Source organism: Bufo gargarizans, chromosome 1, assembly GCF_014858855.1.
Source record: "Bufo gargarizans isolate SCDJY-AF-19 chromosome 1, ASM1485885v1, whole genome shotgun sequence".
Classification (NCBI taxonomy): Eukaryota; Metazoa; Chordata; class Amphibia; order Anura; family Bufonidae; genus Bufo; species Bufo gargarizans.
This window is the reverse complement of record NC_058080.1, coordinates 351638798-351927155: the sequence shown is the minus strand read 5'-3', so window position 1 is coordinate 351927155 and position 288358 is coordinate 351638798. Positions and strand designations below refer to the sequence as shown.

The following is a 288358-nucleotide window of genomic DNA, read 5'->3' as shown; positions in this document are numbered from 1 at the left end:
TCCGACATTAATTTGGAGGTCCCTACCGAGATCTGCTTGTAATAGAAACAAAATTTTGGGGTGCAAAATATATATTTGATAAAGTTATTGTGGTACTTGTAGTGCAACAAGTAAAAATATGTCTGATAACAATGGTGAGGCTAGCCAAGGCATGCAGGCTGCTGCTGCAGTGGTAAAGACTGATATGCATGATAGAAAGACTCAAGAATTAATTGAATATATTGTGTTGGGTCATATGCATGACAGGTTGGATATTAAGAGAGAGTTAAAGGATTGGAGGGTTGAATTGGAAAAGAGAGCTGTAGAATATGCAGATGATGTCTGGTCTGATAAATCCCGGTTTGCTGATTATCTCTGTCACATTTCCCAAGCTAAACATAAGAAAGATAAGGATTCATTAATCCTTCAATCTTGGCCTGAATTTGTATATTTAGTTATTGAAATAGCAAAGCAATTAGAAAAAGCAAAATATAAAAATGTTGAACAGGCATATGAAATTGATAAATTTCAAAAAGATTTATCTGAAATGGAAAATAAGGCGGCCATGGTTTCTGGTGAATTGGCACAATGGTCTGCTAAATTATCAGAATATAATGACAGAGACAATCAACAGCAAAAGGTTATTAGGACTCTGGAATGGAAATTAAGTCAGGCTACTAATGAACTGTCTAAATGTCAATTGTCTATGGTGGATCTAGATGAGGAATGTAAAAAGTTGTATAAGGACAATAGAAATTTACAAACAGAGTTAGATAACCGGGATCTTGACCCTCTTCAATTCAGACAGCCTAAGGATTCTAATAGAGTGCAGGTAAAATATTCCAGGGGGGAATCAGATGCAGAAAGTAAATATGACAACCCCTTTAATGGAGAAGAATTAATGGCTCTGAGAGAACATTCTCTTCCTAAATTAAGACCGATTTCACCTCCTAGGTCCTCTAAAAGTTCAGTACAGAGATCTTATCAACCCATGATAGACACTACTAAAGTGATCAAGTTTCTCAAGGAAACTGTGGGTCAATTTGCTAAAAAGGGATCACCCTCCATAATAAGTCATTTGGAAATATATGAGGAGGCCATGAAAACTTTACATTTAGAAAAGGACATACAGAAACTTGAATTTATTACCTGGGTATTCGAACCAAAAACTGCTGCAAGGAGGGCCTTATTTACCCTGAAATGTAGACATAATCAAAGTCCCAGGGAATTTTTGTCAGTCCTCAAAAATGCCTATAGTTTATCCGAAAAAGATCCCAATTTTGAAGGTAGTGAATTCATCCAGTTATTTTAGGACGCTTTGCCCAATAAAATAAAATTTATTTTGGCCAGGGATTACCATCCCAGAAAGACTCTGGATTGGTTACTCACTGAGAGTACAACTCTGTACGCTGCAATACAAAATTGTGATGAGTCTCCTGATAGGAAATTTAAAAGAGCGAGTGAGGAAATAGCAGAAACTCACATAAAAAGAGATCAGGGAAAATTTGAAAGCCCTAAAAGAAGTTATGCTGATGTGTTAAAAACTCCTAGACCTTCCCAGCCAAATAAAATTCAGCCTAGGCCAGATGGGAATAAGGGTCCAAATGTTGCTGAACAGAACCCAAACCACCAGAAAGAGTTTAGAAATAGACGGTTCCCTCCTTTTCAAAGATATCAAAATAATTATTATAGGGGATATCAACGGAGGCCAGAAAGGGCTCAAAGTGGTTCTGAGTCAGATGGTTTTGGGAGATCACAATCATATCGGTACCAAAATCAATCTCCCAAAGATTATGGGAGAAAGAGAAGTAACCTATATGATCGAATGGATCAAATCCAAGATCAGTTTGGTATGTTGATGCAACGGATGGAGGAATTGTCTAAAACAATCACTGCTAACCCTAAAAATCCTTTTTTAGGGGTAACCCCTCCTGTAGAGAATCCTCCCCAAATATAAAGGGGGAGAAGCAGGTAAGTATGTCAAATGCTGCAGAGGTTGATGACTTAAATGTATGTAACGTGGAGCAATCTAACATAATTGTCCTTCCCTTTAAAATGAATTTAACCCTTACAAAGCCACATGGCAAGGGGGAGGGGAAACCTGTTTGTTCTGTCTTACAGCCCACAAAGTCTTCAGCTGCACAGAAGAAGGCATGCGATCTTGCTAATAAAAGGAAGGAGGAGGAGTTGAGGACAAGTATAACTGCTGAGCAGGAAAACCATTTCAATATTCATTCCAAATATCTTTGTTCCATACAGGAAATAGATAATAGATATTATATGAAAGTTAAATTATTTGATAATTTCTCGCCAATAATATCATTGATAGATACAGGTAGCCAAGCAACTTTATTATCTTTAAAGTATTTCCAACAATTGCAGCATAGGCGTGCGCAGCCTATTGCATTAGGGTGTGCACCCTAAAGCACAAACACACGCCGCGCGCGCGTGTGTATGTATGTATATATATATATATATATATATATATATACACACACACACACACACACACAAATACTCTAAGGGGTATCAGGGTATATTATTATACAGGGGTAATATAACTAAGGGCTATCAGAGTAAATTATACAGGAGTAATATAACTGAGGAGGGCTATCAGGGACATTATACAGGGGTAATATAACTTATGTCGCCTGAGATAGCCCTCCTCAGTTATATTACCCCTGTATAATAATGTACCCCTAATACCCCTTAGTTTTACCCCCTGTATAATTTACCCTGATCCTTCAGTTATATTACCCCCTGTAATTTACCCTGATACCCCTCATTTATACGGTATCATTTAACTGAGGGGTATCAGGGTACATTATACAGAGGAGTAATTGAGGAGGGGTAGCAAGCAGCAGGGAACATACAGGGCAGAGTTCCAGTGGCGTAGCGTGGGTTGCCAGCGCCCGGGGCAAGCCAAGTATTGCCCCCCCGCCAACCTGTGAACACGCCCCTTTTTACAAATAATGCAGTACATGTCACCTACAGTCCTATGAAACACCACAGATAACAAAGTGATAACTGAGTACAGATAATGTAGCAGATGTCACCTGCAGTCCTATGTAATACCACAGATAACACAGTGGTAACTCTGTGAGTACAGATAATGTAGTAGATGGGTGTGAGGCCCCAGAATTCAGAACACATACAGTGTGACCTGAAGTCTGGGGGCAGGCTTCGGCAGTGTGGGCCAAATTCTATAGCCACCCCCCCCCCCCCCCCCCCCTAAACAGATATGTGGATGGGCATTACATATAATGGTACACACTATACAGTAGAGTACAGCAGCACATACCTGTTACCTCCAGTGACATCTCCTGTGATGTAGACCTTCCTCAACGTCTTCATTCGGACATAAGACCGCCATGATACCTTCTTTCAACCGCGACTCTGCAAAGTTTCACAGAAAAATGTTTAGATTTCTCACTTTACTATCATCCTCAGATAACAGACCTCCCCTCCACCCGTAGTGCCCAGAAGTATAATGCCCTCTGTGTAATTATAATATATACTGGCCCCTCTGTGTTATTATTATTCTTAAAGGGAACCTGTCACCAGGATTTTGTGCATAGAGCTGGGGACATGGGCTGCTAGATGGCCACTAGCACATCCGCAATACCCAGTCCCCAGAGCTCTCTGCGCTTTTATTGTGTTAAAAAACAGTTTTGATCCATATGCAAATGATCGGATATGAGTCAAGCGGAAAGGAGCCCAGCACCGCCCCGCGTCCTCCGAATCTCCTCCTTGCTGGCTGACGTCACAGAGCTGGAGCGCCGAAATCTCGCGATGTACGAGCTAGCGCATGCGTAGTTTGTTCCCTGTGCTGATGCCAGTACAGGGAATGAACATGATGCCGACACTGCGCATGCGCTAGCTCGCGCATCACGCGATTTCGGCGCTCCGGCTCTGTGACACAAAACTGTTTTTTAACACAATAAAAGCGCAGAGAGCTATGGGGACTGGGTATTGCGGATGTGCTAGTGGCCATCTAGCAGCCCATGTCCCCAGCTCTATGCACAAAATCCTGGTGACAGGTTCCCTTTAATATTATAATGGCCCCCTCTGTATTAGGCTCCATTCACACGTCCGCAAAATGTGTCTGCATCCATTCCGCAATTGTGTGGAATGGGTGCGGGCCCATGCATTCTCTATGGGGACAGAATGGATGCGGAAAGCACACAGTGTGCTCTTCGCATCCGCATTTCCGGAGCGGCCTCCTGAACTTCCGGTCCGTGGCTCTGGAAAAAAATAGAACATGTGCTATTCTTGTCCGCAGCTGTGGACAAAAATAGGCTGTTCGATGGGGGTGCCGGCTGGGTGTATTGCGGATCCGCAAAACACTACGGACGTGTGAATGGACCAGAATAGTAATAATTATGGCGCTCTTCAGCCCCTCCAGCATACAGTCCCATGTAAAATACATCACTCCTTGCCTTCAGCCCCTCCAACATACAGTCCCATGTAAATAATATCACCCTTCCTCTCTTCGCTGCCTGCCTTGAGCTCCTTCAGCATACAGTCCCATGTAAAATACATCACGCCCCGCCTTCAGCCCCTCCAAAATACAGTCCCATGTAAAATACAAACCTCCCCCGGCCTTCAGCCCTTCCAGCATACAGTCCCCAAGTAAAATAATATCACCCCTCCAGCATACAGTCCCATGTAAAATACATCACTCTCTCTGCCTTCAGCCTCTCCAGCATACAGTCCCCTTGTAAATAATATCACTTCACCCCCCTCTCTTCAGACCCCTCTAACAGTCTCCAGTGTACAATGATTATTCCTCCTCCCTTCAGCCCCTGCAAAAAGCCCCCCAAGTCCATATAACAGTCACTCTTCTCCTCCACAGACTTACCTATGGCTTCTGCCCCTCTCTCCAATAGCCTGCTCTGATGAATTTCCGGCATATCTTGAGGCCCCGCCCCCTGTATGACGAGACTCCGCCTCTTTCCCGACATCATACCTCCCTAGAGCAAATCCATTCTAGCGCTCTACTGTCTCATAGGCTTCAGACCACTAGCCTGCAGCCTATATGAAGGATCGCATCAGGAGTTGGCAGATGGCAGTGCAGCACGGAGGTGATGATTAGGGTGTGCCCAGGCACCCCCGGCACACCCCGTGCGCACGCCTATGAATTGCAGGATGTATCTTCTAACAGGTATAAGTTAAAAAGTTTTAATGCTAACCTGGTAAGTGTCTCAGGCAATGCCCTCAAGGTTTTAGGTAAAGCTTGGCTGGATTTTAAAGTAGGAAACAAAGTAATTAGCCATCCTACATCGATCGTGGATATGCCCATTGATAGATTAATTATTGGCATTGATTTCCTGAAAAGATTAAGTCCAGTTATTGATTTTGTTAATAAGGTGATATGGTCTCAAGTGAGGATGACCATTAATTATGAACAATCACAATCCTATCACAATAGGCGTAACTGCCATGTGATAGAGGAAAGGCCGGATTCCATTGAGGTACATTTCCGAAATAGCCAAGTCCCTGATGTCTCTTTCTTGCAAATCACTCCAAATTCCACTATAGGTGAACAGGAAGATAACACCATATGTGTGTCTCCTGAACGAGTAAAAGATGTCTGTTTGGAAGGGGATGTTCTTACAATCCACCTACACCCAGAAACTACTGACCCTATTGGGTTTAATGGTCACGAACAATTCCTAGTGGGAATGGAAAAGGTGGATGATGAGATGTTCTTCCCAGTACAGGTGAATGACTTAGGAAGAATAAGGAGGGCTAAATTGGATTTGCGCCATGAAAATAGTTATATTAGTAGGGATCTACTAAATCAAGTAGCCAATTTTAAAGTGATTCGATATCCAAATCCACAGGATAATTGGATACATGACTTAGATAATGATTCTGATGATCATAATATAATTGCAAAATGTATATTAACCATTTCTATTGCAGGGTAATCGGCTACTCATTTATTCCTGGTGCTTGATGAACCCAGATATCCTATGTACATTGGCAACGATATTTTACATCGTTTTTCTATCCATGTGGATATAGTGAATTCCACATTGTGGACAAGATTAAAAGGGAATCCTGATGGTTTTATGGATGATCATGAAGCACTCAAGTCATCCCAGATACTGCCTTATGCAGTCAGTGTATTAGTGCCACGAGATATAATCATCCCTCCAGGTACTAATAATTTCCTGTTACCCATTCAGGTGTCAAAAGGCCAAAAATTAAAGAATGGTGATGCATTGATATGCCTATCAAACAGAATGCAACTATTAGGTATTTCAGTAAATCATACCCCTATGGTGAATTTACAAACCTTTAAAACCCAAATAATTGTGAATAATGGTATGCCAAATGAAGTTCATTTGTCTAAAGACACTATCATTGGTATGGCATTAGATTCAGATTATTATACTTTTGGGTTTCAGAATATAATTATTGGCCTAATACCTGAATCGTATCTAACAGAAGAACAATTGGTTGAACAAACATTTTATTCTTCTCCTGAAGGATTGTTCACCATTAGTTCAGTATATCCTTTTAATCTTGAAGAAGGTACCTGTAAGGTAGAGGAATCCTCTCTTACCTTTGATCATACAATCAATGAGCAGGAAGCCCAGGAATATCATGAGTTTGCTGAAAAAGCAGGTAAGTCAAATCATGACCTCACTGACAGGTTGGAGGAAACCTATGAAATAGGTCAACCAGAAGTTTTCCCAGGGTTTATGGAAATGGTCCAGCAACAAATCTTATTAGCTGATGGATGCTCCAATGACCCAGAGCGACAACAACTAAAGGAAGTTCTCTTAGAATTCAAGGATATCTTTGCTAAAGATTCCTTTGATTGTGGTCTGACTGACATACACATTGCTAGGATTCAGACTGATCCTAAGGCACCTCCCGTTTATATCAAGCAATATTGTCTTCCACTAGCTTGTTACAACTCGCTAGCGGAAATAATCCAAAATCTCAAGGAGAGAGGTATTATAAGACCAGTGCACAGTTCTTATAACAATCCTATTCTTGGAATTCTTAAACCGAATGGTCAATGGCGTTTATGTGCTGATCTTCGTCAGCTAAATAAACGTGTATATATGTCCGGCTGGCCCGTGCCATATATAGACCAATGCTTGGTGCAAATGCAAGGCGCTAGGATCTTTACCACCTTAGATTGTGCTCAGGGATATTGGACCATCAAAGTAAGCCCTGAAGATCAATACAAATTAGCCTTTACTTTTGGTAAAGAACAATTTGCCTGGACTAGACTACCGTTTGGGTACATAAATTCAGGTCATGAATTTGCGGTATTTTTACATAAGGCTATGCCTGATGCCACAGAAAGAGGAAATTTAACTTATGTAGATGACATTTTGATGAAAAGTACTTCATTTGACCAGCATATTCAAGAAATTAGGCATGTACTGAATCAGTTGAAAGAGGCAGGTGTGAAAATTTCTTTACAGAAAGCCCAGTGGTGTCGAACTAAGGTAAATTTCCTTGGACATGAGGTTACCTGTGAAGGCCTGAATTCCCAGAAGAAAAAGGTGGAGGCTGTTATGAAATCTAAAACGCCTACCAACATTAGTGAATTAAGATCATTTCTGGGTATGATGAAGTACTCCCGTAAATTCATTGATAACTATGCTGAGATTAGTAAACCATTGCTGACATTGTTAAAGAAAGGTGTACCCTGGACATGGGGGGAGGATCAGGAACAAGCTATGTTTGAGCTTAAAAGGAGACTCACCCAAGCCCCATGTCTAGCTTATCCAGAGGGGGGTAAACCCTTTTATCTGGAAACTGGTTTTACAAATCTTAGTATTAGTGCTGTCCTATGCCAAAAGCAGGATAAATTGCATAAAGTTATAGCTTATGCAAGTAAATCACTGTCACCAGTAGAAATAAAGTTTAGCAACTGTGAAAAAGCTTTACTAGCCACAGTCTGGGCACTTCAAAACTTTAGAAGTTTTGTACAGGGTGAGAAAATCATTGTTGAAACGGCCCATCAACCCCTACAATATATACAGAGTGATAAAATTAGGGATGGTAACTTGTCTAACAGCAGGATCACTGCTTGGACCTTGTCTTTACAAGGATGGCTGTTGGAAGTTCAGTATAAGCAAAATAAAAAGTGTCCAGTAGCCCAAGGACTTGCTGAATTGCATGATTGCGCCGCTAATTCTCATACGGAAGAACTGGTAGATGATTTTCTAGAGGAACAAAAATCTTCCCCTTACAAAGTGTATGAAAACGACTATTGCTCTCTACTCCCCTGTGCTTACATAGATGGTTGTGCTTACCACACCATTGTAAGGGACGAAAGAAAACTAGTGGCAGGAATTGGTATTATGTGGACAGATGGGTGCCCGAGTATTTCAATAGGTTATAGTATTGGGGCTAAGAGTAGCCAGGTAGCCGAATTAGCAGCTGTCTACCAAACCGTTAAAATTGCTATAGAGCACAATATAAAGGAATTCGTCATAGTTACCGATTCAAATTATGTGCGGAACAGTTTTGTAGAATATATGCCCACATGGAAGAGGAGTCATATGTTACGGTCCAATAACAAACCAGTGAAACACGCCAAGTTGTTTTGTGCCATAGATGAGCTAGTCCGACATAATGATCTAACCATTTATTGGAAAAAGACTAAAGGTCATTCCAAAACCCAAAATAAAGATAAAGAGGGTAATGACCTAGCTGACAAACTAGCCAAACAAGGAGCCATAAATGGTGATCATGTGAATATAGATCATCTACTAGAGATGATTCCCATTGACGCTATCACCAGACAACAGGCTAAGGCCCAAACTGAAAATAGTATAGTTCAATGGAGCCAAGAATCTTCTAGTCAGGATCTGATCAAAAGCCAGAAGGAAGATGTTATATTGGGAATCTTCTATAAACACATTGAGGATCCTAATAATAATCCCATATCGGAGGATAATTATATCCAAAAAGAAGACCTCCGATTACTTATGAAATCCAAATCCCAATTTAGTATTCAGGATGGGTTATTAATGAGAACCTCTAAAAATGGTATTCAGCAGTGGGTAGTTCCTACTACATTTAGAGGTTTAATGTTACAGCATGCCCATGATGCACCTACAGCTGGTCATCGTGGAGAAAAAATTACATATGAGTCATTACGCGATTATGCCTATTGGCCTCATATGTTAAAGGATGTCCAGAGTTATTGTCAAGGTTGTTTGGTATGTGCGCAATTTCAACCGCAAGGTCCTAAACATCGTGCTCCACTTCAGAAGAAAGGTTTTTCATTACCATGGTCTGACATCCAAATCGATTTTATTGGTCCTGTTACCCGGTCATCCCGAGGAAATAAATACATGTTAACCGTCACTTGTGTGTTTACAAAATGGGTAGAGTGTCTACCGGCCCGCAATAACACAGCCGAGACCTGTGCATTTTTGTTGATTAACCATGTATTTTCCAGATTTGGGTTACCGTTAAGGATTGATTCAGACCGTGGATCACACTTTGTAAGTGAGGTAATGGCGAAGATTGCCTATCGTCCAGCATCTAGCGGATCCGTTGAGCGCTATAACCAGTCTATTGTCAACATTCTTAAGAAATATGTTAAGGAGTCGGGTAAAGACTGGGATATAAGGTTACCATTAGTACTCATGGCCATTAGAGCTACTCCAAGCACGGCTACCCAGATGTCACCTTTTGAGCTGATGACAGGAAGAAGAATGGTACTTCCTCAACAGTTGTATCGCACATCAGATCATAACCTGATCAATGCAGCCACAAAACATCAGTATGTGGAGGACCTTCGTAAGTATCTTCAACACGCGTTTGCTTTCGCACAGAAGAATCTTGAGAAAGCCGCCGTAAGTAACAAAACTTATTATGACTTGAAAACGACCAAAAAATAATTTGAGGTAGGAGATAGAGTGTATCTCTATAACTTTGCCCGGGATCGGGTAAAAGAAAGAAAATTTCTCCCATCATGGAAAGGTCCGTATGAGGTAATTGATAAAATATCACCTGTAGTTTATAAGGTGAAAATTAATACCAAAGATGGTTTCATCGAGAAATGGGTCCATGTAAATCAATTGCGAGTATGTCATCCAAGATCAGAACTGAGAATCATAGAAGATGACGCTGAATAAGAAAATGAATAAGGATGCGTTAATCTGATTTCTCTCAGTTCACAGATGTTCCAATTCTGGTGTTTCCATATAAAGCATTTTACATAGCAACGCTAGGGAAACTGTATATCTCAAAAGAAAAAAATAAATAAAAATATATATATTGTATTCATACTTTCATTTTCTTTTATAGAAAAAGGATGGGCGGAACTAGACGTGATTCCTGGCGATGATGATGACAACAAAGATACAGATATCGTGCAGATGGTGTTGATTCGAGAGGTCCAATTAAAGACGGAACTAATCATCAACCCGAATCTACAGTCGTGTTTCAGATGTCCCAGGATTGTGAATGATGGCTAAGAAGATTGTACTTCAAGAATCTTTGCGAAATTGGATCCAAGGACATTCATTGGATGAAGATACCGGATATCACTATTTTAGCTTGGGAAAGGAACCAAATTGGTACATTATGCATGAGAACAAAGTCACAGCAATAATGGCATGATTGGTGCCAAGTTTAGCATTTTTCTTACATGCTAAAACTATTGGACACAGAATCTCTGTGATAATATACTTTTCCAGGATTGACTTTATGATGCGACAAAAGACTCAGATAAAATATTGGTGAACATGAAAATTCTTCCGACCTTCTCCCAGTTAGGTCTTAAGGGGATCCTTGACTAACGTGGGAAGAAAGGGGGGGGATTTGTCAGAACTATTGGGTATGAATAAAGTCCATAATTATAAGGCCTATATAAGAGTATGGACATGAGCCTAAGGGACAACCATTTTTGTCTTATTTTAAAAGGCAGAGTGATTTTTTTTTCTTTACTCTGAAATTGCTAACCTATGGTTTACGATATATACCAAAGTGTTTACCTAAGTCTGTTTTGTGAGAAGGAGATGTCCCAAGGTCTAATGAAATGTAATTGCCTAGATAAGACAATGTATTTGAGTTCTGATGATTTTTAGTGAATAGAAAGACTCTAATCTTTCTTTGTGGTTTTATATAAATCAATGTATGAGTAGATTGATTTTATATTATCAAATTTAATAGGTGTGCTGAATATATAGTATATATATAAGAGTATGGTCCTTATAGCTATGTTCAGTATTAAGAGTAGAAATGAGGTACAAATTCCTCTGTCATTTTTAGAATCTCTCTCAGTGTAACACACAAATAAATTATTTCTTTCCTTGAGATTTTCTTGAATGGAGAAATGTGGACACAGGTGATCATGAACAAACCCTGTCGCTTCCAAGAACAATGAATAGAGATAGCCCTGTTTATCTTGATTTAATTAGGTCTGGTCAAAAGATTTAAGGATAAACAAGGTGGTTGACGAAGTATAAAAGCCATTGTCTATTCAAGATCTTCTCAAGGTTTTGTCTGAAACCTTAGATAACATTTATTGCTAGTATATTAGATAAGAGAAATAAGCGAGTGATTAAATTTTTGTATGGAATACTAGTGCCATCTAGTGTTAGGGTAAAATACTAGAGGGAGGTTATATTGATTATAAAGTGAGGTCACTAGTTAAGGATAAAACTTGGCCAAGCCCTTTCTAAGATAGGATAAAAAAGATGGTATGGGCTGACAGAAAGGATCGATCTCTAGAGCTATCTAGCTCTCTCTCTGAACATCATCAAAAGACCAGATCCAGCCCTGACCACCTTTTCAGTCATTGGAGGCAGCCATCTTAGAACCATTGAAACTGATTTCTGCTAGCTGACATTTTGGTATAGTATAACCTTACCTATATTTTATAGGATAATTAATTAATATAATACATATCTATAGATATATTCAATTAACCATACTTTGTGTATAGTATCTGTTTTGGAATAAGATTGGGGTGTACCTGCAGCATCATCCTGAAAATTAATCCAATACAGGGAGATTGAAAATATACTAGTGAAAACACGGTATTATCTCCAAGGAACTGAATTCAGTTCTAGACCAGTATGGTTGATAATATATATATATTTATATAGATAAAAGATAAACCAGATTTGGGTTTAATCGGACATTTATCGGCTGAGAGAAATCAAGTATTAAATTGATTTTAAATATAAGTGAGGGGTATTATTATAAGAAGGCATAATTGTGTATATATATGTTCTCAATTATTTTTGTCTTTACCACTATTTTGCATATCATTGATTGAATTTTATTACCGCCAATTTTATTATATATATTATTTTGCACTATAAATTGTATTAATAAATTACATATATATTTTGTCTGTAACTGGGTTTTGTCTTCAATTCAACGCAGATCACAAGCTTGTTTTAGCTTGATATTTATGATAATAAGTTAGAATCTCCTTTATTACCGATTTTAATTTATTCACATAAATCATATAGACTGTCAATCGGAGACAGCATAAATATTCCGACAGCTCCTACTCATCATACCGCCCGCCTACCCACGAACAGAGGAACCAGCCGTCATTCTTCCCTACCCATGGTGCTTCCGGACGGGGAAGACCTTACAGAGGAAACCCAAACCTCAGACGCCCATTTGGTAAGTCTACCTCCCCTTCGCCCTTTTTCGGAAAACTGTGTAGGGGGCAGACTCCAACATTTTATTCATGCTTGGGCGCTCATTACCAACGACCCCTGGGTGTTGTCCACGGTTCGGGGTTTCCACATAGAGCTTGTCGCCCCTCCGGGGCTTCCAGCCCCGCCTCCTCCCACGTTCCGTTCACAGGAGTCCCAGAACTTCATAGATATAGAGCTACGGGCCTTGTATCTCAAGGGAGCTGTAGAGCCGGCTCCTCTCGATCACGAAGGGGTAATCAGCAGTATTTTCTTGGTGGAGAAAAAGGGAGGCCAGTTCCGTCCCGTTATCAACCTCAAGGCACTGAATGTATTCGTCAAATGCAGGCATTTCAAGATGGAGGGCATCCATCTCCTAAGGGACATGCTACTGCCGGGGGACTGGATGGCCAAGTTGGATCTCAAGGATGCCTACTTGACGATTCCGATTTCTCCTCCTTCCAGGGATCTTCTGCGCTTCCATTGGCAGGGGGCGGTTTGGCGTTTCTCTTGCCTCCCCTTCGGTCTCTCGTCCGCCCCCTGGTGTTTCACCAAACTGATGCGTCCGGTAGTGGCTTGGCTCCGCTATCTGTCATGGTCTTACCTTCTTACTGTTCTCCTTCGTTTGACATGTGCTGGCGGCCATCTTGGTTTCTGGGTTTCTTGTAGCCTCCCACCCTGCGGCTTCTCCTTCCCACTGGGAGGAGCTGGATGCCTAGCTCATATATATAGGAGGTCTGTGGCTTCAGTTCCTTGCTTGGTCCTCCTGTGTTCACATGCTTCCAAGACTGCTGCTGCTTCTGGTTCCTGATCCTGGCCTCGTCTGACTACCCCGTTGGTTCCTGATCCTGGCTTCGTCTGACTACCCTTCTGGTTCCTGACCTCTGTCTACGCAAGACACTGCTTCGGTTTAGCCATCCGTTTGGACTTTTGCTTACAGCTTTATTTTCAATAAAGCCTTCTTATTTCCACTTATCTCTTGTTGTACGTCTGGTTCATGGTTCCATGACATTAGGACCAAGCCATGAATTTTGACGGTACAGGGCCATCCTCGCTACCTACGCTGGTTGCCAGACTTGATCAGCAGGATCACCTGTTGGGTCGGTTCGCTGTGGCGTTGCAAACCCTGCTTGAACGCACGGCTCATTTCGCTTCCCGTTGCCGATGGGTCGGTTGTCGCTCCTGGGCCCGCTCCTACTGCCGCTCCGGTTGTTGCGCCAGAGTCTACCCCGACACCTGTTGCTGCGCCTGCGGTGTCTTGGGGTATGACCGGTTCTGCCCCCCTTCCACAGCGCTTTGGGGGAGAGCCAACTCAGTGCCGAGGTTTCCTTAACCAGGTGGGCATTTATTTCGAGTTGCTGCCACATGCCTTTCCTACTGAGAGATCAAAGGTGGGCTTCTTGATCTCGCTGCTCTCGGACAAGGCCTTGGCCTGGGCCAGCCCTTTATGGGAGAACAACAATCCGGTGGTTGCCGAGTTTTCCGGTTTTGTTGCTTCTCTTCGGAAGGTATTCGATGTGCCGGCTCGTACTGCCTCTGCTGCGAAGCTCCTTATGTCCATCAGACAGGGTTCACGATCCGTAGCTGAATACGCCATTGAGTTTCGTACCCTGGCAGCAGAGGTGGGCTGGAATAATGAGGCTCTGGTCGCTGCTTTCTCTCATGGTCTCTCGGATGCCTTGAAGGATGAGGTTGCAGCTAAGGACCTACCAGTGGAGCTCGAGTCTCTTATTTCTTTCCTGATTTTGATTGACACCAGACTCAGGGAGAGACCTTCCTTTAAGGAGAGCCTGCGGAGGCCTTCTAACAGATTGGCGCCTACGTTTGCTGTCCCACCCGTGCCTCCCTCTCCTCCCACGCCTCCTGGGGATGACTCGTCTGGGGGTGAACCCATGCAGCTGGGGTTTGCTCGCCTGTCCGAGGGGGAGAGGGTACTCCGGAGACGCGAGGGCCGATGCATGTACTGTGGTCTCGGTGGGCATTTTCGGTTGGCATGTCCGAACCGTCCGGGAAACGCTCGCACCTGAGATCCTGTCGGGGGCAGATCTTGGGTGGAGTCTCCTCGTCCCCGGTTTCCCGTGTTGACAAACCACTGATCACTGTTGTCCTCTCCTGGGTCGGGGGCTCGGTGACGACCCAGGCGTTGGTGGACTCTGGTGCTAGGTGGTTTGTTCATTGATAGTGTGTTCGCTGCCGCCAATTCCATTCCTCTGCAGCCTCGAGGTTCCCCACTGGCTCTTGAGGCGATAGACGGCAGACCCCTTCTGCTGCCACACGTGACTCATGAGACCCTTCCAGTGGGGATAGCCATTGGTGCCGTTCACAGAGAGTCGGTCTGTCTCCAGGTGATTTCGTCTCCACACTACTCGGTGGTCTTGGGGTACCCCTGGCTCCAGAAGCATAATCCGACTTTCGATTGGAGATCGGCCGAGATCCTCTCGTGGTCACCGCAGTGTGGGGCTAGTTGCATCCATGGGCCTGTCAAGTTGCTGTGTACTTCCTCGGACTCTCTGTTGCCTCCTGAATACGAAGAGTACCGGGATGTATTCGATAAGGTGCGCGCGGTTGCCCTACCTCCGCACCGCCCATACGATTGTGCCATAGAGTTACAATCTGGTGCCGTTCCTCCTCGTGGCAAAGTCTATCCACTGTCGGTAGCGGAGAATGAGGCCATGGAGGAGTACGTGAGGGAGGCGCTTTCACGCGGACACATTCGCAAATCCTCGTCCCCGGCAGGGGCTGGATTTTTCTTTGTGAAAAAGAAGGGCGGTGAGTTGAGGCCTTGCATCGATTACAGGGGTCTCAATCGCATCACGATCAAGAACGCTTACCCGATACCCTTGATTTCCGAGCTGTTCGATCGCCTCAAAGGGGCCACGGTCTTTACCAAACTTGACCTGAGGGCGGCATATAACCTGGTAAGGATCAAGGCGGGCGATGAGTGGGAGACCGCGTTTAACACCAGGACCGGTCATTATGAATCCTTGGTTATGCCCTTTGGGTTGTGCAATGCGCCCGCAGTCTTCCAGGAATTCATCAACGATGTTTTCCGTGACCTGTTGCAGCAGTGTGTGGTGGTCTATTTGGATGACATCTTGGTATATTCTGAATCCATGGAGGCCCACATTATGGATGTCAGACGAGTGTTGCAACGGTTACGAGAGAACAGGCTGTTCGGTAAGCTTGAGAAATGCGAATTTCACCGATCCCAGGTAACCTTCTTAGGTTACATCATTTCCGCTGAGGGGTTCTCCATGGATCCTGAGAAGGTTTCGGCTGTCTTACAGTGGCCCCAGCCCAGTGGTCTCCGTGCCCTGCAGCGCTTTTTGGGCTTCGCCAATTATTATCGGAAGTTCATCAGGGACTTTTCTATGCTAGCCAAGCCTCTCACGGATCTGACCAGGAAGGGCAGTAATTTCCAGGTCTGGCCGCTCGAGGCCATACGAGCTTTTGAGGCTCTAAAGTCCGCCTTTGTGTCGGCTCCGATTCTGTCGCATCCCAACCCTGGGTTGCCCTTTGTCCTCGAGGTGGACGCGTCTGAGACGGGAGTAGGCGCCCTTCTGTCTCAGCGTAGAACACCAGAGGGTCCTCTGCTTCCTTGTGGGTTTTACTCCCGGAAACTGTCTTCCGCGGAGTGCAACTATCAGATTGGTGACAGGGAGTTATTGGCCATCGTGCAGGCCCTTAAAGAATGGAGGCACTTGCTCGAGGGTTCGGTGGTTCCGGTTCTCATCCTGACGGACCACAAGAATCTGACCTACCTTTCTGAGGCCAAGAGATTGACACCACGTCAGGCCAGATGGGCTCTGTTCTTGTCACGTTTTAATTACGTGGTCTCCTACCTACCCGGTTCCAAGAACATCAGAGCGGATGCCTTATCACGGCAGTACTCCGAGCTGTCCGGGGAGGAGTCGATTCCGACTTCGGTCATACCTCCGAATCAGATCCTGGCCGCCATTCGCACCAGCCTGACCTCTCCCCTGGGTGAGCAGATTTTGGCGGCTCAATCTGGTGCTCCCTCTGGGAGACCCAACGGCAGGTGTTTTGTGCCTGAGGAGTTGCGCACTCGGTTGTTGCGAACCTACCATAACTCCAAGGCCGCGGGGCATCCTGGAAAGAATCAGCTGTCCTGGGCTGTTTCACGTCTGTTCTGGTGGCCTTCTCTACGTTCCGACATCGCCGCATATGTAGCGGCATGCTCCGTTTGTGCCCAGAGTAAGTCCCCTCGGCACCTTCCGTTGGGCCTTTTGCAACCCATAGCCACCGGGGAGCGCCCATGGTCACACCTGGGGATGGATTTCATTGTGGACCTCCCTGCATCCCGAGGCCATACAGTCATTCTCATGATTGTGGATCGGTTTTCCAAAATGTGCCACTGTGTTCCTCTCAAGAAGTTACCCTCTGCACAAGAGTTGGCCACGATTTTCGCCAGGGAGGTCTTCCGGTTGCACGGTTTGCCCAAGGAGATTGTGTCGGATCGGGGGAGTCAGTTTGTGTCCAGGTTCTGGCGCGCCTTTTGCTCCCAGTTGGGGATTCATCTCTCTTTCTCCTCGGCCTACCACCCTCAGTCCAATGGGGCCGCAGAACGATTCTTGGCCTTGGAGCAATTCCTTCGTTGCTATGTCTCCGATCACCAAGACAATTGGGTTGACCTCCTGCCTTGGGCTGAGTTTGCCAGGAACACGGCGGTGAACTCTTCCTCTGGGACGTCTCCCTTCATGGCCAATTATGGGTTCCAACCTGCCGTGTTACCGGAGGTATTCTCTCCCCAGGATATTCCGGCTGTGGAGGATCACCTTTCCGTCCTACGTGCTTCTTGGGTACAGATCCAGAGGTCCCTTGAGGTCTCTGTGCAGCGCCAGAGACTCCAGGCTGATCGCAGACGAGCGCCCGCTCCTTCCTACCAGGTCGGAGACCGTGTATGGTTGTCCACCCGCAACCTCAACCTTCGAGTGCCCACTCCCAAGCTGGCGCCTCGCTTTGTTGGTCCCTTCCGAGTGCTTCGCAGGGTAAACCCGGTAGCCTATGCCCTTGCGCTTCCTCCTGGCATGCGGATCTCCAACGTGTTTCATGTCTCCCTGTTGAAGCCATTGGTGTGTAATCGTTTCACTTCCTCGGTTCCTCGGCCCCGTCCGGTCCAAGTGGGCAATCATGAGGAATATGAGGTGAGCAATATCCTGGACTCACGCCTGGTCCGCGGTCGGTTGCAGTTTTTGGTCCATTGGCGTGGTTATGGTCCAGAGGAGCGTTCCTGGGTTCCCTCCGCAGATGTCCATGCTCCTGCTTTGCTCCGAGCCTTCCACGCACGCTTCCCTCAGAAACCGTTCCTTACTCCGCGGAGGAGGGGCCCTTGAGGGGGAGGTACTGTCATGGTCTTACCTTCTTACTGTTCTCCTTCGTTTGACATGTGCTGGCGGCCATCTTGGTTTCTGGGTTTCTTGTAGCCTCCCACCCTGCGGCTTCTCCTTCCCACTGGGAGGAGCTGGATGCCTAGCTCATATATATAGGAGGTCTGTGGCTTCAGTTCCTTGCTTGGTCCTCCTGTGTTCACATGCTTCCAAGACTGCTGCTGCTTCTGGTTCCTGATCCTGGCCTCGTCTGACTACCCCGTTGGTTCCTGATCCCGGCTTCGTCTGACTACCCTGCTGGTTCCTGATCCTGGCTTCGTCTGACTACCCTTCTGGTTCCTGACCTCTGTCTACGCAAGACACTGCTTCGGTTTAGCCATCCGTTTGGACTTTTGCTTACAGCTTTATTTTCAATAAAGCCTTCTTATTTCCACTTATCTCTTGTTGTACGTCTGGTTCATGGTTCCATGACACTATCGAGGGGTGAGACTAATAATCTATCTGGACGATATTCTGATTATGGCGGAGGACCGTCCCTCTCTGCTGTCCCACCTGCAGATGTCTGTTCATCTCCTCTCAGCTCTGGGCTTCATTATCAATCGGGAGAAGTCTTGTATAATTCCTTCTCAGTCCATGGAATTTCTCAGATTCCAGTTGAACTCTCTGTCCTTGACTCTCAGTCTCCCCCCTGCGAAGGTGCGGTCGATCCGCAAGGAGTTACGTCGCACTCTAGCCCTTTCGCAGATTTCCCTACGTCATTTGGCCAGGGTGATAGGTCTCTTGTCATCCTCCATTCAGGCTATCTTCCCGGCTCCCCTTCATTATCGGGCCCTGCAGCGCCTCAAAATCGCTCACCTGCATGCCGGGGCTTCTTATGCGGACCTTATCTCTCTGGATCAAGAGATGAGAGACGAGTTGAAATGGTGGATTGCCAACCTCTCTGCCTGGAATGGCAGGGCTCTGTTCGGCCCACGCCCGGATATTGTGATAGAGTCGGACGCCAGCCTTCACGGTTGGGGCGCTCATTGCGAGGGTGTTTCCACGGGAGGTCCTTGGTCCACGGTGGAGTCCCACTTACACATTAATGCTCTGGAGCTTCTGGCGGGTTCCTTTGCTGTCCGCAGCTTCACCAGCGGGAGGGCCACGGCCTGCATTCGCCTTCGCATGGACAATATCTCGGCCGTCCGTTTCATCAATTCCATGGGAGGTACCCGTTCGAGGATGTTGACGCACCTGGCCAAAGATTTCTGGGATTATTGCCTGTCCAATGGAGTTTCGGTAGTGGCGGAGTACCTACCGGGATTACACAATACGCTGGCCGATTGGAGCTCTCGCTACATCTCAGACTCCAGCGACTGGAGATTAGACGGGGAGATATTTTCTACCATCGAATCTCTTTGGGGCCCGTTTTCGATCGACCTTTTCGCATCCTGCTGGAACGCCCAACTGCCCAGATACTTCAGTTGGAGGCCGGACCCGTCCGCGGAGGCAGTGGATGCTTTTCTCCAGTGTTGGTCGAAGGACGTGATGTATGCATTCCCACTGTTCTTGATGATTCCTCGGACCTTGGCCAAGATACGTCTTCAAGTCTCGGAGCTGGTGCTGATTCTTCCTTTCTGGAGCGCGCAGTCGTGGTTTCCACAACTGTTGGAACTTCTGGTGGAGATTCCCAGGTTACTTCCTTTCCGGACATCGCTGCTGCTGGATCCGCTGAACCATCCTCATCTGCTGATTCTGGAGGGGTCCCTACGTCTTCTGGCTTGCAGAGTGTCGGGTTGTCCTGGCAGACCGAGGGACTTTCGGAGACGGCTATTTTCCTTTTGGAGAGCGCGTGGGCCCCAGGGACCAGAAGAGCCTATAGGTCGGCTTGGCGATCCTGGGCTGGTTGGTGCAGCCTTCGGAACCTGGATCCCACTACGGCCGCTGTAGGCAATGTGGTTCAGTTCCTCAGTACTCTGTATGAGGAAGGTAAAGCCTATCGGACTATAAATGTGTTTCGATCAGCCATTTCCTCCGGACATAGGGGATTTGATGGCTGTTCTGCCGGACGTCATCCTTTGGTGTGCCGGTTACTTAAAGGCTTCCGCTTTGCACGCCCTCCCAGACCTCGGTTTTCTAGTTCTTGGGACGTTTCGTCCGTGTGGTCTTTCCTGTCGGCTTGGCATTCCAACGAGGATTTGTCCCTTCGCCAGTTGTCGGCTAAATTGGTGACTCTTTTTTGCTTGATATCTTGTAAAAGGGTCTCGGATGTCCGGGCATTAGATTTTGACGCCCGGTCCTTTACTCCGGAGGGTGTGACGTTCAATATTTCCCAGCGTACCAAGACTGGTATCACTTCGGTATCTTACCCTGTTTTTCCTTCTTCGGTGGCGCTCTGTCCTGTTGCGTGTCTGAAGGAGTACAAGTCCAGCACTCGATCCTTACGGTCATCCTCTGCTGCCCAGTTGTTTATTTCTTTCCGTAGGCCTTTTGCTCCGGTTGCCGCGGTTACGCTGTCGCGTTGGGTGAAGTGGATTTTATCTCTCTCGGGTATAGATACTTCCATTTTTACGGCACATTCTGTTCGCGGCGCTTCCGCAACTTCCTTAACTCTGTCCGGTGCGCTCCTGGAGGACGTCATGAAGTTGGCGGACTGGTCGCGTGTCTCCACGTTTAGGGAATTTTATTTTAGGCCAGATCCGCATGTTTTTGCTTCTATTGTGGATCGACTTTGAACTAGCAATATGAGCCTCCGTGTCTTGAAATAAAATTGAATGATTTTCCTAAAATATGACGTAAAATCATGATTTTATGAAAGACACGGAGGCGAGTATTGCCCCGCCCGTGTCTTATCCCTCCCTGGGGTGCTGTTATAGATTTATTGTGTTGTGTGCATGTATTTTGTCGTTATTGTTATTATAACTGTTAAGGATGTGGTTAAATTATTACGTTTTCTTGCCTTGTCTGCCGCTATGTCGCTTATATAGGATTTCCGCATTGCGTTGCTGGAGATTATCTGTTTGTTTCTCTTTTTAAGGTTGATCTCATCCAGTTCGGTGGAGTGTGGAGTGGATCTTCTACGATTTCTGTTTGCCGTCAATTCAGCGGTTCAAGGCATGTTGGTCTTCCGGTTAGAGTTTCTCCTGGTTCCGGTTGTTCCTGTTTGATTCGTTTATGGAGTTATGAAGACAAAGAAAGAGGAGGAAGAACTTAAGGGGTGGTCCCTTTATACTGTGACTAGGGGGAGGGCTGTGTGCCCATTGGTGGATTTTGTTGTTTAATTCTTTGCTGCTATTGTGAGAAGTAAAGAAAGGGTTAAGCAATACTCGCCTCCGTGTCTTTCATAAAATCATGACTTTACGTCATATTTTAGGAAAATCATTTAATTATGCGGGCTTTGACTGGGAATTCCATTATGTTGTGGAATAGTAAGGCCAATTCTGGGGAAGGGGTCGTCTGAATTCCTGTGGTAGACGATAGGAGGGTAAAACTAGCTATCCATATTCCCCTGAGTTTGGGGCACGACCATAAAATGTGGAGAAGGGTACCTCTGCCTCCACAGCCCCTCCAACACAGGTTGGTAGTCCCTGGGTAGATGTAACTCAATATATCTGGTGTGAGGTACCACCTTAGCATCGTCTTAATAGCCGCTTCAAAGAGAGAGACACAGGTAAATGAGGACGCTATAAAAGTGAGAGATGATGCCCAAGTAAGATCCGGGAATTGTTTAGGTACCTAATTCTTTTTCCCATGAGAGGAAGGGAGTTAATTTGGTGAATTTCTGTTTGGAGTCCAAGTTATAGATGGGTCTTAGGCCCCTCACCGAGGGACTTCTAGTATCCCAAAGGTCTAGTATTTCTTTGCATGCAGTTACTTTGAGGGAGTCTTTACAATGGAGGAAATGTCTCATCTTAAGATATTAATAGAAATCTTTATGAGGTATTGAGTATAGATCATGGAGAGAGGCAAACTGCTTAAGTTGAAACATTTCTAAGAGTTGTGAGACGTGTTAGGCTACTATTCACCTAGCTATTAACCTCAAGGTCGGGAATGAAAAAGGTCAGAGTTTCTAATGGGGCATATGGATAAAGAGAGAGTGCTACTCCAGAAGTTTTGGAATAAAAAGTCCTCTATACCATTATTGAGGTGCTAAGAAAGTTAGGAAGGCCTTTCATGGGAAGTGTAGGATCTAACATGCAAGGCTTTTAGATTATGGCTTGGAGAGATAGCCGATTCAATGTGCAGCCAATAGTGCTGCAAATCTCCTTTCCACCATTCTTTCATAAAGCTCATGTGGGTAGCAATGCAGTAATCATGTATATTGGGTAGCCCTAAACCTCTTGCTTTTTTGTGTTTTGTCATTATTTTGTGTGCAATCCGGGGTCTCCTGGGGGTCCAGATAAACCTATGTTTATATGGTTAAAGAACGCTTGTGGTATCAGTATAGGTACAGTTCTATATATAATCTTGGGGAGGGTTCACATCTGAAAGGTCTCAACCCGGCCTACCCAAGATATTTCGTGTTTGCTGTATTGGGCTAGGTCTGATTCTATATCTTTAAGTAGAGGGAGATAGTTGCTGCTGTATAGCTGTTTAAACGATTTTGTAACTTTAGTTCCTAAATTTTGGACCTGTTCAGGTTGCCAGTCTAGGTTAAAACTGGATTGTAACTTTGACAAAGAGGTAGCTTTAACATAAATAGGGAGGGCATGAGATTTCTGCTCATTAATTTTATAATAGGAAAGTTCTCAAAATTGGCGAATAACCTCCATGACAGCTGGTAGAGATCGTTCTGGGGTTCCTAGGTTCAAAATGACGGTTCTCCCCCCATGTCAATTCCCTTAATGCATTCAGAGAGTCAGATCGCTTGTTCTAGGGGTTCTATGGACATGATAAATATGAGCGGGGAGAGGGGACAGCCCTGCCGGGTGCCATTGGTGATTGAAAATGAAGATGATAAAGTATTGTTAACATATACCCAGGCTGAAGGGTTGCAGTATAAGGCTTTAACGGCTCCCAGGAAAGGGCCACAGATTCCCACTATCTGAAGTACAGAAAATGCAAAAGACCAGTTAATGCGATCAAAAACCTTTTCCGCGTCTAGGGTTACCTGAACCGCTTCCAGGCCCCAGCTCTCAATGTGGTCTACAATATTCATGACTCTCCTGGTGTTCCCTATGATTTGTCTACCTTGCATGAAGCCTGATTGATCACAGTTGATCAAGGTCAGTAGGATGGGAGCAAGTCTATTAGCCAAAGCTTTGGCATAGATTTTTTAATCTGTGTTCAGTAAAGAAATAGGTCTAAAATTTTGTGGGGAGTCTACCAGTTTCGAACACTTTCTGAAGAACATCCCGTAGGTGGGGAGGAGGATTATTTGGAAGGATATGTAGTAACAATTTGATAGACCATCAGGTCCTGGGGCTTTCTTCATAGGGAGGGAAGTAATAATCTTTTGAAGTTCGGCTTCAGTAAGTGGATTCCCTAATGATTCTGCTTGTTCCTCGGGTAATGTCAGGAGGTGGAGCTTAGTAAGAAATGAATTGATGGGGTGCATGTGCGAAGCCTGAGGAGGAAGACATGCTTCTCTGAGCTCCGTGCCACAGGTCGTTGTAATCTCTACATAAGCGCCGTCATACCGGCTCAACAAGCCTCCAAACTTGGTGCCCAGCTGTCTAAGAATGTCCCGTAATAGAGGGAAGACAAGAACGGCTAACACCGGCTCCCTCAAAGACTTTACCGGTCCCCTCTCCGGCTCCATCTAGCCCCGCCTCCTCCACTGCTAGCGGCTCCATGCTGGAGCCTCGAGACCAGCAGCCAGGTCAGTCGGAGCTCTTTACTAACATAGCCGCGCTGTTCCGCACAGAACTTTCTCAAGCGGTAGCGGAGTTCACACGCCAGATTCAAGATCTGGGGCAGCGGGTCTCGGACTTGGAGTCCCGGACTGACGATATCGCAGACGCTCTGGGGGCAGACAGAGTGGACATTGACTCATACACAGCGCAATTAGAAGCACTCGAGTCCAAAATAGAAGACCTTGAAAATCAATCCCGCAGAGGAAACCTCCGGGTAAGGGGTCTGCCTGAATTTTACTTGGACTTACCTTCCACCATGGCAGCGCTATTCTCTGCCCTCCTTCCACAGGAGGATCAAAGCCGCCTGAAAATGGACAGAGTCCACAGGGCCTTGGGTAAGCCGCGCTCAAATTATTTGCCTAGGGATGTTATCCTGAAATTTCACCACCCTGAAGTCAGGAACTTGATTCTGGCGGCAGCCAGAAACATCTCAGAGTTACCGGGCCTGCCATCGTCTGTACATTTTTATGCAGACTTGGCGCCATCAACTCTCCGCCGCCGTCGCGAGATGCGTCTGGTTACCCAAGCATTACAAAAGGCACAAGTCAAATACAGATGGGGCTTCCACTTTGCGCTTTCCTTTCAGCTCAACTCTCGGACCCATGTAGTCCGTTCACTATCAGAAGGCCTAGAGACCTTACAGCGTGCAGGCATACCGCATGATCAAAGAGATGGGCCAGAGCCTGCCCCCAAGCCTCAAAGACCAGCTACAGTCTGGACCACAGTGGCTCCGTCATCTGGGAACCATGAGCCGTTCGCCCAGAACCTGAACTGCAAAGATCAAGGTGACTCGATTTCCTGAGGAATCAAACTTAATGTAGTTCTGTCATCAAGGGACGCAATTGTTCCTGTTTTCTTTCACCTTGACTTTCTCAACAGTCCTATTTACTTTCTTGTTGAAACCTAACCGCAATGGCTTTCCCTCAATTGTTTTATTTCAGTTTTTTCTCCCTATCCTGGAGTCCTACACCAGGGATTTGGCCTAGTGGACTTTCATGTTGCCTCACTTAAGAGGGTTGATGGAGACGGAGATTCATTTTTGGGCGATGTTTCCCCTCATCCAACCCGTCATTGTTAGCTGACCTGAGTCAGTCAAGGTTCTACTATGCTATTCATGCACTAGTTGTACTGTTACATGTTTTGCTCTTTGGTTTTTGTTTTAAGGATCAACCATCTCACAACATCGATAAGGTCTTGTTGGTAAGCGTGGAGAGGAGGGTGGGGGCCCCTGAGTCAGAGAACGTCACTCCCTTTAGCACACATCTGAACCCCTCAAATTATACAGACCATGTATAAAGTACTATCTCATAATGTGCGGGGTTTAAACTCGCCTAGTAAGCGGAAGACAGCATTTGCTGTTTACTTGAAACACAAACTAGACGTTCGCTGCCTTCAGGAGTCTCACTACACACCTAGGTCCCACCCGAAATTCTTCCACCCACAGTACTCTAGGTTCTTCTCATCTACCTTCCAATCTAAAAGTTGGGGTGTAATAATGTTACTAAAGAACTCCTTTCCCATGTCAGTCACGCAGTCGATCCTCGATCCTAACGGGAGGTTTGTCATCTTAATAGGTACATACCAGGAAGAAACCTTATGTCTAGTTAATGTACAGTGGAGGAAATAATTATTTGACCCCTCACTGATTTTGTAAGTTTGTCCAATGACAAAGAAATGAAAAGTCTCAGAACAGTATCATTTCAATGGTAGGTTTATTGTAACAGTGGCAGATAGCACATCAAAAGGAAAATCGAAAAAATAACTTTAAATAAAAGATAGCAACTGATTTGCATTTCATTGAGTGAAATAAGTATTTGAACCCCTACCAACCATTAAGAGTTCTGGCTCCCACAGAGTGGTTAGACACTTCTACTCAATTAGTCACCCTCATTAAGGACACCTGTCTTAACTAGTCACCTGTATAAAAGACACCTGTCCACAGAATCAATCAATCAAGCAGACTCCAAACTCTCCAACATGGGAAAGACCAAAGAGCTGTCCAAGGATGTCAGAGACAAAATTGTAGACCTGCACAAGGCTGGAATGGGCTACAAAACCATTAGCAAGAAGCTGGGAGAGAAGGTGACAACTGTTGGTGCGATTGTTCGAAAATGGAAGGAGCACAAAATGACCATCAATCGACCTCGCTCTGGGGCTCCACGCAAGATCTCACCTCGTGGGGTGTCAATGGTTCTGAGAAAGGTGAAAAAGCATCCTAGAACTACACGGGAGGAGTTAGTTAATGACCTCAAATTAGCAGGGACCACAGTCACCAAGAAAACCATTGGAAACACATTACACCGCAATGGATTAAAATCCTGCAGGGCTCGCAAGGTCCCCCTGCTCAGGAAGGCACATGTGCAGGCCCGTCTGAAGTTTGCCAATGAACACCTGAATGATTCAGAGAGTGACTGGGAGAAGGTGCTGTGGTCTGATGAGACCAAAATAGAGCTCTTTGGCATTAACTCAACTCGCTGTGTTTGGAGGAAGAAAAATGCTGCCTATGACCCCCAAAACACCGTCCCCACCGTCAAGCATGGGGGTGGAAACATTTTGCTTTGGGGGTGTTTTTCTGCTAAGGGCACAGGACAACTTATTCGCATAAACGGGAAAATGGACGGAGCCATGTATCGTGAAATCCTGAGCGACAACCTCCTTCCCTCTGCCAGGAAACTGAAAATGGGTCGTGGATGGGTGTTCCAGCACGACAATGACCCAAAACATACAGCAAAGGCAACAAAGGAGTGGCTCAAGAAGAAGCACATTAAGGTCATGGAGTGGCCTAGTCAGTCTCCGGACCTTAATCCAATCGAAAACCTATGGAGGGAGCTCAAGCTCAGAGTTGCACAGAGACAGCCTCGAAACCTTAGGGATTTAGAGATGATCTGCAAAGAGGAGTGGACCAACATTCCTCCTAAAATGTGCGCAAACTTGGTCATCAATTACAAGAAACGTTTGACCTCTGTGCTTGCAAACAAGGGTTTTTCCACCAAGTATTAAGTCTTTTTTTGTTAGAGGGTTCAAATACTTATTTCACTCAATGAAATGCAAATCAGTTGCTATCTTTTATTTAAAGTTATTTTTTCGATTTTCCTTTTGATGTGATATCTGCCACTGTTACAATAAACCTACCATTGAAATGATACTGTTCTGAGACTTTTCATTTCTTTGTCATTGGACAAACTTACAAAATCAGTGAGGGGTCAAATAATTATTTCCTCCACTGTATATACGCCCAATGAAGACCCAATCTCATTTTTTAGTGAAATAGGCTCTATTGTTGAGTCCCTCACATATCATAAGATCATAGATCATTCTCACCCCCAGAGGAAGGCATCCGCCGAAACGCGCGTCGGGTTTACGTGGCTCTCCTGAGGTGTACATCCCCACATCTATGGGTATGTAGACATGCTATATTGTTGTGGACTTTGAGGGATGTGCTCATTGGCTCTAGGTGCTCAGCTATACCCACTTGGGTTATCCACAGGTGGATGTTTACTGTGCACCTGAGCCAGTTTTGCATGTATTTGGAGGTTTAAGCTGTCACCACAGCTGCAATTGTGGTATCTGACCATTTGATATGGTGACTTCTTATGCACTTGCACTTTAACTTTGTATGTATTTGGAGGTTTAAGCTGTCACCATAGCTACAATTGTGGTATTTGACCATTGATATAGTGACTTCTTATGCACTTGCACTTTAACCTTCTGTTGGCTGTTATATGGTTCCATAACTTGGAACCATCAGACATCCATATGTTGCGGTGTTATCTGCAACCACTTTTTTGATATGGTGTTTTGCCACTCAGTATTTGCACTTTTGCATTTTGCAGTTATACATACAGAAATCAGTGAGGTATTGTACTCCTTTTTTTCTACCGCCTTTTGTACATTGCATACTCCAAAACCCCTCCCCCCCATGTCTCATTTGTGTTAACTTACCTCCTCAGATGTAGCCATTTTTTATCTGTTGTCTTATGTCTCGTTTTTATGTGTCATTAATTCAATAAAGGATTTATTTTTGATGATATACCCATTTAATCTCAGTTTATTCTTGTTGGTTGGTGTATTCATGTACACTGAGTGGGTTTTTACTTTCTCTTTCCGGGTTTATTTAACATAGTATATTTAATTACCATTTATGTGTATGTCTATGTTTTGTGTAACCTACTTGTAATAAGATCATATGGTGCAGGGACTTTAATTTCACTATTAATTCTGTCTTGGACCGTTCATCCCCTCCCCACTCAACCGCGTCCTCGTTCACACGATATTAGAATCTGCAAGGTTTTAGAATCGTTAAACTTAGCAGATACGTGGAGGGAACATAATAGGTCACAAAGGAGTTACACTTACTACTCGCCCATACATCAGCTATATACACGCATTGACATGATCTTCACCTCCTTGATTTTTCTCCCTCTTGTTTCTTACTCTAGACATATCCCCTCTTCCTGGTCTGATCATGACATAGTACTAACCGGGATAGCTTATTTAGACCGGACTTCTTTAGCCTTTAACTGGAGACTAAATGAATCACTGTTGACTCGACCTGGTCTGATTGACCAGTTGCATACAGACATCCGTGATTTTTTTAGGGATAATACTACGGCTGACTCTGACCCAATGATTGTGTGGCTAACCCACAAAGCATTTATGAGGGGGAAACTTATTAGTGTAGCCTCACGTTTGAAACGCAAACGCACTGAAGCCCAGGGAGCTTTGGAGGCTAAACTTGAGAGACTGGTAAGGGCCCACCAACGGTCTCCCTCTCTATACCTGCTAAAAGCTATTAAAGATGCTAAACTACAGTTGAATACCATTCTCTCCAACAATACTGAAAAAGCACTACGCTGGACAGCCTCATATTACTAAAAATATATAAATAAGCCTGATAAAATGCTGGCCTCTCAGCTTAATGCTAAACAGAAGATAAACCAGGTGTTCCAGCTGCGCACATCCTCAGGACATCTTACTTACTAACCCGGACACTATACACCAAGTGTTTCATTCCTTCTATCAAAATCTTTATTCCTCCCCCCTTTATTCCTCCAGTTCTGAAGACTCCAGCGGCTCAGGATCAGTGTTCTGGGCTGGAAGTGGGCACCGCTCTGCAGGAAGGAGACCAGGGCTCGGCTCACCCTAGCGTTACAGTGCACCCCAGCACCCCACAGTATGCAGTATAGCACCCTATAGTATACAGCAACCCACAGTATGCAGTATAGCACCCTATAGTATACAGCACCACACAGTATGCAGTTTAGCACCCCACACTATACAGTACCCCACAGTATATAGTAGAGCAGTATAGCAGCCCACAGTATACAGAACCTCACTGTATACAGCACCCCAAACTATACACGATGCAGCCCCCCACACTATACAGTACAGCAGTATAGCACTCCCCCCCCCACTATACAGGCCCCCCACAGTATACAGCCCATCACACAGTATACAGCCCACCACACAGTATACAGGCCCACACACAGTATACAGGCCACCCCCCCCCCCACAGTATACAGCCCACCACACAATATACAGCCCATTACACAATATATAGCCCACCACACAATATACAGCCCACCACACAGTATACAGCACCCCACTATACAGTAGTTTACAGTATATTAACATAACAGCCCCTGTCACCTTTTTCTGATGTAATCTTTACACAAAAAAGCTCCACAGTTAACTTCTGCAACACTCCACAGGACCTGTGATGACCTCATAGCTATGTGACCAGTAATTGCTAGGTTACTGGTCACATGGTAATGATGTCATTAAGGTCCTAGATCAAAACTCATTAAGGTCCTAGAATTAAGATCATTAACACAGTACGATCATGATGCCTGTGTAGCCGACAGCCTGACACCCGGGGCAGTAGCTAGCAGGGCTCAAGAGGCAGCTGCCTTGGGCCCCCCCAGGAGCAACTGGGCCCAGGGCAGCTGCCCCTTTTGCCCCTTGGTAAAGACGGCCCTGCTGACAACATTAGAAAAGTATTGAACCTCATTAAGGAGCTAACCGGCGCAACACTCCCCTAATACTGTTAGCGTTAGATATAGAAAAGGCCTTCGACTCGGTCACCTGGGATTATTTCTAGTCCTTACTAGAATGGGAATAGCTAGCCCTTTTCTTGCAGCGGTGGGCTCATTGTACTCCTGCCCTGAAGTGAGCCTTAAACTTCCTGCCTCTTGTCCATCCCCTATACGGATTCACAGAGGTACACGACAGGGTTGCCCCTTATCCCCTGCCGTCTTTAATATTGATTGGACCCTGGGCAAAAATTTACTTGGGCCCCCTGGATCCCGCCTTCCCACACCTTAGCAGGCAATCACGCCCTCCACCACAACACACACACAAAAAATCCACACATCTGGTAGAGTACAGTGAATGACTGTAAATGCTTCCAGTTCTGAAGGCTCCAGCGGCTCAGGATCAGTGCTCTGAGCAGCTGGGCTCAGACTGGAAGTGGGCACCGCTCTGCAGGAAGGAGACCATGGCTCAGCTCACGCTAGTGTTACAGTGCACCCCAGCACCCCACAGTATGCTGTATAGCACCCTATAGTATAAATACAGCACCACACAGTATGCAGTATAGCACCCCACACTATACAATACCCCACAGTATATAGTAGAGCAGTATAGCAGCCCACAGTATACAGCACCCCACAGTATACAACACCTCACAGTATACAGTAGAGCAGTATAGCACCTCACCGTATACAGTACCCCAAACTATACACGATACAGCCCCCCACACTATACAGTACAGCAGTATAGCACTCCATGCTATACAGCACCCACAGTATACAGTATACAGACCCCCACAGTATACAGTACAGCAGTATAACACTCCACAATATACAGCACCCACAGTATACAGCCCCCCACACTATACAGGCCCCCCACAGTATACAGCCGCCACACAGTATACAGCCCCCCACACAGTATACAGCCCCCCACACAGTATATAGCCCCCCACACAGTATACAGGCCCCCCACAGTATACAGACCCCCCAGAGTATACAGGCCCCCCACAGTATACAGTCCCACACAGTATACAGGCCCCCCACAGTATACAGGCCCCCACACAGTATACAGCACGCCACTATACAGTAGTTTACAGTATATTAGCATAACGGCCCCTGTCACCTTTTTCTGATGTAATCTTCACACAAAAAAAGCTCCACAGTTAAGGCAAACTTCTCCTGCAACAATCCTTGTAGGACCTGTGATGACCTCATAGCCATGTGACCAGTAATATTGCTAGGTTACTGGTCACATGGTGATGATGTCATCTAAGGTCCTAGATCACAGCTCTAACACAGTACGATGCCTGGACTCAGTGCCGGCAGGCATGGCATGGCATCACCCCCTGTGTAGCTGACAGCCTGACACCCGGGGCAGTGGCTAGCAGGGCTCAAGAGGCAGCTGCCTTGGGACCCCCAGGAGCAACTGGGCCCGGGGCAGCTTCCCCATTTTGCCCCTTGGTAAAGATGGCCCTGTCCCCTGCCCTCTTTGCTATGGCAATGGAGCCCTTGGCCATTCAAATTAGGAGCAACCCTGACATCAGTGGATTGACTGTGGAGGGGACAGAGTACAAACTGAGCCTATTTGCTGATGACTTGTTGATGTCCGTCACCAACCCCATAGTGTCCCTCCCAAATTTAATGCAACTGCTAAAAACTTTTTGGGATGTCTCGGGTCTTTAAAATTAATCACAATAAGTCAGAACTCCTCCTCTGTAATGTTACCCCTCAACAGAAAGAACAGCTGTTGTGTAATTTTCACTTCCAGCATAAACCACACTGCATCTCCTATCTAGGGACGCTATTGCCGACCAAAACTGAGCTAGTTTATAAATTTAATTTCCCCTCGATGTACAGTAAAATTAGACAAGATTTGAAATCCTGGGCCTCATTACCGGTTTCATGGGTTGGCAGGATTCATATGATAAAAATGGAAATACTTCCAAGACTTCTGTACCTGTTTAGGACCCTCCCAGTCCCAGTCCCCTCGGCAGATCTAAAATCCCTACAGAGGGACGTCATGAAGTTCATATGGGCTAATAAAAGACCACTCATCCCTAAGTCCACTATGTTTAAACACAAGTCCCAGGGGGGATTATCTGTCCCAGACTTCTTGAAATATTACAGAGCAGCAAGACTAGCCCAACTATTTTTAACACGCTTAGATAAGAAAAAACAGCCACTTTGGGTCTCTCTAGAGATGTCTAACATGGCACTCTATACTTGGACAGCCTTGATATGGATGGTTCCCTCACTAGCGTCGACCATCCGCACCACATCCCTCCTATCGCATTACTCATTGATACTCTGGAGGTCAGTGCGCTTTAAATATAAGCTACAATCCACACCGTCTCCACTGACCTCGATTTTTGGTAATCCATTGTTTCGCCCAGATTTGCATTTCCCGTCCTTCCACTGGTGGATTAGCAAGAACCTATGCTCTCTACATAAATTCCTACGAAGGGGTATATTAGACTCCAAGGGCGACTTTTTGGGGAAACACTCTCCTCCTGTAGGAGAACATTTTAATGTTAACAGGATTTTCTCCTTTCTAAGGTCATTGGTTGGACCAACCCAAAAGCTAGGATTTTGCCCTTTTGAAAGAATGATCGCATACTCCCTATATAAGCAAGGTCTACTATCCAGAATATATGGATTTATTGATGTTCATCCAGAAGGGGTAAAACTTCCTTATATGTTAGCTTGGGAAAATGACATGGGTTCAGAATCTTCTGTCTCCACATGGTTTCAACGGTCTCAAATGCTTACGAAGGGTTCCTGGCAGGTCACGCTGGCTGAAACCTCTATAAAAATCCTGCATAGGACATACACCTTATGTATCCAGAGGTTTCTCCAAAATGTTTTAGAGGGTGTGATGCAGATGGTACGATGCTTCACATTTGGTGGAGCTGCACTGTGGTGAAGCGCTTCTGGGTTCAGATTTGTTCACTGATCGCCACTGCCCTAGGCTGTAACTATTCCGCTACAATCCCTCACTGCCTATTAGGCGACAAGTCTTCGGGGTATCCATGCCCAAATTCAATTTGTCGCAATATATTTTGCTAGCTGCGAGAATTCACGTTGCTCTCAAATGACGCACACCCTCACTTAGCAAACAAGCGGTTATAGTTAGGGTAAACAAGTTGCTTCTTTGTGAGAGACTGACAGCAATCAGGTCGGATACGATAACTAGTTTTGAGAAGGTTTGGGAACCGTGGCTATCATCCACAATTTCTGTGGACCTTAGATACACCTTCACGCTATAATATGATAATTGTAAACTGTATAGACACTCTTTGTACTTGTTTTTCCTTTGTGATGATTGATCCGAGTTGTATTTATTGTTATGATTTTTTCTGACAAAACATACTCCTTTTGCCTCTTATTGCTGTATTGATACGTATTGTACTAACCTACTGAAATTTTTTCTAATCACAAAATTTCTAATAAATGATTTTTGAAACTGGATTGATGTCAACCGGAGGGTTTTGAGAGGGGCTCGTCTGAGGGTTCAAGTTATAGAGGGAGGAGTAGTACTCCATAAAGCTGTCTCCAATACTTTGGAGTCATCTAAAGAAGATTTTATATATGGGATCCTTACTTTTGCCTTCTGAGATTTTACACACTGGGCTAATAATTAGCCTGCTTTGTTCTTTTGTGAATAATATCTAGCTTTCACTTTTTGTAGGTTCCTCTAGTATCTATATAAAAGACGTGAGCTGGAGTCTAAGGTCTTTCAAGGTATCTGAATATAGGAAAGCTTGTTTATTTCTCCTCTCCAGATCTTCTATTTTGGACAGTAAGTCAGAGATCTTGTTATCTCTGGCTTTTTTAGCTGCGGCGCGTACTTTGTTAAAAATTCCTCTGATAAATGCCTTGTGGGCTGACCATAATGTAAAGGAAGAGGAAACTGACACAACGTTATGACAAAAGTATTCTTGGAGGGCAGATTCAATTTCCGCCTTGTATGATGTGTGTGCTATTAGAAAGGCATTGTTGCGCCAAAGAGTTTGGTGGGTAGGGGGATATGCCTCCTGTAGTGACAAAGTGATAGCCGCATGGTCCGACCACTTTATTATACCTATAGAGGACTCTAAAACCTTTGGGAGTAGTGACCTGGAGAGTTTGGAATCTAGAAGGGGCTGAGGAGTCTAAGGGTTGGGAATTAAATTAAAGTCCCCACATAAAATCAGTTGACCCTGTTTTATTTTTATCAATTTTCCTAAAGAGCTTTTTCAAAAACGTAACTGATTGGAGGTCGAAGCGTATAACTCCGCTATTGTGTACAGGACATTATTGATAGAGCAGACTTGTATGATGAATCTGACCGCCTCATCTACAATTTTCGATATAGGGGTGAATGCTAGGGCATCTCTGAAAGCAAGGAGAACACCTCTTTGTTTTTTAGTAAAATGTGATTAAATAATGGTTGGGAATTTAGGGTGGCAGATTCTGTGGCTATCCTGAGCCACTATATGAGTTTCCTGGGTGCAAAGAATATCACACTTTAGGTTGAGGGCCTCCTGCCATAAAAAGGATCTCTTCGGAGGGCTGTTAAGACCCTTTACATTTAGCGATACTATCTTAATAACCATTTTGCAGACAATAAGAGCTATACATTACAATAACCCGGTTGCCCCGCCCAGAGGATGTGAATCTGGTGTGTCCAGAGGCACTTGTAAGGTATTCTTGGAGATCGTCAAGCAGTGGAGAATAGGTAGGAGAAAACTGAAAAACAGTGAACATAAGAAAACAAACAAAAGCAACAGTGAAATAAATACCAAAATACTCTAAGCAGTACCAAAAACTGTCGCATTTTTATGGGAGATTTTATGATCTCTCGGCGCCAATGTTACCGGGGCTAACTGACTGGCGCTGTTTCAATGTAACTGCTAATAAATCGGCAAACAATTTAATAGAATTGTATGGGGCAGGCAGAGGCCCATTCTTTATGGATGCTTCTAGTATCTGTTCCTTTACATGATAGTACTGGACTCTCGCCAAAACGTCTCTCGGGATGGAGGTTGGGAGATGGCTGGGTCTTGGGACCCTGTGGGCCCTGTCGATAACTAAATCATTACCAGTATGAGACGGCACAAGGGCTTGGAATAATGAGCAGAGATATTGCTTGAGGTCCCCATTAAGGACGTCCTTAGGTATAGCCCTGAACTTGATATTGTTCCTGTCGGATCTGTCCTCCAGATCATTAAGCTTAGCCTTAATCCTCTCCAGCTCTTCAGAGAGCTCTGAGTGTGCATCCGCTAGATTATTATGTGAGGAAGCGAACTCTCCCATTTTATTTTCAGTATGGGACACTCTGGGGAGAAGGTTTTGAATGGTGGTCTGGATAGGGGAGATCAAAGCTTGTAGATCTGCGTGCAGGGATTTGCTGACTTCAATTAACATTTCTTTAAGTAATGTCCCTGAAGCGGGTTGATTTGAGGTCTGAAATTGGGCTAGGCTAGGAGCCGCTGAATACACATTTGGGGAGACTGTGTGTCCACTCACCACCTTGAAGTTCCCTTAAGATTGCTGGAGACGCAGTCTCTGCTTCTCTGGGCTGCAGGAGGAGGACAAAGATGGCGCTTGCCGCGTGGGTGAGTCTGCTGTATCGCTGTTGTCCCAGCCGTCAGGATGTGGTTGTGAGTGCTGGAGCGCTTTGCGCTGCCTCCCTTCCATGTCGCCTGAGGTGCGGGGGCTCTCATATTGTCCGGGTTCTCTATGTCTGGTGGAGAAGGGGATGTCCCCGGTATCTGCTGAGGCGGGGAGGCTGATGCACGATAGCTGATCAGGGACGAGGGAGATGGTGGACCCGACTTTTCTCCTCTCCCCTCCCGGTCAAAATAGAAGTCAAGCTTGCCCTCCTGCTACCGGGACCTCTTCCCCCTGGTCATCATGCATAGGGGGCATGATTTGTACGCAGGTTGCTGGTGCTGTTGAAGCCTGGGCTGCTGTTTTTTGTCGCTGGGTGCGGGAGCTCCACTTTCAAGCGGCCATTAACTCCGGCTGCCACTCTGATATTAAAGGGAGTGTTGCTCTGACATCATTTAAAAAAGGGAGAGGGAGAAATTTGGGTAAATATATTAGAGTTGACTCCAAGGGCTCAGAGGTAGTAGGTTTAGCATTATTTTACACTCTTAATTCATGGCAAGATTTTGAGTCTTACTAGAAGAGATAGTCACAATTACATGATATAGTCACAAGCACATTATATATCATATTTAAAGTGTAACTGCCATTTCACTACCAAAAATGAAATTCCTAACATATGTGATGCTGAAGGGAAGATATTCATGAAGCTGCATTTTTCAGCTAATTTTACTTTTCTGATGTCTGTATTCAGCCCTTAGCAACCATATTTCTCTGTGCCTCTATTTCATCAACTTCCCAAGATGGCCTCTGCTGCTCTTCCTGTGATGATCTTTGCCCTTCCTTGAGGCCATACTGTATTTCCCTCACTTCCCATAAGCCCTTGCTCTCCTCACATGAACCAGCAGGACCAATCAGAATGCAGATAACTTCCCACAGTACCCAGAGCAGTGTGTATCCTCACATACAGCTAACCAGAGACAAGCCCTGCAATTACATTAAATCAGTAAGTATTTCTTTTAACCTCTTAATAGCCAGCTGTCCCTCATTCTCTTCCAGACTGACAGGGAGGGGGGCTGCTTTAGCTGCTTATATCCCTGGTTTGGTACCAGCTAGAAATATGGACTTTGTATTGTCTGAAAGCTGTCATTCCAAGCTTTTAGACAATACCAGAATGACATAAATCTGTTGGCTAATATGCCGAATGTGCATTCCACCACCCTGCGTGCTCTTGTCAGGCGATAAGTAAAAACGCGTCGCGCAATGGAGAGACTACGGCTGGAGTATGGCCTCATAAGATGCTCATCTAGAGCAAATGCCTCGTCACCAACAAAAACAAATGGCATAGATGGATAAGTGGTGACAGGCAGTGTGGTGTTCCCGGGAAGGTCAAGGGCATTAGTACTGAGCAATTGACCAAAGTCAGAATGCCCAAAAACAGCAGAGTCAGAGCTGCTGCAATAGGAACCCACATCGATATAACAGAAACAATAGTTTGCATCACATACCGCAAAAAGAACAACAGAAAAGTATTTTTTATAATTATAGAACTGACTGCCACTCCTCATTGGCTTCAGAATGCGGATGTGTTTTCCGTCAATTGCTCCTACACAGTTCGGGAAATTGCAGTTTTTTTTTTAAAAGTGTCCGCAATTTTCAGCCACTCCTCCTTGTTTGGTTGGCCCATCACAACAGCATGAAGGACCTGCCAAATAGCGCTGCAGGTTTCCTTCACGATCACACTGGCTGTGGATTTCCCGATCTGGAAGATGTAGTGAAGACTGATCAAAGATTGGCCTATAGCTAAATAGCTGAAAAAAATGTGAGAAAATAAAGATAAAAATTAATGGATGTTATATTTTTTTTTTATTATAGTAAACTTACTAAAAAGCAAGTGGAAGAGCCTCAAAGATGTCTTCATTCGTCATCGGCGCAAAGAGAAGGAACAGAGGAGCGGAGCTTCGCCAAGTGCACGGTCCAGCTATGTCCATGCGGAGTAAATGGCCTTTCTAATACCATGCATGCGTAGGTGAGGTAAATGCGTAGGTGAGTCCAGGGCACACACATGCAGGAGAGGGTGTGGTATGACATGCATTCACTTTCATATCTTGCACATACTTATGTATATTTTCATGTTCACAGCACCGATAGTAGCTGGTCGAAAAGACAACAGCAGGAGGAGGAAGAGGAGGAGGTCACCAGGGACAGTGAGGCCTGTGCGTCTACGGGGCCACTAAGTCTTCCTCCACCCGATCCCACCCCTCCATTCCAAACACCCACACAGCCTGCCCCACCTGTCGTGGAACCCGAAAACATTCGGACTCACCGTCCAAAAAGGAAAAGAACAGATCGCCAGGAGGACCGGCTAATTGCATTCCTGGATGCACTTGCCCATCCAGCACCCAAACTCACTAGTGATGCCCATTTCTTACTAAGTTTGGAGGAAAAATGCAGCAAAATCACAGAAGTCGCATAACTGAAGCGAGGGAGGCCATAATAAGGACCCTAGACAGCTTCATTACACATTATGACATCACACAGCCCAACAATGCACCACAACATCCACCACAACATCCACCAACCACTCACACATACACATCACAAACATACCCACAAACTAACATACCACACACTCACGACACATGGCACACACAACCACAATCATCATACAGCTATCCCTCCACCAGCATGGGCAACAACACCTCCACCACCACTCAAATGCAACCTGGCCAGCAATCAGGCGGAATGAGAGAGGCCATGCGGGATACCGAGCCACATTTTGCATTCCCACAATACCAAAACTAGGGATCGACTGATTATCGGATTTACAGATATTATTGGCCGATATTCAGGATTTTGAACACTATCGGTATCGGCATTTATTTTGCCGATATTCCGATAGCGTATGGGGACACCGATCGCGCTGCTGACAGCGCTCTCCGTGTTCCCTCAGCAGCAGCACAGGGGAGAAGGAGCAGTGTCTCCTCCCCCTGTGCTGCTGCCGCCAATGAGAGGACAGGGGACAAGAGGAGGGGAGGAGCTATGGCCACTGCGCCACCAATGAAGCTTAATCTCTCATTTATTCATATACAGGAGGCGGGAGCTGGCTGCAGGATCACATAGCCGTCTCCTGGCCTCTATGAGCTGTAGCTGCGATCTGCGGTAGTTAACTCCTCAGGTGCCGCGGATCGCAGCTACTTGTCATAGAGGTCGGGAGCCGGCTATGTGATCCTGCAGCCAGCTCCCGCCTCCTGTATATGAATAAATTAGAGATTAAGCTTCATTGGTGGCGCAGTGCACCCCCCCAAGCCCCCATTATTAGACATTGGTGGCGCAGTGCGCTCCCCCCCAGTATTAAGCATTGGTGGCGCAGTGCGCCTCCCCCCCAAGCCCCGCCAGTATTAAGCATTGGTGGCGCAGTGCGCCCCCCCTCCCCCCAGTATTAAACAGTGGTGGCGCATAGGGCCCCCCACCCCAGTTGCAGTGCGCCCCCCCACAGGATCCCCTCCTCCCCTGCTCCTCCGATCGGAGCCCCAGCAGTGTAATGCTGGGGCTCCGATCGGTTACCATGGCAGCCAGGACGCTATTGAAGCCCTGGCTGCCATGGTAAGCTCCATGCTGCTCTGTGTGCACAAAGCACACAGCAGCAGGGACAGCGTGAGCTCCTATTCACCCTGATAGATCTCTATCAGGGTGAATAGGACAAGGGTTCTAGTCCCTAAGGGGGCTAAAAGTTAGTTAAAAAAATAAAAATAAAAAATAAAAAGTTACAAAAATAAAAACACCAAAATATTAAATATAAATGAAAAAGAAAGATTTACAAAAAAAAGAAAAGAAATACACATTAACAATAAACATTAATTTTCAGCAGATTTGTGAGAATTTTTATATTTTTTTCAAAAATGAAAATTCCCAGAATATCGGTATAAATTATCGGCTATCTGCCTGAAAGCTCACAAATTATCGGTATCGGTATCGGCCCTAAAAAATCTATATCGGTCGATCCCTAACCAAAACCTTTGAGAAATACCATACATAATTTGGTGCATCAGGGGTGTTCGATCTTCATTGTTAATATCTGAAAATTACCTAATAATTTTAAGTTAAAAAGTACGATACTTATGTTGATTGTGTTAAACACAGTTTGCGCATTTTTCGAGGAACTGTAAGATGTTATTACTTTTCCCAAAAATAAAAACATTTGCAAACTTTTTGGGACTCTTATTTCAAAGAGAGTGTTTCCGTAGGGAAAAATGTGGGTAAACTATGTATGTATGGTATCTATATGCCAAATTTAAAAAGCATACACATCCAATACCCCCCCTCAAAAACACTTGAAACGTCACAACCACCAGTAGAAAATAACAAAGGCCACACTAATATCCAGTCACCACACAATGCAAATGCTTTATAAGGCCACAATTGCAGTCTACTTACCGCAAAGTAATAATCAGTCTTTCCGCTGGTGGTATACTGTCCCGCATGAAGGTGTCCTGACGTTGTAAACGGGTGCCCAACAACCCCAGGAGCTCATCAAAGCTGTTGAAAACGAAAATGGTGAGGGTTAACAATACCAAAAAACTACAACTGGTACCTTCACAATTGGAACCCCACTACTATAACTATTGTATATGTACAAACCTGGTGATGGACATCCGCATGTAGGAAAAAAAATTGTCTTCATGGCCCGGGAGGGTCTCGTACAGTGCCCAGAACTGTCCACTTTCCTGTCGATTGGCAATGACAGGATGGACCCAGAAGCGTCGCCTGCTCTCTCTCCTTCGCCGCAAACGTCGGAGAAGGATTGCTGACACAATTGCCGCAATTTGTCTCCTTCTGGAGAATTCCATGACTGCAAACAATCCACTCTCCCAACACACATGAAATTTCTCACCTCCATTTCTCTCTCTCTTTCATATAGGCAGGGCTGTATTTTCATTGGACAACACTGCTGTCAATCACACAAACGCGCGTTTTACGCGCGTTGACCATGGACAAAAACGCGCAAAAAACGCACATATCAAATACGCTCAGGTCTGAACCCAGCCTTAGGGAATTTAAAAAAATTCAACGGCAGTTAAATAAAGGCTGAGAAAGAAACTTCCCCATTGAGGCCATTTGGACTAAGGCTTTTAAGCCTATATATATCCACTTTGCTTCTTCTTTTAACAGTTTGTTGTCCAGGTTTTCCCCCCTAGGGCTCAGTCTGCAGCTAAAGGTACCCCAGAATCTTAGAATGTGTACATCGCCTCCATGTATGCATTCAATATTCCTGGCTATGGGTGTTTTCTTGCCAGTATTCACTTCATTCAGGTGTCCGGAGATTCATCTGCTAAACTCCTGGATGGTCTTCCCAGAATATACAGGTCCTTCTAAAAAAAATTCTCATATTGTGATAAAGTTCATTATTTTCTGTAATGTACTGATAAACATTAGACTTTCATATATTTTAGATTCATTACACACAACTGAAGTAGTTCAAGCCTTTTATTGTTTTAATATTGATGATTTTGGCATACAGCTTATGAAAACCCCAAATTCCTATCTAAAAAAATTAGCATATTTCATCCGACCAATAAAAGAAAAGTGTTTTAATACAAAAAAAGTCAACCTTCAAATAATTATGTTCAGTTATGCACTCAATACTTGGTCGGGAATCCTTTTGCAGAAATGACTGCTTCAATGCGGCGTGGCATGGAGGCAATCAGCCTGTGGCACTGCTGAGGTGTTATGGAGGCCCAGGATGCTTCGATAGCGGCCTTAAGCTCATCCAGAGTGTTGGGTCTTGCGTCTCTCAACTTTCTCTTCCCAATATCCCACAGATTCTCTATGGGGTTCAGGTCAGGAGAGTTGGCAGGCCAATTGAGCACAGTAAACCATTTACCAGTGGTTTTGGCACTGTGAGCAGGTGCCAGGTCGTGCTGAAAAATGTAATCTTCATCTCCATAAAGCTTTTCAGCAGATGGAAGCATGAAGTGCTCCAAAATCTCCTGATAGCTAGCTGCATTGACCCTGCCCTTGATAAAACACAGTGGACCAACACCAGCAGCTGACATGGCACCCCAGACCATCACTGACTGTGGGTACTTGACACTGGACTTCAGGCATTTTGGCATTTCCCTCTCCCCAGTCTTCCTCCAGACTCTGGCACCTTGATTTCCGAATGACATGCAACAGTCCAGTGCTGCTTCTCTGTAGCCCAGGTCAGGCGCTTCTGCCGCTGTTTCTGGTTCAAAAGTGGCTTGACCTGGGGAATGCGGCACCTGTAGCCCATTTCCTGCACACGCCTGTACACGGTGGCTCTGGATGTTTCTACTCCAGACTCAGTCCACTGCTTCCGCAGGTCCCCCAAGGTCTGGAATCGGTCCTTCTCCACAATCTTCCTCAGGGTCCAGTCACCTCTTCTCGTTGTGCAGCGTTTTCTGCCACACTTTTTCCTACCCACAGACTTCCCACTGAGGTGCCTTGATACAGCACTCTGGGAACAGCCTATTCGTTCAGAAATTTCTTTGTGTCTTACCCTCTTGCTTGAGGGTGTCAATGATGGCCTTCTGGACAGCAGTCAGGTCGGCAGTCTTACCCATGATTGCGGTTTTGAGTAATGAACCAGGCTGGGAGTTTTTAAAAGCCTCAGGAATCTTTTGCAGGTGTTTAGAGTTAATTAGTTGATTCAGATGATTAGGTTAATAGCTCGTTTAGAGAACCTTTTCATGATATGCTATTTTTTTTAGATAGGAATTTTGGGTTTTCATGAGCTGTATGCCAAAATCATCAATATTAAAACAATAAAAGGCTTGAACTACTTCAGTTGTGTGTAATGAATCTAAAATATATGAAAGTCTAATGTTTATCAGTACATTACAGAAAATAATGAACTTTATCACAATATGCTAATTTTTTTTTAGAAGGACCTGTAATTTGGGGGATGTGCATATCGCGATATATACAATTGCCTTGCTTCTGCAGTTAAAGAAAGAATTGATTGTGTATATTAATTTCTTTGATTCTGGGGATATATCTGCAAAATGAGCAGTCCCCACATGGCTATGATTCCTCCCAGGTAGACTTTAACCACTTCAACCCCGCTAGCTGAAACCCCCTTAATGACCAGGCCACTTTTTACACTTCTGCACTACACTACTTTCACCGTTTATTGCTCGGTCATGCAACTTACCACCCAAATGAATTTTACCTCCTTTTCTTCTCACTAATAGAGCTTTCATTTGGTGGTATTTCATTACTGCTGACATTTTTACTTTTTTTGTTATTAATCGAAATTTAACGATTTTTTTGCAAAAAAATGACATTTTTCACTTTCAGTTGTAAAATTTAGCAAAAAAAACGACATCCATATATAAATTTTTCGCTAAATTTATTGTTCTACATGTCTTTGATAAAAAAAAAAATGTTTGGGTAAAAAATAAAAATGGTTTGGGTAAAAGTTATAGCATTTACAAACTATGGTACAAAAATGTGAATTTCCGCTTTTTGAAGCAGCTCTGACTTTCTGAGCACCTGTCATGTTTCCTGAGGTTCTACAATGCCCAGACAGTACAAACACCCCACAAATGACCCCATTTTGGAAAGTAGACACCCTAAGGTATTCACTGATGGGCATAGTGAGTTCATAGAACTTTTTATTTTTTGTCACAAGGTAGCGGAAAATGATGATTTTTATTTATTTTTTCTTACAAAGTCTCATATTCCACTAACTTGTGACAAAAAATAAAAACTTCCATGAACTCACTATGCCCATCACAAAATACCTTGGGGCGTCTTCTTTCCAAAATGGGGTCACTTGTGGGGTAGTTATACTGCCCTGGCATTTTAGGGGCCCAGATGTGTGAGAAGAAGTTTGCAATCAAAATCTGTAAAAAATGACCGGTGAAATCCAAAAGGTGCACTTTGGAATGTGTGCCCCTTTGCCCACCTAGGCTGCAAAAAAGTGTCACACATCTGGTATCGCCGTACTCAGGAGAAGTTGGGGAATGTGTTTTGGGGTGTTATTTTACATATACCCATGCTGGGTGAGAGAAATATCTTGGCAAAAGACAACTTTTCCAATTTTTTTTATACAAAGTTGGCATTTGACCAAGATATTTATCTCACCCAGCATGGCTATATGTAAAATGACACCCCAAAACACATTCCCCAACTTCTCCTGAGTACGGTGATACCACATGTGTGACACTTTTTTGCAGCCTAGATGCGCAAAGCGGCCCAAATTCCTTTTAGGAGGGCATTTTTAGACATTTGGATCCCAGACTTCTTCTCACGCTTTAGGGCCCCTAAAAAGCCAGAGCAGTATAAATACCCCACATGTGACCCCATTTTGGAAAGAAGACACCCCAAGGTATTCAATGAGGGGCCTAGCGAGTTCATAGAATTTTTTTTTTTGGGCATAAGTTTGCGGAAATTGATTTTATTTTAGTTTTTTCTCACAAAGTCTCACTTTCCGCTAACTTGGGACAAAAATTTAAATCTTTCATGGACTCAATATGCCCCTCAGCGAATACCTTGGGGTGTCTTCTTTCCAAAATGGGGTCAGTTGTGGGGTGTTTGTACTGCCCTGGCATTTGAGGGTCTCCGCAATCATTACATGTATGGCCAGCATTAGGAGTTTCTGCTATTCTCCTTATATTGAGCATACAGGTAATGAGATTTTTTTTTCCGTTCAGCCTCTGGGCTGAAAGAAAAAAAATGAACGGCACAGATTTCTTCATTCGCATCGATCAATGTGGATGAAAAAATCTCTGCCAAAAAATGTGCAAAAAAGAAAAAAACAAGGGGAAAGGCATCTGCCAGGACATAGGAGCTCCGCCCAACATCCAAACCCTGGCAAACCCGATTTCTCCATTCACATCAATCGATGTGAATGAATAAATCATTGAAGGAATTTTTTATTTCATTTTTTAAAATATTTAAAGTGTTTGCCAAAGCATATGAACACCGCCCCTCAGCTCATAAGCATCGGCAAATGTATCTTTCTTTACTGCAGAGGAGAAATCTCGTCTTGCAGCGCCGCATACACCGACCTTTGTGTAATCTGACAGCAGCACAATGCTTCTGTCAGAATGCACATCAGTGCTGCAGCTGGTCGATCGGTTGGTCCACCTAGAAGGTAACAAAAAAAAAACAGGCCGGAATTTATTAACATTAACTTTATATAACATTTGAAACAGAACATTAACTTTTATAAACTTTATTGAACTTTTGGAACATTTTTTTGCTTACCTAAGATTTATTTGATTTTTTACCTATTGTGTGAAAGGGCCCTAAGAGCCCTGTGTGCCTGTCCTGTGTTACACAATCTCTATACTAAGTGTACCTGTGTGTGGTACTTCTGGAAACACTCCCCTAAGCATAGGGCAGGGTGGTCAGGGCAGTCAGGACAGAAATAGCGGGTGTCACGCCTTATTCCACTCCTGCTACAGACACAACATCTTTTTCGGGGTGACGCTTGGGTTGAGGTACCAGCAACGACATTGGGGAAATGTCGCTCGTGTAGACGGCTCACTACACTGGTGGTTGGGGCCACGGAACCTCCTGGATACAGGAGGTTCTCGATGATCTCTTCCTGAAATTTGAGGAAGGATCGTGTTCTCCCAGCCTTACTGTAGAGAACAAAACTATTGTACATCGCCAATTGAATTAGATATACAGACACCTTCTTATACCAGCATCTGGTCCTGCGGGAAAGTAAATAAGGAGCCAACATCTGGTCATTGAAGTCCACCCCTCCCATGAGCAAATTATAGTTGTGGACACAGAGGGGATTTTCAATGACACTGGTTGCTCGTTCAATTTGTATTGTCGTGTCTGCGTGAATGGAGGAGAGCATGTAAACGTCACGCTTGTCTCTCCATTTCACCGTGAGCAGTTCTTCGTTACACAACGCAGCCCTCTTCCCCCTTGCGAAACGGGTGGTAACGAGCCGTTGGGGGAAGCCCCGGCGACTAGGTCACGCGGTGCCACAGCAGCCAATCTGTTCTAGAAACAAATGCTTGAAGAGGGGCACACTTGTGTAAAAATTGTCCACATAAAGATGGTACCCCTTGCCAAATAAGGGTGACACCAAGTCCCAGACTGTCTTCCCACTGCTCCCCAGGTAGTCAGGGCAACCGACCGGCTCCAGGGTCTGATCTTTACCCTCATAGACTCGAAATTTGTGCGTATAGCCTGTGGCCCTTTCACAGAGCTTATACAATTTGACCCCATACCAGGCGCGCTTGCTTGGGATGTATTGTTTGAAGCCAAGGCGCCCGGTAAAATGTATAAGGGACTCGTCTATGCAGATGTTTTGCTCAGGGGTATACAAATCTGCAAATTTGGTGTTAAAAGTGGTCTATGAGGGGCCGAATTTTGTGGAGCCGGTCAAAAGCTGGGTGGCCTCTGGGACGAGAGGTGCTGTTGTCACTAAAGTGCAGGATGGTCTCAAATCGTGTCCTGGACATGGCAGCAGAGAACATGGGCATGTGATGAATTGGGTTCATGGACCAATATGACTGCAATTCATGCTTTTTTGTCAGGCCCATATTGAGGAGAAGGCCCAGAAAAGTTTTAAATTCGGAAACTTGGACGGGTTTCCACCGGAAAGACTGGCATAAAAGCTTCTCGGGTTGGTGGCTATAAATTGAGTGGCATACCGGTTTGTTTCTGCCACGACTAAGTCCAAGAGCTCCGCAGTCAAGAACAGCTCAAAAAAAAACAGTGCCGATCCGATCTGAGCTGTCTCAACCCGAACTCCAGACTGGGCAGTGAAAGGGAGAACTTCTGGTGCGGCTGAAGATGGGGGCTGCCAATCAGGGTTTGCCAACACCTCAGGGACTCTAGGGGCTCTACGGGCCTGTCTCTGCGGTGGCTGCGATGGGGGAACTACTGCACGTGCCACCGTACCAGCTTCAACTTCCCTTCTAGTGCTCGCCACTTCACCATGTTCTACGGCAGTGCTGGTACTAGGTCCAGGATGGGCTGCGCTGCTGGTGTATGCCTCACCACGTAATCCGACAGCGCCAGCCCCACTCTGCTGCCCTTGAAGCGGATCCTGCGCAACCTGTGGTCTAGCAACACGGGGCCGGATACGCCTGGTGGTATCAGGGACCTCAACCTCATTGTCCGAACTTTGGGTCAGACTGCCACTGCTTTCTACAGGTTTGTTTTCTGACCAGCTGGATTCGTCAGATGAGGGTTCCCATTCCTCATCCGACTGGGTCAGAGGCCTGTAGGCCTCTTCAGAAGAATACCCCTTACTTGCCATTTGGTCAACAAAATTTAAGGGGTATTCCCTGAGACTACCCAAGAAAAAAAAGCAAGCCTGTCTTACAAATGGGAGGCTAGCGAAGTACAGGAAGCCGCTGCGATTGATAGTGTAGTGATTGCGCAGTGATAAAAAAATAAATAATAATTTGTCACTGCGGCGGGGCGGGCGTGTGTGAACGCTCGTGTGGGCGACCGATACTATTTATAGATCTGACTGTGATCAGTTCTGATCACTTACAGATACTATAAAAGTATGAATCAGTGACTGCGGTGCGGTGGGCTGGGCGCTAACCGATGCTAACTACCTACCAAAGGGGCCTAAACTAACCTAAAACCTAACCGTCAATACTGGTGAAAAAAAAGTGACAGTTTACACTGATCACTTTTTTCCCTTTCACTAGTGATTGACAGGGGTGATCAAGGGGTTAATTGGGGTGATGGGGGGGTGATCTGGGCCTAAATGTGTTGTGTTTTGTGCACTTAGTTATCTGTGCTCTCTGCTGGAACCAACTGATGAAAAGGAACCAGCAGAGAGCACAGAAGCCATTTAACACACTATATTTATAAATGGAAAGGTTTTTTGGGGGGATTAAGTAAATTTTCATGGCAAAGAAGGACTATGCAATTCATCTGATCACTCTTCATAACATTCTGGAGTATATGCAAATTGCCATTATAAAAACTTAAGCAGCAACTTTTCCAATTTCCAATATTTATATAATTCTCAAAACTTTTGGCCATGACTGTACTTAGTTAGTAGACTCATTGGATTCTTAGAGTTAAAAGAATCGTGTGTCACCTCCCTACCAGGAGCTGTCTGGTGCGGACACGGCCAGGCTTCCTGCTCTGCGGCTCTGTGTCTCCCGCTGCTGACCATTTAGTGCCTGGTGGGGCTGAAGAACTGTTCTATACAAGGGAGGGGGGCTTGTAGTTGTAGAAGCTACAGGTGGGATGTGAATGTTGGGGTGGACCCTCTGAGCTGTGGCCCCCAGTGCACCCATTGGATGCGGCATACAGTGCAGCTGAGGTGACTCATGTTGGCTGCAGGGGGTGCAGAGCTGTGTTTGCTGGGGGCAAGTGACTGTGCAGTGCAGATCAGACGCTCCTGACCTTCGGTTCACTTGCTTGTCAGCGGACCAATTCAAATGAACTGATTCATTTAAAAGATTCGAACTTCCCATCTCTAATGGAAAGCAAGGGCATTCAATTTAAACAGCATCAAACTCCTCTTTTGAGCCAGCGAGACAATGGAGTTTTGGAAACTCAATTTACAAAACAGGGCTTGGTCATATGGCTTACAAGCAATCACTGTGTGTTTTCCAAGACAATGGCCAAAAGTGTTATCTTGTGTATTTTAATTAAGTAGATCAGTCTTGTGGTTAGAAGCAGACTTAATGTCTCGGAAGTGTGTGTACACATGTCCTTGATACACATAGATATCTAAGTCCATTGTTAGGAGTAGGTATCCACGGGGATTAAGTAGCAGGGACGTAAAATAACCGAACGGTTACTTTGGAGTTCTTCACAGCCCGCATAACAGTGACATCCACAGTGCCCCATAACAGTAATATCCACAGTGCCCCATAACAGTAATATCCACAGTGCCCCATAACAATGACATCTAGAGCACTCCCATAACAGCGACATCCACAGTGCCACCATAACAGTAATATCCACAGAGCCCCGATAACAGTTATGGGAGCACTGTGGATAGCACTGTTATGGAGTCACTCTAGCTGTTATCTACAATGCCCCCATGTGCTATCCCCAGTGCCACCATATGCCAGCTACAGTGCCCCCATGTGCCAGCCACAGTGCCCACAAGGACACCCATGTGCCAACCACAGTGCCCACAAGGGTACCCATGTGCAATCCAAAGTGTCCCCCATGTTCCATGCACAGCTCCTCCAATGACCTCCACAGCATAGCGATCAGCCTCTGTTGCTGATCGCTATGCTGTCACTCATGTACACCGCTTACATCCCGCTGTACATGAGTCAGTACAGGCTTTACATAAAAGCCTGTACACTCAGAAGATATCCGGCGGTCCCGGCGCATGCGCAGTAGTGTGCAAGCAACAGGATCGAAGAAGGCTGGCAGGAGGCGGTGACGTCAGTGATCGTTCCGTCGCTTGCCTCAGGCAGGAAAAGAAGAGGACGGCGCTGGACCGGAAGACTTCAAAGCGCTTTAGGAGCGGTCATGTGATTGTGAAGAGTATAATAGGAAGGGCTGCGCTGTGGAGGGTAAGTATTGGTAATAACGTTCCCTCCACAGTTTATGAAGATGGACAATTTTCAAGTAGAGGCCAGAGAACCCCTTTAACTAACTAGTATTTTCGTTGGTTATCATATGGAGAAAACTGTGAATCAGTCAGGATCCGCCAGTGTTTTCGAAGGATCTGAGTTATTTCTTTATGGTGACTGTCATAGGTCCCAATGCATCTAATGGTCTTTTAATCACTGTCTTGTATTTTCCCCCCCAATAATGTGTCTCTCCTTGTATCCCTGGCTCTAGTGTATGCTTTCATCAGGGGTCTACGGAGGTAGCCTCGTGCCCGAAATCTATGGTATAAGTTGTTACATTCCTTTTGAAAGGCCCCCTATGTGGCACAATTTCTGTGAGTCCGCAGATATTGACCAATTGGTATACCCTTTTTTAAGGAATTCGGGTGCCAACTATCCCAATGCAGGAAACTGTTGGTCGAAGTCGGTTTCCTATATCAGTAAGGATGTGGCCAATAGGATCCTTAGTGACCCTAAGCTTGAGAAAAAAAAAAATCTTTCTCCTGGATTTCGTGTGTGAAGTGCATCCCTATGTCATTATTATTGTGCTTCCACAAAATCCAAGAAAATCTGTCTCTCCCCCTCCCAGAATATCATCAATGTATCTTCCCCAAAATAAGATATGATTGTGAAAAAACTAATTGTCTGAAAAAACATATTCATATTCCCACCACCCTAAAAAGAGATTTGCATATGCCATGCCCATTATGGTACCACGTTCTTGATGGTAAAAACGGTCCCTGAAACAGAAAGAAATTGTGCGGGAGTGTGAAATGGAGTAAGGTGAGTAGAAATCTATTATGGTGCCTGGAAAACTATGCTCTTTGCATCTAAAAAGAATCAAGTAGTGATTGATATTACTATAAAGGGATTCAACATCTAGACTCACAACTACCGTAAGTACTGGTAGAGAGGGTAATGTCACTGATCCTAGTGACCGCATCCTTAGTGTCTTTGATGTATGAATGAAGGGCTGTAACAAAAGGTCTGAGCATTATGTCTACGTATTCACTTATTCCTTCTGTGAGGCAGTTATTCCCAGAGACAATCGGTCTCCCTGGGATAGGGATCATATTTTTATGCACTTTTGGTAGTACGTAAAAGGTCGCTATAGTGCCATTTGGGTTAAACATATACTCAAACTCCTCCTTAGATATTAGGCCCTCCCTTTTTCCATCATTCAGGATTGTTTTCAATTCCTGCAGATATCTTTCAGTAGTGTTAACAGGTAGGGGTGAGTGTGTTGTTTTGTCTGATAGCAGTCTTTTCACTAACCACCTTGACCCTGCAGGTACTGAGGCAATGGATGACCCTCTGACAGCGGGGAAGGTGCTCTCTGCCGCTAGATCCTTTAGGTCCGACAGGACCCCGGGCAGTGACAGCCTCCCAGCGGAGCTCTATGTAGTGCTGGGGGATCTGATCTGTCCGGACCTGCTGGAACTCTATGAGGAGATGGTGGTGGAGGGTAGGATGCCCCCATCGTTGAGGGAAGGAATGATCACAATCCTGTATAAGCGGAAGGGGGAGAGATGTGACCTGAAAAACTGGCGTCCCATCTCTCTCCTGAACGTGGACTACAAGATCCTCACAAAGGCGCTAGCCAACCAGCTGAAGGTAGTCATCGGCAGAATCATCCACCCGGATCAGACCTGCGGCATTCCTGGCCGCAGGATCGCGGACAGCCTCGCTCTCATGAGAGACACGGTACAATATATCAAAGACCGCCGTGTACATGCGGCCCTGGTAAGCCTTGACCAGGAGAAGGCCTTTGACTGAGTGTCTCATGAATTCATGGGCAGGGCTTTGCGCAAGCTGGGTCTAGGCAGGAGGTTCAGTTCGTTTGTTGACCTGATGTATTTTGACATTTGCAGCACGGTGTTGGTGAACGGCTGACCCCTTTTCGGTCCGCTCCGGAGTCAGACAAGGCTGCCCTCTTTCACCTCTCCTTTTTGTTTGTGTTATAGAATCCTTCGCAGAGTCTGTCCGGCAGAATGGAGAGATCAGAGGGATCACCGCACCAGGACCTGCACACTACGAGGTCAAGTGCTCACTGTACATGGACGACGTGACCGTCTTCTGCGCTGACCGGCGTTCAGTGACTGCACTCGTCCAGACCTGCAAGGAGTTCGGACAAGCTTCAGGGGCCAAAGTCAACTGCGGCAAGTCAGAAGCCATGCACTTCGGGAACTGGCCTATTCTGCCCCCTTCCCATTTACCATCAAATCGGGCCAAAGTCAACCAAAGAATCGGACTGTGGAGCCTTAGACACCTCACAATTGAAGGCAAAGCACTCGTCCTGTGAAAAGAAGTTTTGCCTGTGCTCCAATACACCGCACAGGCATGGCCCCCATGGCACAGGCAGGGCCATCACCAGGACAGTGTTTCGCTTCATCTGGTGATCTAAGATGGACAGAGTGAAACGAGCCATCATGTACAAAGAGCCCCGCAAGGGTGGAAAGGGCATACCGGACCTGCCCACCTTATTGCGGATCGCCTTTGTTTGGGACAGCGTTCGTCGGACTCTGAGAACTGCCAACGGCTCTGCGGGCAAGGCTATGTCTCGCTTTTTCCTCCTGCCCTGAGGGGGTCTGGGCTGGGACAAGTGGGACAGCTCCATCCCTTACAACTGGCACGCTCCCTGGTTCTACAGGGACGTCGTCAGGTTTGTGAGGTAATACCAGCTGGAGGGCCTCAAACCCGACTTGTGGAAGCCAAAAACTATCCACAAACTCATCAGAGCAAAGGACGTGTGTAACGGATCTCCTGGCACCCCGACCGGGTACCTCAGTCGATAGATGCTCCTAGTGCTTTCTGAGGACTCCAAGCACTCATGGAATGCTGTACATGAACCAACGGCATCCATATTGCTGTAGCCAGGGGCGCTGTACGGATACTAACGTTGCCCTCAATTGTAAAATCCACGAACGGTGTCTCCGAGCTGCTTCTCCTCTCACTAGGACGCCATCCCACTGCTTGCCACCAATGTAACGTATCTCCTGGCACCCCGACCGGGTACCTCCGTCGATAGATGCTCCTAGTGCTTTCCGAGGACTCCAAGCACTCCACTTGACACCATACGCACTGCAGACCCCACAAACCGCCGCAGCTTGGTTGGAGTCTCACTGTCCACCCACGCTGGACCCAAGACCGGGCTTCAGCTTCCAGTGGGTGAACCTCTCCTACATCCAGAGAGCAGGAACCATGAACAAGCTCTTACAAGAGGTTATACTCAGGGGAGCATTGTGATATAGCAATCCCCAAGAGTGTAGTTATCCCATTCCCCAAACATGAGCCAAAACTTCATGAAGGTATAAAAGCAGCCTCTTTATTTTAACACACAAGCATTTTATACACATCTTCCAACAAGGTTACCACCCACAGGGTTTTGTAAAAACAGCCAATAACCACGTACAATACACTCAGACACTCCCACACAAAATCCTCCCCTCTGCCCGTGATAGAATTACCTCACACTGGGTTGATGCAATCATCACAGGCAGGCGAATACACAATAGTCTTCTGTCCTGGAGACAACCAAGAAGTAATTCAATTATCTCTCAGGACAAAGGACATCGCCAATACACACAGGAGAGACAATGGAACAGACCTCACTACTCAACGTATACAAATGTCCCACCCTTTTCAATACACAGACATTTAACATCCCAAAATGGCACAAATTAGACCAGGGGTTCAAGTTAGTCCAAGTCCTTTGTGAACAAAGGAGGCCTGGCTGATGAGAGGGCCCATAATCCTGGGGCAAGAGGCTAGTAGTCAGGCCCCTCCAAAACCCAGTGGCGAGGTTGGTTTCGCCACACATGTCCCCCTCCCAGGGAAGACTAACCAGATACCTGAGTTAGTCTGGCAGTCCAACCACAACCCAATACTGGACCTGTTGAATTTTGGGGCCTGGCTCTGTTCTGTATGTCCCCAGCTGTTGAGTGGGCATCTGCTACTCCTTGCTTCCTTGTGGTTCTCTAGCTTGGAGCTGTAGGTACTTGGTGGGCAGGAATCCTACCCCCAGGGCCTTGTTGCGGATCAGCCGGCGGAGAGGAGGGATCGCTTACCTCCTCCTCCTGGCCTTCCTGCGGGGTTGGTGGGGACTCTGTAGGCCTGGTGCAGAGATGGCGGTCCCATCTGCATCATTGGAGTTAGGGGTGCTGTCCCCCTGTGGTTGGGGAGAGAGACCGGTTGTCTCCTCTCCCTTCAAAGTACACTACCGCTGGGGAGCAGGACCAACTGTCCCTACTCCCTGAAACTCCGGCTGCCGTTGGGGATCTGGGCCGACTGCCCACCATCCCTGTAGGGCCAGTGGAGAGATCTCGGTCCCATCTCCACCTGCCATATGGGTTTCCCCCCAGGACCAGTCTACGAGGTCCCCTACCTCTGTAGCTGGTTGTTGCAGGGGTGAGGGACCGACCAACACCTCCCCCTGGGATGCTACCTGCCGCTGGGAAGAGAGACTGACTGTCTCCTCTCCCTGCAGAGTATACTGCCGCTGGGTAGTGAGACAGACTGTCTCCACTACCAGTGATTCTGGTTGTTACAGAGATGAGGGACCGACAATCTCCTCTCCCTGTACTCCCAGTGGCAGTTGGGGATCTGGGCCGCCTGCCCAGCCACCCTGTTGGGCCGGTGAAGTGACTACGGTCCCATCTCCACCTGCCGACTGCGGTTCCTCCCAGTACCAGTCTATGAAGTTCCCTACCTCCACAGTTGGTGAGGAAGTAGGGGATACCTCAGCTGTGACTTGCCAGGGGTAGGGCTGCAGGTCTGGGCCTGGTATCCAACTGTCTTGTATCTTGCGCTGGGCTTGAATGGAGGGAAACAACTGTTGATAATCTTGCTCCAGTTCCCACTCCCTTTGGACCAGAAAGGTCAGATCTGCCCTCACCCCACTAGTTGTAGGCCAATTGTGCAGGTCCCCCCTGTAGTCAGTAATGTCCCAAAATCTAGACTCTTCTGTGCCCCCAAAGTCAATGTCTTCAAAAGACTCCCACAATAAACCAGGGCCATTATATTCCTCACCTTCGGGCTTGGCGTACTCCTCCATCCATGGAGACTGTCGTACTGTGTCCCATCAAAGTGCTTGGTAAGCGTCATCCAGCCAGGTTTCCTGCCATACCAGTGTCTCAAGCTCTGACACCCACTCCATCGATGGTTGCTCTCCCAGTAGAGGTAGTCGCAGCGCCAATCGCATTCGTAATCTCTGCTCCTCACTGGGAAGACTCTCACCCCTCCGACGCTGCACGTCCTCCAGGGCCTGGTGCCATACGCCTTTCCGTTCGGCATCCCTGTAATCCGGGTGATCTTCCTCATGGAATGCTGTGCAGGAACCAACGGCATCCATATTGCTGTAGCCAGGGGCGCTGTACAGATACTAGCGTTGCCCTCAATTGTAAAATCCACAAACGGTGTCTCCAGCTTCCAGTGGGTGAACCTCTTCTACATCCAGAGAGCAGGAACCATGAACAAGCTCTTACAAGAGGTTATACTCAGGGGAGCATTGTGATATAGCAATCCCCAAGAGTGTAGTTATCCCATTCCCCAAACATGAGCCAAAACTTCATGAAGGTATAAAAGAAGCCTCTTTATTTTAACACACAAGCATTTTATACACATCTTCCAACAAGGTTACCACCCACAGAGTTTTGTAAAAACAGCCAATAACCACGTACAATACACTCAGACACTCCCACACAAAATCCTCCCCTCTGCCCATGATAGAATTACCTCACACTGGGTTGATGCAATCATCACAGGCAGGCGAATACACAATAGTCTTCTGTCCTGGAGACAACCGAGAAGTAATTCAATTATCTCTCAGGACAAAGGACATCGCCAATACACACAGAGAGACAATAGAACAGACCTCACTACTCAACGTATACAATGTCTCACTCTTTTAAATACACATAGACATTTAACGTCCCAAAATGGCACGAATTAGACCAGGGGTTCAAGTTAGTCCAAGTCCTTTGTGAACAAAGGAGGCCTGGCTGATGAGAGGGCCCATAAATCCTGGGGCAAGAGGCTAGTAGCCAGGCCCCTCCAAAACCCAGTCAACCCAGTGGTTGAGTCAATTCCAGGGATCCATAACGACACCGTAGAGACAGTTTGGAATAATGTGTCGTCAAACAGGTTGACCAACGGGCATAAGGACTTCTCTTGGATGGCCATTCAGGGCGGACTACTTATCCGGTCATTCATGCATGCACGCAATCTGTGCAAAACCCGGTACTGCCCCAGGTGCCCTTTCATGGAGGAAACATCTTGCCACCTGTACCCAAAGGCTCTGTACCCAGGAACAGCCTGCAATGCACTTCGGTGCTGTATGGACTATTTCCTGGGATTCATACTGTTGGAGCCATCCAGGAGGCCTGGCGCCTTATGAACTGTTTTAAGGAGGGAGAACAAGTCTGTCCTGGACTGCCGCAGACTCATCCATAGTCTGCTGCAGGATTACAACATCTTGAATGTCGACGAAGAAGAAGAGGACTAAACCCCTCCTTCCCCGTTTGTTTTTGTCCTCTCAATAAAGCTAAGGGCACGTGATTCCCCCTCCCTACCCCCTACCCTTCCCTCATCTCTGTCTAAATGCTTTGTTGGAAGGTTTTGTGATTGAATAGGTATGCTAGTGTAGCATTCATTGCGATGTATAGTGTAGGTTAGCCTGTGCGTTACATAACAATGCCATGCTCGCAAAGACGATTGTAAGTAATTTATTAAGTGCTGATTCGTAGCCTGTGCTGCGTCACAGTACTAAAGTATGTATGTATAACGACTGATTGTAATAAAGGTGTTTCAATAAAAATGTAAAATTAAAAAAAGCTTTCTTTTTACCATGGTCCTGAAGCACAATGTTCTCACCCTTGTTGATTACGGTATGTCATCCATATTAGTCAGTTGTTCTAGGGCTAATCTTTCCTCATGTGATAGATCAGATGAAACTCTGGCCTTTTGTAGCGATAGCTTTTCAATTTCCATGCTTACTAAATCAATGAAGGTCTCAATGGTTTTTGTATTTTGTAAATGGTGGTGTCAATTTGGACCTTGGTCTTATTCGTGAGTGGTGTCTCTATGTCAGTTGGTAATCCCTAATTTTCCAGCTCCAGAGATACTAGGGGTTCAAGTGCTTTCCTTTCCTGAGCTTGTAATGTTTCTGTATCATGTGAGGAGTATATAAAATATTTGTGTAATGCAAGTTTTCTTGCAACCAAGTTTATATCTTTTACCCACATAAATGTATCACAATTAGGGATGAGCGAACTCGAACTGTATAGTTCGGGTTCGTACCGAATTTTGGGGTGTCCGTGACACGGACCCGAACCCGGACATTTTCGTAAAAGTCTGGGTTCGGGTTCGGTGTTCGTCGCTTTCTTGGCGCTTTTGTGACGCTTTCTTGGCGCTTTTTGAAAGGCTGCAAAGCAGCCAATCAACAAGCGTCATACTACTTGCCCCAAGAGGCCATCACAGCCATGCCTACTATTGGCATGGCTGTGATTGGCCAGAGCACCATGTGACCCAGCCTCTATTTAAGCTGGAGTCACATAGTGCCGCCCGTCACTCTGCTCTGATTAGCGTAGGGAGAGGTTGCGGCTGCGACAGTAGGGCGAGATTAGGCAGATTAACTCCTCCAAAGTACTTGATTATTGATCGATCTGCAGCTGTGGATCATTGAGCTGCTGATACTCAATTGCTCACTGTTTTTAGGCTGCCCAGACCGTTTGTCAGTCACATTTTTCTGGGGTGATCGGCGGCCATTTTGTGTCTTGTGGTGCGCCAGCACAAGCTGCGACCAAGTGCATTTAACCCTCAATGGTGTGGTTGTTTTTTGGCTAAAGCCTACATCAGGGTGAAGCTGTCACACCAAGTGCATTTAACCAGCAATAGTCTGTTTATTTTTTGGCCATATACTACATCAGGGGCAAGCTGCGCCTGTCACCAAGTGCATTTAACCCTTAGTAGTGTGGTTGGTCAAGCTGTCACACCAAGTGCATTTAACCAGCAATAGTCTGTTCATTCTTTGGCCATATACTACATCAGGGGCAAGCTGCGCCTGTCACCAAGTGCATTTAACCCTCAATGGTGTGGTTGTTTTTTGGCTAAAGCCTACATCAGGGTGAAGCTGTCACACCAAGTGCATTTAACCAGCAATAGTCTGTTTATTTTTTGGCCATATACTACATCAGGGGCAAGCTGCACCCGTCACCAAGTGCATTTAACCCTCAGTAGTGTGGTTGGTCAAGCTATCACACCAAGTGCATTTAACCAGCAATAGTCTGTTCATTTTTTGGCCATATACTAAATCAGGGGCAAGCTGCGCCCGTCACCAAGTGCATTTAACCAGCAATAGTCTGTTCATTTTTTGGCCATATACTACATCAGGGGCAAGCTGCGCCCGTCACCAAGTGCATTTAACCCTCAGTAGTGTGGTTGGTCAAGCTGTGACACCAAGTGCATTTAACCAGCAATAGTCTGTTTATTTTTTGGCCATATACTACATCAGGGGCAAGCTGCGCCCGTCACCAAGTGCATTTAACCCTCAGTAGTGTGGTTGGTCAAGCTATCACACCAAGTGCATTTAACCAGCAATAGTCTGTTCATTTTTTGGCCATATACTAAATCAGGGGCAAGCTGCGCCCGTCACCAAGTGCATTTAACCAGCAATAGTCTGTTCATTTTTTGGCCATATACTACATCAGGGGCAAGCTGCGCCCGTCACCAAGTGCATTTAACCCTCAGTAGTGTGGTTGGTCAAGCTGTGACACCAAGTGCATTTAACCAGCAATAGTCTGTTTATTTTTTGGCCATATACTACATCAGGGGCAAGCTGCGCCCGTCACCAAGTGCATTTAACCCTCAGTAGTGTGGTTGGTCAAGCTATCACACCAAGTGCATTTAACCAGCAATAGTCTGTTCATTTTTTGGCCATATACTAAATCAGGGGCAAGCTGCGCCCGTCACCAAGTGCATTTAACCAGCAATAGTCTGTTCATTTTTTGGCCATATACTACATCAGGGGCAAGCTGCGCCCGTCACCAAGTGCATTTAACCCTCAGTAGTGTGGTTGGTCAAGCTGTGACACCAAGTGCATTTAACCAGCAATAGTCTGTTTATTTTTTGGCCATATACTACATCAGGGGCAAGCTGCGCCCGTCACCAAGTGCATTTAACCCTCAGTAGTGTGGTTGGTCAAGCTATCACACCAAGTGCATTTAACCAGCAATAGTCTGTTCATTTTTTGGCCATATACTAAATCAGGGGCAAGCTGCGCCCGTCACCAAGTGCATTTAACCAGCAATAGTCTGTTCATTTTTTGGCCATATACTACATCAGGGGCAAGCTGCGCCCGTCACCAAGTGCATTTAACCCTCAGTAGTGTGGTTGGTCAAGCTGTGACACCAAGTGCATTTAACCAGCAATAGTCTGTTCATTTTTTGGCCATATACATCATCAGGGGCAAGCTGCGCCCGTCACCAAGTGCATTTAACCCTCAGTAGTGTGGTTGGTCAAGCTGTGACACCAAGTGCATTTAACCAGCAATAGTCTGTTTATTTTTTGGCCATATACTACATCAGGGGCAAGCTGCGCCCGTCACCAAGTGCATTTAACCCTCAGTAGTGTGGTTGGTCTAGCTATCACACCAAGTGCATTTAACCAGCAATAGTCTGTTCATTTTTTGGCCATATACTAAATCAGGGGCAAGCTGCGCCCGTCACCAAGTGCATTTAACCAGCAATAGTCTGTTCATTTTTTGGCCATATACTACATCAGGGGCAAGCTGCGCCCGTCACCAAGTGCATTTAACCCTCAGTAGTGTGGTTGGTCAAGCTGTGACACCAAGTGCATTTAACCAGCAATAGTCTGTTTATTTTTTGGCCATATACTACATCAGGGGCAAGCTGCGCCCGTCACCAAGTGCATTTAACCCTCAGTAGTGTGGTTGGTCAAGCTGTGACACCAAGTGCATTTAACCAGCAATAGTCTGTTCATTTTTTGGCCATATACTACATCAGGGGCAAGCTGCGCCCGTCACCAAGTGCATTTAACCAGCAATAGTGTGGTTATTTTTTGGCCATATCCCAGTCTAATTCTGTCACTAAATCCATACCGGTCACCCAGCGCCTAAATACTAGGCCTCAAATTTATATCCCGCTAAATCTCTCGTTACCGCTGTACTGTTGTGGCTGGGCAAGTTATTTAGTGTCCGTCAAAGCACATTTTTTGTTCTGGGTTGAAATACAATTCCCAATTTAGCAATTTCATAATTTAGTGGTTTCTGCTATATCAGAGCTATTTGAAATCTATCCCTAAAAGGGTATATAATATTCAAGGTGCACATAGGGTCATTCAGAATAACTTCACACACACACGCTACTGTGCATTTCCAAGTCCAATTCTGTTAGTAAATCCATACCGGTCACCCAGCGCCTAAATACTAGGCCTCAAATTTATATCCCGCTAAATCTCTCGTTACCGCTGTCCTGTTGTGGCTGGGAAAGTTATTTAGTGTCCGTCAAAGCACATTTTTTGTTCTGGGTTGAAATACAATTCCCAATTTAGCAATTTCATAATTTAGTGGTTTCTGCTATATCAGAGCTATTTGAAATCTATCCCTAAAAGGGTATATAATATTCAAGGTGCACATAGGGTCATTCAGAATAACTTCACACACACACTACTGTGCATTTCCAAGTCTAATTCTGTCACTAAATCCATACCGGTCACCCAGCGCCTAAATACTAGGCCTCAAATTTATATCCCGCTGAATTTGAATACAATACATTGGGCCAAATAATATTTTTGTTGTTGTGGTGAACCATAACAATGAGGAAAACATCTAGTAAGGGACGCGGACGTGGACATGGTCGTGGTGGTGTTAGTGGACCCTCTGGTGCTGGGAGAGGACGTGGCCGTTCTGCCACATCCACACGTCCTAGTGTACCAACTACCTCAGGTCCCAGTAGCCGCCAGAATTTACAGCGATATATGGTGGGGCCCAATGCCGTTCTAAGGATGGTAAGGCCTGAGCAGGTACAGGCATTAGTCAATTGGGTGGCCGACAGTGGATCCAGCACGTTCACATTATCTCCCACCCAGTCTTCTGCAGAAAGCGCACAGATGGCGCCTGAAAACCAACCCCATCAGTCTGTCACATCACCCCCATGCATACCAGGGAAACTGTCTCAGCCTCAAGTTATGCAGCAGTCTCTTATGCTGTTTGAAGACTCTGCTGGCAGGGTTTCCCAAGGGCATCCACCTAGCCCTTCCCCAGCGGTGAAAGACATAGAATGCACTGACGCACAACCACTTATGTTTCCTGATGATGAGGACATGGGAATACCACCTCAGCATGTCTCTGATGATGACGAAACACAGGTGCCAACTGCTGCGTCTTTCTGCAGTGTGCAGACTGAACAGGAGGTCAGGGATCAAGACTGGGTGGAAGACGATGCAGGGGACGATGAGGTCCTAGACCCCACATGGAATGAAGGTCATGCCACTGACTTTTACAGTTCGGAGGAAGAGGCAGTGGTGAGACCGAGCCAACAGCGTAGCAAAAGAGGGAGCAGTGGGCAAAAGCAGAACACCCGCCGCCAAGAGACTCCACCTGCTACTGACCGCCGCCATCTGGGACCGAGCACCCCAAAGGCAGCTTCAAGGAGTTCCCTGGCATGGCACTTCTTCAAACAATGTGCTGACGACAAGACCCGAGTGGTTTGCACGCTGTGCCATCAGAGCCTGAAGCGAGGCATTAACGTTCTGAACCTGAGCACAACCTGCATGACCAGGCACCTGCATGCAAAGCATGAACTGCAGTGGAGTAAACACCTTAAAACCAAGGAAGTCACTCAGGCTCCCCCTGCTACCTCTTCTGCTGCTGCCACCTCGGCCTCTTCTGCTGCTGCCGCCTCGGCCTCTTCCTCCGCCTCTGGAGGAACGTTGGCACCTGCCGCCCAGCAAACAGGGGATGTACAACCAACACCACCACCTCCGTCACCAAGCATCTCAACCATGTCACATGTCTATTAGTGAATCAGTGGCAAAGCATTTACCCTCACAGCCATAAAGGCTGCATTACAACTGACTGTAAAAAAAAAAAAAAATACATCTATACACATGACAGCTGCCCAAACACACCTAGCACTGCTATATCTGTATATGACAGCTGTCCCTGCACACTCAGCTCTGCTATATCTCTATATATGACAGCTGCCCCAGCAAACCCAGCTCTACTACATCTATACACATGACAGATGCCTAAACACACCCAGCTCTGCTACATCTATACACATGACAGCTGCACCAGCACACTCAGCTCTGCTATATCTCTATATATGACAGCTGCCCCAGCAAACCCAGCTCTACTACATCTATACATGACAGATGCCCAAACACACCCAGCTCTACTACATCTATACACATGACAGCTGCCGAAACACAGCCAGCTCTGCTACATCTATACACATGACAGCTGCCCCAACACACCAGCACTGATATATATCTATATGACAGCTGTCCCAGCACGCTCAGCTCTGCTATATCTCTATATATGACAGTTGCCCCAGCAAACCCAGCTCTACTACATCTATACACATGACAGCTGCCCCAACACACCAGCACTGCTATATATCTATATGACAGCTGTCCCAGCACGCTCAGCTCTGCTATATCTCTATATATGACAGTTGCCCCAGCAAACCCAGCTCTACTACATCTATACACATGACAGATGCCTAAACACACCCAGCTCTGCTACATCTATACACATGACAGCTATCATATATAGAGATATAGCAGAGCTGAGTGTGCTGGAACAGCTGTCATATAGAGATATATCTGAGATACTGCTATATCTGTATATGACAGCTGTCTCAGCACATTCAGCACTGCTACATCTCTATATATGAGCAGCTGCCATGTGTATAGATGTACACTTAGCCAGCTATAACAGTAGAAGTCTCATATTTTTTCAGCCAGCATCAAGGCAGCTCCTATGGTCTAGTGGTTAGCTGCTCTGCCTCTGAAGCAGAAGGTCGTGGGTTCGAATCCCAGCAGACTCTTTTCTGAAATACAAGCACTGACTCCATATAAGGACATACAGGGCGGGACACAGGAAGAGGCTGCATCGCATCGCTGACATGGAGGTAAGTAGAAGTGTTTATTTTTATTTTTTTAATACCCACTGTTACTGCCATGGGGGGAGCGGAAGGCACCTGATACTGGCACATGGGGGGAGTGGGGTTGGCACCTGATACTGGCATGGGGGGGGGGGAGAGAGGCACCTGATACTGGCATGGGGGGGGAGGGAGAGAGGCACTTGATACTGGCACTTTTTTTGTGGTGGTGGTGGTGGGGGGGAAGATGGCACTATGATACTGGGACATGGGGGGGGGGGGAGGCACCTGATACTGGCACCTGGAGGGGAGAGGGGGGGGTTGGCACTTGATACTGGCACATGGGGGGGGGGGGGGGAGAGAGGCACTTGATATTGGCACTTTTTAGTGGGGGGGGGGGGAGATGGCACTATGATACTGGGACATGGGGGGGAGGAGAGAGGCACTTGATACTGGCATGTGGGGGGGGGGGGGTTGGCACTATGATACTGGCACATGGGGGGAGAGGCACTTAATACTGGCACTTTTTTGCGGGGGAGATGGCACTATGATACTGGCACATGGGGGGAAGAGAGAGGCACTTGATACTGGCACATGGGGGGTGGGAAGGAGAGAGGCACTTGATACTGGCACATGGGGGGAGATGGCACTATGATACTGGGACATGTGGGGGGGGGGGAGAGGCACTTGATACTGGCACATTATTGGGGGGCATTATGGGGGACACTAGGCTGGCAGCCTATCAGAGGCCGGGCACTGAGGGGCATCTACTGGGGCACTATATATGGGGCATTTTATACTGGTACATTTTGGGGGGCACTAGCAGGAAGGGGGGAGAGGAGCACTATGGGGGAATTTACTGGGGGCACTATATAGGGGTATTTTATACTGGCACATTATGGGGGCACTATGGGGACATTAGCTCAACTGGGGGCATTACAAGGGTGTATTTTTTGCACTGTCACATTATAAGGAGAATTATTACTACTGGGGGGGGGGGCATTATGGTGGGTTTTATTACTGCCCCATGGTATGACCCCCTAGTAGCAGCACCGGCCTCTCCCTGCTCTGCTATCCCACTGCCCCTTCTCCAAATCCTTATTATAAAATCTTTCTCATTAGGATAAAACACAACATCAGCTCCGCCGAGCCCCCGGCCAAGTGTGGAAGTGGCGTCCGAGATCCCCAAGGGCCGAGCCAAGTAACTGTAAGTGTTCATGTGGAGTATGTTTATGTTATGCACATATAGCCTACACTGTGCCCCACAATGTACAGTATACTGCTACACTGTGCCCCACAATATACAGTATACCGCTACACTGTGCCCCACAATATACAGTATACCTCTACACTGTGCCTCACAATATACAGTATACTGCTACTGTGCCACACAATATACAGTATACCTCTACACTGTGCCACACAATATACAGTATACCGCTACACTGTGCGACACAATATACAGTATACCTCTACACTGTGCCTCACAATATACCGCTACACTGTGCCACACAATATACAGTATACCGCTACACTGTGCCTCACAATATACCTCAACACTGTGCCACACAATATACAGTATACCGCTACACTGTGCCTCACAATATACCTCTACACTGTGCCACACAATATACAGTATACCGCTACACTGTGCCTCACAATATACCTCTACACTGTGCCACACAATATACAGTATACCTCTACACTGTGCCACACAATATACAGTATACCTCTATACTGTGCCACACAATATACAGTATACCGCTACACTGTGCCCCACAATATACAGTATACCTCTACACTGTGCCACACGATATACAGTATACCGCTACACTGTGCCACACAATATACAGTATACCTCTATACTGTGCCACACAATATACAGTATACCGCTACACTGTGCCAAAGGAGTGGGGTTTACACAGGAGGAGGGAGGTGCGAAGCGCGCTGAGGTGGGCCCTTACAAATATTTGCTGTGGGGCCCAGTCACTTCTAGTTACGCCCCTGCCTCCGTCACCAAGCGTCTCAACCATGTCACACGGCAGCGTTCAGCTCTCCATCTCACAAACATTTGAGAGAAAGCGTAAATTCCCACCTAGCCACCCTCGATCCCTGGCCCTGAATGCCAGCATTTCTAAACTACTGGCCTATGAAATGCTGTCATTTAGGCTGGTGGACACAGACAGCTTCAAACAGCTCATGTCGCTTGCTGTCCCACAGTATGTTGTTCCCAGCCGCCACTACTTCTCCAAGAGAGCCGTGCCTTCCCTGCACAACCAAGTATCCGATAAAATCAAGTGTGCACTGCGCAACGCCATCTGTAGCAAGGTCCACCTAACCACAGATACGTGGACCAGTAAGCACGGCCAGGGACGCTATATCTCCCTAACTGCACACTGGGTAAATGTAGTGGCAGCTGGGCCCCAGGCGGAGAGCTGTTTGGCGCACGTCCTTCCGCCGCCAAGGATCGCAGGGCAACATTCTTTGCCTCCTGTTGCCACCTCCTCCTTCTCGGCTTCCTCCTCCTCTTCTTCCACCTGCTCATCCAGTCAGCCACACACCTTCACCACCAACTTCAGCACAGCCCGGGGTAAACGTCAGCAGGCCATTCTGAAACTCATATGTTTGGGGGACAGGCCCCACACCGCACAGGAGTTGTGGCGGGGTATAGAACAACAGACCGACGAGTGGTTGCTGCCGGTGAGCCTCAAGCCCGGCCTGGTGGTGTGTGATAATGGGCGAAATCTCGTTGCAGCTCTGGGACTAGACAATTTGACGCACATCCCTTGCTTGGCGCATGTGCTGAATTTGGTGGTGCAGAAGTTCATACACAACTACCCCGACATGTCAGAGCTGCTGCATAAAGTGCGGGCCGTCTGTTCGCGCTTCCGGCGTTCACATCCTGCTGCTGCTCGCCTGTCTGCACTACAGCGTAACTTCGGCCTTCCCGCTCACCGCCTCATATGCGACGTGCCCACCAGGTGGAACTCCACCTTGCACATGCTGGACAGACTGTGCGAGCAGCAGCAGGCCATAGTGGAGTTTCAGCTGCAGCACGCACGGGTCAGTCGCACTACAGAACAGCACCACTTCACCACCAATGACTGGGCCTCCATGCGAGACCTGTGTGCCCTGTTGCGCTGTTTCGAGTACTCCACCAACATGGCCAGTGGCGATGACGCCGTTATCAGCGTTACAATACCACTTCTATGTCTCCTTGAGAAAACACTTAGGGCGATGATGGAAGAGGAGGTGGCCCAGGAGGAGGAGGAGGAGGAAGAGGGGTCATTTTTAGCACTTTCAGGCCAGTCTCTTCGAAGTGACTCAGAGGGAGGTTTTTGGCAACAGCAGAGGCCAGGTACAAATGTGGCCAGCCAGGGCCCACTACTGGAGGACGAGGATGAGGAGGAGGTGGAGGAGGATGAGGATGAGGATGAAGCATGGTCACAGCGGGGTGGCACCCAACGCAGCTCGGGTCCATCACTGGTGCGTGGCTGGGGGGAAAGGCAGGACGATGACGATACGCCTCCCACAGAGGACAGCTTGTCCTTACCCCTGGGCAGCCTGGCACACATGAGCGACTACATGCTGCAGTGCCTGCGCAACGACAGCAGAGTTGCCCACATTTTAACCTGTGCGGACTACTGGGTTGCCACCCTGCTGGATCCACGCTACAAAGACAATGTGCCCACCTTACTTCCTGCACTGGAGCGTGATAGGAAGATGCGCGAGTACAAGCGCACGTTGGTAGACGCGCTACTGAGAGCATTCCCAAATGTCACAGGGGAACAAGTGGAAGCCCAAGGCCAAGGCAGAGGAGGAGCAAGAGGTCGCCAAGGCAGCTGTGTCAATTCCAGCTCCTCTGAGGGCAGGGTTAGCATGGCAGAGATGTGGAAAACTTTTGTCAACACGCCACAGCTAACTGCACCACCACCTGATACGCAACGTGTTAGCAGGAGGCAACATTTCACTAACATGGTGGAACAGTACATGTGCACACCCCTCCACGTACTGACTGATGGTTCGGCCCCATTCAACTTCTGGGTCTCTAAATTGTCCACGTGGCCAGAGCTAGCCTTTTATGCCTTGGAGGTGCTGGCCTGCCCGGCGGCCAGCGTTTTGTCTGAACGTGTATTCACCACGGCAGGGGGCGTCATTACAGACAAACGCAGCCGCCTGTCTACAGCCAATGTGGACAAGCTGACGTTCATAAAAATGAACCAGGCATGGATCCCACAGGATCTGTCCGTCCCTTGTCCAGATTAGACATTAACTACCTCCCCTTAACCATATATTATTGGACTCCAGTGCACTTCCTCATTTAATCCTATTTTTATTTTCATTTTACCATTATATTGCGAGGCTACCCAAAGTTGAATGAACCTCTCCTCTGTCTGGGTGCCGGGGCCTAAATATATGCCAATGGACTGTTCCAATGTTGGGTGACGTGAAGCCTGATTCTCTGCTATGACATGCAGACTGATTCTCTGCTGACATGAAGCCAGATCCTCTGTTACGGGACCTCTCTCCTCTGCCTGGGTGCTGGGCCTAAATTTATGAAAATGGACTCTTACAGTGGTGGGTGACGTGAAGCCTGATTCTCTGCTATGACATGAAGACCGATTCTCTGCTGACATGAAGCCAGATTGTCTGTTACGGGACCTCTCTCCTCTGCCTGGGTGCTGGGCCTAAATATATGCCAATGGACTGTTGCAGTGGTGGCTGACGTGAAGCCTCATTCTCTGCTATGACATGCAGACTAATTCTCTGCTGACATGAAGCCAGATTGTCTGTTACGGGACCTCTCTCCTCTGCCTGGGTGCTGGGCCTAAATATATGCCAATGGACTGTTGCAGTGGTGGCTGACGTGAAGCCTCATTCTCTGCTATGACACGCAGACTAATTCTCTGCTGACATGAAGCCAGATTGTCTGTTACGGGACCTCTCTCCTCTGCCTGTGTGCTGGGCCTAAATATATGCCAATGGACTGTTGCAGTGGTGGCTGACGTGAAGCCTGATTCTCTGCTATGACATGCAGACTAATTCTCTGCTGACATGAAGCCAGATTGTCTGTTACGGGACCTCTCTCCTCTGCCTGGGTGCTTGGCCTAAACTTATGAAAATGGACTGTTGCAGTGGTGGGTGACGTGAAGCCTGATTCTCTGCTATGACATGCAGACTGATTCTCTACTGACATGAAGCCAGATTGTCTGTTACGGGACCTCTCTCCTCTGCCTGGGTGCTTGGCCTAAACTTATGAAAATGGACTGTTGCAGTGGTGGGTGACGTGAAGCCTGATTCTCTGCTATGACATGCAGACTGATTCTCTACTGACATGAAGCCAGATTGTCTGTTACGGGACCTCTCTCCTCTGCCTGGGTGCTTGGCCTAAACTTATGAAAATGGACTGTTGCAGTGGTGGGTGACGTGAAGCCTGATTCTCTGCTATGACATGCAGACTGATTCTCTACTGAAATGAAGCCAGATTGTCTGTTACGGGACCTCTCTCCTCTGCCTGTGTGCTGGGCCTAAATATATGCCAATGGACTGTTGCAGTGGTGGCTGACGTGAAGCCTCATTCTCTGCTATGACATGCAGACTAATTCTCTGCTGACATGAAGCCAGATTGTCTGTTACGGGACCTCTCTCCTCTGCCTGGGTGCTGGGCCTAAATATATGCCAATGGACTGTTGCAGTGGTGGGTGACGTGAAGCCTCATTCTCTGCTATGACATGCAGACTAATTCTCTGCTGACATGAAGCCAGATTGTCTGTTACGGGACCTCTCTCCTCTGCCTGGGTGCTTGGCCTAAACTTATGAAAATGGACTGTTGCAGTGGTGGCTGACGTGAAGCCTCATTCTCTGCTATGACATGCAGACTAATTCTCTGCTGACATGAAGCCAGATTGTCTGTTACGGGACCTCTCTCCTCTGCCTGTGTGCTGGGCCTAAATATATGCCAATGGACTGTTGCAGTGGTGGCTGACGTGAAGCCTCATTCTCTGCTATGACATGCAGACTAATTCTCTGCTGACATGAAGCCAGATCCTCTGTTACGGGACCTCTCTCCTCTGCCTGGGTGCTGGGCCTAAATTTATGAAAATGGACTCTTACAGTGGTGGGTGACGTGAAGCCTGATTCTCTGCTATGACATGAAGACTGATTCTCTGCTGACATGAAGCCAGATTGTCTGTTACGGGACCTCTCTCCTCTGCCTGGGTGCTGGGCCTAAATATATGCCAATGGACTGTTGCAGTGGTGGCTGACGTGAAGCCTCATTCTCTGCTATGACATGCAGACTAATTCTCTGCTGACATGAAGCCAGATCCTCTGTTACGGGACCTCTCTCCTCTGCCTGGGTGCTGGGCCTAAATTTATGAAAATGGACTCTTACAGTGGTGGGTGACGTGAAGCCTGATTCTCTGCTATGACATGCAGACTGATTCTCTGCTGACATGAAGCCAGATTCTCTGTTACGGGACCTCTCTCCTCTGCCTGGGTTCCGGGGCCTAAATATCTGAGAATGGACTGTTCCAGTGGTGGGTGACGGGAAGCCAGATTCTCTGCTATGGGACCTCTCTCCAATTGATTTTGGTTAATTTTTATTTATTTAATTTTTATTTTAATTCATTTCCCTATCCACATTTGTTTGCAGGGGATTTACCTACATGTTGCTGACTTTTGCAGCCCTCTAGCCCTTTCCTGGGCTGTTTTACAGCCTTTTTAGTGCCGAAAAGTTCGGGTCCCCATTGACTTCAATGGGGTTCGGGTTCGGGACGAAGTTCGGATCGGGTTCGGATCCCGAACCCGAACATTTTCGGGAAGTTCGGCCGAACTTCTCGAACCCGAACATCCAGGTGTTCGCTCAACTCTAATCACAATTTGTTGTAAGTTTGTTTGGGCTGCTGTCAAAACTGTACTGGAAAAGTTTATGATCTGACTTCCGCTACAGTCTTCTATTTCTGATTGTAGCCCCATTTCTCCCTATCCCTTAGTTGGATCCCAGACTGTCCTAAAGAAAAAAAAAAAAGGGGGGGGGGGGGGGGGGGCATTTGGTAGGGTACTGGTTGTGATTGCACCAGTGACCATTTGTGTTTCTGGTGTGATTGCTGGCATTGTTGGACCCTGTGGGGTAATATTCTGATTTGAAAGGGGCTGCGGATAGGTGTCCCCATTGTGCACTGAACCAGATGTTCCAAAGAGAGATATAGATGCAATGTCCAGGCTGGTACAGGTTGCTATGGTTTCCAAAGGAATGGCAGATGTTTGGTCTCTGCATGGTGGTTGTCTCTTTTGTGCTTGATTCATTCTGTGAGGACTGTTGACTTAGTTTGTTTGGGTTATTATAAAGTCTATTTTTCACTTTTTTTTTTACTATTATTTATTCTTACATGTGGGTTACCCTCAGTCCCTGAGGTCTCATATTCAGAGAGGTCTGTGTAGCATATGTCTCTCTGTCCTTCCAGGTAATAAACCTGGTTGTTATCATAATCTTGTTTGTCACGGATGTAGTTCTGAGGTTTGCAATCTCTGATATTAAGTGGGCAACACCCTGACACAGCTGTCTGTGGATGGATAACTCGCTTAGGTCTTCCCCCATCACATCTTTAAGGCTTGTAAAAGAGTGGGACCTTGACATAGGGGCCACTTAATATGGGGGATCTGGTGATCTCTGTAATGGGGATACCCCTTTGCCCAGTTTTCCTTCCTTTGAGGGATATCTGGCTTTCACTGTGTTGAAGACCCGATTACTGGGCTTCCACGGTTATTTTGCATATTAACATTAATAAAACATGGTAAACAAAAATTTCCAGCTTAAAACCAGATGTTTGGTCTTTCCCGTTCTGGAGGTTTTATGAAGATATATGCACTTAACTTTAGGTTTCAGAGCTCCTTTGAAAAATGAAAGGTGGAATCTGACTGGTTGCAATGGGCAACTAAGCCAGTTCTACTTTACAACAGTTTGATAAATCTCCCCTTCTGTTTGTTTGAGATGGTATGGAACAGTTCTAGATTAGTCTACTTTCACACTAGCGTTTTAGTTTTCCGGTATTGCGATCCATCATAGGGACTCAATACCCCATTGTCAATGGGGACAAAACTGAACTGAATGCTCCAAAATGCATTCCGTTGCGTTCCCATACCGGAGAGCAAACCGCAATATGTTGCAGTTTGCTTTCCATCCTGGGATGCGGAGCAAGACAATGATCCGTCTTCCATTTATTTTCAATGGAGATCATGACAGATCCGCCTTGGCAATGTTAAAGATAATACAACCAGATCCGTTCATAACGGATGCAGATGGTTGTATTATTAGTAACAGAAGCGTTTTTGCTGAACCCTGATGAATCCAGCAAAAACGCTGGTGTGAAAGTAGCCTTAGATACCGGTATGTGCCATCTGCTTCTTTACTCATAGGCAATACTGGTGTGTCAATCTGACAAAATTTAGTTTCATTGTGTCATATGCAGCACCTCCCCAAGGTTCTTTCCTCCTAGCCAGCTCAACTTTGCTATGACAGATTTATGGATGTTGTCATTCTTCATCTCCCATCCTATATTTTTCCACTTCCCTGTATTTGCAGTGAGCATCATGGGCATAATAACCATACAGTCAGTGAATGAACCATTAGATTGTAATTTTTTTTTTAAGAACATTTGATTTTTAGGAGATTTAGTACATGTTGCTCTATGCCTGTGGTTTATTTGACATATTGTTTTATCTTTTCTCATGATACTGTCCAGTGGCCTATCAAGTTACAATATTTATAGAATCCAGGACAACCACTGTAAGTTGAAACCATTTTAACTCGAGTCAAACGCTATGGAAAACCAGTTTATGGTTCCAAAGCACCAAAATGATATCCCAAGATAAGAGAAAATAAAGATTAAAAGGGGTTGTCTGGGTTTAGAGCTGAACCTGGACATACCCATATTTTTACCCAGGCATACATACATACATATATATATATTTTTTATTATTATCCGACTCACTCCAGCAGCTGTCAAGATGATCAATATGAATAGATCAATCCAACACAGATTAACCCCTTAAGGACCTCCACCATATATGTACGGCGGAAGTCTGGTCCCCAAACATGGCGCCCGCTCGCGCGAGCTGCAGGCAACATGGCCACAGGGTTTCTGCTATTTTAAATAGCAGAGACCCGCGGCACATGTATGCAATCAGCAATAAGGCTGATCGCATACATTTTACCCTTCAGATGCCATGGTCAAATGTAACCACGGCATCTGATCACACCGGAAGCAGAAGTTGCGTGCTTCCGCTCTGGCAACAGAGTTCCCCGACTGAGATTGGGGAACCTGTTAGGCCTCATGCAGACGACTGTTTTGGTCCGCATCCGAGCCACCGTTTTGGCGTATTGGATGCGGACCCATTCACTTCAATGGGGCCGCAGAAGATGCAGACAGCGCTCCGTGTGCTGTCCGCATCCGTGGCTCCGTTCCGCGGGCCCGCTAAAAAAATAACATGTCCTATTTTCGTCCGCGCATTGCGGATAAGAATAGGCATTTATATTGCCGGCGCCTGTTTCGTTCTGCAAATTGCGGAAGGCAACATGGGCGGCTTCCTTTTTTTTTTTTGCGGACCGCAATAACCGCACGGTCGTGTGCATGAGGCCTTACACTGCACTAATAGACTGAAGCCTCAAGCAGGCTTCAAAGTCCATTAGATGGCTATTCCAATAGAGGCCATAGTGCAAATGAAGTGTTCAATGAGGGCCATTTAGCCATCAATGAACACAATGGGCAATATAATGATTGCCAGTTATTGTCACCCAAGGGGACTTAAAAAAAAAAAAAAAAAGTTTTCACAAATCTAAAAAATATATAAAAGTTCAAATCACCTTAAAATAAAAAAAATACAAAATAATAATAATATTAATAATTATATCATGGGCATCGCCATGTGCAAAAATGCCCATACTATTAAAATAGAATATTAATGGCGTAACGGGAAAAAAAAAAAAAAAACTGCCAATTTGTAATTTTTGTCACTTCACTTTTTATTTTAAAAAAAATTATGGTGTAGTCGCACACACTTCAAATTGGTATCAAAAGAACAGATCGTCCGGCAAAAAATGAGCCCTCACACAGCCCCGTAAATATAACTACAAAAAAGTTATAGGGGTCAGAATATGGTTAGGAAATGTTTTTTTCCCTCAAAAAGGTTAATTTCTTTTTCAGTATTAAACGCAAAAAAATGTAGACAAGTGTGGTATCGCTGTAACCGTACTGACCTGGAGAAGGAAGATAACAGGTGAATTTTACTGCATAGGGCACAGTGTAAAAAAATGAAATAAAAACCTTTCACAGAATTGCATTTTTTCTGCTTCCTACTACATAGTATGCAACCGTAAATTGTGCCATTAGAAAGTACAACTTGTCCCGCAAAAAATAAGCCCTCATAAGGGTATGTGAATGGAAAAATTAAAAAAAAAGTTAGGACTATGGGAAGACGGGAGTGAAAAATTAAAAACGCAAAAATTGTCCTTAAGGGGTTAAATAAAGGCATAAGGAAAGTAATACAATAACACAGAGCGCATTAGCAGAATGTTTTAATACAGCAGGATCATTGATAAATTCACTATATAATTGCAGCCATCAGAAAAAAAAGACACAGCCACATTGAAACAGTCAAACATTATTTACATCAATTTACAACCTGCTTAACTATGTCCAACCTTGATATCTTGGTTACATCAATGATATTCAAACACAGCACAATCTAAGTACAAAATAAACAGTTTGCACAGAACAGAAAATGGAGAATACTCAGAATTACATAAAATGGAAAAAAATGCAGTTCTATAGCGCACCTTATTTACAGGAGCTGAAAAGTGCCCTGGTCATGGTGGCAATCACCAATGTGAGCTTTGCACTTCTTTGAAAATGTATTCTCTAAATAAACAAGGATGCACGTGGACTGTGTAATACAGTTTAAAAGTAAAAATTGACACACACATTCTTGAGCCTAGAACGTTAATGTAGCAGCACCAGGGCACACACACATACACTATCTATATGTGGGTGTGTAATTTATTAATGCGTACACACACCTCACCACTCTTTAAAAATGGAGAGCATTTTTTCCATATGTTGACATCATAAAGATGATCAGTCACCACGTGGTGTTACTTTTCATTTCCCAGGCATCCTGTAGCACTCTACAAGACTCACAGAAGATCATTCACCTGCACACAATGCAGGAATGTGTCCAACAACCTGTCTCCCGCAGCGATTAGGAGCTTTCAATACAGGACACAATATTTTTTCATCACAATGGAACAATATGACTGATTAATTATCTTCTAACACTGTAGCTGTATGGAGGCTTCTTAACGAGGAATTCCAGTTGTAGTAAGAAGATTACATAGTTACATGTTAGTCAGATTTTTCTTTCATGAAACTCTATGGCAACCCTAGATCAAACTTAACCTTCTCATACCTGAAGTTTGGATTACCCCGTTAAATCAGCTGGTTGGTGTCACACCAAATGGTAACTTCTTCCTGACAACTTTCCTTAACGATACAGTAATACTCTTGCCTATACTAATATGTGCAAATACATAAACTAGCAGTAAATGTAAAAAAAAAAAAATTTTTAACCAAGCAGCTTGAATATAAATGTAGTGCTGCCACTTTAAAAGTATATGCAGAGACTGTGGGAATGTGGCTACAATGCATTCGATCTTAATGGCTTGAGCATTCTACATTTATTTTAATGATAAAAACAATACTAAAAATCTAATGTCTTCATTAGGCTTATGGTAATGTTTCGACAGCTGGCTGGAGGCTGAAACAAATCGGATAGCTTATTTTTCTTTTGATTTAGGCTACATGCACACGACCGTATGCGTTTTGTGGTCCGCAAAAAACCCCCCAAAAAACCCGGATGACGTTCGTATGCCATAGTTTTTTTTTTTTGCGGATCCAATGACTAAAACGAAGAATAGGACATGTTCTATTTTTTTTTTGCGGGGCTACAGAACGGACATACTGATGCGGACACACACATGTACTGTCCGCATTTTTTGTGGACCCATTGAAATGAATGGGTCCGCATCCTATCCGGAAAAAAAAAAAACGGAACGGACACTGAAGCAAACGTTTGTGTGCATGTAGCCTTAAGCAGTGGGTTTTTAAATAGAAATAAAAACTTCTTTAATATTTACATAATAGTATAGAAAGTCTTGAAAGCAAAGAAACCAGGATAGAAAACGAAATGGGCTTTGAACATCACAATGATTCTAATTACAACAGCACGCAATGGATAAAAAACATTTTAAAGTCTAAAAACATCATCCCCCAGTTCAAGATTTAATGGAAATAAATCAAAATGATATCCAGCCAGCCAAAATGATTTCTGACCTGATCTTTAATGACTTTAGGCGCCAGTAGTCTATAGCCACAGATACAAATGTGGCAGTGCAAATTGTATTTAAAAAAAAAAATACAAAATAAATAAAATAAGAATGGGGGTGATCAGTTCCAAATCCTGATCACTGAACCAGTTCTACAATGTAAACAGTCCACAACAGTGAAACGTGAAAAGGTAGACAGTCCTTAGCACTCCTATCACCAGTTTACTCCACGCAATATAAATACTAAAAAAGGATTAAATATCAAAACACACAAAACAAGGAGCAGTGTTAAAATGAAACCGAGCCAGAGATGCAGCATGATAGGTCCAACCAGGTGCATTAGATTTGTAGTGTACAGGAACTTTCCATCATCAACGGAACAACTTCTATGTTCAGCTAGAGAACCCCACAGACCTTGCAGATATTCCCTCTCCATAAATAGTGCAGGATGCCCATCTGAGATACAGCGGATGAGCTTCTGTCCCATCATCTGGCAATCAAATAAAATTCACAGACTGAAAAATAAAAGGGAATGTTTGGCAAAGCACTCGAACACCAAGGAAGGGATAATACTATTACAAATACACATAACGGCATAGTAGATTGTATGAGTCTGGTAACTGGTCAGTTCTTTTCCTCCACGGTTGATCATCACACCCTTCCATTGTTTCTGAGGCTGGGGTGAAGGGACACAAAAGGTATCAAGGTTTTCTTCTGTCAGGTATCTGCATAGTATTTACTAGAAAGAGACAAAATTAAAATATATATATATATATATATATATATATATATATATATATATATATATATATATATATATATTTTACAGGTACAGCAGGGTTACTGAGACGTGAAAATAATTATTCTGACTGATTTTAGAGATCTCTTTACAAAATCTGTATAGGAGTACATATGATTTAACAAGCAAGTTCCTTAGTGTTTCTAAATTGTAATTTTATACACATGAAAAGCAAAAAGTTATGTAGTGCATAATTTTACAGTAAAGCAGTTTCATATCTTTCATAGAGGCAGACCACGTGACTACTATGGGACCCAGTGCTGAACTATTTTCATGGAGCCGCCATCAGGGTGAGCTTGGTGCAAAGCGATTTTTACAACTGCCATTGCAGTCTATGATTACTGTATAAATTCTTCCCCTTGTGGTGGATTCAGGCAGGCAGTTCTATTGTGGGAAGCTGCAGACAGCTATACGGGGTAGATTTATCCATGTGTTTATGCCAGTTGTCTGGAATAAATACACTGAGAAATATGGTGTTCAGAATAAGCGCCATATTTATGAACCTTTTTCTGACACAAATGTCACTCTGTATGTGACTTCTATTACAACTTTTTATTAAGCTTTCTTCCACCGAACAAATAAACTTTAAAGGGGTTCTGCACTTTCATTTAACTGATGATCTATCCTCTGGATAGATCATCAGCTTCTGATCGGAGCTGTTTGAGAAGGCAGCAGCGCCGCGGCCTTCTCACCATTTACCGCTGGGCCGCCCTCCCACTGACATCACGACTAGTATCAACTAGCGTGGGCGCGGCTAAGCTCCATTCAAATGAACAGAGCTTAGCCCCGCCCACGCTAGTTGATACTAGTCGTGATGTCAGCGGGCAGCCCAGCGGTAAACAGCGAGAAGGCCGCGGCGCTGCTGGAACGCTGCTGCCTTCTCAAACAGCTGATCGGTGGGGGTCCCGGGTGTCAGACCCCCGCCGATCAGAAGCCGATTATCTATCCAGAGGATAGATCATCAGTTAAATGAAAGTGCACAACCCCTTTAATTCTTCAAAAATCTGGGAGTTATACTTTGCCTTCCATGTTGCCTGGGAGTGTTTGACGCATGCATTCTGAGAAACTGGGTGAAGCAAGGGGGACCCCATACTAAGTTTTGCCATGGGACCCTATGAGATCTGTTTATACCCCTGCAATAAAGCACATAATTTTAAAATCAAACAATACTACAATTTTGACCCTTCTGTACATGGCTGTATTTGAAGTTGGTCTTACACGGATCAGGAATTCAGCACTTATGGCTATCTATCTATACCAGGGGTACTAAACTGGTAGACTGAGGTCTGGATTTGGTTGCCAGCTGTCTGGACCCCCATCATGTCCTGCATTGAGCTGCATCTATGTCAGCTCCCTGCTGTCTGTATTTCAGCGCAAGGAGGTGTGATGTAGTGACTGCATTGAACCAGCAACTGAGCTACAGATAGCACAGCACATAGTAGAGCAGACGCGCTCTACGATGTTTGACGGGGGAACGTAGTAGTATTCCAACTGGAGACACTTAAGGGAGCATAACTTTGTGAGAGAGGGTCATCTGGTTTGCATAACTGTGTGGGGGCCATCAACAGGAGCATAACTGTGTGTGTGTGTGTGTGTGTGTGTGTGTGTGTGTGTGTGTGTGTGTGTGTGTGTGTGTGTGTGTGTGTGTGTCATATAAGGAGGCATAGCTCTCTAAGAGGGGCAAAACTATGAGTAGTAGGAATACAGCAGATAGCATATTTTGTGACTGTTACACTTGTCCTACTATGTTGACTTAATTACATTTAAAAAGGAACCTGCCACATTGAACATTGCTTCTGAGCTACAGGCACCATGTTATAGAGCAGAAGAAGCTGAGCAGATTGATATATAGTTTTGTGGGAAAAGATTCAATAAAACTTGTATTTTACGGTATACATTTAAATTCCATCTCATTCTGGTCTTTGAAGTCAGAGGCGGTCCCATCAGTGATTGACAGCCTTCCCTCTATAACTGTCTATACAGAGATGGCTGTCAATCACCCATAGGACCGCCTCCTTGACTTCAAAGCCCAGAAAAAGCAGGAATTTAAATGAATGAAATACAGGTTATACTGAATCTTTTCCCATAAAATTAATATCAATCTGCTTAGCATCTCCCGTTCTGTAACGAGCAGTTGGCAGATTACATGGTGGCAAGATCTATTTAAAGTTGTTCTTTTTGTAAAGCAGAAACAGTATGGCCCAAGGCACACAACACATAAATGTACCCCAATTTGAACATGTAAACATAACTGTACCCCAATTTAATATTTACACAACTAATGCAAATTTTATTTTTTTTTAAAGCGAATACTTCAGGACTAGTTTGGAGACCGCTCATCCTGACTAGTATCATGTGGTCTTCATTTTTTATTTTTTTTGGTAACAAGAATGATAAGTGTCTAGTAACATGTTACTAGGATTCTAAAGTTAAAATTTGTCACAAACACTTCAATATTTAAGAGCCTGTTCAAGATGGGACAAGTTATATGGTTTGTACTCTAGAGTTAGCTGCCAGCGATATCATTTTCACACCAGTAACTTTTCGCAATGCTTGGTCCTCACTACTGTACAATCATATCTGATCCCCAACTGCTGTGACCCGTACATGCAATCGGCCCAAGTCTCACTGGTTGCCACTGCCCAGAGGTATTTTTTATAACCAGATCACTTTCTGGAGTAATTTTTTTTAAGATGACCTCTAGAAGTCAAACCAAAATATTGCAACATTTCCTAATTTATTTTTAAAGACAATGATAAAAGGGGGATTTCCCCACAAACTAGCCATAGCAGAGTACAGCGCTCAGCTATCTTAGTCCTGTAGACCTCACTGTGGTGAGAAATGGGAGGACTGGGACCACCGTTCTACTGGTTCTGGAGTCCCAGCGATGGGGCTCCCAGCAATCAGGCATTTATCACCTATCCCTTGGATAGGTATTACATGTCAATTGTGGAACAACCCCTTTAAGAAAAGTAAAACACAGAAATAATGTAAAATGTCTTAAGTGACTTTATTCTTACAATATACATTTAGAAGAATAACGGAAGCTATGTATTTTACCAGCGATCAATAAGATATTAGTGTTTCATACAGACTTGTATTTGAAACTACACAGGAGCTTCTAATCCCTTCTTGGATACTTGACATTTACCTTAGGGTGTATTCCAACAGTGTGGTTGTGTGCTGTTAAAACCACCACTGCAGGTTTTAGATTTTATAACAAATGTGACCGGCTGGCCGTGCAGACCTTGAACTGCCCGCTCCCCACTCACTATTTGAAAAATTCTGAGCTGGGCCCCAAACTCTCAAAAAGTCTGGAAATGTTGCACAACTATGGACCGCACAAAACGTTGGTGACTTTTTGGCACCAGTTTTCTGGTGAACAGGGGATAATAAACATCCCTAATAAAGATTAAGAGAGCAGTCCTCTTTTAGTAATCACACCCATCCTTTCCTTAACCTAAACACAATGCTCAGAAACATCACAGTGCTCCAGACTAAAAATAATAAACAGGAGCCATTGCCTCCTAAACTGAAAAATTTGAAATAAAATTTTTGTCCCCAAATTGAAAAATAAAAAAAATAAAAAAATATATATTTTTTAAATATTTTAATAGTTTGTACTTTTTGTACGTGGCGATATGTAATAGGTTTATTTGTTTATATATTTTATAAGTAAAATTGGGAACAGTAGCGATTTGTACTTAATATTTTGGGGTTTGTGTTTTTGTAACTTTTTTTTGTTTTACACTTTATTTACCATCCACCCCCTTAGGGGCTGGGAGCCTTGTCCTATTCACCCTAATAGAGCTCTATTAGGGTGAATAGGACTTTACACTCCTGTCATGGGCTTTGTGCACCCGGCAGCAAGGAGCTTAACATGGCAGCCACGGCTTCAGCAGCGCCCTGGCTGCCATGGTTAATTGCGGTGCTCAGATTGGTTCACTGATGGGGATCCGACGGGAACTGCCACTGAGGAGGGGAGGGAACCCTGTGGCCACTGCCACCAATGACTTTAATACTTGGGGGGGGGGGGGGGGCACACTGCGCCACCAATGTTGTTAGCTCACCCATTAATTCAAACACAGGAGGCGGGTGCTGGCTGCAGAATCACATAGCTGGCACCCGACCTCTATGACCGGTACGGCACCTGAAGGGTTATCTGCTGCAGATTGCAGCTTCCCGTCATAGAGGTCAGGTGCCGGCTATGCCATTCTGCAGCCAGCATCCGCCTCCTGTATTTGAATTAATGGGTGAGTTAACATAATTGGTGGTGCAGTGGCCACAGCCCCTCCCCTCCCACTCTGTCTTTTCATTGGTGGCAGCAGGGTGGGGGGGGCGCAGCCCTCAGTGGGTACTGCGTCTGCGCGAGACTTCGCTCGGCCGCCAGGGAGTAGAGGGATGATACGCTTTGGGCGGTTAGGGATTCAGGAGGAAGGAGTTTTGGGCACTGCAGGGGGGGCGTTACTGGGCACACAAAGTGGAACATAACGCCCCTCTGGGCACCTTCAGGATTAATTAGCATAATTATAAAAGTCGTTTTTCAGCAAAACTACTGGACGGATTACAGTATAGAACAGCAAAGCAGATTCAAGGTAGTCTGTGGAGTATGACTGGTTTAAAATCTTAATTTGTGTTATGAGAGGTGACAGAATCCCTTTAAGTCCCGACCACCAGGCGACCAGTTTACAATGTTAATAATGAGATAATCTAATTTTTATTTTATTGATTTCATTTAAACTTATATTGAAATTAACAGAGTATCATTGAGGACAATGACGTTTGCTCCCACAAGACTATAAATTTGCCAGCCACTGAACAAAAGTTTTCTAGAACAGAACTCCCAATTCAAATAAAATAAAATACAAAAACAGAAAAATCAAACGGGTCTAAAAAAAATCTCTGCGCACCTTGTGTCAATAAAAGGTAGAATGTCTGGAGGCATGACTATCTAGAGACAAGCTCTTTCCCACCTAAAACCATTCATGAATTCTGCAGGAGAGTTATGGATCATGTAGGTGACATTTTAAGAAAAATGCAGTAGGTCAGGAAATGCGTTGAGTATACAGATGTATTAAGTACCAGAATCAGTGGGTTAGTGCGCCGTCCCAACAGTGTAACTCAAAACTTTAAACTTTGGAAGCTTTCCATACAGTTAAACTAAACCAGTGAGATATGCTAATGTGATAACCCACCAGGCATGACTTTAAAGCTGGCTACATCTGTACTTAAAATAGCTGGATTGACCTAACCTAATTAGCCAGAATCCATGGTCTCCTATTGTTTGTACTTCTATCGAGGACATGATCTTCTACAGTATGGCTATGTCCACATCTGCAATCACAACTGTGGCATTCTATTCCAGCATAGAAACAGAATATCGGAACTGCTGTATCTGGCATATGCTAGTCACCGCTGGAACCTGACAGATCCTATGCACTGGGTCTGCTGGGATTCTGGCACAAATACTAGCATTCTGGATGCAGCTGTATTTTGTCATCAGAATGCCAGTATTCATGCTGGACAAAACACATCTGCATCAAGAATGCCTTTAGTCAGGCTGGAATCCTAGCAGACACCATCATAGTCAATGGGATCCTTTGGGTGCCGGAGGTGTCCAGCATATGGTGGTTATGGCAATTCTGGTATTCTGTTCTGGAATCATGTTCCACTCCATCCAATAAGTTCTACTATCAGCGAGCTGTGGTAGGATTAGAACCGTTCTGGATGCAACCCTTGGTATTTACCTGCATTGTGTAACCAGTGTCGAAGAGTTATCCACTATATATAGTTGATAAAAAATATAATTTGGTCCTTTATTTTGCAGCAGTTTATTTAAATGAATTAAATTTTATTTTAGTTTAATTTTGTCCAAAGACAAAACAGAGAAATATATAAAACAGTTCTTTTGTGTGTCCCTGGATTTGAGCCATTCCTTTTCTATGCCTTCTGACAAATCTTTGCCTGTATGCAGCTCTGCAGAAGGAGCCATCCCTACTGCCCAGTCTGCAACTGAAGACCAGACATGTTAGGCTGGGTTCACATCACATTTTTGCCCTAGATTTAAAGTAATTGTTGGGTGGGGGAAAAAAAAAAAAAAAGGATGCAAAAGCATAGTACTTAGTATATGTTAACATACAGGTATAGTGTTTGTTACAATGGAACTCTATGGTGATACCACTGTATGACATCCGCAGGAGGCATCAGTTTAACATATATATTTTTTGTACAAGTTAGATAAAAATTATGTGAACCTAGCCTAAAGCACCACCCCTTGATTAAGTCCCACCTCTGAGGTGGGGATAAGGAGGGATTGAGACTTTACAAGTGTTAAAAAGGGATTGTCTCACTTCAGCAAATGGCATTTATGATGTAGAGAAAATTAATACAAAGCACTTACTAATATGTATAGTTATTGTCCATATTGCCTTTTTTGCTGGCTGAATTTATTTTTCCATCACATCGTATTCTGCTCAGTTCCAGGGGTTATGACCACCTATACGGCGCAGATATAAGTTGGCTGGGATGGGAGCTGTGGTGTATGCATGCTCCCACGGTCGCAGCCACCAGAGAGGCCGGAGCTCTTTTCTATAGTCTGCAAGCACGACCACTGCTGTAGTTGTAACCATGGAAACAATGCCATTTGCATGGTTTGAGACAACTCCATTAAAGAGTAAAATCTTAATCATGCTAATGCAACTTTCTAACAAACTGGTGAAAATGTACTAATGCGAGTGTGCCTAGACATTGTAAAATGCAAAATTTGCCACATGACATTTAGACCTATTCATGAATTAAATGCGCAAAAGGAATAATGCACTGTGCTTAACTTTACTGCTTTGGCTTTCCAGCTGCACAAGGATGAGTGGGTTAGCAGAAAGGGGGCTAAAGATGCAACAAAACTTTGGTTAAAGGTAGGCAACCAGTAGTTGGTGTAAAGTTAGGATAGGTCATCAATATTACAAAATAGGACAACCCTTTTAACTTTAATTGTAAAAGCAGCTGCTGACGGCGGCTTTTAAATTTGCAAACAGGGTAGCGTCCCAGCAAAAGTGACCAAATCTATCAGAAATTTAGGGCATATGCCTTGCCATAAATGGCCAATGTGTTCAAGAACACCTCACGTTCATTTGCCATTCTCCTCCAGCTCTGTGAAAAGGACAGAAAGAGGACGCTCCTCCCTCCATAGTAAATAGTGTGACCATAAGGAAAATAGACGTTATTGCACAAGCAGCTTTACACAGATGGGGAACCCCGGTAATACCCAAAGGTAAAAAGTCTTCCGCTTTCTAACCAATAGGCATAATTTTTTGTCAAACGCCTTTCGCCAGTTATATTATCCAAAACAAAAACACACACAAGTGCTAATATGCTTCCATTAAGAACTTACTGTGTCACTCTCCTCGTCCGAGACAGACTGAACCTGGGTGTTATAGTGGAGTGGAGAATAAACCCAGCTCCGGTCATCTGGAGGCTATACAAGAGGTGAGGAGACATTTTAAGGCAGAAATAGGAGGAGGGGAGGAAAAAGACAGAAGAAAATAAGAACAAAATAAATGGATGCATATATGCCTGAAGGGCCTACAGGAGTCTCTAACACTGCTACAGTCCATACTTGTCAGACAAGGGTCATGTATGTTTAGCATTTGATCGCACTGATCGTACTCACAGAGTCAGTGGATGATGGAGAGTGCATCCGATTGAGGCGGGGGGAATACACCCAATATCGCCCATCCGTGAACTACTTGAAAGATGAGATGAAGCCAACACAGAGGTGAAAGACAGATAAATGAAATGACCGAGGGAATGGGATGAGACTGCCACACCATAACATGATACACAACCAGAAACAAGCCATAACAATATGAGAGAGATCGAGATATAGAGAGAGAGAGATCGAGATATAGAGAGAGATCGAGATATAGAGAGATCTGAAACTACTCTATATAAGTGCAATATACAAGAAAAGTTTTCTATGAAGACACCAGAAAAGGGAGGCAGCATGTCAGACCCATTCATTAGGAGAGTAGCAAGGACCGATTATTGCTTAGTGTAGAGCAGACATGCAGATTCAAGACAGAGCCAAGGATGAAATTAGCTGCTTGCAGTAGAGAATACTTACAACAATTTGTCAAAGTTTATTAAAAACTAGGATTATAAATATGTTTAAATGTTAAATTAAGCATTCTCAAGCTAAAAAACATCAGAGACTTATTCAAGGGAATCTGTCAACAATGGTGCCCTGAGGCCAGAACAAACTGCTGACTGGGACAAAAACTCCAGGTCACAGGCTTTTGACCAAGCCGTTTTGCTAAAATCTTATACTGAACAGCTCCAGCCCTGGAGCTGCTCAATACAAAACACATGTGGATGAGCCCTGAAATTCATGAGGATTTCGTTCTTCCAGCTAATTGCTACAAGAAAAAAAAAGAAAAAAATTAGAGATATATCTATATCTATAGAGATATATACAGTACAGACCAAAAGTTTGGACACACCTTCTCATTCAAAGAGTTTTCTTTATTTTCATGACCATGAAAATTGTAGATTCACACTGAAGGCATCAAAACTATGAATTAACACATGTGGAATTATATACATAAAGTGTGAAACAACTGAAAATATGTCATATTCTAGGTTCTTCAAAGTAGCCACCTTTCGCTTTGATTATTGCTTTGCACACTCTTGGCATTCTCTTGATGAGCTTCAAGAGGTAGTCAACTGAAATGGTTTTCACTTCACAGGTGTGCCCTGTCAGGTTTAATAAGTGGTATTTCTTGCTTTATAAATGGGGTTGGGACCATCAGTTGCGTTGTGGAGAAGTCAGGTGGATACACAGCTGATAGTCCTACTGAATAGACTGTTAGAATTTGTATTATGGCAAGAAAAAAGCAGCTAAGTAAAGAAAAACGAGTGGCCATCATTACTTTAAGAAATGAAGGTCAGTCAGTCTTAAAAATTGGGAAAACTTTGAAAGTGTCCCCAAGTGCAGTCACAAAAACCATCAAGCGCTACAAAGAAACTGGCTCACATGCGGACCGCCCCAGGAAAGGAAGACCAAGAGTCACCTCTGCTGCGGAGGATAAGTTCATCCGAGTCACCAGCCTCAGAAATCGCAGGTTAACAGCAGCTCAGATTAGAGACCAGGTCAATGCCACACAGAGTTCTAGCAGCAGACACATCTCTAGAACAACTGTTAAGAGGAGACTGTGTGAATCAGGCCTTCATGGTAGAATATCTGCTAGGAAACCACTGCTAAGGACAGGCTAAAGAACACAAGGAATGGACATTAGACCAGTGGAAATCTGTGCTTTGGTCTGATGATTCCAAATTTGAGATCTTTGGTTCCAACCACCTTGTCTTTGTGCGACGCAGAAAAGGTGAACGGATGGACTCTACATGCCTGGTTCCCACCGTGAAGCATGGAGGAGGAGGTGTGATGGTGTGGGGGTGCTTTGCTGGTGACACTGTTGGGGATTTATTCAAAATTGAAGGCATACTGTACCAGCATGGCTACCACAGCATCGTGCAGCGGCATGCTATTCCATCCGGTTTGCGTTTAGTTGGACCATCATTTATTTTTCAACAGGACAATGACCCCAAATACACCTCGAGGCTGTGTAAGGGCTATTTGACCATGAAGGAGAGTGATGGGGTGCTGCGCCAGATGACCTGGCCTCCACAGTCACCGGACCTGAACCCAATCGAGATGGTGTGGGGTAAGCTGGACCGCAGAGTGAAGGCAAAAGGGCCAACAAGTGCTAAGCATCTCTGGGAACTCCTTCAAGACTGTTGGAAGACCAATTCAGGTGACTACCTCTTGAAGCTCATCAAGAGAATGCCAAGAGTGTGCAAAGCAGTAATCAAAGCAAAAGGTGGTTACTTTGAAGAACCTAGAATATGACATTTTCAGGTGTTCCACACTTTTTTGTTATGTGTATAATTCCACATGTGTTAATTCATAGTTTTGATGCCTTCAGTGTGAATCTACAAATTTTCATAGTCAAGAAAATAAAGAAAACTCTTTGAATGAGAAGGTGTGTCCAAACTTTTGGATATATATATTATACTTAAATAACGAGGCAGCACTTCCAGCTTTAGGTGACAGGGTGAAGACCCCAAAACTTTCATCCCAACAACGTTTCGGCCTACTCAATGAGGCCTTTATCAAGCTTGTTAAACTTATTAAAGTTTTGGGATCTTCACCCTGTCACCTAAAGCTGGAAGTGCTGCCTCGTCATTTGTTAAGTATATATCGTGGAGGAAAGGCCGACCTCTGTGAGGAATTGCACAACGTCTGACTGTGCTGCCGCGATATTTGCGTGTGTGTGTGTGTGTATATATCTATATATATCTATTTATCTCTCTGTCTCTATATGTCAGTCAGCAGTGGAGGTAGGCAGGGAAAGCCAGATCCTTACGAATAAGTGGTCAATAAGTCAATTCAAGAAAATGATTCAGCATTCTGCTAAGGAGATCTGTCATTAGTCTTTGATGACTTTAGTTAAGGTTCCATAAAACTGGTGACAGATTCCCTCTGAGCTTACAAAATGTGTATAATGCCAATACTGTCAAGACCCTACTAAAAGTATAGCCTCTGCAATAAATGAAAAATTTTAATGTACAAGGTAAAAGAACAGCCAGTCACTGCACACGCATGACATATGTAGCACTTACTGGTGTCAGAATTATGCTTCACGGGTAGCTGCATTAGTGTCAATGTCTGTAGGGCGGTAAAATGAAACATGTAGCCTATACTGCTGTCTGTCTGCACTTTTACGTACATTGCGCTATCAACAATAGAAACTTATCATATAAACTGCTTAGGCTAGTTTCAGACTGCCGACACAGCCTTCTGTCAGCCGGTCCTGCATAAAAGCTGTATTTTTTGTCTGGCCGATTCTCGCCATCTTCCCAACCAGAACAGCCTGCCACATCTGTAAATGCTAGTGTGAAACTAGCCTTACATCTCAGAGCTGAACCCCAAACAAGCATATACAAACGTTGCTTCTAATACATTGATAAGAATTACACATATACTCTGAACTATAAAGGCTCACAACCCTCCCTTTATATCACATCAGTTCCTGTTCGAATGGCCTCTCTGTGTAAATACGGAGGTTACCTGGGTAAGGCATCAGTCTCCACTAGGAGCCTCCTAGTAAGTCAGTGCATTATCTCCACCACTCACTGGCCCTAAAGTTGTCTTCATGCCTCCGCTCCATGTCGCCCCTGAAGGCCCGGCTTTTATCTGCAGTGTCCGGGGACCGCCAGGACTGCGCCACGCTCCTTTCCCCAGTGCACGTGGGATGTCCGGGCACGTGACCGGAAGTAAGGTCTCCACCCTTGGAGCATACTAAGGGCAGATGTGTGGCGCACAGGATGGGACGTCGGGCGCCGTTTGGTGTGGTCTCATGGAAGACCAGGCAAGGGTCATTATAAAAATTCCATCCACATTAATAGGGGTGCGCTTCAACCCCCAGCCAGCCTCATTGGTTTCTACCGGTAGCAAGACTGCTTTCTCTGAACCCTGGTTGCATCATACCTTCCTAAGCGAGAAGTTATGGAAGAAGATGTGGGTCAACGCACTGATGTTCCAGAAGGAACAGATGACAGACTGCTTTTCCCTGGAGGGGGTAAGGGGCTTTCTTAACCCCAAATGTTTTTTTTTTTTTAAATATGGGCCTAATATATTTAAATTTTATTATCCTAAAGTCCCAAAGAAGGGTCATAAAAGGAGGGATTGTGTGATTTGCTATCCCCTGATTGGGGAAACCCTTGTGTAACGAATGCATTAAAAAGACGGCAGAAGAGGAGTCCCTGTCCTTTTTGCTAAATATTAAGGAGCCGATTAAAACAGAAATTCCTTCATCTTTGAAGGTTTTTAAAAAGGAGCCTTCCCTCTACTTCCAGGGGTAGACCATCTTCCCCTGTAGAAACTTCTGATACAGATTTTTCAGATTATGACGAAGAAGGAGAATTGTATAGAGACACTTCTTCACTCTTGTGATGAGGTGACGGGGAATCCCTTAGCCTCCCTTGAAGATACTGATGTGCTACGTAAAGCCATTGAATGAAATTAGATAAGTATAAAAAGATCCATTCAGGATATTACGTTTGGGGATTTAGGCCATGAGAAACAGTTTTTCCCCCTTAATGATAACATTAAATCCTTAATCCAAAACCAGTGGAAAAGCCTGAATAAATTTTTTTATATTCCCAGGGTGGTAAAGCGTTAATACCCATTTGAAGAAGGGGAATCATCGTGCTGGGATAGAGTCCCAAGAGTGGACGCACCGTGACCAAAAATTTCCAAAAGATCTGCATTACTATTTGAGGATTTGGGCACCTAAAAAGACCCAATGGATAGAAAAGCTTGGGAATCCCCCACTCAATCCTTTAAACCTAATATTGCAGCAACTTCTATGGCTAGGTCCCTAAAATTATGGCTCCAAGAACTAGAATCACATAGTCAAGATAAAACCCCTAGAGATCAACTTTTATCATTTACCATTATGAAAAAGGTTGATTTTATCTCAGATGCCTCGGCGGATTTATTAAAGTGTAACTGTCATATTTTCAAATCAAAATTAAAATTTTCATATGTTGTTGCTGTGGATGATAATCCATAATCAAACTTATAATAAGATAAGATTCTGTCCATATCAACCGCTCCCTCAAAAGACTTTTCGGACAATCTTCTCAAGATGGCCACCGATGCCCTTACCCTGAGGGCAAGACTGGCCTCCCTAACTTCCCAGAATTACTTAGGCTCATCTCGGGAACGCGCAGCCTCACCAATCGGCTTTCTCCACAGTTAAACACACCCTCTTCCTCCTGAGAGCTCATACATATCCTCTGCATTATATACTGTCAGTTTGTGGGGGTTATTTCATTTACTTAAATAAAACAGCACTGCAGGGGGTTAATATTTATGTCTATTTCATTAATTTTGACTTGTGGCTGGGTACCTGGTCTAATAGAAAAGGCAGTGTTAACTAGAGGCTATTGTAGCTCGGCGCTTTATTAGTCCCTAGAGCAGAAATTACATTGCTCTAGAAGCAAGTAATTTCCGTGGCACGCAGTGTTCAGGACTGCCCACTACTAAGTCATCTGTCTTCTGTACATACAAGATAGGAGACGGAGGACACCTAGCAACGCTGTTTTAGCTGCACAACTGAAATGCCTGGGGGAGCAAAGAGGAAGCTGCAATTACTAGGTAATTCAATACCTATTGAAAAGTATTGACTATGGTGTACTTAGTGAGACCAAGCCAATTACATAAAAAAAAAAAAAAAAAAAAAGAAGAATTATATATATATACATACACACATACATATACACACATATATATATATATATATAATATATATACATATATATTACACACACACACATATATATTAAATATTAATATATATAACACTACAATTATAAACAACAAGTTACAGTTACTCTTTAAGGCTTAAAGGGACACTGACAGGCCCAATTAGCATATTTAGTTATATATATATATATATATATATATATATATATATATATATATATATATATATATATATATATATATATATATCACAGTACAGGTCATATAAAGTGTATTAGAATCATGTAAGTATCCCCCCTGCCCACCTTATAAATATATACGGAAATATAAAGTTTTATAACCTGCTTGTCCGGTCTCCAATCTGCTTAAGGGGCGGCGTTTCATCTGAAAATGCGCCCAGCCAGCCGCTCCCAACTGCCGTTCTGAAGCCCCGCCCAGCTCATCAATATTCACGTGGCTGGGCGGCGGCTACAACTCTCCAGGTCTCGATCCTGCGCATGGGCAATCGAATCCTCCTGGCATCGTTCGTGTGTAATCTTCTGCGCCTGCGCCCCGCCTCATGCGCATGCGCCAGACACTGTTCATAGCAGCAGCGCTTCAGGCGCATGCGCATGAGGCGGAGGCTCGGGGACACAGGCAGGGTGTGTACACAGGCGCGATCTAACCACGGCGGGGCGCAGGTGCAGAAGATTACACACGAACTATGCCAGGAGGATTCGATTGCCCATGCGCAGGATCGAGACCTGGAGAGTTGTAGCCGCCGCCCAGCCACGTGAATATTGATGAGCTGGGCGGGGCTTCAGAACGGCAGTTGGGAGCGGCTGGCTGGGCGCATTTTCAGATGAAACGCCGCCCCTTAAGCAGATTGGAGACCGGACAAAAACGACTTTTATTGATATGCAAATGAGCCTTCCTTGCAGTGTCTATCCGCCCCCAGCCTGCCACAGCCTCTCCTCCCTCTCCTCCCCCTCCCTCACGCCGAACGAACTTTCGCACAGGCGCAGTACCCACTGAGGGCTGCGCCTGAGCGATCAGCAGGAGACTGAGGGCAGGAGCTTCATCCTCGTCACTGGGCATGCGCCGAGCCCAGTGACGTCCGATGCTCGCTCTTCCCTGCTGAAAGTTCGTTCGGCGTGAGGGAGGGGGAGGAGAGGCTGTGGCAGGCTGGGGGCGGATAGACAGTGCAAGGAAGGCGGGCTGGGCACTGTAAGAGGGGCGGTACTGGGCTCTCTAAGAGGAACAAAACGCTCCTCTGGGCACATTCAGGACTCATTTGCATATCAATAAAAGTCGTTTTTTGCAGAAACTGCTGGACGGATTACAAGATAAAAGAGCACAGCCTAATCAAGGTAAGCTGTGCTTCATGGCTGCTTTAAAATCGTTTTTTGGGTTAGGGGAGGTGACAGAATCCCTTTAATTTAAGAAAAAAAAAAAAAACCCATCACCACTAAAACAGCGAGTTCTGAAAATTGGATTCAACAACGGACCCCAAAAAAACAAAACCGCAAAAGAAAATCCATACAAAATACCAAACCACCAAAAAGATTGAGAAATTCATCATCACACATTGAAAAACACCTAACAATAAGAATCACATAACCCAAAATTGGATCCCAAAATTAGATCCAAGTCTTAGACCAAACAATTGAATTCAAATGTGGGTTCCAAAAACTCTAATATCAAAATTGAGCACAAAAACCACAGAGGACCACACACACACACACACACACACACACACACACACACACCACTAAAAAAAAGACTGAAGTTCCCCCACTAGCACATATCATGGAATGCACTACCCTAACCATTCACACTGCCTGTCACCAATGTCACCACTAGACACACCCCCCGCCAACACACACACACACCAAAACTCACAACCCTAAAAATACACCACTACCTCACATAACACTCCCTGAATATGCCCAAAATAAATAAAAAACGCACCATTGAAAAAACGCGGCAAAAACGCAGCGGCACCACAGGAAATACAAAAACCACGGAACCCAAATTAGGGTCCTTAGACATTGAATATACACAAAATCTATCTAAAAAATGCACCATCGGCAGAAAACGCAGCGGTACCGCAGGAAATACAAAAACTACAGTATCCTGATTAACCACCTCCGGACCGCCTAACGCAGATGTGCGGTCCGGAGGTGGCAGCGCTGCGCAGAGTCACGCATATACGCGTCATCTCGCGAGACGCGAGATGACGCGCTTTGCTGGCCCGCGCATGCGCAGTTCGGGCCGGCATTTCGTACAGGAGTATTTCGTCAGCAACCTGCCAGCCAATGATCGCGGCTGGCAGGTTGCTGATTTTTAAAAAATCCAATCAGAGAGCCAGATAACAGATCATATTTGTAAATATGATCTGTTATATGGCTGCCTGCTCCTCTGCTGGTTCTTTTCGTCGGTTGGATCCAGCAGAGGAGCAGGCTTCACAGTGAGTACACCGAACACTACACTTTAGCCCCAGATCACCCCCCTGAACCCCAATTAACCCTTTGATCACCCCTTTGATCGCCCCTGTCAATCACAAGTGAAAAGAAAAAAGTGATCAGTGCAAACTGTCATTTTTTTTTTCACTGGTATTGACAGTTAGGTTTCAGTATAGTTTAGGCCCCTTGGTTAGGTAGTTTAGGGATCGGTTAGCGCCCAGCCCACCGCACCGCAGTCCGTTATTTGCTGATTAGCGTATCGCTAATCAGCATTTGTACTTTTATAGTATCTGGAAGTGATCAAAACTGATCACGGTCAGATCTATAATTGTATTAGTGTCACTTTAGTTCTCCCTCCACCCAAAACGCAGTGTTTGCCCTAAATTTAGTTGCCCACATGTCAAACAGGGGGTATTCCTCTGAAGAGGCCTACAGGCTTCTGACCCAGTCGGATGAGGAGTGGGAACCCTCATCTGATGAATCCAGCGGGTCAGAATACGAACCTGTAGAAAGCAGTGGCTCTCTGACCCAAAGTTCGGACGAGGAGGCTGAGGTCCCTGATAGCACTAGGCGTACCCGGCCCCGTGTCGCTAGACCGCAGGTTGCGCAGGATCCGCTTCAAGAGCAGCAGAGTGGGGCTGGTGCTGTCGGATTACGTGGTGAGGCATACACCAGCAGCCCAGCCCTTCCTGGACCTAGTACCAGCACTGCCGTACAACCTGGTGAAGTAGCGAGCACCAGAAGGGCAGTTGAAACTGGTACGGTGGCACGTGCAGTAGTGACCCCGTCGCAGCCACCGCAAAGACGTGCCCGTAGAGCCCCTGAGGTGCTGGCAAACCCTGATTGGCAGTCCCCAACTTCAGCCGCACCTGTAGTTTTCCCTTTCACCGCCCAGTCTGGAGTTCGGGTTGAGACAGCTCAGATCGGTTCGGCCCTGGGATTTTTTGAGCTGTTCTTGACTGCGGAGCTCTTAGACTTAGTTGTGGCAGAAACAAATCGGTATGCCACACAATTTATAACCGCTAACCCGGGAAGCTATTATGCCCAGCCTTTCCGGTGGAAACCAGTCCAAGTTTCCGAAATTAAAACTTTTCTGGGCCTCCTCCTCAACATGGGCCTGACAAAAAAGCATGAATTGCGGTCATATTGGTCCACGAACCCGATTCATCACATGCCCATGTTCTCTGCTGCTATGTCCAGGACACGATTTGAGACCATCCTGCGTTTCCTGCACTTTAGTGACAACACCGCCTCCCGTCCCAGAGGCCACACTGCTTTTGACCGGCTCCACAAAATTCGGCCCCTCATAGACCATTTCAACCTGAAATTTGCAGATTTGTATACCCCAGAGCAAAACATCTGCGTAGACGAGTCCCTGATACATTTTACCGGGCGCCTTGGCTTCAAACAATACATCCCAAGCAAGCGCGCCCGGTATGGGGTCAAATTGTATAAGCTCTGTGAAAGGGCCACAGGCTATACCCACAAATTTCGGATCTATGAGGGAAAAGATCAGACCCTGGAGCCGGTCGGTTGTCCTGACTACCTGGGGAGCAGTGGGAAGACAGTTTGGGACTTTGTGTCACCCTTATTTGGCAAGGGGTACCATCTTTATGTGGACAATTTTTACACAAGTGTGGCCCTCTTTAGGCATTTGTTTCTAGAACGGATTGGCGCCTGTGGTACCGCGCGAACTAGTCGCGCGGGGTTCCCCCAACGGCTCGTTACCACCCGTCTTGCAAGGGGGCAGAGGGCCGCACTGTGTAACGAAGAACTGCTCGCGGTGAAATGGAGAGACAAGCGTGACGTTTACATGCTCTCCTCCATTCACGCAGACACGACAATACAAATTGAGCGAGCAACCCGTGTCATTGAAAAGCCCCTCTCAGTCCACGACTATAACCTTCACATGGGAGGGGTGGACTTCAATGACCAGATGTTGTCTCCGTATTTAGTTTCCCGCAGAACCAGACGCTGGTATAAGAAGGTGTCTGTATATTTAATTCAATTGGCTCTGTATAATAGTTTTGTTCTCTACAGTAAGGCTGGGAGAACTGGATCCTTCCTCAAATTTCAGGAAGAGATCATCGAGAACCTCCTGTACCCAGGAGGTTCCGTGGCCCCATCCACCAGTGTAGTTAGCCGTCTACACGAGCGACATTTCCCCAATGTCGTTCCTGGTACCTCAACCCAACTGTCACCCCGAAAAAGATGTCGTGTCTGTAGCAGGAGTGGAATAAGGCGTGACACCCGCTATTTCTGTCCTGACCACCCTGCCCTATGCTTTGGAGAGTGTTTCCGGAAGTACCACTCACAGGTACACTATTAGCATAGGGATCATCTCACCAGGACAGGCACACAGGGCTATTAGGGCCCATTCACTCACTGCTGCTGCAAACGTCTCCTTTCACATGGGACAAAGTGCATAACGCACTTCGCCACGTCTTTGGGCGATTTGCGCTTTGCACATTGACCCATGGGGAAGGAGAGGTTTGTTCTATAAAAGGTAAAAAAACAAAAACAAAAAAAAAAAACACCAGTAAGCAAAAAAGTTAATGTTCAGTTAAAAAAGTTAGTTTATATGTTCTGTTGCAAAGTTAATAAAATTATTGCGTTGCGGCCTGTTTTTTTTTTTTTTTTTACCTTCTAGGTGGACCAACCGATCGATTAGCTGCAGCACTGATGTGCATTCTGACAGAAGCATTGCGCTGCTGTCAGATTACATGCAAGTCCGTGTATGCGGCGCTGCAAGACGAGATTTCTACTCTGCAGTAACAGATACGTTTGCCGATGCATACGAGCTGAGGAGGAGGCGGCGTTCCTATGCTTTGGCAAACACTTTGTATATATATATAAAAAAAAAAAAAAAAAAATCCTGGCAATGATTTATTCATCCACATCGATTGATGTGAATGGAGAAATCTGGTTTGCCAGGGCATACGAGCTAAGTGGGTATGGATGTAGGGCGGAGCTCCTATGTCCTGGCAGACGCCTTTCCCCTCCATTTTTTTTTTTTGGCAGAGATTTTTTCATCCACATTGATCGATGCGAATGAAGAAATCTGTGCCGTTCATTTTTTTCTTTCAGCCCAGAGGCTGAACGGAAAAAAAAAATCTCATTACCTGTATGCTCAATATAAGGAGAATAGCAGAAACTCCTAATGCTGGCCATACATGTAATGATTGCGGAGACCCTCAAATGCCAGGGCAGTACAAACACCCCACAACTGACCCCATTTTGGAAAGAAGACACCCCAAGGTATTTGCTGAGGGGCATATTGAGTCCATGAAAGATTTAAATTTTTGTCCTAAGTAAGCGGAAAGTGAGACTTTGTGAGAAAAAAATTAATAAAAATCAATTTCCGCTAACTTATGCGAAAAAAAAAAAAAAAAATTCTATGAACTTGCCAGGCCCCTCATTGGATACCTTGGGGTGTCTTCTTTCCAAAGTGGGGTCACATGTGGGGTATTTATACTGCCCTGGCTTTTTAGGGGCCCTAAAGCGTGAGAAGAAGTCTGGGATCCAAATGTCTAAAAATGCCCTCCTAAAAGGAATTTGGGCACCTTTGCGCATCTAGGCTGCAAAAAAGTGTGACACATCTGGTATCGCCGTACTCAGGAGAAGCTGGGGAATGTGTTTTGGGGTGTCATTTTACATATACCCATGCGGGGTGAGATAAATATCTTGATCAAATGCCAACTTTGTATAAAAAAATTGGAAAAGTTGTCTTTTGCCAGGATATTTCTCTCACCCAGCATGGGTATATGTAAAATGACACCCCAAAACACATTCCCCAACTTCTCCTGAGTACGGCGATACCAGATGTGTGACACTTTTTTGCAGCCAAGGTGGTCAAAGGGGCACATATTCCAAAGTGCACCTTTCGGATTTCGCAGGCCATTTTTTACACATTTTGATTGCAAAGTACTTCTCACACATTTGGGCCCCTAAATTGCCAGGGCAGTATAACTACGCCACAAGTGACCCCATTTTGGAAAGAAGACACCCCAAGGTATTCCGTGAGGGGCATGGCGAGTTCCTAGAATTTTTTATTTTTTGTCGCAAGTTAGTGGAATATGAGACTTTGTAAGGAAAAAAGAGAAGAGAAAAAAAATAAAAAATCATCATTTTCCGCTAACTTGTGACAAAAATAAATAAATTCTAGGAACTCGCAGTGCCCCTCACGGAATACCTTGGGGTGTCTTCTTTCCAAAATGGGGTCACTTGTGGCGTAGTTATACTGCCCTGGCAATTTAGGGGCCCAAATGTGTGAGAAGTACTTTGCAATCAAAATGTGTAAAAAATGGCCTGCAAAATCCAAAAGGTGCACTTTGGAATATGTGCCCCTTTGCCCCCCTTGGCAGCAAAAAAGTGTGACACATCTGGTATCGCCGTACTCAGGAGAAGTTGGGGAATGTGTTTTGGGGTGTCATTTTACATATACCCATGCTGGGTGAAAAAAATATCTTGGTCAAATGCCAACTTTGTATAAAAAAATGGGCAAAGTTGTCTTTTGCCAAGATATTTCTCTCACCCAGCATGGGTATATGTAAAATGACACCCCAAAACACATTCCCCAACTTCTCCCGAGTACGGCGATACCAGATGTGTCACACTTTTTTGCTGCCAAGGTGGGCAAAGGGGCACATATTCCAAAGTGCACCTTTTGGATTTCACCGGTCATTTTTTACACATTTTGATTGCAAAGTTCTTCTCACACATTTGGGCCCCTAAATTGCCAGGGCAGTATAACTACCCCACAAGTGACCCCATTTTGGAAAGAAGACACCCCAAGGTATTCTGTGAGGGGCATGATGAGTTCCTAGAATTTTTTATTTTTTGTCGCAAGTTAGTGGAAAATGAGACTTTGTAAGAAAAAAATAAAAATAAAAATCATCATCATTTTCCGCTAACTTGTGACAAAAAATAAAAAGTTCTATGAACTCACTATGCCCATCAGCGAATACCTTAGGGTGTCTACTTTCCGAAATTGGGTCATTTGTGGGGTTTTTCTACTGTTTGGGCATTGTAGAACCTCAGGAATCATGACAGGTGCTCAGAAAATCAGAGCAGTTTCAAAAAGCGGAAATTCACATTTTTGTACCATAGTGTGTAAACGCTATAACTTTTACCCAAACCATTTTTTTTTTTGCCCAAACATTTTTTTTTTATCAAAAGACATGTAGAACAATAAATTTGGCGAAAAATTTATATATGGATGTAGTTTTTTCTGCAAAATTTTACAGCTGAAAGTGAAAAATGTCTTTTTTGCAAAAAAATCGTTACATTTTGATTAATAACAAAAAAAGTAAAAAATGTCAGCAGCAATAAAATACCACCAAATGAAAGCTCTATTAGTGAGAAGAAAAGGAGGTAAAATTCATTTGGGTGGTAAGTTGCATGACCGAGCGATAAACGGTGAAAGGAGTGTAGTGCCGAAGTGTAAAAAGTGCTCTGGTCATGAAGGGGGTTTCAGCTAGCGGGGCTGAAGTGGTTAAATTAGAAACCATTAGCCAATAAACAACCAGCACAGCACTACACCGTCCACAGTGGAACAAGTACAAAAGAAGCCATCCAATTAGCACAGCACACACAAAAAAAAAAATCGGATTCCACCTAAAAAATTTGCACCCGTCTTGTCACAAAAAAATTTCAGACTCCACCGGATCTTCTATAAACTAAGCCAACTCCCGAAAAAAATTGGACACATCCAAACTTTCGATGGAACCATCATACTAAAAAGTTTGGATTACGTAAATTCGGATCCACCACCCTACATAACACCCCCTGGACATTGAATATGTCCATAACCAAAACCAACCTAAAAACGCACCATTGAAAAAACGCAGCGGTACCGCAGGAAACCCAAATTAGGGTCCCTAGATATTAAATATGCCCAAAAACAAAATCAATCTAAAAAACGCACCATTGGCAGAAAACGCAGCGGTACCGCAAGAAATACAAAAACTACAGAACTGATTAAATTAGAAACCTTAAGCTAATAAAGAACCAAACCAACAACCAGCACAACACTACACCGTCTACAGTAGAACAAGTGCATATAAAGGAAACTATTCAATTAGTACAGCAGGCAAACACAAAACATTCGGATTCCACCTAAAAATTCGGATCCCACCCGATTTTTACAAACAAAAATTCAGATGCCACCGGATTTTCTATAAACTAAACCAACTCCCGAAAAAAACTGATCCAAAAATTGGACACATCCAGACTTTCGATGGAACCACCATACCCAAAAGTTCGGACCATGTAAAATCGGATCCAGTCCAGGTCTTTGAAAGATCCACAAGGAGTATATAATGCAACATAATAGCAGTCAGAGGGCTACCACTGATGAAGAAGTCAGCTTAGACCTTCGAAACGCGTCTGGTGACTCCCCTCTAAACCTGCAAGAAATCTTACCCTGGAAACGCTTCCAAATCGGTTACATCCGAATCTTCTGGATCGAAAAAGACCGCCAGCGAAAGTTTGCAAACTAAGTTCGGCAAAGACACGCGAGACGCCAGATAAGTGACGTCACACCCACGTGGAACGCAAAAGACCGGGAAACAGCCATCACAGAGCGCAGCTAGGACGCGCCAACAGCCGGGACACCTACACTTCACAAAGAAGGTAAACAGTCAGGGTGCAGCCCTCTTTAGTGTGTGGGACGCCACACCAGGTGCAGTATCCGACTGACATATTACCTATATCTTTTTATCTTTTTGTCACTATATATTTTTTCTACTGTGACCAACATCAGTGTCCGGCCAGCAAGCCCTAAACAGGGCAACACCGTACCTTCTCCTCTGCAATATATCTCCATATACTTCCATATATCCGATATTGCACAAGACTATATATATTTATTTTTTTATATATATTTTTATATTCTTTTTATAAAATGCACATAAATGGACACAATGAATTATTGAACCCACTGAAGGTGGAAACCACCATCGGACAACCATCGAATTGTCCCACTCCTGCATCCACCTTTGCACATTTTTTCCATTGTGTTTCCATCCCCACCTCTGCAAATTGCAATTTTCATTTTTACATCCTTTATCCCTTATTTTTATCGTATTCTCATAAAAATAAATACACATTTTTATTACCATACCTGTGTACATTGCTCCTTTAGTATTACTGCTAGATGTAGAGTGCCTGTTTTCACTATACTCTTCTAAGATCAGCTAATAACAGATGCCAGTCCATTGGGTTGGGGGGCTTATTTTGTACTAGAAGTCCGCCAGGGCTGTTGGTCACGAGCACAATCCAAAGAATCCCTGAATGTGAGTGAGCCAAGAGCTATCCTGTTTGCTCTCAGGGGCTATCGGACAAGGCCGAGGGGTCGACATGTCAAGATGCTCTTGGACACTTCCACAACCGTTGCATATCTGAACAGACAAGGGGGCACCAGGTAGCCATCTTAGATGTCATTAGCACTCAAGAAATGTTTTAAACTATTATTCCTCTAGCTCTGTCTAGTTCAGCTGTTCACCTCAGGGGGAAAGACAACATAGAAGCAGATTTTTTGAGTCATCATTCCCAGGGGCAGTGGTGCCTGAACCAATCTGTTTTTCATCAGATATGCAACCTCTGGGGTCATCCCAAGTTAGACCACTTCGCTACCAGAGAAAATAAGAAATGCCATCTTTTCTTTTCCCTCAACCCCAGGGACGACCCAACAGGGACAGAAGCCTTCTCTCTCTCCTGGCTGAACCATCTACTCTGTGCCTTTCCTTCTCTGAAATTAAATTCCCAGAATAGTTCAGAAATTGAGATCAGAACAGGTTAGACTAATTTTGATAGCACCCTTTTGGCCAAGGAAAACTTGGTTCATTTGGCTGAGAAGGATGTCCCTCTCAGATCTCTGAGTGTTACCGGTAAGGAGGAAGCTCCTTCTTTAGGGTCCCTTTTTCCCTTCCAGAGTTAGCGAACCTGCACCTGGCGGCCTGGAATTTGAGAGGGGGATCCTGAGATGGAAAGGTCTATTGGATCAGGTTGTTTCCACCCTTTTATCTACCAGAAAGCCTGTCACCTCAAAACTTTAGAATTTGGTCGGTCAGCTTTGAGTATTTGTCAATGTTCAGTGGATCCGTTACAATCCCCTCCTATGCCAAAATGTTTAGATTTTCTCCAGGAAGGGTTGAATCAGAAACTGAGACCTACTGTAGTACTCTTAAAGTTCAAGTCTGCACCAAGTGCTTTCTTTGATGTATCTCTGACCTAACATCCGTGGGTAAAGAGTTTTTTTTAAGGCAGTTGGTAGACATGTGTACCCCTTCCATCGTTCAAGAGATTGTTCTATCTTCTTTATGTCAAAACCCCAAACACGACAAGGAAAGGAAGCTGTATTGTTTGGATGTAAAAAGAGGCTTGTCCAGATATTTAGAAGTAACCCAAGTATGGAGGAAAACTTTCTAACATGAGAGAGGCTTTTTGTTCTCTCTCATTGTAGAAACAAAAGGCTTATTCTTGAGTTTAGTTTTTTATGCAATTCTTTTTCTTTTACCTATGCTCGTAATGTCGGTCTGTAACTGGTATGCACCGATGTTAACGCATATTACTGTGTGTACTGCAGTGTATTGGCTTGGCTGCAGTTGCTGTGCAGTGGGTGAAAGTTCTAATTTAGACAGGAGTCCCAGCCGATAAGGGTGGAATCCCATAGGAAAGAGTACTTACTTTGTACAGCCTGGGGTATTCTGGGGACAGCCTTCTATATCAACAAGGGAGTATATAGACATGGTGCGAGTGGTGGTGGTGTTATTGCTAACACTAGGGTGTTGTGGAGTCCTAGCCTTAAAAGGGTTGTCCAGTCTTTACCAAAACGCCCGATCATGCATCTCCATCTGCAATGTCAACACTGTAGTGGAGCGAGCTTGTTACTACTGCTCTGCTCTGACTGACTTAACACTGCACCCTCCCTATTGCCCTGTAGAAAGAGTAGTTGCGGTATAAGAAAAAAATAAAAATGTCTATACATATTTCAGATTTCAAGAACTTGCCAGACACCTTACCCTACCTAGCTGTAAAGTGTGGATCATTCGGGATACCATGGGGGAGATCCTGTGCTTGGTGATAAACAGGGATTCATGTTTCCCCTGCTAACAAAGTGAATGGCAGCTTTTCCTGTGTGAGTGTGTCAAAGGACAGCTGTCAATCACTACTGTGCTTGGGAGATGTACTCAGGACAATTTTTCTTCTTTTTCTTTTTTAAACAAGCCCAAACAGCCTTTAAAGAGTTTTTAGATGAAAAATAATTAAAATCATAAAAACTAATATTCCCAAGCTCAACATTTCTCTATTTCACATGCTACCCTCAGATCTGACAGATCTGCATAGAGGGATTACTTGCAATTTGTAGGTGCATTTGAAAAAGGACTATCAACCACATGCTTAATACCTGATGTGTTGATTTAAAAAAAAAAATGCAAGGACCTTGACTAGTGACAAGTAAACTGATGAGCCCCACTGGGGGACAGGGACTGATTCGAGGGATGACAATTCCTGTACAGCACTCTGGAATTTGTTTGTGCTTGATAAGCATGTCAGCTTAAGAACTAGCCATTATTCCTACATCACTTGTGTTTATGCATTTTGTTACAGAATATGAGCACAATGGACATAAGGCTACTTTCACACCAGCGTCATGGATCAACAAAAACACTTTCATTCTGATAATACAACCGGCTGCATCCATTTTGAATGGATCCGGTTGTATTATCTTTAACATAGCCAAGACGGATCAGTCATGAACTCCACTGAAAGTCAATGGGGGACGGATCAGTTTTCCATTGTGTCTGAGAAAACGGATCCATCCCCATCAACTTACATTGTGAGTCAACACCACATCACGGACAGAAAAAAGCTGCTAGCAGCGTAATTCTGTCCGCGATTGGGATGCAACCAAACGGAATGGAATGCATTCCATTTCGTTCAGTTTTGTCCCCATTGACAAAGAATGGGGACAAAACGGAAGCATTTTCCTCTGGTACTGAGACCCTAGGACGGATCTCAAAAGTGGAAATGGAAAGCACAGGTGTGAAAGTAGCCTAATCCTGATACGTCTGGCCTGGTTAAGGTAAAAAAGGCTGTTTACAGCAGGCATGCAAAAAAGACCGATGGGGAGAGGACACATCGAGTGAATGAGCTGTAAAGGGATGAGGAGACATTATGACATATGAGATATTAGGATTTAACAGGAATAAGGACAGAGGCAAACTATAGAAAACATGTCCATGATGTTGAACTGAAAAACAGACTTTTAAAGAAACTGTAAATAGGTATATATAAAAAAGCAACATACGTCCATGTTGTAATTCCACTTGAACCCAAAGTTCAAGTTGCTTATCAGAGCTGACAGCTTCAGAATGCTAACAGAACCATTTAAACTCCCCATACATAAGAATTATTGGGCGTTGTAGTTATTCTCAGTGGGAATCAATAGTATTGGTGCTGGAAGACCACACTGGCTGTATATTTTAACAACAGTATATTTTTTCATGAAAAAAAGAATATAAAACTCGTTGGCAGCAACACATCTCAAAAAAGTTGGGATGGGGAAACAAAAGGCAGAAAAGCAAGTGGTACTAATAAAAAAAAAAACAAAAAAAAAATGCTGGAGGAGCAATTTGCAACTAAGTCTCAAGACTGGGTATAAAAAGAGCATGTTAGAAGCAGAGTCTCAGGAGCAAAGTTGGACAGAAGTTCACCAATCTGCAAAAAACTTCAGAAAAATGTTCCTCAACATAAAAAATTGTGAAGACTTTGAATATCGCACCATTTAAAGTACATAATGTCCTCCACGTGCGTAAGGGACAAGGCCAATGGTCAATATTGGATGCTTGTGATTAGGGATGAGCGAATAGACTTCGGATGAAACTTTGTTCTAATACTGTACGGAGCAGGAGCTCTGTACAGTATTAGAATGTATTGGCTCCGATGAGCCAAAGTTATTGCTTCGCGATTTGTACTGTAAAAAAACATTTCCAGATCTATGGTTCGGTTGCAAATGGTACCTTTGAACCGAACCACAGTTCGGGAAATGTTTTTTTACAGTAGAAAATAAATTTAGGAAGTTATCATGCGAAGTCTCGCGAGACTTCACGAAGCAGTAACTTCGGCTCATCGGAGCCAATACATTCTAATACTGTACAGAGCTCTTGCTCTGTACAGTATTGGAACAAAGTTTTATGCGAATCGACTTTGGATGTTTCATCTGAAGTCGATTCACTTGTCCCCACTTGTGATCTATAGGTCCTCGGGCGGCATGACTTTGAAAACAGGCATGATTTTGTACTGGAAATCACTTTAGAATTACAGTAAGACCGCCTGTCTGGATCTGGGTAGCAATTCTGGTGCACAGATCCCACTCCAATGACGTAATGAATACAATCAAACTATTGATCCAGCATGGATCGCTTGCATGGCCACACTATCCAGGATCGACATGCAAAAAGAGGACACATCGCAGGTTGTTTTCAGTGACAAAGCCTGATTAATATGCTCCAGTGGAATGTTTGTTCTTTATGTTATTTTGTTTTTAACCAGTAACATATATATATTTTTTTTAAACTCGTTTTATTGAAGTTTAACAACAAGCATGGTTCATCACATTCCGGAGCAGTGGCAGCCCACGCAGGGGAGCCACTAGCTCCACACAATACAGTCATGATACATAGTGCGTTAGGTAAGTATCGGCAATATTTCCACAACTTAGCATCAAGAGGTACTACAGACCTGCGTTCTAGTATTCAGACACCCAGCGCAGTGGGATCCTCCGATACGGAGTGCAAATGCATAGATTGTAAGGAGTGAGTCGAAGAGCACCACTCCCCCCACACTTTCTGAAATTTCCTTGGGCACTTTCTATGTATATACACTACTTTTTCCATATTCATTGCATGGTTCATCAAGGTCTTCCATTGGCCCACCGTCGGGAGTCTTTCCGCCATCCACCTCAGCGCTACAGCCTTCCTGGCCAAGAAGAGAGCCTCCCCCAAAAATACTCTCTGATAATGTGTCCACTGTTCCTCCTCTAATATCCCCAGGATACATATTTTAGGGCAGACTTCTATCGAGACAGGCACCATTGTGGAGAGAATTTCTAAAACCTTACCCCAAAAAACTTGTAAATATCTACATCCCCACATTAAATGCCAGAAATCGGCCCCCTCCTCTTGACATCTATGACACCTGCTGCTGGGCAATCTCCCCATCTTATACAACCTAAGAGCGGACAAATAGCTCCTATGCAATATGAACAATTGTATCAGTTTATTATTTACCGATGGGGAAACCTTAGTGGGTACCAACATAGCCTCCTCCCAGTCCTCAGCATCAAGAGTTGGAATATTAACCTTCCATTTCGCTTCTGCCTCCAATGGTTGAAGAATCATGCGATCACCCAGTAAATATGTATACAGTATAGAAATAATGCCCTTGGGTCCCTGTGATCTCAACACCCCTATCAAAGGGTATTTAGAAATACTGCGACTCGTCCCCCTAAACTGAGCATTCAGGGCGTGCCGTAATTGAAGGTATCTATAAAACATAGTGGGGAATCTCAAATTTCTCCTGTAGTTGCTGCAAAGTCCGCAGTACCCCCCCATCATACAGCTCAGCCAGTGTCCACACCCCGCATCCTTTCCATGTCTCGGCACCCTCCAAGGTTATCAAGTGTGGCATCGTGGGATTATCCCAGAGCGGAGTTGCATCTGGAAAGTCTACATAAGAGTTGAATTTGGCTGCTTTCCATACTTGGTTAGCCAATCTATGAGCAGGAAGTAACCTCCTGGGGACCAAACCTGGAGACTCCAGCACAGGCCATAGAGTAGAGAGATTAAGATGTTCCCTCAACCAATATTCCGGCCCTGGCAGTTCTCCCTGTTTAACCCATGCCGCTACATCCTTCAGCTGGCCGGCCAGATAATATAGAAAAAAATCCGGTAAAGCCGCCCCCCCCCCTTGTCTTAGACCTCTGTAGCACTTTCTGTGAAAGCTTCCTCCTGGCTTTGCCCCACACAAAAGTCGTAACCAGAGAATGTAGCCTATCAAAAAAGGCCTTTGGAACCGGGGCGCATGCGTGCGACAGGAGATACAGACCCTTGGGGAGCAAAATCATTTTAACTAAATTCAGTCTCCCCATCACCGATATCGGCAATGCCTTCCATGTTCTAAATTTATCAATAAATAGGGTCCCTATCGGTTATATATTTCTCGCCACAGACACGCAAGGGTCTTTTGTAATCACAATGCCAGGATACTTAAACTGGTCTACTACCGGTAAATTATGTATACACTCCGGCCATCCATGATCCCAAAGAGGCATAATAGCTGATTTCGTCCAGTTTATGAGCAAGCCCGAGTATGTGCCAAATTTCTCTATTACCTCAATTGCACTGGGGAGGGTCCGCTCAGGCTCGTCCATAAACAGAAGGAGATCATCTGCGTACAGACCTATCCTTTCCTCTCTATCTCCCTTAGAAATCCCCATGAAGGCTCCATCCTGTCTGACCCGCAATGCTAAATGCTCGATTACCACCGCAAACAAGAGGGGGGAAAAGGGGACAGCCCTGTCTTGTGCCTCTATGTAGAGTAAATGAATCCGACAGGGTTCCGTTCACTAGTATATTTGCCTTAGGTCTCTGGTACAGAATCTCAACCCACCGCATGAACCCCGGACCAAACCCAAATTCCTTCAGGATCCGCAACAGGAAAGGCCACTCCACAGAGTCAAAGGCCTTGGCCGTGTCAAGTGACGCCATGGCCCATTCACGACCCTCCGCTACTCCTATCTGAGCAATGACCTGGGCTCTCCTAATATTATCAGAGGTGGTCCTCCCCGGCATGAACCCTGCCTGATCCTGATGTATTATAGACGTAATTACTTTATTTAAACGGGAAGCCAACAGCCTAGTCAGAATTTTGTAGTCTAAATTAAGCAATGAAATCGGCCTGTAAGAGCCACACGCAGTAGGATCCTTATCCGGCTTTAATAAGACCACAATAGTAGCATCATATAAGGTCTCAGGTAGCTGATTGCGCTGGAATGATGCTGAGTACAGCTTAAGAAGTTGGGGACTAAGAATTTCACTATACCTGGAGTAAACTTCAATCGGGATCCCATCCGGGCCCGGTGCCTTCCCAGTTGGTATATCATGAATGGCTAACTGGATTTCTTCCAGGGTTATGCCCTTATCCAGGAGGGCCACCTCCGCTGCGCTTAGCCTAGGGTGTTCCACCTCTGAAATATAATCATTCAGTTCCCTCTCCGTGTAGTGAGCTGCTGAACTGTACAAAGATTGGTAGAACCGTTGGAATCCATCAAGTATTCCTTCACGGGATTCCACCAATTGGGGGGGGGGGGGGGGGGACTGGTTGGTTCTAGCAATCTGAGCTAAAAGCTTACCCGCCCTATCACCCGATTCAAATGACTGCTGCTTCATGAAGAACATTTTCCGATCACTTTTCTCCTTAAGATACATCATGTACGCCATACCTCTAGTCATCCACTCTATCCTATTCTCTTCTGTGGGGACAGAACAAAAAGATGCCTCAGCCTCCCTACATTTAGTGTGCAATTCCAGTTCCTGGCGAGACGTGTCCCTTTTTACATAAGATATTGAGGACCTCAAACATCCCCTCAGGTAGGCCTTCAGGGTATCCCACAATAATAAACCTTCCGTTTCCTCTCCCTGCACTTCTAAGAAAACTCTCAACTGATCGGGAATCCTATCATTTTGTGTAAATGGGGAAAGCCAAAAGGGATGGATTCTCATCTTCCCCCCTCTAGACGCAACCCCGGGAATATCAAAACGTGCCACAACCGCAGCATGATCTGAGGGGCCCTGCGACTCATAAGTAATTGCTACCAGATCCGTATAAATAGCAGCGTTTCCCAGGACATAGTCGATTCTCGAAAGTGCCCCCCTAGCGGGAGTAAAACAGGAGTATTCTCTCAGCTGCGGGTTCCTAAGTCTCCACATATCCACCCATCCCATTTCTGCAGCAATTCTAAACAGAGTGGTTGTCGAGTGGACCCCAGTCCCCCTCCCTTCAGGTGGTCGAAATCTGTCTAACTTCTCCTGCATGACCATGTTAAAGTCTCCCATGCAAATCAGCCGGGCCGAGGGATATTGCGCCGCGAACCCCAGAGCAACATGAAGAAGTTAAAGACCAGCCGGGGGGGGGGGGGTTATATATGTTAATAATAACATATGGGATGTGATCAATAAAGCCATACACTAGTAAGTATTGTCCCTCTGGGTCAGCAACTGACTGCTGCAGTTCCCACAGGAGTCCCTTGCGCACTAATAGGGCCGTACCTCTAGAATTTGATGTACCGTATGACTGAAGTGACCACTGCACCCATTGTTTAACAATTCTGTGTCCAGTGTCAGCCGTCAGATGAGTCTCTTGAAGTCCCAGGACGTGAGGGCAATAGCGTCGCACATGCGAAAATACCGCAATCCTTTTGTTCGGATCTCCCAAGCCTCTCACGTTCCAGGACATCACCACTAGAGATCCCATAATTCAAGCAAAGGGTTATCCCTCCAGTAGTGCAGGATGCCTTCTGGCAAGCGAGATGAAACCTCACTCAGTTTAATAGTTCGCCTCCCAATCACACTCCTATTGAGCAAATGATGTGACCATGCATTCAATAACTTAATAAACACATAACATAACAGGTAAACTCTTAATACCTCTGAACAAACATCCAGTGTATGCATTATAGTGTTAACAACGTGACAATATATTCGGGGACCAGTGCGGGAAGAAGATGTTATGCCCGCACAGGTAGCCGATCATTCCCCGGTCCATGTAAATATTGCAGCTGCAGGTGTAACTAAGCCTCAGTAGGTGCATATATGTCTATCCAGCCCACCTATAGATCAATATCAGCACCAGAACTATATCTATGAACACAATGATCTGGTATCCAAGCGAGCAACACATTGCATGCAAATAAGGCTAAATATAGCACCGTATAATAAGGATAATTAACTCAGTGACAAGGCATCCATATCGTGCCTTTCAAGGGGCCAACAATACTTGCAACTCAGTCCCGGTGTTTCAGGTCAGTGCGGCCTTGGGCGTCTGGCGACCCATTCCTCAGCTTCCTTCGGATCAGTGAAAAAAATAGGCCGGTCACAATCCACCACACGTAGTCGCGCCGGATAAGCCATCGAGTACTGCAAATTCAATTCCCTGAGGCGCCTTTTGACTAAAACGAAGGTGGCCCTCTTCTTCTGCAGATCCGCAGAAAAGTCTGGGAAAAGCGACACATTGGCGTTTTCGTGCGTCAATGCACCCTTGCTCTTTGCTTGGCTGAGAATTAAATCCTGATCCTTCCAGTTTAATAAGCGGGCTAGCAGGGGCCTCGGTGGTGCGCCTGGAGGCGGTGGTCTGGCCGGGACTCTGTGCACCCTTTCCACAGCATAGGCCGCAGAAAACGTGGCTGCAGGAAACTGGGCCTTGAACCACAATTCCAGAAAGCTGGCAGGATCTCTCCCCTCCGCTCTCTCTGGCATCCCCAGTATTCTCACGTTGTTGTGTCGGGCCCGATTCTCCAGGTCGTCGCACTTCTGCCGCCATAATCCCACAGCTCTTTCCACCTCCGTCAGCCTTGAATCCAGCGGTCTGGTGTAGTCCTCCAGCTCCGACACCCGGTCCTCAGTGTGCTTAACTCTTTCCCTCAACTGTTGCACGTCCTGTCTCAGCAGACCCAGGTTGACCCGAACCTCCTCTATCTTGCAGGTAAGGGAGGATTGGCAGGAGGATATCGCTGTGAGGAGCTGCTCAGAGACCGCTTTTAGCGTTATCTCCGGTTCCCCAGCATCTTCGGCCTCTATCTGCTGTGCGGCCTGCCCACGCGTCACCGCTGCACGTGGAGTAGCGGGAGCCGCGGCGCCATGTTGGTTTTCCTGGCGGGCATATTCTTTAAGTTTGTCGGCCGCGGACTGCGCTTTGCTGGGACCCATGTCGTGGTGTCTGGGTTTCCCCCTTCTCCTCTGCACTTGCCACTCTGAGTTTGAGGAATGCAGCTTGGCAGGATTAGTCAGGATATATTCCAGGGACCGGAGCCGCTCTCAAGTGCGTGCGGTCATGTCGGCAGTTGGCCACGCCCCCCGTAACATATATATTTAATTATTTTTTGCAAATCCATGAGTAAAATCAACTGATCGAAATGCATTGGTAGCACCTTGCAGTTCTGTACAGTAATTTTTTAATCTGAGTTTTCAATAAAAGGAGTTGCCTTTATCCTGGTGCTGGATATTTTATCCGGGTGCTTTGTTGACTAGATATCACTGCATGGGCTCAGGAACACATCAAGAAATTATCATCTGTGAACAAAGTTTGCTGTGCAATCCACAAATGGAAGTTAAAACTTTATCAAACCAAGAAGAAGCCATAAGTGAACAGAATCCAGAAACACTGCCATCTTCTATAGGCCAAAGCTCATTTTAGGCCACTTTCACACTCTCGTTGCGAGACGCACCTATAATGCAAACGATTGTATCGGTTCAGAACGGATCCGTTTGCATTATGAAGAATTTAGTCAAAACAGATCCATCCTGACTTACATTGAAAGTCAATGGGGGACGGATCTGTTTTCAATTGCACCATATTGTGTCAGTGAAAACGGATCCGCTCCCATTGACTTACTTTGTAAGTCAGGACGGCTCTGTTTGACTCTGCATTGCAAGCAGCGTTTTGGTGTGCGCATCCAGAGCGGAACGGAGCCAAACTGATGCATTCTGAACGGATTCTTATCCATTCAGAATGCATTGGGGCTGAACTGATCCGTTTTGAATCGTTTGTGAGATCCCTGAAACGGATCTCACAAACGGAATTCAAAACGCCAGTGTGAAACTAGCATAAAATGGAGAACTGTTCTGTGGCCAGATGAATCAGAATTTAAAATTATTTTTGGAAACCACAGACAACTTGTTCTGCAGACTAAAAAGAAGGACCATCCAGCTTGTTACCAGTGCACAGCTCAAAAGCGGGCATCTCTGATGGTATGGGGTTGTATAGTGCCAATGGTGTGGACAGCTTACACATCTAGAAGGGCACTATCAATGCTGAACAGTGTATAGAAGTTTTTAGAACTAATATTTAGACAATGTCTCATTCAAGCAAAGCAATGCTAAACCACATACTGCATACGTCACAACAGCTTGGCTTCTCAGATAAGTTCGGATGCTGAACTGGCTACCTGCAGTCCAAACCTTTCACCAACAGACATTTGGAACATCATGAAAAAGGAAAAATCCAGCAAAGACCACTCAGGACTGTTGAGCAGCTCTAATCCTCCATTAGACAAAAATGGGACAACATCCAGCAATTTGTCGCCTCACTTCCCATACATTTACACACTGTTGTAAAAAGAAGAGGGCATGCTACACAATAGTAGACATGGCCCTGTCCCAACTTCTTTGAGCTGAATTGCTGCCATTAAGTTTTAAAAGGAGTTACATTTTTTTTCATGAAATAGTAAAATAGTAACATCTGATAAGTGTTTTATGATCTACCGGGAATAAAATAAATATGGGCCTATGAAATATAGAAAACATTGCATTCTGTTCTTATTTACATGTACTGATGTTTACACAGCGCCCCAACAATTTTAAAATTGGGGTTGTATGTATTTAGACAGTATAACATGCAGACCGCAGTTGACACTTCACCCCAATGAGCATTTTGCCATTTATTTTTGTGAAGAGTGGAGCTAACTGTATGTTATTATTATAACATTACATATTATACTATACTGCTTAGGGTTGGTTCACACTAGCGTTATGGAGCCCGTTATGGCTTTCCATTATAACGGAAAATAACAATCCATAAGACGGAAGAAAGGATCCGTTTTGCTGCCCACAGACTTGCATTATGACTGAAAGGGCATTCCGTTTGCTCTCCGTCCTAATAGAAGTCTATGGGAACCAAACGGATCAGTCTGGTTCCCGTTATGCAAGACTGAAAACAAAGGACTTTGGGACGCAGACGGATCAGTTATGTTTTCCCATAGAATTCTATTGGGACAGAGAAAAACGGAATGCCTCTTAAAGGCTTCCGTTTTGCATTCCATCCTATGGATTCCGTTATGTTCTGTTATAACGGAAAGCCATAACTGACTCCATAACGCTAGTGTGAACCCACCCTTATTTGAGTTGCATCCTTTAGCTTTTTATTGTATTTGCTCCTTTATAATGTCATGGGAACGTAATCACATGTGCAGTGCTTCATTTTATCCTTTATGTACTTGATGTATATCCCAGGCTATGAGCTGTGCGCTGCGATTGGCCAGCGCTGCAGCAAGGGACGCACCTAATACAAAAACTCCGCCCAGTACAACAGAGGGAGCTGCAGACACCGGAGCCTATACCGGGCGAACGGAGCGGCGCCCAGACATACTAGTAAGTGCAGGGGGACCCCTGGGCGCCGCTCTGCCCACTAATATAGTTAGTTTTTAGACTAGTGAAAGCTCCTCTTTAAATCTATTGTCAGTAGTTTTCAAGCAAAGTTCCAGGTTGATCTGAGCAAATGATGTATGCCAAACCCAAATAAGACGTTTGCATGTTCATAAAAAGTATAATTTCAAACCTTCATTAATGCATTAGTTCTTCTAACAAGCTTTACATTAATATACTGAAAGTGTCTAGAACCAGTCTAGACATAAGGCCTCATTATTTCATCTAAAAATAGTCTTTAAGATGCCTGTAAAGAACTTACAAAATATATGTCCGTCACGGGCACTTCCTCATCTTCCTCAGATCGCTGACTGCCTGTTTCTCCAACTGGACATGTTCTCCCAGTACAGCCTGAGGCCTCGCTGTAAAGACAAATAGCTGCAATAAATTGATTGCAGGGAAAAATTCCTTATATCCTACGTATACTTTCCCTCCTTTATTAGGAACCACCCCTCTAGAAAACCAATATTTTTTTTGTTCTTCAATTGGGTACATTTTTTCTTACCCATGCTTTTCCTCCTCTGGTAGAATCACAGTATCAGATGGTCTGGGCTCCACCTCAACTGAAACCTGCTGAATGTCTTCTGCTCGTGTCTCCTCATAAGTCCTAGACAGAAACAAAAGGTGTAAAACAGCTCCACCATAGTTTTATTGAAGGGATTTATTCAGAGTGTTCGCAGTAGTATGCAGATATGTGGCGATAATGGATGGCTTCACTCTTTAGCTATAAAAAGGGGCAAATATTTAAAAACAAAAAACTCCAAATAGTTTTGGATTGTAGTTGGGTCACTTCTTGGAGCATTGATTCCTACAGCCGGACGCAGCAGCATACTGAATGTGCTGCACAGACTTCAACGGTGGAATAAATCCTTGCAGTCACATTAACCCCTTGAAGGGGTATTCCGGTTGTTGGAAGTTCTCCTATCCACAGGTGAGAGGATGATTACTAGATTGTGGGGGTCCTACCACTGGGACATCCACCGAACATGAGAACGAGGGCCCCGTACCCCCCTGCAGCCCTACTGAAATAATTGAAGCGGCTGGCCGCAGCTCCATTCATTTGCATGGGAATTCTAGAGTTAGCCAAATACAGTGCTCAGCTATCTCAGGAATTCCCATAGAAATGAATGGAGTGGCTGCACGCATGTGTGACCGTTCACTGTTCATTTCAGAGGGGCTGCAGGGGGTACGGGGCCCTCGTTCTCATAACTGGTGGGGGTCCAAGTGGTAGGATCCCCAACGATCTGATAGTTATTCCCTATCCTGTGGATAGGGGAAACTGGAAACAACCGGAATACCCCTTTAACCACTTCAGCCCCGCTAGCTAAAACCCCCTTCATGACCAGGCCACTTTTTACACTTCTGCACTACACTACTTTCACCGTTTATCGCTCGGTCATGCAACTTACCACCCAAATGAATTTTACCTCCTTTTCTTCTCACTAATAGAGCTGTCATTTGGTGGTATTTCATTGCTGCTGACATTTTTACTTTTTTTGTTATTAATCGAAATTTAAAGATTTTTTTGCAAAAAATGACATTTTTCACTTTCAGCTGTAAAACTTTAAAAAAAAAAAACGACATCCATATATAAATTTTTCGCTAAATTTATTGTTCTACATGTCTTTGATAAAAAAAAAAATGGTTTGGGTAAAAGTTATAGCGTTTACAAGCTATGGTACAAAAATGTGAATTTCCGCTTTTTGAAGCAGCGCTGACTTTCTGAGCACCTGTCATGTTGTTTCCGCTAACTTGGGCCAAAAAATTGTCTGAATGGAGCCTTACAGGGGGGGGGGGTGATCAATGACAGGGGGGTGATCACCCATATAGACTCCCTGATCACCCCCCTGTCATTGATCACCCCCCTGGTAAGGCTCCATTCAGACGTCCGTATGATTTTTACGGATCCATGGATCGGATCCGCAAAACACATGCGGACGTCTGAATGGAGCCTTACAGGGGGGTGATCAATGACAGGCGGGTGATCACCCATATAGATTCCCTGATCACCCCCTGTCATTGATCACCCCCGTCATTGATCACCCCCCTGTAAGGCTCTATTCAGACGTCCGTATGATTTTTACGGATCCATGGATCGGATCCGCAAAACACATGCGGACGTCTGAATGGAGCCTTACAGGGGGGTGATCAATGACAGGGGCTGATCAGGGAATCTATATGGGTGATCACCCCCCTGTAAGGCTCCATTCAGACGTCCGTATGTGTTTTGCGGATCCGATCCATGTATCCGTGGATCCGTAAAAATCATACGGACGTCTGAACGGAACCTGACAGGGGGGTGATCAATGTCAGGGGGGTGATCAGGGAGTTTATATGGGGTGATCATGGGTTCATAAGGGGTTAATAAGTGACGGGGGGGGGGGGTGTAGTGTAGTGTGGTGTTTGGTGCGACTTTACTGAGCTACCTGTGTCCTCTGGTGGTCGATCCAAACAAAAGGGACCACCAGAGGACCAGGTAGCAGGTATATTAGACGCTGTTATCAAAACAGCGTCTAATATACCTGTTAAAAAAAAAAAAAAAAAAAAAAATCACATCTCCAGCCTGCCAGCGAGCGATCGCCGCTGGCAGGCTGGAGATCCACTCGCTTACCTTCCGTTCCTGTGAGCGCGCGCGCCTGCGTGCGTTCACAGGAAATCTCGGGTATCGCGAGATGACGCGCCGATGCGTCCAGGAGGAGTAAATCAACCACCTCCCGGACGCATCGGTGCGTTAGGCGGTCGGGAGGTGGTTAAGAACATTGCCTATTTAGGCTTTTTTTTTCCACTTTTCATTCCTGCCTTTGAAGCGCCATATAATTTTTGTGTGGCGATAGCAATATGACATCTTGTGTTAGCAGGACTAGTTGCAATTTTTTAAAGGGGTCTTCAGAGACTGGAAATACCCCCACCCCATGTGCCCAGGCACCTTACACTGATTCTACTTACCTGGCTCTGCTCCCTGTGCCGCTCCGGGTTTCTGCACAGCCGGCGGGTGACACTAGGGAAGCTCTACTTAGTCACCGCCAGCCATTGGCTGCATCCCTCCCCAGCACTGGATGTTTTCATCTGTGCACAGGGAGAAGCAGCGGTGTCATGCGTGAACCAGGAGCGGCACAAGGCAAGTAGAATCAGTGTGAGGGGCCTGGGCATTTCCAGTCTCGGACAACCCCTTTATTAGCACCATTTTAGGGTACATATAATGTATTGAAAGGCTCACTGGGGGAAAGGGGGGAAAAAAATGGAGAAAAAAAATAAAACTATATATACACACAATAAAAAAATAAAAATGGCATTTTTTTAAAAAGGGGTTATCCGAGACTGGAAATGCCCCCCCATATACATTTTTTTTTTCTCCAGATAAAAAACAAAACAAAAACACAACAAACAACTACATTTTTGTAATCACCGTCAAATCTTTTTCTCTTCCGTTCATTGGGGGACATAGGCTTGACCATGGGCATAGCTGCTGCCACTAAGCACAAAAGTGTGAGCTCCTCCCACCAGCTATACCCCCCCCCCCCCCCCTTTTTTTTTTTTTTTTTATAGGAACAAAGCTAAAACAGTTAGTGGAAAAGAAGTAGAAAGAAAAAAAAAAAAAAAAAAAACACGAAGCCCAACTATGTAAAAACCCACAACCGAACCAGACCACAATGAAGGCCAAACCAAAAAAACTAGAGAACAGGTGAGAGCTGTGTCCCCCAATGAACAGAAGAGAAAAAGATTTTACAGCAAGTACAAAAATCTAGTTTGCTCATCCGTGTCATTGGGGGACACACATGCTTGACCAGGGGACGTTCAAGAGCAGTCCCAAGAGTGGGCCAGAAGACAAAGATGAAGAAACAGTCAGAGAACCACCGTCTGCAGCACATTGCGCCCAAGTGAAATGGCCGAGCATGCAAAGGTGTGCACCCCGTAAAACATAGAGAAAGTGTGTAAAGAGGACCAGGTTGCAGCCTTACATACCTGAAGGGCCGAAGCTCCATGATGCGCAGCCCAGGAAGCCCCTACCACACAAGCGGAATGAGCTAACACGGAAGGGTGGTTTCTGGCGTTTGGTACAAAAAGTTTCCACAATAGTAAAAAAAAAAATCCATCATGAAATAGACAATTTGGACGCCGCTAGTCTTCGCCTTGGGCCCTCTCTGATCACAAAAAGGGAATCCACCTTCCAGAAAGATGACATCTGTGACAGATAAATGCAAATAGCCCAAACAAGATCCAGAGTCTGGAGAGAGAGCTTTTCGGGAGTGAAATGGATAGGGGCAACATAATCTTTTCATAGAGGTGGAACAAAGACACCACCTCCGGAGGAAAAAACTGAACAGGATGGAGGACCACCTTGCCCTGATGGAGCACCAGGAAAGGACAGTGACAGGAAAGGGCTGCAAGTTCTGACACCCGCCGAATGGAGACTGCTACCAAAAAGACCCCCTTATATGAGAGAAAGAAGATAGACATCTGCTGCAAAAGGAAATCACTCGAGGGCATCAAGGACAAGACTAAGCTCTCACAAGCTCAGGGGCTGGCGGTAGGGAGGTACCGAAGCAGCAAGAAGGTCCGAAACGCACAGAGGCCAGGTTACGCTGAAATAAAATGGAAAACTTAGCCCTTTAGGGAACTGAGTGCCAGCTCCATCTCCAGGCTGGATTGCAGGGAAGGATAAGAGTTTGGGAAGCAAATATCACATGGTAGACAGCTGGTTGTGCACACACAAATGAAAGAAGGATTTCCAGGTCCTGTAATAAATCTTAGAGGAAGCAGGCTTCTTGGCATGGATCATCGTCTGGATGACAGCTTCCAAAAAAAACGCAGGCCCTGAGAATGGCTGCCTCAACAGCCATGCCTTTAAATGCAGCGACTAAATTCCAGTGAAAGAGGACCCTGAGATAACAGATCCTCTCAAAGTGGGAGACACCAGGGTTCGTCAATGAGAAGGTCTACCAGCGATGCATGCGACATAGCCAATCCGGAGCCACTAGAATCACTGGGAGGACTTCCGGTTCTGTCGCTGCTATGTGAGGACACAGTGAACAGAGCTCCTCTGCTACACCGACACCACGAGCGCCATTTCAGAGCATCTACACAGCATTTCCTCTTCAGAAACCTGGAAATGGCACCTGGAGGTTCCATCCTCGCTACATGGACCGGTACTTATTACGGATTACGATTACGGAGCTGACAAATCCACTGGATCTCAGCACTCCAGTTGAACCCCCCCCCCCCCCCCCTACCAAAATGGCTGCGGGCTCACCACTGGTGCTCCATGGGGACAGCTCCCAGGAACTTTTGCCTTCAGATGGGGGTTTTCAGATCCACTGGACTACAAGCGACTTGCCATAGAAGTGGCGCTGTGCATTACCCCAGACATCCAGAGAACTTTGGAGACCACCAGTCTTCCCTGAACGCTGGGGGAGCTAGAACAGGAAGTGCAATCCCTCAATTCCACCTCAGCAGATATGGAAGCCACTATACAGACCCAACAACGAGCTCTTTAGAAGCTATGCAGCAAGGGCAATAACCTAAGGATGGTGGGCTTACAAGAAACCATTAGGCCCTCCGAATTGCTGGACCTTTGTGAGCAGGAACTGCCGGAGGCTTTAACTGCTGGGTAGAGCGCGCACACACGTAGGACCGGACCCCTTAGTGCAACGCAACACAAACCCAGCTTCCTCCTCCTCCACTTACCGTGGGAGACCCCGCCAAGTAATACTGGTTGCTGGACTTTAATGACAAAGGGGGTCATACTGAGCAATTTCCAAAGACGACAACTTCGGCAGAAGTAGTGAAACGACGCAAAGCATTTTGCTCCATCTACACCAAGCTATTTCATAAAAACATCCGCTTCCAGGTCATATATCCGGCCATGCTGAAGGTCTACTATGCCCAGTGAGGTGTCTTCACTTTCGACTCTCCTGCAGCGGCAGAAGCATTGAATAACGTCCCTTCCATGACGGCCTCAAATACAACTCCCTTCTTGGCAAGGTCCCCCTTGCGCTTCCAGAGAAAGATCACCGGACGCCAACGAGGGGGGGGTCGCTCGGTGAGAAGCTTGATGGGGCGCTCCAGAAGATTGACCTCAGAATTGTCGGACAGGTTTTCCCAGTGCTGATCTGCCTGGCCCCAAAAGGGACCCCTCACTTGTTAGAGGGAGAAGACAGCGGGGCTATACAGGTTTAGGACTTTTAAGTTCTTAGGTTCTGTTTTTTAGATAACTAACTGCATTAGGTTGATTAGGCTGATTCAGTTACTTTTTTTTTTGTTTTTCCTTTCTCTCCCTCTTCCTTCCCCATAGAGAGATGTGACTTAACAAAAATTGAAGGGATGCGCTCCCCACAAAAGCGCTCCCAACGCTTAGGGCTCTTTCACGCGCGTGGATCCTGTGCGGGTAATCTGCTGCGTGAAAGAGAGCCAAGCCCTGTTCTGGACAGCAGAGACACAGAGCATTATTACTCAGGTTATTACTCAGAGACAGTGTCTCTGCTGTCCAGAACGGGGCTTGGCTCTCTTTCACACAGCGGATTAACCGCACGGCATCCGCTCGTGTGAAAGAGCCCTTAAGGCATATGAAGCGACTGTGGCCTGACATAGTCCTCCTACAGGAAACCTACCTAGCAGAAAATGGCTGCGGAAACTCTGGGTTGGTAGAGGAAGCCCGAGGGGGGAGTGAAGTTCCCGAACATACGAGGATACAATAACACTCATGAGACACATCATGGATTGGCTACACGGGACAGACCACTTCTCCAACAGAGATCTGGAACACAACCTAGTGACTCCTTGGGGGCCTGGTGTCTTGCCTGGATGCCAACTTGGCCCGCGGAACTCAGTGTTAGTGAAAGATACAGTGGTTGCATGGAAAGTGATTAGGAAGGCTTTTGGGCTCCCCTACTCAATATAAAAAAAGATGCTGTTATGGAATCATCCTGAGTTTCCCCAAGGGAGGCATGTTATGTTTTCTGGAAATTGGAGATCAAGAAGGATAGTTAGGGCGGAAAATCGGATACATGTGGAGGAGAAATGTTGGTCGTCTCCCCGGCAACTGTAGGAAAGATACCAACTGCCAGACTCACTTTCTTCACATCATGCAAGTGCTAGGATTCTGCAGGCATAGAGTTCAGGACTTATCCAAAGAAGCACTCACGAACACCTTTGATGATATAGTAGGAACCACTCTGCAAATTATATCACTTTTGGGACTTTATAGAGCCAGGTCTGGCAATTTCATGAAAGTCTCACCATCCAAGCCCTTTTCTAAATGGAAAAAAATAATGATGGGCGCGGAGATTAGAGAGAAAATTCTGAAAGGGGGGGGGGGGGGCAAAGGTCTGCTCCGGTGTCAATGAGAGATGGCGGGAATCCTACTTCAAAGATAATGCATAACACCATATATGGTTTTAATTTCCCAGCTTCTTCCAGGTTTCCAGAGCGCATTACCCATTGCCTAAAATGCAAAGAACCGGCATATGGTCATGCCCCCAGGTGTCAGTTATGGAAGGACTTGACAGCATATATTAGGACGCGCTGGTCTGTCAACCTCCCCCTAGAATCTCAGACGTTGTTTCATTACATTCGCCTACTGGCATCTCAATCCACTCACCCCAAAATGCCCCTCTCTTCCTCCATTTGATACTGCTAGTTGCCAAGAAAGTTTTATTACAACAATGGTAGTCTAGCTCCTTGCCTGATGCATCAGCAGCGATTTCTCCACTGAAGCCGTTGTTGAGGTATGATCAGATCGAGGCAGAGAGGCACAAAGAGGGTGCAGCTACTAAATTCTTCCGAAAATGGAAGCTCTTCCTCATCACTCATTTTAGTCCCACTGAAATCTCGGAGGTGGTTAAACCATTCCAGTATACCTCCTGGTACCTCATGTATTCCCTAAAAGGTACTTTGGGCTCCCTTCAAGTGTAATCCTCCCCCCCTTCTTGACTTGCCATGGCTGCTGGGCTCTGGTGGCCCGCCTTGGTGGTTGAGGTAGGCAACTGAAATGGAGTCGGACAGAATGCGAATCGGCTGCCCCAGCAGACGGTCTGTACAGTGAGCCAGAGATGGTCGAATAGCTGTCAATTCCAGGATTTTTGATTGGAATGGAGCATTCCTCGGGAGACCAAGTGACCTGCATGGAGAGACTTCCCAACACCCATCCACAGCCTCGCAGGCTGGCATCTGTCATAACCACAAGCTAGGGGTGGGGAATGAATGAGCAGACCCAATGTCAACATCAGTTAAGTGGCCCACCACCTGATACGTGTTGGAGTGAAAAGACACAGAAGCTGATTCAGTGAGGCTGGAGACCTGTCCCAACAGGTGATAATGGACCTCTGAAGAGTCCAGGAGTATACTATATATTTTTATATGAATTATACTTAATTTATGCAAGGCACATTGATCTAACATTGGAGGACATTTAATCAGGTTACAATCAGAACTTTACAACTCCTAATTGATGTCTAGAGGAGAGACTGGAATCTTTTTGTTTAAAATGTAGACTGTAGGGTTATCTAGGCCAACGGAGACTCTCTGACTGCAAGAACAATGAATAACGTTTTCTGTCCATTGCATGTACGGTTTACAGTAAAGGTGACTATTGTATGTCACCTAGGTCTACACAGAAGTGCCCGGACAAGAATTTTCCCGTCGCATTTTAAGTTATACAACTGCCACCACTACAACGGTATTAGATAAAATCAACCTATCAGAATATCAGTTTAGTTTTTTAAACGACCAGACTTATGTTTAGGTTTGACATTTTGTATTAGCCAAATTAGATGTCCTCCACATGTTAGTCAATGGGTAAAAATGGTATAAGAAGGAAGGCTGAATGTAGGTGAGCGGTAAATTAACTGAGGTAACATCATTCTCAGTATTAGTAGGTTCATTCATCGTAAGAGCTATAAACCTTGCTATATCTGGGCCTGATAAAGCTTCATCTCTGGAAAAGAACAGATGACTACCATCACTTCATTATTAATAGTGTGGAACTGTGCAAAGCAGACTGCTTTGAAGGCAGAGACCATGAGACCCAGGAATTGACAAGAGGGGGGCAGGCATGGTGTCACGGTTCCTCCTGTGAGAGGTGAAAAGATCGGATAGACTTGCTGCACATGAGGCTGACAGATCTGTTTTCCTTTATGTATGTTGTTGTTTGGCAGGATCTCACCTCTCCTCAGGTGCCACTTGTTATCAGTGATGAGGCTCTATTTAGATCCGCCTCACACTGTTGACCAGGCGGTTGATAGTTTCTGCTTGGAGTTGCTAGTGCTGGTTTGTCTTGGATCTCCTGCTTCTCCATACATCTCCAAGTACTTGTTGCCTTCGCTGTTTATTATCTGGTGTGTGTTGTTTCTAAGCCTCAGTGAGAGACGCAGGTTTCTTCATTCTGGAAGGAACCAGCTGTCTCATCCCCTGATACCTATCCTAGGGCTCGTCAGTTTTAGCAGGGATTTAGGTATCCGGTGTATGAGTATTTTCACCATCAGGATCTGCTCATACTGGGAGGAGTTAGGGAAAGGCCTAGGGATTACTAGGAGGTTACTATTCCTCTGCCTTAGCTTTTGAGGCCTAGATTGTTGTCTATTCGTTGTGTTGTGCATTTGGCGTTTTCCCTTTCCCCTTAACCTATGACACATGGCCGCAGTAAGTGAAGGACCTAAAGGAAGGTGAAGTGTGGACAGCTGCTCCAGGGGTAAAACACTTTGGCAGGTCAAGTGTTGAACAGCATGCCCAGATACGTTAGCTGCTGAGACAGATGAAGGCATAACTTGGAAAGGTTTAGGATCCAACAGAAGAGTTCCAAAGGTATCTAAGACAATCTGCAGATTGTCTGCTGCTGCAGAGAATGTAATCCAGGTATGGAATCACCACAATCCTCCTGGCACGGAGTAGAGCTATGACCGAGGCCAGAATCTTTGTGAAGACCCTCGAAGTCATGGTGAACCCGAACTGGAGGGCAACAAACTGGTAATGGAAGGGACCAATGGCAACCCAGAGAAACATTTGGTGGCTTGCACAGATGGGAACATGAAGGTAAGCATTCTTGAAATCCATCAAGGACAGATATTCTCCCTGCTCCATGGACGTTATGACCAACTACAAGGACTCCATCCTAAAGTGCCTCATCTGAAGTGGTTGAGAGCTTTGAGGTCCAGGATGGGCTGGACCATTCCCCTTCTTTTTGAGTACCACAAAGAGAATGCAGTAAAATCAGTGAAAATGTTTTTTGGATGAAAACGGGAAATATCACGCTCTGCCACAGAAGAGAGTGGATGGCTTGAAAAAAAAAAAAAAAAAAAAAGGCTACGGAGGAAGAGAGTTTGGTAGATAGCCATGAGAAGGGCCGAAAAGCAGACAATAATAAGCCTGGCTGCGTCCAGAGAGGCCTCACAGATTTAAGAGCTGGCATGTAAAATTTGCAGAGCAAATGTCGGAAAGATCCTCCACAGCGTCCCCTGAGGCAATACCCTGTCGCAATTTGCTTGCCCTCTCTGCCATGGCCTTGCTCACCCAAGTAGAAACAAAAACTGGATGCTAGGCTGAAGAGACGGCTTCAAAAGAAGATTTAGCGAAGGATTCTAGCTCCTTGTCCCTCTGGTCCGAAAAAGAAGCACCATTCGCCATGGGCAAGGTGGTCAACAACAACCATTTTTTGACAAAATGTTCCTGGAAGGGCTTTAATATGTCTATGCGTTTTGGCAAGGAAAAAAAACGTCAATCTGGGAAGTTCCACTCCTTGGAAAGAGAGGAATCAAAATCTGCATGGTCAAAGAAGAATTTGGGGTGAGCAATGGGGACATCTGAAGGCAAAAACCCGATTCTGATGAAGAAGGTTCTAGCTGCTCAACCTGTAGGGTCCCTGCTACACTCACAATGAGACTCTCAGATGCTCCCTCCTTAGAAAACATGTCTGAGCGAGACTTCCTAGGAGGAGGGGGAGAGACAACGGGAGATACAGAAGCCCTGTGGGGGAGGATGTACTGGCCTGTTTAGTAGGACGGCCACGATGGGACTTAGCTGTAGTTCCTCAGAGTCTGAATGGTCAGAGGGAGGCCGCAAGGACAAATACCCCAACATTTCAACAATAGCTTTGTTAGTGCAGGACATTTCCCACACTATCTTTGCCAACTCTGGTTCCGCCATAGGCAGGGGAGGAGGGGCAGCAGGGACGGGACCGCAAATGCCCGGCGGCTGGGCGGGGCATGAGGAACGGAAGTTGTCGCCCATTTAGAAGCTTCAGCTCTGGCTTCGTACCTAGTACCCAACTGCTGTGGCCCCAAGGAAGGCAAAAAAGGGGGGAAACTAGATCCTACAAGAAAGGATAGATGTAGCTTACTCAGGTTACTGTGTATGTGTTCCCCCCCAAGGCAGCGCAGGCCACTGTGCGCACGCCAGGCAGGACATGGGTGGAGCCTGAAAAACAGCACAATAAATTTAAGATGAGGGAGGAGGAACAACAGAAGCCCAGACACCCCACTCCAGTAGAAAACAAGTGGCTGGAAGTGCAGGCTGCAATAAAAGCTGGATCCTCAATTTTCAGCGGCGACCGCTGGCAGGAGGAGTGCCCGAACAGGCAGGCCACAATGACACCAGGACCTCGATTTTTCGCAGCCGCCAATGACCTAAAGGGCAGCAGAACCGGTAGGCCATAAATTGAGCCGGGGGCTAGAGTTGGCTGCCAGCTGGATGAACGTCAGAGCTGGAAGGCCAGAAACAGAGCTGGGGCATAGATTTTAGCAGTGGCTGCTGGCTGGGAGAGAGGAGGAAGCAGCCCCAGAACTAGTGATAGCCACTGGAACCATACAGTGCAGGAGAAGGGCTAGGAGAAGAGGGGCCAGCAGAGGTCAATATGTAGGAAAAACCCAGGCCATTACGATGAAAAAACAGGGTAGGAAAAGGTTAATACTTACCTGTCTGATTTATTTATTTAAATCTTTTTTTTATTAAAGTTTAACAAAGAGCATTACAAACACTCCATTTGCAACCAAACTACAAATAAGTCCAATCCATTAATTCTCATGGGATTAATCATAGCAGCTTCCTTCAGCCCTTGCCCAGAACAGAAGCGAATAGTAACTTATTAGTATGAATAGCACCCAATATATTATGTCATGGAATAGTAGAGAGTACTGCATATACATACATACATACACACACACACACACACACACACACACACACCCCTTCATCGGCCGGATATAAACGCCACTACCTCCTAGAGTATCAGCGTTTGGGCGCCAATCCTAGGATCCCATATCTTCATGAACCGGTTGGGGGTCCCTCGGCGCTCATATATTAACTTATATAACTCAAGGTCAGTATTAACTAATTGTATCCATTGTTGCACAGTAGGACTCTTAGGGGGTTTCCAATTCAGAGTATTCTGTATAATTTCCTACCAAATTTGGTGGGAACAATCTCATTAGCTATCCCCAGCAGACTCATCAGCGCAGTGCAGACATTGGGAAAACCCAATTTATCAATAATGTAAGCATGAACCTCTCCCCAGAAGCCATAAATGACCGGACACTGACAAAATCATGTGTATTTGGCAGCCCGTCTCATATCCACACAGCGTACACTGAGGGTCTGGTAATTTACGCATTTTTAAGTGTCTCAGGGGTATAGTATATCCTATGAAGCCACTTAGCTTGAATCAACTGATCTCTAGCACTTACTACTGTGGATCTCCATGTATGACTACTGCTTCTACAGGGCCACACTCCAGCTTTAGTGGATCTCTACCAAACGGAGCATAACAGGCATGTCTAAGCTGAAAGTATCTGTACAAACCAATGTTGGGTCAGATAAAATTCTTGCTTCAGACTGTTAAAGGATCTAAAAGAAAAAAACAAGAAAAAAAAAAAACCCATCATACAGTTGGGTAAGATAACGCACCCCTTTTTGGGGTCAAAATTCTAATTCCGTTATTGAGAACAATTCCGGCAATCCTCTATTTTTCCACAATGGCAAATATGGTGACCAAGTAACGCTATTCTTGCCGTAATTACGCATCTGACTCCATTTAACCCAAATCTTCACTACCGCAGCCATCGATTGGGTATAGTATTCCGCAGAACCAGCCCCTTTCCTATATGCCAAATTCATAAGCGCTTTATCAACGCTTCTTCCAACACTACCGCCGGATTACCCGAATCTGCCCGCACCCACCACGCCACATAGCTTAGCTGCACAGTTACATGATACATGTATAGATTGAGCAGAGCAAGGCCTCCTTATAGGCAAGATGCCTGAAGGGTGCGTCTCGGTATTCTAGGAGAAGATTTTTTCCATAAAAAGGGAGTGAATACTCTATAGTAGTAAAGTGTTTCCTGGAAAGTAGTATTGGGGCAGCCCTATATAGGTATAGCAATTTCGGGAGAAGAATCATTTTTATAATATTAATACGCCAAATGAAATTCAAAAAGTTTTACCACGCTTCTAATTTTCTGGTAATGTATTGCATTGTAGGAACATTTAGGTCGCATAACTTTGCCACCTCTCTGTGAATAGTGATCCCCAAATATGTAAATTGCTCTACAATTTGAAGCTTAGTGTTCCATGAAATGTGAATTGGATCAAATCCATCAATTAAGCAAAGACTTGACTTGGCCCAATTCACGCGAAGACCCGAAAAGCTACCAAAATAACCCACAACATTTAAAAGGGTATCTAAGGACTTCCCCGGATCAGCTAGGTATACCAACATGTCATCAGCATATAACGAAAGCTTTTCTGTTATTCCGGCTATCTCACACCCTTCTATACAGGAGTTAGAGGAAATTAGTATCGATAAAGGTTCCATTATTAATGCAAACAACAAGGGGAAGAGAGGACAGCCCTGTCTAGTGCCTCTACCTAAGGAGAAGGAATCCGATGTATACCCATTTACCCCGACTCTCACCGAAGGGGATCTATAAAGCATCTGCAGCCAGTGCAGAAATTTTGCAGGGAATCCTATTCGATCCAAAACTGCCCACAAAGTCCCACTCTACAGAGTCGAAAGCTTTTTCATTATCTAAGGAGGAGAGAACCCTCATACCTCGATTATCATGTTTGACCTGAAGATTAGTGAACAAACGTCTTAGATTAATATCGGTTGTCTTCCCTGGCATGAAACCCAACTGATCTACCCCAACCAAGGAAAGAATTACCTCCCTCAATCTCAATGCCAGTACCTTGGCGAAGATTTTGACATCAAGATTCAGAAGAGAGATAGGGCGGTATGAGCTACACTGGTTAGATGGTTTTCCCTGCTTGTGAATTAATACTATTATTGCCTCTGAAAAAGAAGGAGGCATTGAACCCTGTTCCAGCGCATGTCTCAACAACTTCCCCATTCTAGTAGCAAGGTCCTTAGAAAAACGCTTATACCATTCAGCTGGGAATCAGTCAGGACCCAGGTTTTTTTTGATCGCTAAAGAGTTGATGGCTACTTCAATCTTAGAGTCTCAAATGTCCGCCGCCAAGGCCTCTCTGTCGTCACCATCAAGTGAGGGAATGTTAATACCCACCAGGAACTTGGCAATCTCTCCCGGAGTGCATGTGGTTTTGGAGGCATACAAGTTTCTATAGTAGGAGGCAAACTGACAGCAGACATCTTTAGGTTCCCTCAACAACACACCCTGATCATTCAGCACTCCCGCCACTACCGTTTGCTGGGTCTCAGATCGAGCCAGATATGCCAAAGCTCTACCACACTTATCACCATCTGAAAAAATGGTTTGTCTCTGAGCCATGAGTTTCTTCTGAGTATACTCAATCAAATGTAAATGAAACCTACGTTGTGCACCTAGCCACATATTTTGCTTCTCACTACACGGATCCAGTAGAAACAACCTCTCTCTATCTGCTAGTTCCATCTCTAGTTTAGTCCGCTTGATATTCAATTCCCTTCTGTGAGTTGCTATTGCAGAAATCGGTGCCCCCCTCATAACTGACTTGAAAGCATCCCATTCTACCAGGGGATTCATATACCCTTCATTTTCTATCCAGTAGTTTCCCATAGCGTCCAGGCTACTACTCACCACCGGAAAGACCTCAAGCCACATGGGATTTAACCGCCATTGCTTATCGGCCGAAGCCAAAGGCTGGGACAGATTCAGAAAGGGGGGGGGGGGGCGGGGCATGATCCGAAACGCCTCTCGGCAGATAATCACTAGACCTGATATAAGGAGATAGGTCTCTGCTGACACAGGCCAAATCTATACGGGATAATGAGCCAATAGAAGCCAAGTAGCACGAGAATTGCGTATCTGTGGGATGAAAATAACGCCACGTCTCTATCAGATCATGGGCATCAGCCCAACGTGAACGCGCATTGTTGTGAGAGGCCTGGGGAATCAATCTGTCTCATATTGGATCTAAAGTTGCATTAAAGTAACCCATAATAATGCAGGACGTTGCTGGAAACATTGCTATCTTAGCTATAATTAAGTCTAGGACTTCTCTGCGGAATGGCGGTGGGATATAAAGACCAACAATCAAATATTGCAATCCTCTAACACTGGCATGTAAAATCACATATCTACCAGAAGGATCCAAGTACTGAAAGAACCTGAAACGCGAGACTTCGTGATTAAAACAGAAACCCTTCTAGCGTGATTTGAGTATACTGCATGATACGTGGACCCCACCCAAGGACATGGCAAAGCGAGTCCTTTCTGACCTTGAAGGTGCGTTTCTTGCAATAACACTATATCTGGGTTATACTTCTTCAGATAATTAAAATCTAAAGGCCTTTTAATCTTATTATTAGGACCCTAACGTTCCAGGAAAGCAACTTAAATAATGCCATTTTACCCGCCAGAAAAGAAATAGCCAATATCTCGGTCCGATGAAGGCACAATCACACACACATACCGTATTAGAAATAATTCCAACACAAACGCCCCCAACCCACCCTGCCCAATCCTTCCAACATGGTTGAGCCTGAATCACTTAACTAGCAAACTTTCGGGTGCGATAGCACTACTCTAACCCTTTAGATGAACATGTATACCATATAGGTATGTCAGTGAGAAAAGGCAAATAAACAATTTCTCCTATTACAGTGCATGCCAGTTCAGGGTACTGCCACCCAGCACACATATATAGGGTTAAATCTTAATAGACAAAACCAAAGATTAAAAGGACTATAGTAGGAACAACAGTAATGTGGTGAATCTTAACACTCCCGCCACCCCCCCGCCCCATAACTCTCGTCAGCAATGCAATCTAGAATTTAAGCAATTATTAGCTCTTTCAGACGTCACTACCAGGGTTCAATCCGTCAGCGATGGGGCCTTGCATTTAGATTTCTGTCAATCCAGTCTGTTGCTTCTTCAGGAGTATTTAAAAAACGGACAGCTTCACCATCTTGCACCCGCAAACGGGAAGGGTAGATTATTGCATATTTCACATTTTTATCTCTCAGCCGTGCTCGGACCTCATTAAATTGCTTCCTTTTCTTTTGGACCTCCGCAGTAGTCCGGGTAAAATGACAAGCGGACATTTTCATAGGTGATGTTACCCTTCTATCTGTCAGCCAGCAAAATCGCATCTCTATCTCTGTAAATCAGGACTCTCATAATGAAAAAAGGTCTTGCAGGGGATCCCGGCGGTAAAGGCCTAGTCGGGAGCCGATGTGCCCTTTCTACAACAAAGCAACTGGAGAGAGTGGTAGGATGCAGTACCGCTTTTATAAGTTGTTCCGCGAATATTTCTGGGGTAGGCCCCTCTGCTCGCTCCAGCAGGCCCAGAATACGGATGCTATTGCACCTGCTACGATTTTCAGCATCTTCCGCTCTAGCTTGTAGCATCTGGACCTGCTGTAATAGCTGCCTGGTGTCATTTCCAACCATTCTAGATGTATCTTCCATGTCGCTTACTCTTTGCTCCACTGCAAACATTCTCTCACGTATTTTGTCAAAGTCGTGACGTAAACCGCTAAGATCAGACTGGAGATGATCTATTTTTGTTGTAAGAGCAGCTTGACAAGCTGTTATAGCTTTCATAATTTGAGAGGCTTCAGCAGGGCGAACAGGGATATGAGACCCCAGACTTTCTTGCTCTGTCTGGCTCATGGCATCCATGTATAATTTAACAGTTGATGGAGCCACAGAAGAGGTTTTGCAGCCCATAGAAACAGTCCACAGACACTTGAATAGCCGTTAAGTATGGCACTCCTGCAGTATAGCAGATAATTGCTCTACTGAATCCAGAAAGTTCTGAAAGTCACTGCAGACTTCAAGAGGACCCTCTAGCAGCCACTACCGCATTCAGAGGGAAGATCTCCTAGAACGAAGACCGCAGTAGGTCTCACATTAGCGGTTTTATCAGGGGAGAGAAGCCCACACACTCTGCCCCGCAGCCACACTCCATCCACCAGACCATAGGAGAGTTCTTCGGCGCACTACCTCCACATTCAAGATGGCGCCCTTCCCGCTCCAGGCACGGGTTGCGCGTGTCCAGCAGCCATTGATAAGATGCCGCACCTGCAGTGTGTTTTCTGCACTCCGCTGTGGCCTGTCACACCGCCGTTGCTCTCTCTCTTTTCTTAGCGCCTTCTTGCTCCCTCTCCTGCGTCGTCAGGATGTCCCCAGAACCGTGGCGTTTAGGTCAGTGTGGTGCGTCCCCAATGCTCAGGGGACCTGATGGTGCTGATGGGGGCTCAATTAACCCCGATTCTGCAAGGTGTTCGTAGGGCTTTATATAGGATTCCGGAGGAGCACTGTGTTTCTGCTTCCTCACGCCATGCAGGTTAGGCCACGCTTCCTCTGTTCCTCCTTGTCTTCTAGAGGTGGGGAAACAAACAGTGGGCCTAGGGCCCGCTGGTCGCCCCCCCCCCCCCCCCCATGGGTGGGAAAAACAGGTGGCTTAAGGCCGCCCGTAGCCCTATTAGTCAAAAAAAGAAACTAAAAAAATAAAATATAAAAAAGATCTTAGGCAGACACACATTGTATTAGCTTAGTCCCTTGTAGGAAGGGTATAGTGTTCACGGTCCGCCTCCTAGTGGCAGCAGCTATACCCATGGTCAAGCCTGTGTCCCCCAATGACACGGATGAGAATGTACTTTTAATCCATATGCAAATGAGCAGTTCAGTGCACCAAATTAAGGCCCAAGCTACTACGTGCTCCCTTGATCCCCCACCTTCCTCTGCCAGCCTCTCTTTCTCTCCTTGATCGACAAGGCCAGGTAAGATGTGTATGCAGGAACCTGAAGGGGGTTAGCAGAGGAAGCAGGAGGAACAAGCAGTGTCGGACTGGGGTGCCTAGGGCCCACCAGTAAAATTATTTTTGGGGGCCCACCGTACAAATATGTTCAAATATAATAAATAATCTAACAAGTTTTTTATATGAACATAGACATGTTGAGGTGCTGTACATTGAATATATGTATGAAGCGCAGTAAGTCTACTCTGTTATCTGCCACTTGTGCAGGGGGTGGGAGACTAGGGGCCCACCGGGGAATTCCCCTGTACCCCTGTGGGCCAGTCCGAGCCTGGGAACAAGGAATACATACAGTGGCTTGGGCCTACCCTCAGGGCACACAATCAAGATTCATATCAAAACTACTTATTTTAGCATTTTTGGTGTTTTTTGTTATTCATTTCAGCAATACTGTGCCATTGAAAATTAAATACAAATTACTGTCCTTCTGTAGCATTCGGAACAAATGCCAAGACCTCCTATATAGGCAGATAATCCATTGTCTGTTTACTACTGCTGTGAGGGGAAGATGTTATCTGCAAGGTAATCCTAATTAACAGTAGATGTAGAATTTGGGATAAAAATAAGAAAACTATTATTCTCTTGATAGGCCTAGATCAAGATGCCCACAGTACAGTGTTTATTTTAGGACATGGTCAGTTTCATAGTCAAGTATCAAAATAATGCCAATCTGACACCTGACCAGGGCAGGATCAAAGAGAGAATGAGTTCTAGATATACTATGTATTTGTATGCTAAATCACACAACCAAAGACAGTCTATTGCTGAGCTCTGTGTCTGAAATGCTGTAAGTTAACACATTACAGTGTTACATTTTATTAAGCCCTAGATAAGAGGCAAATTCAAATGCTGCGTGATGCCGATATCTGACTTCCTTCACTTGTCAGGGTCACAAAGACTTTTAGGTTTACTGTGTTTTTGTATGCTACACCTCCTAATTAAAAGAAATCTTCTTTACTATAATAAACAGTATATGCGACCCCCCCATATCTGCGATCGCTGCTAACCGCAGGTCAATTCAGAACTGCAGTTTGCACCATTTCCGGGTTATTCGGGTCTCCGGTGACCCGATGACCCGGAATAGGAGGGTGATCGGTGGTGTAATATACACCACCAATCACCCTCTGTAGATCCTGTGAGGTGGTGGTAACAGAGGGCAAGGATAGCCTGTGATTCGCTGGAGGGACTGACCTGGAGATAACATCCTGGAGCTCACATGTGTTTTTTTCTGTGCGACCCAAGTCCCTCCAGGGGTGCTGCAGCTTGCCCCCCCCCCCCCCCCCCATATATTTTGGGGAGCAAGCACATTTATTTTTCTTTTTGTAGGTGGGCTGACTGTGGCCGGCACTCTTAGCCATTAAAGAGGGCCTGGCTACAAAAGAGTGCATCGCCCACCCCACCGCTGATCAGCTTGGTACTGCTGATCAGCGAGTTTTAGGGCTGTGAGCAATTTTTCGGGGATTCTGTTAAATTAGGGTAGGTTATACATAAACCACCCCGAACCCCCCCCCCCCCCCCACACACACAAAGTTTTACACACACACACTCCCTTTTAGCGTTGGCAGCTGGATAGCCTGCCGGATGTTCTTGGCCGAGGAGGCATACGCCCAGCTGCTCTCCGACTCAGAGAGCCCCAGTGAGGACGAGGATGACCCCACTTTCCTGTTGTCATCCTCGTTCTCCTCATCATCTAGTGATGATGAGCCCCCAAGGCGGCGGAGACGCCGCCATGCGGAGCCAGGAGCCCCTCATGCCAGGGACCCTGTGGCCCACACTAGTACGAGTAGCCCTGGGGCTCATACTAGTTTTCCGGCCCACCAGGCAAGTTCACCTGAGCCCCCTACTGGTGAACTTGGCTGGAGTACCCCAGAGGATTTTGAGCCCTTGATTCCTGACTGTTGGCCAACCAGGAATCCAGATTCGCACAGTGGGCTTCACTGAATATGACTTTTTTCATGTTTTTTTTTTTAAGTGACCACTTTGTGAATCTAATGGTGGAGCACCCCAGTTTCTCCCAAGTAAGGACATACCTCATATGTGGACGTAAAGTGCTCTGCGGGTGAACTACATGTCTCAGAAGAGGAGCGCCATTGGGATTTTGGACAAAAATCCCTATGGCGCTCCTTCTCTTCTGAGCCGTGTAGTTCGCCCGCAAAGCACTTTATGTCCACATATGGGGTATGTCCCTACTTGGGAGAAACTGGGCTACGAATTTTGGGGTGCTTTTTTCTCCTATTCCCCCTTGTAAAAATGAAATAAAAGGGGCTACAAGAACATGTTGGCGTAAAAAAAATAAATAAAATAAAAATAAAAAAAAAAAGGAGATTTTGAATTTTCTCCTGCACTTTGCAGCTATTCCTGTGAAGACTGTGGATAAATAAATTAAAATGGAGGAAGGGGATTATAAATGTAGTACTCCATGGAAGTGTGGTACTCCCTGAAGCAACAGTCAATGCAGAGGCCCGGATGATCAGGGCACATGTCAAACTGAGTGGTGGTGTCCTTCCGTTTCCCCCTCCTGTTACACACTCTGCACTTTTTGGGGGACCGTCCCTTCTTTATGGGGACCACACCTGAAAAGTGTTGGCCAGGGATGATCTGGGCGCCTCCAATTCCTGAGGTACTTCAACCTGCTCTTTCCCAGTCAGAAAAGACCAGGGCCTTGAGGACTGCCTCATAGAACTGAAGGACTTTCCCTGTGTTTCCAGCGCTCCGGGACAGCACAAAAAAAAGAGTTGGACAAGGCAACCTGCACCAAGTAGACCGCAACTTCTTTGTACCATGCAAACAGCAACAGGTTTCCACTGGTAAAGGCACGGGTCTCACCCCTGGGGATAGGTATCTGGAGGGGTGGGTAGGGAGGCCTCGTTGACTTTTCCGCACGGTCCCACAAGCGGACGTGGATCTGGCGGCGAGGGACTGGAACAAGGGGATACTAGTATAAAAATAAGTTATCCATGTACAGGTAGTAACCTTTATGTAGCAGGGGGTTCATAAGGTCCCACACACGTTTCCTGCCAACACCCAGAGTGGGGGGACATTCTGGGGGTTCAATACAGGAATCTCGCCCCTCGTACACACGAAACTTGTAAGTGTACCCTGAGGTACTCTCACAAAGTTTGTACAGCTTCACACCATACCTCGCCCACTTAGTGGGAATGTACTGGCAGAAACTGAGTCTCCCCTTGAAAGCAATGAGAGACTCGTCAACAGCGACCTCCCTTCAAGGTACATAGGCCTCCAAAAATTTGGCCCCCGAAGTGATCGATGACGGACTGATTTTGTACAGGCGGTCATAGGCAGGATAACCTTGGGGGTGGACATGCTGCATTATCTGCATAATGCAGGCATTTCCGAACGGCCTGAAACGGCAACGTGTCATGGCCATACTGTAAAGTTGGACAGGCTGCTGTGGACCCCAGAGACCCTCAGATCCGGGTGCTGCACACAAAAAAAAAAATATATAAATAAATACAGCATACAGCAGGGGTTCAACTATCAGTTACTGCGGACCCCTGCAGCTGATCGGGTGGGAGTAGCTCCTGTGGCCGCCTGATCAGAGCGCTGTACGTGTACGGTGCTGGGATTTGTGACCGTGTTTCCAGCGACATACATGTACAGCGCTGGTATCCTACGGGTTAATAACATTGTTTATTATAGTATATGCTATTAAAGAAAAAAAACATATGTCTTTCTGGGGACTTTAACCTGAGATATCTACATGCAAAGCCATTAATGTAACCTCCAAGCTATAACATTTCCACATAACTTACATAGAAAATGCCAGACCGCTAATACTGATTAATTCTTTATTACAAAAAAATCACAATTAAATAAATCACAATTAAATACATGCATGGTTAAAATAATTGGTACAGGAGATAAAAAACAGCATCACTGGAGGAAACATACAGTGGACGCAGGTCCTAGTTAATCCGACATGATTATTCACTAAAGTGCATATATAGGATTCAATTGAAAGCAGGACATAGGACAATTACCCATACTGTGTCTCCTCCAGGATGGCGCCAACCCCAACGCGCGTTTCGGCGTACCCCCAGACGAAGGTACGCCGAAACGCGCGTTTAGTGAATAATCCTGTCGGATTAACTAGGACCTGCGTCCACTGTACATTTCCTCCAGTGATGCCGTTTTTTTATCTCCTGTACCAATTCTTTTAACCATGCATGTATTTAATTGTGATTTATTTAATTGTGATTTTTTGTAATAAAGAATTAATCAGTATTAGCGGTCTGGCATTTTCTATGTAGGTTATGTATTAGTAATAGTACTGCCAAAGGCTTTATTGCTTGAAGAAGTAATCATCCCATGGTTGGGGTATTTATTGGATGTTATAACATTTCCACATAGGGATACTACCACATGGTTTTTCTATACTTAGAAGCTATCACATAGACTGCCATCTGTATGACCATATATTGTGTCTGTGGATAAAGCAGTAATATGTATGCACCGAACCAGATGGAGCTTTCGCTACAGCTTCAATGTTGGTCACAGGATAACAGGTTGGTTTGTAGAGATCCCATGTAAATGGAGTGGTAATGCACATGGGTAGCCATTGCTCCAATACCTTCTATGGACTGACAGACAGCATTCAGGTATGTCTCCAAGATTCCCCCCCACACACACCAGATGACACCTACCTGACATCATATCCTGATGACTGAGTACGCCTTCTGTGAGGAGAGACAAACAGGTTATTACACTGCAACTTCAGATGTTTTCAATTACATGAGTAAGAAACGAAATGGAAATTAAATGAATTTGCACACATGCAGCAGAAGCAAGACCAAGAAAGTAAGGTTTGATGTAGCCTACAAACAGGTGAGGAAATATCTGCCATGGAAGGCGTTTTACATAAACTGCTTTAGTCACACACACAAAGCTCACCGATAACGAGGGTGTTCTGAGGTTTCAGATGGAGAGCGTTCTGGAATGGACAGAGAGGTGGAAGACAAAGTAGTAGCAATAGAAGCAGTAGTGGCTTCCTCAAAAGATGGAGGTGTGCAGGGCAGTAAATCGGCACGACCTATGGAAATAAAGAGGAGAAACAATAAGGCTATTACACCAAAAATGCAAATCAGCAAATACAACACAGGAAGTGCAGCGAGTAACTTGTGACCAGGGGCGTAGCTAAAAGCTTGTGGGCCCTGGTGCAAGAGTTCAGCTTGGGCCCCCGTCCCTCATTGCTTGTTGGCAAGGGGCAGGGTAGCAAAAAGCCTTCCTGCTGCCTAAGGCAAACATTGAAAGGGCGCCCCCTCATGCCAAATTTTTAACCTAACCCCTTCCCTCCAGCCAGAGGTGTAAATTGACCAGTATTATAATGCCAGTGTCATATGTGGCACAAGGGTCTTTGGGCCCCCTTAGGCTCCTGGGCCCGGTAGCGACTGCTACCTCTGCACCCCCTATAGCTACGCCCCTGCTTGTGACAATGACAACTGTCATGAGGTAGTACATTAACAATCAGTTCTTGAAGTAGAAGTGTTGGAAGGAGGGGAAAAAAAAATGGCAAGTTTAAGAATATGAGCTCTGAACTCTGAAAACGAGCCAAATGGGGATGGCTGGATGACTGAGGAAAGAATCTCCAAAATACCAGATCTTGTGCAGCGTTTTCTTATGCAGTGATTGGTATGTACCAAACGTTGTCTAAGACAACTGCTCACAGCACAACTCCGGGATATCCCTGCATCTCTCTACCTGATAAAAGTCCAGGATAGATTGACATTGTGCTGCGATATAGAAAATATAAGAACTTCCATATATCTGAGTGCTGTGGATTCTCTGGACATATTGCAGCACCACTTATGGCATGCATTACGAATTACACTACTAAGTGGCAACAAGGTCATTGGCACCCACGCCTCAGTGATGCATGTGGGAAGGAAAATGCTAGCTTGTCTGGTCTGATCCTACAATTTTCCTGGAGTATCACTTTAACCCCTTCATGCTATATGATTGATATGTGTATCACAAGCCAAATCTGATCCAGACAGATAGTGGCTAAGTAATACAGCCGACACCCACTGGCAATAACTAGCTCAGGAGATAAGTCTGAGCCAAGTCATTCAACCCCCTCAGATGATGCGGTGAATAGCCTAACCACAAAGATTTCATCAGAAGGCTACACATACTGACATGATGGAATTGCTATAGCAGGCTGTTGAACGTAGGAGATGTAATAGGAGTATTATTAGGGCATACCACAACCATTTTACGTTTGCACTGAATTTATTCAGGCACTTCATAACATTATTGTGGTGACAGATGTATTATTTATTCAGTGTGTGTCAAAATCACTTCTTATTACAGGAGGTCATAATCATACAATATCAGTTAAGATAAAATCAGCAAAGAAACCAATGTTTCGTCAGGAGAGCAGCTCAGGTACACAAACAATTTCGCAAATAAAAAGTTCTGTAAAGTCACACAGCTACCTTTTAGAACATGTGTACAGCAGCCCAGTACACTGTGCAAAGCAATGACACCCCATTCAACCCAAAAATCACACAGAAGACTGAGCATGAGGCATTAGTTGATACTTTGGCCACAATAAACAAGGCTGCTGACTAGCTTACCATCATCCTCTAATGTAGGGTAGCTGCGTACCCCACGCAGCTCATATTTCCCTTCTTCTTGTTCTGTAGGAATTAGTCCCGTCGAAAAGGCTGCAGATGGTCCCAGGGGTCGAGGTACCAGTAGAGTGCTTCGCCCCTTCTTGGAAGGAGAGGACTTGAGTGCTGCAATGATAAACCAGAAAGCTAAAATGTAATGATGTGGGTAATCAAGGGGGTTTTCTGGGCTCCTTATATCAAGGACTTATCCTAAAAATAGGACATCAATATCAGGAGCCTTGAAAATCCCTTTGAAGAAAAGTCAGAGCATATACATAAAGGGAATATCAGAAATTACTTAATTTAGTCAGTGGCCAGAGAAATGACAAGGTGAAAATAACCATGATATAGCTGTCTAGTGCTGACGTATGATATGTTATGAGTGAATACAGGGGACTGCCACAAGAAATGGCAGGTTTTTAAATTGACTGTTAAAGAGGACCTTTCACTCGTATACAAACTAAAAACTAACTATACCTGTGGGCAGAGCGGCGCCCAGGGGTCCCCCTGCACTTACGAGTATGCCTGGGCGCCGCTCCGTTCGCCCGGTATAGGCTCCGGTGTCTCCGCTCCGTCTGTTGTATTGGACTGATTTTTTGTAGGAGGCGTGTCCCTTGCTGCAGTACTGGCCAATCGCAGCGCACAGCTCATAGCCAGGCTATGAACTGTGCGCTGCGATTGGCCAGCATTGCAGCAAGGGACACGCCTCCTACAAAAAAAAACAAAAAAAAACTGTCCAGTACAACAGACGGAGCTCAGACACCGGAGCCTATACTGGGCGAACGGAGCGGTGCCCAGGCATACTAGTAAGTGCAGGGGGACCCCTGGGCGCCGCTCTGCCCACATGTATAGTTAGTTTTTAGTTTGTATACGAGTAAAAGGTCCTCTTTAAAGTGCCTGTATGATTTTTGCTGGGAAACCATTATTTCTCGCCCATATTCATTGGGGGACACAGAAACCATGCTTATAGCCATGTCCTCTAGGAGGCATTGACACTAGTAAAAGCTGTTAGCTCCTCCCCTGGCAGCTATACCCCCTCCAGCCTGGAGAGAGCGCTTCAGTTTTTTTCTAGTGTCAATAGGAGGCAAGACCTCCCTGCTCTGAAGGGTAGCTCCTGAAGATTTTTTATTTTAGCTTATTATTTTCCTTCTTTTACAGATTGAAACAGTGGTAGTCTAGCCTCCCTGTTCTCCCGGGGGAGCACACCAGCGTGGGTCCACCACGCTGTTTCCTCCCCCACAAGAAGACAAGGTGGACCAGGGCAGCCTCGCTCCCCTGCATCTCACCAGCAGAAAGGTCACCCATCCAAGCCCCCTTTCCAGCGTCCTGCCACTACGGTGCCAGTAGCTGAAGGGATGACCCTGCTGGAGAAGAGGAAGGGTGAAGGTGGTGGCAGGACAAAAGATGAGGGGAGTACACGGGACTAGGTAAGTATGTTTAACCCTCTTCTCCCTCCCTCGTTCATTATCAAGCAGGGACAGCCTATGCCTCAGGGGTTCAAGACCCTCTCTATGCCTTCCTGGGCTTTTGTGAAAGACTGCAATATGTCTTACAAGGACTTGCCATATGCCGCAGGTTCAGATCCTGTCATTGGTCTGACTCTACATAGTCTTCCCCACTTACAAGGCACATAGGGGGTTAATGGCACTGCTCCAGGGAGGCCTAATGCACCGGGGAGCTCGGTCAGTCATGCAGAAGGGGAGCGGATGCGTTTCCCACTCCCCACACCTACCGCCATGATCCAACCCCTTTCGGGAGAAGACGCGGAGCCCGTGCTTCTCTCTGCCCAGCCCGCACCGAATCGGCCCGGCCCGCGGGGTGGACGCCCCCCATCCGTCCGCACATTCGCACTGCTCCGTTCCCTCTGACAGCCGGTGCAGAGTTTGGTGGCTGCTCCTGAGACTGTGCGCAGGAGGGAGGGGGGCGCTCCTTTATATATAAACAACCCGAATCACCGCAGGACCACCCTGTCTGTGTGGTCCCAGCCTGGGCCGTGTCCCATCTCTGATAAGAAAGACCTTGTATAGTTCCCAATCCAACCTCCGGGGCCATTTGGTTGATAATTCTCCACCTGTACCATACAGTGGAGAACCCCTGGACTTCCCAATCCACCCTCCTGGGTCGTTGGTAGAATCTCCGATTCAGACCCTGACACGAGTCTGAAGCAATCTCCTCGAGATTGCATCTAGGTGGCCAGCAGTACTTGTCGTATGCATTACCCCCTTCCTTAGGCGGAGTAACTGCACTACTTCGGGATACAGTACCTGCCTTATACATAGTCCACCTATGGCAGGGGACAAAGTACAAGAACATGGGGTTTGAGACCTGCTATATGCATATCCATCAGTGGCGCAATGACATTATCACTGGTTACATTGTGTGCTGTATGCATTACCCCCTTACTTAGGTGCAATATTTGCACTCCATGGGACTCGCCATATCCATGTTCTCGTCGTGGGCATTCGCCCCCCTTCATAGGTGGGGTATTCTCCCTACCACTGACCAGTACTTGCCGTATGCTTCCATCTTCCTTAGGTAGCTAATTGCACTACCATTGAATACTGTTCCGACTGTCACACTATCCTTCCATAGGCGGAGTGTTGCACATCACCGTTCTGTCGCATTACCCCCTTCCACATGTGATCCACTAGCGGGGAAACTAAACATCTTCAGAAGCTGAAATTCTGCGGCACCACGACTCTAGGTGCTTTCGCTTATTTCCAAGGGGGCATGGCAACAGTCAGTACTCACAGGTGCCTGGCACTCTTACTCTAGTGCTGTATAGGTGCCACCAGTGGACATGGTGTATTCCATTGCACATATATGGAGAGTACGTTCCAGCGAGTCAAGCGTTTCACCAACTCTGTATTCTCTATCCACCACTCCCCCTCCTCTGGGAAAATGGTTGTGCTGGCACTCTGGTTTAGCTCCTACAGCTTGTTCTCCTCCACAGGTGCAGCTTTTCGCTAATGCTAGGAGTTTGTGGTTGGTCCAGTTGGACATCCCCCTCAGGCAGGGGTCCTACCCTGAAGCTAGCTTGGCAGTTACGCCTGTTCAGCGCCCTTACAGGTAGAGTTTTTAAGATTAGCTCTACTTAACTGGGGCAGTATGGTACGTGGCGTCTACGGATAGTCTCGGGCCTCCCCCTCAGTTTTTTTGGCTGACTGGGCAGGCACTGGCTACCACTGTGGGAGCGGTATTGCATTTCCACTACATGCTTGGCTTCTTACAGCACAGCTCTTTCATCAGGCGACGGACTCTTAGCACTGGATTCGGTGGCCTCTACGGGTGACCCCCTCCTCTGCTGGGGTATGGGGCTAGCAATACAGTGTGACTTCCCTTGCCTGGCTTCCTTCTCAGGCGGAGTTTTTTTTGCACAGCCACTTAATCCTTGGCTACTTCTGCATAGCGCCGGTCTCAGATTGGGAATGGGCTTAGACCTAGCCTATTCTTCTCCTGTCTTTCCTCTTCTGGCTCATGGTTCATAGCCACCCCGCATGCCTTAGTAGTTCCTACGTTGCTACCTTCCCTCATCTGCATTTGCACGGGGCATTTGTTTGGTGGCCTTCCATTCCAGGCACGATCCGGTCCCTACTGGTGGGCTGTGGCGCCCTCCACATCCCTCCTTCTACAGGGACTCTTCCATTGGTCCGGGTGTGCTAACGGCATCTACATGAAAGCTTCCCACCTTTCTCTTCAGAGCCAAAGTTCCAGAAGCATGCGACGTGGACGCCCTGATTCTCATTGGCGGGAACCCCCCCTCCCTCCCGTGTTTCTTCCCCTCCTTCCTAAAGTTCTACGGAAGATCAAGATGGAGGACATTCCGAAAAATCCTAGGTCGCTCTGAATTGACCCGGTCACACGTGGTAAGCTGACCTCATTCTCCTTCCTGGAGACGTCCCTTGGTCACTGCCACTCAGAGACTACCTTCTTTCACGAGGTTCTGTCTTACATCAGCATTTCAATGATGGCGAGGCTATTGAGACTGCCATTTTGACGTGGAGAGGGTTTTCGGTGGATGTCTTCTGAACTATGATTCAGGCAATAAGCCTGCATCGTCCAGGATCTATTATGGGACCTAGAGGTCCTTCCTGCACTTCTGTGAAAGCTGGGACATCCTCTCACTCCGTGTTTTTCTCTCCCCGCGGTCCTACCCTTTCTACATTCAGGGTTGGACCATGGTTTAGCCCTTAGTTCCTTGATGGGTCAGGTGTTGGCACTTCTGTCCTGGGGCAGCTTCCCAGCGTTCTCTGGTCCCCTGGTGCCCATGGAAACCTTCCTTCGGGGAGTGTCACGTACGGTTCCTCTGTACCGCCATTACAGCCTTGGTATCTGAATATAGTTCTCTCAGCGTTCCAGTCTTATCCCCTTGAGCCCTTGCGGGAGTTCTCACTCCGGCTCCTGTCCTAGAAGGTAGTTTTTCTTGTGGCTATCACATCCATCAGGCGGGTATCCAAGTTGGGGGTGCTCTCTCGCAAGATCCCCTTCCTGGTTCTTCACAAGGATAAGACGGTTCTCCGGCCCATTCCTTCTTCACCCGAAGGTGGTCTCTGACTTCCATATCAATGAAGAAATTGGCCTTCCTTCACACCCTACGGAAGGGAGTTACATTATGGACGTTGTCAGAGCTCTAATCATTATTAGCAGCCTCTAGTCCCTCTCGACATACGGACCCCCTTTTCTCTCTGGAGGGTCCTCTCTAGGGATTGGTGGCCTCCAAGAGGTGATTGCACGTTGGATTCAGTCTGCAAGTGCTGAAGCATAGCGCGCCCGAAGCAGGGTTCTGCCCGTAGGTGTCATGGCTCACTCTCCCAAAGCGGCGAGCGCTTCTTGGACTAGGAGGAATCACGCTTCGGCTGCACAGTTGTGTAAGGCGGCTCCCGGTCCTCCTTACACATGTTCTAAAGAAATTACCAGGTGCATTTACGGTCGCTGCATGGGCCGCGTGGTCTTGCAGGCGACAGTTCTTAGATGCCTGCAGGGATGCTTGCTTCCATGTCCAGCCACAGTTGTAGCTGTTGCTGGTTTGAACCCCGTTGGGGCCTTTGACATGGTTGGTTTTCCACGTGTTTTTCTTTGGTTGGCTTGCTTCTCCTACTGCTTGTACACAAACTGAAGCTCTCTCTCCAGGGTGGAGGGGGTATAGCTGCCAGGGGAGGAGCTAACAGCTTTTACTAGTGTCAACGCCTCCTAGAGGACATAGCTATACCACGGGTCCTGTGTCCCCCATTGAAGAGCGAGAAAGATTTTACTGGCAAGTTATACAAAAATCTCCTTTTCACAAAAAACATGCAGCCATTACAATCAGCTCTCTCCCAGCAAAATCATAAAGCCACTTAACTTATTTAAAAAGGTTGACCAATTCTTTTTAATGGTCAGAATGACCTAAAAGAAAAAGAGTGATAATCGCCTCACTGATCCTCTACAGGGGCGACATGCCATCAGTTTTCTGCTGCTTTACAGCCTGGCAGTCCTGCCCCATGTGGCCTGATGCTAAAGCTGAATGGAAAGCTCTTGCTCAGTCAGTTTGATGAAAGACAATGGTTTAATACAGATGCTCTAGTAAATGCTACCGCCAACCTGCAGTTCATAGAAACTTATAACCAGTTTGGAACTACAGAAATTCTCCGCCACTGTTGCGTGACTGGGAGATCAATTCGGGGACACTGACATCGTAATAAGATCTAACAACTACAGCTACTTACAGGATGTTTTTCGGAACACTGTGTTAGTCATGAATTTAAAGAACCGTTCAGCATAAAAACTGGGCCGGTGTACAGACACCGTGTCCTGAAAAAAAGAATAAAATAAGACACCTGTAGGTATATCAAATCAGATACCCATATAAAGCATGCACCATTAGCCCTGAATGATGGATGCCACAGCATCCCGAGACTGCAGAGCTCACAATACTCAATGCCAGCAATTGGCCAGAGCACTTCTATGCTTCTAAGTTGGGAATTATGAGTGTTCCAGATGGAGATACTGCTAGAATATTAAATTATCTTCTGACCCATCTCTATATCAGATGGTCTTGCTCAGCATGTTAGCACTGTCTGACTAACCATGAACAAGTAAATTATTTTAAGGGAATCTCTGTCCCTATCAAACTGTTTGCATAGACACCTGATGTGCTGTGGTTCACCTGATTACAATGCAGTTTTTTTCTTGTTGATTCGAGGCTCTGTTCCTGAGTTATGATACTTTTTCTTGGGTGCAATGAGGGTGTCACCACTGCTCTGGTTGCACCCAAGCCCTGCTCCTTTCTGTGGCCAGCCCCTCCCTGGCTGCTTTGATTGACAGAGCCAGGCAGTGGCAAAGCATCGAGGTAGGGTCTGGGTGCAACAAGAGCAATGGTGACGCCATTGCTAGAACTCAATTCTACACACTCTACTCACCCCATCATGAACAAGAGCTTTCCACGTATGTTCTAGCTTCTTTATTAACCTGGGAAAAGTAGAGTTAAAAAAAAGTAGCATCAACTATACAGGGGCAAATACTTAGTACATCACAGTCCCTGAAGACATTTTTTTGAAAATGGAATATATCCAGTGTCTCAATAAAGACTACAATGGTGAACTAGTCTTGTCACCTGACCATTGTAGATTAAAGTGACATGACGTCCTATACACATTCCTGGAAGTGGCACACAGCTGGGGGTCGGTGTGGGCATACAGAAAAGGGTCCAGGCAATACACGCCTGATTTAAGTCCATGTAACTGATTAAATACTTGATCAGCTGCAGATACACTGAAAGTCTATGAAGGAAGAGATTACCTTCTTATACGGAAAGATGTAATTCATTTGGTATATAACCGATTTCTTGTGATCAGGTAGTCCGCTTCACAACACCGAATAAAGCAGCTAACCCTTTAGCTGCCGTGTACGGTGCTACTGCTCCAGGTCTTACATTTAACACTTTGTAAGACGGCACTGTTGACCCGCACTTCTACTATACACTGGCAATGGCTACATTTGTAGTGGGGTGATGACACACTTGTACACAGTACATAAGTACCATGTGCTTGCTACCAAGTATACCAAAGCTCTGCTTTGTCCAGAAATTCATACCGGTTATATTCAGAAGTCTTAACTGTAGATGCATTGTACAGAAAGCTACACCATTTACCTGTAAGACTGCAAAATGTCAATTATTCCTATGTACAGTAAAAGCCGCTCCCCTTTGCCATTGACCGCTGGAATTCCCCCCATTCTAGAAAAAAAAAAAATAAAATGAATGTAGATTAATAAATGTTACGATGCCTGCTCGGTGTATATAGCGTTCAAAATATACAGTACAGAGATTTTCTTCACTTGACCTCCATCATTTCAAATGAGGACCCTCATCATAAATGGTTGCAGGTCCAGGCTCATGCGCACACCCATACTGCTCAGTCTGCTGAGACCTTGTGAAATTGTTGTATAGTTACCATACTTACTACCTGGGTTTGCTGCATTGCCATAAACAGCATCACTGATGTATAGTGCCAATGAGCAGGCTGCCACATACGTATAGGATATATGCTTAACCCTAAAACAGGGACTGCGTTGCATTAAATGCAAAGTACACTCATCTGCTTTTTAGCTGTAGAAAAAGAGGGCAAGAAAAAGCCAGAAAGCAGGAGAATGCCTGGTACTCCATATAAAGCAAACACTATACTGCTTCTGCAGCAAGTAAAGAACATTCTGTTCATAGGATGGTGAGAACTTAATCCTTTAAGACTACATCTCCGCTAAGAGCTGACAATATCTAAAAATAGAGGAGTTTACGTCAAATGAAGCAAGACTTCAGCCCCTTTCACACGGGCGAGTTTTCCACGTGGGTGCAATGCGTGAAGTGAACGCATAGCATCCGCACTGAATCCTGACTCATTCATTTCAATGGGGCTGTGCACATGAGCATTGTTTTTCAAGTATCAGTTCTGCGTTGCATGAAAAACACAGAATGTTCTATATTCTGCATTTTTCACACAGCCCTGGCCCCATAGAAGTGAATGGGGCTTCAGTGAAAAACGCATTGCATCCGCAAGCAAGTGTGGATGCAAGCAACTGATGGTTGCTAGTAGATGAGGTTTGTAAACCTTCAGTTTTTTTTATCACATGCGTGAAAACGAGATTTTTGTATAACTTACCAGTAAAATCTCTTTCTCGCTCTTTCCTTGGGGGACACAGAAGACCTTGGGTATAGCTCATCTCCATAAGAGGCGTGACACTAAGTGAAAACTGTTAAGCCCCTCCTCCATCAGCTATACCCCCAGCCTGGAGAGAGAGACTGCCAGTTGCGTGTCCAAGTAGTGAGAAAAGGCAAAGTCCAACAAGTGGAAGCAACAAGACAACTACCCAACGGGTAAACAAAACTCGGAAACCGTGTAGAAAAAAAACCAATGAATGGGTGGGTGCTGTGTCCCCCAAGGAAAGAGCGAGAAAGAGATTTTACTGGTAAGTTATACAAAAATCTCGTTTTCTCGCCCAATTTCCTTGGGGGACACAGAAGACCTTGGGACGTTCAAAAGCAGTCCAAGAGGGGAGGGACCACAGCACCAAGGCGAAGCACCCGAAGGCAGCAAGGAAACGCCACCTGCAAAAACCAGGCGGCCCAAGGCAGCAGCCGCCGCCGAAGCCAGAGTACGCACTCAGGAGAACCTGGTAAGAGAGTGCAAGGAAGACCGTGGCCACCCTGCACAATGACATGGCTGAAGTCCAATGCCTCTGGCCCCGGAGGCACCAACCGCTCTGGTGAAATGAACGGTGACACCAAAAAAACAGAACCCTGCCCTTGAGCAGTAACCACAGCAATAGCCATTTGGTTAAAGCGGAGGAAAGCACCCAGGAGCCGTTAACCTTGGCGCGGACCTCCTGGAAACAAGAGACCGAGCGTCGACAAGAGTCAGATGTCCAAGCAAAAAAACTGCAGACACTTCAAGTAACAGAGTCCCAGTCGCAGGTCCAGGCCAGACTGGAGAAGACCGAATCACGGGAAGAGAAAGGCAGAATTGGGTGAATGCCCAGCTTCCCAAAAGAACCCCAGGGAAGACCCTAAGTCAGACAACAGAACCTGGACGAAGCACGGCCGGGAGCGAACACTAGCGTGCTCGCTGGACTCGTCAGGGCAGACGGGAGGAAATCCAATGCGAGTAAGCGCAAATCAGTGACACGGGCAAAAAGGTTGGGAAAACTGGTCCCGTCGGCCCCCGAGCAACGCCGTCCCGAATCCACGCGGAGTGGGGGAGCAGATGGACAAACGGAAGGAACCGAAAGGGACCCGGCCAGTTTCCAACAGACTCCAGGACAAGTCAGGCTAAAGCCCTTGTCGTTGCAGCCACCACAGGAAGGTGTTCTACAGTCCCGGTGTGGGGGCTTGAAGGGCAATCTTGACAGAAGAAAGTAGGCCCGCCAGGTTACCGAGAAGGTAAAGTCCAAGCAGGACCATCACCCAGAATGGTAAAAGTAATCTGCACCCAGCGGGAGGACAGAATGCGGCAAACCCGGTAATAGGCACACAGCTAGTACAGCCAGTGTGAACAATGGAGACAGTACGAGGTCATAAGGAACACCGGGACCATCCATATGAACAACCATAGTCTCCCCAGGGGGGAGGGCAGTGAAGGAACAGCCCCTGAAGCCTGGCCGGGGCAGAAGCCACATCGGAGTAAAACTGACCCAGGAGAAGCCAAAACAGAGCCGTCGAGAGAAAAAATAGCCGAGAAGACAGATGACACCCCCCAACCGCAAGGAGGAGCGGGCAACAGGGAAGCCACAGGACCGCTCAAAGGCAGAACTCCGCTACTCCGAGATGTCCGGCTCACCAATTCGCAGAAGGCGAATACCCTAACGAATCGAAAGTGGAGGTCCCTGAGACCTGGGTAATCGAGCAACCAAGAGAAGTTGGGCGACCTGCTCGAAAAGAGCGGCTAGAACCTGGTAGCAAAACAAACTGAAGCACGGAGGGTGCCAACAGGAAGGACTCAAACCAAAACGCATCCAAGAGGAGGAATGGCAACAGGCGAGGGAACCGTAATCCCGCCAGAGCCAACGTAGACTGCGAGGGACGCTGGAGACAGCACTCTCGACCATGTGACCGCTTGCGCTGGGAAGCAATGCCACAGGGTAACTAATGGGTACGCATCTAGGAACCACAAACACTCCCCAGGCGGAAGGGCCAACGAATATGGTGGATACCGTCACAACGGAAACACCAATATACCCTCCGAACAGAGAATGGATACCACCCAGCTCGCTGCAGTAGAGAGCAATAGAGCCCGTCCAGGCCAGGTGAACAGAAAGATCTCTTCAGAGAAGAGTGCCAGGCCGGCGGCAATCACCGTATCCCAAGAGAAAAACGTCAAGTCGCAGGAAGAATGGAGGCATACGTACAAGCAGCCCCATAAGCAGTGAGAAAGCCAACCCACCTACGGAAGGAGAAGGCATACACGGCCCAACAACGCACAGAGTGCAGAAGAGCGTCCGCCCACTGCGAAATAGTCATACAGCAAGGAGGGCCAGCCACAGAATCCACGGAAGGGCAAAGTGCAACCGGAAGGGGGGACATACACAAGACTAGTATGGCATGCGACGGAACGCAAGCAGTCCGCCCAGAAGAGAGGGCAATGCACTTGGCAAACATTGCGGGCAGCAAGCGTGCAAAGCCCGCCCCACAAGGGGGTGATGCCCAAGACCAGCACCTACTTCAGAGAAGTAAGACATACCATATTCCGCCCAGAAGAGGGCCATGCATATGGCCACACCGCTTCCAGCAGGACGTCCACCCAGTGAAAAGGGGACATGCACAGGGTAACCCTAGCATTAAGTGAGTGTGCAACAATCCACCAAACACCGAATTTTGTGAGAGTACAACTACTCCGCCAATGAATGGGGACAAGTACATTAGTCCAGCACAGCATATACAAGGACAGTTGTGAGCCCTGTGAGCATACAAAAAGTCCACCCTGGAATGAAGGGTGGTAACGCACAAGGCCAGCACCGTATCCAATGGGAGTGCAAGCATTCCACCCATCTGAGAGGTCAGCAACGTATCTGGTGAGAGTGCAGTATGCTGCCCAGAAGGGGGAGCCATGCCCATGGCCAGTATTGCAACCAGGGAGAATGCGAGCACCCCGCCATGGATGGGGGTCAGGCACCTGGCCAGCAGCACACTGGCGAGAGAACAAACACAGTCAGTGAGAGTGTGTGTATGTTGCCTGAGGAAAGGAGACATGCCCACGGCCGGCAGCGAATCCAGTAAGAGTGCCGTACACCGCCCACGGAAGGGGGAACATGTATATGGCCGGCAGTGGATTTAGTGAGTTGCAAGCATCCCACCATGGAAGGGGGTCATGCACGCGGCCAGCAACTTACCAGCGAGAAAACGACCCCAGTCAGTGAGGGTGTATGCATGGCGCTTGAGGGAAGAAGGCATGCCCAAGGCCGGCAGCGAATCCAATGAGAATGCAGCATACCGCCCATGGAAGGGGGTTATGCACATGGCCGGCTGCCCAGCACCATAACCAATGAAGTGCAGTATTCCGCCTAAAGGAAGGGGGTCATGCCCAAGACCGGCAGCGAATCCAGTGAGTGCAGCATTCCGCCTATGGAAGGGGGTCATGCACAAGACCGGCAGCGAATCCAGTGAGTGCAGCATTCCGCCTATGGAAGGGGGTCATGCACAAGACCGGCAGCGAATCCAGTGAGTGCAGCATTCCGCCTATGGAAGGGGGTCATGCACAAGACCGGCAGCGAATCCAGTGAGTGCAGCATTCCGCCTATGGAAGGGGGTCATGCACAAAACCGGCAGCGAATCCAGAGAGTGCAGCATTCCGCCTATGGAAGGGGGTCATGCACATGGCCGGTATCAAATCCAGTGAGTGCAGCGTAACGCCTATGGAAAGGAATCACGCACATGGCCGGCAGTGAATCCAGTGAAAGTGCAGCGTTCCCCTATGGGAGGGGGTCGTGCACCAGACTAACACCGTATCTGGTGAGAGTGCAGATTCCACCTATGGAAGGAGGACATGCACAAGACCGGCAACGAATCCAATGAGTGCAGCATTCCGCCTATGGAAGGGGGTTGTGCACATGGCCTGCAGCGAATCCAATGAGTGCAGCGTTCTCGTGCACATGGCCAACACCGTATTCGGTGAGAGCGCAGTATTCCACCTAAGCGGAGGGTCATGCACCAGGCAAGCCTGCAGCCCGAGGAGTGCAGTATCCCGCCTAGGAAGGGGTTGTCTGCACATGGCAGTTACCATAGCTGGAGGGTGACGAACTCTGCCTACAGAAAAAAAGAGAGCGCATGCACTTGGCCAGCGCTGTATCCCGGAGAGGGCAAGAACCACTTAGAAGGGAAACATGCACCAGCCGGGGAGTGCGACACCATGCCGCTCGTGGAAGGAGCACGCATACAGGCGGCGCTACCGAGATAAGGCTGCAGCGTCCTGCGCAGCGCACAAGAAATCCATTGGTTAACCATGTTATGCATTTCTAAATAAAAAATAGCCTCACTGAGGCAGAAAGAAGTGCCACCATACAGGTGCCCAGCATAGAAGTAGAGGGGGGGGGGGGGGGGGCGCCAGCCATATAGGCCCATCGGGAGCCGCCGGTACCCGAAGGGTTAAGCCAACCAACCTGGAAGGGAGGAGGAGGCGGCGCCGCGATCCCCTGGGGGCGGGAAACACAGTCAGTGAGAGTGAACCTCCAGGCGGGAAGAATTCGCGCCCGGAGAAGTTCCCGCCCCCTCCAACAGAGGCCGGAAGTTTGCGGCCTAGCAGGCCGTGAAGCCGGGGCCTAAATTTTCTGCGGCACCCGGCTGACCGGGGCCGCACAGGACACCGGAGCTGACTGCCTAGACAAACCGGCCGCGGAAGCCCACCCCGCGGACCGGAAGTCAGGGGCCCGGGTGGAGCGCCGGAATGCGGCCCAGTAGGCCCGAAGCCTGGGCCAAAATTTGCGGCGCCCGGCCGACCGGAAGTCGCCGACGGCCGGCCGGAATCGATGGAGCATCGTGCTCAAGCCAAATGCCGGCCGCGGGAGTCCACCCCGCAGGCCAGAACAGTCGGGGGCCGGGAAGGAGCGCCGGAGTGCGGCCAGCTCGGAGGTGCGGCCCAGCAGACCGGGAAGAAGCGCCGGAGGTGCGGCCGAGCAGGCCGGGAAGTAAAAACCCCAGCAGCACTGCCGTCAGGAAAAAGGCCCCCGCTCCAGAGCAGCGCATTGGTGAGGGATGGGGGGACCCTGAGACCGGGTGCCCGTGCGGATGCGAGCACAGCGTTCCCAGGAGGGACGCTGATAGGTGAAGGGAGGCGATGTGGCTGCCTATTCGCAGCATTCTGCTGCTAAAAAGTCACATGAGGGCCAGAAGGGAGGAGAGGGAGCAGGAGTAGAATGTCACCCCGCAGCACCCCAGGGGCCAGCCTAGGTCCAGCAGTGACCGAAGGGTCCAGAGGCCCAGTATGGGGGGTCAGGCACGCAGGAGACCAGGGTGGGGGGTGGGGGACGTAGGGCTGGAGAAGCCACTCTCTCACCATAGTCGTCTTCACCCTCGGTCCATTCCAGCAGGGTCGCCCCTTCAGCTACTGGCACCGTAGTGGCAGGACGCTGGGAGAGGGACTTGGCGTGCGGGCGACCCTTGCGCTGGCGGGATGTAGGGGAGCTGGGCTGCCCTGATCCACCTTGTCTTCTGTGGGGGAGGCAGCAGTGCGGGTGACCGGCACTGGCGCAGCTCAACCCCGGGAGAAACAGAGAGGTCTAGTGCGTCTCTGTTGTCCCTGATGATCTGGAACAAAAAGAAAAGAAAAAAGTAAAAATCAAAATTTAAACAAAGGAGAAACAGCCCTGCAGTAGCAGGGAGTGTCTTGCCTCCTTGGACACTAAGCAAAAACTGGCAGTCTCTCTCTCCAGGCTGGGGGTATAGCTGATGGAGGAGGGGCTTAACAGTTTTCACTTAGTGTCACGCCTCCTATGGAGATGAGCTATACCCAAGGTCTTCTGTGTCCCCCAAGGAAATTGGGCGAGAAAAATGCATCAAAACGCATTGCGCCCACACGGAAAAAACTTAACAACTGAACGCAATCACAGACAAAACTGACTGAACTTGCTTGCAAAATGGTGAGAGTTTCACTGAACGCATCCGGACCTAATCCGTCACGCTCGTGTGAAAGAGACCTTAAGGACAACTTGGGGGTTGTCCACTTCTTGTCATACTGCCCACTCAAAAGATCCCTAATGTTCAAACTCTGCTTTTGAACAAACCACACTATACAAAGAGGAAATGTCCAGCATCTTGAGGATCCTAAAACTGGGGCCTTATTGAGACATAAAACTAATTACATATAGTTATGGATTTACCGTATGTCTGAATAAAGCTCCAATTTTAGAATCCCCAAGATGCTGGACTCTTCTTTTTCTACTCTCAATGTACACAAAACTTATTCTATTACATAGGCCTATAACTGAGATGTGTCATCCATATTGTCCCCTCCCTCTCCATGTACAGCTCACCCCTGGAACCACAAATAATCCAATTCCTATCTTCTACAGCATTCCTGGTTACTCAGCATGAGGACAAGCGCCAGTGCCTGCAGTCATGGGCTCCCTGGATGCCAGCATCCCATCCTGAGATTTTATGCAAATAGTGGCACCTTTCGGAGGACATCTTCTGCACGGAGGAGCTCCAGAGAAATGTGAATATATGGACAGTGACTACTGGAGTTTTCTAATGCAGGACAAATCCCCTGTTACTATGTGCACAGAAGCCCAGGAAGGGGTACTGGAAAGTGGGGAGCCCATGACTGTGGGTACTGGTTCTTCTCCTCACTGTGTGCATAGAAACCAGGGTTGGAACACTGGGATGTTTGGACCATACAGTAATGGTCCAAATTTTAATACTGCACACAGCTGCCTGAGCCAATCTGCAGAAAGCTCTGTCGGGGAATAAAGGTGGCTGTCGGGGAATGAAGGTGAGGGCTACAAGGTTCAGCATCAATAGCTGCAGAAGCATTAGATGCACATGACCTGCTGCATAAGTAATTTTTATAGTGTCCAAATCGTAAGTGACCCTCACCTCTATGCAAATTTTCAGGGGCAGTCCCAAATTAGACTGTGTTCTAGCTAGACCATTACGGAACATGAAAGTAGTATGGAACACAACATGGGTCCCTCCAGTGGACAAAACACTAATTACACTCGTCCGTGGTATGGAATAGCATAGTGTACTATAATTATGTTTTACATTACCTCTGTTCATATGTAAAAACTAACACTTCACCAATCTGCAACATTACAGAAAATATGCCCCTCTTCTAATAAATATCAAGCTTCCCCCCCCCCCTCTTAAAATCAGGGGTCCTGTGATCGAGAGCTTTCATTTTTATGCTGTTACTCAAATATAACTGACCCACCATCCCCTAATTTCTTTTGTAGAAAACCGGAGATGCCCTTCATAATTTTAAACGACTATGTTCACCTTTGGGGGAATTTTTTATTTTATTTTTATTATTGCATTGTACTTATTTTGAGCTAAAAATTTTCTTCAATTGGTCTTTATAAAAAAAAAATATATGGATTTTTTTTGTGTACATAGCCGACATGTTCTACTAGCTGCCTGTGGATTTTTAATCTTTTCCGTCATCTGGGGAGCAGAATTCTTATCTCGCTCTCCGACATTATAAACACGCATTATAGCTCGGTTCTTATCTTACTGATAAGAATGATGAAATAAGGGTTATTAGATGGCACAAAGTGAATGTCAAAGTACCAGTCACACAGTTGTAAAAACAGTTAATTCTTTGTGACAGAATGGCTCAATATTTTTAATAAAGGCCAATTGAAAATATGATTTTTAGCCAAAAATAAGTAAAATGCAATCAAACAAAAATTGCCTCCAAAAAAGGTATACATAGCCATTAATAGTTTTGAGCGAACTTGTGGTTTCAAGTTCGGAGTACAAGGTTCGGGTTATTTAAGAATTCAGTTATGGATTCTGCTAGCACGGACCATAAGTTATGGTTTGTGGTAGCGGAATCCATAACGGAATTCTTACATAACCTGAACTTTGTACACCGAACTTGAAACCAGAAGTTCGCTCAACACTATTTAAGAATATATTCCAAAGAGTTACTCACGTGTCATCAGTGTCTATTGATTCCCCACGAGCTGCTCCTCCCTGAATGGATTCCATTGCTGTGGAGTATAGCGCCTTCTGTGCGACTGGACGCTTCTCATCAGCTGGACTCTGTGCCCCATCTGCTTGCTTCTCTCTTTCCTGTTGTTCTAGGTTGTGCACGCCTAGAAGAAGGCTGTAATCCATGATCTTGAAACTTTCTAAAACCTAGAAAAGGGTAAAGATAATAAGATACTACAATATTATCATTAAGGCTACTTTCACACTTGCGTTCGGAGCGGATCCGTCTGGTATCTGCACAGACGGATCCGCACCTATAATGCAAACGCTTAGATCCGTTCAGAACGGATCCGTTTGCATTACCATGAACAAAAAAAAAAATATATTTTTTTTTTTCTTGATGGTAATGCAAACGGATCCGTTTTGACTTCACATTGAAAGTCAATGGGCGACGGATCAGTTTGAAAATTGAGCCATATAGTGTCAAATTCAAACGGATCCATCCCCATTGACTTCCATTGTAAGTCTAGACGGATCCGTTTGCCTCCGCACAGCCAGGCGGACACCCGAACGCTGCAAGCAGCATTCAGGAGTCCGTCTGCTGAGCGGAGGACAGACGGAGCCAGACTGATGCATTCTGAGCGGATCCGCATCCACTCAGAATGCATTAGGGCTGTACGGATCAGTTCGGGGCCGCTTGTGAGAGCCTTTAAACGGAACTCACAAGCGGAGCCCCGAACGCTAGTGTGAAAGTAGCCTAACAATCTTCCACCTTCTCAGAGCAGAACTCACACCTACAATGTACCCTTCCTTAATTTTCTCTTGGTTCAACATATTCCAAGATGAGTGGCATGAGATGACCAGCTCAAAAAAAATAATCCACGATACTCTGCAACAAGATGTCCAGTGAGTGTGAACTGCAGCCTGTCGAGGGTTTCTTTAATACATTGCAATATTATATTGAATTTGTCTAGTGAGCCTTTAAAAGGAACGTGTCAGCAAAAAAATGACTTATTGTTTACATCAAGTTTTTATGTTAGACATGTTAAAGAATTTTTGGTGGTTATTACCGTACTATATTTAAATAAAATATGCAGCTTTTAAACTGGCCACTAAGATTAATAGGTGCTACTTTTTGGTCTCTACAGACCACTTTTCAGCAGTCATACCATTTTAATCACAGGCATGATTACAATAGCAGATTTCACCTATATACAGTGGTCCCTCAATATACAATGGCCTCAAAATACAGTGTTTTCAACATACAATGGCCATTTCTCATACCAAGTTGAAACTAGACTCGACATGCAATGTCTCAGTCTCAAATCCAACCAATCCAGGCCACTTCTCTGGTTAAACAGATGTATTAGTTGCTAGTTAGCAGTTGTTCCTGACCGTTATATGTAAGGACCTATATGTCTTGGTTATCAGCTTTTTTTTTTTCTTAAATCTTCATTTTCTCTCATCTTGGATGACATTTTTGGGGCTCTGGAACAGATTACGCAACTTACAGTGGTTTCAACATACAATGGTCGTCCTGGAACCAATTAATTTTCTAACTTGAGGGACCATTGTATAGACATAATACAGAATCAACACAAGTGACAAAGCACGCCTAGAAAATTCCCACAGAAATCAATGAGTCTCCTCCAGACTATTGTGTCTATGCCCCATGGGGGCTGCTGTACTGTCTCTCTAAACGCCATTAACAGCTCAGGCAATGGCAGCTCTTATACTCATGCTCAGGAATACAATAAAAAAAATATATATATAAGAAACAAAGGATGTGTCACTGGCAGAATATGCAACATCTTCCCTAAATGGTTATCCCACACTGCACTGTACTGCAGCTGTGGCCGTGCTTGCGCACTATAGGAAAAAGTGCTGGCCTCCCAGGACCATGGGATTGTGCATAGGCACGCATGTGCAGCAGCTCCTGTCTTGGCCACCTCGTATCTGGGAGCAGTCACCCCTTGAAACGAGCGGTGCATAATGTGATGGAAAAATGAATCAAGCCAGCAAAGGAGGCAATATAGATAATACATTTGTAAGTGCCTTGTATTAACTTTCTCTACAGGATAAATGCCATTTGCTGAAGTGAGACAACCCCTTTATGCATAGTTGTGTATTTGTATTTTAACAGTATGTTTTTTTTTCCTTTATTCCAACTGGACTATGATTTTGCTCATCTTGAATCACTAGGGGGTGGTAACATACCTCTTGATTCACTAGTGAACTTTACTGGTTTCAGTATTGAACTTCGTTCATGTCTTGATATGGATAGCATATGGTTCTTTGTTATTTATCAAAGGTGATTCTCCCCTTTACCCCCTTTCTTGGTACCCTCCAATGATGGTCCCATATAATCTATGCTCCTTTTTTACTCTTTATGACTTATATTTGGAGGCTGCTTTCCGATACATGGATTTAATACTGCTGTGCTACAATATACGGTAAGCAGACACTCATTCAATACGGCTGTTCACAAGTACAAGTGCTGCCTTTTCTGCTATTTGGATTGTTATTGTGGAGGTAATTTGGACTCCTCTCCAGCCAATACATGCACAAGTCTTCTCAATTTCTATACTGGAGTGCTGTACGAACTTTGGGGGTCATTTATTAAACTGGTGTAAAAGGATGGCTTAATTGTCCATAGCAACCAATCAGATACCACTTTTCTTTTTAAACAGTTCCTTTGGAAAATGAAAGTAGGAATTTGATTGGTTGCTGTTGGTAACTAAGACAGTTGTACTTTACACCACTCTGATAAATGACCCCCTTTGAGTGCATCGTATAGGCATTTTTAGCATTTAACGATCTCTCACCAAGAGGTAAGTACCCCAAAGTAGCCCCTGAGAGCCTGTTTATAGGGTAGTGGGGGGGAAACACTTTTATGTATAATCAGACGAACCCTGCAATCATTTAAATATCTGCCTGAGACCTAACTGCATACAGAGTTTTGCAGCAATCCAACATTTCTATCTGAGCGCTTTATTTTTGGTCTGTGAGTATCTTAAAGGTAACCTGTCATCAACTTTATGCTGCCCATACCAACGGTAGTATAAAGTAGAGACAGGTCAGTTGATTTCAGCAGTCTGTCATCTCCAAGTTAAAAGTACCGTAAGTGGTTGCTGAGAACCAACATCACAACCATTGCAGACTGGGCCTGGAAAAGAGTCCCGGCCACCTGAGAAGAGTCATGGTTATTCATGAATTCCTCCTCTCCCTGCCCACCTGCTGATGATAGACAGTCTTCTACCTAGTTTTCTCTTTCTTTCTAGGAGAGAACTGCCAATCATCAGCGGATGGGTGAGAGTGCAGGAGATTATAAATAACCAGGACTCTTCTCAGGTAGATTTGACTCTCTTTAAGGCCTGGGCTGTACTGATTATGATGCTGGTTCTCAGCAACCTCTTACTTTTAGCTCATGAGCGACACACCGCTGAAATCAGCATTTCTGTCACTAATTTATGCTGCCCTCAGTGGAGGTCAGCATAAAGTTGATTACAGGTTCCCTTTAATGCTGGAATCACAGGTATTCATTGTTAGGGTCTATTAACACGTCCGTAATTCGGGTCCGCATTCATTCCGCAATTTGCGGACCCATTCACTTTCAATGGGGCTGGAACAGATGCAAATCCATATTTTCGGGATCCGCAATTCTGTTTCTGAAAAAAAAAAAAAAATTATAAAAATAAAAATAAAAAAAATAGAACATGTCCTACTCTTGTCTGCAATTACGGACAGAAATTGCATTTTCCATTACAGTGTCTGATGTGCAGTCCGCCCATTGAAGGTGTCTTTCGGATCCGCAAAACACATACGGACGTGTAAATGGACCCTTAAAGTGAGCTTAGCATAGTGAAGTACAACTTACCAAACAGTCTCTCTGCATGGTCTTAACCAGTGCACTGAAGGTGTCACTATCGAGGAGTAGCCCTTCTGGCGAATCCTGTATGAAATCTAGGTCTTTGTATGTAGGACTACGTTTCTCCCTCTCTTTCTTAGAGGCACGTCTCTTGTAAGTGGAACCCTTCAGGTCATACTTGTAATGCATACGGACCACTCTTGGAAGGATATTGTTCATGACCACAACACGGATATTCTTCCCACCAGACTGAACACAATACAAACCGTAGAACTTGGGGAGAAGTGTCCGTGGGTTCTGGTTCAGGTTCTGCATCAACAGAACACAAAGTATTCAGTATATAGCCTGGCAAGGGGTTCCAAACAGGGTAAAAAAGTGTGAACAACTTCGTAGTACCCATTTACAATTTTGTTACCAAGAGAAACTAGCAAGAGGGTGCAGGCAGAGAATATACTATCCATTACCATTGTAAAGTATTATGTTTATAGTTCGATGCTTTACAGATGCAGCATACAGTATATGTTGTTTTTTTGTTTGTTTTTTTAAACATTGTATATGGGAGAAAAGTTTGTTTTCAATTTGTATCTGTAAAACCACTTTTACACAGCCCAATTATTGGGTAGATAAATACTAACAAGCATTTGCAGGAAAACTCGGTAGCAATGATCTGCCAATGTAAAGATGGCGATTATCTGATGAACAAGCAAAACACTAGTTCATTGGGTAATAGGATCGTTGGTGCAGACACCTAAATCATCGTTTGCCAGCAGCGGATTGTGCCGTCTAAACAGCACTCTGCTGCCGGCAAACAATCTGTATGGTGACAAGCGATGTCGGTAGCAATACTTCCTCCCCATACTGTAGATGAGATCGCTGCAAGTAATAGCAACGGTCACCTCCACAGACAAGCAGGTGATTGTCAGGAAGGAACTCTTCCTCCTTGGCAATAGTCCGCTCCATGAAGCAGTGTAAAGGGGCAGCCTTTAGGTGCAACAATCAGTACTGACACTGCATCTGATGGGTAAGGCCCCTTTACACTGCTCAGACGATTGTCGAGCAGGAAGCTTTCCTTCCTGACAATTGCCTGCTCATCAGTGGAGGTGACCGCAAAATTTATATGCGGCGATCTCCTCCAGAGTATGGGGAGACTAATTGCTAATTCCATCGTGCGTCCCCATACAGAATCATTATATGCTGGCAGCAGAGCGTGATTAGACGTCTTGATCTGCCAGTGGCAAACAAGGATTTAGGTGACAACAGAAACAATCTTCTTACCCGATGAATCGGTGGCACCTTTAGATTTGCATATCATCACTTGTTCGCGATTATCTGACTGATGCTTGGGCCTTTAAACAGCTATCACGGATATGGAGGGAGATAACATGAATGTGTATAACCAAACAGCAGGGATGCTCAGCCTGCGGCCCTCCAGCTGTTGCAAAACTACAACTCCCAGCATGCCCTAATAGCTGTAGTTTTACAACAGCTTGAGGGCCACAGGTTGGGAATCCCTGCCATACAGGGTCAAAAGGAAGGTCTGAGAGCCTCTCCCTTCGCACTGCCTGCCTGTCGCTCTTCATCCCCACCTCTTCTCCACACTGTCTGAAGAGAGAGCTGCAAGTACGGTATATGCAGCTCTCACTTAAACCTGCTTTTATTCAGCCAAGACTAATATTGCGGCTCTAGCTGCATTCTAACCTGAAAAACAACCCTTAGAAATGACGCCCTCCTGGAACCACACAACCTGAATGGGACTTGTTCAAAACAATGTTGTCCTTTTCTTCTCAAAAATGACGCTTTTTGGGCTGTGTGGGTGGGTGGGGGTTAAAGAGGATTTAAATATTGTTGACCTAACCCGAGGATGCGCCATCTATATCTGATCTGTGTTGGTGTGACTCCTGTGATCCCTACAGATCAGCTGAAGAGGCCATGGCAGTCATGAATGGGAATGAGCTGTAACACAAAGCACAGCTATTATATAATGCGGCACCTGTGGCTCCTTCAAACAGCTCATTGGTGGGGGTGCACGGTTCTCAGATGGCAGCACACAATCATAATCAATATAAAAAATAAAAAAAACACAAACATCTGTAATTGGAAAATAAACAGACTAGAAAAAATAAATAAAAATGAATCTGGCAGGAAAGAAAATGGCGACACATTGTCTATAAGCAAGCTATTAAAATGAGAGAACAACATTTCAAGCGTCCATGAAATGAACAAAACCACAAACATACCATGTAGTATCCAGGCAGCAATTTCTGCAGGAACTCTGCTTCTTTATGCATGACAGTCTTGATAATGAACTCATCATCACTAGTGACATAAAATAAAGAGCCACTGGCTCCAGGGTTGGAGAGTTCAATGAGAGGTTCATTACACAGAGAATACTGTAAATTAAAAGCAGGAAGGAGTAAAAACAAACAGATTTCGCATAGCCATCCGCAGCAGAAGGAAAAAAGGAGAAAATTCAACTTTTGTGAAAAATATTTACTTTCATGAATATTCTTGAAGAGGAAATATGAACTACAGACAAATAAGATCCTGACTCTAAAAAGGGGTTATACCAAAAAAATAATGTATCACCTATGCACAGCACAGGTTATATGTAATGCTTTATTAGGGGTTCGAGCAAATGAACCCCTCCGCAATCCATTATTTATCATCTTTCCCCCAAGTACAGTCTCTGAATGGAGCCATAGGGCACATGTGCACAGCACTCCATCAGTCCCACTCCAAGTGAATGAAGTGGTCAACCAAGATGCACACTACCACTCTACTCAGAGCCATTCTTCTCCAGATCGCAGAGGGGTCATCGCTGTCAGACCCCCCGCAATCCATTATTGTGGATAGTTGGAAAATCATTTTCTTGGGATAACTCCTAAGAGTATCAGGGCCTATATTATGAATGCAACATCTTGACCCCATATTGTGCTTCTAAGGATCACTTTCCTTTTACTACTGAAGTGCAGCCCCATCTTTAAGTAAGGCGAGCCATTTGATCTAAGGCTTAGTTTTTACTTGCATATTTCTTTCCAGTAGAGAAACTGGAGTTTCCCCCCCCAAGTAGTGTGGGGGGGGAGTAGCCCCCAAATGACAGTAATGCCACAATTTTACATACAATCTTTGGAAAATTCGTATTATTGAAAGCCTCATGCACATGGTCATGGTAATGGGCCCAGGAACCATGGTCTGTGTGCCCGCTGGATCTCCCAGGCCATGGCTCCCGTGAACTCACTGTATCATAGTGTTTTATGTTACAGTCAGTTCATATCTCATTTCGGATCTCGTACTAAACTGAGTTCAGTAGACAAGTACGGACCATGTTTTCCAGGCCCATCATGGTAGTGTGCATGAGCCCTTAGGCAGAAGAAAGAAATAATTACTCTTAACGGTAATTGGTTTTCCAATAGCTGCCACAACAGGACTTATAGGAGGGATGCCCCCGCCCCGGACAGGAAACAATGGCGTAGAAGCCTCCTCCCCCTTACCTAGTCAGTCAATAAGAGAGGACACAGAAGTAATGCCACAAAAAAAAAAAAAAAAAAAAATCATATGTATTAATAACCAAGGACAATTACATCATTAGAACGGAAACAAATCTTAGCAGAACATAGATCCATGTAACAAATATATCAGCGAGGGAATCCCAGTGCCGTTGTGGAGGCTATCGGTAAAACCAATTACCGGTAAGAGTAATTATTTATTTTCCCTAACGCCTCTACAATGGCACTTAAAGCGAACCTTTCATCAGGATTTCACATAATAAACTATTACCAGTACCTTATAGATATCCTCATTGTGTTTCAATGCATTCTTGTGCCGCTTTCCTGGGATGGATATTCATGAAAAAAACGAGTTATAAAGTCCTCGTCTCCAGCTCCTGAAGTCACGCTCCTGAAGTCAAGGGGGTAGCCCTTCCCTCACTCCGGGCTGTACCTCCCCTGCCCTAACCCCGCCTCTAAGTAGTGTAACTGACACCCGGCTCAGTCGCCGGGACCGCGATTGTACAGGCGGCGCATGCGCCGGACTCGAACGCGATCCTGTAACTGAATCGCGCGTGAGGAAGAGAAGACAGGCAGGCATCGGGGGACGGCGCGTGCGCGATTCAGTTACAGGATCGCGTTAGAGTCCGACGACGCATGCGCTGCCTGTACAAGCGCGGTCCCGGCGACTGAGCCGGGTGTCAGTTACACTACTTAGAGGCGGGGTTAGGGCAGGGGAGGTACAGCCCGGAGTGAGGGAAGGGCTACCCCCTTGACTTCAGGAGCTGAGACGAGGACTTTATAACTCGTTTTTTTCATGAATATCCATCCCAGGAAAGCGGCACAAGAATGCATTGAAACACAATGAGGATATCTATAAGGTACTGGTAATAGTTTATTATGTCAAATCCTGGTGAAAGGTTCGCTTTAAAGGATTAACAGAGTAATAGGATCAGGGAGGGACAGCAGCAGAAAGTACCCTGCGCCCAACTGATAAGTCCTGGTTTTTAAGGATGTCCAGTCTAGCGATTGAAAAATGTCATAGGATTGGCCCAAGTTGCGGCCCTACATATCTCTGTTCTAATGATACTGATGCCGCCTCGGCCCATGAGGTTGACAATGCTCTGGTGGAGCGAGTCCTTAGCCCAAGCTGGAGGTCTTTCTGCAGGTAAGCTAGCTTGATCATATTTTTTATCCATCTGGATATCGTAGATTTGCTAGCCCCGCGACCTTTGTTGGGCCCTTGGTACTGTAAAAACAGTTGGTACGAGTGCCTGAAGGATGAGGTTCTGTTGAGATAGCAGATTACATCCAAGTTGTGATATTTATTCTCTTTTTCCGAAGGTGGTGAAGGAAAGAACGAGGGCAGCAATACTTCTTGTTCGCAATGAAATCTAGACACTACCTTAGGTAGGAAGGCTGGGCAAAGTGTCAGAATTATGCAGTCATCGAGGATCGTCAGATAAGGAGGTTTATATGAAAAAGCTTGGATCTCCCCAACTCTTCTGGCAGTTGTAATGGCCGTAAGGAACACGGTCTTCAACGTGAGAAGTCTCAAGGATATTTCTTCTATTCGCTCAAATGAAGGAGACATTAAAACAGACAGCACTAAGTTAAGGTCCCAGAGAGCAACGGTAGGACGGGCTACAGGGGTCTGTCTCACTGCACCTTTAAGAAAACGCTTTACTAGAGAGAAATCTGACAACTTGATGTCCAAAAACACACTTAGGGCTGACACCTGCACTCTAAGGGTTGCTGTTCTGAGGCCTTTGTCAAGTCCAGCTTCAAGGAACTGCAGAATTTGAGGAATGTCTGGCAAAATTACATCACCTGTGAATTTCTGAAAGGCTTTCCAGGTCCGCAGATAAATTCTGGATGTTATGGGTTTTCGGCTGAGCATAAGAGAGGAGATAACTGAATCCGAGAGTCCCTTCTTTTTAAAAAGGTGCTGCGTTTAGTCTCCAGGCCAACAAGTTCAAGTGTTTGACATTTGGGTGATTTACTGGGCCTTGATAAAGGAGTCCAGGATTCCCCTGCCGAAAGATGAAGTAGCAGGGGGAAACAGGATCTTCTCGGCCAGTGAGGGGCTATAAAGATTACCTTGGCCTTTTCTTCTTATCAGAGTCTTTGATATTAGGCTGAAGAGAGGAAAGGCGTAAAGAAGACAGTTTGGCCATGGTCGGGATAGGGCATTTATCTATAGTGGCTGGTCCCTTTGGAAGAGGGAACAGAACTGTTTGGTCTGTTTGTTGGTCTTTGTTGCAAACAGATCTACTTTTGGAGTCCCCCACTTGAGACACAACTTATGAAATATTTGAGGATTTAGGGACCACTCTCCCTCTTTCAGAGTCTGACGGCTGAGGAAGTCGGCCAAAGAATTTTCTTCTCCTCTGACATGTAATGCTGTAAGGGAAATAAGGTTGCTCTCTGCCCAGAAGATCTTTTCGCTTACAGCTGCTAGAGAGCAACTCCTGGTTCCTCCCTGTTTGTTTAAATAGGCAACCGTAGTAGTATTGTCTGAGAAGACTTTTATACTTTTTGGTGATGTAGGCGTAAAGAGAGCGACCATGACGTTGTATACCGCTGAGAGTTCCCTTAAGTTGGAGGAGACTTGTAGCAGATCTGTTCCCCAAGTGCCTTGGACCACTCTTCCGTCTGAGTGACCTACCCAGCCGATGCTGCTGGCATCTGTGGTTATGATCATTTGATCTCCTTGTCTCCAGGAAACTCCCGTCTGAAGATATTTTTACTGACTTCGGGATCATCACTCGCTTTTTCCAGGGCCGAGGAGGTGCCATCCCAGGAAGATAGAAGGAACACCTGAAGTGGTCTTGTGTGGTATCAGGCCCACCTTACTGACTGGATCGTTGATGTAAGGATACCTAGAATTGTCATGAGGTTTCTTACCGTTGTGAATTTTTGACTGCAGAATAGCAAGACTTTTTCCTGGAGCTCGATCTGTTTGTTCTGTGGAAGAACAAGACATTGATGGGAATCTAATGTTACCCCCAAAAAGGTCTTCCTTTGTGCCGGATTTAAGTCAGATTTTTTTAATTTTAACGTTTGCTGTCCCACGTCTGCTAGGTGGGACAGAAGGGTCTCTGCACAGGGAGCGACTACTAGAAAATCGTCAAGGTAAGGTATAATTTGAATGCCTCTTAGGTGAAGGGTTTTGACAACCTCTGCCATGATCTTTGAAAATACCCTTGGGGCTGAGGAGAGCTGTGAATTGAAAGTGACAGAGCCTTTTTTTTAATATAATATTAATATAAAAAAAAGACAGCAATTCTTAAGTACTATTGATGGGTCATAACAATTGGGATGTGGTAATAGGAGTCCTGAAGGTCCATAGTCGCCATTAAGCAGTCTGGAGGCAGGACATTTATGGCAGATCTCACCGACTCCATCGTGAAGCTCTTGGAAAAGATAAACTTGTTTAGGCCTTTTAGATTTATAATCAGTCGATAGGGGATTAAAAACCCTTGCCCTGTTCTTCCGCAGAAACCTGACGAATTACGCCTTTCTGAATCAGAGACATAATTTCTTACTCTAGGCAAGATTGTTTCTCTCGATGAGGCAGAATTTTGTTGATTATGTAACGGTCTGTTGGTACCAGGGTGGATAAAAATCAACGATTAAAAAAAAAAAAAAAGATTTTTTTTTTTTTTTTTTTAAATCAGATTTTTTTTTTATAATCAAATGCTTTGAGGAAAATATATTACCATCCAAAGGTTATTTCATTATGAAATAAAGATAACTTTTTAAATTATGTAGAATAAGGCTATATATGTTAAATTTTTTTTGTTAAATTCCATTAATCCATTCACAATGTCATGCTCTTCCAGAGGTTTTTGTATAATTACCTGGTAGTTTTTCTGCCTACAAGATATTATCACAGATGCTTGGTTTAATTTTGGAGTTCTCAAAACTGAATTTATAACATGAAAAGAGTTGAGAAAAAGATCTTAATCCTAACTTCTACAAACCTATAAATACAGAATCAACCCCTTCACTTTTAACAGCAGTAGCTTCTTCTGCGGGCGTTGAAAGAATATTCTCTTCCTTTGGACTCGTTCATTCTAAATTGAGAAATCGTTTGGGTCCCGATAAAGCAGGAAAGCTTGTTTTTCTTTTCCAGATTATGAACAAAGAAGAACATGAAGATGATGAGCGAGCCACAGAGGACATTATTAAGATTTTCTTGTGTAGGCTGGGCTGACAGTCTAAATTTAAAATATATATATTTTCTTTAGCCAAATTAGTTAACAAACATGGATGTTTAAGCAAATAACATGCTGTAATGTTATTGTTTCAGTTGAATAAATCCTATTTAAATTGTTATTATTAAAAAGGTAATCATTATTTTTCTCCTTCCTAAGTACAACCGAAAAATTGTCCAAATATGAATCTTTATGTAAAAAACTATGATTTAAATCAAGCCTTACTGACTAGTGATTTAAATCAAATCCACCCTGGTTGGTACTGAAAGAAACTCTAACATTAGGCCTTGACTTAAGGCGTCTACCACCCAGGGAGATGCTCCCATATTTTCCAGACGGCAGCAAAGCGGATTAGTCTGCCCCCCACTTGATCTCTGGAGTCATTGTTTTGAGGATGAAGCATTTTCGGGGGTTAAAGAGAAACCCTCTACCTCGTCTAAAGTGGTACCAAATAATCTATCGCCTTCACACGGGATGGAGCATAGGCGCTTCTTGGAGCTCGCGTCCCCTGACCAGGTGCGGAGCCAGACAGCTCTTGTGGCATTTGATAAGGCTGCTGATCTGGCAGAGAGTTTCACCAAGTCCGCTGATGCATCAGCGCAACCCTTTTTTTCTGGATCTTTCCACTCCCTAGCAATAAGAGACTTGACATTATTGTGATTGGGGAAGGTTCTTTTCTTCCTTTCCCCTAATCCTTGGTACATCTGGTCTTGTACGGAATGAGCCTTCTTCACCTCCTCAATATTCATAGTTGCTCTGATGATTTTTAAGAGCCCATCCGTTTCTTCCGGCTGAAAGAGGGGTTTCCCCGAGCAGTCTTCAGAAGAGGAGGAGTCTGACTCGGAAAACACTTCCCCTTCATCAACCCGGCATCAGAGGCTAGAGATCTTTGAGAGGTGGATGGTCTTGGGGATGACGGCATTCTTAGGTCTACTGCCGCATTAACTTATTTTATTATTGACCTCAGACTCGAGAAGGGAAGGAGATTCCTCCGAGATAATTTTTTCTGTGCACTTGGGGCACAGATGTTTTTTTTGATTTGGAGGAGAGGGCTTTGTGACAAATGGCAAATATTTTTCATGCCAGATCTCCACCAGGCGGTTTCGGGGTCGCCGTCTATCTGGCCTAAGATCAACACAATGGGGAGCACATTTAGAGACCAGCAAAAAAAAAGGCCAGACCCTTCACCGATGGTGGAAAGCAGCAGGCACCAAGTGCAGCAATATAAAGTATAGTACAGTATAGCATAAACAGCTTTAAGCATATCTCTCCTCTGGGGAGGAGGCTTACCGGGCTGAGGGCAGAGGGATTCACGGGCTTTCTTGCGGTGTATGTCTCCAGGGCCCAGCATGGTCAAGCGTAGCACGAGGACGCTGTACTGCTTGAGGAACTTTTAAATTCCGCGCCGCTGGAGCTCCGCCTTCTCGCAAGATTCTTTTGCCCAAGGAGAATCTCACCCGCTGACATCAGATCCTGCGATAGTTCCCGGAAACTATCGCGTGTGCGCCCAGGGATGCCTGCAAGCAGGGCTTATTCCCAGGAACAGGAAGGGAGGCCATGCGTCCCCGAGGCCCCTTTCCCTGCTCCAGCCCTCCCACATAAGTGTGGGGAAGGACCCCAGGGTCCGAGGGGAGGCTGGGCGGAAGAAAAAAAAAAAGTTTCTCCTGGACTCCAGGAGCGGCTTCCATGTACGTCCGTCAGACAGGAAACAACGACTGACTAGGTAAGGGGGAGGAGGCTCTTAAATCTTCTGCGTCGTTGTTTCCTGTCTGGGGCGGGGGCATCCCTCCTATAAGTGCCGTTGTAGAGGCGTTAGGTGAAGAAAGAAAAAATAAAATTAAAATTTATAAATTAGACACTTACCAAATAGTCATCTGGGCGAATTCCAAAGAGTTCTCGAAAATATCTGAAAGCCACAGGGGCATATGTCTTAAAGCGAAAGTCCGGGTAATGATGGGCAGGAGTAAGATTGCTGCCTTCACTGCAAATTAACCAAAAGGAGTCAAGATCAGTGAGAAGTCTTGGGTAAGCCCTCACACTCTAAATTCAATCTCCTCACCTAGGAAAAAAGATGCTCTCAACAACATAGAAATCTTGCATCAGGACATCCCTCTCTGGTTTGGAACTCAGATTGCCCACAGTATATCCAATACCCAATTGTATGGCACCTTTTAATGTTGATGATGTGGTCTGTGGAGTACACGGTGGTTAGTAAAATATTACTGAGGGACATGTAAATATATGGACGCATATATATTACTCTGTTTCGTCACAATTGATAGACAAACAGACATTACCTACATGTGCACCAAAGATCTGCTTATAGCTAACCTTTTTATAGGTGGTTTCTCCTGATGCATCTACTCCACGGTGCCCAATTTTCTTACCAGCTCCTGGCTGCATAAATAAAGGAGAGACTTACTGTAATAAGTGGTCATTAAAAAACATTTGTATGGTTTTCTGCAAATACTACTTTTTTATTGGATCATACCTCAATAAGAAAGACTTTCCGTCTGCATCTTTCATACTAATTCAAATCAAAAAGTATACTGAAGCTAAATGCACACCTCAGGTCACATCCACGTGGATTTCAAGGTAGAGTTTCTCTATGTAAGACACAGCATCGGTTTCAAAGTCAATGAGGGACTGACAGACAACCTATTAAATGGGACTGACAGACAACCTATTAAATGCTCTATGATACAAGCCAGTATGATGCACAGCTACAGAGCATGCCAGGTATGCAAATTATGCAGCCATCTTGGCTGATGGGCCTAGAGTGAGCACACAGCAACAAGCACATCACATTAGTAAGGAAGGTGTGGGGAATGGCCCATCATTTCCATACAGGGAAAGAGTCTGTACGTATTAGCACCTGCTGACTTCGGTGTTCCTCAAGTCTGGTTCTCGGGGCCCACCTGCTGGTCATGTTTTTCAAGATTAGTATTGAGCAGGTGATATAATTGGTGTCCGTGCATCAGGTGGGATATTCTCAAATCATAAACGGTAGGTGGGCCCTGAGGACTGGAGTTGAGAAACACGGCTTTAGGGCATCCAATAGATGCCTTAAAGGGGTTATCCAATCCTAAAAATAAATAAAAAGCCCCCCGTAGACTGGGCCCCCACGCTGAATATACTTACTCAGGTCCCTGGTCCCTGCACTGCCGCTTCTCCCCGTGCCTGGATGAAAACATGGCATGTGGGGGACCAGCCTCCCTAGCGCCCCTCGCAATGTTAGGGAGGCTCGTCCTCGCCTGCCATTGGCTGCTGAAGGGAGCCAGGGAGTATGATTTTTTTTTTTTCAGGTCAAACATGCTATGGGGCCAAACTAAAAACAGACCAAATCTTGGAAACCCATATAAGAGCGCTGTCAGCATGATAGTGAAAGTTGTTAGCTGCTGAGAAGATAACTGGAAATTGTCAACCACTATGGAAGGAATATATTAACACATTTTCCGCCACATTTCTCGCACATAGCCTCGTTGTCATTTTGAACTTTCCTGTTCACCTTTTAGAGTCAAATGATGATGAAACTTTAGCAGGTATAAATTTAATTTACTGATACACACAGATGGACCAGAGGTGTGTGCCTCCTAATACATTTAGTGCATCTTATGCTAGCACACTTCAGATTAAATTTCCCTCTAAGCCTATGCAACAAAAAACTATCGTGGGTATTTATCAACTGATCTGCGCCAGTGTTCTGCCATATAAGTGGGAGGGGTTAAGATGGAGGGCGTGGTCAGACATGTTTCAACAAATTTAAAAACAGAAAATGCCAAAATAAAAAGGTGCAAACCTGCACCTGCTCATAGCAGGCATTACGGAGGCAGGGTAACTCGATCTGCTATGCAGATTCACACAGCTCCAATTCACTAAAATAGAGGTTACGGTAACAACGGAGCGCCAGGACAACCCCTTTAACCCTATATGGCCCATGAATACACACTTATGCACAACAGAATTCTTACCTCTGAAGCCGCTCTCTTTCCAATGACATCTATTAATATAGAAAACGGAAACACCCATTAGTGCAAAACCTGAAGACAAGTGAAGTCATATACATTTTTGTATCCTATCTTTGCACTAATAAAAAAAGGATGAATTCGTCTTGTTCATATAAACTTCTAGATGAAAGACAATGTAAAAAACAAAAAAAGGACTTGGGCTACTTTCACACTAGCGTTTTTTGTGCCTCAGTCTTGGATCTGCAAAAACGCTTCCATTACCATAATACAACCGCATGCATCCATTGTAAATGGATCAGTTTGTATTATGTCTCCTATAGCCATGACGGATCCGTCATGAACACCATTGCAAGTCAATAGGGGATGGATCACTTTTCGGTTTCAGAAAAAGGATCCGTCCCCATTGACTTACATTGTGAGTCAGGATGGATCCATCTTGCTCCGCATCACATTGCGGACAGAAAAACGCTGCTTGCAGAGTTATTCTGTCTGCGATAGAAGTGCAATCAGACGGAAAGGAAATCAATCTGGTGCATTCCGTTTGGTTCAGTTTTGTCCCCCTTGACAATGAATGGGAACAAAAGAGAAGCGTTTTTCTCCAGTATTGAGACCCTATGACGGATCTCAACAGCGGAATTGAAACGCTAGTGTGGAAGTAGCCTTAGGCCTCATGCACACGGCCGTGCCGTTTTTTGCAGTGTGCAAAAAAAGGAAGCTGTCCGTGTTGCCTTCCGCAATTTGCGGAATGGAACGGGCGCCGGCAATATAAATGCCTATTCTTGTCCGCAAAGCGTGGACAAGAATAGGACAGGTTATATTTTTTTTTTAGCGGGGCCGCCAAACGGAACCACGGATGCGGACAGCACACAGAGTGCTGTCTGCATCTTTTGCGGCCCCATTGAAGTGAATGGGTCCGCATCCGAGCAGCCAAAACGGCGGCTCGGATGCGGACACAAACAAAGGTCGTGTGCATGAGGCCTTAGCAATACACAACTCCGGGGCTGAGTACTGGCAGCTCGTCTGTAATGCACATTACAACAATCATAGAAGGGGACATCCACTCTAGTTGGTTACCCAATTCATTCGGAGACTGCCAGGCATAGGGCTTGACTCAACAGCAGTGGCCGCCATAGAATAATACTGTGCATGGCACAGGTAATTAGCCCATGTGCGATGTTGTGTTAAGAGCAGGGCTGGACAAGCTGGAAGCATCTAGGACCGCAGATGTACAGGTTGCATCAGGAAGACTACAAAGCAGTGCAGCCATTTTGGATGGCAGAAGAGGAGGTCGGAAATTAAAAGATCTGCAGCTCCAAACATGAAATGCAAGCCACCGGTTATCGGTCAGTGTTCTGTTTGTTCCCCAGTTACATTAATTTTATTCTGGAACAGGAGGGTCACTTTTAACCTCCTCAGGAAAGTTCATCACCAGCCTGCCAGCCAATGATCATCGCTGGCAGGTTGGTGACTTTTAAATAATCGAATCAGAATCCATATAACACCATATATTTATAAATATAATGTGTTAAATGGCTTCTGTGCTCCTCTGCTGGTCCTTTTCATCAGTTAGTCCCAGCAGAGGAGCACACATCACAGTGAGTACACACCAAACACTACACTTAGCCCCCAGATCACCCACCCATCACCCCAATTAACCCCTTGATCACCCCTGTCAATCACTAGTGAAAGGGAAAAAAGTGATCAGTGTAAACTGTCACTTTTTCTCACTAGTATTGACGGTTAGGTTTTAGGCTAGTTTAAGCCCCTTTGTTAGGTAGTTAGCATCGGTTAGCGCCCAGCACACCGCAGTCACTTATTCGCTGATTAGCGTATCGCTAATCAGCTTTTGTACTTTTATAGTATCTGTAAGTGATCAGAACTGATCACAGTCAGATCTATAGTAGTATTAGTGTCACCTTAGTTCGCCCTCCACCCAAAACGCAGTGTTTGCCCGATCAGGCCTGATCGGTCGCCCACACGTGCGTTCACCCACGCCCACCCCGCCGTAGTGACAAAAAATGTATTTATTTTTTATCACTGCACAATCACTTCACAAGTGCTGCGGCAATAAATAAAAAAATCAAAACTGATTATTTTTTTTATCAATCGCAGCGGCTTCCTGTACTTCGCTAGCCTCCCATTTGTAAGACAGGCTTGCTTTTTTTTCTTGGGTATTCTCATCGAATACCCCCTAAATTTAGTTGACCAAATGGCAAGTAAGGGGTATTCTTCTAAAGAGGCCTACAGGCTTCTGACCCAGTCGGATGAGGAGTGGGAACCCTCATCTGACGAATCCAGCGGGTCAGAATACGAACCTGTAGAAAGCAGTGGCAGTCTGACCCAAAGTTCGGACTATGAGGTTGAGGTCCCTGATACCACCAGGCGTACCCGACCCTGTGTTGCTAGACCACAGATTGCACAGGATCCGCTTCAAGGGCAGCAGAGTGGGGCTGGCGCTGTCGGATTACGTGGTGAGACATACACCAGCAGCGCAGCCCATCCTGGACCTAGTACCAGCACTGCCGTAGAACATGGTGAAGTGGCGAGCACCAGAAGGGCAGTTGAAGCTGGTACGGTGGCACGTGCATTAGTTCCCCCGTCGCAGCCACCGCACAGACAGGCCCGTAGAGCCCCTGAGGTGTTGGCAAACCCTGATTGGCAGCCCCCAACTTCAGCCGCACCAGTAGTTCCCCCTTTCACCGCCCAGTCTGGAGTTCGTGTTGAGACCGCTTAGATCGGATCGTTACTGGGGTTTTTCAGCTGTTCTTTACTGCGGAGCTCTTGGACTTAGTCGTGGCAAAAACAAACCGGTATGCCACTCAATTTATAGCCGCCGGGAAGCTTTTATGCCAGTCTTTCCGGTGGAAACCGGTCCAAGTTTCCGAATTTAAAACTTTTCTGGGCCTTCTCCTCAACATGGGCCTGACAAAAAAAGCATGAATTGCGGTCATATTGGTCCACGACCCCAATTCATCACATGCCCAGGACACTATTTGAGACCATTCTGCACTTTAGTGACAACAGCACCTCTCGTCCCAGAGGCCACCCAGCTTTTGACCGGCTCCACAAAATTCGGCCCCTCATAGACCACTTTAACACCAAATTTGCAGATTTGTATACCCCTGAGCAAAACATCTGCATAGACGAGTCCCTTATACATTTTACCGGGCGCCTTGTCTTCAAACAATACATCCCAAGCAAGCGCGTCCGGTATGGGGTCAAATTGTATAAGCTCTGTGAAAGGGCCACAGGCTATACACACAATTTTCGAGTTTATGAGGGTAAAGATCAGACCCTGGAGTCGGTCGGTTGGCCTGACTACCTGGGGAGCAGTGGGAAGACAGTCTGGGACTTTGTGTCACCCTTATTTGGCAAGGGGTACCATCTTTATGTGGACAATTTTTACACAAGTGTGCCCCTCTTCAGGCATTTGTTTTTAGAACAGATTGGCTGCTGTGGCACCGTGCGACCTAGTAGCCGGGGCTTCCCCCAACAGCTCGTTACCACCCGTCTTGCAAGGGGGGAGAGGGCTGCCTTGTGTAACGAAGAACTGCTCGTGGTGAAATTGAGAGAAATGTTCTGTTTCAAATTTTATCTAAAGTTATTGTTAATACATTTATTGCGTTGCGGCCTGTTTTTTATTTTATTTTTTATTTTTTTACCTTCTAGGTGGACCAACCGATCAACCAGCTGCAGCACTGATGTGCTTTCTGACAGAAGCATTGCGCTGCTGTCAGATTACACAAAAGTCGGTGTATGTGGCGCTGCAAGACGAGATTTCTCCTCTGCAGTAAAAAAGATACGTTTGCTGAGGCTTATGAGCTGAGGGGCAGTGTTCATATGTTTTGGCAAACACTTTGTATATAAAAAAAAAAATAAAAAATTCCGGCAATGATTATATTCATCCACATCGATTGATGTGAATGGAGAAATCGGGTTTGCCAGGGCATACGAGCTGAGTGGGTTTGGATGTTGGGCGGAGCACCTATGTCTTTTAATCCCACATACCAGTTAATATTCTATATGTGCACTAGCCTGAGCTACCTTTGTGTGAGCATGTAATGCAGCGCCCTTCCAAAGATGTTCTTAAGGTGGTCTTTTTCTCACGTCCCACAACAAAACCTACCGTAGCTAAACCATTGACATTAGGTTGACTCATCATGCAGAGAAATCAGGTTCACTGCCTCTGCTCAGGAAAACCCTTAATTTGTTCCTTTAATGAAACCCCGTTATTGCCTTCTGCCCATAAGCACAAGAGAGCAGATGAGGGGGATTAGACAGATTTAGGAGGGGAAGTTCAGGATGGCAGTGGCTGGATTTAGTCTCCGAGAGGGGGGAGTATGAAAGATTAATCGGCTGATGACATCATCTCCATATACAATCTGTACACTCTGCTAAGCCGCATGTGCAGAGAGCAAGCTCTGCTGCCCAATTACGTCCTGTGCAACCCAATGCAGAGATGCTCTACACTGGAAAAGGCCACCGGTCAGCACTCTTCAGATTACAATCTCTAGTCTTCTTTCCATTTCTTCACACATGAAATTAAACTTGGCATTGCTATTAACAGCTTGTACAACGCTATGACTAGGGCTGGAGACATCCCACAGAAAGATTTCAAACTAAGGCCTCATGCACAGCCGCAATTTGCAGTCCCCAATGCACAGGCAACGTTCATGCGGCTGCCACAGATGGATCCAGATTTAGACTTAAATGGGTCTGTAATCGGTCCACACCGCAAAAAAAAAAAAAACAGATGAATGGATTTTTATTTTTTTGTTCTTTACATTGGAACCCTATGGTGTCGGAGGTGTATATGTTAAAGTGGATGTCTCATTTTAGGAATTGGTGACATATTGCTAGGATATGCCACCAATGTCAGACAGGTGACAGAACGGAGCCCTGAAATTGCACGGAATCGGGACCCAAAAGCGAAGGAGAACTGACAGCACATGCTCTCCATTAACTTCTATGGGAGCCCTGAAAACAGCCAAGTGCAGTCCCATAGAAGTGAATGGCAAACACACTGCGCATGCACGGCCGCCTCTCCAGTCACCTCTATGGAACAGCCTGAAATAGCTGAGGTAGCAATTGGCAATTTTCGGAACTTTCATAGAAGGTAATGGAGGATAGCCACGCTTGTGTTCTGGAGGTGGGAGCAGGTCCCAGAGGTGGGAACCACACCTATGTCATTGGTGGCATATCCTAGCGATAGGTCACTAATTCCTGAGATGAGCTACCCCCTTTAAACGTGGAACCAAAACATGATGTGGACACAGCCTACGTATGTTAAATGGGGACTGACACATGCTCAGGAAGGAAATTGAATTCTCTGCCCACAACTGAAAATTTACACTGAGCAAGCGCTGGTTCACTGCAGCATGGCCTGTGTAGGACGTCGCAGATTAGCGCTGAATGTGCTGGACACTTAGGAGCTCTGGTAACACCCAGTAGGCATGGCTGCTCTAATTTCCATCTGGTACAGGGGACATCACTGGGGAAAGAGCCATACATTTAGAATTGTGCGTACGTGTGCTACGTTGTGGGAATGGTCTAGAGCAGGGATGCCCAACCTGCGAGCCTCAGCTGTTGCAAAACTACAACTCCCAACATGCCTGGACAGCCTACAGCTATTAGAGCATACTGGGAGTTGTAGTTTTACAAGAGCTGGAGGGGTGCAGGTTGGGCATCCCTGGTCTAGAGTAGTAACTTCGTTCACATCATCGTTAAGCCTTTCCGTTCTCCTACTCCGTTTAGGAGAACGGAAAGGACGGATAAGCACATAACTGACGCCAAACTTAGTCAAACGGAGCCTGAGGACGCCATAGACTATAATGGGGTCCGTTATGTTTCCACTCAGAAGATGATTTTTAAGCGGAGACAAAAGTTGTGCATACAGGACTTTTGTCTCCACTTAAAAATCATCTTCTGAGCGGAAACATAACGGACCCCATTATAGTCTATGGGGTCCTAAGCGCTCCGTTTGACTCAGTTTGGCGTCAGTTGTGTGCTTATCCGTCCTTTCCGTTCTCCTGCCCCTAAACGGAGCAGGAGAACGGAAAGGCTGAACGGTGATGTGAACGAAGCCTAAAACGTGGTGGGAATCTAAGTACAAGACTACACAGGCACCCAATTACACTGGGTCCAGACTCAGTGGAGAGTAAAACCAACATGCATGCACTATAAGCAAGGAACTCAAAGTAGAGGCGCCTGCGTCTGCTAAAGTCCAGCGCATGCACATTGCCTCAAACGGCTTTACTGGAGCCAATTAATCAAAAAAGTCTAATGCAACAATTAACGCTGTGTACACTTTTGCAATTATTGAAAAAAAATATATATAATTATTATTAATAATAATAATAATAATAATAATAAATAATAATAAGCTGTGTACACTTTCACAATTATTGCAATATATATATATATATATATATATATATATATATATATATACACACACACACTTTGGGATTATGTTGATCCTGTCATCACAATAACAAGAGAGAGGGTAGAGACACACAGATATCAGACAGGACATAGAGATGGCTACAATACATGAATCCAGGAGGTGCCCCTCCATAGTCCACTCCGCTGTGAGCCGATACGTGCTCCAACCCCTAGGAAGTACTCACCTTCCCCAAGCTCGGCCGTGGACTCCCCGGCCGCCCGCTCCGGGCTCTCCGCACACCCCTCATCTTCCTCGGGCTCCTCCATCCTCCACTAGCCTCTCTACCGTTCTCTTGACAGCTTCGCCGGAGGTCTTGCCTCTTACGTCATTACGTTCTGCAGCGCTTTACGTCACTAGTCAGAAGGGTTCCCTCTTCCTATAGGGCGGAGCTTGGGAGACAGTGACCGCCATCATTGCTACTGGCAAAAAGAGTTCCCGACAAAGTATTGAAAGAGTTATTGAGTGGAAGCATGACAGCAGTATTGCAGTGTGACTCGTGTACAGCCCTGACGGCGGCAGACATAGTTCATGTACTTCTGTCAAGTGCCCGATAATAATAATAGTAATACATATGTGCGCGTCCCTTCGCGTTCACTTTCTGTAGAGATGTGAGGTAATTCAATAAAACCTCCTGCAGCCATTCACTGTGTAGCTTGTGAGGCTGACAGCGGGTCCGCGATGAAGGGGTTAAAGTGCAGCACAGACAGGGTTAACCTGGCGGAGAGTCTGAGGCGATACCAGGAAATGCACAGTGACTGGAGACACCTGTAGAGAGAGCACCGGAGCTGCCCGACCTCACCAGGTAGGAGACCCTCTTTCCTTTTAGGGCTCATGCAACCAAACGTATTTTTACTGTGTAGTCTGTGTCCATTCTAGTTTTTTCGGAACCATTCACTTCAATGGGTCCACAAAAAAACTGAAATTACTCCGTGTGCATTCCATATCCGAAAGTCCACATGGCCATTCCGGAAACAAATACAACAGGTCCTATTCTTGTCCATTTTGCGGACAAAGATGGATCTGCAAAAAAACGGATGTAACGCGAATGTCACACAGATTATTATATATTTTTAGTTTTTGTGGATCCGTCCGCAATTTGCGGATTCACCATACACAGCTGCCGCCCAGGCCACCCATAATAGAAATGCCTATTCGTGTGGGCAAAATGGAGAAGAATAGGACATGTTCTATTTTTTTCGCGGTGCCTCGCAATGGAGCAACGGATGCGGACAGCAATGGAATGTTGTCTGCATCTTTTGTAGCCCCATTAAAGTGAATGGGTCCGCATCCGAGCTGCCAAAAATGCAGCTTGGATGCGGAACTAAACAACATTCGTGTGAGTGAAGTCTTAGGCCTCTTTCACACGCACAATACGGATTGTGTCAGGGTGCGTTCAGTGAAACTCGCACCATTTTTCAAACAAGTTCATTCAGTTTTGTCTGTGATTGCGTTCAGTGTGTCAGTTTTTTCCATGCAAGTGTAAGGCTACTTTCACACTGGCGCTTCTAGGTCCGCCTGTGAGATCCATTTCAGGGCTCTCACAATCGGCCCAAAACGGATCAGTTCAGCCCCAATGCATTCTGAAGGGATAAGGATCCATTCAGAATGCATCAGTTTGGCTCCGTTCCACCTCCATTCCTTCTGGAGGCGGACACCAAAACGCTGCTTTACAGCATTTTGGTGTCCGCCTGGCGGTGCAGAGCCATACAGATCCATCCTGACTTGCATTGTAAGTCAATGGGGACGGATCCGTTTACATTGACACAATATTGGTGCAATTGTAAACGGATCCGTCCCCCATTGACTTTCAATGTAAGTCAGGACGGATTGACTTACACTTACTTTTTTTTATTTTTTTACTGAGTTATGCAGACGGCTCCGTGCTGAACGGATACAAGCGTTTGCATTATAGGTGCGGATCCGTCTGTGCAGATACCAGACGGATCCGCACCTAATGCAGGTGTGAAAGTAGACTAATAAGTTTTGATCTGTTTTTCACACGCGTGGAAAAAAAAAACCTGAAGACTAACAAACAACATCTCCTAGCAACCATCAGTGAGAAACACATTGGGGGGAATATTTGAACTCCGTTCTGCTCGAGTCTGTGTTGGCATACTTTGTGCCACATTTATCAATCGTGTCAGGTTGTTTGATACATTTGCCTTGTCCTTAAACCTAACACTTATGTATAGAAAAGCTATTCCAGTTTTCCTACTCCATTCTCCTCCTGGAGTGAGATTTAAAACTTTTTTTAAAAGTTGAGAAGTCTGGAGTGAAACTCATTAACATAGCTAACCACGCCCACTTTCCCACCCATATTACAAAACTGCAGTGAGTGGTGTACACATGCAAAAAGTCACAATTTTTTGCGCAATTGCATAAGTTATGCACAAGCGAGTGCAAAAAAGTTGCAAAAGCTCTATTTTGTGACTTTTTGATGCCAGAATTCTGGAGTGAAGGTATGATAAATCAGGGCCATTGCCCCCAGACTACATCCGGATGCAAAGCATTTTTCACTGATGCCCCATTCATTTCTATGGGACATGGGCTGCGATTCTTACACAACGCAGAAATGATGGGTGAAAGGGGCCTTAGGCTGAGGCCGCACTGCGACGGGGGAGCTTAGGCTGAGGCCGCACTGCGACGGGGGAGCTTAGGCTGAGGCCGCACTGCGACGGGGGATCTAATGATTGTCAATGGTGTCACAGTGTGACGTGTGACTGCAACATGACAGTTGCAAAAAATCCAGATGTGATGGATTTTGAGTTGCAGGTTGCAAGTCGTGCACAACTTTTACTTCATTGACTGTAAGTATCATGTGAGTCATCTGTAATAGATTTTATAGCTATATCACAGCTATAAAATAGTTTCACCACAGCAGGTTGCAGACACATTGCACAGCTTTCTATGGCAGTGTAGCCCCAGCCTAAAACCACAACCAAATCGCAGAAATGTTGCATTATTGTCTATGACAGGGATCAGAAGCCTTTGGCACTCCAGCTGCTGTGAAACTACAACTCCCAGCATGTAAACTTGCTTGGCTGTTCTTGTAACTCCCAAAGAAGTGAAAGGAGGATTGTGGGAGTTGTAGTTTCAGAACAGCTGCCGTGCCGGAGGTTGCTGATCCCTAGTCTATGATGACAGGCACTTCTGGACTGTTGGTGTCTCATCACGACCCTGGTGACAATCGGATACAGTGTTGCGCTGTGACACTGATCTTCATGTCAAGGGTTGCCCGATTTATCTGGGAAAGCAGGGGGACAAGTTCAACCCACCTGAACTGATTGTAACTATTCGAGAGAACAGACTTGTAGTTCACCATGAAAAAGCTCTTTACACCTGTATCACATGCATTGGATTTTCCAGCATTTTTAAAAGCTTGATTTTCTTAGCGTTTTTTGCGTTTTTCGTGGCATTCAATATTTTGTAACATGTGCATTTTCGAGTCTTATAGAGAAGCCTATGGGAAAAATACAATAGTCTCAGGATGATGCAATTTTTCAAAGGAGTGCCATACCCCTCCTCCCTCCAAAACGCTTTACAATAATTGGCAATGCCCATGAAAATGCCACAAAGAACGCTGCCAAGTGCCAGGTTAGCAGCAGATCTGTGAAGGTCACCTGATGGAAGCTAACATTTGCTCTTCTGGCATTGTTTCCTTATTTGACTTTCATTGGGAGGTAAAGCGTATCTTCCCTGTTTGCAGCACAGCTGAATCCAATCTAGTGTTCTATGTTATCAGCCATGTCATACGGCGTGTAATGTGGAAAGTCTGTGAGGCCATGATCTCCATTTCTGGGAGCCTCCAGACTTTTTCATTCACTGTCTTAGGGTCTATTCACACGTCCGTTTTTTCTTTCCTGATCTGTTCCGTTTTTTGCTGAACAGATCTGGACCCATTCATTTTCAATGGGTCCTGAAAAAAAATCAGACATTGTGCTGTCCGTTTTTTTTCAGGACCCATTGAAAATGAATGGGTCCTTAGGCCTCTTTCACACTACAGTTTTTTGCGTTCCGTATACGGTCCGTTTTTTGCGTTCCGTATACGGTCCGTATACGGAACCATTAATTTCAATGGTTCCGCAAAAAAACGAAATGTATTCCGTTTCCGTATTTCCGTTTTTCCGTTCCGTTGAAAAGATAGAACATGTCCTATATTTGGCCGCAAATCACAGTCCGTGGCTCCATTCAAGTCAATGGGTCCGCAAAAAAAACGGAACACATACGGAAATGCATCCGTATGTCTTCCGTTTCCGTTCCGTTTTTTGCGGAACCATCTATTGAAAATGTTATGCCCAGCCCAATTTTTAATATGAAATTACTGTATTTGCCATACGGAAAAACGGAACGGAAACGGAACCACAACGGAAGCAAAAAACAGAACAACGGATCCGTGAAAAACGGAACGCAAAACACTGAATTCAACATACTGTAGTGTGAAAGAGGCCTTAAAGGGCAGATTTTGGGCTTAGTCTGTCAGGTCCCATCCATTTCCCCAGGGCTAGAAAATGTTTAACCCCGAAATCTTACATTTTGAGAATAGATTATTAACTTAGATTCTTGTGTGTTTAACCCTTCAGGAGTTAGGCACTGCCCCCCCCCTCCCCTTAGTTTGTGTGCAGTGAGTAGAGCTTTCCGCCCTTATGTATACTTCTTGTGGGCAGCACAGTTGACCGCTTCACTTCAAAAACATTCCCTCCCTATGCAAATAGAATAGCTGAACAAAAGCTGCTCACAAGGCACATGCCAAAGATCTAGTACTTCCAGGACCTGCACCACAGGGAGCGCCTACGTGACCCTGCACTGTTACCTGCCCCCCAGACTGGCCTGGTGCACTGACCATCACCTAGCTCATCTACAAGCCCCCCGTAGGCCCAGCTCCAGTGCAGCTTTACTCTGCCCATTCAGTGCCTGCAGGGTGAGTTTCGGTGGAATCATAACTAGTCAAACAAGCTGGAGAGGTTTTGTTCCTGTGTTCCTCTGCCCTCCTGGTCATGAAAGTTTGCAGTTTATAGACTTCGCTTTTTATAGTGTAACACCGGTATGTGCCCTTCTTAAAGGGACACTGAGTTTTCAAAGGACTTCATGTGTCATAGAGACACATCAAAAGTTTTGATCATGGGGGTCTGAGTGCTGAGACTCCCACCAATCCCTAAAAGGAGGAGAGAGAAGTGCTATCATATCAAGCTCTCTGTCCTCACTACTGGAGAGGAAGCAGGACAGACTCAATAGAAAGTCTGTGGGCCTGTCTCAATCCTGTCCCCTGCAGCGAGCACTTCTCACCACTGTCCTGAGACTCTATGACATATCAACAGTTTTTGAAAACCCAGTGACCCTTTAAACTTTAGTTTGATGGGAGAACTGTTGGTGTAGCCACACGTTCGGGTTTCTTGATGCAGTTTTGGAAGACCAACCCTCCCCTGCCTTGTGAACATAGCCTAAGGCCCCATGCACACGGCCGTGTTTCACAGCCGTGTGCGGGCCGTGGAACCGCGGCCTGGATCCCTCCTGAGAGCAGGAGCGCACGGTGTCACTGGTTGCTATGACGCCGTGCGCTCCCTGCTGCCGGCACAGTACAGTAATACACTGGTATAGATCATATCATTGCGGCGGCAGCAGGGAGCGCACGGCGTCATAGCAACCAGTGACGCCGTGCGCTCCTGCTCTCAGGAGGGATCCAGGCCACGGTTCCACGGCCGTGTGCATGGGGCCTAAGGAGAATATCTGAAGACCGTACCTGTAGTTGTCAGTCTGATGACTACATCAGTCTACGGCCTCATGCACATGACTGTTTTTCGGGTCCGCATCCAAGCCGCATTTTTTCGGTTTGGATGCGTACCCATTCACTTGGGGCTGTCCGCATCTGTTGCACCGTTTGTGGGCCCACAAAAAAAATAGAACATGTCCTATTCTTGTCTGTTTTGGGAACAAGAATAGGCATTTGTACAATGGGCCGCCCGTTCCGTTCCGCAAATTGCGGAAGGCACACGGGCGGCTTCCGTTATTTGCGGACCGCAAAAAACGGCATGGTCGTGTGCATGATGCCAATGCCTTCTGACAGCCACTTTCTAGATGGTTTGCGTGATATTAAAAGTGAAAACTTTAGGCCCCATGCACAAGACCGTATCCGTTTTGCAGTTCACAAAACATGGATACCAACCTTTTCCCATTCCGCATATCCCACCCTATGTTAAAAATGCGTATTCTTGTCAGCAATACGGACAAGAATAGGACATATTCTATATTTTTTGCGGTATGGTGGAACATTGTGCTGTCTGCATTTTTTGCAGCCCCATTGAAATTAATGGGTTCGCATCCGAGCTGCAAAAAATGTGGATTGGATGTGCCCAAAAATATGGTAATTTACATGGGACCTTACAGTGAATCTCTGACTGGAATACCTGGAGAAACCCTGTCCCTATGCCTTATTAATGCAAACATACATGTAAGGGATTTCTGTTAGCGAGAGTGGCACACCCAGGTATCGTCACCCATTGCTTTGAATTGGCACAGGGTAATAATGCATTTGTGTGACCACCTGCAAGGTTCAATCAGCTGTTATCATTGGGGGCTTGCAAGCCAGACCTGCAGAGATCAGCTAATCACTGGGTACATTATTTCTGTGGAGTTGTTCTAAAGTGTAGCTAAGGCCTCTTTCACATGATCATTACTTCAGTAGGATTTTTGCAACAGTATTTGTAAGCCAAAACCAGGAGTGGGTCCAAAACACAGAAGAGGCACAAATATAAAAAAAAAGCATGGATGACATCCACGTGAAAAAACTGAACCACTGAACACAATCGCAGACAAAACTGACCGCACTTGCATGCAAAGCTTTCAGTTTTTCCTGAACAGATCCGGACATATTCTGTATTGTTCGTGTGAAAGGGGCTTTATTCAAAAGCAGTCCCAGTATCAGGGAGGAAATTACAGATAAGTACTGACCTGTATAGTTGTGAATAAAACACTTGGGCTGAGATATAAACTTCCTATTTAGCTGCAGTAGTCTCTTTGGTGTCTCTCCTGGAGTCCTGCTTCTGCTCACTCCTTCCCCTCAACATAGACTTGAATGGGATAATGTAATCTGATCCTCTTTCACATGAGTGATACTGAATGAGTCAGGGTCTGTTCAGGGAAAAACTGATGGTTTTGCGCAGAAGTTGAAACAGTCTGGGCTGAGTGTGTGTTTTTTGCTCAGATGCAATATATATATTTTTTTTTCCTGAATGCAAAGATGACCCAATAAAACAAATGGGTCAAGAATCAGTCTGGATGCTATGCGTTCGCTACACACATCGCATCTGGGTGGAAAACTCGTTTGTGTGAAAGAGCCCTTAGTGAGAAGAAAGCCATCCAAGGCTGATTTCTCATGATTTTCAAAGACAAAGGCATTTTAGAAAGAGAAGGGGAAGAAACAGCCGATGACTCTAGAATAAGACCTTTTAAGACCTTTCTCTCTGGTAAGGTATATTACAAAGTTTCTTATGGTTGATTGTACTATTGATTTATGCAAAGTTGTGTGAAAAGTCAGTGATCATTTAAGACAACTCCTTTAACCACCTCCGGACCGCCTAACGCACATGTGCGTTCCGGAGGTGGCAGGCTGGCGCACAGTCACGCATCGGCGCGTCATCTCGCGAGACGCGAGATTTCCTGTGAACGCGCGCACACAGGCGCGCGCGCTCACAGGAACGGAAGGTAAGCGAGTGGATCTCCAGCATGCCAGCGGCGATCGTTCGCTGGCAGGCTGGAGATCCGAATTTTTTAACCCCTAACAGGTATATTAGACGCTGTTTTCATAACAGCGTCTAATATACCTCCTACCTGGTCCTCTGGTGGTCCCTTTTGTTAGGATCGACCACCAGAGGACTCAGGTAGGTCAGTACAGTCGCACCAAACACCACACTACACTACACCCCCCCCCCCGTCACTTATTAACCCCTTATAAACCCCTGATCACCCATGATCACCCCATATAAACTCCCTGATCACCCCCCTGTCATTGATCACCGCCCTGTCATTGATCACCCCCCTGTCAGGCTCCGTTCAGACATCCGTATGATTTTTTCGGATCCGCAAAAAGCATACGGACGTCTGAATGGAGCCTTACAGGGGGGTGATCAATGACAGGCGGGTGATCACCCATATACACTCCCTGATCACCCCCCTGTCATTGATCACCCCCCTGTCATTGATCACTCCCCTGTAAGGCTCCATTCAGACGTCCGCATGATTTTTACGGATCCATGGATACATGGATCGGATCCGCAAAACACATGCGGACGTCTGAATGGAGCCTTACAGGGGGGGTGATCAGTGACAGGGGGGTGATCACCCTGATTACCCTGATCACCCCCTGTCATTGATAACCCCCCTGTAAGGCTCCATTCAGACGTCCACATGCGTTCTGTGGATCCGATACATGTATCCATGGATCCGTAAAAAATCATGCGGATGTCTGAATGGAGCCTTACAGGGGGGGTGATCAGTGACAGGGGGGTGATCACCCTGATTACCCTGATCACCCCCTGTCATTGATAACCCCCCTGTAAGGCTCCATTCAGACGTCCGCATGCGTTCTGTGGATCCGATACATGTATCCATGGATCCGTAAAAAATCATGCGGATGTCTGAATGGAGCCTTACAGGGGGGGTGATCAGTGACAGGGGGGTGATCACCCTGATTACCCTGATCACCCCCTGTCATTGATAACCCCCCTGTAAGGCTCCATTCAGACGTCCGCATGCGTTCTGTGGATCCGATACATGTATCCATGGATCCGTAAAAAATCATGCGGATGTCTGAATGGAGCCTTACAGGGGGGGTGATCAGTGACAGGGGGGTGATCACCCTGATTACTCTGATCACCCCCTGTCATTGATAACCCCCCTGTAAGGCTCCATTCAGACGTCCGCATGCGTTCTGTGGATCCGATACATGTATCCATGGATCCGTAAAAAATCATGCGGATGTCTGAATGGAGCCTTACAGGGGGGGTGATCAGTGACAGGGGGGTGATCACCCTGATTACCCTGATCACCCCCTGTCATTGATAACCCCCCTGTAAGGCTCCATTCAGACGTCCGCATGCGTTCTGTGGATCCGATACATGTATCCATGGATCCGTAAAAAATCATGCGGATGTCTGAATGGAGCCTTACAGGGGGGGTGATCAGTGACAGGGGGGTGATCACCCTGATTACCCTGATCACCCCCTGTCATTGATAACCCCCCTGTAAAGCTCCATTCAGACGTCCGCATGCGTTCTGTGGATCCGATACATGTATCCATGGATCCGTAAAAAATCATGCGGATGTCTGAATGGAGCCTTACAGGGGGGGTGATCAGTGACAGGGGGTGATCAGGGAGTCGATATGGGTGATCACCCCCCTGTCATTGATCACCCCCTGTCATTGATCACCCCCCCCCCCCCCCCCTGGTAAGGCTCCATTCAGACATTTTTTTTGGCACAAGTTAGCGGAAATTTGTTTGTTTTTGTTTTTTCTTACAAAGTCTCATATTCCACTAACTTGTGTCAAAAAATAAAATCTCACATGGACGCACCATACCCCTCACGGAATCCAAATGCGTAAACATTTTTAGACATTTATATTCCAGACTTCTTCTCACGCTTTAGGGCCCCTAAAAAGCCAGGGCAGTATAAATACCCCACAAGTGACCCCATTTCGGAAAGAAGACACCCCAAGGTATTCCGTGAGGGGCATATTGAGTCCATGAAAGATTGAAATTTTTGTCCAAAGTTAGCGGAAAGTGAGACTTTGTGAGAAAAAAACTAAAAAAAATCAATATCCGCTAACTTAGGCAAAAAAAAAATAATTCTAGGAACTCGCCATGCCCCTCATTGAATACCTTGGGGTGTCTTCTTTCCAAAGTGGGGTCACATGTGGGGTATTTATACTGCCCTGGCTTTTTAGGGGCCCGAAAGTGTGAGAAGAAGTCTGGGATCCAAATGTCTAAAAATGCCCTCCTAGAAGGAATTTGGGCCCCTTTGCGCATCTAGGCTGCAAAAAAGTGTCACACATCTGGTATCGCCGTACTCAGGAGAAGTTGGGGAATGTGTTTTGGGGTGTCATTTTACATATACCCATGCTGGGTGAGAAAAATATCTTGGTCAAATGCCAACTTTGTATAAAAAAATGGGAAAAGTTGTCTTTTGCCAAGATATTTCTCTCACCCAGCATGGGTATATGTAAAATGACACCCCAAAACACATTCCCCAACTTCTCCTGAGTACGGCGATACCAGATGTGTCACACTTTTTTGCTGCCAAGGTGGGCAAAGGGGCACATATTCCAAAGTGCACCTTTTGGATTTCACCCGTCATTTTTTACACATTTTGATTGCAAAGTTCTTCTCACACATTTGGGCCCCTAAATTGCCAGGGCAGTATAACTACGCCACAAGTGACCCCATTTTGGAAAGAAGACACCCCAAGGTATTCCGTGAGGGGCATGGCGAGTTCCTAGAATTTTTTATTTTTTGTCGCAAGTTAGTGGAATATGAGACTTTGTAAGAAAAAATAAATAAATAAAAATCATCATCATTTTCCGCTAACTTGTGACAAAAAATAAAAAGTTCTATGAACTCACTATGCCCATCAGCGAATACCTTAGGGTGTCTACTTTCCGAAATGGGGTCATTTGTGGGGGTTTTCTACTGTTTGGGCATTGTAGAACCTCAGGAAACATGACAGGTGCTCAGAAAATCAGAGCTGTTTCAAAAAGCGGAAATTCACATTTTTGTACCATAGTTTGTAAATGCTATAACTTTTACCCAAACCATTTTTTTTTTTTGCCCAAACATTTTTTTTTTTATCAAAGACATGTAGAACAATAAATTTGGCGAAAAATTTATATATGGATGTTGTTTTTTTTGCAAAATTTTACAGCTGAAAGTGAAAAATGTCATTTTTTTGCAAAAAAATCGTTACATTTTGATTAATAACAAAAAAAGTAAAAATGTCAGCAGCAATGAAATACCACCAAATGAAAGCTCTATTAGTGAGAAGAAAAGGAGGTAAAATTCATTTGTATGGTAAGTTGCATGACCGAGCGATAAACGGTGAAAGTAGTGTAGTGCCGAAGTGTAAAAAGTGCTCTGGTCATGAAGGGGGTTTCACCTAGCGGGGCTGAAGTGGTTAAAGGGGTTCTGCTGTTTCTGAATCAATGCGAACAGCATGTGCTATCCACCTGCAGGAAAGGTGGATCATTAGATCACTTAAGCCACATTCACACGTCTGTGTCCACGCTCAAATCTGTGAAAAGTTGGTCAGTGATGCAACCATGAAGCAGCCCGTTAAGGATCTATGTGTGGTCTGTGTGTCAGTTTTTTGCTGTCCGTGTGTCATCCGTGTCTCACCGACATAAAGTGCTGACAAATTTCAGTTTCAATGGGAAGCAGCAAGAAAAAAGAAGCGGCATGTACTATCTTGGCACTGAATCTTGCATTTCATAGAATGGGAAGCCGCCAAAAAATGTTTGTTTTGCATAGATCCGCAGCAGGAATGCAGATTTGCACTGAAGTATACGTCCCGGCAAAAAAAACTCCATCAAAACTGCACAAAAAGAAAGTGCCTTAAAAAATCTGTTTTTAAAATCCAGGTGGATTCCGTTCTGATTTTAAAAGCATGTTTTCATAACCCGTGGTGTGAACATGCCCTAAGCATTCTCTACAGCAGGGCTGGCCAACCTGCGGCTCTCCAGCTGCTGCAAAACTACAACTCCCAGCATGCCCAGACAGTCTACAGCTATCAGCCTACAGCAGGGCATCGTGGGAGTTGTAGTTTTACAACAGCTGGAGAGCCACAGGTTGGCCAGCCCTGCTCTACAGCTTTCATTGCTACATCATGGCACTGCTGTCATTTCAGTAATGCATTATACAGGGGGAGGGATGTATTAGAGCATAGCTCGGCAGACCTGTTCTTCTGTCTTCCTGGGAGCAGACACAGGTATGAAAAGGTGGAACTCAAGGACCTACCGTCTATTTTCAGGTGATTTTGTTTATTTTATTTTACTGTTTAGATGTGCTGCAGATAACTTCTGGTTGCATCGGACACCTGTCTTAGTCATGAGATTCACAATTGTGGCTTTAGCAGTGGCTGACCTTCCACATGGACAGCTAAGGGTACTTTCCCACTGGCGGCAGGACGGCTCCGACAGGCTGTTCACCCTGTTGGATCAGTCCTTACGCTATTTTGCCGTGCCGCCGGACCGCAGTTCCATCTACATTGACTATAATAGGGACGGGGCGGAGCGGTGAGAGGCCGCCGGACTAAAAAGTCGGACATGCAGGACTTTTGGTCCAGCGGCCTTTCGCCGTGCACTGCCGTGCTGCACCGGAGCTCCGCCCCCGTCCCCATTATAGTGAATGGGGACAGAGCGGCTGCACGGCGAAATAGCGGAAGAATGGATCCGACAGGGTGACCAGCCTGTTGGATCCATCCTGCCGCAAGTGTGAAAGTACCCTTAGCTGTATGTGCCATAATTGTATGCTGCTGGAGTTGGGCTACTTTCACACTAGCGGTGAACAGCCTGCTGGATCCGTGCTGCCGCTAGTGCACGCATGCCACCAGAAGTCCACTCCGGCCCCGATTACTATAATGGGGGCGGGCCAGAGTTCTGGCAGCAGCACAGCAAACATGCCGAGAGGCGGCCGGAATAAAACTACGACATGTGTCGGAGAAGGCTGCCGACTTTCACACGGTCAGTGTTTTACATCAGTGTTTTGTAAGTAAAAGCCAGCGTACAAAACAGCACACATAGGTAAATAATAGCCGACTTGGGTTCAGATCATGCTTGGAGCCTACATGGTGTGCAGTCTGTGGACAGAAGTCATCAGTGGTCGGCCTCTCCCTGTTGTGCAATGGTTAACAGCAAACAATAGACTGCATTCCACTACAGTGCAGATGGCGGTAATATTCAGATGAGTGACAGCACATTGCTGTTTACTATGTAGCATGCACTGGGTGTCTGCTGAGCAACTACACTTCCATCATCTACAATTCAGCTGATTCACTCACATTAACAGGAAATGTCACCTTATGTGATAGAAAACAAAGGCTGAGCTGACATCCACTTATCTGTTTGCTATGAGGTATGCACTTGCTAACCCTCTAGAGACTTAAAGGGGTATTCCATTTACAGAAAGTTGTTCCCTATCCACAGGATAGAGGATAACAAATTGGTAGGGGTCTTACTCCTCCAACCTCTACTGAACACGAGAATGGGGGCCCTGTACCCCATGGAGCCCTTTTGAAATGGAAAAGATGCACGCTGCCAATTTCCGGAGCTAGCCGAATACGGCACTCAGTTATCTCGAACTCCCATACAAATGAATGGAGTGGCTTTGTGCATGTGAGGGGGGCGGCATGGGGTACCGTGCCCCCGTTCTTGTAATCGATGTGGGTCCTAGTAGTAGGAACCCCACTAATCTAATTATCTCCTATCATGTCAATAGGGGACAACTTTCTGTAACTGGACTACCCCTTTAAAGAGAACCTGTTACATTATATGTGCAGTCTAGCAAGTCATACTGCTGAGCAGATTTATGTACTTTTATGGAAAAAAAAATCTGTAAGGCTATGTTCACATTGTGTTTATGGTCATACAGTGGTATCCAGCATGAGGAGATTTATATCCCCTGCCCTGCCTAATTCATGATCCTCCACGGCAGTCTGTGCACCTAATCTAACCAGCTCCAAACTGGTGTAAATGAAGATAAATGTGCCAGGACCACTGGCCCCTCCCTCACCACAGCCCCTTTTCGAAAAGTGACAAGGGTGGCATAGAAACACTGCTTGCAACTGTATGTTTTTCACAATTATGTTCAAAAAGTCACAGACATGGGGTTTGCAACTTTTTTTTTTTTTAAATTGACTTGGGTCCCTTTCACACAAGTGATTTTTCTGTCTGGATGCACGGTGTGTAGTGAACGCATAGGATCCGGACTGAATCCTGACCCATGAGTGTTGTTTATCACTCATCTCTGCGTCCAGGAAAAATCGTAGTATGTTCTGTATTGTTTGCGTTTTTCAGCTCTGGCTCCATAGAAGTGAATAGGGCATGCATGAAAAACGGAGGGCATCCGGATTCAATTGGGCGGCTCCTTCCTATTTAAAGCGAACCTTTCACCTCATTTTGACTTTTTAAACTATCAACAGTACGTTATAGATTACCTTTAGTGTGTTGTTATCCATGTTAGGTGCGCTTTCCTGCGCTCTTTATTCATCCAGAAATCGGCTTATAAAGTTCAAATTTTGTGCTGTAACAGTCAAGCAACAAGTCAAGGGGGTAGCCCTTTCCTCTCCTCTGGCCGTACCGCCCCTGCCCTAACGCCGCCTCTATGCCTTGTAATTGACAGCAGGCTCACTCGCAGGGACGGCGCTTCTGAATCCTGCGCATGCGCCGTCCTCCTCATTCGCCGCTCGCTCCCGTCTTTCTTGCGGACACAAGCTCCGCTCCCGATGATCACTGGCTTGCAATCTGGTTACAAGTCTACAGTGATCACGTGGGGCACTTGGAGCATGAAGCATGAAGATAGTGGAGCGCGCGCACGGGAGGTAGAGAAGAGAAGCAGGCAGGAATCGCGTACGGTGGTACGGCCAGAGGAGAGGAAAGGGCTACCCCCTTGACTTGTTGCTTGACTGTTACAAGTCAACCAATCAGATTCCCCCATTCATTTTCTAGGGCTCCTTTGGAAAATGGAAAGGTCAATGGAATTGATTGCTATTGGCAACTAAGTAAGTTTTCCTTTACACAGGTTTTTGATACGCAGGTGTACTGTCCCCCCCCCCCCCCCCCCCCCCAACCTGGATAATGTAGCCAGTGCCATTTTCCCCTCTATACACTGCTAAGCTACTAGTACTCCTAACTTGACCTGCTATTCTGGAGACACCCTGGCTCCTTTATGTCTCCTCTGGCCTTTTCACCCCTCATCATAAATGATATGAGGCACTGAAGCTAATAGTAATGTGAAGTATCCATCCAACGAGTACATGTAACGACCTTAGTCATTTAACGCTGATGATGGACAACATTTTCAGGGCTCATGCACACCTCCGTAGTTTCGTTCCACATACCATCCTCATTTTTTGCAGATTGGATGCAGACCCGTTAATTTTACTGCAGCTTCACGTCCATTCTGCAGGCCACAAAAAAAAAAATATAGAACGGGTTCTATTCTTGTCCGTTTTGCGGACAAGAATAGAACATTTCTACGGTAGTTAAAAAAATAAGTGGTAATGTATTTTTTCCCATAAACGATTTTACAAGTGCAGTTGTCGGGCGCAGTACTTGGGGTCCTTTAACCACTTCAGCCCCGCTAGCTAAAACCCCCTTAATGACCAGAGCACTTTTTACACTTCTGCACTACACTACTTTCACCATTTATCGCTCGGTCATGCAACTTACCACCCAAATGAATTTTACCTCCTTTTCTTCTCACTAATAGAGCTTTCATTTGGTGGTATTTCATTGCTGCTGACATTTTTACTTTTTTTGTTATTAATCGAAATTTAAAGATTTTTTTGCAAAAGAATGACATTTTTCACTTTCAGCTGTAAAATTTTGCAAAAAAAACAACATCCATATATAAATGTTTCGCTAAATTTATTGTTCTAAATGTCTTTGATAAAAAAAAAAATGTTTGGGCAAAAAAAAAAATGGTTTGGGTAAAAGTGTTTACAAACTATGGTACAAAAATGTGAATTTCCGCTTTTTGAAGCAGCTCTGACTTTCTGAGCACCTGTCATGTTTCCTGAGGTTCTACAATGCCCAGGCAGTACAAACACCCCACAAATGACCGCATTTCAGAAAGTAGACACCCTAAGGTATTCGCTGATGGGCATAGTGAGTTCATAGAACTTTTTATTTTTTGTCACAAGTTAGCGGAAAATGATGATTTTATTTTAATATTTTTTTTTTTCTTACAAAGTCTCATATTCCACTAACTTGCGACAAAAAATAAAAAGGAACTCGCCATGCCCCTCACAGAATACCTTGGGGTGTCTTCTTTCCAAAATGGGGTCACTTGTGGCGTAGTTATACTGCCCTGGCAATTTAGGGGCCCAAATGTGTGAGAAGAACTTTGCAATCAAAATCTGTAAAAAATGGCCTGCGAAATCCAAAAGGTGCACTTTGGAATATGTGCCCCTTTGCCCACCTTGGCTGCAAAAAAGTGTCACACATGTGGTATCGCCGTATTCAGGAGAAGTTGGGGAATGTGTTTTGGGGTGTCATTTTACATATACCCATGCTGGGTGAGAAAAATATCTTGGCAAAAGATAACTTTTCCCATTTTTTTTCTATACAAAGTTGGCATTTGACCAAGATATTTATCTCACCCAGCATGGGTATATGTAAAATGACACCCCAAAACACATTGCCCAACTTCTCCTGAGTACGGCGATACCAGATGTGTAACACTTTTTTGCAGCCTAGATGCGCAAAGCGGCCCAAATTCCTTTTAGGAGGGCATTTTTAGACATTTGGATCCCAGACTTCTTTTCACACTTTCGGGCCCCTAAAAAGCCAGGGCAGTATAAATACCCCACATGTGACCCCACTTTGGAAAGAAGACACCCCAAGGTATTCAATGAGGGGAATGGCGAGTTCATAGAAATTTTTTTTTTTTTGCATAAGTTAGCGGAAATTGATTTTATATTTTTATTTTTTATTTATTTTTTTTTCTCTCAAAGTCTCACTTTCCGCTAACTTAGGACAAAAATTTCAATCTTTCATGGACTCAATATGCCCCTCACGGAATACCTTGGGGTGTCTTCTTTCCGAAATGGGGTCACATGTGGGGTATTTATACTGCCCTGGCTTTTTAGGGGCCCTAAAGCGTGAGAAGAAGTCTGGAATATAAATGTCTAAAAATGTTTACGCATTTGGATTCCGTGAGGGGTATGGTGAGTTCATGTGAGATTTTATTTTTTTGACACAAGTTAGTGGAATATGAGACTTTGTAAGAAAAAACAAACAAAAAAATATATATATATATATTTCCGCTAACTTGGGCCAAAAAAATGTCTGAATGGAGCCTTATAGGGGGTGATCAATGACAGGGGGGTGATCACCCATATAGACTCCCTGATCACCCCCCTGTCATTGATCACCCCCTCTGGTAAGGCTCCATTCAGACGTCCGTATGATTTTTACGGATACATGGATCGGATCCGCAAAACACATGCGGACGTCTGAATGGAGCCTTACAGGGGGGTGATCAATGACAGGGGGTGATCAGGGAGTGTATAGGTGATCACCCCCCTGTAAGGCTCCATTCAGATGTCCGTATGATTTTTACGGATACATGGATCGGATCCGCAAAACACATGCGGATGTCTGAATGGAGCCTTACAGGGGGGTGATCAATGACAGGGGGGTGATCAGGGAGTGTATATGGGTGATCACCCGCCTGTCATTGATCACCCCCCTGTAAGGCTCCATTCAGACGTCCGTATCATTTTTACGGATACATGGATCGGATCCGCAAAACACATGCGGACGACTGAATGGAGCCTTACAGGGGGGTGATCAATGACAGGGGGTGATCAGGGAGTGTATATGGGTGATCACCCGCCTGTCATTGATCACCCCCCTGTAAGGCTCCATTCAGACGTCCGTATGTGTTTTTTGCGGATCCGATCCATGTATCCGTGGATCCGTAAAAATCATACAGACGTCTGAACGGAGCCTGACAGGGGGGTGATCAATGACAGGGGGGTGATCAGGGAGTTTATATGGGGTGATCAGGGGTTAATAAGTGACGGGGGGGGGGGGGTGTAGTGTAGTGTAGTGTGGCGTTTGGTGCGACTTTACTGACCTACCTGTGTCCTCTGGTGGTCGATCCTAACAAAAGGGACCACCAGAGGACCAGCTAGCAGGTATATTAGATGCTGTTATCAAAACAGCGTCTAATATACCTGTTGGGGGTTAAAAAAATCAGATCTCCAGCCTGCCAGCGAGCGATCGCCGCTGGCAGGCTGGAGATCCACTCGCTTACCTTCCGTTCCTGTGTGCGCGCGTTCACAGGAAATCCCGGCCCTCGCGAGATGATGCATATATGCATGACTCTGCGCAGGGCCGCCGCCTCCGGACCGCACATCTGCGTTAGGCGGTCCGGAGGCGGTTAAAGTACATGTTTTGTTGTGACGCAAGTTGCAGTGAAGCAACAAGGGCACAGGGCCCCTTTTAGTGATACTGTGGTAGATGGTGGTACCCAGGTGTAGGAATGCCCGAGTGGTGTAGGGTGGCCTAAATGTCCCTCAATGGTGTTGCACGTGTCACGTTGCTCCTACCTGGATATGCTGGAACCCCAGGTGTTGCCCTCTAAAAGAAGAAAAAAGGGGGTAGTAGTAGTAGGGGGATGAAGAATAAATTAAGTCCAGACCTTTGGGATGAAGTTGAGAACAGCTTTACTTTGCATAAACATTCCTCCAAACGGTTTACAGGCTTTCTCTTGGTTTCCAGCAGGCTTTGGCATTAACTGTGGCAGGCAAACTCCTCTCTGCTACATCTGTTGTTCTCTGGCCCTGCTGTGCTAACAGGCTGACTATAGAACTCGGCTTCTTCTTTGTGCTGTACTTAACTTTGTATTCTGGTCTGTCTCTAGCTTTGTCCAGGGAACTTTACTCCTGGCTTCAGAGGCTTCCAGCTTTTGCCTCATGTCCAGCAGAGCTGAAGGTTCTCTGGCTGGCCTGTACAGGGCTGGTCCAGCAGGGATGGGCTCCTGCTTCCTTCCCCTAGCAGGGGGTACTCTATTATTCTACCCTCTAACTAGCTAAAACCCTCCCTAGAGGGAGAAAATAGAATGAAAAGAAGGTTCCATTCTATGTAAGATGGCTCTACCATTTATGCTGCCAGCTTCTGGTGAATCGGGCATATTACATTTTAACAGTTACATAACATCATTATGGATAGACATTTTGCAGGACCTGGAAATAAATACACAGAATGACATTAGGTAAACCATTTTCAGAGCATTTTTAGTACAATCGGTCAGTCATCATACATTCACATTACACGATTATGAGTCGTAGCGTTCAAATGGTAATGAAGGGGGTTTTCTCTGGCTGATTACCAGTATAACCATGCACACTGACATTGTCTGACATGCCTTAAAGGGAGCCTGTCACCGGGATTTTGTGTATAGCGCTGAGGACATGGGTTGCTAGATGGCCACTAGCGCATCCGCAATACCCAGTCCCCATAGCTCTGTGTGCTTTTATTGTGTTTAAAAACAACAACTATTTGATACATATGCAAATTAACCCGAGATGTGTCCTGTCCACATGAGTCCAGTGTGAAGGAGCCCAGCACCGCCCCGCATCCTTAGAATCTCCTCCTTGCTCCCTGACGTCAGAAAGCCAGAGTGCCGTAATCTCGCGATGCGTGAGCTAGCGCATGCGCAGTTCCTTCCCTGAGGCTGATGCCAGCACAGGGAAGGAACACTATGACGACACTGCACATGTGCTAGCTCGCGCATGGCAAGATTACGGCTTTCTGACGTAAGGGAGCAAGGAGGAAATTCTGACGATGTGGAGCACTGCTGGGCTCCTTCACGCTGGACTCATCTCAGGGACAGGACTCATCTCAGGGACAGGACTCATCTCAGGTTAATTTGCATATGTTTTTTTTTTTTCACACAATAAAAGCACACAGAGCAATGGGGACTGGGTATTGCGGATGTGCTAGCAACCCATGTCCTTAGCTCTATACATCAAATCCTGGTGACAGGTTCCCCTTAAGCCTGTATTACACTGGCTGATAGTCGGTCAGCTCATCACCAAAATGCGTTTGTATGTACTACCCAGCAGTATTAAATATCATAATTTGCCGGCAGCAGATTGTGCTGTCTAATCATGCTGCCAGCAAATAATCATTTTGTATGAGGAAGAGCAATGGCATAAGCGATTCCTTTTCCCCATACTGTGGAGGAGATCACTGCATGTAATAGCAGCGGTCTCCTCCATTAACAAGCAGGCGATTGTCAGGAAGGAATGCTACATTTTTACATCAGGCTTTCTCCTACTTCCCCCTGCTATCAGCAGACAGTCAGTGTGCACCACCGCTACCTTCAACTGGCAGATATAACCAAGTACAAGCGCTCCACTCTCTCCGGCAGTCCCATGGAGAGGCAGCACGAATATGTGTCTGCTGCTCTATTCACATGGGGAACACGAGCCCCAGAAGTCAGAGCCACGTTGCTCAGACAATTATACCCTATAATACAGATACGTTGTAATAGGACAACCCCTTTTAAGTTGACATTTGTATAAAACCACATTCATATGAGTTAGCAGTTAAGGGTACTTTCACACTAGCGTTTTTCTTTTCCGGCATAGAGTTCCGTCACAGGGGCTCTATACCGGAAAAGAACTGATCAGGCATATCCCCATGCATTCTGAATGGAGAGTAATCCGTTCAGTTTGCATCAGGATGTCTTCAGTTCAGTCGTTTTGACTGATCAGGCAAAAGAGAAAACCGTAGCATGCTACGGTTTTTTCTCCGGCGAAAAAAACTGAAGACATGCCTGAACGCCGGATCCGGCATTTTTTCCCATAGGAATGTATTAGCGCCGGATCCGGCATTCAGAATACCGGAATGCCGGATCCGTCGTTCCGGCATGCGCATGCGCAGATCGGTAAAAATGCGAAAAATTTACAAGACGGATCCGTCGGTCCGTATGACAAGCGGAGAGACGGATCCGTCCTTGCAATGCATTTGTGAGACGGATCCGCATCCGGATCCGTCTCACAAATGCTTTCAGGCAGCAGCAGATCGGCGGATCCGGCGGGCAGTTCCGACGACGGAACTGCCCGCCGGATCACACTGCCGCAAGTGTGAAAGTAGCCTAAGCATGTGACTGATGGGTGTCTCTCCCAACTCCCTCATAAATGTGCATGCTGGGATCGGCCAAGTGTGCAAGTTTATTTCTGTTGGGAGATCAGCAAGCTGTCAGACACCTAGCAGCCATTGGGGGAGATTTATCAAAACTGCTGCAAATGGAAACTGACTCAATTGCCCATAGTAGCCAATTAGATTGATCCTATCATTTTCCAAAGAAGCTCTAAAAAATAAAAGATGGAATCTGGTTGCTACAGTGTTACACCAGTTTGATAGATCTACCCCAGTGTTCACATCTGGGTACTAAGGCTCCATTCACGCGTCCGCAGAATGTGTCCGCATCCATTCCGCAATTTTGCGGAACGGGTGCGGACCCATTCATTCTCTATGGGGACGGAATGGATGCGGACAGCACACAGTGTGCTGTCTGCATCCGCAATTGCGGAGCGCGGCCCCGATCTTTGGGTCCGCAGCTCCGCAAAAGATAGAACATGTCCTATTCTTGTCCGCAGCTTGCGGACAAGAATAGGCATTTCTATGGGGGTGCCGGGCTGGTGTGTTGCGGACCCGCAACACATCACGGATGTGTGAATAGAGCCTAAAGCTATAGTCAGTGGGCTGATTTGCATGTGCGATATCCATACATTCACAATGTGTGGAGAAATTTTGCCACATGAGGATGCATTTACCCCATTTGTAATGTTTTTCAGTAGGATCTGAAAACCCCTGCCCCCATGATCACTACTTTCTCATGTCTACCTGTAGCGTATGGCTTATCAGGAAGGAAACTGTTGATCTCCATGTCTTGGCTAAATATGCTCACACATAGGAATGTCAGTCCTAGAAAGACTCCGTCTCCACCTGCTTCCCTTCCGGGTTCTCCACCTCTGAATATGCCTTCCTGTGTCACTGTGGGAGGGCACGTTCTGGAGAAAAACACAAGTGTGCAGGTGAGGCTGGAAGTCCTTCCCCTCTCAGGACTGCTTGCTTGTGGTGGGATGGCGGTGAGGTTTCAGGTAAGTAGTTGCATGTTTCCCAGACACAGGTAGCGTGTAATATTGGGAGTCGGTGTAGCATTCATGGAGTCGTTCCTCAATAGTAGGTTACACCAGCTCAAGACTAGGGAGATTGAGGTTCATTTGTAAAAGCTCTTCAAGGGTACTGTACACCTTAGAGACAGGTAGTGGGATGTGACGGCTTGCTCCTCGCTGTAACGTGGAATTACTTAGCCATATGCTGCGCTGCTGATGATGTTATTATTTTGGAGCAGAATTACTAATCTGGTCTACTTCCACAGTGTAAACCTAGGCTACATAGGCAAATCAAATGGTGCATGCTGGAAGATAAATTTGGTGTATATTTACACAGTTTTGTCTAACATTTCACCACCTGTTGGTTGGCTTACAAAATGTTGGTGCATCTCAAGCCCCCCCCCCCTTAATAAAGGAGGCACTAAAAGTGTCTAAAACACATGATAAATGCTTAGTAAAGCTTGTATGCCAGGATTTAAGCTTGAATTCTCGCACTGTAGGGCAGATTTGTCAAAACTGCAAAGGAAAACTAGTTTAGTTACCTATAGAAACCAATCGGATTCCACCTTTCATGTTGCACAGCTCGTCCGAAAATGAAAGGTGGAATCTGGTTGCTATGGGCAACTAAGCCAGTTTTCCTTTACTCCAGTTTTGCTAAATTGCCCCATTGTGTTTTGGTGGATTTTAACTTGCCAGTCACCCATCATCTTTTGTGGTAACCTTATGACTCATTTGTATGAAGCACTTCTGTCTGGAGGCATCTGGGGTCACGTGCACGTTATGCACATTCCCCTCATAGACCTACGTAGATCAGGGATGTCAGCAGGATACATACGGTTTTACAACAATCAGTAGCCTGTGTTCCATAGAGAAATTGCCTGGAGTTTACCTATAGTGGGGATCAGCAACCTTCGCACTCCAGCCGCTGTGAAACTACAACTCCCAGCATGCACACTTACTCAACTCGTCTTGTAACTCCCTTTGAAGTGAAAGGATTCTGGGAGTTGTAGTTTCAGAACAGCTTGCGTGACAAAGGTTGCTGATCCAGCTGCAATTTTGGGTTTGGGTTTGCTCCTGTTATTGAAGCAATATGAAAACTCAATACAAAAAACATGCACACTGCCACCGATTTGAAATATTTCATCTTTATTAATGGATAGTAATTTAAATACAAGTACAATGGGCAGACACACTATTCACAAGGTACCATGTTGCAGTCAAAATTGGTAAACGTGAGAAAATGGTAGACAATTCAGTATTCACAATGATTTACAAATCTAGATATAGGTATAAGAATACCACCTCCACAGACCCTAATATGGCACCTAGACAGCGCAACATGAGCCTGGGCACAACCAACTCTGGAGGTCATCTTGGTCAGGGCTCCTTCATTGAGAAGGCTATAATATAAGCCAGTACCCTCACCGAAATCAATGCACACCTCACTACTTCACAATAATGATTGGTAAAGCAGCACGTCAAATAGATAATCTTTTTAAAATGAAAGCGGCTTGTGTGGTAAAGTGAAACTTCTCTGATATGAATCCTGTCATTCTTTTCTAAGCAGGTGTCTGAAATGGAAGAGATGATAATATGGGAGCAGTACACTGTCACACTGGCCAGGGTAAGTCGGATCCCTCATGTGAATGCTGTACGGGGACCACTAGCAGCAGAAGCCAAGATGTGCTTTCTCAGGAAAACTACATGAGATACAGTTTAACCCCTTTATTTCTAGAATTACTGTGGAAGAACGACACAGCATGAAGTAGAGACATCCCAATGGAATGGCCATTTCCAGCTGACTTGTGCCTCAGGCCAGCGTGTTGACTGAGATGTAACCATGTCACTGTCTTTTTAATGTGGTCCAATATAAGAAAATAAATTGTAGTACTACCAGGACGAGGAGAGCTACAGATATCTTTATTCCATAGTGATTCTTGAGTGCACTGTCTGTGACTACAGCGACGTGCCCTATGCCATGTGTCGTACACACTTGGTGTCCCAGCAACAACAACCTCTGCCATTTCTTTAAAGGGGTTGTCAGAATTAGAATAAAACTTTGCCAGCAGCAATATATATCAATTTTTCTCTCATTCCTCTACCGGCATTGTGCTCCGGTCCTACAAAACGGACATCTCCTGCCTGCAGCAGCCATGCACCGTACAGACCAGGTCACTGTGCAGTGACTCCAGCTGTATACAGCACTTGGCTGCAGTGGTGACATGACTGGATGTTACTGCTTGCACCCTAGAAAACAAACACCATCAGGGAGGACCGGAGCATGATGATGGAAGACGCAGGATGGCGAGTATGACTTCTTTTGTAATTTCATAACTTTTATTGCTGCTGGTGAAGTTTTAGCAGAACTCTGACAACCCCCTGTAATTTCTATAGATTCGTATAGGAGAGCCTGTCTGGATTCCAGCAATGCAAGATGGATATCTGACAACTGTTCTGTAATCGGGACAGTATGTCCAGTGCATGCCTAGGATAGGTTTTTTATCTACTGGATATAAACTATCAAGGATCCTATTGAGTAATAGCAAACTGAGATCGTGAAAATGATTTCATTGCTGAAAGTGGAATATGGGCCCAATCGCACTGTATTTGGCATCTAAGTGCTGATGACCTCTTATGTGATGCCTGGTTGACAATGCCATTAATGTTTTCTCTCCAATTTGAGATATACATAATGTAATCTTAACATTAAAACCACCGGCCTAATATTATGTGGGAATGGGTGTAACTATAGCCATAGCACTTGCTATAGGGCCCAGAGGCTGCGGGGGTGGAAGCCCTATCAGGAACATTGTACCTGTTGGTGAGGAGTAATAATATGGTGGCTTTTTGCTATAATAGGGGTTTTCTGATATACTGTTCTATTGTACATTTTATTATTGCTACTTATGCTGCTGTTTCAATTTTCTTACACATCTTATTTTGCTATAGTGCCCTATGAATTATAGTTATGCCCCTGTTGTAGTGTCATCTAAACAGCTCTGACCTGTTGAGGCATGGACTCTACAAGACCTCTGAAGGTTTCCTGTGATATCTTGCACCAAGATGTTAGCAGCTAAGTTACTTGCCATATTTTCAAAAGGGACATCATGGAGATTCTGAAGAGATAATGAATATATATATATATATATATATATATATATATATATATGTATGTATTATATTTTTTTTCCCCCCACCATATTTTCTACCCATTTATATAGGACACGCCCCAACCTATGGCATTTGAATCATAAATAGTACATATGACCCCCTTTAGCACACCTGGCATTGGCTAGAGATCACACAGTAGATTCTTTAAGCAAATACAGACCACACACCAGACCTCTAAAATAAAGATCACTAGCCCCAACAAACCCAGCTGTTAGTACAAACTGCAGATCCACATTTGTACACTGCAGATCCACATTTGCCTTGTACCAGACAAGTACAGAAATTGTGAGAGGTGACTCTCCTCTGAAAAAGCAGCACCTAGCTGACTGGTTGACTTTCCTTGCACCAATTTTAATAGTTAGTAAGGAATGCATACTGGGAACACCCCCACAAGACCTGCCATTTTAGGGATGCTCTGACCCAGTCATGTAGCCAACACAATTTTCCCTTGTTGAAGTCTCTCCAATCCTTACAATTTTCTTTCTGGTTTTGAAAAATCAACTTCAAGAACTGACTATTCACTTGCTGCCTAATATAGCCCACCACTTGAAAGGTGCCATTGTCATGAGATAATTTAGTGTTATTCATTTGAACTATCAGTTTTAAGGCGTTCAGGCCATTTTTTATTTTCCTACTTTCCCCCCCAAATGCCATAAATGTACGTTTGTACATTCCATGTACAGTGCTCCAGAACATGGTTATTTCTAAATAAGGGTGGGTTCGCATCACATTTTATGCCTCTGTTTGATGTATACATTATGAAAAAAAGGATACAAAAATGCAGCACACCACGTTCTTGTATCCTGCCGAGTCCGGTAAAAAATTTATACTTTTAACTACCACTGTATGGCATCTGTCTGAGGCATCCGTTTAACATATATGTTTCTTGTATATGCTAAACGGATGGGAAAACAATGTGAACCTAGCCTTAGGGTCCATTCACACACGTCCGTGGTGTGTTGCAGACCCGCAACACACCCGGCCAGCACACCCATAGAAATACCTAGGACATGTTCTATCTTTTGCGGAGCTGCGGACCGGAAGTTCGGGGCTGCGCTCCGCAAATGCGGAAGTGGAGAGCACATAGTGTGCTCTCTGCTTCACGTCCGGGCCCATAGAGAATGAATGGGTCCGCACCCGTTCTGCAAAATTGTAGCACAGGTGCGGACCCTTTTGCGGACGTGTGAATGGGGCCTTAAAGGGGTTGTCCCAAGATAAGGGATAAGTGCTGGTGGTTGACTCGAGCAATTGACTGAGAATTCCATAAAAACGTATATAAAAAGTGATATCTAAGGCTACTTTCACACTTGCGTTTGGGGTTGCGCTTGTGAGTTCCGTTTGAAGGCTCTCGCAAGACGCCCCGAACGGATCTGTACAGCCCCAATGCATTCTGAGTGGATAAGGATCCGCTCAGAATGCATCAGTATAGCTCCGTTTCGCCTCCGTTCCGCTCAGCAGGCGGACACCCGAACGCTGCTTGCAGTGTTTTCGTGTCCGCCTGGCCGTGCGGAGCCAAACTGATTCGTCCAGACTTACAATGTAAGTCAATGGGGACGGATCCGTTTGACGTTGACACAATATGGTGCAATTTCAAACGGATCCGTCCCCCATTGACTTTCAATGCAAAGTCAGGACGGATCCGTCTGACTAACAATTAGACTTGTATAATGCAGACGGATCCGTTCTGAACGGATACCATCGTTTGCATTATAGGAGCGGATCCGTCTGTGCAGATACCAGATGGATCCGCTCCGAACGCAAGTGTGAAAGTAGCTTTACTGGACAACCCTTCTGGCCATGTAGCCGTAGCCCATCATTTGGTAATGTCTGCTAACGCGTACAGTACAGTTTAAAATCCCAGCGCCATAGTACTACGCCATGCTGATTGGGCGGGTGGAGGAGCTGCACCTGCCCGATCAGCTGCAGGGTTGCGGCAGTCACTGAAAGCCAGACCCCTGCTGCATGCATCAGCATCTGTGTTTTCATTAACCCGCGCGCGTTGTATGCGGAGGGAGTTCCCATCGGGTCCCCGCGCTGCTGTACCGGAGACCTAACTGCTGGAAACAATAGCCCAATGCCGTCCTTTTCTCATAATTTTAAGAAAAGTAGACATATTGGGTATCGCCGCGTCCATATCGACCAGCTCTTTAAAACTATCACATGAGCCACCCCGTCAGGTGAACACCGTAAAAAAATATAAAAAACTGTGCCAAAACAGCCATTTTCTGGTCGCCTTGCCTCACAAAAAGTGTGATACCAAGCGATCAAAAAGGTGGATGTAGCCTAAAATAGTACCAATCGGACTGTCATCTTAACCCACAAAAAAAATGAGCCCCTACCTAAGACAATCGCCTAAAAAATAAAAAAATATGGCTTTTACTCTGTTCAAAAAGGCTTTCACTGTATAAAACCTAACGAAAATAAAAATGATAGACATATTGGGTATCGCCGCACCAGTAACAACCTACTCTATAAAAATATCACATGATATTCCCCCTCAGGTGAATGCTGTTAAAAAAAAAAAAAAGACTATGCTATGCCAAAACATGCCTCACCTTGTCACCTTGCCTCACAAAAACTAATGCCAAGCGATCAAAAAGTCTTAGGTACCCCAAAATGGTAACAATGAAAACGTCACCTCATTCCACAAAAAAGAACCTCCACATAAGACTTAATCACTTAAAAAATAAAAACCAATGGCACCCATAAACCAATCCATCAAAATCTGCCTTAAAAATCCATATGGCGCTCCTTTCCTTCTAACTACTGCCATGTGCCCATAGAGCAGTTTACAACCACGTATGGGGTATTTCTTTAAACTGCCGAATTAATGCTGAGTAATGTATATTGAGGTTTATTTTGCTATTAACCCTTGCTGTGTTGCAAGAAAAAATTGATTAACATAAAAAATCTACCCAAAAAAATTTATTTTGAAATTTCACCGCCATTTTACATTTTTTGTGGAACGCCTCAAGGGTTAACAAAGTTTGTAACATCCATCATTTTGAATAATTTTAGAGGTTTAGTTTCTCAAAATGGGGTAATTTATCGGTGGTTTCCATTACATAAGCCCCTCAAAATCACTTTGTAATTGAACTGGTGCTTAAAAAAAATGGTTTTGGAAATTTTGTTGAAAATTTTAAAAATTACTTCTAAAATTCTAAGCTTTCTAACGTCCTTTATGAGGCATTACTATCTGTCTTAAAAGTAGAGAAATTCAAATTTAGAAAATTGTGAATTTTTCCACATTTTTGTTATATTTTGGATTCTTTTATAAATAAAGGTGAAATGTATTGACTCAAATTTACCACTGTCATGAAGTACAATGTGTCACGAGAAGAAAATCTCAGAATGGCTTGGATAAGTAAAAGCGTTCCAAAGTTATTAGCACATAAAGTAACGCTTGTCAGATGTGCAAAAATCGTCCTGGGATTTAAGGTGAAAAGTGGCTCGATAGTGAAGGGGTTAATTCAGCACGCTTGGCTAGTTTCAGAAGTCCCATGACTGTGAATGGAGAGCAATAAATACATGTGCAGTGTTCTCTCCATTCATTTTGGGGCCCCATTCTTTAGATTGGAGTGGTTAATGGAGGAACCACACCTATTGTACATTTATGGCATATCCTATAAATATGCTAGGTGGGAATGAATACCCCTTTAAATGTAATGATTTGATATTTCTTACATGTTTGTGCTGCTTATACATGGATTACCATTATAAATACAGCATTATGTAAGCATTATAATGAATGTGCATGATACAGTAGTTGCTCTCATTGCTCTCCATTCACAGTCATGGGACTTCTGGAACTAGCCATGCGTGCTGTCACGTTTATAAACATGTTCATAATAAAGACATTAGAAAATCTCCATGTCTTCATAAAACACCTTATCTGTCTACAGGACCCCCGTAAAGGATTTGGCATTGCTATCTCTGGAGGCAGAGATCGACCATCTAGAACAGATGGGGACAGCTCTGTCATTGTGTCGGATGTTGTCCGTGGTGGGCCTGCTGATGGAAGGTTACAGTATGTAGAGCTTTATCATTCTTCTTTTCCTTCTTATAGCACCAACATTTTTTTAATCTAATTATTTTATGCACTTACTGTATTTTTGCTTTAGAAGACGCACCTGATGATAACACGCATTTAGGTTTTTGAGGAGGAAATTAAAAAATATATATTTTGAACCAAAAGGTGTTCTTTTGGTAGGTTTTGAACTAATGGTGGTCTGTGGATGACGCACTGTTATGGAGGGGATCTGTGGATGACACACTGTTATGGAGGGGATCTGTGGATGACGCACTGTTATGGAGGGGATCTGTGGATGACGCACTGTTATGGAGGGGATCTGTGGATGACGCACTGTTATGGAGGGGATCTGTGGATGAGGGACTGTTATGGAGGGGATCTGTGGATGACGCACTGTTATGGAGGGGATCTGTGGATGACGCACTGTTATGGAGGGGATCTGTGGATGACGCATGGAGGGGATCTGTGGATGACGCACTGTTATGGAGGGGATCTGTGGATGACGCACTGTTATGGAGGGGATCTGTGGATGACGCACTGTTATGGAGGGGATCTGTGGATGACGCACTGTTATGGGGGCATCTGTGGATGACGCACTGTTATGGAGGGGATCTGTGGATGACACACTGTTATGGAGGGGATCTGTGGATGACGCACTGTTATGGAGGGGATCTGTGGATGACGCACTGTTATGGAGGGGATCTGTGGATGACGCACTGTTATGGAGGGGATCTGTGGATGACGCACTGTTATGGAGGGGATCTGTGGATGACGCACTGTCATGCTATATATGTGTCATCCACAGATTTCCCCGCCCCCATTGCGGTGTACCTGTGTACATTGTGACCCCCAATACACCGGCCCTGTGCACAGCAGTCTTCATATGTAAAGAGACGCGACTGTCCAGGAAAGCGGAGTGACTGAGGGGGCGCTTAGCTGTCTGCATGGAGGAAACGGGCACACCAGTATGAGCAGCCCGGACACTGTGCAGCGTGTGACCCCCGGAGTGTAGTCCGCTCTGTCCTTGTCATCAGCTGGAACCCTAGTAAAGGATGAGCCTGCAGTCATATAATCCTTAACCTGTGGGTTAGCTTTGTTAAAGTAGCGCAATCCTCTGTAGTAGTGCTCACTATCAGCATAACATCATTCACTCCCTCACACGCCTGCTCCTCCCACTTTATTAATTATGCAGGCGCGTAAGGGAGTGAGTGACGTTACGCTGCCGGCCGGCCTGCTATGGTAGCTTGATAGTGAGTACAACTTCAGAGGATTGCGCTACTTTAACAAAGCTAACCCACTGGTTAAGGATTAAATGACTACACTTTACATATGAAGACTGCTGTGCGCGGGGCCCGTTGTAATAGAGTACAGTGACGGCCCCGCTGCGATCGCAATATCAGTTGCCTGCCTCCAGCCCCTCCTCCATTCCCAGCATTGTGCAGCATAGTAATCGGCGCTTTATCAGTGTTGCTTTCTAAGATGCACTGCCATTCCCGCCCCACTTTTTGGGGGATAAAAAGTGTGTCTTATAAAGCGAAAAATACAGTTATATATAATTTCTGCAGCGCTTTACAGACATTATTATGAAGCTGTCCCAAATGGGGTTCACAATATAAGATCCCTATCAGTATGTCTTTGGAGTAGGGGAGGAAACCGGAAACCCACGCAAACATGGGGAGAACATACAAACTCCATTCAGATGTCTGATTTGAACCTAGGACCCCCAGCGCTGCAAGCCACTAGTGCTAACCACTGAGCCACCTTTCATGTAGAGTGAAAGACAGAAAGCACACAAAGATGGGTGAACGTATGTTCTGTCCAAGGCTTCGAGACTTTCTCCTGTTTCTGACAGTGTGCCTAATGTCATCTACATTAGGGCTGATGCACACACATTTTTCTTTTTCAGTGTGCTGTCTGATTTTATCATGGATAGCACACTGACACATTACTGACACTGCTCCATGTGCCCGATCCACAAGTCTCGGTGCAGGTCCTATTCATTTCCGTATTTGTATGTGAGAATTGGTCTTTCTGTTGATGGGATTGAGTTAAAAATAGGACACACACAGAAGATATGCTATTTTTTCAAGGATCAGTTTTTTGTGGATTGATTAATCTGTCACTGCCATGTGCATGAGGTCTTACTTTTACTATCTTTATTTGTTTTGCTGTGCTTTAACTATATAATCTGGTTTCTTCAGGACGAGAGATCGCATAGTAATGGTAAATGGTGTATCTATGGAGAATGTGACTTCGTCATTTGCTATACACGCGCTGAAATCTTGTGCCAAAACTGCCAATGTGGTAAGCTAACATTTCATTTCATCAAGTACCGTATGTTTAGCATAGGAAATCATTAAAAAATCACACAAACTGAGAGCATTAACCTGATTCTCCCCATGGATAATGCCTTTGCATTTCCTGTGCCCTGGTTTTACCAACTCTACCAGGTTGGCTGTACCATATAATAACAGAGTGGTATGCGACCAACAAACTATAGCAAGTGAACTATGTCAGACTGTACATGGTGTTGCTACCCTGTCCACCCCAAAAAACTTGCCAGATTTACATTGGGAGCGGTCTTAGGAGGGGACTTCATACTAGATCTGAGAGGTTTTTCTTATTTGGCAAGAATTTTTATACGTTTCAGATCAGAGATTTGAACATTTTTTGCCCGTGAATCACCATCTCGCAGTATAGAAATATGAGATAAGATCTTTAAAATGATAGCTGTTGGATACAACCACCACCCCCTCCCAAGAAGTTATTCTTGGAGACAATAAGTCGTCTTTTCCAAATGATTGGGCAAGAAAGACTGGGTACAATGGTTCTTTGATGTATGCCTTGCCAAACAAAATACAGCACAGATAAGACATTTCTGCCTTACCACATGGTATTAGGAAAGGGAATCAATAGGTGCCCCCCTATATTGAACATGTGAGTTCTTGACAAGTGTCAGTCTTTCCTGGGGACTGTGGTGGGGCCTACCGGTGCTTTATCTTGGACAGCGGCTGATCTCTGTGACCGCAACCATTGTTGTTTTTGTTTATACCTTTTGTTATTGTACTATTGTACTTGGCTATCTCCGGAACTCCCATAGAAATTAATGGAGCTGCTGCGACCAGCTGCTCTGTTCACTTAACTGGGTCTGCAGGGGGTACGGGGCCCCCTGTTCTCGTCAGCGGTAGGACCCCTACAGATCTAATAGTTATTCCCTATCCTGTGAATATGGAATAATTTGAAACAACCGGAATACCCCTTTAAAGAGCACCTCTCAGTAGGATCAACCCTATTAAACTAGGCATACTTCTTGGCATGGTTGATCCTGGTGCTTAAAATGATACGCCTTCTGAAAATCGGCTGCAGTGTTACTGAGCGGGGGGAAAAAAAGTCTTGGGGGTCTCTATACACACAGATTTGTAGAAATGTTGTCACATCTTTGGGCATTTCTTACAAACAATGTGGTTATCCACTAGCATTTTGTTCCAGGTGTTCTTCCCTTATTGAGAAGGTGATATGAAAACGCCTGAAAAAATGGTGTGTCCTGCGTTTCCATATTTCCTGTAGATCTTCAGCATCTGGAGCTGATGCTTTTACTGAAAAAGACTGCACCCCAAAAAAATTGCAGGTGCAAAAAATGCCACAAAAACCCTATTTGTGAACCCACCCTTATGGTTTATGCAAATAAAGGTTTCAGTGCAGCACGCCAGACCTGCAGGGTATTGCGATAGTGAGGTCACGGTTATGGGCAATCGAGGGTTACTCACTTTTTGGAGGAGAACCCTGGGCAGGCATGCGGCAGTGAAGGAGAGGTAGACACAAGTTCCTCTGGGGCACACTCTGGATGTAGGGACCAGGCCTGATGGTGGATGAGGTGCCCTGGATGTTGCAAGTATTTTGAGTGCCTGGGGCAAGGTCCCTTTAAGGCTCGTGACGCCAGTGCCTGTAACGGTGGCACACCGATTTATAGGAGTAGTAATGGAGTACACAGATGGTATAGTAAACCAAACGTTACTTTACTTGGAAAACAGTCCAACTTTGTACATACAGTAGATCATGATGATGCAGTCCCTTGTAACAATATTCCACAAGCAGGTTTACTTCTTAATATGGCAGGTATAAATCTTGCAAGATACTTGGAGGATAAACAGTTAGTGCAGCCTAGTTCTGCGAAACATTATCACCACAGCTATTCTAGCTGGCTGGATCCCAAGGCCCGGATGCCTAAATGCTGGCTTTAATCCTTGGTATTAAATCTTCCTCCCGTATTGACCCTTGCTTTTATCTTATAGTACCTCTGCCTCTCAGCTTACTTCTCTGAGCTGGTTGTACTGTTCCTGTTGTGAGGGAAGCTGCAGGTTTCTCCCAGGAGATTCATTCCGATTATCTGTGCTTGTTGGATCACTGGTCTCCAGGCAGGCTGTACTCCTTCTTCACTAGCCTCCTGGGGCAACTAGAAGCCTGGACTATCCAGCTGCATGTCAGGAGGAGGCCCTCAGCATATCTCGGGCTGGTGCCTACTCACTTCTGTCTCCACAGACTCCTGACTATGACCTTCCCTCTAGTGATGTCCGGATCATGAACGAATCGTTCTTTTGAACCGATTCAGTTCACTGATCCGGAAGAGTCGGTTCCTCTGACTGAGCTGATCCGAATGAAACGGCTCAGTCAGATCAGCAGCAGGCAGTGTAATAGGAGCCTCCAGTGGACGCTAGCCCCGCCCCTCCCCGCCCTGCCCTCCAACCAATCAGAGGCAGCCAGCACTGACTCCCAGCACAGGGGGAGTCGCAGGGACTCAGAGAATCGGCTGAGTCTATTAGTTAAAAGAATCGAATGAGTCAGAGACGTGTCACAGAGCTCCCTGCTCTGCGGCTCCCTGTAAGTCCGTCCGGGGGGAAGGAGGGGCATTAATCTAGCATGTAGCAGAGCTGTGTGTGTACAGGGTGCATGCAGCAGTGTAGCATCATGCTACACTGCTACATGCACCCTGTACACACACGGCTCTGCTACATGCTGTAGCAGAGCAGGAAGTCTGGTAGGGACTCGGTGACACGATTCTTTTAACTAAAACTCTCAGACAATTACTATAGCCACTTACTATAGCCACTACATCACAATTACTATAGCCACTACATCACAGTCTGCTTCACTGCAGCAGAGCTGTGTTTGCCAGGAGCCAGTCCCTCCTGACCTTCGGTTCACTTGAGAGCCGACTCAGCAAGTGAACCGAAGATTCGATGAGCTGAGCATGCGCATTGATCTTCAGTTCACTTGCTTCTGCCGGCTCAGGAAGTGAACCGATGAACCGATTCATCTGAAAGATCCGAACTTCCCATCACTACTTCCCTCTCCCTGTCTGGGCCTGGACATTTATACTAGGGGCTCCCTATCTCCCTCTAGTGTCTAGGATGTATAAATACACCCAAATAGGCCTGCTATGCATGTCACAGGGGAACCAACACATGTAATAACACATAGAAAAATACATTACAATGCATGGATAAATATAATATCACTGTCCCTTGTGAGCAGAAGTAACACGTGGCCCAATTGACCCTTGTGTAGTGCCCACCCCTACCTAGTGGGACACTACATCAGTACACCAAGGGGTTGGGCTTAGCTCCTTGGTGCACCTCAAATTTCCAGTTCTGGCCACACCCCTCAGTCTACTGAAGTCTTCTTTTACATAAAGAATAAAAGTCTTCTTGATTTTGACAACACAATTATCATTTGTATCAGCAGGATCAACCCCCAACACTATGGCTGATAATAAAGATCTATTAGGGTGAATAGAAGAGGGGATCAAAAGAACCCATGCACTTGGTCCCTAATGGGGACTAATAGTTAAAGAAAAAAAAATGTAAATATATAAAAAATGTAGATCACGCCCTTTTCCCACTTTTACATATAAAAATAAATAAACAATGAAAAAATTAAACATATTCGGTATCACGATGTCCAAAAACGTTGGAACTATTAAAACATAAAAAAATATTCCTGTACGGTGAACACCGTAATGGGGGAAAAACGCACGGTTCGCCATTTTTTGGTCATCTTGTCTCCCCAAAAAATGTAAGAATAGTGATCAAAAAGACACACATCACTAAAATTGTACCAATAAAAAAATACAGTTCGTTACGCAAAAAACAAGCATACAGCTCTGAAATATGAAAACTTTATGGCTGTCAGAATATGGCAATGCAAAGAAAACTTAGATTTTTTTCAAAGGTTTTTATTCTTTTAAAGTAGTAAAACAAAAGACCTATACAAGTTTGTCCTGTTTTCCAATCCGAGATATGGTAAATTAAATGGTGGCAATAAAAAATGCATCTTGTTCCGCAAAAAAAACAAAAAAAACAAAAAAAAAACCCTTGTGTGAACTGAAAAATAAAGTTATGGTTATTGGAACGTGGGGAGGAAAAATCCAAATTGCAAAAATTAGACCTTGACCTTAAGGAGTTAAAGAGAACCCTTTACCACAAAATACAGTGCATATAGTAGTATACTATAGAACAGGAGGAGATGAGCAGATTGATATATAGGTTTGTGGGAAAAGATTCAGCAAAACTGTAATTTCTACATTCTACAAGTGTTATCAGTGACTGACCGCTATCTCTGTATAAACACTTACACAGAGAATGCTATTAATCACTGATAACACCTCCCCATGTACAGCTTTCAGTGGCTGACCTCTGTCTCTGTATACACAGTTACAGACAATGCTATAATTAATAACACCCTTCTGTGTACAACTATCAGTGACTGAGGAAACCCTAAACCTAGCCCTGACTCCTGTCAGTATGAATAGACCCAGAAACCTGGGCCCTAGTGACCCTGAAAAGCCCTAGGATTAGTGACTGGGTCTGAGACTACTGGTTCCTTCCCAGATGAACGAACCAGCGTCTGCCTGAGGCCTAGTAAACAACGAGCAAATGGGAGCAACAAAATACCAAGAGAAGTACACTTGTCTTCAATAGAAAATGGATGAGCAGGAACTCAGATGAGGACCACAAACCAGCTCTTCCAACTCCAGGAGAATATAAACCGTGTGGTATGAAGTGTGAGTCCAGACTAAATAGAGGAGCAGTAATGACCACAAGCTACACCTGAGACGAGAGGTATGGTAATTACCCACAACAACACTGTAAGAAGTGAAAACAGATGTCAGATAACTGTCAGATAACTTAACATGCAGCCAGTCTCTCAGATCTTCTAACCTCTATCACGGGAGGGACCGTGACATTTGCACAAAGAATGCTATCAATCACTGAAGACACCTCCCCGTGTACAACTGTCAGTGACTGACCGCTATCTCTGTATATGCACTTACACAGAAATTGATGTAATTCTCTGATAAGACCACCGATCTACAATTGCATGTTTTACTGAATCTTTACCCACAAAACCATAAATCAATCTGCTTAGCTCCTCCTGTTCTATAACACACTGCCTGCAGATTACTCTGCATTTTGTGATGACATGGACTAGCACAGTTAAGGCACCTTTACACGAGCTGATTATCGTGTACATTATTGTTGTTAAATCGAGCAAAACTGCACGGTTATCCAGCAGTGGAAAAGCAATGAACGATAGAGCGACAACCATCAATTGTTAGATTTGTCGTTGGTTAGATCGTTTGTGTGGGCACAAAAATCATCTTTGGACGTTAACGATTTCATACGTGTAAACGGGAATCGTTCACTTCACGCACAATTGCAGTCAATTAACACAATGCAACAATCTGCTTTACAAACAATGGAATATTCAATCGAAATTACGATTTTGTGAACGATAATCAGTGTGTCTAATAGGTCATTTTTAAAACGTTCACTACACCAAGATACAACTCATTCGTCACTGAATCATACTGATAATCGCCTTGTGTAAAAGTACCTTTAAACAGAACCTTTTTGTCACAATTGACTTTTTGGCAGTTTTACAATAGAAAATGTGCCAAAAAATGGACGTACATGCTTTGCACTGCATTTAGCAGGTGTATTCATGCACTTTTCTAACCTTTTCACGCCTCAAACCACAAGGGGTGTGGCTTAGCGTATTAAGGCCCATTATTGGCCTAAAGTTAGACTAGACAGTCTAAAGTTGTGATAGATTTATTAGGGCTCTTTCACACCTGCGTTCTTGTCTTCTGGCATAGAGTTCCGTCGTCGGGGCTCTATGCCGGAAGAATCCTGATCAGGATTATCCTAATGCATTCTGAATGGACTGAAATCCGTTCAGGATGCATCAGGATGTCTTCAGTTCCGGAACGGAACGTTTTTTGGCCAGAGAAAATACCGCAGCATGCTGCGCTTTTTGCTCCGGCCAAAAATCCTGAAGACTTGCCGCAAGGCCGGATCCGGAATTAATGCCCATTGAAAGGCATTGATCCGGATCCGGCCTTAAGCTAAACGTCGTTTCGGCGCATTGCCGGATCCGACGTTTAGCTTTTTTAGAGTGGTTACCATGGCTGCCGGGATGCTAAAGTCCTGGCAGCCATGGTAAAGGGGAGCGGGGAGCGGGGGAGCAGCATACTTACCGTCCGCACGGCTCCCGGGGCGCTCCAGAGTGACGTGTGGACTGTAAGTATACCGCTCCCCCGCTCCTACTATGGCAACCAGGACTTTAATAGCGTCCTGGGTGCCATAGTAACACTGAAAGTATTTTGAAGACGGATCCGTCTTCAAATGCTTTCAGTACACTTGCGTTTTTCCGGATCCGGCGTGTAATTCCGGCAAGTGGAGTACACGCCGGATCCGGACAACGCAAGTGTGAAAGAGGCCTTATCCAGCCATCAGCCACTGTGATACATCTGGTGTAGGTTACCGGTCTGTCTTACTTTTAGACAATTTTAGTAAATCTGCCCAGGTATGTAGACAAATAATAGACAAATAAAAGCTGATTTTGTATTTTAACCCATTTTGGGTAAGCTTAAGTTATACAGCAGTACAATGTGAGTCGCATGTTAGTCACAAAGTATCCTTGCAGGGAGAAGGCTCGTAGACTAGTGTCCTCCTGTGACTGCTCACTACTTTGCTCTATAACCAGACCAAAAAGGATTTCAACAATAATCTTCTCGAATAATGTGGGCCTTCCATGGCCCCATGTTCAAACTTATCCGCACTTGCTGTTGAGGTTAAAAAAGTATTATAGACACGGACCTCCCAGTGTTACTACTAGCCAGTAGCCAGGCCAGTGGTTTACCTGCCTGGTGGCAATGCTAATTAGACATGGTTTAGGTCACCACCACTTTTCGGGACAGAGAAGTGGCAGATAACTCTTGTAAGGCTACTTTCACATCTGCGTTTTTAGTTCCGGTTTTGAGATCTGGCAAAACTGTTATTAAACGGATCAGTTTTTCCCCCATTTATTGTGAATGGGGAAAAAACTCATTAGTATGCTTCAGTTAACTTCAATTGCATTTTGGGGACAGACATAAAACCACCTCAAGCAGCGTTTTTGTGCCCGGTTTTAAAAACTGAACAAAGCTCATCAGGCATGGAGATCAATGCAAGTCAACGGTGCCAGATCAGTTTTTTTTTTTTTTTTCATTACAGAAAAAACAAAAGGTTTGTTCAGTCTTGATTTAATACAACTGTATCAGGCTGAGGGTCCATTCAGACGTCCGTAAGTGTTTTGCGGTGTGCAAATTGCAGATCCACAAAACACGGATACTGGGCGTGTGCATTCCACGTTTTGCGGGCCACAAATGGCCGGCCCCTCGGATAGAAATACCTATTCTTGTCCTCTATTTGCTGGCAAGAATAGGACATGTTCTATCATTTTTGCTGGGCCACGGAACTGCAGATGCGGATAGCACATGGTGTGCTGTCTGCATCTTTTGCAGCCCCCGTTGAAATGAATGGGTCTGCATCCATTCTGCAAAATTGTGGAACAGATGCAGAGCCAGAAATATCTGTGAATGGACCCTGAAATGGATCCATCAGAATGTATTAAATGGAACTGATTCTTTTGATTCAGGTTTTGAGATCTTCTGCCGGATCTCAAAACCTGAATTAAATATGCAGATATGAAAGTAGCCTAAATCGGTCAACTTCCAAAGTTGTGCCCTTTTCTTTCAGACACCTACCAACATCTAGTAGGTATCCGAAGTAACGTGCTTGATACATGTCCAATGCAAAAAAAATACAATAAAGACAAAAAGTGCAGTCACAGCAACCAGTTATATTTCAGTTTTTACTTTTACATTACTCGATGAAAATTGAATGCAGATTTTTTTCCCTTTCACTTCTAGTTTTCACCACACATATTCCCCTGACATGTGCAGCTATGTTTATACAGTTGCATGCATTCACCATTGAGTTTTTTTTTTTTTTTTTTTTTTTTTTATTGTCTTATTACCTGTCTTGTGTGACTTCTTGGGGGGGGCTGGTCTGTACCAAAAACATAAACACACAAGAAACATACAATAAAATACAAATATATTTTAGGGAAATTTAATCTTTTTCTCATAATCTTTTTGAGTCCTTTTTAAATGTTCTTTTATTTCTATCTACAGACCGTAAAACGACCTAAAAAAATTCAAATCCCGGTGAGCAACTCTGTATCAGCTTCTACTGGGCCCTCACGAACACCTAACACTTTAGATCACTTATCTGATTCCTATCCCAGAGATGAGGAAGACCGATCGGATTCTCCTGTGCAGTGGAGAGAAAGATACGCAAGTTCTAGTAGAGAGCCTCAAGATACAGCACAAGGTTATGAAGGAGATTCTTCTAGTGGACGTAGCTCTGGAGGATCTCGAACACCATCTTCATACCATACCAGACAACGCAGGACCAGGGGTGGGGGAAGTGAAACAGGAAATTATACAAGGAGGAGGGCTGGTAGAGAGAAATATGGTTCTGGAGGTGATACCAGGGCTTCCAGTGGAATGAAAGACAATGGTAGTGGTTTGGAAGGTTCGGCAAGTGAGGCAGGAGACTACTCCAGGAGGGCATCTGGCAGTGAAGCAGGAGACTACTCAAGGAGGGGATCTGGCAGTGAGGCAGGGGGAAGGGACCATAATGGCCTACAACTGGTATCCGGGTTCAAACGCCTGCCCACTCAGGATGTACCATCCAAACCTGTTAAAACTGTTCTGGTGAAACGCGTGGAGAATCAAGGTATGCTGAAATGTGCAGTGTTTACTTAGAATTCTCTATTACCATAAATCCACTTGTTTTTCTTGACTTCTTAACTTTCCTTCTACTTTGCTGTATTCCCACAGAATATGGTCTGAAGTTGGGCAGTCAGATCTTCATTAAACATATTACAGAGACTGGTCTGGCAGCCCAGGAAAAATCGCTGCAGGAGGGCGACCTCATCCTGAAGGTTATTGACTCCACACTTAACATTTTCATCCCCCTGCTTCTCTCTTCCACACTGTAATCTGACTGACCAAAAGTATATATTCTGAATGAATTTGCAGATAAATGGCGTGGCAAGTGAGAATATGTCTTTGGCTGACACACGCCACCTTATTGAGAAGTCAAAAGGCAAACTAACTCTCACTGTCTTGAGGGATAATCGACAGTTCCTGGTCAACATTCCAGAAGTAAGGGACAGTGAAAGTGATGATAGGAGCTCCATTCATGATGGTAATGGTATTAATATTCCCGCTATATATTGAAAACGAGATGTAATGGAATACATGACCTGTCCTATTGCATATAGCGTTTTAGATGCAATGTGTGCTGGAGCAAGTATGCAGAATAAAGATATGTGCTTCAGACTTAAAAAATGCAGATCTGTCACTAGAATGTGATTTCATATTTAAAGAAGACCAGTCTCCTCTCCTGACATGTCTGCTTTAGTAACTACTTGCGTTCCCAATAAAATAACAATTCTGGAGCATCTTTTCATTTAACTCTATTTTGTATTATTCCTACTAGGCGTTTCTAAATAAAGGTACAACTTGGTGTTCCCGGTAGGGGGTGTGCCTGATGCTGACAGCACTGATTGGACAGTGCCAAACTGTACAGAAACACATACCCCAACTTGTAACACCCAGTTGTACCTTTATTCATAAACTTCTAGCAGTAATAATAGTGCACTAGCGTAACAGTCATAAGAAAAAAGGCTCCAGAGTAAAAAAAACAAAAACTGCCTAATTCCTGCAAGTGCTCTTGCGAGTGCACTCACAGCACCTGTGGGATGACCAGGACAAAAATGTCACTGAACTGCCACCCAGCAGTGATGCGTGAAAAGCTGTAAATGGCACAAAATACTATAGTGTAATTTTTTTTCCCTAGAAATGTTTTAGTTACAAGTGGATGAATACAGTTTTGGAACGATTACCAGCAAACATGGGGGCAATTTTTATTAAAACTATCTCAAATTGACCTTGTGACCTGTAGCACCTAATTAGAGCTCGGCTTTTATTTCTTAAGCTGCTCTTGACAAATGAAAGCTGTGCTGTGATTGGTTGCTATAGGCAACAAGGCCAGTTTTACTTTTAGATTGATTTGATAAATATGCCCGTTGTGTGCATAATGGAGACATTCTTACAGTACATCTGTAGATTGAGTATATTTAAAGTATTAGTATAAAAAAGTATTAGACCTCATTGTTCTTTTTAATGTAGAACATCATAGTTTATAAAATAGTATGTGACCAGTGGGATACTCTTGTGAAGCCTGCCATTTATTACATTATACAGTTTTGTTTTTGTTTTTTTGGGATAGAGATATTGATGACCTGTCCATAGGATAGGTCATCAATATCTGATCGTGGAGGTATGATTCCCGGCACCCCTCCGTTCAGCTGTTACCGGCAGCTGCAGTTCCAGGTAGTAAGTGTATGAAGCAAGACCGCCACTGATTTGATATTAATGACCTATTCTAAGGTCATCAATAACTTAGTCCTGGTACACTGCTTTAAAGGGGCTGTCTCATGGAAAATACAGTTTTTCTTTTGAAAAAGCACCACAATCTGAGCCCATTTTCAATTAACATTGATTACAAATTATGACAATTTCATGAGATATTACGTGAAATAACTTATATAGTGCCACCTGCTGTTTCAAGCTTTCTGTCGCTATCTCAGTGCTAAGGTGGACATGCATGCACAGTCGTGGTGCTGTCTCTGCATATGCCGCTATTGTCCTGGTCTTGGAGAGATCCCTGTACATTAGCTTGCAAGCTGACTAGGAGAAAATAAGGTAGATAAAGGAACCAACAGAAAGTGATTTACAGAGTAACTGTCACTTTTTTATTTTGTATTTATTTTTTATGTAGTACAGGCGAATAGAAGAAAGTTTGCCAGCACCCTTAGGCCTCTTTCACACGGGCGTCATGTTTTTTGCCCGGATAAGAGGCGGGTGCGTTGCGGGAAAATGCGCGATTTTTCTGCGCGAGTGCAAAACATTGTCATGCGTTTTGCACTCGCGTGAGAAAAATCGCGCATGTTTGGTACCCAGACCCGAACTTCTTCACAGAAGTTCGGGCTTGGGATTGATGTTCTGAAGATTGTATTATTTTCCCTTATAACATGGTTATAAGGGAAAATAATAGCATTCTGACTACAGAATGCTTTGTATAATAGTGCTGGAAGGGTTAAAAATAATAAAAAAGTTAACTCACCTTCTCCTCTTGTTCGCGCAGATGCCACTCTGTTCTTTAGCTGTGGACTGAATGACCTGAGGTGACGTCAGATCACATGCTCCAATCACATGGTCCATCACCATGGTGATGGAGCATGTGATCTGACGTCATCAAAGGTCCTTTAGCCCACAGATAAAGAACAGACCGGCATCTGCGCGAACAAGAGGAGAAGGTGAGTTAACTTTTTTATTATTTTTAACCCCTCCAGCACTATTATACAAAGCATTCTGTATTCAGAATGCTATTATTTTCCCTTATAACCATGTTATAAGGGAAAATAATACAGTGAATAGACTGTCACCTAGAACCCATGCGTGAAAATCGCACCGCATCCGCACTTGCTTGCGGATGCATGCGATTTTCACGCAACCCCATTCATTTCTATAGGGCCTGCGTTACGTGAAAAACGCACAAAGAGGAGCATGCTGCGATTTTCACGCAACGCACAAGTGATGCGTGAAAATCACCGCTCGTGTGCACAGTCTCATAGAAATGAATGGGTCAGGATTCAGTGCGGGTGCAATGCGTTCACCGCACGCATCGCACCCGCACGGAAAACTCGCCCGTGTGAAAGGGGCCTTAGGTCCCTTTCACACGAGTGTGATTTCCGCACGGGTGCAATGCGTGACGTGAACCCATAGCACCCGCACTGAATCCTGACCCATTCATTTCAATAGGTCTGTGCACATGAGCGTTGTTTTTCACGCATCAGTTCTGCGTTGCGTGAAAATCGCAGCATGTTCTATATTCTGCGTTTTTCACGCAGCCCTGGCCCCATAGAAGTGAATGGGGCTTCAGTGAAAAACGCATTGCATCCGCAAGCAAGTGCGGGTGCAATGCGTTTTTCACTGATGGTTTCTAGGAGATGTTCTTTGTAAACCTTCAGTTTTTTTATCACACGCGTGAAAAACGCATCAAAACGCATTGCACCCGCGCGGAAAAAACTGAACAACTAAACGCAATCGCAAACAAAACTGACTGAACTTGCTTGCAAAATAGTGCGAGTTTAACTGAACGCACTCTGAACGCATCCGGCCCCAATCCGCAACGCCCGTGTGAAACCAGCCTTAGTTTGATTACAAACAGTGCAGTTCTGACATGCATTCAGAATGCAGTTTTCAATTTAGCCAGTTTAGCAGCCTTATTAACCCCTTAGTGCTATTTGACGTGTATACTGGTCATGAAGCACTGCTACTTGGTGCTCCATGACAAGTATATACATCATGGCATTAAACTGTCACCATGTCTTCACAGACTTCCGGCTTGCTATGGTATAGCTAGGCCTGATCAGACTAAGTGTAAAGTCACAATACACTGCAGTACACTATAAAGTGCACTGCAGTGTATTAAAGAGTGTATTATAGAGGCATCAGACCCACTGGAGTGGGTCTGGGTAAAAAAAAAAGTAAAGGAAAAAAAATCAAATTTCTTCTTATAGTACATTTATAATTGATAAAAAAATAAATACACTACACATGTTTGATATCACAGCATCCATAACGAGCTGATCTATGAAACCTGACCTGACCTGATCATGTTACTTTCCCAGCACGGTGAACGCCATAAAAAATAAATAAAACTATGATGGAATTTAAATTTTGCCCACTTCACTTCCCCAAAAAAGGTATTAAAAGTGATAAAAAAAAAAAGTTGTATGTACCCCAATCGGCAGAAAAATAAAAAATTAAGATGTTTTTCAGAAAATTGAATTTTATGGTGGTTGTTATGGCACATAACAGGTAGCATTTAGTGTTAGGTTCTCGTCTTACAGAGATCGCCTTGACGTGTGGCAGACGGGCCCAAATAATTTTGTACAAAATGTATTTGCCAAGAATCAAAATTTTACAAAATAAGCATAGCAGTGTGCACCTGTGCTTTCAGAAAATGGGAACACAAAAAAAAACTGTATTTTTTTAAATGCTTTATTATGTAAAAGTGAAACAAACAAAGTAGACAAATTTGATATAATCTCATCAGTAACAACCTGCTCTATAAAAATAGCACATGATGTAACTTGTCAGATGACCATTGTAAAAAATAAAAACTGTGCCAGAACAGCCATTTTTGGTAACCTTGCTTTAGAAAAAAAAAAACTAATATAGAGCGATTAAAAATCATATGTAACCCAGAATAGTATCTATAAAACTGTCACCTTATCCCGTAGGTTCCAAAATAGGGTCACTATTTGGGAGTTTCTACTGTAGGGTGCATCAGGGGCGCATCAAATAGGACATGGTGTCTAAAAACCAGTCCAGCAAAATCTGCCCTCCAAAAACCATATGGTGCTTCTTTTCTTCTACGCCCTGCCGTGTGCCTTACAGTAGTTTATGACCACATATGGAGTGTTTCTGTAAATCGCAGAATCGGGGTCCATTCACACGTCCGTTGTTTCTTTCCTGATCTGTTCCGTTTTTTGCGGAACAGATCTGGACCAGATCTGTACCCTTTCATTTTCAATGGGTCCTGAAAAAAAAATCAGACATTGTGCTGTCCGATTTTTTTTTTTTTTTTTTTTTTTTTTTTCTGGACCCATTGAAAATGAATGGGAACAGATCTGGTCCAGATCTGTTCTGCAAAAAACGGAACAGATCAGGAAAGAAACAACGGACGTGTGAATGGACCCTCAGGGTAATAGATTTTGCGTTTTGTTTGACTGTTAAGCCTTGATGTGTTACAGGAAAAAATTGATTAAAATGGAAAATCCGCCCAAAAAGTGAAATTTAGAAATTTCATCTCCATTTTCCTATAATTCTTGTGAAATACATAAAGGGTTAACAAAGCTTGTAAAATCAGTTTTGAATCACTTGAGGGGTGTAGTTTTCTAAATTAGGGTCATTTATGGGTGGTTTCCACTATGTAAGCCCTGCGAAGTCACTTCAGAACTGAACTGGTCCTTAAAAAATGGTTTTGGAAATGTTCTTAAAAATGTTAAGAATTGCTGCAAAAATTTTGAGCCTTCTCTAACGTCCTAAAAAAATAAAGTTACATCTACAAAATGATGCCAAAATAAAGTAGACATATGGGAAATGTAAAGTAATAACTATTTTGTGAGATATCGCTATCTGCCTTAAAAGCAGAGAAATTCAATTTTTTTAAATAAATAAAGGTCATTTATATTGACTCAAATGTACCACTTTCATGAAGTACAATGTGTCCCGAGAAATCTGAATGGCTTGGATAAGTAAAAGCGTTCCAAAGTTATTACCACATAGCTACACGTGTCAGATTTCAAAAATTTGGCCTGGTCCTTAAAGAGGACCTTTCATCGGTCCAAACATTGTAAGATACATAGAGCACCGCCCAGGGATCTCACTGCACTTACTATTATCTCCGGGCGCCGCTCCGTTTGCCTGCTGTGTCCTCCAGTATCTTCACTGAATTGGTTCTACTAGGCGGAGTCTGCTTTGTTTCATCCTGGGCGTTCCTTCTCTCAGGCTGTAGCGCTGTCCAATCGCAGCGCAGAGGTCACAACCTGGGACAAAAAAAAAAACACTCCTGGGAAAAGGAACGCCCAGGGTGAAAACAGGGCAGACTAGTAGAACCAATTCAGTGAAGATACCGGAGGACACAGCGGGCGAACGGAGCGGCGCCCAGGGATAATAGTAAGTGCAGTGAGATCCCTGGGTGGTGCTCTATGTAGTCTGATAATTCTCTTGCAATGTTTGGACCGATAAAAGGTCCTCTTTAAGGTTAAAAAATGTATTGAAGGGGTTAAACCCTGGTGTTCTGCATTGTGGGAATGATTTAATTAATTTCAGCTAGCTACAATAAAAAACTGCATCCTGAATGCATGTTATAACTGCACTGTGTGCCAGCACAGAGAAATATCCTGCTCCTGTCCTCTTCACTAACTCTCAATTTAATGGCCAGCTGTGTCTTTAGTGAAGAGGGCTGCCTGGTCACTGATGGATTTGAGAACATAGACATCTATGGTGAGGAGGAGCAGGGAGGGGCTGCTGGAGATAGACAGAAAGACTGCTGCTGGTTTGGAAGTGGTTGACTGTCTAAGGTTGAGTTCACATCAGCGTTCAGCCTTTCCGTTCTCCTGCTTCATTATAGGAGCAGGAGAACAGAAAGGACGGATAAGCACATAACTGACGCCAAACGGAGTCAAACGGAGCCCTTAGGACCCCATAGACTATAATGGGGTCCGTTATGTTTCCGCTCAGAAGATGATTTTGAAGCGGAGACAAAAGTTGTGCATGCAGGACTTTTGTCTCCGCTTCAAAATCATCTTCTGAGCGGAAACCTAACGAACCCCATTATTGTCTATGGGGTCCGTAGGCTCTGTTTGCCTCAGTTATGTGCTTATCCGTCCTTTCCATTCTCCTGCTCCTGTAATGGAGCAGGAGAACGGAAAGGCTGAATGCTGATGTGAACTAAGCCTTACCTGGTTAAATCTTAACTGCTTATTTCTGCTGTGTAATGTCTTTCCTGCAACAGTTTTGACCCTGGCAGGTTTTTTCTTTGCCCAAGAAAGGTCTCAAAAATGCCTGACTTGATCTGTATTTTTTGTAGCCTTTCATGGGCGTTTTTGCCCATATTTTATTAGAGGAATATATGTTCCCCTCTGTGATGCCACTTTCTGTGGAGAGCTGTATGTAGCTTTAAAAAAAATATTTATTAGTGGGGTTTTTTTTCCCCAAAGAAAAATGGAGGTCTAAGGGGGAAAAGCGGCAGACAATGAGGGAAAAAATGCCAGACCATGCTGTATTTCAAAAAAAAAAAAAATGAAAAAGAAATAGCCCTACAAAAAAGCAGCTGTTTGCACAAAAGTGCAAAACACCAGTATAACACCCCAGAAAGTCTGTGTGGCTACTGCTTGTGAGGGGGTGCTTCAGATTTGGGTAGCAGATCATCCGATTTATCTGTGTCCCTGTGTCCTGTGTGTTGGCAGGTGTATTGTCCACCCGCTAGCTGCAAAATGAATGAGAATTACAGATAGCAGAGGGAATAATGCCAGATACAAGTCACATAATGGCCAGAAATTATGGTATTCTTCATGTACGTGACAGATTAAAGTACGGTAATAACCTTTGTTCTAGGTAATATTTACATAATAAAGTATCTTGTTACCCTGGATTGTATTCAGATGCCTCCATATACATTAGGCATAACACACTTTGTGAGAGAACCCCTTTAAATAACACTTATTCTTCTCTGTTTACATATTGAGCAACTAAAAGTTTTTTCCACTTTGCCAATCCCAAGAGAGATCGTTTGATGCAGATAGTATATTTTGTCATCATCTGTGCCTTGAGACTCTGCAGCTGATCCCAGATAATTGATGATTTCAGGTGGCACAACCAGCATCTACAGCAGCTTACAGAGTTATGTAGAACGAGTGCCACCATTCCTGCCAGATCAGTGAGTGTCTGTCTTTTTTCTTCATGACAGATATTTCACAGCTGAGTTCGGATGCGTCCCCACCACCTTCTCATCCTCCCCCACCTCCTCCAGGACAAACCCATAGGAGCTCTTCAGAAAGTTTAGAGAACCCTGTGTAAGAGCCATTATACGAAGCCTTCAAAAATGCTCACATCCACAACTTTATGCAAGTTTCTCATTTTTTCATTTTTATTTTTTTTAAGGCACAGTCATCACTTCAATGGAGCACCAAGCCCGCAGATAGATAAATTGGAACATGAAAATGGTGAGACCCTGCTGTCTTCATAGTACTACTGCAGTAGTACATTAAATAACTCTGATTTCTAGTCATTAACCAAAATGTATGGCAGGATGAAACCAACCTGAAGGAACCTATAGCACACTTTTAGAGTGATCCAGCCCAGCATTGTCTATGAGATGGGATCTAATACGCCATGCTGAGTGTAGAAGCCTGAGGATTTTTATTTATAGGTTACATGTATTCTAGATCTACAGGTACAGAGATACAGATAGATAAGAAGATGAAAGTGCATGGGCAGCATTTCAATTCTCTGACGTTATTATAGAGCCTGTGGGGATCTGGTCTTTGAAACTCACATTTTGGAAAACCATTCTACTCTCTTCAAGGCCCATTGGCCTGATACAGTCCTTTCCTGGTAAAAGAACAGTTACTTTTTCACATGGGTTATGTGTGGGCAAGAGATAACGGTGCTTGTAAAGGGCTTCTCTCCATCACAAACAACCCCTATATTATGAGTGCTGCCGGCTACCATCTTGGCTCGATGTATTCTAATGTTTCCTAATTTGTTTTACTTCTAACTAGTTAACAGTGAACCTCCTTTGGATACTGAACACAGGGAAGATCCTGACCCACCTATGGCTAAGGACAGAGATGAACTGCGAGTGGGGTATCCCATATTTTACTTTCTTTGTAGAACACCATATAATGGAGCAGATTTACTAATCCTGTCAAATGTTTAAAGCGAACCTTTCACCTCATTTTCACTTTATAAACTAGCAACAGTACCTTTATAGATTATCTTCAGTGTGCTCTTATACATGTTAGTGCCGCTTTCCTGCGCTCTTTATTCTTGAAAAAAATTGCCTTATAAAGTTCTCATTTCCTGCTCCTGAAGTCACGCTACAAGTCAAGGGGGTTGCCCTTCCCTCACCTCTGGCCGTACCTCCCCTGCCCTAAACCCGCCTCTATGCTCTGTAATTGACAGCCGGCTCAGTCGCCGGGACCGCGCTTGTGAATCCTGCGCATGCGTCGTCCTCCTCATTCGCCGCGCGATCCCGTCTTTCTTGCGCCACACGTGATGCCTGCCTGTCGGCGAATGAGGAGGACGGCGCATGCGCAGGATTCACAAGCGCGGTCCCGGCGACTGAGCCGGCTGTCAATTACAGAGCATAGAGGCGGGTTTAGGGCAGGGGAGGTACAGCCAGAGGTGAGGGAAGGGATACCCCCTTGACTTGTTGCGTGACTGTTGGAGCAGGAAATGTGAACTTTATAAGGCAATTTTTTTCAAGAATAAAGAGCGCAGGAAAGCGGCACTAACATGTATAAGAGCACACTGAAGATAATCTATAAAGGTACTGTTGCTAGTTTATAAAGTGAAAATGAGGTGAAAGGTTCGCTTTAAATAGTATAAACTTACATTAAAGATACGTCAAATCTATCTCAGTGGGTTATACTGGATGATAACCTTGGTGTAAGTTTTGACACTTTTGTCTAACGTTACACCACTTTGTAGCTAAATTTTATGACCATTTTAGTTCATGGTGGCACATTGTAAGCCTCGCCACCTTTCTCACTATGCCACGCTACCTTTCTAGTGAGACACAAAAAGGGTATAAAAACATAATAAGGGTCCATTCACACGTCCGTTTTTTCTTTCCTGATCTGTTCCGTTTTTTGCAGACCAGATCTGGACCCATTCATTTTCAATGGGTCCTGGAAAAAATCGGACAGCACAATGTGTGCTGTCCGTTTCCGTTGTTCCGTTCCGCATGTCCGTTTAAATATAAAACATGTCCTATTCTTGTCCGCAAAATTCGGATCCTGGTACAATACAAAGTCAATGGATCCGCAAAAAACGGAAGACATTCGGATGTCATTCCGTATGTCATCCGTTTTATGCGGAATCCGTTCCTGGAAACACATAACAAATTTTTTTTTTTTCATTTTTTTTTTTCAAAGAAATCCAAACAACTTTATTTGATTATTGAACTTTATACATGTTTCCGTTTTTTGCGGATCCGCAAAAAACGGATGACATACGGAAACATTTTCAGGAACAACGGATCCGCAAAGAACGGACCGAAAATCGGGATATAGGAAAATACTGACGTGTGAATGTAGCCTAAATGTGGTGCAGTGCATAGAGGCTGGGTTTTTGGAGCAAGTAAAGCTAGAAATATGGCCATTTGTAGCCATGCAATAGTGTACAGTACCATAGCATATTGGACTCTACTGCTAATTTTGGGTGTAACAGTCAAGTGCCAGGCTGCTGCTATCACACTACAGGGATCCTTACCATCTGTGGGAAAAGCCGTGAACCTCCTCACACCCACTTAGATGATAAATTACTCTTCACAGCCTTATTGAAATACACATGCATGTAGAAACATTAATCGCTATAGAGTTTCTTCCCTAACACTCCTTTAAATCCTGTCTTAATGCCAAGCTATGGCAATGCAATGGGCATGTTGCCTGAATTTTGGGTGTTCCTTCACAAGGCAGGGACCTCACTTGTGTGACTGAGGAAAAAAAAAACAAGCTGAATACCCATGCAATAAGTATGACAGTAAGGGATAAAACACTATCCTCCATGCCGTAATCCCTTAGCCTCAAAAGTAATGGGGAGGGAGTATCCCGCTCAGCTGAATGGCAAGTGAACCCTTTTCCTGCTTCCTTCCTTTTTAACCCCCTTATTTTAGCCCACCTACTCTCGGCTTAAGGGTCCATTCACACACGGATTTTGCGGACCGCACATCGCCGTCACTAATAGAATATGCCTATTCTTGTCCGCTATTGCGGACAAGAATAGGACATGTTCTATTTTTTTCGGGATCGGAATTGCGGACCCGGAAGTGCGGGTCCGCAATTCCGGATTTGGGTGGCAAATCGTGCGGCCCCATAGAAATGAATTGCGGATGTGTGAATGGAGCCTTATAGGCAAACAGCTTGTCAAACTCTCTCAATATCCTTTATCCCCAAGCATATTTTGGCACCTTTTTTTATTTAGCTGTTTTGCTTTTACTTGTGGCAGACAACGAGCTGGAACTCTAGCTAGGTCAGGCACCAAAATACATTTCTCCATATAAAATAATGTTAGGGCAGATGTTAGCTTCAGTTTTGCATTAGTATTTTAAAACGCATATGTAAAGCTATGGGATGTATGTTAGGGTACTTTCACACTAGCGTTAAAGTTTTCCGGTATTGAGTTTCGTCACAGGGGCTCAATACCGGGAAAAAAAGCTTCAGTTTTATCCTAATGCATTCTGAATGAAGAGCATTCCGCTCAGTATTCATCAGGATGTTTTCAGTTTAGTCCCTTTTATGGAATTTGGCCAGAGAAAATACCGCAGCATGCTGCAGTATTTTCTCTGGCTAAAATTCCAGAACACTTGCCGGAATGCCGGATCTGGCATTAATTTCTATTGAAATGTATTAATGCCGGATCCGGTACCAAGTGTTCCAGAAAAACTGATCCGGTTTCCCAGTCTGAGCATGCGCAGACCTTTAAAAATGTGAAAAAATAAAAATAAAATACCGGATCTGTTTTTCTGGATGACACCGGAGAGACGGATCCAGTATTTCAATGCATTTGTCAGCCGGATCTGCATCCGGATTTGGAAACAAATGCTACCCATTTGCATACGGATTTACTGATCTGGCAGGCAGTTCCGGCGACGGAATTGCCTGCCGGAATCCTCTAACGCAAGTGTGAAAGTACCCTTATTTGTGGCTGTCAAGTAGATAAAGGCCAAAATGTTCTATTGAAAAGGTGAGCTTGATTCGTACTAACTTCTTTCCTTTAGGTTACCTGCCCACGAGTGCAGGTTTGAAAACTGAAACTCCACACACACATTTTTGTGCGGATTTTGATGTTTCTCTCTGATCCTACTCTTTGCATGACAAAATGAGATCAGGGAGAACCCTGCATTGCAAAGAGTGGAATCCACACTAAAATTGACATGCTGCAGATTGGAAAAGCCACACAGCAGGTCAATTTCCACAGGAAAGAAAAAAGATGTACATGAGATTTATCAAATCTCATTCACTTTGCTGGTACTGTTTTGCGTATTTTATCTGCGCAAAAATTAACTCAGAAAAACTGTGCGGATCTGCAATGTGTCTAGGTACACTAGAATATCATTTATCTTGTAACCCTGCGTGTATTGGTTTCCCATGTGTAAGCTGCAAGTTATTTAACACTTGTCTGACTTTTTTTTTTAATAAGCTTTCTGCTTATTTTTAAGATACAGTCCTGATCCACGCCTTGTCCAGTTTCAGAAGGAAAGAAGTATTGGACTACGTCTTGCTGGGGGAAATGATGTGGGAATATTTGTTGCTGCTGTCCAGGAAGGGAGCCTTGCAGCCCGAGAAGGGATGAAAGAGGGTGACCAGATCCTACAGGTAACCCATCTTTTTAAAGGGCTTCTGTCACCCCACTAAAGTGATATTTTTTTTTGGGCTAGTTACATTCGTTATAGTGCGATATATGAGAATATAATGTTGTTACTTACTTTCATGCGGCCGTCTCTTGAGAAAACGAAGTTTTATAATATGCAAATCCGGTCTCTACCAGCAAGTAGGGCGTCTACTTGCTGGTAGCCGCCGCAAAAAACCGCCCCCTCGTCGTGTTGATTGACAGGGCCAGCCGTGATCTCCTCCTCCTCCGGCCGGCCCTGTCAGTATTTCAAAAATCACGCGCCTCTGTTCATTCGGTGCAGGCGCTCTGAGATGAGGAGGCTCGTCTCCTCAGAACTCCCTCAGTGCGCCTGCGCCGATGACGTCTTCTCTTTTGGTGATGTCATCGGCGCAGGCGCACTGAGGGAGTTCTGAGGAGACGAGTCTCCTCATCTCAGAGCGCCTGCGCCGAATGAACAGAGGCGCGCGATTTTTGAAATACTGACAGGGCCGGCCGGAGGAGGAGATCACGGCTGGCCCTGTCAATCAACACGACGAGGGGGCGGTTTTTTGCCGCGGCGGCTACCAGCAAGTAGACGCCCTACTTGCTGGTAGAGACCGGATTTGCATATTATAAAACTTCGTTTTCTCAAGAAACGGCCTCATGAAAGTAAGTAACAACATTATATTCTCATATATCGCACTATAAGGAATGTAACTAGCCCAAAAAAAATATATCACTTTAGTGGGGTGACAGAAGCCCTTTAAGATTTGTCAACTTTGCCCATTCACCCCTTTTAAAACCCACTCACAGTAGTTTTTTGTCCTAACAAATTTCAGGGCTTTTTAAAGTCTATGGGCACCTTTGAGGGAAGTTTCTTTTATCACTGCGCATTTTACAAATTTTGGGCAATTTTTTATTCAGTTGGTCTTTTATTAAAAATAACCCAAAATAAGTTGCAATGATTTAAAAATGCCCCCAAAGCTCTACATAGTCTTGCAGGTATCTTTTAAGTGGCAGTTTTGTTATGTTGTCGTCATTGTTTTTCATCCATGTCATTGGAGAACACAGAAGAACATGGGTATAGCTGCTGCCACTAGGAGGCGACACTATGCTGAAGAAAGCGTTAGCTCCTCCCACCACTTTTTATTTTTGTATATGGGAATACAGGCAGAAACGGCTCCCTGTCTTTCCAATGGCGAAAAGAGTGACCAGTGGGTCATCAAGCACGCTGCTCATTCCCTACCTCCAGAAGGAGGGAGAGCAGCTCTTTAAATTTGCTGTCACTTGCCAGCATTTGTCGCCTTTTCTGACAAGTCCCCCTATTTCAGCATGGCTTCTGTCTCCAAGGGGCAGCATGCTGAAGAAGGTGATCTGGGTGCATCTGCGGTACAAACTTTTCTAGCTTTAGTTTTAGCTTAGACCCTGTAGTTCGGGTATAGCTGATGGAAAGAGTAAACACTTAGGGCTGTTTCACACGAGCGGATGCCGTGCGTGGCACCTGCTCAGTGAAAGAGTGCCAAGACCCGATGCAGACTGCAGAGGCCCGGAGCAGTAACATGACTGATAATGCTCCGTGCCTCTGCAGTCTGCATCGGGTCTTGGCACTCTTTCACTGAGCGGATGCCACGCACGGCATCCGCTCATGTGAAACAGCCCTTAGTGTCCACCTACTGGTAGCAGCAGCTATACCCATGGTCCTGCCCATGTCTCCCAATAAGCAGAAGAGAAAAAGATTTTAGGTTAAATACAAAAATCTAGTTTCTGCGTTAGGTTACCCTAATAACTTAAATTGACATAGCAATGGTATGCTTCTAGAGCTTCAGAACTCGCCAAACTATAATCTCTTCAATAAAAAATAATAAAGTGAAAATAAAAATATGGATAAAAATGATAAAAGTTCACCACTGTGTTTTCTTCTTTTTTGGCGTCGCAGACCACCGTGTGAAGCGGGCTTATTCACATTCAACAGACAGTTCAAAGAAGGGGTCGCACTGCCTCACTTGGCTATAATTCAAGAGCCTTGATCAGGATAGGATACAACAGCTTTTTGGTGATGCTAAACAGCGAGGTTCCACAGGAGGATAATCTCGGTCACAAAACCACCCCTCTGTGTATATATAAAGGTTCAGGCACATAGTAAAGGTCCACCAATATTTCCAATGAGAACAGATTTTTTTATGTGGTTTTAAAAAAAATAGTGGATTTTAAAATAGTAGATTTATAATGGAAGGGGGGTGGGAGAACGTTTTATGTTATTTCGACACCCATATAAAAGGAACACCCATATGTGGGTGTATCATCTGCTCCTGATGAAGCTGGTGTGGCGAAACCTGGGTCGAGCAGTGTTATAACTACAGAGATTTTATTCTGTTTTATGCCTACTGATTTTATACCTTTCATTGGAAACATTGGTGGACCTTCACTATGTGCCTGAACCTTTATATCTAGAGAGGGGTGTTTTTGTGACCGAGATTATCCTTCTGTGGAACCTCGTTGTTTGGCATCGCCAAAAAGCTGTTGTATCCTATCCTGATCAAGACTCTTGAATTATAGCCAAGTAAGCCAGCGCGACCCCTTCTTTGAACCACCAAACTATAATGTCTGTCACCGAAAAAATGAGTGCAATAGATGCATACTGGTACCATGGGTATTTTGACCCCAGCATGTAAGACGATATACTGTTGCCGTTCCCAGGTAAATGAAACCAGTTTCCACAACATGACACGTGAAGATGCTGTACAATATCTAATGAACTTGCCACAGAACGAAGATGTTCTAATACTGACCCAGGGGAAGGAGGACAGTAAGTTAATTAACGTGCTAGTTTTCCTCTGTACTATATGTTCTTTGGTGTTGGATGCACACTACAAGCTTTTTGTTATAGTTTACAGGAAGATGATTAAGTCCAATGTTGGCGATTCCTTCTATATCCGTACACACTTTGATCATGAGGCAGATAGTCCATCTAGCCTGAGCTTCACTCGGGGTGAGATTTTCCATGTTTTGGATACAATGTACCGTGGGAAGCTTGGGAGTTGGCTTGCTGCACGTGTTGCTCGTGATCTGAAGGAGATGGACAAAGGAATTATCCCCAATCGTCTTAGGTAAATAATTTGCCATGATCTTAAGACCATATCTTTTATCTGTTTTCCACCTTAGTTGATCCTGAAGTTGCAATTCATACTTTTTCAGGGCAGAACAGTATGCTAGCTTAGAAAACGTCTTAAAGCCCCAGTCATCTTCAGGACCACGAGCTGAATTTTGGAAGCTGAGAGGCCTGAGGGGAGCCAAAAAAATATTGAAGAAAAGTAGAGAGGATTTGTCTGCAATTACTAGCAAGGCCAAGTATCCACCTTATGAGAAAGTGGTGCTTCGGGAAGGTAACAATACAGCAAACTTTCTGTTCCTATCTAGTGACTGACCTAAATGTGCCAGTATAACAGTAGTTGTGAGAGACTTGCTGGTTAATCCGATGTATGAAAGTAGCATTGATGTAAAACTATACTTTATTTATGCTGTGTGGATGATTGAGCAGTTCAAATTGAGCACTTTAGAACCATTGCAGGGATCTCGTTACGTAGATCCTAAAATGTTATACTTGTTTGAGTCCCATTGTAAAATTTTATTGAGGCATTTTTTTTTTTAACTTTATTAAATTATTTAAAAAAAAAAAAAGTCTGCCATTGCCTTTCTAATGCTGCTCTAGTTCCCGCTGCTTTTCACTTCCTGTTCCCGGCCAGAAAATGCCTGCTCAGCCAATCGCTGGCTGAGGCGGGTCACAGCTATGGCCAGAGATTGCTTTAGTGGGCCTTTCCTGGCCTTTTCAATTGGTCACACCAGGACCAGAAAGTGAAGAGCAGCATGGACCGGATCAGCTACAGAAGGGCGGTTGTGAGAGATTGGTCAGGGAGAGTGTGGTTTATTTTTAATTTTTAAAAGCATTCTGTAAGTACGATTTTGTTCATATTAAACTGCCAACAGGTTCACGGGATCTCCTTGAGTATGTTAGAAATATACCTGTGTCTGACATATGAATGCTGTTGTTTGCCTTAAAAACAATTTTATATTAATGCTAATTACCCGATAAAAGAGCCCAAGGGGCTGTCCTCTGCCCGCTTCAGCTTCATTTAATCTACTGTGCATGCGCCAGCAGCTCTCCTTAGCCAGAAGTGACTGTACTAATACCTATTTTCAGGAGAACTGTGCATATAGCTGGCGCATGCGCAGTAGGTTAAATGAAACTGAAGGCGGCAGAGGGATCGCAGACCATGCGGGCGCTCAAGTGACATCTTGTTGCGCCTGCGTGAGATTACAGTGCAGGGTCTGCTTAACGTCAGAGGAGCTGGGAGGGGACTTCAGGATGAGGGGAGGTGCGAGGCTTATTCAGAATAGGTGTGGCTTGGCTCCACTAACAATCAGGACAGCCACTTGGGCTCTTTTATCTGGTAATTAGCATAAATATAAAATAGTTTTTAAGGCAAACAACAGCATTCATATGTCAGACACGGGTATATTTCTAACATACTCGGAGACCTCCGTGAATCGGTTGGCAGCTTAATATGAAAAATCGTGCTGACAGAATCGCTTTAACCATTTTTAAATCTGATTTCCCTAGTAAACCCCTTTTTAAAACTGTCCATTTACTAAAGACAGCTAAAAGCCTCTTTCCTTATTCCTCCCGGGGGTAAACAAGTTATCGCCTATTCAATCATTGGATCCCAGTTGGAGATGATGGGGGTTGATTTCCCTTGCAGTGACATTTAGAGTGTCAGCTGATCCATCTTTTTAGGCTATAGCTAGTTGCCATGAACGAATCTGCAGCATGCTAAATTTCTCCCATTTTTTAGCAACCCAATCCACATGTATTGCACAGTAATTTGCTGTGGATTTGAGGTGCAGAATCCAGACTGTGAATCCACAGCATCGAACTTCAGCCTATGGAGCATAATTAGTTATGATTACATTTTTAAAGAAATGTAACCGGTTCAGACTATAGTGATATTAGAGCAGCTTTATAGGCTTTCATTATTGGCCCTGAAGCTATGTAGAGAAGGTATAGAGTAAATGCATAGCTTATTTTTCCAATTTGACTTCAAAGCGGCTTTTGAAATCGAGTGTAGATAATGGGTTTGCCCTTTTGGTGTACGGTAACAGTTTTAACCACTGGACTGTTCAGCGTTTTATTAACTGCAGTGTAATTTTCTTCATTTATGTGGAATAAAACACCATTTCAGACTCGATTCTGCTCTGTACCTGCCTTACAAAGCCTGAAATCATGGGCAAGGGTTCATTTTGCTATGAGACATATGACTTGCCTGATGTCACCTAGGATTCTAGAATGTAGCTTTGTACAAGAGTGAGAATCAATTTTTAGAGGACACATGTTAATCTGTTTCCTACTGGGTTAAAATACCTGTGCTCGGTAAATGACTTTCTGCCAGGCCAATATTATAGGAATTCTTTGGAGACGTCTTCTCAACAATGCACCCTTAGTCTGATACGATAAATACAGCCTTTGTATTGCTACACTTTGTGCAGTGAACCTTTACCGCCTATAATTCTGCATAGCATCAGGACTAAGTCAGCAGATTCTGATTGTCCATTGTGTATGGTTATAAAGGAAGGTGTTTATGCACTAATATGGGCACTCACTGCCCTAAAAACTCTCAGCTGTCTGGAGACTTCATTTCACTGGGGCCTGAAATATCAATTTCGCCTGCTGGACATCCTTATTGTACGAATATGAAAACTTTGATGTGTTTTACATAGAGTATATGTAACTTTATAGGTTTCATACCATTGCTAGTGCTCAATGAATTCATCTAAATAGGGGGCTGATTCCTAGGGCTCCTGTCCTCAGTGAATATTTAGCAATTATATTTCATTTCATATTTTAATGCCTTATTATAAACTGTGGGCAAACATATACTGTACTAGCCATTTACAATCTTTGGTGATCCGTAGGACACAGAACTGTAAAAAGGCAATATGTGTGGGCCCTTAATTTCTTAATACATTTATTCTAACTGTATAATACTGTTATATTCTAAATGTTTTATTTTATTATTCTTGTAATTATTTTTTCTAGCAGTTCCAGAAATGGCTATGGGTTATTAATCGTCTCCACATTTTGTTCCTGTCCTTTCACATTGACTCTTTTTGTACATACAGCTATTTTTTTCTGTATACAAAAATGGTAACTTTTTTTTATTTTTTATTAATTTACATGTTTTATGCAGCAAGTTTCAAAAGGCCTGTTGTAATCCTGGGTCCTATAACAGATATTGCACATATTAAGCTCTGTGCCGAATTACCCCAGGAATTTGAATCAGCAGGTGAGTTGTGCTTAGAAATAGAGTTTTTTTTTAGTGTTTTTTGGGGAATTCATCGTGCAAATCAACCAATGAGAGTCTCTTGTTCTGGTTGCAGAAAGTATGTCTCGAGATGATGGCGGTTCCAAAGTCATCAAACTGCAGATTGTAAAAGAGATTGCAGAACAGGTGAGCAGTTTTATAGAGCTTTTGCGCATTTCTTAATGCTGAATTAATATGGATGACAGCTTTCTCCGTATCGGTGTGTACACAGAAGGCTGTCAGTCACGGTAATCAGGACTCTCACCGTCTCTCCTAGGAGTTATGTCCAGATTTTCTTTGATTTTGGTGCAACATATTGCACCTGGTGTTTTTTTTATATATATATATATATATATATATATATATATATATATATATATAAATCCGGAAAAACGAGAGGCACTCCAATGATGAAGAAATAGTGAACCTTTATTCACCCAGGTGCAACGTTTCGGCTCTGCTCTTGAGCCTTTTTCAAGCATAAATACAACTCCACAACACAGCCTTAAATACAGGTGAATCAATTAACAAATAGATCATGTGGTCATACTCCACCCAGTGGGTGTGACAAAATCGTAACCATGACAGAATGCAACACTGTGAATACATAAAATTATCCTGTGCAAACAGTGCAATTATGAAAACATAAATTACAAGCCATGTAAATAATACATCTCATACATATATTATGGCTTCAGTGAACAGTGATAATGTCGATCATAAATAAAAAAAACGATCGATCAATGTGCTGCAATCCATTATATCATACAGGGGGAAAAGCAAACAAGGAGGGGTGATCAAACTGACATACCTAGTGCACAAGGAGAATCGCATCCCACCGCTTGTTTCAGCGTTGTATATTTTCCTTTGCGCAGGTCGGGTAAAGCACCTATCAGGGAGAAGGCTGAAAGGGAGCGACCGACGTCATCACATCCCGTCGACGTGCGGTCATCGCTCCAGTAACATCCTACGCAGCCTAGGCACAGCTTCCTGAGCGCATGCTCAAATGAACAAAAACACACTAGACGCCATCTTGCTCTCTGGCAGGACGCCCTGTTGCCAGTGTAAAGCCCCAACCTATATAAAATCGGACTTAGACAACTCAGACAGGCGGTGAATTCCCTTGAAAACAGGGTGTCCACAAGCACTCCCTGAGTGAAAAAACTGACAAATCCACGGAAACCGCGGCATGTACAGAGATATCACCAGGGTCACTGAGTTGTCATATCATCCGAGAGGGATCTCCTCATTATAGGTACACAGGTGCCACTGAGTTTATCTGACTTATCAGAATTGTGCCATCTAGGCTGGTATGTCATAGTAAACCCATGTGTAGGTGCCAACCGGACCTGTCAAAATCAAGCATCCACATCATAAAACCAAAAAACGGGGGTAAGGGAGGGAAAGAAGAAAAAAATTATTGTAAAGGACAAAAAAAGGGGGCTTTCTCATGTGCGGTATGTTGTGACCACTCTATCCAGACTTGCCATTCCTCCTGAAATCCAGTGTATGTATTCTCTAAAAAAGAGAGAAATGAAAATAAAGTTATTAAAAAAGCAAGAAAATAAGAGAGTTGAGTTGTATAACTCCTATAGTGCATACACAAGAAACCGAATTGCACCCTGCTTGACTGCAGAGGCAAACCACCATCACAAAATATCCCCAAAATTGTACTCTACGTTTAATCCATGGGGTTTCAGACTCCCCAATTTGTGGATCCAATTCAGTTCTCTACGTTTCAGTAGCTTTGACCTATCTCCACCTCGCCTGGGTTGGGGTATGTGGTCTACTACCCAGCATTTAAGATCACGCTCCCCATGTTTAGCCTCTGCAAAATGTTTAGATACAGGTAAATCCATACGTTTCTTCCGTATACTTAAACGATGGTTGTTTAGGCGGGTCTTAAACTCAGTCGTTGTCTCTCCCACATATAATAAATTGCATGGGCAAGATAATATGTATACGACATAACTGGACTCACAGGTTAAATGAAACGGGATCGCATAGGATTCACCTGTACCAGGATGTGAGAAATTCCTCCCTTTGCACATATATTTACAATTTACGCAGTTGAGACAGGGAAAACAACCCAAGCTCAACTGCGTTAATGTGGTTTGTCTCAATGATCTTGTTGAGCCAATATCTGCTTTAACTAATTGATCTTTTAAATTTCTAGATCGACGGTAAGAAAGAAGAGGAGGGCTCTGGAATTCCGGAATTTCCTTGAAACATGTACCCAACAAGCCCCAGTGCTTCCTCAAAATCCTATTTATTGAAGGGCTGTATTCACTATATACTGAAATAAACGGAATTCTGTCAGCCTTGCGGGCAGTCTTCCGTTTAGTCAGTAATTCTGTCCTATCTAAATACCGAACTCTGTCAGTGTGTTCTTTCAGCAGCCGTTTAGGATACCCCCTCTCCTGAAATCTAAGGGCCATAGAATCCAACGTCGCATCTAATTTAGTATCATCTGACACAACCCGCTTAACCCTGAGGAACTGAGAGAAGGGCAAAGATTGAATCATTTTCCTAGGATGGCAACTATTGAAGCATAGGAAGGTGTTAGTGTCGGTTGGCTTAGTGTATAGCTCGGTATGCAGAGAACCTTCCTTGACCACTACCTTGGTGTCCAAAAACTGAATCTCAGTCCTGGAATGGACGAGGGTAAATTGTAGATCTGAGTCATGACTATTGAGAAAGTCATGAAAATCAAGCAGATCTGCCTCAGAGCCAGTCCATATGAGGAAGATGTCGTCGATGTATCTCCACCACCCCAGCACATGTCTGAAGTGGTGGGACAAATAGACGACATCTTCCTCATACACACGCATAAAAATATTTGCGTAGGTGGGGGCCACGTGGGATCCCATGGCCACGCCACGTTGTTGCAAATAAAAAGTATCCTTGAACAGAAAATAGTTATATTGGAGCACTATCTTAAGCAAATCAATGATAAATTCAGAAGCATGTGGAGTGAGGGAGGACATCGTTAACATTTTCTCAACTGATCGAATACCCTTCTCATGTACAATAGAGGTATATAATGACGTAACGTCAAATGATGCAAGTATAATTGAAGGAACCTGTGATACATCTGTATTATGAAGTTTGACCAAGAAATCAGACGTGTCTTGTATATAGGACGACCCACCTGTAGAAAAACCGCGCAGGATTTTGTCAAGAAAGACGGCTATGCCGCTGAAGATGGAATCTGTGCCCGAGACGATCGGGCGTCCCGGGGGGTCGACGAGGGTCTTGTGTATCTTGGGCAGCACATATATCACCGGAGTGACAGGATGTGCCACCTCAAGAAAATCACATAGACCCTCGTCGATAATACCAGCGGTCAAGGCCTCCCTCAGACACCTGCGTATGATACCAATAATCATAAACTTGGGATCAGAGTCAAGGGCCCTGTATACATGTGGGTCCCCCAGTTGACGCATAATTTCATGTATATACTTAGCGGTGTCCATTACAACGACCGCACCCCCTTTGTCGGCCGGCTTCAAGGTTAGAGTGGGGTCAGACCTAAGGGATTTGAGGGCCTCAACCTCAGTGGTGGTCAGATTAGGATATCTAAAGTCCCGATCCTCCGTGAAGGCTGACCGGAGCTCAGAGATCCCACCTCTGACAGCACTGATATAGGCCTCCACTGCAGGTTCATTGATAACTGGTGTAAAATTGCTCCTTTGAAATAAATTGAGAGAACCCAGTGTGAACTCACTATTCTGGGGCCTCACAATTACATCCCTTTTATGAAACCATATTCTTAATTTAATACGACGGAAAAAAGAAAACAAATCAGATTCCAACTTAAACCAATCTATGCGTGAATTGGGACAAAATGAGAATCCCTTTGATAGGACACTCACTTGGGTAGAGGTTAGCTCTTTGGAAGATAAATTGACTACAGTCATTTTCTCCGCCCTGTGGTCATCTTGGTCGCCATGAGTCGATTCTTGTTGTTCCGTAATCTGCCTGGCCTTTCCGTGTCCACGACCACCTCTCCTAATGTGTCGCCGCTTGCTTCCGGCAACTGCGAACCTCTGCCTAAAAAAGACTGATCTTCATTTGAAGGTGTCTGAATGGTTTTCCTCCGTCTTCTCACGTCCCTCTGTTGGGTATTGGATTGTCTCTCATTCTGCCAATTGTAGACGGTGCCTCTTTTGTAGTCGTCTGTATCCCTACACCACTTGGTTCTTTTGTTCTCTTCTGATTCTAGCTGGAATTGTTTCATTTGAACAGCTGATTCTTCTATATACTTAGTGAATTCCTCTGGTGAGAACAAAGATCGTAGTTGGGCCTCAATGTCGCCTATTTCACACTGCAAAATTGAGAGTTCATGTTGGAGATACTCAATGTTGAGCAAAATAAAGTCCAGAGAGTATCGGTTAGATAAGGCTTCAAATTTTTTGCAAAACAAAGGATTGTTATAAAAAAGGTTTGGTCTGATACTGGATCGCATCCCTCTAGGGATCCTCTGTGTCCTGTGATATTCTCCAAGTGTCGTCATGTGTAAACGGAGAGATACCATGCGTTTGGAGATGGCCTCAAACTTCCGTTTCAATTCTTTAGTAGAGGGGGTGTTGAGGAAGGTGGCATCTCCTCCTATGTCGCGCAGGATGCGTTCAGCGTCTTCAGTGGTGTATACACAACCACTAGGTGATGCAGGTTCAAAGGTAGACATAATGCAGCAAACAATGAAAAAGCGAAAGAAAAATGGACACCGTGCTCAGCCAATGAGCCACAAATAGTTAAAGAAAAAATGGCGGCACTGGTGCTTTCAGTTACAAAAGATAGGGTGCACGTCCCGAGGGGAATAGGCTTCTTACCCCAATTAGTAAATCCGGAAAAACGAGAGGCACTCCAATGATGAAGAAATAGTGAACCTTTATTCACCCAGGTGCAACGTTTCGGCTCTGCTCTTGAGCCTTTTTCAAGCATAAATACAACTCCACAACACAGCCTTAAATACAGGTGAATCAATTAACAAATAGATCATGTGGTCATACTCCACCCAGTGGGTGTGACAAAATCGTAACCATGACAGAATGCAACACTGTGAATACATAAAATTATCCTGTGCAAACAGTGCAATTATGAAAACATAAATTACAAGCCATGTAAGAGAGCAAGATGGCGTCTAGTGTGTTTTTGTTCATTTGAGCATGCGCTCAGGAAGCTGTGCCTAGGCTGCGTAGGATGTTACTGGAGCGATGACCGCACGTCGACGGGATGTGATGACGTCGGTCGCTCCCTTTCAGCCTTCTCCCTGATAGGTGCTTTACCCGACCTGCGCAAAGGAAAATATACAACGCTGAAACAAGCGGTGGGATGCGATTCTCCTTGTGCACTAGGTATGTCAGTTTGATCACCCCTCCTTGTTTGCTTTTCCCCCTGTATGATATAATGGATTGCAGCACATTGATCGATCGTTTTTTTTATTTATGATCGACATTATCACTGTTCACTGAAGCCATAATATATGTATGAGATGTATTATTTACATGGCTTGTAATTTATGTTTTCATAATTGCACTGTTTGCACAGGATAATTTTATGTATTCACAGTGTTGCATTCTGTCATGGTTACGATTTTGTCACACCCACTGGGTGGAGTATGACCACATGATCTATTTGTTAATTGATTCACCTGTATTTAAGGCTGTGTTGTGGAGTTGTATTTATGCTTGAAAAAGGCTCAAGAGCAGAGCCGAAACGTTGCACCTGGGTGAATAAAGGTTCACTATTTCTTCATCATTGGAGTGCCTCTCGTTTTTCCGGATTTACTAATTGGGGTAAGAAGCCTATTCCCCTCGGGACGTGCACCCTATCTTTTGTAACTGAAAGCACCAGTGCCGCCATTTTTTCTTTAACTATTTGTGGCTCATTGGCTGAGCACGGTGTCCATTTTTCTTTCGCTTTTTCATTGTTTGCTGCATTATGTCTACCTTTGAACCTGCATCACCTAGTGGTTGTGTATACACCACTGAAGACGCTGAACGCATCCTGCGCGACATAGGAGGAGATGCCACCTTCCTCAACACCCCCTCTACTAAAGAATTGAAACGGAAGTTTGAGGCCATCTCCAAACGCATGGTATCTCTCCGTTTACACATGACGACACTTGGAGAATATCACAGGACACAGAGGATCCCTAGAGGGATGCGATCCAGTATCAGACCAAACCTTTTTTATAACAATCCTTTGTTTTGCAAAAAATTTGAAGCCTTATCTAACCGATACTCTCTGGACTTTATTTTGCTCAACATTGAGTATCTCCAACATGAACTCTCAATTTTGCAGTGTGAAATAGGCGACATTGAGGCCCAACTACGATCTTTGTTCTCACCAGAGGAATTCACTAAGTATATAGAAGAATCAGCTGTTCAAATGAAACAATTCCAGCTAGAATCAGAAGAGAACAAAAGAACCAAGTGGTGTAGGGATACAGACGACTACAAAAGAGGCACCGTCTACAATTGGCAGAATGAGAGACAATCCAATACCCAACAGAGGGACGTGAGAAGACGGAGGAAAACCATTCAGACACCTTCAAATGAAGATCAGTCTTTTTTAGGCAGAGGTTCGCAGTTGCCGGAAGCAAGCGGCGACACATTAGGAGAGGTGGTCGTGGACACGGAAAGGCCAGGCAGATTACGGAACAACAAGAATCGACTCATGGCGACCAAGATGACCACAGGGCGGAGAAAATGACTGTAGTCAATTTATCTTCCAAAGAGCTAACCTCTACCCAAGTGAGTGTCCTATCAAAGGGATTCTCATTTTGTCCCAATTCACGCATAGATTGGTTTAAGTTGGAATCTGATTTGTTTTCTTTTTTCCGTCGTATTAAATTAAGAATATGGTTTCATAAAAGGGATGTAATTGTGAGGCCCCAGAATAGTGAGTTCACACTGGGTTCTCTCAATTTATTTCAAAGGAGCAATTTTACACCAGTTATCAATGAACCTGCAGTGGAGGCCTATATCAGTGCTGTCAGAGGTGGGATCTCTGAGCTCCGGTCAGCCTTCACGGAGGATCGGGACTTTAGATATCCTAATCTGACCACCACTGAGGTTGAGGCCCTCAAATCCCTTAGGTCTGACCCCACTCTAACCTTGAAGCCGGCCGACAAAGGGGGTGCGGTCGTTGTAATGGACACCGCTAAGTATATACATGAAATTATGCGTCAACTGGGGGACCCACATGTATACAGGGCCCTTGACTCTGATCCCAAGTTTATGATTATTGGTATCATACGCAGGTGTCTGAGGGAGGCCTTGACCGCTGGTATTATCGACGAGGGTCTATGTGATTTTCTTGAGGTGGCACATCCTGTCACTCCGGTGATATATGTGCTGCCCAAGATACACAAGACCCTCGTCGACCCCCCGGGACGCCCGATCGTCTCGGGCACAGATTCCATCTTCAGCGGCATAGCCGTCTTTCTTGACAAAATCCTGCGCGGTTTTTCTACAGGTGGGTCGTCCTATATACAAGACACGTCTGATTTCTTGGTCAAACTTCATAATACAGATGTATCACAGGTTCCTTCAATTATACTTGCATCATTTGACGTTACGTCATTATATACCTCTATTGTACATGAGAAGGGTATTCGATCAGTTGAGAAAATGTTAACGATGTCCTCCCTCACTCCACATGCTTCTGAATTTATCATTGATTTGCTTAAGATAGTGCTCCAATATAACTATTTTCTGTTCAAGGATACTTTTTATTTGCAACAACGTGGCGTGGCCATGGGATCCCACGTGGCCCCCACCTACGCAAATATTTTTATGCGTGTGTATGAGGAAGATGTCGTCTATTTGTCCCACCACTTCAGACATGTGCTGGGGTGGTGGAGATACATCGACGACATCTTCCTCATATGGACTGGCTCTGAGGCAGATCTGCTTGATTTTCATGACTTTCTCAATAGTCATGACTCAGATCTACAATTTACCCTCGTCCATTCCAGGACTGAGATTCAGTTTTTGGACACCAAGGTAGTGGTCAAGGAAGGTTCTCTGCATACCGAGCTATACACTAAGCCAACCGACACTAACACCTTCCTATGCTTCAATAGTTGCCATCCTAGGAAAATGATTCAATCTTTGCCCTTCTCTCAGTTCCTCAGGGTTAAGCGGGTTGTGTCAGATGATACTAAATTAGATGCGACGTTGGATTCTATGGCCCTTAGATTTCAGGAGAGGGGGTATCCTAAACGGCTGCTGAAAGAACACACTGACAGAGTTCGGCATTTAGATAGGACAGAATTACTGACTAAACGGAAGACTGCCCGCAAGGCTGACAGAATTCCGTTTATTTCAGTATATAGTGAATACAGCCCTTCAATAAATAGGATTTTGAGGAAGCACTGGGGCTTGTTGGGTACATGTTTCAAGGAAATTCCGGAATTCCAGAGCCCTCCTCTTCTTTCTTACCGTCGATCTAGAAATTTAAAAGATCAATTAGTTAAAGCAGATATTGGCTCAACAAGATCATTGAGACAAACCACATTAACGCAGTTGAGCTTGGGTTGTTTTCCCTGTCTCAACTGCGTAAATTGTAAATATATGTGCAAAGGGAGGAATTTCTCACATCCTGGTACAGGTGAATCCTATGCGATCCCGTTTCATTTAACCTGTGAGTCCAGTTATGTCGTATACATATTATCTTGCCCATGCAATTTATTATATGTGGGAGAGACAACGACTGAGTTTAAGACCCGCCTAAACAACCATCGTTTAAGTATACGGAAGAAACGTATGGATTTACCTGTATCTAAACATTTTGCAGAGGCTAAACATGGGGAGCGTGATCTTAAATGCTGGGTAGTAGACCACATACCCCAACCCAGGCGAGGTGGAGATAGGTCAAAGCTACTGAAACGTAGAGAACTGAATTGGATCCACAAATTGGGGAGTCTGAAACCCCATGGATTAAACGTAGAGTACAATTTTGGGGATATTTTGTGATGGTGGTTTGCCTCTGCAGTCAAGCAGGGTGCAATTCGGTTTCTTGTGTATGCACTATAGGAGTTATACAACTCAACTCTCTTATTTTCTTGCTTTTTTAATAACTTTATTTTCATTTCTCTCTTTTTTAGAGAATACATACACTGGATTTCAGGAGGAATGGCAAGTCTGGATAGAGTGGTCACAACATACCGCACATGAGAAAGCCCCCTTTTTTTGTCCTTTACAATAATTTTTTTCTTCCTTCCCTCCCTTACCCCCGTTTTTTGGTTTTATGATGTGGATGCTTGATTTTGACAGGTCCGGTTGGCACCTACACATGGGTTTACTATGACATACCAGCCTAGATGGCACAATTCTGATAAGTCAGATAAACTCAGTGGCACCTGTGTACCTATAATGAGGAGATCCCTCTCGGATGATATGACAACTCAGTGACCCTGGTGATATCTCTGTACATGCCGCGGTTTCCGTGGATTTGTCAGTTTTTTCACTCAGGGAGTGCTTGTGGACACCCTGTTTTCAAGGGAATTCACCGCCTGTCTGAGTTGTCTAAGTCCGATTTTATATAGGTTGGGGCTTTACACTGGCAACAGGGCGTCCTGCCAGAGAGCAAGATGGCGTCTAGTGTGTTTTTGTTCATTTGAGCATGCGCTCAGGAAGCTGTGCCTAGGCTGCGTAGGATGTTACTGGAGCGATGACCGCACGTCGACGGGATGTGATGACGTCGGTCGCTCCCTTTCAGCCTTCTCCCTGATAGGTGCTTTACCCGACCTGCGCAAAGGAAAATATACAACGCTGAAACAAGCGGTGGGATGCGATTCTCCTTGTGCACTAGGTATGTCAGTTTGATCACCCCTCCTTGTTTGCTTTTCCCCCTGTATGATATAATGGATTGCAGCACATTGATCGATCGTTTTTTTTATTTATGATCGACATTATCACTGTTCACTGAAGCCATAATATATGTATGAGATGTATTATTTACATGGCTTGTAATTTATGTTTTCATAATTGCACTGTTTGCACAGGATAATTTTATGTATTCACAGTGTTGCATTCTGTCATGGTTACGATTTTGTCACACCCACTGGGTGGAGTATGACCACATGATCTATTTGTTAATTGATTCACCTGTATTTAAGGCTGTGTTGTGGAGTTGTATTTATGCTTGAAAAAGGCTCAAGAGCAGAGCCGAAACGTTGCACCTGGGTGAATAAAGGTTCACTATTTCTTCATCATTGGAGTGCCTCTCGTTTTTCCGGATTTACTAATTGGGGTAAGAAGCCTATTCCCCTCGGGACGTGCACCCTATCTTTTGTAACTGAAAGCACCAGTGCCGCCATTTTTTCTTTAAATATATATATATATATATATATATATATATATATATATATATATATATATATATATATATATATATATATATATATATATATATATATATATATATATATATATATATATATTTTTTTTTTTTACTATGCTGGACGAGAGGACGTAGTTTAGCTGAAAAGTATGTGTGACCTAACATGCGAAATTTTGCACTGAAATGTGCCCACATTTCTGTTGTGAAAATATAAAGTAAACTTTGGCTTAAAGGAGTTTTCTGGGAGTCCTGTATTGATGGCTTATCCTCCAGGATAGGTCATCCGTATCTGATCAGTGAGGGTCCGAGACTCTGCACCGCTGCCGATTAGCAGTGCCTCTGGTGAGTGCTGCAGTATAGTTACAGCTTACCAGTCAGAGCACCATACATTGTATAGCGGCTGTACTTGGTATTGCAGCTCAGGCCCATTCACTTGATGGTAGTTCATCAATATTGAATTCACAGAAATCCCCTTTAACCGCTTGCCGTCACACTAACGCCGAAAGGCGTCAGAGCGGCAGCTCTCTCAGGTCTCACTAACGCTGAAAGGCGTCATCTCGTGAGACCCGAGGGTTCCTGTGAACATGCGCGCGCGATGATCAGAAAGGTATATCAGACGCTGTTTTGTTAACAGCGTCTGATATACCTGCTACCTGGTCCCCAGGTGGTCCCCCCCGTCACTTATTAACCCCTGATCACCCCATATAGACTCCCTGATCACCCCCCTGTAAGGCTCCATTCAGACGTCCGTCCGCAAAACACGGACACCGGCAATGTGCTTTCCGCATTTTTCGGATTCGCACATTGCCAGAACTATATAGAAAATAGGAAGTTGTCATTTACAGAGAGATTTCTCTCACCCAGCATGGGTATATGTAAAAATACACCCCAAAAACACATTGCCCTACTTCTCCTGAGTACGGCGATACCACATGTGTGACACTTTTTTGCAGCCAAGATGCGCAAAGGGGCCCAAATTCCAATGAGTACCTTTAGGATTTCACAGGGCATTTTTACGCATTTGGATTCCGTGAGGGGTATGGTGAGTTCATGTAAGATTTTATTTTTTGGCACAAGTTAGTGGAATATGAGACTTTCTAAGAAAAAAATAAATAACATTTCCGCTAACTTGTGGCAAAAAGTAGGATGGGTATATGTAAAAATACACCCCAAAACACATTGCCCTTCTACTGAGTACGGCGATACCACATGTGTGACACTTTTTTACAGCCTAGGTGCGCCAAGGGGCCTAAATTCCAAGTACCTTTAGGATTTCACAGGGCATTTTTATGCATTTGGATTCCAAACTACTTCTCACGCTTTAGTGCCCCTAAAATGCCAGGGCACTATAAAAACCCCACAAGTGACCCCATTTTGGAAAGAAGACACCTCAAGGTATTCCGTGAGGGGCATGGCGAATTGATGTAAAATTTTATTTTTTGTCACAAGTTAGTGGAATATGAGACTTTGTAAGGAAAAAAATATAAAAATAATTTTCCGCTAACTTGTGCCCCAAAAAAAAAACTTCTATGAACTTGCCATGCCCCTCACTGAATACCTTGGGGTGTCTTCTTTCCAAAATGGGGTCACTTGTGGGTTTTTTATACTGCCCTGGCAAAAGTGCAGATTTGTAAAAAAGGGCCTGGTCACTAGGGGGGTATAAACCTGTGGTCCTTAAGTGGTTAAAGACTCTCTGTTTAGATGTCAAACCTGTCTTGCTAATAGTAAATCTAATCCAATGTCTCAATGACCAAATCCTGCACCTTCTGTCTTGACTGACATCTCTGAGGACAGGGAACATCTTTACAAGCAGGGATGAAATCTGGCATGTGTGCCATTGTTGTTCATTTCTCCCGGACGTGTAATGACCATCTCTGTTCTCAGGGACATCAATGAAGCAGAAGAAACGAGACTTGGATGTTGGATGTGAATACTTTCAGCTGTGTTTCTGCCTCTTTGACATCAGGGACCTAATTTGCATATGACGCAGAGGCATCCAATTATTTTTTTAAACTTAAACTGAAGGGCTTTGGGGCTCCAGTGAGTGCCATATACCCTTCATTGTTTACAGGATACGGTTTTGTACATTTTCTAGTAGCTGAGAGTGGTAAGTGAAAGGACTGAGCTGCAATGCCAGGCACAACCACTACAATTAGGTGATCGGCTGGGTTGTTGGGAGTGACAGGATATTGATAGGATACTAAAGGATAGGCCATCTATATTATAATCTCAGAGAAACCCTTTAATTAAGAAATAACAATATATCATTTAATTAAATGTCTTAAGATGCAAAACACGTTTCTCAAATGTTTACAAAAAATATTTTTTAAGAGACATTCCTGTGGCCACCACTAGAGGGAGCCTAGGAGGTTACTGCATACCGTTTTTTTTATTAAGTTCAGTGTATGCAGTATACTTTTATGTACCCTCTTACTAGTGGCTGCTGGCAGCCAGAATGTATGATTTAAATCGGTTTTCCAAGGTAGATTTGTAATGGGCCAACCGCAGGGATATTTCTAACATAATGGAAAAAAAAAAGAAGCAAACTTAACCTTCCCGACCCACTCCAGAGCTGCCTGTTGTGGCTGAATCTGTGATATCCTGTATACCACTGAAACCAATCACTGGCCTTAGTGTAAGGCATGACATTGCTAAGGTCAGTGGTATACAGGGCATCAATGTTGCAACCATAAGAGTATGTCACTGATGCAGCTCAGCAAAGGGGACAGAGTGGTGATGCTGGATTGGAGAGAGCTGGAAAAATGCATTAAAGTTTTTCTTTTGTATTATTTTTACAATGTCCCTGTAGTTGGTCCATTATAAATATAACACTGTATAAGATATTTGAATCCCTGTGAAAAATAAAGCAACACTCTAACAATTATAAAGATAAAAGATCACCACCCTAGATTTAAATGCACGGTATTTAGATTTTTAAAAAGCACACAATGATGCTCAGTAGACATTTTACTTTAAGTGCATTGCTGCAAATGTTGCTCAAGTTCATCAGAGGAATGTGTATGGGATTAGGACCTTCTACCTGTGACTGATAGTTGTGTAACAGGGAACTTCTTTCTATATCAAGCTAAATGTTGCCTTCTCATGTAGAATAAGCATGCACTATTGGACATCACACCAACGGCAGTGGAACACCTGAATTATGTGCAGTTCTACCCAATTGTAGTCTTCTGCAACCCAGAGAATAGACAGGGGGTTAAGGCAATGCGACAATGGTTACTTCCAGAATCCAAGAAGAGCTCCCGGCGTTTGTATGCACAAGCTGTGAAACTGCGCAAGAACAGTTCCCATCTTTTCACAGGTGAACACACGCTTCCTTCACCCTCTTATATTGTCTTTATTGTTTGCTTTTTATTACGGTTTTCTTTAGTCACTCTCGTATTTATATACAATCATTAATTTATTTTTAAGCGACTATTAACTTGAGTGGAGCTAGTAACTCATGGCTTCCCAGTTTGAAGGAAATTATTCGGACAGAACAAGGAAGACCTATATGGACTACTGAAGAGAAGGTGAAGATTTTAAGCTCCATGGGACTTGGGGTGCAGGAATATGTATTTTTTTTTTTTAAAGCAACACTTACTTTTTTAATTGAGAATAAACAGATATTTTTATTTTAGGCTGCGACTCTAGTTAATGAGCCTCTGGATCTGATGAATGGGTCGGCAGTTGGGTCTGCAGATTACTTGAGTTGTGACAGTCGGGCTAACAGTGACTATGAGGAGACTGATGCTGAAGGGGGAGCTTATACTGACCAGGAGCTGGATGAGGAGTTCCAAGAACCTGCACTAGCCCGTTCTTCTGAACCTGTTGTTGAGCATTCACCTTCTTACCATGATATCGCCTCACCTTATGATAGATCATATTCTTACGAAGGCCAGTCATCTATTGAAACCTCTTCCTACCATGAAAACCAGTCACCGACAGAGCCATTTTCGCACTACAAAGATCATTCCCCATCTCATAATATTGCACAGGTAAATCTTTTTATACCACTATTACATTTTGTCAGTTTGATTATTTTTAGCAAAATAATCTAAAACTGTAAAAGTAAATGAAGAAAATTATTTCTTAAGGCGAACCTGTCACCACAAACATGCAGTTTATTTAGCATATTATAAAAATGGAGAAGCTGAGCAGATTGATGTGTAGTTTTATAGGAAAACATTCAATAAGACTTGTAATGTGTTCATTGAAATCTCAGTGTTGAATTTCTATGGTGAGGGGGGGTTATAGTCACATTTAATCAGGGGCATTGCTAGGTTAAAACATTCGGGGCCTGGGCCCCTGTAGTTTTGTCCCAGGCCCTGAATGTCCTGTCTGCCTGATAGATACAACTGTATTGCCATCCTCAGGACAGCAATACAATTGAGTCTAATACACTGGAAGATCTGAAGGACCTGTGGTGACATCACGGGTCATGTGACAGGCAGTGGTTGAGAAGTACCTGCGATGATGTCACCATCATGTGACCAGTGCAGGAACGGCAGTGAAGAGGAGAAGACCCTGGGGGAAGAAGCTGTGGTGAGATCTGCTACATGAGGAGAGGTAAGTGAAGGGAGAGGCAGAGCAATGCTGGAATTGTGGTCATTTTACTGTATGTTAGGGCTGAAGGGAGGGTTGTTATTTACATGGGACTGTGTGTTGGAGGTGGCTTGGGAGGGGGCCGTGTTATTTACATGGGACTGTATGTTAATGGTAGCTGTTTTATTTACATGGGACTGAATGTTGAGGGGGCAATGTTATTTACATGGGACTGAATGAGATTGCATGTTGGAGGCGGCTGGGGAGGAGTTGATGTTATTTATATGGGACTGTATTTTTGGAGGGGGCTGGAGAGATGGTGTGATGTTATTTACATGGGAATCTATGGCGGAGAGAGGGAAATATTGTTATTTACATGGGACTGTATGTCGGAGGGGCTGAAGGGAGGGGAGTGATGTTATTTACATAAGACTGTATTTTGGAGAGGGTGGAAGAGATGGTGTGATGTTATTTACATGGGCCTGTATGGTGGACAGAGGAATATAATTGCAGGGGGCATTATAAATACTGGGGGGCACTTCAGGGTGACCATTATAACAGTGGGGGCAGTATAAATACTGGGGGCACTGTAGAGGTATTCTAAATCCAGGGGACATTAGGCGTTCTTATTACTACTGGGGGCTCTAAGAGAGGGACATATAGATCTGCCTTATTTCTACTAAGAGCACTATGGGGGCCTAATTACTACTGAGGGGGTCTGTAGAGAGCTTTATTACCACTGGGAGAAAAATAGGGGGCCTTATTTCTACTGGGGGCTCTGTGAGGGTATTATTAATACTGGAGGGAGTCTATAATTGCGAGAGTCATCAACAATACATAATATTAGGATATTGGCAAACTAATAGTACATACGGAGCAATCCCACAAATATCTTAGCCAAAACAGCAAAAATGGGACTCTCCCAACAAAGTGTGTACAACCAGGATGGCGCTACCATAATTGAGGTCATTACATTTCCTGGTTACATAGGAAATGTAATGACCTCAATGAATAAAACAAGTTTTTCTGAAATTGATTTCCCATAAAACTATATATCAGTCTGCTCAGCTTCTCCTGCTCTATAACATGCTGCCTGCAGATTGCACTGCATTTTCATTGTGACGGGTCCTCTTTAAAACCATTTAAATGGGATACTAGTATGTTCAAATGATTTAGTTTATGTAGAAAACTAAATGTTACCAATATATGGATTTTCTTTCTTCAGTGAAATGATTTCCCAGATGTTTTCGTATTATACTGTGCTTACTCCCTGAAAGAAGCCCTCATTGGAACTGACCTTCCCCCCCAAACTAGTTGCAATCAAATCCCTTCATATTGCTCACCCGTTTTTGGATATATATAATGTACTGTAATCTTTTTTCTTTTTAATAAGTGAAATGGCTTAATGCCACTTGTCATGTTGGCTCATTAACTAGAAAAAGTTAAGGAACATTGTCAGACCTACAGAAATGAATTATGGCTGCGAAAGTGCTCAGCCTAAAGAAGAAAAAAGCCACTTACCTGTTCATTGGTGCTCTGTTCTAGTGCTGAGGGTCCCATCCCTGCTGCTTCCTGTCCCCTGTGGACCAGAAGTGAGACATCCTGTATGTTGCTACGTCCACTGATGCAGCCATTCACTGGCCATAGTGGTCACATGCTACTTGGCTTTGTTTCTTTAGGCTGAATACTCAGAATCTGCTCTCACTGCTGGAATCAGAATTAAATCAGGTTCCAGCAGCTTAAAGGGATCCTGTCACCGGGATTTTGGGTATAGAGCTGAGGACGTGGGTTGCTAGCTGGTCGCTAGCACATCCGCAATACCCGGTCCCCATAGCTCTGTGTGCTTTTATTGTGTAAAAAAAACGATTTGATACATATGCAAATTACCTGAGATGATTTCTGTCCCTGACTCCTCTCATGTACAGGACTCATCTCAGGTTAATTTGCATATGTATCAAATCGTTTTTTTTTACACAATAAAAGCACACAGAGCTATGGGGACTGGGTATTGTGGATGTGCTAGTGGCCATCTAGCAACCCATGTCCTCAGCTCTATACACAAATTGCCGGTGACAGGTTCCCTTTAACTCCTCAGATGCCATGATCATTAGTGCCCACCGCTTCTGAGTATTTAAATAGAGTGAAGGAGCACCCTGTGAATTGTGCAGTGCACTGAACGCACTCAACCGTGCCGTGTACCGGCCTGTATAACATCCTGTCTCTGGAAGGATGTAAAAGACTGTCTGTAAATACCCCTATACACTGTGATGGTATCGCCATACCTATAACAACCAATCTATTAAATTATCCCATTATTTAACCCGAACAGTGAATGCCAGAATTGTCATTTTTTGGTTACCTTTCCTCACAAAAAAAAGTTGGGTAAAAACAATCAAAAGGTTACATGTATCCCAAAATGGTATCAATAAAAACTATAGCTAACCTTGCAAAAAACCAAACCCTCACACAGCTCCATCGACTGACCGTAAAGCAGTTATGAGAACACAAAGTAGTAAAGTAGTAAAAAAACAAGCCTCATATGGCTATGTTGATAAAAAAAATTTAAAAAAAGTTATGGTTTTTGAAAGGCAGACTAAAAATATATCGCTCTTTCCATTTTTTTACCTGCCCAGAGTCCCTCCACTGCATGTTTTTGCTCCATATACTTGATTTTCATGTCAGGACTTTCCTTCCCCTGTTCTCGGCAGGATATTTACATGCAGAACTTCCTGTTTTTATCATCTTCCATCTGGGTTTGCTAAGTAATCCCAGCATGCTTTGTGCTGTAATGTTTCACAGGGCGTGCTCTGCTTGCCACACTATTCCCTCTGCAGTAGTCACATCCCCTACAACTACACTCTCCATGTTAGTTAGGCGGAGCAAACTCTGTGAAACATTAATGGCCAAGCATGCTGGCTTTGGTTAGCAGACCCAGCAGGAAGATAATGAAAACAAGAAGTAAACCATGTACAGTCAGGTCAGTCAGTCATAAATATTGGGGCATTGACACAATTCTAACATTTTTGGCTCTATACACCACCACAGTGGATTTGAAATGAAACAAACAAGATGTGCTTTAACTGCAGACTGTAAGTTTTAATTTGAGGGTATTTACATCCAAATCAGGTTAACGGTGTAGACAGTACAACAGTTTGCATATGTGCCTCCCACTTGGTAAGGGACCAAAACTAATAGGACCTAATAATCCTAAATCAAACTTTTTTTTCCACTTTTTAATACTTGGTTGTAAATCCTTTGCAGTCAATTACAGCCTGAAGTCTGGAACACATAGACATCACCAGACGCTGGGTTTCATCCCTGGTGATGCTCTGCCAGGCCTCTACTGCAACTGTCTTCAGTTCCTGCTTGTTCTTGGGGCATTTTCCCTTCAGTTTTGTCTTCAGCAAGTGAAATGCATGCTCAATCTGATTCAGGTCATGTGATTGACTTGGCCATTGCATAACATTTCACTTCTTTCCTTTAAAAAAAACTCTTTGGTTGCTTTTGCAGTATGCTTTGGGTCATTGTCCATCTGCACTGTGAAGCGCTGTCCAATGAGTTCTGAAGCATTTGTCTGAATATGAGCAGATAATATTGCCCGAAACACTTCAGAATTCATCCTGCTGCCTTTTGTCAGCAGTCACATCATCAATAAATACAAGAGAAACAGTTCCATTAGCAGCCATACATGCCCACGCCATGACACTATCGCCACCATGCTTCACTGATGAGGTGGTATGCTTAGGATCATGAGCAGTCCCTTTCCTTTTGATTCCAAATGCAAAAAGCACACTTGACATGAACTCTGGACCTTTTATCTGCTCATTGTAATTGGGATAATGAGGGAATAACACACACCTGGCCATGGAACAGCTGAGAAACCAATTGTCCCATTACTTTTTGCCCCTTAACAAGTCAGAGGCACATATGCAAACTGTTGGAATTCCTACACCGTTCACCTGATTTGGATCTAAATACCCTTACGTTTAAAGCTGACAGTCTGCAGTTAAAGCACATCTTGTTCGTTTCATTTCAAATCCATTGTGGTGGGATATAGAGCCAAAAATGTTAGAATTGTGTTGATGTCCAAATATTTATGGACCTGACTGTAAATCACTGACAGAATGCAGTGACTCTACGATACTTGCAGAAACTCTATAGTCATCATTGTCTCCAATCTCTTCCCTCTCCTGTTCCGATCTAGCCGCAACACACCACTCTGATACCCTCAAAAGCACGATGGATGAAGGGGAGCCCTCTTCACCACCTCCCAAAACAGAAAAAAACAACCCTTGCACACACAAAGAATTTGCTTTCAGCGATGCTCCAGGAATAGTGAAGTCCTGTGTAGAAAATCTCATACACCAGAAGATTTCATCCATTATAAGTTTATGCTAAGAACTTATAACTCTGCACTCCACTTTGCCAAACAGACCTATTTCACCCCTCTCATCTCTTCACTATCTCCCCCCCAAAAAAAACTCTTCACTCCCGCCTTATTCCTAAAGTACAGATGCCCATCACTGACCTCGTTGCTGAAGATCTGGCCACCTACTTCAAAGGGAAAATTAAAAACGTTCGGCATGAAATTATCTCCCTCTCTTCAAGCATCATTGTGTTCCCCTTCCCTCCCGCTCCTCCTCTGGTTCACTTTCCACACTTGTTCCAGCCATAGAAGAAGTGGTCTCCAGGCTCCTATCTTCTTGACTTACTACCTGCACTACTGATACTAGTCCCTCACACCTTCTCCAGTCTCTCTCCCCATCTGTCATTAGTCACTTAACTACAATATTTAACCTCTTTCATCTTGCATCTTCCACTCCTTTTTCAAACATTCTGTCAAACCCCCATTCCTGAAAAAGAAACAACTTTTGACCCATCCTGCACAACTACAGACTTGTCTCTAATCTCCCCTTCATTTGTAAACTTGTAGAACACCTCATCCCCTATCTCTGTGTTAACTCTCTCCTTGACCTCTTACAATCTTGTTTCCACACTGTATAGAAACTGCCCTTACTAAAGTGACAACTGACTTCCTGGCAGCTAAGTACACTCGTGACTACTGTCTGTTATCCTGGATCTCTCTGCAGCATATGACACTGTAGATCACTAACTCCTACTTGGTATGCCGCAATTTATTGGCCTCAAAGGGAATCTGTCAGCTCCGAAACACCCCGTAAACTGGAGAAAGCCGTGTATAGTATGTGATGCTGAGTCCGATTTTATGTTATTTTTATCTTCAGAACCATTTGCAATCCCAGGGCCGGTTTTAGACGAAATGTGGCCCTGGGCAAAATCAAAAGTGGTGCCCCAAATCCTGTAATAATGTATTAACAACACAGTTACATTCTGTCTATTCCGGCCCTCCCTCACAGATTTACACCCCATAAAGTTCCTCACACAGTTCTTCACCCTTATGGCCCGAGAATACGCCAAATGTCCCATCCCCTCACAGCAATGAGTTCCCCTCACTGACGGCATCTGAGAGTGTTAAAAACCGGAAGCGTGGGATTCATCTTCAGGCGCGCTTTCCCCCAGCAGAGATCGGGAAAAGGACTCTGTTCTATCAATAAGCCACAGCCTGTACAAGGCTTCCAGGCTCATTGTTAGTATATCCCAGTTTAGGCCACTAGATGGCAGCACTGAACGGTGATAGTTATTTCTTTACAGACTAATAGAGCAGTTTACATCTGATGATTGTAAGTTGTGGTCCACTTGGGGGACTTAACAAAAAGTTAAAAAAAAGTTTGGAAAATAGAAAAAAAAACAAATTAAAATCGCCTTCATTCCCCCCCAAAATAAAAAGAAACATAAAATAGCATTATGAGCATTGCCGAAAACACCCATACTATTGAAATATTTTATAAAGTTGGCGCAACATAAAAAATTTAAAAAAGGCTGATTCGCGTTTTTTTATTACTTTATCTCCCAAGAAAATTGAACATGTCCTATTCTTGTCTGCAATTGCGGACAAGAACAGGCATATTCTATTAGTGCCGGCAATGTGCGGTCCGCAAAATGCGGAACGCACATTGCCGCTTTCCGTGTTTTGCGCCTCCGTGTATCCGCAAAACACATTGCGGACGTGTGAATGGAGCCTTAATGTCCCTTGCCACTCTTCCCCCTTCCCCCCAGGTAGAGGACAGGAGCATTTGTTTCCTGTAGCCGGCCGGACTGAAAGGAAGTGCACACTAAGTGTTTCCTGTACCCGGCCGTCCCTTGTCACTCTTTCCCCCCCAGGTAGAGGACAGGAGCATTTGTTTCCTGTACCCGGCCGGACTGAAAGGAAGTGCACACTAAGTGAGCACTTCCTGTCAGTCCGGCCGGGTACAGAAAACAAATGCTCCTGTACCACGGACCGAACAGAGCTCGGCCACGCTACATTAGAGGCGCTTCCCTCTCTCTGGGCAGTGCGGCAGCCGCCTGGTGCGGCCTGCAGGGGAGGGCCCGCCGTACTTAAAAAAAAATATAAAAAATAAAAAAAACTTTTTTTTTTTTTAACCACACGGGGCCGGCGCGCCCTAGGCAGCTGCCTAGGTCGCCTTACAGGTCGCGCCGGCCCTGCACCCCTCGATTGCATTTGCGGGGTGCCAATAGGAGACAGAGCGAGTCCGCTCCCTCTGTCACCACTTTACACGCGGCAGGCGCCATTGCCCACGGCATGTAAAGTGTTAAACAGCCCAGATCAGCACTCTTGCTGGTCCGGGCTGTTAGAGCAGGGCCGCGGCTCTCGTGTAAAAATGCGGCAGCCCAGCCAAAGGCCCCTTAGTGACCGCCGTAAAAGCACATATCAGTGGTCACTAAGGGGTTAAGAATACGACTCTCTTGGTTTTCTTCCTACCATTCAGATCTTGCTTTCAGTGTATCATTTGCTGGCTGTACATATTTTCCTCTTGATGTTTGGGTTTCTCTGGGTTCAGTCCTAGGTCCTTCCCAATTATATTTTTTTTTCTGTACACAGCCCCCCTATTGAACATGATATCACTTGATTTGTTTTTTAATATCAACTCTATGCTGACTGTCTGCTGTCTCTAACGCTATGTCCTTTTTCCATCTGAAACAGATTTTTTTTTTAATGTAACTACTTGTGTTTTCTCAATCTTCTAACCTACATAAACCGGATATTTATATCTGTGTGTGGCACTACCATAATACCTCGGCAGCATGCTCACTGTCAGTGTCATGCTCAATACTTATCTTTCATTCACCCCCTATATTTAATCACTCACCCCGCTCGTGTTGCATATACCTCAAAAACTTATTTTAAAACTCAACATTTTCTTGATTGTTGTCCTGATCCATTCTTGACTTGATTACTGTAACTCGTACTTAATTTGTCTCCCCTTCACTAAATTCTACCCTCTCCAATCTAACACAAACGCAACAGACAAACTCCTCTATCTGTCTCTGATCAGAGGCCGCACGCTGATCAGAATTAGTGTCACTGACAATACACTATTGCAGTGTATTGTACAGCTAACGTTAAAAAAAAAAAAAAAGAATATAGCCATTTCCTATATCCGCTGAAAGGGCCCCTGGTTTGTCTGTGTGTGAATCACCGGCCGGACAACCACTGAAGACCAATACACATTGATAGGTTTAAAATGGCTGCCCCTTTATTTTGACATCGTAGACAATTTATAGCTTCAAACCACAAAATTAGCGTATACCTCCCCCATGTCTAGTCCAATCAGGTAGCGAATTGATAAATTTTCCCTTTATACAGCCAAAGTAAAAAAGTCATGATAATTTCTCAGAAACAAGGTACATATGTGACGCATTTATAATTCTTAGAATTTAGATATCTAACCACCATGTTTGTCGACCTTCGCTTTGTTCAAATATTTCGCGGAATTATCTTTGTTTATTTTGTACCAACATTTATCTGATAAAACGTCCTTCACAAAAGGTGAACGTCAATATACAAGATGCTTATATAACCAGTATTATAGCAAGTGTAAAATATATCTCTAATGCACATGTTAGATATATGCGTACAAAGGTATATATGAGTATATATGTTTCTGCAGTTATGATGTCATGCATTCAGCAGTTTTCTCTCCAGGTACCTTCTTCATAAATGTGGCATTCTTTTGCAAAGCATGCATATCTCTTTCTAGCCATGCGGTTTTGAGCTTCAGACAGCCACTTCCTGCCAGCTTGTGTTACTAGGCTTGGTGTTATAAAATATTTCCTTTAAAGAAGAACTCTGCATATCTTAATACAAGCATATAAGGCTGAATTAATACATGTATATAAATGTGTGTGTGGATACAGACATAATTTCCTTACAGTCCCCTCTTTGATCATATGGAATCCCATTCCACATGATCATTCCTTATACCACACACCATTTTCATTCTCTGAATCATCTGCTTACTAAACGGTTCAGGAAAGTTTTGATCTTTTAAGTCCTCTGTCTCTAGTTCATTGGTATACTCCCTGAACATAAATTCTTCCTCATACAAGTCCTGCATAGTCTTTGGATCCTCTGGACAAAGTGGTTTAGGATAGCCTCTTAGCCATCGCTCATATCTATTTTGCAGGCTTGGGGGTATGATCAAAGTCATCTCCTTTGAAGGCATCTTGTCTGAAGGACTCATGCTTGTCCGGGGAATTCCTTCAGGACTCCTTCCGGTGTCTTCTTGAGCCGGCTGGCGTGTATCCACTGTGGACTCTGGTCAGTAAGGACAGCCGTTCGAGCAACTCTTAGAACCTCAAATGGACCTTGATATATTGGACCAGTCTTGTGGCGGACAGCCAGTTGTTTCACCAGAACTTTGTCTCCGGGCAAGAATGGATGAGTTGGGTCTGTGGAAAGAGGAGGAAAGGTGACAGCAACCTTATCATGATTTTCCGAGAGTATACCTACCAAATGTTTCACGTACTGCTCCTGCAAGGCAAAAATGTTACTGTCAATATCTGGTTCCTCACGGGTATTAGGGGGTCTACCGAATAACACTTCATAAGGTGAGAACCCTGTCTGTTTGTTTGGTGTCGTTCTTATTTGGTAGAGAATGGCGGGTAGAAATTTCAGCCAATCCTTCAATGTTCCTGAAGTGGCCTTTTTTAACCTATCCTTAATGGTTCGGTTCATTCTTTCCACGACTCCTGCACTTTGTGGGTGATAGACTATATTTAGTTTCCACTGGAAACCCAGAATTTTCGTCAGTTCTTGTATTAGTTTGGACTGGAAAGCAGGTCCCTGATCTGAATGAATTACCCGAGGGAGTCCATATACTGAAATCCATTGATTTATCAATGCCCTAGCTGTCACACCAGCTGTTTCTCCTGAAGTAGGTATGGCTACACACCATCCAGAGAACCTACAGACTATTACAAGGAGATATCTTATATTCCCGGGTTGCTTTGGCATATGTGTGTAATCTATCTGCAAATCTTGCAGAGGGCCTGTAGGGGGTGGTAGATTCCCATGTCTTCCGTGTGCTTTTCCTTGAACATTATTCTGTGCACAAGTCATGCATGAGTCGACCAGATCGTCTATCAATCTCTGCAATTGGTGTGTACAGAACAGTGACTTGTAATGTTCTGATATGTATTGTTTTCCCAAATGTCCAGGACCATGAAGATAGGATATTAGGAGCGGTGCTGATGCAGTGGGAACCCCCAATATCCGATCTTTTGTCCACATACCTGTACCTGTCATCTGCAGTCCCTGAGATTTCCAGTACTTGATATCCTCACTGGTAGACTGCTTCTGTAGTTGATATACTACTGACACCCAGTTTTCACTTTCAAAATCTGTCATGAATAATAACTTGCTTTCCCTTCTCGTGTCTCTCTTGGCTGCCATTTTCGCTGCTCTGTCTGCTAAGTTGTTTCCCATAGCTTGATAATCTCCTTTTGCAGAGTGTCCTTTCACTTTTATCACACTTATAGCTTCTGGTAGTTGAATTGCACGTAGCAAGTGATCTATGTACTTCTGATTCGCTATCTGCTTCCCATCTGCTGAGATATATCCCCTATTTTTCCATATTAATGCATAATCATGCACTGTTCCAAATGCATAGCTACTGTCAGTATAGATATTTACTTTATGTCCTGCGAATATTTCACAGGCTCTTGTGAGCGCTACCAGCTCAGCTTGTTGTGCCGAAGTTGTGACAATTGGTTCAGCTTCTATCACTTGATTTGGGAGCATGACCACTGCGTAACCTGTTTGATATGTCCTGTCATCTGGTCTTGTGCATGATCCATCCACAAAAACATCTATACTGTCAGTCTGTGGCGTGTCCTTTAAATCTTTCCTAGGTGTTGTGCATGACAAGATCACTTCATCACATCTGTGTTCAGGTATTGGGTCTACTTGTTCGTCAGAACCTTCACACTTAAGTCTCAAAAGTGTATGCAAAAATCTTATCACTGGTGAGGTGTCTGGACATGTCTTTATCACCAGGTTTGCCGTACTGAGTAATATGGTCTCATATCCGGACAGTCTCTGAGCTGTCATGTGTTGTGTGGTCATGTTTTGAAGGAGGGACAAGACTGTATGAGTGGTGAAAAGTTCCATTACATTCCCATGGACTATCTTAGTAGCATCTTTTACTGACATGGCCGCGGCTGCTAATGCTTGGAGACAGTGAGGCATTCCAAGAACTACAGGAGGTAATTTTCTCGATAGGTATGAAACTGGCCTGTTTCTTCCCCCATGTGTCTGTGTCAAAACCGCTGCATAGGTTTCTCCCGATACCACACAGTATAATTGGAATGGCTTTCCATAATCTGCCAGGGCCAAGGCTGGGGCTTGGGTCAGGGACCGAATCAATCTCTCAAAGGCTTCTACTCTGTCCTCTGTCCACTCCACTACCTTTGGTGCTTCTGTGAGTGTAGTTTTTCTTAGGATTGAATCCCAATGGGAGCAATCAGGAATCCACTGCCTACAATACACTATTGACCCTAGAAAGGACAGCATTGTAGCTTTGTCCCCTGGCCTGCTTAGGGAGGTCACTGCCTTGACTCTAGCGGGTGAGATCTTTCTCTCTCCTGCCTCTATTATGCACCCCAGATACTCTACCTGGGTACTTGCATATTGGATTTTCTTCTTCGAGGCCAGGTGTCCTTTGCTTGCCAAGTGGTCTAATAAACTCCGTGAATCTATTTCGCAGGCTTCTAACTCCGAATTGGAGAGTAAAAGGTCATCTGTGTACTGTATTAAGGTGGATCCCCTCTTTGGTTCCCAATCTTCCAATGTAGCCTTTAATACAATAGAAAAGGCTGCTGGACTATCCCCAAAACCTTGTGGGAGACGGGTCCAAGTCACCTGACCATCATCAGCCCACTGAAAAGCAAAAAGACTTTGTGCATCCCAAGCCACTGGTATGGAAAAGAACGCATTACTGAGGTCAACTACAGTGTAGTATTTGGATCCCGCAGGAATGGCCCCAAACACAGCTGTAAGGTCTGCCACCAAGGGGGGAAGTGGGATAATTGCCTTGTTTACCTTCCTTAGATCCTGTACTAATCTCCACGTGCCATTATTTTTTTTTACGGGATTTATCGGTGTATTCCAGGGACTGACAATTTTCCTAAGAATTCCCATCTGTAAGTATTTCTCAATTTGCGGCCTTATACCCTCTAACTTTTCCTCACTCAATGGGTATTGTTTCTGAAAGGTTGGCATAACCCCCTCCTTCAAACAGGGCCGGTAGGGCTCACAGTTAATCGTTCCTACTGAGTCTTTACATTTAGCCCAGATTGGATGATTTTCCAGGGACATTGGTATGCTTGAAAAGAACCCATTCATGTCACGTCTTTTTGGGTTTGTCAGGTCACATTTCATTGAGGTCGCTGTCAGTCTTCCCTTTTTGTCAAAGACTAATGAAATCTGTAATGCTGCCATTAGATCCCTTCCTAATAGGCAAACGGGGCATTCTAGCAGGACTGCAAAAGACATGTGCGTCACTAGTTCTCCCGTAAGAGTACAAACCGGGAGCGGTGCTGTCACCTTATGTATCACTGTCGTCCCATTGATACCCATAGAACTTCCTTCGGTGCATTTGTCATTAATGAAGTCTATTTTGTTTACGCTTGAAGTCGTTGCTCCGGTGTCAAGCAATAAATTAACTGTAATACCATCAATTTGCAGTATTACTTGTGGTAAAACTTGCCAATCAGTTGGAACAAAATGCATAATGAAGGACGGGACTCGTTCTGGGCACCCCTAATAGTGATTGTTCCCCCGTGGGGACGGGTGTTCATGCTCAGACCACCTCCGTAAATCTGATTGCAGATTGGGTTGTCTACTCCCCCCATCCTGTGCTGGCCAGTGTATGTTAATAAGATCTCCCTGGGGTTGTCTTCTTGCCATATCTTGCTGTCTTTCCTGTTGTCTGGGTCCCCCTCGGTAGTCTGAGGCGCCTCTCCCTCTGTATCCTCTCCTATCTTCATCTCTCACCTTTGGACATTCCCGCCTCCAGTGACCTAGACTCCCACAAATGAAACAGCCCTGTTTCTGATTTCTTTCTACTCTTCCCGGGTAATTTGCTTGGCCCCTACTTCTCGGACCCCTTCTATTATCCCTTCCCCGGGAGAAACCTGACATCATCATGTAATTGCTTTCCCCACCTGACAATATAGACTCCTGTTGTATGTCCTGCTGCATTAACAATGGGAATACTCCTCCCTTTTGATTGAAAACACCAGAGGCTGAGCGTTTTGCTATGTCTTCCATAAATTCTGTCACCGATTGAGTAAGCCATTCGTTATTCACTAATTTTATTAGCTGCGTTGTCTTAGGGTCCCCATTATTCATACATGTAGTCTTGAACAATTCAGGTGCATTCATCCCTGTACTACTGTAGAGATCCAACAGTCTCTTACAGAAACTATAAAAATCCTCTTTCGGCTCTTGTTTTGTATTAAGCATTGTGTGTAAGCCTGATACAAAATGTAACGGTGTGGGTCTGGTCTCTGGCTCACCATCCAGATCCTTTCCCACGCTGTTACCCATAATGTTTAATGCAATTGACAATGAACTCTATATATATATTTTAGCAGCAAACAGTGAGGTGGAAATAGCAGCGTAGAAATAGCAGCAAGTAATTGTGTTAGTATTGTTGAGGATCAATTAAGCCAGCACAATCAGATCTTCCACCAGTACAATATTCTTATCACACGTGTAAAATATCTAATATGGGCAACACCATTTATGGACTTAATACACTGCAGTAATCAATGTCACCTTCCAAGTTATAACTGTACAGTTATGTTCTTTAAACAATTCACTCCACAGACAATCCTAGTGAGTTAGAAACCAACATCTGCATTGAGATGTATGCGTTTCCCTCACTGTTTCCTTTGTATCATATGTATTCCTTTACATATATTCCTGGTACCTTGTTTCCTTGTTTCACATAAATCCAGAGTTATCCTTCCTGTAACTCAATAAACCGTCAAGTGAGACTAATTCCCACTTGTAAAATCCCTGCCAACGTCCGAAGAGACTAATTCTACATTCGGAAAATTCCCTGCCATCAATATGATGTATGTTCCTGGAACAACATCCCCTGCCAACCACTGTGCCTATAGGAGACGCCGCTCCTATCAGGATACGCAGAACACTGAGTGCTGCCTCGTGTCTGTCCCACAGTCATATGAACACTAAACTAACCTATCAACTAACCTGCCATCCAGTATACATTAGATATTCACCGTATCCAGGAGAGAAACATTCCAACCAACATAAATAGTGGCAGAAATTATTACTCACCTGGATAGTCAGTGAACCATCCTCTGCTACCAATTGAAAGGGCCCCTGGTTTGTCTGTGTGTGAATCACCGGCCGGACAACCACTGAAGACCAATACACATTGATAGGTTTAAAATGGCTGCCCCTTTATTTTGACATCGTAGACAATTTATAGCTTCAAACCACAAAATTAGCGTATACCTCCCCCATGTCTAGTCCAATCAGGTAGCGAATTGATAAATTTTCCCTTTATACAGCCAAAGTAAAAAAGTCATGATAATTTCTCAGAAACAAGGTACATATGTGACGCATTTATAATTCTTAGAATTTAGATATCTAACCACCATGTTTGTCGACCTTCGCTTTGTTCAAATATTTCGCGGAATTATCTTTGTTTATTTTGTACCAACATTTATCTGATAAAACGTCCTTCACAAAAGGTGAACGTCAATATACAAGATGCTTATATAACCAGTATTATAGCAAGTGTAAAATATATCTCTAATGCACATGTTAGATATATGCGTACAAAGGTATATATGAGTATATATGTTTCTGCAGTTATGATGTCATGCATTCAGCAGTTTTCTCTCCAGGTACCTTCTTCATAAATGTGGCATTCTTTTGCAAAGCATGCATATCTCTTTCTAGCCATGCGGTTTTGAGCTTCAGACAGCCACTTCCTGCCAGCTTGTGTTACTAGGCTTGGTGTTATAAAATATTTCCTTTAAAGAAGAACTCTGCATATCTTAATACAAGCATATAAGGCTGAATTAATACATGTATATAAATGTGTGTGTGGATACAGACATAATTTCCTTACATCCGCATTTTTAATTTGGTTAAAAATGAAAAAAATGTACACTACAAATGTTTGGTATCACCATGTACATAAAGACTTGATCTATTAACCCCTTAAAGACTGGGCCTAGTCCAACTTTTTTTTTTTTTTTTCCTCCCACGTTCCAATAGCCGTAACTTTTTTTACTTTTCTGTTCGCATAATCACATGTGGGCTTATTTTTTGCCAGACAGGATGCATTTTTTAACACCAGCATCTAATTTACTATGCCTTGTATTGGAAAATGGGAAAATAATTCTTTGCGGGGTAAAATTGAAAAAAAAAAACTCAATTCGACCAAAGTTCTTGAGGTTTTGACATCACGGCGTTGACTGTGCACTAAAAATGAACTGACTGGGCACAATACGATTGCGGCAATGCCGAACTTGTGTAGTTTCTGAAAGGCATTATTTTTTTATATGTCTACAGAACTGTATGAGGGCTTGTTTTTTGCGTAATGAACTGTAGTTTTTATTGGTACCATTTTTGGTGGTATGAACGACTTTTTGTGCATTTTTCATTTGTTTTCTCATTACGGCGTTTACCACACAGGAAATTTTCTGACCTTTTCAGATGTGGTGTTACCTAATATGTTTCCTTTTTTATTGTTTATATTTGTATTTAAAATTGGGAAAGGGTGGGATTTAAACTTTTAATATTCTGGTGAGCACCATATCAGGGTGTTGTTTCCAACATGGGGGTAACTTTTTGGGGGTTTCCACTGTAGGGGTGCATCAGGGGGTCTTCAAGTGCAACTTGGCCCAGAAAATTTTGTTGCACCTTCCCTTCTGAGCCCTGTGGTGTGATCACACAGCAGTTTATAACCACGTGTGGGGTGTTTCTGTAAATTGCAGAATCAGGGTAATAAATATTGAGGTTTATTTAGCTGTTAACCCTTGCTGTCTTCCAGTAAAAAAAAAAAAAAGTTAATAAAACGAAAAAATGTTAAAAAAATATATACATTTTGAAATTTCACTATATTGTCCTTTTAAGTTTTGAATAACTCGAGGAGTGCATTTTATAAAATGGGGCCATTTATGGGTGTTTTCTATTATATAAGTGACTTCATACCTGAATTGGTCCTAAAGAGGGTTTTGTAAATATCTTGAAAATGTAAAAAATTCCTTTTAAAATTCTAGGCCGTCTAATATCCTAAAAAAATAAATACAAATTATTTAAAAAAGAATAGCAACATAAAGTAGACATATGGTGAATGTTAAGTAATAACTATTTGATAAGTTATCCGTATCTACTGTATATTAAAAGCAGAGAAATTCACTTTTTTTTTTTATCCCCCCCCCCCCCTTAATTTTCTGTAAATTTTAGAATTTTTTTAACAAAGAAAGGAAAAACATATCGACTTGAATTAACCACTAACATTGTTTTCACATCGTAATTCATCTCAGAATTGTTTGGATAAGTAAAAGCATTATAAAGTTATTAGATTTGCAAAAATCGGCCTGGTCACTAAGTTGCAAAATATCCCAGTCATTAAGGGGTTAAACGTTGACTTGTTTGTTGCTTTGTACATGAACTCCCTGATTGAAGCACTGCAGAATATGTTGGTACTATATAAATAAAGAATACTATTAAAGGGGTTGTCCAGAATAGGAGAAGCATGGAGGCAGAAATAGGCGGATTGATGAGTGCAAATTATACTTAATGCTTCTTTCTGTTGTAGGAAGAAGTTATGCCGGCCCGTCCTCAGTGGCGTCAAAACAACAGGTACAATAGAAATCGCCTATGTCATGACGATTATTTTATTGTCATCCCATTGTGAATATTGTGCCATAAATGACACCTGAATCATAGCAGAGCTGCACAAGTACTGGCATACATGTACCCTATACTTGTAGATTTATCTCATTAAAAAAATGTAAAGGGGTTTTCTAGGAATCTTCACTATTTACTTATGGCCTCTAGCATGTATGACCTAATGAAAGACACAGACACATACTTAAATGTTCTCTGCCTCTCCGGTCCTGCACCCTGGCTCCTTGTAGGCCATCTTCTGATCCCTGGCTCGTTTACTTCCAGCCGGGGTATGGATATGGTCACTTGTGCTGTTGCAACCAATGACTGGCTTTAGTGGCATGTCTCTGTTAGGTCACATGCCGCTTGGCGACATGTCAATGCTATAGCCAGTTATTGGCTGCAGCGGCACAGATGACCATATCTGGACTGAAAGTAAACAAGCCAGGGATTAGAAGATGGGGGAAGTAACCGGGAAGCAGGACCAGAGCGGTGGGAAACTAGCAAGTATGTGTCTTTCATTAGGTCAGAGGGTATGCAAATGAGCTCTTAACCCATTTGCGCATTATCACATATATGTACGTGAAGGAATGCGGTCTCTTGCCACATCCCCACGTGCATGTACGTGATGTGATGGGGCGGGTGCAGGAGCTGCGCCTGCCTGAACACCAGCACGGGCCCGGCTGCATCCGCCGGCATCGCTGTATGTGGCAATACTGGTAGAGTAACCGTTCACATGCCGCGGTCAGACGTGACCGTGGCACAAAAGGGGTTTACAGAGGGAGGGGACTCCCTCTGACTCCATTGCCCCCCTCCTTCCTGCACTGTGGTAACAGGAGGCCAATGGATGCTATGGCAACTCCGATGCCTTACACAGGCGCTACCAAAATGTCACATGATCTACCACCTCAGGTGAACGCTGTAAAAAAAATAAAAATAACAAAAAAAAAACCTGTGCAAAAAATCCATTTATTAATCACCTTACACATCAAAAAGTGTAATACCAAGCGATCAAAAAGACATATGTACCCAAAAATAGCACCAATCAAACAATCATCTCTTCCTGCAAAAAATTTGCCCTTACGTAAGAAAATTGCCCTAAATTTTTTTAAAAAAACATGCCTTTCATAAAATGGAGATGCTAAAACATGATTATAATTTTTTTTCAAAAAAGCTTTTATTGTGTAAAACTGAGATTTTTTTTTTTTTTTTAAGTAGACGTTGGGTATCACCACGTCCATAACAACCTGCTCTATAAAAATATTACCCCCCTATGATCTACCCCCTAAGGTTATTCCATAAAAAGATAAAATGAAAACTGTGCCAAAACAACCAATTCTTTGGTCACCTTGCTGCAAAAAAGTGTCATATTAAATGATAAAAAAAATCATATGTACCCAAAAATGGTACTAATAAAAATGTCAGCTCTTCCTGCAAAAAAGAGCCCTTGCATAAGACGATTGGCAGAAAAATAAAAGAAATGTAGCTTTCAGAAAATGAAGAAAAAAAAATATTAAAATACACCTATTTGGTATTGTCTGTTCCGTATCAACCTGCTCTATAAAAACAACACATGATCTATCCTGTCAACAGCCATTTTTCTTTATAACCTTGCCTCACAAAAAGCGTAATATCGACGATTAAAAATTCATATGTACCCCAAAATAGTACCAACAAAACTATCTCCTCATCCCGTAGTTTACAAAATAGGGTCACATTTTGAGAGTTTCTACTGTAGGGGTGCATAAGGGGGTCTTCAAGTGTCAACTTAAAATTATCCCAGCGACATCTGCTCTCCAAAATCCATATGGCACTCTTTCCCTTCTGTGCCCTGCCATGTGCCCATACAGCAGTTTATAACCACATATGTGGTGTTTCCTGCAAAATCGGGGTAATAAATATAGAGTTTTATTTGGCTGTTAACCCTTGCAGTGTTAAATAAAAAATAGCTAAAATTTTTAAATCTGCAACAAAAAAAAAAAGTTACATTTAGAAATTTCACCTCCATTTTCCTTTCATTCTCGTGGAACACCAAAAGGGTTAACAAAAATCAGTTTTGAATAACTTGAGGGGTTTAGTTTCTAAAATAGGACCATTTATGGCTGGTGTCTATTATGTAAGCCCCAGAAAGTGACTTCAGAACTGAACTGGTCCTTAAAACGTGGGTTTTGGAAATATTCTTAATTTTAAGAATTGCTTCTACAATTCTAAGCCTTCTAAGGTCCTAAAAAAATAAAATGACATTTTCAAAATGATGCTAAGTTGAAGTAGACATCTGGGAAATTTACAGTAACAACTATTTTATGAGGTATTGCCATCTGCTTTAAAAGCAGAGAAATTCACATTTTTAAAAATTGTGACTCTTTTTCCAAATTTTCTGTAGATTTGGGATTTTTATTTATTTTTTATAAATATGGACTCAAATGATGTACAATCTCAGAATGGCTTCGATACGTAAAAGCGTTCCAGAGTTATTACCACATAAAGTGAAACATGTCAGTTTTGCTAAATATGGTTTGGTTCTTATGGTGAAAACTGGCTTGATCTTGAAGAGGTTAAGCTCTGCCTCTAATTCCAGCCGATGTAAGGTAGGTATTCTATAAGTCAGAGATGCAAAACTACAACATGCCCTAATAGCTATAGGCTGTACAAGCATGATGGGAGTTGTAGTTTTGCAACAGCTGGAGGGCCGCAGGTTGAGCATCCCTACTATAAGTCAATGTTCAACCTTTTAAACAGGCCTTGGATAATAATTAAGCTAGCACATCATCTGCAAACAGCTGTTTTGGGGTGATTGAACCCTCATCCATGCAGAGCAAAGAGTACTGGCTTAACTGGGTGAGAGACCTAGGTCAGGATTTGGGGGATATGTCCTTATGGAGAGCGCCTAAGCAGCTTGAGGAGTCTTATAGGCCAGGAAGTGCTCCTCTTGAATTCTGGGAAGAGTAAATATAGGCTAGGGGCCATAAGTTAATAATGAAGATTCCCAGAAAATCTCTTTAAGGGTAATAATAAAAATAAAAAAGGTATAACTGATGCATCAAATTCATTACGGATCTTGTAATAGAAGGCGTATCATCCCTAAACCTACTTCACTTGTATGATGTTTTCTTCAGCATTCATGACTTAAAGGGGTTAACCCATGATTATTCTAAAATATGAATATCATACCTCATATAGTACACAACAATCTCTTTCTAACAAGGCTAAAACCAGCCCTGTACCTCACATGGATCCAGAGATCTCGCCATTCATTGCTCTGCTAGATTTATATCAAGCTGTCAGCTCAAGGGGAGTGTCTTTTCTGCTGCAGCTAAGGGGGCGTGTCTCAGCTCTCCCTATCACAGATCAGGAGACATTTGAAGGATGAAGCTGAGCATGTGCGGCCATCGCAGTGAGCAGGACAAAGAGATTAAAAAAACAAACAAAGAGCAAGTGGCACTATACAGATACATTTTACTGAATAACTCTGTGGCTATTCTAAATTTTTAATTAGTTGCAATGACAAAAGTATTAAGATCCAGGTGCTGCTTTAAAAACTGTAGAATATTATTTGTGGGACAACCCCTTTAAAGGGAACCTGTCATCAACTTTATGCTGCCCATACTAACTGCAGAATAAAGTAGAGACAGGTGAGTTGTTTTTAGCGGTCTGTCATTTATAAGCTAAAAGTAAGTTGTTGCCGAGAACCAACATCACAATCATTGCAGACTGGGCCTAGAAAAGAGTCAAGGCCACCTGAGAAGAGTCATGGTTATTCATAAATCCCTGCTCTCCCTGTGCACCTGCTGATGACTGACAGTCTTCTACCTAGTTTTCTCTCTTTCCCTCTAGGAGAGAACTGTCAATCATCAGCAGTTTGATGAGTGCAGGAGATTATGAATAACTCTGACTCTTCTAAAGTAGATTTGACTCTCTTCAAGGCCTGGGCTGTAATGATTATGATGCTGGTTCTCAGCAACCTCTTACTTTTAGCTCATGAGCGACACACCGCTGAAATCAGCATTTCTGTCACTAATTTATGCTGCCCTCAGTCAGGTCAGCATAAAGTTGATGATGGGTTCCCTTTTAAGTTAAACAAGTTGTCCTAGTTATAAGAAAACTTTACCATACTTGACACTCAGTGCTACAACTACAAGGAGACTGCTCAGGCCAGTCATTTGCTGCAGCAAATGTTCTTTTCCCCAGTCGTCTCCATGACACCACATCCTGAGATTGACTCCCTCCTGATTGGACAGGAAAAACACAGAGAGGTTAAAACCCCCACCCCCTCCTCACATCACCAGTGTTTTTCCTGTCCCATCAGGATAAGGAAGCAGGAGAGGTGCACGGAGCTCGTTGGGCTCACCTGGAGTTATTTTTCATCTGCAGGCCGAGGTCGGATCTGCAGTGCAGCTCTCCCTCCTCTGTTCGGTTAGGCCTGGGCTCGGGCGCATACGTAGTGCCCCTGCGAAGATTCCCTCTGCGGCGGTCCCGGAGGGCTTGATGCAGAGGGAAGGAGGAACACGGCGGATCGGCACTGAGATGTGTCCCTTCCGGCCGGCAGGCAAATGACGTCAGACGCCAGGGGCGGAGCTAAGCGCGCTGACGTCATCCACATGCGCCACAGGTCCTGAAGCGGCACGAGGAGGACGCTATAAAAATGCACAGGACCTGTGTAATGGCGCCCTGCATAGCGTGGCTCTCATACTTGGAGCATCTCTGGAGCGGTCGGGAGTCAGGATGAGCACCCCCCTCACGCCGGGCTCTGGAACCGAGCCTGCATCAAACCCTGGGACAGTGAGTAACCTGTTCTCAGGCACATGCTTCGTATGGTGGGTTCAGTCTGCTCATCCTTTCCTCCCTTACCATTTCAGGGAGAAAAGGATTCGACTTCTGCAGCCAAAAAAACTAGAAAATGTGGTATTTGCTGCAAAAGATTATCTAACACGGGATCCAAAGCCCTGTGTAAAGAATGTACAGCCAGTGTCATCAAGGCTGAGTCTTCTAGTTTAATTGATGACATTGGAAAAGTGGTAAAAGAAGAGGTTCAGCTAGCCTTAACTGCCAGAGAACCTACTCCCCCCAAAGTTCCCCCCAAAGTTCCCCCCACTCAGGACTCCCGTAGTGTTAAATCACTTATCCTGGATTCCGACTCTGAGAGGCTGGCGGTCTCAGACTCCGAATCTGTGCAAAAGCACCCAGGATCTTCAGACGAAGAGGGTGAATATAAGCGCTTCCTGTTCAATCCTGAAGATATTGATGAACTTATCAGGGCCACCATTCAGATGGAGATGCCTAAAGCTCCTAAGTCTACCCAACAAGAAATTTTTGGGGGTCTAGGTGAAAGGAAGAAGGCGGTTATTCCAGTCCCTGATAATGTACAAAAATTAATTCGGTCAGAATGGGAAAAACCGGATAAAGGATCCTTTATCCCAAGGGGAATTAAGAGGCGCTACCCCTTTAGCCAAGAGGACTGTACGGATTGGGAGACTATTCCAAAAGTAGACGCGCCAGTGGCCAAGGTAGCAAAACATACGGCCCTGCCGTTTGAGGACTCAGCACAGTTGAAAGATCCTCTAGACAGGAAAGCGGAGAGTCTCTTGCGAAAGACCTGGGAGACTACGGCGGCCCTTCTCAAACCAGGCGTCGCCTCTACATGTGTGGCCAGAACACTGAACCTTTGGCTAGACCAGCTGGAGATACATCTGGTCAATAAGACACCACCGGATCAAATTCTAGAGAGCTTGCCTCTATTTAAGATGGCAACCTCCTTCCTAGCAGACGCAGCAGCCGAATCAGTAAAACTATCTGCCCGTACAGCTGTTCTCTCAAATACAGCGAGAAGGGCACTATGGCTTAAAGCGTGGTCAGGAAAATATCACATCTAAAAATAAATTAATCGCACTCCCCTTCCACGGTCAGTACGTTTTCGGAGAAGATTTGGATAAAATCCTAGACAACGCGACAAATAAAAAAAGGGGTTTTCCAGAGGAAAGATATAAACAAAAAAGGCAGCCCTTTCGTGACCGATTTTTTTTTTTTCAGCCCGAGAATAAAAAAGATATAAAGGGAAGACTGGGAGGTGGAGCTATGCGAAGGGAGGCAGGGGGAGAAGTTTTCTCTTCAACCCAAATCGGCTGAAGCCTCCTCATCCAACAGAAAACAATGATGCCATACCAGTGGGGGGAAGACTCAGCTCCTTTCTAAGATCTTGGGAGCACGTAACAAACAGCCGGTGGATCTTAAGTATTATACAGGAGGGTTATCTGATAGATCTTCTCTCTTCCCCTCCACAGAAATACGTGATCACTACCCTTCCCCCATCTCAAACTGCGACCTTAAAAAACGACATAAAAAACCTATTAACCTTGGCCGCCATAGAGCCTGTTCCAAAAAATCAGACAGGGCTGGGATTCTGTTCCCGCCTCTTCATTATAAAGAAGCCAAACGGGAAATCCAGGGTAATTATAAATCTGAAACATCTAAACAAATATGTAAGATATCAAAAATTCAAAATGGAGACCCTGAAGTCAGCAGTAAAGCTCTTAAAGAAGGATCCAGTGATGGCCACAATAGATTTAAGCGACGCCTATTATCATGTCCCAATTCACAGGTCGTCAAGGGAGTTCCTAAGGTTCGCTATAAAATTGGAGGGAAACATTCAGCATTTCCAGTTCAGGTGTCTCCCCTTCGGGATCTCTTCTGCCCCAAGGGTTTTCACCAAAATAATGGCGGAAGCCTTGACAACCTTGAGAGAAAAAGCAATTTGTGTGATCCCCTATCTGGACGACCTACTGGTAGTGGCAGACAACATAGAGACCATGGAAATCCATCTCGGGTTAGTCCTGGATCATCTACAGAACCTAGGTTGGCTCATCAATTGGGAAAAATCGGATTTAATCCCATCCAAACGCAAGGGTTTTCTGGGCATAACTTTAGACACAGTCTCCCAAAGATCCTTTCTGCCACCTCAAAAGATAGTAAAACTTCAAACAGCTTTGAGGAAGTTCAAAAGGAGAAATTCTGTTCGATAAGACAGGCTATGAAGGTGTTAGGGAGTCTGCTTGCATTCCAGCAGTAGCCTGGGCACAGTTCCATCTAAGACCACTCCAGAAGTTCATCTTAGACAAATGGAACAGATCGCAATTAACCCTAGAGAGGAAAATATTCTTGGATGCAGAGACCAAAAAATCACTAACTTGGTGGCTCAGCAAATCCAACCTAGAAAACTGGATTTTCTGGGCACAAGATCTCCCTCTAGTCATCACAACAGATGCCAGCCTCCACGGTTGGGGAGCGGTCGTCCAGGGGAACTCCTACCAGGGAACATGGGGGAATTACGTAAGTCAGCAATCCTCAAATTTCAAGGAGCTGAGGGCAGTGTGGGAAGCACTGAAACACACGAGTCAGCTGGCAGAAGGACGTCACGTCCTAGTCTACTCGGACAACGCTACAGCCGTGGCCTTCATCCAACACCAGGGAGGCACAAGGCATCGCCTGTTACAGAACCTGGCAAACAAAATCTTTTCCTGGGCAGGAAGGCAACATTCAATCTCTTTCAGCGGTTCATCTGAAGGGAGTTTTAAACATTCAGGCCGATTACCTAAGCCGGCACAGACTAGACCCAGGGGAATGGATGTTAGCCCCAGAAGCCTTCCACTTAATCACAAAGAAATGGGGCAGGCCGACGATAGACCTGTTTGCATCCAGGAGAAATCATCAGCTAAACCAGTTCTTCTCCCTCAACCCCAGGGATCATCCTCGGGCAGTAGACGCCTTCAACCAGAGTTGGACAACAAACTTAGTCTACGCATTCCCCCCATTTCCGCTTATCCCCAGAGTGTTACAGAAGTTCCTAAAAGAAAATTGTACACTAATCCTGATAACCCCCTTCTGGCCCAAGAGAAGTTGGTTCTCCCTCTTGAAAGCCCTCAGTGTGGAAGCTCCTCTCCTTCTACCTCGGAGGCCGGACCTTCTAAGTCAGGGACCCATCACTCACCCAGACCTGAAAATACTAAAGTTAACAGCCTGGATTCTGAAGAATCCAACTTATTAAACTTTGGTTTATCAAAAAAAGTAGTGAACACCTTACTCCTTAGCAGGAAGCAGAGTACCAACGACAAGTACCAAAAAATATGGAAGAAATTTGCTGATTGGTCCGGAACCTCCTTCAACCAGTTCAGAGCCAACATCTCACTAATCCTGGATTTTCTTCAAGAAGGGCTAGATTTAGGTCTATCCCCAATACCCTTAGGGTCCAGGTATCGGCCTTAGGAGCACTGTATAATACCAAGCTAACGGAACATCCCTGGATATCCAGATTCCTTAAGGCAGCAGATAGGATCAGACCTATGATTAGAAACATGGTGCCACCATGGAACCTTAATACGGTACTAGGGGGTCTAACCTCCGATCCATTCGAACCTCTGGACTCTATTCACATCAGATGGCTTACCGTTAAAAAATTTTTTTGGTGGCAATAACCTCAGCCAGAAGGGTCTGTGAGCTGCAGGCCTTGTCCATCCAAGAACCATTCCTTACAATATTTGAGGACAAATTAATTTTCAAATTAGACCCAACTTTCCTCCCCAAGGTAGTCTCGACCTTCCATAGGTCTCAGGACATTGTTCTCCCTTCGTTCTGTGACGATCCGAAAAATGATCAGGAAACCACTTACCACACATTAGATGTCCGGAGAGCGGTCTTAAAGTACCTGGAAGCTACCAGTCTTTGGAGAATAGACAAAAATCTGTTTGTCCAATTTTCAGGTCCTAACAAGGGGAGGAAAGCGGCGAAAAGTTCCATCTCCAGATGGATTAAGATGGCCATCTCCGAAGCATACAAAGCTCAGGGAAAAGATGTCCCTGCTTCCCTAAAGGCACATTCTACGAGAGGCATGGCCGCCTCCTGGGCGGAAAAAGCTTCAGCCTCCTTACAACAGATTTGCAGGCCAACAACCTGGAAAAGAGTTCATACTTTCACTAAGCACTATAGGCGTCTATAGATTTGCTAATGATGACCTAAGATTCGGACGTAAGGTCCTGTCGGCAGTCGTCCCCCCCTAATTGTATCTTTGATATTATCTCAGGATGTGGTGTCATGGAGACGACTGGGGAAATGAGTATTACACTCACCGGTAATCCGATTTCCTGGAAGTCTCCATGACACCACATACATCCCACCCTTTTTTTCTGCTATTAGCTATTATCCTTTCATCCTGGGGTTCTTTGTTAAAATACACTGGTGACGTGAGGAGGGGGTGGGGGTTTTAACCTCTGTGTTTTTCCTGTCCAATCAGGAGGGAGTCAATCTCAGGATGTGGTGTCATGGAGACTTACAGGAAACCGGATTACCGGTGAGGGTAATACTCATTTCCCCTCGCCCATGACTGCACCCAGTGCGACTCAGGACCTCCCATCAGGACAGGAAACCTGAGAAGATAAAAAGGACACACCTCCTCCCAACACCAGTTCAGGTTTCCTGTCCTCCGGATGGGAGTTCCTGAGAAGCAACGCAGCGGATCGCTGCATGACATACCTCGAGGAAGAGCCAGCGCTGGGGGGGGTCTGTGGCATGGCCGTGGGAAGACCTATCCCTGGGGAGCGGTAGTTCTGTGGCCGTGCCGGAAGCCGCTCCCCACAAGTCTGCCTGCTCCCGCACTCGCTACCAGACCTGCGGGGAGCCGCTGTGGCCGTGTTCAGGCGGCTCCCCACGCCAACATGCCCTGGTTAAAGATGGCGCCCGCGCGTCTAAGCGCTTATGCGCATGCGCAGGGCCGTCCTTCAGGGGGCCGGCTGATGACGTTGGGGGGGTGGGGCTCTCTCCCGACGCGCAGGACCCGGAAGTGAGGGCCGAGGCGCGTCTTTCAAATCTTTAAATGCGGCAGCAGGTGCAGGCAGCCAGCGGGGCACAGGTTCTTGTGCTGAAGTGGGATCCAGCTGGAGCATGTCGGACCCTACTGATGGACGCGCTGAACCCCTGGACCCCTTGAGGCCTGCAAGTCCGGTACTGGTCCTAAGGACGGGGAAAGGAAAATTCGCTGGGTAAGAACATTCCTTTTTTTACTAATAAGGTGTTTCTATCTTAGATCCCCAAGCCTCCTAAAAAATCATCTTCCAAATCCAAACACAAGGAGTGTGCAGACTGTAAGACGGCTCTATCTGCATCCTATCAGAAATCTCTGTGCACAGCTTGTACCAAGCTGGTAGCGGAACAGTCCCAGACCCTTACAAGATCTATGAAGTCCCTAATCAAAGCGTCCTTCAGGGCGTTCAGTAAAGGCCGTGCCAGATCCCCGGATAAAGCCACAGAATATGATAGTATGGAAATGGACTCCGATAGTGAAGCCAGAGAATCCGGACAGTTAGATTCCAGTAATTCGGACTCCTCGAACAAGGAATATTCAGGGAAGTCCTTTTTTTCCTCTGATGATACGCAGCCGTTACTAAAAGCGGTCCGAGCAACTATGCAATTGGAGGACATTAAGCAGACCAGATCGGTTGCGGATCAGGCCTTTCAGGCTTTAGGCCCTAAGAAGCATAGAGTTTTTTCTGTACATGAGAGCATGCAGGCGATTATTAAAAAGGAGTGGAAGAATCCTGACAGAAAGTTCTTCATACCCTCCTCTGTTAAAAGAAAGTACCCCTATGAAGAAAAAGTGTCCTCAAGTTGGGATAGGGCCCCTACGGTGGATGCACCAGTCGCTAAGATTGCAAAAAAGTCTGCCCTCCCCTTTGATGATTTAGGTTGTCTCTCGGACCCATTAGATAAAAAAGCGGATATATATCTTAAACAGGCTTGGGAGACGTCGGCCGCCTGTCTCAGGCCGGCAGTCGCAGCCACTTGGGTTTCCCGGTCGCTGAGACTATGGATTGACCAGCTACAAACGCACCTTAAAGAAAAAAGGCCTAGAAAAGAGCTCCTAGCCTCTCTCCCCTCCTTCTCAAAAGCAGCTGATTTTTTAACGGATGCCTCCACTGATGTGATGCGCTTTTCCGCCAGAGCCTCTGCTATGACAAACGCGGCTAGAAGGGCTATTTGGCTTAGATCCTGGAAGGGTGACCTGGGATCCAAGGCCAGACTCTGTGCCCTTCCGTGTGAGGGCGACAGGTTATTTGAGTCATCTTTAGATGACATCCTGGAGAAGGCCTCTGACAAAAAAAGGGGATTTCCTGTCCCTCAGACGCCCCCCTTTTTTCGTAGGCCCCAGCAGAGTTTTAGAAGGCAGAGGGGCAAGCCCTATGATAGGAAGGAGAGGGATCGGTTTCAGAGGAAATCTAGCTGCTTCCTTTTTAAAACCCAAGATGATAAAAAAGATAAGCAGCAATGACGCCAGTCTCCAGGTTGGGGGAAGACTCTCCTCCTTCCTCCCAGCCTGGTCAAAGGTCACCCAGAACAAATGGGTTTTGGGAGGGATAGCAGAGGGATTCAGACTGGAATTTCTCTCCTATCCCCAAAATTTCTTCACCCGCACTCCAACGCCGAAAGATCCCTTAAAGTCCACAGTGTTAGAGGCAGAGGTTCAGTTGTTATTGGACAAAGAAGTCGTTTGTCAAGTTCCAAAAGAAGAGGAGGGCAGGGGGTATTACTCCCCACTCTTTCTGGTAAGGAAACCCAATGGGACTTTTCAGATGATTTTAAATCTAAAACAATTAAACAAGTTCCTGAAATACAAAAGATTCCGGATGGAGACGATAAAGACAACTATAGACCTGCTATACAAGGATTGCTGGATGGCAAGTGTAGACTTAGAGGATGCTTATTACCACATCCCTATTCATCCCTCCTCCCAAAAGTATTTGAGAACGGCAGTCCAAGTGAAGGGCCAGTTTCTGCATCTTCAATACAGGGCCCTCCCGTTTGGGGTCTCACAAGCCCCGAGAATTTTTACAAAGGTTGTGGCGGAGATGGTGGCATTCCTCCGATTGTCCAGGGTAGTGTTAGTACCCTATCTGGACGACTTTTTGTTCATAGCCCAGACAAAGGTACAGTTACAGACGGATCTTGTCCTGGCGTGTTCTCTATTGAAGGATCTGGGATGGAAGGTCAATCGAGAAAAATCTTGCCTAACCCCCTCTCAAAATTGCATATTTCTAGGGATGCAGCTAGACTCCACGGCTCAGAAAACATTCCTTCCTCAAAAGAAGGTAGTTGCAACAAAAGAACATGTTTGGATCCTTTTCCGCTCCTTCCGATGCTCCATCAGAAAGGCGATGACAGTATTGGGGCACCTGACGGCCACGATTCCCGCCGTACCGTTTGCTCAGATTCACACAAGATCGTTACAGTGGGATATCTTAAAGACATGGAATGGTCTTCCACAGATGCTAGAGGAAAAATTTCATCTCTCCTCCAGAGCAAGGTATTCCCTCCTATGGTGGACATCCGAGAAGAATCTTTCGGCAGGAATGCCCTGGTCCTTCATAGAACCCATACGGATAACAACAGACGCCAGTCCGTGGGGTTGGGGGGCTCATTCAGATGGGAATTACTGGCAGGGAAGATGGGATTTAAGAACCAGAGCCTGCACATCAAATTACAAGGAGCTCTAAGCAGTAGAAAGGGTTCTAAGAGTGGCAGTTCCAGATGTCTAAAACAAAAAGCTGGTCTTTAACTCGGACAATTCGACGACGGTGGCCTACATAAATCATCAGGGCGGAACAAAGATACCATCCCTAATCTTCCTCTGCCAGGAAATTTTCAAAATAGCAGAAGACAGGAACCTGCTCCTATCAGCAGTACATCTGAAGGGAAAAGAGAACACGGTGGCCGACTTCTTGAGCCGAGTGGAACTCAATCAGGCAGAGTGGAGTCTGAACGGAGAAGTTTTTTCCCAGATTGTCTTAAAGTATGGGACCCCAACTATAGACCTCTTTGCTACCCGGAAGAACAGGAAGACGGAGAGGTTTTTCTCTTTAAATCACACAGAGAATCCTACAGCGGTGGACAGTCTGGCCCAGGACTGGAGCCGGGAACGCGGCTATGCCTTCCTGCCTGTCTCTAATTCCACAGGTGCTGAAGAAGGTGCGGAGGGAAGGAGCCTCTATAATCCTGGTAGCCCTGAAATGGCCCAAAAGAATCTGGTACTCCACCCTGTTAAATCTAGCCAGAGGCCCCCCCTGGATGATCCCTCCCAGGGAGGACCTCCTTTCCCAGGGGCCGGTATGCCATCCCAATCCGGAGATTCTCCAATTGGCAGTGTGGAGTCTGACAGGGACATCTGGTTGAGGAGAGGGCTTTCTAACAGAGTTGTTTCCACCCTTCTAGGCAGCAGGAAAGCTACAACAGCCAGGAAGTATAATAGAGTTTGGAATATCTTTGCTTCCTTTCTAGGGTCTAGCCCTGATCCATTTAGTCCTCCAGAAATACCTAAAGTCTTGGACTTTTTACAGGCAGGTTTAGACAAGGGACTCAAGGCCTCCACCCTAAAAGTACAGGTGTCGGCTTTGAGCTATTTTTTCGACTACCAGTTAGCAGTCCATCCTTGGGTCAAACGTTTCCTTTCTGCCGCGGCCAGAATCCATCCTTCTGTAAGACCCCTTTCCCCCCCATGGGACCTGAACAGGGTCTTGACAGCCCTAACCGATTAAACCATTTGAGCCCTTGTTGGAGATCCCAATTGACATCCTGTCCATTAAAATGGCCTTTCTCCTGGCAATTACCTCTGCTAGGAGGATCTCGGAGATCCAGGCCTTCTCAGCACATCCACCTTATACTGTCATACAGGACAATCAGGTAGTAATCAGGCCCCTGCCTTCCTTCCTTCCCAAGGTTGTCTCGGATTTTCACAGGAGCCAGGACATAGTGCTACCTTCTTTTTTCCCTAACCCTTCCAATAGCAGGGAAAAAAGTTTTCATTGCTTGGATGTTAAAAGATGCTTGTTAGTATACCTTGATGCTACGGCTTCGTGGAGGAAAGACGAGAACCTTCTTGTCCAGTTTTTAGGTGGGAATAGGGGTAAAAAAGCATCCTGCAGGGTTATTGCCAGATGGGTGAAGAAGGCCATAACGAAGGCTTACATCTCCTTGGGTCTTTCCCCTCCTTCCGGGTTCGGGGCCCATTCCACTCGGTCAGTGTCTACCTCATGGGCGGAAAGGGCTAATGTGTCTTTAGCTCAGATTTGTAGGGCAGCTACTTGGAGTTCCCCACATACCTTTCTCAAACATTATAGGTTACAGCTCCATTCTGACGCCTCGTTTGGGGAGAAGGTCCTTCAAGCTGTGGCCCCCCTAGACTCTACTTATAGTCTATCTCGCACTGGGTGCCGTCATGGGTGAGGGGAAAACAACATTGCTTACCGGTAATCGTTTTTCTCGATACCCATGACGGCACCCGATAGTTCCCTCCCCATATATAGATATATATATATATATATATATATATACAGATATATTTATATATAAAAAAAAAAATAAAAATATATATATATATATATATATATATATATATATATATATATATATATATATATATATATATATATATATATAGGATATCAGTCAGGTCTATATGAAGTAATATAGATTTAAAAAAAAAAAGGGGTCTTTAATCCCTTATCACTTCTCTCCGGAGAACAATTTATTTCTTCCACTGGTGTTGGGAGGAGGTGTGTCCTTTTTATCTTCTCAGGTTTCCTGTCCTGATGGGAGGTCCTGAGTCGCACTGGGTGCCGTCATGGGTATTGAGAAAAACGATTACCGGTAAGCAATGTTGTTTTCTTCTTTTATCAGTTTTGGGCACTGAGGTTGTTCCAGTAGTCTGAATGGGGCTTGCAAACATCCATGCAAATACTGCAGAAACATTGAGATGTATACAACTACTTTCAGTCATAGACGAAATCATTCATGTCTGAGCATACCCTTAGAGCAAAGCAGTTAAATCACATTTCGTACAGTGGAATGAAGCTAAACTGCTGAAACAGAATTTTGGAAGTGGCTATAAATAGGATTTATTGTAGGGATTGACTAGGTCAGACATCACGTTATTCAGTCATTCTATTGGAAAAGGAACTAGCTGAATGATGGGATCTGGGAGCCCTTTTACATTCCAAACTAGCACTACTACATTCTGACATAAGAACATCGGTGGTGAGAAGAGACACTGTAGTGACATGGAAAGAGGTGAGGAAGATGTTTGGTTTATGATTTTTAGCATCTAAACATATGCCTCTATGGAAACGCCCAGAATGTGTTATGGGGAAGACCAACAAGCTGTTTCAAACATAGGGATCAATGGGTATTCATTCCTTAAAACACACAATACATGATAAAGAACTTCGATATATGTATTTGCTTGAGCTGCATATGCCTACAGGGCAGGCTATGCAATACTATCAAACTATGGCCTTTTGTAAATCAAGATTGAGAGATGTACCACAGGAGTGTGTTTTGATCTTCTCCTAGAACAAATGGAACATAAACTTCCACTTTCTTATTTCAGGGATGGAAATCATTGTTAGGATCTATAGACAGGAGAGATAAATTGATGGCAGGATGGCCAAGAGTGAGGAGAGCAGTATCATGTGAGAGATGGAGAGAAACACACTTTAAGCTAATACATAGGGCAATATATGCTTTTTAATATCCCCGCTTCAGCTGCAAATCCAAAGACAGTAGCATGTCCTAAGTGTAATATGCCAAAGGCAGGCTTGGATCATTGCATCTGGGCTTGCCCATTAATTCAGGCCTAATGGGAAAAGATCTCATCTTGGATTACCACAACCTGGCAGATAGTATTACCATGTGACCCACTAGTGGCATTTTCATGGTTATCCGGACAAAATGAAAGTGCCTGGATTAGTAGATGGTGTTTACTGTGCACTTGGTTAGGGCCACACACACCCTCAGACGCAGAAATTCAGGTGCAAATGAGATACTTTTTATTAATGGATCAGCTGGAGGTGGAAAAACAGAAAAACTATAGCTCAACAAACTTCCTTGACAAATGGAAAACTTATATTATCAAACACCTGTTCAATAGAGAGATGCAAAAGCTCATGCAAAACTTTCAATATACAGAGTGGTATCAGTTATCAGATCTGAAGGTAGTTTAAGATTATTATTCAGTTTGAATGAAATAAATAATTGGAAGGGGAGGGGTGTTGTACATCCATATAGGGGAAGGGAGTGGGTGGGAGGGGGTGTAAAGGGACATTGGTTGTTCTGCAATGTACTCCTATTATGTTGTATCATACCAGATGGTGTACAATCATTGGAACAGGTCCAGTTTTATGCACCATAATCCTGGTTATACTTCATTGTATGTTATGTATATTAACATAACTAAAAAATGTTCATAAAAAAATAAATAGGATTTATGTAAATATGGTCATTCAAAATCCGAATATCAAAGTATTTTTAGTTCAAGGAAAACTTTAGGCACAGCACACAGACTTATTCTTAGTGCAGGATCTTAAGGAACCAGTGCCAGACTGGGACCCAAAGAACATGTTCCACCCCCTCTTGCACTGCTGTAGGCATAACACAATGGATCAGTCTTGCCCAGGGTGTTCCTTTTTAAAATGTGAAGTTTATATGTAACTGTGGTTATGTATATCAGATTATTGAATAAAAGTAGGTTTTATAATAATGATTCTGAAATTACATGAAAATATATGATCAGTCTTTTATTTCGGAACATATACTTGAGGCTGTGTTTTGTTTTTTTTTTGTTTTCTTTTCCTATTGCCTTTTATTTTTCCATACACATAGCTTGCATTTTTCCAGGAGAAGTTGTACTTTCTAATGGCACCATTTAATATTGTATAAAATGTATTTGGATCTGGGAAAAAAAACTCTTCACACACCATGATGTAATACTGTAGTAGATTAGCAGCAGGCAAGTGTTGTATGAAACATGGTTACAAGTTGATTCCACTACATACGTGATTATGATAATACAATTGACACTGCTGCAGTGACTGAATTGGAGTTCGCCAATCCCAGTCATTTAACCCATTATATGCCATGGTGGTTAAACAGTGGGAGGGAGCATCCTCTGTCCTCAAATTGAAGCCCGCATGTAAAAATTGTAAGGTTCTGATGTAAAGGCTTCCAGGGCTGCCTGTTAAGCCCAGCCTGCAGCAGGACTTAACAGGAAGCCCATGAAAATCCCAATAACTGCAGTAGTATTCTATTGCAGTTAATGGTACAAGCAATCAGAAGACCCCATATTCAAGTCACCTAAGTGGACTAAAAATTTTATAGAAAAAAAAATATTAACAATTCAAATCTCCCCCCTTTCCTAATATAAATAAAAATAAACATAATTGGTATTGCTCTGTCTGGAAATGTCCAAACTATTATAAAATAAAATATTTATTGCAAACAGAAAAATTTAAAACATTATCAAATTAAAGTACCCTAAAGTAGTCCTACTAAAAACTACAGCTCACCCCCCCCCCCCCCAAAAAAAAAAACTGTGGAACATCATATAACCTATATAAATTTGGTATCGCTGTATTTGAACTGACCTGCCATCAAGTCATTTTTGGCACACAATGAACGCCATAAAAATAAAACACAAAAAAACCTATGGCTTTTTATTTATTTTTTTCACCCCCACAGATGACTTTATTCCCATTTTTAATTCATGACACTGTGAACTAAATAGGGACATTAAAAAATGCAACTTGCCCTGCAAAAAAACAAGTTCCCCCATTCAGCTTTGTGAACAAAAAAGTAAAAAAGTTTTGGCTCTTGAAAAGCAGGGATGAAAAATGAAAAAAAAAAAAAAAAAACACAACTGCACCATTGTTTTACAGACTTTGTTTTTAAAGCGTTCAGTGTATGGTAATAATGACATGTTGCCTATACTCAGGCACCGTACAATTTTATAGTGATATCAAATATAAATACTCTTTTGTTATGTGTTAATACTTAAAGGGGGTATTCAGGAATTGATAATAAGCAATCCTCAGGATAGGCCATCATTATCGCATCAGCATGGGTCTGATTTCCCGGGATCCCCGCTGATCTGCTGTTTCAGGGTCCCGCTGCATTCACTGGGGCATTGGTGAGTGCAGCCAGCTCCCAGCAGCTTTCCAAGCACAATGCCATACAATGTATAGCGGCTGTACTTGGTATTACAACTAGGCCATGTGACCAATGTACGGTGATGTCTCCGCTTAGGAAAAGGCCACAGCGCTCATTGGTGGGGGTCCAACATCTGGGACCACCACCGATCTGATATTAATGACCTATCCAGGGGATAGCTAATCTTTTTCTGCGTGATTTATCCCCTATCCTTAGGGTGGGTCCTCAGTATGTGATGGCTATACAAATTGTCTTATTACTTCTCTTTATATGTAATTTGGGGAAAAGGGATAACTAGTGCACTAAAATCACCTGCATTCACATGGATAAACATGATTTCTGATGCAGTCAAGAATTATTCTGAAACTTTTTATTAAACATAATGATTATTGTTCCCTGGAAAGTTACTATTCTGCATTTTGTTACTGCCTTTATTGTTGAGGAAAAGTGAGTGGATATTCATATAATAAATACAGTGAAAGTCTTCTAGTCTCACTCATTTGATGTTATATTCATTTGACTATTCAGCAAAATAACTGGTTGTCTGTTAATCTTCAGCAGGGAATATGAGCACAATGCACTTCGCAGAAAATTTAACCATGCCAGAAGTTCCAGCTCTGAGGATGAAGATTACAGCTGGGGAGGTCCAGCCACTGACCTGTAAAGAGATGATCCCGTAGATGACACTATTAAACACAGTCTAAGATAAAGCTTTCACCAGCTTTCTGTATTTTATAAGCAGAAGCCGCTTGGAACAAAACATTTGCATAATACATTGTTTTTACAGTATGTATAATAAATAGGTTTTTTTTTTCATATCTACGGCCAGTTATTTGTTTCATCTGAAAAAACCATAAGGGAATACAACAGCATGTCCAGAATAAATGTAACCACTTGAAGTCTTGTTACACTATTGGTCTGATTCCACTGCATTTCAGTTCAAATATGTTAGGGTGAAATCACATGGGGCTGAATTGTTGCAGAAATGTCCCATACATCTGCATGGGGCTTGCAGAAATCCATGCACATGCATAAACCCCAGGCAGATGAATGGAACTGATTTCCAGTTGCAGAAAAAATATGCTGTGTTTGAATTCACACTTATAGCCAGGTTAAAACCATGTTTCCGAATCTGACAGTCTGGCATCTATGAATCCCACATTTGTCAGCAGGTACGCAAACTGGGTATTGGAGGTATCAGCTTTCAGGGAGACAATTTATTTGTTCATGTTTAATTCTTAAAAAGAATCTGTCACCACATACTTGCGTAGTAAAACATGAACTGGTAGATTATTTGTCTCCTAATTCAAACGTTGTTGCCCCATGCAGATCAGTGCCTTCAATGCTGAGGAATCAAGCCTTTTGTGTTATGCAAATGCGATGTTCAGTGCAAAGAGGGCAGCACCATGCACCAAAAGCTACTCGCCCTATTGCTGTTATTTCTGTGACAAAGGTCAGTGATCTACATGGGGACAACAACATTTGAATAAGGAGATCATAATGAATGTACCAGTTTATTTGGTTTACTAATGTATGTGGACTACTCTTAGGCTTCTTTCACAAACGCATAAAGCTTGTCCAGTAGGCTGTTCCAGCAGGGCACGCTGCTTATTTTGTCTAGCCGTTTCTTGACATGTTTGCTATGCTGTGGCCGGATCTCTGTCCTGTCCCCATTATAGAGAATGGGGACAGGGCGGACTTCCGGCAGCAAACGTTAGTGAAACACAAGAGTGAAAGAAGCCTTAACGGTTTAAACTACTCTGAAATGTTTAAGAAAGGTGGCTGCCCTACAAATGTGTTCTAAGAAGGCCTCAGCTCTTTAATCCACCCACTAAGGCCTCTTTCACACAACAGACCTTCCTGTCCAGATGCTATGCATGTTCTGAACTCATAGAATTCAGACTGAATCCTGACCCATTCATTTCAGTGGGTCTCTGTACATGAACGCTATTCATCACTGATCATCTCTGCATTCAGGAAAAATTGCAGCATGTTCTATATTATGCTTTTTCCACAGCCCTGGTCCCGTAGAATTTTAAGGGGTTGTGTGAAAAACTGAATACATCTGGATGCAATGCATTTTTCACTGATAGTGTTATTCTTGAGTTTTTCCATCACACACCTTAAAAAAAGCATCAAAAACCGGTTGCATCCGCATGGAAAGAGACGCTGAACACAGTCGCAGATAAGCGATTGAACTTGCATGCAAAACCTTTCGTTTTTACTTAGACTCTGAATCATTGCGTATCACTTTTGTGAGATACAAGGGGTGTTCAATAAGTTATCAACCCCGGCATGTTCTGTCCGTGTTAGAGAGTTGAGCTTATTTGTGCAGGTTGAGACATGCAGCACACACGGTAGCAGTTCAGCCTGATGAAAGCAGTGGAAGTGACAGGAAGGTCTACAAAGAAAGTGGCGAGATCCATATTAAAGCATTTTAGTGGTTAATAAAAAAATATTACATTGTACTTGCCTCATCCATTTGATCACGACAAGGCCAGTGCAAATTCACACACAGCACATGAAGACACATTGGCTGGCATGATGACATCTTACGTCACCCTGCATGAGATTTCAAGCGGGATCTCCAAGAAAGATGGCTGCGGCGGCTTCTTCACGCTCAAATGAATGAGGTATGATTTTTTTTTTTTATGCCATTTCAGGGAAAATTGATTCATTACCATGAAGCTCGTGGAAATTTGGCTTTGATTCAAATTTTTTCTTAAATTCGGCTCAAAGTCCACTTCATTAACTTTGATTCACTCAACACTAGTTATAGCTTATGAATTGGGCATTTCAGTTGGCACAGTTTCCAGTATCATTCATGATGTTTTGATGATGTCAAAGGCAAGTTCGCTGTGGGTGTCACAAAAGTTGACCCCTGAGCAAAAAAAAAATTGTCAGCAATTTAGACATGCTTAGAGAAAATCCAGGAGCCTTCTATTCCCAAAACACTGTTCCACCCCAATAATCCTGAGACCAAACAAGAGTCTATGCAATAAGCACCAAGGAGTCACCAACTCCAAAGAAATTTTGTGTGCAACAGTCAGCTGGAAAGAACATAGCAGCCGTTTTTTGGGCTATAGAAGGCATTTTACCACTAGAATTCATGCTATACAAGACAGAAAACAAAATATATTTTGTGTGGTCTTCCAAGCAGCACAATCAGCAGCAGTCCCAAACAGGAGTAGGTCTCTAATCCTTTTTTAACTAAAATAAACTGCAATTCAGGGTCCGCACTTGAACTTCATCAGTAAGGAACAGTTGACACACAGCAACACTTCCACGAGACGAATTTATCTTGATTCAAAACAATTCCAGCTCCTCTATCAATACCCACCAGCAATCACGGCTCTTTTATCCTTTAAACACTACATATTTTATTTTACTTACAAGATCGACACTTGTTCACATCACATATAAAATCAATTTGCCCGACCCGGGTTTCGCTGTCCGCTTCTTCTGGGGCGTTCCTCTCCAATTGACACAACCTCTAATCTCTGGTCACATGTGGTAAGTCTCTGTGTTATTTCCGTTAGATCAACTTCCACATAAAAAAATATATCTTTTTAACCCCTTAGGGACCCATGACGTATCGGTACTGCATGGTTCCCGAGTCCTGAAGGACCCATGACGTACGGTTACGTCTTGTGTTGTTCCAATCACCGGCGGGCGGTGATCGGAACAAGGTGTCTGCTCAAATCATTGAGCAGACACCTCGGCTAAATGCGCGGGGAGGTCCCGTGACGGCGATCGCCGCAAACCGCAGGTAAATTGCAGCTTTTACCTGGTGCGGTGGCGCCGCCGCGTCCCCATGGGGCTGTGGGGGGGGACCCGATGGCATGGAAGGCAGCGCGCTGCCTTCCGGCGACGAGCCTGTGAGATCCAGCCCCCTGGATCTCACAAGCCAGAAGCTGTATGAGTAATACACACTGTATTACTCATACAGCCAATACAGAAGTATTGGAATGCATTGTAAAGGATTAGACCGTTTAAAAGTTTCAAGTAAAAATAAACAAAAATGTAATTTTCCACAAATAAGGTTTTTTTTTTTTTTTAAATGGTAAAAAAAAAGGATACATATTAGGTATCGCCGCGTCCGTATCGACCGACTCTACAAACATCACATGACCTAACCCCTCAGAGGAACATCGTAAAAAATGAAAAATAAAAACTGTGCTAAATAAACCATTTTTTGTCACCTTACATCACAAAAAGTGTAATAGCAGGCGATCAAAAAGTCACACGCACCCCAAAATAGTCATCTCCTCCCGCAAAAATCATACCCTACCCAAGGTAATCACCCAAAAACTGAAAAAAGTATGTCTCTCAGACTATGGAAACACTAAAACATGATTTATTTATTTTTGCTTCAAAAATGAAATCATGTGTAAAACATAAATAAAAAAAAGTATACATATTAGGTATCGCCGCATCCGTGACAACCTGATCTATAAATATATCGCATGATCTAACCTGTCAGATGAATGTTGTAAAAAACAAAAAATAAAACACAGCTCATTTACACGGTTACAACCACCCTGCAATCCATCAGTGGTGGTCATGCTTTTACTCTATAGGAAAAAGCGCTGGTTTCTCTAGCGGTCAGGACTGTGGGTGCACACATAGGCCAGTGATTTTTCCTATAGTGTTCAAGCACGGCCACCACTGCTGGATTGCAGGGTAGTCATAACCATGGAAACGAGAAGTGTATAATGTGATGGATAAATGAATCCAGCAATATGGACAATAAAATACATTAGTAAGTGGCTTGCATTAACTTTCTCTACAGATAAATGCCATTTGCTGAAGTGAGACAACCGCTTTAACCATCCCCTCTACAGTCCAGACTGGCTCCCAGTGATTTTATTTTGGAACATGAAGAAATTTCTGCGTGAACAACGATGTCCTGATGTTCATGATGCAGTTAGGAGACGGTAACAGGGTTTAGCAGCAGCAAGAAGTCTCCTATTCTGAGAGCATCCAATCACTGGAGGCGAAGTGGAATAAGTGTGTTGAAGTCAAGGGTGTAGCTGGCCAGCTAAGACCTGTCCTAGGTTGCTAATACAGCTAGACCTGCCAATAACCTTAAAGGGGTTATCCGAGTTATGGAAATAAAAATTAAACCTCTTAAAACCCATCAGGATATACATTGGTTAAGCTTGGTTTCATCAAGGAAAAACCCATATTTACACCTTTTCATGGTTCTGTCATTGCTTTCTTTACATGCTGAAGTACATGCTGTATAACAATGCCTGAGCTCTGCCTCATGAATATTTCTGGGCGTGAACAACCTGACCTTGCTCTGCAACACATGATCATCTCCTAGCTCACACTGGCAGAAGATCTTCCTGTCACATTGCAGCTGCACAGTTTAAGTGTCAGCAGAGCTGAGTGTGGGATATTGGGCTCTGCTATGTGGTGACCTCGATATTTTGCACTCAGCTCTGCGGTAAGGATGAACTGCTCCTTATGGTTTCTGCTCACGTGTGCACTCCGGGGTACGGAGATCTGATGGAACATTTTGTGCTGGAAAATCTACCTACACCCAAGTGCGCACGCACGGTGTAGTTTCGCGCATGTGCACGAAGTCCTTCTCCCACGGCGCTGCAATTATTTTTTGCTAATAAAGTGGATGTGCGCTTACGCAGCGCTGCATATACCCTCCTCCAGCTGATTCCTGTGTGGCCGCGTCACTTCCGGTATAGCGTTCTGGCAAAATATAGAAATCTGGCAGAACACCGGCATTGCAAGACAACTGAAGGATGGATGTGAAAAAGACTGCAAAACGGATCAGCCCATCCGGTAGCCATCTCCGACGATGGAACTGCCTGCCGGATCACACTAAGGCTACTTTCACACTAGAGGCAGGATGGATCCAACAGGCTGTTCACCCTGTCGGATCCGTCCTGCCACTATTTCACCATGCCACCGGACTGCCGCTCCGTCCCCATTGACTATAATGGGGACGGGGGTGGAGCTACGGCGCAGCACAGCAGTGCACGGCGTGAGGCTGCCGGACTAAAAGTACTGCATGTCCTACTTTTTAGGGTACTTTCACACTAACATTAGTGTGATCCGGTAGGCAGTTCCGTTGTCAGAGCCGCCTGCCGGTTCCGCCGATCAGTGTGACATCTGACAGCATTTGTAGATGGATCCGGGTGCAGATCAGTCTACAAACGCATTGCAAGAACAGATCCGTCTATTCGCTTGTCATGCGGATGAACAGATCCGTCTGGCAGTCTTTTTCACAGTTTTCCTGGTCTGCGCATGCGCAGACCGGAAGGACGGATCCGTCCTTCAGTTGTTTTGCAATGCCGGATCCGGCAGGCAGTTTCGGCGACAGAACTGCTCGCCGGATCACTCTGTTGCAAGTATGAAAGTAGACTTAGTCCGGCTTAGTTATAAGGGAAAATAATAAGGATCGGGTCCCCATCCCGATTGTCTCCTAGCAACCGTGCGTGAAAATTGCACCGCATCTGCACTTGCTTGTGGATGATTGCGATTTTAACACAGCCCTATTCCGTTCGATGGGGCCTGCGTTGCGTGGAAAACGCACAAAGAGGAGCATGCTGCGATTTTCACACAACGCACAAGTGATACGTGAAAATC

The 288358-nt window shown here is 44.7% G+C and overlaps 2 protein-coding genes across 14 annotated transcripts; one reads left to right on the top strand and one right to left on the bottom strand.

Annotated features, from left to right (window-relative positions):
- Nucleotides 1-74466: 74466 nt before the first annotated feature.
- On the bottom strand, nt 74467-173777 carry PIP5K1C (phosphatidylinositol-4-phosphate 5-kinase type 1 gamma). Of its 7 annotated transcripts, none has more exons than XM_044268690.1 (20): nt 173639-173777; nt 167013-167041; nt 165373-165438; nt 165101-165231; nt 164905-165022; nt 157574-157726; nt 155346-155645; nt 151470-151675; nt 142487-142570; nt 141756-141804; nt 141063-141147; nt 135322-135483; nt 133637-133775; nt 133390-133422; nt 111027-111128; nt 110784-110883; nt 85947-85992; nt 82939-83013; nt 82660-82743; nt 74467-75209 (listed from the first exon to the last, which is right to left on the bottom strand). In XM_044268690.1, the coding sequence occupies exons 1-18, from the start codon at nt 173718-173720 to the stop codon at nt 82943-82945; spliced, it is 1956 nt and encodes a 651-aa protein (XP_044124625.1). In that variant the 5' UTR covers nt 173721-173777; the 3' UTR covers nt 74467-75209; nt 82660-82743; nt 82939-82942. The 7 variants fall into 7 exon arrangements, with proteins under 7 accessions (XP_044124625.1, XP_044124634.1, XP_044124660.1 ...); XM_044268699.1 differs by having other exon boundaries at nt 82939-83010; XM_044268725.1 differs by lacking the exon at nt 85947-85992 and adding an exon at nt 165533-165647 and having other exon boundaries at nt 82939-83010; nt 173639-173749.
- Nucleotides 173778-173883: 106 nt separating this feature from the next.
- On the top strand, nt 173884-282632 carry TJP3 (tight junction protein 3). Of its 7 annotated transcripts, none has more exons than XM_044268652.1 (21): nt 173884-174256; nt 196918-196974; nt 202424-202548; nt 204753-204855; nt 213068-213674; nt 213779-213882; nt 213980-214148; nt 221550-221655; nt 221744-221805; nt 222364-222448; nt 226026-226182; nt 228875-228983; nt 229065-229284; nt 229373-229560; nt 232420-232515; nt 232610-232680; nt 245998-246208; nt 246319-246419; nt 246528-246884; nt 263661-263704; nt 282305-282631. In XM_044268652.1, the coding sequence occupies exons 2-21, from the start codon at nt 196927-196929 to the stop codon at nt 282408-282410; spliced, it is 3069 nt and encodes a 1022-aa protein (XP_044124587.1). In that variant the 5' UTR covers nt 173884-174256; nt 196918-196926; the 3' UTR covers nt 282411-282631. The 7 variants fall into 7 exon arrangements, with proteins under 7 accessions (XP_044124587.1, XP_044124593.1, XP_044124601.1 ...); XM_044268658.1 differs by having other exon boundaries at nt 196915-196974; XM_044268666.1 differs by lacking the exon at nt 173884-174256 and adding an exon at nt 185384-185465.
- The last annotated feature ends 5726 nt before the right edge of the window (nt 282633-288358 follow it).

Coding starts and splice junctions, on each gene's coding strand:
- PIP5K1C (XM_044268677.1), bottom strand. CDS start 173,720: ATGGAGGAGCCCGAGGAAGATGAGGGGTGTGCGGAGAGCCCGGAGCGG. Junction 142,571..151,469: donor TCAATAGACACTGATGACAC/GTGAGTAACTCT, acceptor TTTTTTTTCTAG/AATGGGGGGAATTCCAGCGG. Junction 82,744..82,938: donor CTCCATCATCCACTGACTCT/GTGAGTACGATC, acceptor CCTCTTGTATAG/CCTCCAGATGACCGGAGCTG.
- TJP3 (XM_044268622.1), top strand. Junction 213,675..213,778: donor GAAACGCGTGGAGAATCAAG/GTATGCTGAAAT, acceptor GTATTCCCACAG/AATATGGTCTGAAGTTGGGC. Junction 221,656..221,743: donor GAAAGTTTAGAGAACCCTGT/GTAAGAGCCATT, acceptor ATTTTTTTTAAG/GCACAGTCATCACTTCAATG.